The 287,328-nt window shown below is 43.9% G+C and overlaps 1 protein-coding gene and 1 long non-coding RNA gene across 3 annotated transcripts; one reads left to right on the forward strand and one right to left on the reverse strand.

Moving 5' to 3' along the window:
* Window positions 1-11,513: 11,513 nt before the first annotated feature.
* On the reverse strand, window positions 11,514-16,849 carry LOC115088807. Its single transcript, XR_003855897.1, has 3 exons — window positions 16,768-16,849; window positions 16,296-16,382; window positions 11,514-11,608 (listed from the first exon to the last, which is right to left on the reverse strand). It is a non-coding gene; the product is annotated as an uncharacterized LOC115088807 (long non-coding RNA).
* A 100,582-nt stretch (window positions 16,850-117,431) lies between these two features.
* Window positions 117,432-241,859, forward strand: ELOVL5 (ELOVL fatty acid elongase 5). Of its 2 annotated transcripts, none has more exons than XM_029595714.1 (8): window positions 117,432-117,500; window positions 118,202-118,268; window positions 155,215-155,402; window positions 206,665-206,742; window positions 209,438-209,609; window positions 221,421-221,545; window positions 224,056-224,190; window positions 240,339-241,859. In XM_029595714.1, the coding sequence occupies exons 1-8, from the start codon at window positions 117,480-117,482 to the stop codon at window positions 240,468-240,470; spliced, it is 918 nt and encodes a 305-aa protein (XP_029451574.1). In that variant the 5' UTR covers window positions 117,432-117,479; the 3' UTR covers window positions 240,471-241,859. The 2 variants fall into 2 exon arrangements, with proteins under 2 accessions (XP_029451574.1, XP_029451575.1); XM_029595715.1 differs by lacking the exon at window positions 117,432-117,500 and adding an exon at window positions 117,552-117,853.
* Window positions 241,860-287,328: the final 45,469 nt, after the last annotated feature.

The raw sequence follows: 287,328 nt of genomic DNA on the forward strand, positions 1-287,328 counted from the left end.
CCCTATGAGGAAAGACTAAAGATGTTAAGACTGTTCAGCTTGGAGAAGAGATGGCTGAGGGGGTTGTGATAAAGGTGTTTAAAATCATGAGAGGTCTAGAACGGGTAAATGTGAATCGGTTATTTACTCTTTCGGATAATAGAAGGACTAGGGGGGCACTCCATGAAGTTAGCATGTGGCACATTAAGACTAACCGGAAAAAATTCTTTTTCACTCAACGCACAATTAAACTCTGGAATTTGTTGCTAGGGGATGTGGTTAGTGCAATTAGTGTAGCTGGGTTTAAAAAAGGTTTGGAAAAGTTCTTGGAGAAGTCCATTACCTGCTATTAATCAAGTTGACTTAGAAAATAGCCACTGCTATTACTGGCATCAGTAGCATGGGATAAACTTAGTTTTTGGGTACTTGTCAGGTTCTTATAGCCTGGATTGGTCCCTGTTGGAAACAGAATGCTGGGTTGATGACCCTTGATATGACCCAGTATGGCATGTTCTTATGTCACTCAGCAGTGCATGGTTCAAGAGAATGTATCTTTGAAGGATACTAATGAAACAAAGAGAGTTATGGCATCCCAACAGGCAGGTTCCAATAAATGCAAAAGTAGTCCATGTGCCCAAAAGTAAAGAATCACCTAAGCTAAAGAATTCCAAATTATCCATATCAACTGAAAAGAAGGTTGTTAATACAACAAAAAACGCACTTTGAAATGTCTGTATGCCAATGCGAGAAGTCAGATGGGAGAGTTAGAATGTATAGCAGTGGAATTATGAGATAGACATTATTGTCACCTCAGAGACCTGGTGGAAGGAGGATAATCAATGGGACAGTGCTATATCAGGGCACAAATTATACCTCAATGATAGGGAGGATCAACTTGTTGGGGGTGTAGCACTTTATATTCAGGAGGGTATAGAGTCCAACAGGATAAAGATCATACAAGAAACTAAATGCTCAGTAGAGTCTATGTGGGTAGAAATCCCATGTGTGTTGGGTAAGAGTATAGGGTTAGGAGTATACTATTGTCCACCAGGCCAAAATGATCAGAAAGATGATGAAATGCTAAGCAAGATAAGGGAAGCTAACCAATTTGGCAGTCAGTAATAATGGGAGATTTCAATTACCACAATATTGACTAGATAAAGGTAACATCAGGATATGCTAGAGTCATAAAATTCCTGGATGGAATAAATGACTGCTTCATGGAGCAATTGGTTCAGGAACCAATGAGAGAGGAAGATATTTTAGATTTAATTCTTAGTGGAATGCAGGATTTGGTGAGAGAGGTAACAGTGGTGAGGCCATTTGGCAACAGTGAGCATAACATGATCAAATTTAAACTAATGACTAGACGGGAACAATATATACATCTACAGCTCTAACACTACATTTTCAAAAGGGAAACTGTGATAAAATGAGGAAAATAGAAAAAAACTGAAATGTTCAGCTGCAAAGGTTAAAAGTGTACAACAAGCATGGACATTGTTTAAAAATGCATCTGGACTGTGCTTCTAAGATTGTATTCCATGCATTAACAAAGGTGGGAGGAAAGCAAAGTGATTACTGGCATGGTTAAAAGGTGAGGTGAAAGAGGCTATCTTAGCCAAAAAAAATCCTTAAAAAATTGGAAGAGGATCCATCTGAAGAAATAGGAAAAAAGCCTTATCAAGTTAAGTGTAAAACATTGATAAGGCAGGCTAAGAGAGAATTTGAAATGAAGTTGGCCATAGAGCCAAAAACTCATAATAAAAACTTTAAAATATATATCTGAAGCAATAAACCTGTGAGGGGAATCGGTTGGTCTGTTAGATGACCGAGGGGTAAAAGGGGCTCTTAGGGAAGATAAGGCCATTGCAGAAAGACTAAATTAATTCTTTGTTTCTGGTTTACTAATGAAGATGTTGGAGAGATACTGGTTCTGGAGATGGTTTTCAAGGATGATGATTCAGATGAACTGAACCAAATCACTTGTGAACCTGGAAGATGTAGAAGGCCAGACTGACAAACTAAAGAGTAGCAAATCACCTGGACCAGATGGTATGTACCCCAGGGGTCTGAAGAAACTCCAAAATGAAATTTCATATCTGTTAGTTAAAATGTGTAACCTATCATTACCTGAAGACTGGAAGGTGGCTAATGGCACCCCAATATTTTTAAAAAGGGCTCCAGAGGCAATCCAGGAAACTAGACCAGTGAGCCTGACTTCAGTGTTAGGAAAATAGTGGAAACTATTCTAAAGATCAAAATCATCGAGCTTATAGAAGACATGGTTTAATGGATCATAGCATGGATTTACCCAAGGCAAGTCTGCCTCACAAATCTGCATCATTTTTTTGAAGGGGTTCATAAACATGTGGTTAAAGGTGAGCAGTAGATGTAGTGTTTCAGAAGGCGTTTGACAAAGTCCCTCATGAGAGGCTCCTAAGGAAACTAAAAAGTCATGGGATAGAAGACTATGTCCTTTCGTGGATTACAAACTTTTAAAAGACAGGAAACAGAGAGTAGGATTAAATGGTCAATTTTCGTCAGTAGAAAATGGTAAACAGTGGAGTGCTTCAGGATCTGTACTTGGACTGGTACTTTTCAATAGATTTGTAAATGATCTGGAAAGTAATACGATGAGTGAGGTAATCAAATTTGCAAGATGATACAAAATTATTCAAGTAGTCAAATCACAAGTGGATTGTGATAAATTGCAGGAGGATCTTGCAAGACGGATAGATTGGGGCATCCCAAATGGCAGATGAAATTTAATGTGGACAAGTGCAAGGTGATGCATATAGGGAAAAATAATCCATGCTGTAGTTACATGATGTTTAGGTTTCCATATTAGGAGCTACTACCCAGGAAAAATATCTAAGCATCATAGTGGATAATGCATTGAAATCGTCAGCTCAGTGAGCTGAGGCAGTCAAAAAAGCAAATAGAATTTTAGGAATTATTAGGAAGGGAATAGTGAATAAAACAGAAAATGTCTCTGTATCGCTCCATGGTGAGACCGCACCTTGAGTACTGTGTACAATTCTGGTCGCAGCATCTGAAAAAAAGATATTTGTTGCCAGAGGATGTGGTTTATGCAGTTAGTGTAGCTGTGTTTAAAAAAGGTTTAGATAAGTTCTTGGAGAAGACCATTAAGTGCTATTAATCAAGTTGTCTTAGAGAATAGCCACTGCTGTTACTGGCATGAGTAGTATGGGATCTACTTAGTGTTTTGGTACTTGTCAGGTACTTATAGCCTGGATTGGCCACTGTTGGAAACAGGATGCTGGGCATGTTGGACCCTTGTCTGACCCAGTATGGCAAGTTCTTAATGCCAGAGTGGAAGCTCCTGGCCTGTGCACCAGGGTGTAAGTACCTTCAGATGTCTGCAAGCCCACATTTAACACGTTTTCACTGTAAGCAGCAGCTTAGCTACAATGGTAAGGGAATATATATATCTTGGAAGAAATCCTGAAGGTAGCCGGTGTACTGTGAAAAGAATATTTTAATATTTAATCTTTACTATTTCAGCTATAGTTAGATTTAAAACATTTTTCGTGTAATGTGCAAGCATGTAAATGGACGTTTTCCTATGATGATCTGCTTTAGAAATCTCTCTGCATCTTAGTAAAAATCTTTCTCTCTACTTAAAGATCATAAATATGCTATGATAATTTGTCGAATCATTATGATCTTAACTATTTTAAAACATTTTATATAGACTCAAAATGTACAGTTTGTCCTCATTGTGACTGGGGAGAGGAGGGAACAGTGCGAGTACAGTACATTGCTAGCTCATCATGGTATGTTTTTCTTTTCTCCTTTCATAGACCTTTCATGTCCATAGGCATTCAAGGACAGGGAGGAATATGTGATAATTTCTGTGGATAAAATTGGAAACCGTCCAGTTCTGCTTAAATTACCTAAAAAAATGTATAGCTCTGGCGTATTCTCCTCTGCAGGTGTGGGTTGTTCGGAGGTCATCTAAAAGGAAAAGGTGTGAAAGTATTGCACAACCTTCAGCCTACATTTTAATTGGTGGCTGCTGAAAATTCAGTGGCAGTTTGGGCCTAAATCATGTGGCAAAGTTATGTCCATTTTTTTTCTTCCCCTTGCTCAATCACTGAAACAGACTCTGCTTCCTTTCTAGCGCAGATGAAAAATTGCTGTTCTCCTGGCAAAGGGTGACACCAGGGCCGGCGGAAGCACTAGGCAAACTAGGCCAGGGCCTAGGGTGCTGACCATTAGGGGGCGTGAGCAAAGTCGTACTGAGGGGGGGGGGGGGCAGGGAGGGCCAATGCCCCTGGGCACAGGGCCACAGGGGGATGCTGATAGCTGACATGGAGGTTCATGCGGCAGGTGGTGGATATCATTCCACTGGTTGCTGAGCAGAGAACTACTGTTGTGCTGTGCGCCAGACACACACAGCAGGAAGATTGGCGGGGGCCGTGGTGGAGCTCATCTCACCGAAGAAAAAAGGTTGCCGTCCAAACCTGCAGGTGCTCCTCCTCCTTCCTGCCCATGCGGCCCCGGAAGAAAAACATTGCCGGAGCCATATGGGCAGGAAGGAGGAGCACCAGCCGCATGCAGAAGAAGAGCAGCGTTTATGGTTTCTCCGCAAATCCCACATCGTGGCGGGCTGAGAAGAGAACGAGGCCCGGTAGCAGGGCCACCACGGATCCCACATCATGGGTGGCCTGAGAAGATCAGGGCCGCTGCAGAGCCCATCCTGCGGCGACCCGTGAAGAGGAGGGCCAGAGGCAAGAGAGAGGCTGAGGGCCTGTAGAGTGTATGTGCGTGTATGAGATGAGTTGAGAGATTTGTGTGTGTGTGTGAGAGTGAGTTGAGAGACTATGTGTGGGTGTGAGGACCTGAATGTTTGTAGAGACAGCATGTGAGAGCTTCTGTTTGTGTGAGAGAGACAAGCATGTGACAGTGTGAGCCTGTGCTTGAGCAAGACAGCATGTGGGAGTGAGAGAGAGCCTGTGTGTGTGAGAGTGAGACAGCATGTGCCAGTGAGAGACTGTGGGGCGGATTTTCAGAGCCCTGCTCGCCTAAATCCGCCTAAATCCGGGCGGATTTAGGCGAGCAGGGCCCTGCGCGCCGGTGCGCCTATGTTCAATAGGCCTACCGGCGCGCGCAGACCCCGGGACTCGCGTAAGTCCCGGGGTTTTCCGAGGGGGGCGTGTCGGGGGCGGGCCCGAGCCACGCGGCGTTTGGGGGCATGTCGGCAGCGTTTTGGGGGCGTGGTTACGACCCGGGGCGGTCCGGGGGCGTGGCCGCACCCTCCGGACCCGCCCCCAGGGTGCGTCCCGGCGCGCTAGCGGCCCGCTGGCGCGCGGGGATTTACGCCTCCCAGAGGGAGGCGTAAATCCCCGACAAAGGTAAGGAGGGGGTTTAGACAGGGCCGGGCGGGTGGGGTTAGGTAGAGGAAGGGAGGGGAAGGTGAGGGGAGGGCGTTAGAGGATTCCCTCTGAGGCCGCTCCGAAACGGAGCGGCCTCGGAGGGAACGGGGGTAGGCTGCTCGGCTCGGCGCGTGCCGGCTATACAGAATCGATAGCCTTGCGCGCGCGCCGATCCAGGATTTTAGCGGCTACGCGCATATCTACTAAAATCCCGCGTACTTTTGCTTGCGCCTGATGCGCCAGCAAAAGTACGCCTATTCGCACGGTCTGAAAATCTACCCCTGTGTGTATGAATGATTGTATGAGAGAAAACATGTGAGAGTAAGAGCCTGTGTGTGTGTGTGAGAGAGAGTGAGAGAGAGAGAAAAAGCATGTGAGAACGAGAACCTGACTGTGTGTTTGAGGGAACAATACAGATGGAGAGAAAAGAAATAGAAAAAAAGGCAATGTAAAAGGAATTGGCAAAAAAAGGGAAGGTTGAAAAAAAAAGCCTGTGACCAATCGATTAGAAAGCTAAGATCAGACAGCAAAGGTAAAAAAAAAATAAATTACTTTTAGTGATTGGCACATGTAATCTTTGGAAATGTGCAAGAGTAGCACTTTCTCTATGCGGATCTCACAATGTGCGAGATCAGTATGGAGGAAGTGGAAACCCACGGGGCCTGCACAGTGGAGGCAGCAGAATGGGCTTCAGTGCCAGTAGCAGCAATCAGCATCTCCCCAATAGCCATGCGGCAGCAGTGACAGTGGCAGCAGAAGAATGAGAGAGGCTCCGAGATTGCTGGCAAAAGAAAGAGAGGGGGGTCTGCCTTCAGTGTGTGCATGTGTATGAATGGGAGTCTGCCTGGGGGTGTATGTGTGTGAATGAATGGGTGCCTGCCTGAGGGTGTGTCTGTGTATGAGAATGTATGGGTGTCTTCCTGGGGTCTGTATGCGTGAGAATAGGTGCCTGCCTGTGTATGGTGTATGTGTGAGTGAGAATGAATTGGTGCATGCCTTGGTGTGTGTGTTGTGTGAGAATGATTGGGAGCTTGCCTGGGTGTGTGTGTTTCTGTGTATGTGAGGAAGCCAGTGAGAGTGAGAGAATGCGTGTGTATGAGAGAATCCAGGAGAGTAAGAGCTTGTGTGGGGGAAAGAGAGGGTCTTAGAGCCTGAGAGTGTGTCAGTGTCTGTGAGAGAGAGAGGTTATGGTGGGTATAAGAGCATGAATGTGTGTGTATGTTACAGTGTATGTGTGAGAGAGAATGGACATGTGAATATGTGTGAGAGAGAGAGGATAAACTCCTAATCCTCAACAATATCAGGGTGACTGGAAATCAAGAGCTCCCACGTATGGACAGCAGGGGCTTTTTAAAATCCTTATTAGTTGTAATTATTGGGTGTTATTTGATATATGTGCTGTTTTGAAATATTTTATTGGTGTTTGGGAAATTGTAAAAAATGTATATGATTTTAATTAATAGGAATTCTATTTATCAGTAGTTTAAAATATTTTATTAGAATGGTTTTACTATTATAACTGATGCTTTATGTTTCTTGATTTTATTTTTTTATGAGGAATGGTGGTTCTGTTTTTCCATTGTTACACTCAGAATCTGGCTTCTTGGGGTTTCCATTTCAGTTTTTGTCTAATTTGTGCTCCTTTATTTTGTATTCTGCATTTGGTGAGGGTCTGTCTCTGCTCTGTGTGTGTGACCATGATGAGAGATTCTGCTGGCATGTAGTCTCTCTGTGTAGGGATCTATAGCAATTGGGTTTGGTTTTTTCCTCAGTAGGTGGTGTATTGGTATTCTAGGACCCAGTGTAATATTTACCCTTGCTTTTTCACAGGTAGGGTTATTGTTGTTTGAGTCTTTGGTGTTACTACTGTTATGTTACGATAGGTTTGCTGTATAGATTTTGAGTGTCTTTTTTTGCGGGGTTTTGTGTTAGTTCACAATGTGTCTGGCAGTGGAAGGTGTTTGTGCTGCTGTTACTGTGAGGTGACACCAGAATTTGAAAATATCTTTTTGTATAATGAGCTGTAAGGGAAACATCCGAGCTCCATTGTTTGGGGGAATTTCTGGGGATGCACAGACTTAGAGAACTGGAGGTGCAGGATTAATATTGACATTCTGTCTCTTCCTATATATTCCAGACTTCATTCTCATAGCCATATAGAATTAGTTGAATGAGGCTATCAAATAATTTTATAGTAGTTTTACTAGAAGTGCAAAACTGGCCAGCTTTTTAAAATTACGCAGAAGACCCTTTGGACTTTTTTATTAACACTTTTTTTTCATAACCAGTTTTAAAGCAGGGTCCATGCTTTGGAGGTGGGTGTGATGAAGAAATGTCATTTTGGCTTCCCCCTCCCCCAAATTCTTCTGTCTAGAGACACCACTGATTTTCTGTGGCCTTGAGCATTAGTACAAGAAGGATGGGAGGGGATGCTGGAGAGGCACACAGATGTATTGGCCCCCGGGCACTGGAGACCCTTGGTGCACCACTGGGTGCGAGCCATATGGGGCAAAAGCAGCGGCAAAGAGGAGTGGAGATTTGGCGGGCCGCAAGCAGTGCCCAACCTGCTCACAGCCCAGAAAACCACACAGTCGGTGGGCGTGATTGAGAACGAGATAGGAGTCGGGGCCGAGACTGGGGGGGGTGGCAGCGCGACTGGGGGGGAGGGAGGGAGGCGCAAGGGAGAAGGTTCGCCTAGGGCACCTAATCCCCTTGCACCGGCCCTGGGTGACACAACATACTTGCTGTTCTAACTCACCCCACCAAAATGAGAAAAAGCATTGATATGTAGGAGGCATGCAACTTGCAGATTGTGAGGGCAATAATGGAAAGTATCTCCAGAACTGCAAGCTCAGTTTCAAAGACAATCTCCCCACAAAGTTCCCCTTTGCAAACTTCAAAGCAGTAACAAAGCACTTGTTGGAAATTAGGTGTGGAGATTGGATGATGCACTCTCTCTGTGCAGAATTCACCCCCTCTGACCTGTCTGCTGCCCATTTCTTTGGGCAAGTAAAAGTACACACACACACACACTGTGAATGAACCCAAGTAGCATAGCCATGGGTGGGCCATGGCCCACCCACTTTGGTCTCAGGCCCACCCAACCAGGACTGACTGACATCAGAAGAGGGCTAGAGCAGCAATGCTGTCGCAGGATCCCATCCCTGTGACGGCGAAGAGGACGGCCAGAGCTGAAATGCCATCGTGGGATCCCATCCCTTGATGGTGAAGAGGAGGGCCGGCGCTGCAATGCTATCGTGGGATCCCATCCCCACGAAGTAGGAGTAGTGGCAGAAATAGGAGTTTGGTTGGGCCTAATAAATAGACCCCATGTGTGGGTGAAAATGGGACCTTGAATGTGCATATGTGGGTAAGAATGGGAGCTGAGGGTATGTGAGCGGGTATGAGAATGGGAGCCTGGGCGTGTGTGCATGTAAGTGAGAATGGAAGCCTGGGTTTGTGTGGGTGAGAATGGGAGCCTGACTGTGCATCTGTCTATGGGTGAGAATGGGAGCCTGGTGTGCGTCTCTGGGTGTATAAGAATGGGAACCTGGGTGTATGTGTGTGAGAATGGGAGCTGGGGGGGAGGGGGGGGAGAGAGTGAGAGCTTGTGTTTATGGAAGAGCATGTCAGAGTGAGAGCTTGTGTTTATGGAAGAGCATATCAGAGTGAGAGCTTGTGTGTGTGTGTTAATGGTACAGCATGTAAGAGTGAATGCTTGCATGTGTGTATGGTAGAGCATGTTGGAGTGAGAGCTTGTTTGTGTGTGTAGAGAATGTCAGAGCTTGTGTGTGAGGGGAGAGTATATGAGAGTGAGAACTTGTATTTGTGGTAGAGCATGTGAGAGATTGTATGTGTGTGTGTATGGTACAGCATGTGAGAGTGAGAGCTTGTGTGTGTGTATGTGTAGAGACTGTGAAAGCTTGGAGGGGGAAAGCATATGAAAGTGAGAGCTTGTATGTGTAAGGGAATCTGTGAGAGAAAGCATGAGCCTGTGTGTGTGTGTGAGGGAGGAAGGGAAGAAGACAGTAGGAGAAGAAACAGGAAAAGGAATTAGGAAATGACCGACAAAGGAAAAGTGGGGAAAAAAGAGTTTGGACCAACTGATTAGAAAAATACAAAGATCAGACAACAAAGGTAAACAATATATATATGTATATGTGTGTGTATATATGTGTGTATATATATATATATATATACAGTATATATATATATATATATATATATATATATATATATATATAAGGGATGTGAATCATTTTTGAACGATTAAAATTATCGTCAGATAATTTTAGAATCGTTCTAAATCGTTAGAGTGCACGATACAATACAAATGCCCCCGATTTATCGTCAGGGGCATTTGTATTGTATCGTTAAATAGGGCACGGGAATTATTTGGGGGAGGGCGGGAAAACAACCCCTAAACCCACCCCAACCCTTTAAAACCAATTCCTTACCCTCCCCCACCCTCCCGAACCCCCCAAAATGTTAAGTTACCTGGTGGTCCAGTGGGGGGGGGGGGGGTGTCCCCGGCGGGATCTCCCGCTCTCGGGCCATCGGCGCCATTTTGGCTACCACTGATAAAAAATGGCGCCGATGGCCCGATAAAAAACAAAAACCCACCCTGACCCTTTACAAATTACCCCTTTTCTTCTCCCACCCTCCCGACCCCCCCCCAAAACCTTTTACATGTACCTGGTGGTCTAGCGGGGGGTCCGGGAGCCATCCCTTCAATCATACCCTCGGTGCCGGTGCTGGAGTTTCAAAATGGCGCCGATCGCCTTTGACCTCACTATGTCACGGGGGGGGGGGGGGTTCGGGAGGGTGGGAGAGCAAAGGGGTCATTTGTAAAGGGTCGGGGTGGGGTTTTTTTTTATCTGCTCAGGCCTCACTAAAAAATTAACAATGTGAATTGGAATAGGAACCGATTCCAATTCACATCTCTAATGATCCGATTTTTTTCTCCCACCATCCGAACCTGATCATTAAAACGATCGGGCACACGATTCACATCTCTAATATATATATATATATATATATATATATATTTTAGAAATTGGAATATAAGTTATAGCAAATGGGCAATCCACAGGTATTATTCTTTCATGAATAAATATGCAAACATATACCTGTGTGTATTTCAAACACAAATTTTATTAACTACTTATAATTTAATTTCACATACATCTAAAATGTACTAACATTCATCACTCATACCACATTCATACACAAGTTATAACATTGCACCTATCCCTAATACAATATTATACCTATTCCTATTATATTAAAACACATACATATATTTCATATGTCAATAATTATACAATAATTGTAAACATTTCTCTTACATTAATCATATTTAAATGTTGATTGTACAAGTTTCACATTTTAACAACCACAGACCTCCAACACTGTTTCCTTACTTCATTTCCTTTTCTCATAATATTTTTCAAAAAAAAAACCCTTTGATATTAATTATTTAAATTTAATTTATGACAAACAAAAATCGCCAACACTGTTTCGTTCCTTTTTCATTTGATCTTTTTGAAGCTCCCGATTACTCAGATTTCATTTATAACAAGCAAAAATCGCCAACACTGTTTCCTTGCTCTGTTCCCTTTTCACTTAATCTTTTTGAAGCTCCCGACGAGAGACTCTCGTTTCACCCAGATGGTTTCCTCAGGGGATCACTATTCAACTATTCTTTCTTCATTTCCAATCTAGGGAACATCTCTATCATTCTCATTCTTGTTGTGTGTATGAGTTTTTACTTAAAGTGCTATCTATTAAGAAACACAAACATGATCATGAATATTAAACTTAAATAACAAACATTTATAAAAAAACAACTGAAGACATTTTAATTACCAAATAGCAAATTTTCCCAGTCACCACCGATATGCATCAAAACTGTCTTAACACCAACCACTCACCTCTTGAATTTCACTGTTCAGACTATTTGATCAACATGCAATATCCATTTTCTTCCGACCAATATACCCACAAACCTAACAATCCACAAAAACATGAAATCATAATTCAAAAAAACGGAACCAAATTTGAACTTCATATTGCTATTCTTACCTAAATATACTAACCTTAAAATAATATATATATCCTGGAGTTCCACATCCGCGCTATTTTACTGCTCCGCACTCTTCACTCCACAGTCGATCTCAATATCTTTGAGTAATTCCAATGGTATAATTCTGAACTTCACATTAAACCTTTATAGAGCAAGTATATTTAACACAGTTACCCTTCTAATACATATATCTACCTCATAATTCCACTTTTATATGATCAGAAATAACCCATCTTTAAACGTATTTCCAAGTTAACTCCATTTTCTCCAAAGAGAATGCCGCGGCTGCACATTATGACACTTTCCTAGACCCTTTTTAAATATCCCTCCTGTCAATCTCATTGCGCACTGCTGAATCATGCACCTTATGTCACTACTATAAAGCCCCGCCTTCTTTCCTGTCAATCTCATTGTGTACTGCCGAATCACATCCCTTTATGACACAGCACCTACAATCTCCTTTGAATCTCTCTCCTTTGAATCTCTTATTTCTATAATAGGTAAGGGTCAGTCTCTATTTTGCCTGTGTATGACTGAAGTGCAGTATTTCTGCTAGTGTGTACCGGTAGTTTCTCTGTAGTAGTCCAGATTGTTCTGTTACTCCAGTAGCTAATGTATTAATGTTCTAGGGCCTGGTATGGTATTTGCACTCTGCGTAATCATAAGGTTACTGTTACTTGAGTCCTGAGAGTCAGTGCTGTCTAGATGTCTCTTTTTTTGCAGGAGTTTGATTACTTCACAAAATGTTTAGCAGTGGAGCGATATTTTTTGCTGAGCTGACACCAGAATTTGAATTTTTTTTTTTCATGTTGGTTGTAATGTGAATTGGCCTAGCTCTGCTCTGCAACTGTTCTGATGATTAATGATATTTTATTGTAGTTATGATGATTCTTGTTTTCTACAAAGAGGATTCATGAAAATACCTTGATTTTTGTTTTATTGCATAATTGATTGGTTCTGTTTGATTTCTTTGCTTTTTACATGATATACGTGTGCATTTATAAACTGCAATAAATACAAAATATGTTTATACAGATTAATAAGGAATTTTTAATGCTGGTAAGTGCTTGAAATAATTAAGGTAAAATGTTTTAAAGTTTCATGCATGATGCATAATGGCTGTTGCAAACTACTTAGAAAGCCATTGTAGGGTGCAGTATATGGCATTATTTATCAATAAGAATACACAGAGGCGGCTCAAGGCAATCTGCCGCCTGAGGCAAGGGATGAGATGGTGTCCCCCTCTTGCCACACCCCCTGCCCCCCTCTCCCTGGCCTCCGGCAGCAGCCTGAAGCAGCGTCCCTCCATTCTTCAACAGCCGCCGGCCTAGCCTCTGGCGGTGGCCCACAGCAGTGTCCTTCCTCTCTTCGGCAGCCGTGATAGGGGTAGGCAGTGTGAGGCGGACACCATAGCAGCATTCTGAGAGAGGCATTTTTTTGCTGCCTCAAAATTCTGCCACCTGAAGTGGCCGCCTCACCTTGCCTCATTATAGAACCGCCCCTGAGAATACAAGTAAGTCACAGACCTACATGCCTAGAGCCTACTCATGTTAACCTTGTGCCTACCCAAAAAATCAGTTCTGGGTATGCCACTGGTGTGTGTATGTGTGTGTGGGGGGGTGAGAATGGGAGCTTGAATGTGTGTATGTGAGTAAGAACGGGAGCCTCTGTGTGTGTGTGTGTGTAGGGGGGAGTGAGTGAGAATGGGAGCCTGGGTGTGTGTGTGTGTGGGGGGGGGGTTGAGAATGGGAGCTTAGGCGTGTCTGTATGAGAGTGAGAATGGGAGCCTGGGTGTACATCTCTGTGTATATAAGAATGGGAATGTGTGTGTGTGTGTGAGAATGGGAGCTGGGGGGGAAAGTGGTGAGAGAGTAAGAGCTTGTGTTTGTGGTAGAGCATGTGAGAGTGAGAGCTTGTGTGTGCATGTGTGTATTTATAGAATGAGTGAGGGCTTGGGGGGAAGAGCATATGAAAGTGAGATATTGTGTGTGTGAGGGGATCTATGAGAGAAAGCATGAGCCTATGTGTGTCTGTGTGTGAGAGGGAGGAAGGGAAGAAGGCAGTAGAAGAAACAGAATGAAAAGAGACCCTAAAAAGGAATTAGGAAATGACCGTCAAGGGAAAAGTGGGGGAAAAAAGAGAATGGGACCAACTGATTAGAAAAATACAAAGATCAGACAACAAAGATACAAATATATATATATATATATTTTGAGTTTTAGCAATTTGAAAATGCCGTCTTTGTGAATGTGCATTTCTTATATTTTTGTATTTTGCTTTTTCTTCAGTATTCCACTGTTTACAATGTAGTTTCTCAGGCTTTCTATTTCGGTTTTGTCTGCATGTTTCTTTTTCTAATTTGTAGACTCTTATTTCTATATTAGGTAAGAGTCCGTCTCTGTTTTGCCTGTGTGTGACTGCTAGCCTGTAGTAGTCCATCTTGTTCTAATACTCCAATAAGTGATCAGGCCCTCGGTGTGCAGGTGAATTTTCTCTTCCATAGCTCTAGTCACAGATTCAGGCAGTTAACTTCAAAACAACAGCTTATAAAATAGAGAGGTTCTAAAATTCTATTTTCTATATCTGATGTTTTAATTTATTCATTTTTATATCCCGTTTTAATGTGCAAACATGCAAAAGGATTCTAAAATAAAATTTGAATACATCATATTAAATAAAACAGATGAAACTTTGTGACAAAGTTCCACAGTTATGAACTCACACTGAATTTACAGTTCATAGAAAACAGTGAATATTAATCTTCAATTTGAACTGTTTTGTATAAATATGGTTGTCCTCATAAGTTTACATACCCCTGGCAGAATTTGTAAGATGTATAGCATTTTAAGAAAACACGAGTGATCAGACAACACACATCAGTTATTCTTAATGAGTTTCAAATTAATTATTATGCATCACAGAATAGCCCAAATATTAAACAAACCATAGCAATAAGTGAAATAAAATATTCTTGTTCAAAAGTTTGCATACCTTTAGTTCTTAATATCGTGTATTGCCCCTTTTGCATCAATGACGGCTTGCAATCTTTTGAATTTTCTGATAGTTGTGAATGAGGCCCTTTATTTTCTCATATGGTATAGCTGCCCTTTCCTCATGGCAAAAAGCTTCTAGAATGATCCTATAAATTCTTTGGTTATCCTTATATCCCATAAACAATTCCGTTCTATGTCTAAAAAACATTCTCAAAGTCAATTCCTTATCCGCTTCCATTAGGTAAGAAACTACCATAGTAGCAGGCAAAGTTTGATCATTTTGAGACGTCTCTAGGAACTGAGTTAAATTAAGTTGTTCAGGGACATCATTTACCATTCTGTTTTCTCCTTCCTTACGAGTACTACTACTTGGGATATAATATATCCTAGTAGTTATCGGTAAAACTTGTTCTGGCAATTTCAAAATTTCTAACATATATTTTTTCCACATTTCTTTTGGTGAAATTAATTGGCTCTTTGGGAAGTTGATGAAACGCAAATTTTTTCCCCTCAGGGTATTTTCAATATTTTCCAATTTGTTTGTCAGAATAATATTATCTTTAATTAATGCACTTTGTTGTGCTTTACTACTATCTATTTCGATCTTTAATTTAGCGGTATTTGTTTTTCCAATTTGTGTTTCTTTTTCCTTTGGTTATCTAGTATGAACTGCATGTTTGAGTTCTACCCAAAGTGGCTGAATGATGTTGAGGTGAGGAGACTATGATGGCTACTCCAGAACCTTCACTTTCTTCTGCTACAGCTGCTGAAGGGTTGATTTGGCCTTATGTTTCAGATCATTGTCATGTTGGAAAGTCCAAGTGTGCCCGATGCACAGCTTCCTGGCTGATGAATGCAAATTCTCCTCCAGTATTTTCTAATAAGATGATGCATTCATCCTACCATCAATTTTGACTAAATTCCCTGTGCTGCTGTAGCTCACACATCCCCAAAACAGTAGAGAGCCACCTCCAAGCTTCACAGTAGGGATGGTTTGCTTCTCTTGATAGCGTTTATGGTTGTGACCATAAAGTTCAATTTTTGTCTCATCACTCCAAATTATTTTGTTCCAGATGTTTTAAGGTTTCTCTAAGTGCTGTTTGGTGTATTGTAAGCAGGCTGTTTTGTTACATTGGTGCACTAATGCCTTTTTTCTGGCAACTCTACCATGCAGCCCATTTTTGATCAGGTAGCTCCTTATTGTGCATGTTGAAAGACCCACACCACTTTGTTTCAGAGAAGCCTGTATTTCAGTAGAAGTTGCTTGTGGATTCTTCTTTGCGTTCCAACAATTTTCCTGGCAGTTGTCTGAAATCTTTCTTGGTTTACCTTGGTATTAATAGAACCCATAATTTTCCACTTCTTGATCAGAGTTTGAACAGAACTGATTGGCATTTTCAAATCTTTGCATATCTTTTTATATCCTTTTCCTGATTTATATAGTTGAACTACTTTTGCTCGAAGATCCTTTGACAGTTCGCATTCCCCATGCTTCAGCAACCACCAAAGTCAGTGCAACCCTGGATGGAAATGCACAAGAGTTTCTCAAGAGCTAAGAAATTTGTTGACTATTTATACACAAACACTAATTACAATCGAACAAAGCACAGATGTGGAAACCTACCCTCCATTGCCATCTCAATCTGTGTTTGTCAACTTGAGTGTATATTATCAACTCAATTATGAACAGGACCATTTTATTATTTTCCTTATTGCTATGGTTTGTTTAATGATTGTGTATTCTGTGATGCATAATAGTTTTAATCTGAAACACATTAAAAATAGCAGACTTATGAGCACAACTGTATATGCAGATAAGAAGTTCCTTGGCATTACCCCACTATCCAGTTTTCTTCCATGGAGCTTGCAATTCAAATTCCACCACATATCCTTAATGGAAAGGACCCCATGATATGCTTCCAACTAAAGAGAATACATCAGTTAAAAACATTTTATTTTCTGGATGATACTGTAGTTAAAATTGTTCTGGCTCTTGTCATCTGGGTGCTAGACTATTGTAATGGTCTTATGGTAAGGTTGCCTTGTACATTGGCAAGGCATTTACAATTGATCCTGAATAATGCAGCAAGATTGGTGTGTGTAATGCCAGGCGAGCGAGAGCATCTCCACTGTTGACATACCTGCACTGACTTCCAGTTGCAGAACACGAGAAATTTAAATTGCTGTCACTTCCTTTTCAGTGTTTGCATATGAATGGATCCAGAATCCGGCAACAAATTTAGTGTGGCATAAGCCTGATTGGTCCCTTAAGAGTTTCCCAATTAGCAAGATTAGAATTTTTTCTTACGTGCACAAATGCAGATCAGGTAGATGATGGAAACCTGCTTTTTCATTTCCAGCCCCTCAGGCTTAGAATTCCCTTCTGGACTTTACTAGGAATGAAGTTAATATCTAAAGTTCAGAAGTTTGTTATACATGCATATTTATAGTTATAATGAATAAGCAATCACTGCAACAGAAATAGATATTGACATTGATGCAATAATAAACAGAAAAATGCAAAAAGATAATTATAGTCAAAGGCTTAAAGACACCACAAGTCTGGAAAAGCCCAAAAACCAGGGAGCGAAAAGAAGAAAACCAAACAAAATCTGTTCCAAGAGGGATGAACCTTCCTCATAATACATAATATAGAACCAGTGCCAACCAATTTCAATCTACTCACCAAGCTACACCTCACTCTTTATTGGGGGCTCATGAAATAATAAACCTATGAAGATCAGAAAGTTCTAGAAATACATTTTTCAGTTGAGAAAACTATCATACATTTACAAGGAAATCGTAAAAAGAAATGAGCCCCCCCAAAGCTAGACCTTCCTGGAGTATACCTAGAAATGCCTTCCTCTGTGCCTGCATAATCCTACAAAAATCAGGAATAATTTGTACTTTACAGCCCATAAAAAATATATGCATATCTCGGAAATACAATTGAACAATCAAACCATGATCATAGCATGAGGCAAATGTCACTAGATGTGTAGCTCTATGTACTTCATCCAACCCTGTGGACTAAGAGATATCCAAAATAACCCCTTCCTGATTAGGTACAACTTGACAAATGTCTCTGCTCTCAGGTCCCCTAGAACTTAATAGGTAAAAAGCCTTATGACTAGAAGGTAGAATTGATTTGAAACAGTTCAAACACTTCATGCATATAGGTCTTAAATAATTTAGAAGGAGAAATCACGGATACTTCAGGGAAATTAAGCAACTGAAGATTAAGTAGTCTTGCAGAGTTTTCTTAGTTCTCCAGTCTGTGAGGGATCACAGATCTGTCTTGCAGCAAACTTTCTGAAACAGAAGATAATATCCCCAAAATCAGATTTCAAACTTTTAATCTCATCAGAATGAACCAAGACCATAGTTTTCTGAGCTTGCATCCAAGGCACAAAAGCATTCATAGTAGATGTAGGAGAAATGAAAGGCCGCTCAATGGAGGGCAGAGCATTCCAAATACTGTTCAAAGTTATGAAAGAAGTTTTAGGCTTAGGTTGGCTTAAGACTGGAATTGCTAAATACTCTCCTTGATGAAATCCAGAACTCAGAGACAGAAGCCACACCTGTACCTACGGCTGAGAATAACGCTCCTGCCTCATCCAAGGCTTCTCGTGCACTGCCGGTAGCCTGCAGAAATCCACCGCTACCTCCCACAGCAACCAAGAAGCTTCATTTGAAAGCACTGCTGGCCCCCTGCCTCCATCCGGGCTACCTCTGGCCTGGTTTGCAGCAACAGACAGCGACACTGCCAGCAAACCTGCTGGGGAAGGGTTCTATCATTTGGACCTGAGTGAGACGTTCACACTTGCTTCTGGCCACTGCGCTGCTCCCTCAGAATCAGCAGCAACGAGCACAGTTCCCAACAAAGAGGAGTAAGAGAGAAAATGCTCCAGAACTGATTGCTACATGAGAGTGAGCAAGGGGAGCTCCCTGCAGTTTTCCCTTCCATGAGGAAAACACCTAAGAGGAAACGAAAGGAAACATTTGAGAAGCAGTCTCACAGTGAGTCCTCTCATGACACCATCTTGGGCAGGAAGTTTGTTTAAACCAACCTTTTCTCTCTTGAAGGAGGGGAGTGGGGGATGTGTCTCAGTGATTCTTATCTGATGGAGGAGAGTGGTAGCCAGCAATGATGGGTTTGTTTGTGTTCTGTTTTATTATGCATGTGGGAGATATATACCACTTTTATTGTATATTTATTACTGATTATGCAGTATATAAGTGTTTTAAATAAAAAGATTGAGGCACTAGTAGTAGTAATTCTCCTAGGTGGAGAGTCCAACAGGGTGGTTGGTTGGCCTGAAACTGCTTTGACAGTACTCATGTCATGTGATGACAGACTATTGCATAATTTCCAGCAAGCTGCTGCCAAACAAGCATCCTACTCCTTGCTGGTGTAATCCTGTTTACCTGGGGATACCTTCTCTGCTTGGGGGAGCCTGGGATAGCTCACCCAAAGTAAGGAAGTCGGTGTCAGCTTGGTCATGGGCTGGGGGGCAGATAACTGCAGGGCCAAACTAAGCCAAGGACACTCACACAAACATCTCCACAAATTCATTGCCCACCGCAGAGGCTGTGCTCCGAGAATTTATTTAAACTGTTATTTTAATCCAGAAAAATTGTAGAAATCACACCTCCACAAAAGAATCCAGAATATCGCTCTCAATCCCTTTCAGGGTTCAGAACAAAGTCAAATCACAGTCCTATGTACAAATCTCTCTTCGGCCTTGAACTAGGCCCAACTTCCTTAGCATTTGCAAAGTTTAAATTCAATTTGTTACAACATTTAGGATGGCTGAAAGGCAACTCACTCCCTCTTCTGTAGATGAATGCAGCCCTGCTCAGAGACTCCAATCAGGCACAGGGGTCCTTTCTGGTCCTGAAAGCCCTCCTTATCGTTTCCTTAATTCAGTCTGTAAACTCCCAGATTAACGTTTTTAGATATCTCTTCACATTTCTCAGGCTTCTTGAGACACCTGTAGAGCGTCTTTGCCTAACTCCTTCTTTCCCCTGTAACCCCTGGAGAGGGTCACAGCCAGGGCCGGTGCAAAGGTATTAGGCGCCCTAGGTGAACCTTCTGCCTTGCGCCCGCCGGCCCCCTCTCTTACACACACTTGGGTTCCTTCTCTCATTCACACACACGCACGCTTAGACAGGCTCCCTCCCTCTCTCTCACTAACACCACTGCTCTTTTGTACACACACAATCACTCACACACACACACATACCGAGGCACCTGTCATGGCCCGCCGAGACTCTGCTCCTCTCAGCTGCGAGCAGGACGGGCTCTGCTTGTGGCCCCCACATGGCTGCTCATTGCCCTCCCCCCAATGGCTGGCGCCCTAGGCTACCACCTAGTTTGCCTATTGGGATGCGCCGGCACTGCTCACAGCTACCTCCTTCTGGCTTGGTTACTCTGAGGGAGCCCCAGCCCACATCCTAACCAGCGTAATAAACTCTTTCCAAAAACCCTGCCTCCTCCAGGGGCTGAACCATTCTATCTGTCAAGGAATTCAGTAATACCCCTTGACCAATAGATAAGCTTTTCTTAACTGGAATGTTCCCTGCTCTTCTACTCACTCTAGTATTTCCCACAGAGGGAAAATCACATTAAACACAATAATGTTTCTGTAGCGAACAGGGGGGGTTGCACTAGATTAGCAAGCAGGGGTGTTATTAGCTCTGAGCACTTGGAACCTGTGTCCTGAGGGTCTTTCTCGGTACCCCAAGTCTCCAGCAGCTGTCAGACGCGGCCACAGCTGGATTTAATGCAGTCTGCAGTCAAAGAAGTGGGACATCCACAGTGGCTCAAGAAGAGGCTTGGTGGGGCTGAACAGGAGGCCCAGAGAGAGGAGATGGCCTGGAATAAGAGCCTGAGAGAGTCAGTGTGAGGGAATGTGTGTGTATGTGAGAGAGAGAGATAATTTCTTTTTATATGACAGAGAGGAGATTAAGTTTGTGTGGCCTTCTCTCCTCCACTGATCTACAACTATCTCACAGTGACTAGAAATTACAAGTTCTCAGTTACAGAGAGCAGGCAATATGTTTATCCTTATTAGTTTTAATTATTGAGTGGTATTTGATGTCTGCTGTTTTTAAATATGTTATTGGAGTTTGGTACATTTTTTAAAATGTTTGAAATTGTGATTATTGGATATTATTGTAATCAGCTGTTTTGAAATATGTATTCTTTTTCTTAGTATCTTTTATTATTATGATGTTTCTTGATTTTGTTTGTTTTATGAAAAATGGTAATATTTCTGCTTTTAAATTGTTGTACTGCATACAGAGTCTGGCTTGTTGCACTTTCCAGTTCAGTATTTGACTGCACAGTTGTATTTCTAGTCTACTTTATGGTTTCTCTGTTCTTATTAGGTGAGGTCTGACTACTTTCAGTATGTGTAACTAAGGTGAGGTATTCTGCTAGCATGTAGTTTCTGTAGAGCGATCTAAACTAGCCTGATTTGTTCTGTTTTCCTAATAGGAGGTGTATTAGTGTTTATGGCCTAGTGTAATATTTGGAGTGTTGCGTTTTCATAAGAAGATCTGTTCCTGTTGGAGTCTGGCAGTTAGTGTTATGGTATGGTAGGTTTTCGATAGGTTCTGAGTACATTTTGGTAGGGTTTTGAACCACACAGTGTTCTTGGTAGGGAAGAGAGTTTGTGTTGCTGTTACTGAGATGAAACCAGAATTTAAATATTATATGGTAAGTGGTAAAGGGAAATATCCTTGTTCTGCTCTGCACCCTATTTGGGGGAAATACTGTGAACACAAGATCTTGTAGAACTTGAGGTGCAGGGTTTAGATTTGGATTCTGTCTTATCCTATATAAACCCCAGATTTTATTCCCATATAAAAGAATTTTTATTGAACAATGCTTTCGAATAATCTTAGTGGTAATTTTACTAGGTGGTTGAAACTGGCCAGGGTATTTTTGTTGCTTAGAAGGTCCCCTGGCATGCATGCCAATACCTTGCAACAAAGGTGTAAAATGTTAGTAGCAATGCCTCCTGTTTATGATCTGGAATGTTCTCTCTCTGCATGGACAGAATTTGGTAAGAGGTGGATGTGGAGATAGTTCAATCCTGGCTAACTGACTGGTTTTCCTGTCACAGGGCATAGAGCATGACTCCTTGCTGACAGCTGCATGGAAACGTAGAACAGAGATCATTTGTGTGATATGTAGGGGGAATTCAGAGCAACATTTTCTGACTATATCATAAAAGAGCTCATTTTCAGTGGTAGAGGTCTGAGATGGAATTTCAGGACTGTATGAATATAGCTCCAGTCCCCAAAATAGGAGGGGTGGCAAACAGAACCTCCTCAAAACAAAATCTGGATCAAAGTTTAACAGCAAAAAGTCTTCTCTGGAGTGAACTTTTTTCTTCAGAATAGGAGACTACAGGTCTTCAGTTCCCAGGTTCCTGGATCTGGGGAGGGGGCGGGGGAATTCCAGGTTCTCACATCCAGTTTCAAAAATCCTCAATTATAACTCTCAGGGTTGCCCTACACTGACAAAAAGCAGGCCTCACTTAGGAAGAAACTAAACAGAGCTCCTTCCTCTTCGAGAGCTAAACAAAAACCACACCTACTCTTCTCTCAGCCCCTAGTTACTAAAAAGGGTCACCCACTCAGGCTTCCTAGAGGAGGAACTTAAAAGTGGTATTCCTTGTAGCTAATATGTGGGCTACTAGGCACATCTAGTGGCCCCCGATGGGGGTGCCACATCCTCCCCTCCCCAAAAACAAAATTTGTGAACAGTGACTGATCACGTTCACAGAGTAGTTCAGGATATTTTAATATTTAGACAGAGTAAAAGATGCAATTACCTGGTCTCACCACTTGAGGGTGCACTCATCCAAGGGAGGCTACATCCAGCATAGATTCATTTAGATTTATATTCCGCTTTTTGCATTTTTTTCAACGCTTCAAAGTGGATTACATTCAGGTACTGTAGGTATTTCCCTATCCCCAGAGGGCTACAATCTTAGGGGTACATTTTAAAAAACAGCGCGTGCACTTTTGTTTGCGTACCAGGCACGAACAAAAGTACGCCGGATTTTATAAGATACGCGCGTAGCCGTGCGTATCTTATAAAATCTGGGGTCGGCGCGTGCAAGGGGGTGCGCATTTGTGCAACTTGCGCGCGCCGAGCCCTGCGCACGCTGCCCGTTCTCTCCACCCCCTGCACCTTCCCTCCCTTCCCCTACCTACCCCCCCCCCCCCGGCCCTATCTAAACCCCCCCTACCTTTATCGTACAAGTTACGCCTGCTCGAAGCAGGCGTAACTCGCGCATGCCGATGGCCCACTGCCGCGCCATCACCCAACCCGGAGGCTGGTCCGGAGGCTTCGGTCACGCCCTCCCGGAATGCCCCCGGGCCGGTGCCACACCCCCGGAACGCCCTGAACGTTGCGCTGCCCCCGACATGCCCCCCCAACACACCCCTCCCCAACACGCTCCCAAAGCAAAGCCCCGGGACTTGCGTGCGTCCTGGGGCTTGCGCGTGCCACTGAACTTATGCAAAATAGGCTCGGCGCGCACAGGGGGGGGGGGTTTAAGGGTTACGCGCTTAACTTAAACGCGTAACCCTTTTGAAATCCGGCCCTAAGTTTGTACCTGAGACAATGGAGGGTAAAGTGACTTGCCCAAGATCACAACCTGGTCTCCTGGTTCATAGCCCACTGCTGTAACCACTATGCTACTCCTCCACTCCAATCTAAGACATAAGGTCTTACTTTAAATATTAAAAACATTAAAAACATTTAATACAATACACAGTTACCAAAAATCTCTACTTGTTCTCCAGTGGGGAGAAATCCACCCCCGTGGGGCTTCACTCATGCAATCAAATGACACTTCAGTATGGCAGTGGGAGCCACCATAAAATAGCTCAACCCCTTAATACAATAACTTCAAGTGAGTTTCTTGGAGGAAAACTTGAAAACAGGCCTACAGGCCTCGACCACTGAAAAACAGGAATGGGGAACACTAGGTCATAATGCCCCTTCCACCAAAAGGCTGCATGGCACCCCAGGACTAAGGAAGGCTTGGTATTGTCTAAGGAGACACCCTACACCTTCAGCAGGGAACACTTGTAAAATAAAATACAAAATACACCAATAGGTATCCCAGTAGGGAATATCTGCCACTCTCAATAACCATGAACATTTTTACACAATATACATTTACACCCTTGAGGACCTCCAGAGGGAAGGTCTCTGCTTCTAATATCCACAGTTCAATCTCCTCACATACATGTCCTGAGAAAGGGAAATTACTAGGTAAATGGAACACAGGCCACGGGAAACGCAGCTGAGTGTTACGACTGTCGCTGCCCGACGTCTCCACTCCGCCCTCCTTACCTCTTTGGCAACTCCTCCCGCGGTTGATGGACGTCTGGTTGCAGCGGAGTCTGCCTGCCGTCCTCGCCGGTGTCCCCGGTCCGGCTTGGGCGCTGCATCCCGCCATGTTATTCAGCTGCCATAGGACGCGTGCGCCGCACGGCCCTGCTTCTTATTCCTTCTTTGGCGCAAACCTCAGGGGCGTCCCCCTGTGATGAAGTCACACATCTTGGATACAAAAGCCTACTCTGTTTGCTAGCTAATCGAGTTAGCAAGGGGGACTCCTTACGCATGGGACTCCTTATGGATGGGATTCGCTCTCCGTACCTAGCTACTCTGCCTTTCCTTAATTGGATTTACTCTCTCGAGGTACCCGCTCCTCGGGGGCCTCTCTCTTTTCTTTCAGGATTCTGTCTGGAACCGGTGCTTGCTCCTTGAGGGCCCATGTTCCCGGACTCGCTGCCTGAGCTCACTTCTGCTTGGAAGAATCCGCTGCCTACACCATCAGTGAATTATCATCTATATTCTCTCAGAGCTGTTCCCTGGAAACAGGTACTCGCTCCTTGAGGGCCTGCCTCTATTCCAGCTTCTGTGTTACCTTCTGGGAGAAACCGCTGTGTGAGTACTCAACCAACGAGGCTCCATACCAGAACCCTATGTATGCTCCACTGTACTCACTATCTCAGTTTCTCTCCACTACAGCACAGCTATTGAGGGTTCGCGGTTCCAGTGTCCTGAGGGACTATAAACCCAGCCGGGCTTCATCTCTACTCATTACTGCCAACTCTGGTGGCTTCTCAACTCTGTTTAATAAAAGATATTCTGTGTTGTGTGTCCTAAAGCTGAGCCTGACCTGTGGCCCCTCACGGGACTTCCCCCCGTGGGCGTGGTCATCTGCCACAGTGTCCAAGGGTCCACCTAAAACCTTACAAACAATAACACTGAGATTTTTTTCCCCAAATCTTATAAAAGAAAAATAAGTTAAGAATGACATCCTGGAATATCATGGACTAGACTCCGCCCGAAAAAGGGAAATAAATGGTTAAGACACTGGTATTACAAAATTAACCAGGAACACCCGTTTTTATATGGTTTTTATAGTTTTGCTATGTTTTATTTTTATTTTCTGTATTTTCCCCTTTTTTCCCCAAATTGTACTTTTACTCAAAATCTCATCAACTCTTTGCAGCATCATGGGAAACTCCCAGGACCTGAAAGAGGAAGAAAAAAAATCATGCACACACAGGCAAAGTTCAGTCTTTTTGTAGTTCTTACTTGACTTAGTTAAATAGTAGTAAAGGATATATAGATAGCAGCAGTTCAAATTCTTCTTACAGGTGCCAACATGTACTGACCAGCAATTCCAGTCCATGGTGACAGGCAGGCACACCCAATGCCCAGAAAGGGCCAAGGCTCCATCCCCCACCATCTCTGCACTGCAATTCCAGAACCCTGCTGGTAGCCACAACATGACATTGTAACTGAAATGACCAACACATTTTGTGGAGACATGTATATACTGTATATGTCATGTTGCCATTTGCAACAATGTATCTTGGACTGCCACAGCTCAGTGTGCTACAGCGGTCAAAAAAGCAAATATAATTTTAGGAATTATTAGGAAGAGAATAGCAAACAAAATGGTGGATGTCATAATGCCTCTGTATTGCTCCAATGTGAGATTACACCTTGGATACTATGTGCAATTCTGGTTGCTGCATCTCAGAAAATATATAGTTACACTGGAGAAAGTTCAGAGAAAAGCGACCAAAATGATAAAGGGCATGGAACAGCTATCATATGAAGTTAGGGATGTTTAGCTTGGAGAAAAGACTGCTGAGGAGGGATATGGTAGAGGTCTACAAAATAATGAAAGGACTTGAATGAGTAAATATGAATCTGTTGTTTACTCTTTCAGATAATAGAAAGACTAGAGGGTACTCCATGAAGTTAGCAATTAGCACATTTAAAACAAATTGGAAAAAATTATTTTTTACTCCATGCACAATTAAGCTCTGGAATTCATTGCCAGAAGATTTGGTTAAGGAAGTTGGTGTAGCTGGGTTTAAAAAAAAGTTTTTATAAATTCCTGGAGCAGAAGTCTATAAACTGCTATTAATCAATAAGGAATAGTCACTGCTTGTTACCAGCATTAGTACCTTGGTATCTATTTAATGTTTGGGTACTTGCCAGGATTGGCCACTGTTGGAAACAGGATACTGGGCTTGATGGACCCTTGGTCTGACCCAGTATGGTATATCTTATGTTCTTATGTCATGTTCTTATCTTATACTTTTATAAAATTATGATTACAGCAAATAACATAGAAAGTGGAAGTGGCAACCCACTAGCAATAATACAGCTTTAATGTTATAGCTGATGCCAGCACAACTATGTGATGGGAAGCAAAGGCCCAGACAGTCCATGTTGAAAGATTGCACTCAAGGGGAACAGCCTAAGGGCCACAGCAGCAGAGTTCAAGTAGCAGGCTGCAGAACCAGGACTTAGTGCAGCATGGAGGCAGCCGGACCAGGACTAGAGGACACAGTAGATGATACAGTAGCATGGATGCAGGGGCCCCAGAGATGACATAGCACCATGGAGGCAGCAGCAGGATGAGATAAGATACCAGCAGGACTGTGACTGGAGACCACATCAAGGAGGCAGGACTATGGGCATAGCATAGAGGAGGGCATAACCAGTCAGTAACAGGACAACACAGGCAGACAGTAGACCATCCCCATCAGCAAGCCGGCACAGGAACTCTGTAGTCAGGCCGGGCCCAGCAGGCTTCTTCCATCTAGCCAGCACAGGAACTCTGTACAGAAGACTAGCCAGACTTGTTTTGACAAGTTTTACCATTAGTTTATTTTCACTATTGTGGCCTCATGGCTCTTTTCCTCTGTGTGACTCTTATGTTGGGGGTGGCATCGGGTCCACCCTGATATCCGGGGACTCCTGCATGGAGCGCATTCCTGGGAAGCTGGGGATGGCATAGGTGGAGGCTCTGGCAAGCGTTGAATAATTTGCGTCAGTGCAGTTTTCATTTTATTTATGGATGTTGCCACAGTGGTTAGGCCCTGTTAAGGGCTGCTGTCTGATCTTACAGGGCCTGGGTGTAGCTGATCTACGCCCACCTCAGGTGCACCAGCCCTGCCCGTATGTGGTGGAGGTGGCGGCCATTCCTCCTTTTCATGCAGTCAAACATCTTGTGCATTGTCTGCTGTGTTGCTGCTGGTGCTGTGATGTTTGAGGCATTGTCTGGCACTGCAAAGAAGACATGACTGGGCTGGTGGACTGAGCTTGCTGGGTAATTGCTGCCTCCTACTGGCAATGTGGCCAGCTGGAGGTAGGTGGGGACAGCTAAGCTTCCTCCCATGGCAGGGTTGAGTCCTCTATGAAGCTGGACAGATTAAGGCTCATGTTGAGTGGTAACGGTGATACTAGGGGTGCCAGCATCTGGAGATGTTCTTGCAGCGGCTGCTGCTGCTTCTCTTCATCACTCCACTGGGTTTCAGAATCCATTTGGAAGGGTGCAGTGAAAGGTGGGGCTGCACTGCTAGTCTCTGGGCTTGCGCTGCTGGTCCCTGGGGCTTCACGGCTGGGATCATTGGGATCCTGTGTGAGAACTGTTATGGGAGTGCTGAGTGAGCGGTCCCACTCGAGGGGGATTGTGCGCCCTTGAGCCTCGGCACAGTCCCAGACGAATCCAAGAAGCACCGAGGGTAGGCGAGGCACGTCCCAGCATGGGTGGAAGCTGACAGTCCAATCCTCTGCTGGACCTGCATGCTTCTGGAACCAACAATCATAATGTTGGGAATGAACAGTCCTCCGACTGTTCCCGGCCCTTTCGGACCTGCCGCTGGCATGGTAAGAAGCAGCAGGCCAGACTCCGGATGAGGGCAAACGAAGGCTCAGGACAAGGCACTGGAAATGAAGACACAGGAACAAAGCACTGAAGACAAGGACTCAAATGAGGCAAGGATCAAGGTATTCAAGGAATTTAGGCAAGGATTCAGAAGCAAGCGAAGTATTGGGTTGAGCCCTACCACACAGCTCGCCTTACACAGCCCACCCTAAATGGGCGGACCCAATGGGCTGGTCACGGACCATGCTAGAGTGCGAAGCAGGCTCCAGACGAGGTGTGGAATTGCTGAACCTGGAACATGGCGAAGATCCTGTAGAAGCCTGTACCAAGGCGCGCCCTAAACAGCCCATCCTAGGCTGGTCGCGGAGCATGCGGGAATGGCACAGGTTCAGTCAGAGTCTTAGGCATGGACGGAGCAGGCTTAAGTATCCGAGGGTGAGACAGAGTTCAAACACAGGACCAAGACAGAACTTGGCTTCAGGCAAGGATACAGGACCATGACGGGACTTGGCTTCAGGCAGGAGGGTCCCTCCGGAGGCTTGAGCTGCAGACATGAAGAAGGATGGCGACGAGGAACCAAGGGAAACGGGCATCAGGACAGAATCACGGACATCAGGAACGGAACTGGAACATGAACATCGGGAACAGATAACACAGGACATGGAGCTCCAACGAAGAACATGGACCTGATGGAGCGCTGGAAGGCAAGACTTCCAGGAGTAGGAAACTCCGATGCAAGCAAGGCAGAACTGAAAGTGAAGCCCTTTTATAGGCCAGGCAACTCCCTGGGAGGAGTTCCGATGGGCCACACCTGGCTGGCCCTATAAGTATAGAGAGAAGCTGCGGACTGACCCCTTAGAAAGAAGGGCGGGGCCCAAACCAGAAAGTCCAAGCTGAGACTGGAGCAGGCCTCAGGCAGGCCCCGATGACATTGAAGGCCTCCCAGGCTGTAGAGCAAAATCCGGAAAGCCAGTTCAGGCGAGGCCCCGGCTTTGGAGCGGCCTCCAGAGAAAGGTGTGAGGCCTCCCGTGGCTCCAGCTACAGGAGGAATCGTAACAAGAACTGTGGAATCAAAGAAGAAGACATAAGTATGAATGCTAAGAAGTACACATGTACTGTTTGGCATATGATACATACTTTGCATCAATCAATGTGAGCATCTTATGCCAAAATATGTGGACATCTGTAGCAGACTTGACATTTACAGGTGAGGTGAACTTACCAGCCCTGGCTTGGGTGGTGTGCAGGCCCTCTTTCATCCCCTCGAATATGTCCGGTACCAGCCATTGAATCAGGCGATCCTCCTTGGGGATCATCACTATGGGGGCAAGGGCTCCTGCTCCTGTCTGGTGCAGATATTTATTACGACTTGCCACTAGGGATGTGAATCGTTTTTTGACGATTTAAAATATCGTCCGATATATTTTAAATCGTCAAAAAATCGTTAGGGCCACGATACAATACCAATTCCCCCGATTTATCGTTAAAAAATCGTAAATCGGGGGAAGGGGGAGGGCAGGAAAACCGGCACACTAAAACCCCCTAAAACCCACCCCCGACCCTTTAAATTAAATCCCCCACCCTCCCGAACCCCCCCCCCAATGCTTTAAATTACCTGGGGATTCGGCGGTGGTCCAGAACGGCGGCGGTCCGGAACGGCCCCCTCGATAGAATCGTGTTGTCTTCAGCCGGCGCCATTTTTCAAAATGACCGCTGCAAAATGGCGGCGGCCATAGACAAAAACGATTCGACGGAGGAGGTCGTTCCGGACCCCCGCTGGACTTTTGGCAAGTCTTGTGGGGGTCAGGAGGCCCCCCCAAGCTGGCCAAAAGTTTCCTGGGAGTCCAGCGGGGTTCCGGGAGCGATTTCTTGCCGCGAATCGTTTTCGTACGGAAAATGGCGCCGGCAGGAGATCGACTGCAGGAGGTCGTTCAGCGGGGGTTCCGGACCGCCGCTGAACGACCTCCTGCACTCGATCTCCTGCCGGCGCCATTTTCCGTACTAAAACGATTCGCGGCAAGAAATCGCTCCCGGAACCCCGCTGGACTCCCAGGAAACTTTTGGCCAGCTTGGGGGGGCCTCCTGACCCCACAAGACTTGCCAAAAGTCCAGTGGGGGTCCGGAACGACCTCATCCGTCGAATCGTTTTTGTCTATGGCCGCCGCCATTTTGCGGCGGCCATTTTGAAAAATGGCGCCGGCTGAAGACAACACGATTCTATCGAGGGGACCGTTCCGGACCGCCGCCGTTCTGGACCACCGCCGGATCCCCAGGTAATTTAAAGCATTTGGGGGGGGTTCGGGAGGGTGGGGGATTTAATTTAAAGGGTCGGGGTGGGTTTTAGGGGGGTTTAGTGTGCCGGCTCACGATTTTAACGATTTTTCACGATAGTTTACACACCCAAACGGCAACAATACGATTCCCTCCCCCTCCCAGCCGAAATCGATCGTTAAGACGATCGAGGACACGATTCACATCTCTACTTGCCACCTTGTTTTTCAGCTGGGCCTTTGTCATGGTAGCAGTGAGCCACCTGCTCTCCAGTCCTTTTTATTTTGCTGCACTGGGATATGGCCTGGGTGACAGTGCGCTAAATCTGGCCCTTGGATACCCTGGATGTTTTTGTCGTACAATTGCCAAACAGCATGTTGTAGTTCTTGAGAACCTCAGTGATGATAATGTTGTCCTCGACGCTGAAATTTAATGCACAAAGATAAGTTCGTGCTGCTGTCTGGCTGCCGGATGATGTGAGTGCCATTTCCACTTTCACTTTCCTCACTCTCGCTCCCACTCACCGCCCCCATCCCTTTCTCCCCATCCTGCACCTACCCTGCCAACTCCCTCCCCCACCCTCTCTAACTTGCTGTCGTCCTCCTGCCACACTTGCCTGCCTATTCCCTTCCCCCTTCCCCCTTCCCCCTTCCGCCTCTTATCCCTTCCCTCCTCCCTATTTCTACTCCTGTCCCTGTCCCTATTCCTCTTACCGCTCCTGCCCTCCTCTTCTCCTCACACCTCTCCTCTCTTTTCTCCCCTCTCCCCATGTCTCTAATGCTCCATCCTCTCCAGCTTCTCACTCCTCACCATTCCTCACCACCACCATACAAAGACAAACAGACAAACTTACAAAAACTTCCACACACAGATAAAGACAAGGGCAAAGGTAAAGGAAAACAGTGGATAACAGAAAACTACAGGACAACACACTCATAAATCGCTAATCTCCAATCCAACTCACCTCCTCTCCTTTCTCTCCCATGCCTGACACACCCTCAAAGAAGCAGCTGCAGGAAGCTGTTAAATATCTAAACCAAGAAAATAACACACCAGATGTAAACTGACACGTGACATGTAAAATGTGTGACACGCTAATGCATCATGCAACGTGATACTGCATTGTGCGATGCACTAAATTATCATGAGTAGCTCAATTTACATATGCGATGCAGTATATCGGAAATTTCCCTAACGGCCATTTTGTTAACGCGGATGCTAACACTCCATATTTCTGCTTTATTTATAGCAATTTAATGAATTTAAGCCTTAGCTTGTAAGTCTTCTGGGGTTACCTACAGTTCCTGAATGGAATCCTCTTCGAAGTACCTGTAGGGATCCTGTTAGTCCTCTACTAAAACTGGATGGATCAGTATTATACCATTTGGGTGTGGGGGTAGACAGATTGGTAGTTTGTTGGGTTTTGCAGCTTCCCCATGCGACAGCTAGCATTGGTAATGTCCCCAGTGTTTTTCTAGAGAAATCACCTTTTCGCTCTCATGGATCCTTTTTGCTTTCAAGGAGGCAGCATGTCCTAAGCTGTGCTCTTATTTTTCTAAGTATAACTTAATCTCCATGGAGACTTTTATTTTGGATGAGAGTTTCTTTCCACCCTCTCATTCCACTTATTTGAGTTTGGAGTGCCAAAATCATTTTGGATTCAAGCTGTTTTAAGTTTTCTTCTAAACCAAAGGAGGAGGTTTCCTTCATGTAAGAGAAACCTGAGATCATAAGAATACAAGGAGAGGATGACTTCCAGACATCCTGAGAAAAAGAGGAAGGAGAGGAGATGGACCACATCAGTGGCCCATGATTATCTATTGAAGAAGAGGAGAAGGAGATAGAAGGTATCAGCCTTGATACTACAAGAGAAGGTAGGAGATGAAACTAAACACTTTAAAAGTACATTTTGATATTGGAAGGGAAGTACTCCAATTGCCCTGAAATCCAATGCGAGGGAAGTAATCACATAACTAAAGGAACTAATTGAACTGGAGAGATATCTGAATTAAGAAAGACTTTAAAGTAGTTACAGACTTATTAAAGGGAGCTTGTACCATCTTAAAAATGAAGTATACAACTGAAAGTCATTGAATTAATCATTGCACCTTATCAGTAAAGAGAAAAGTTGGACACCATCACATCTTTCTAATGTTTTATTGAATAGTGACTTGAGTATTCTTGAATTCTGAGGGTGCTGTGTGCAAGAGATAATTTATGGGAAAAGTAATGAGCAATGTGAGAGGCTTGAAAGGAAACTTCCCCCATGCAGGAAACCTTGGAAAGTAAATTGAAAGAATAGCTATAGTATCTAAATATTAGTGTGAGATATGGCCTCTAGACTAGTTATCCGTGTTCTACCTTACAGGGCCTACATACCTGAAAAACTGGAATATAAATTAAAAAAAAATACAATATAAGAAATCCAAATCTAGAACATAAGTGCCACTGCTGGAGACAGTAGCTTGTCTCCATCAGTGGCGAATCCAGGTCCTGAGCACCTGCCAACATCCCAAACAGTAAATAGATTCCATATTGCAAAAGCTTGGCAATAAGTAGTGGCTATTCTCTAAAGGGCAGATTTTAAATGCCCGGTGTGAGTAAATCTAGGGCTTTTCGTGCACCGGGCGAATCTTCCAAGAGGCCCGGTCACATGCGTATGTTGCGTCCATCGGTCTTCGATGGCTTTGCCCCGCCTACCTCTCTCTACTTTCGGCTCCTCCCACTCACCTTGGACTAATGGCCACTGCAGCGTCTGCTTGCCGTTCTCTCTTGGACCGGCTTTGGTGCTGCCTCCCGCCATTCTCCTTCAAGGTACCTCTAGGGGTGCGTGCGCATGCCGCCCTCATCTTTAACTCTACGGAGGCGCGAACCTCAGGGGCATCCCCCTGTTCTGACATCACGTCTTCCGGGTGTACAATATTTGCTAGCTCGTTGAGTTAGCAACAGGATTCGTACGGATGGGATTTGCTCTCCATTCCTAAGCTACTCTGCCACTCCAGAGTTATCTGGAACTCTTTCTACCCTTCGGGGTCTCTAACAGGGTACCCACTCCTCGGGGCCTCTTTGCTTCTTTCAGGTGCTATCAGGAAACCGGTACTCGCCCTCGAGGGCCCATGTTCCCTGTGTCACTGCCTGCAACCTCTACCCTTCTACTTGGAAGAAGTAACTTACAGTTACCATCAGTAAGTACAGAAACCATCTCTCTCCACAGTACTGCTTCTCTGGGATCAGGTACTTGCTCCTCGAGGGCCTGCTCTCTGCTTCGGTGCCAGACCTCTCGTCTAGTGGAATCTCTGTTACTGCTAAGTGAGTACAACACTACTGAGTCTCTCTGCTCTAAGGGATCAGGTACCCGCTCCTCGAGGGCCTGCTCTCCCTGTCTCAGAGCTTCTCCTATTTCTACATTGGGACTCTGCATGTTAATCTTATTGTGTGCTCATAACTCTGTCTCTTTCCACTACAGCACTGCCTCGCAGAGGATTCACTGTTCCAGCATTCTGTGTGAGATGCGCCCAGCCGGGTTCTACATCCACTACTCACTACTGCCACCTCGGGTGGCCATTCACACTGTCTAATAAAAGATTCAATTCTATGTTTGTCTGTCCGGAGTCTAGCCTGACACCGTGGTCAGCTGCCACAGTGTCCAAGGACCCACCCAAACACCATTAACCATAACAGCATAAAGGCTGGTACATGCTCAAGTGCTGGGCCTCTTGGAAGGGGCGGGCCAGACGGCGTGTTTTGGGTGAGGAGGGGCGGGGGTCAGGCCGGGCAGTGCCATTGTTCGCTGTCCTGAAGCCTTGCGCGCCAGCCAGCTGCCGGCACATACAACTTACTTCAGCTTGGGAGCTCCTTAATTGGAGCAGACTGGGAGGGAACTGGGGAAAGCAGCGATGTGTCGCCTCATGAAAATCGCAAAAATGTACCCCCCTGCGCACTCCGCCCCCGATTTTATGACATGCGCACACCAGCGTGCGCATGTTATAAAATTGTGCATCCATATGCGAGCGCACATGGATGTGCACCAGATTGCGCGCGCACATGGATGCGCATGTATATTTTTTAAAAATCTACCGCTAAGTGTACCTGGTCAATAAGAATTTTTGTTTTGGAATAAAGGTTTTGGTTATGGACTGATGTTCTTTGTTGTCTGACTCCCCTTGGACCTTATAGCATATACAGGACTATTCAATTTATATCTTTTTGAAGGTGCAGTCTCAAGAATTGTACACAGTACTCCAAACGAGGTTTTACCAAAGACTTATACAGAGGCAATATCACCTCCCCTTTCCTGCTGGCTATTTCTTCAAGATGGTGAGAAAAATATATGTTAATATTTACCTTAAATAAGTGAGAAATCTGCAAAGAATAGAAAGTAATGGTTAGTAATACCATAGTAAGTGAACTGTAAGGAAAGAGAAAAGGAAATTCTTAATCATTACCTACGTGTTAAAGAAATTCCCTTTGAAGTTCTTTTATTTAAAAATGAAACTCTTCTAAAAGAAAGCAAGTGGTTATTATTACATTTGGAACATTAATGTGTTGTCATCTAGCATCACTTTTCTTAGAACAGGCTGAAGATACAATTCTTTTTTTCTTGTTAATTATATTTACATCTCTTCTTTTGCTCCCCGCCTTCAGGAGAAACCCTGGCCTGGTGGAATTCTACCATTTATTTAAAGGACCTGATTAAAGAGGGGAGATACTTGATGTAAACTCCTAACTGGTCAACAGGGACTCCAACTAACATCCTAGAAGCCCCAAAACTTACCTGGCAATAACCTGATCCTTAGATATGATACATTAATATGAAGAGTTTTAAGTTTTTTTATTAAGTGGAAGGGAAAAAACCTCAGCCAAGAGCTATATTTGTATTTATTTATTTATTTATCTATCTATTTATTTAAGAACTTTTCTATACCGCTATTTGTGGGTACATCATATCGGTTTACAGGTAACTTAACGTATTACAGAGAACAAGGGAGGGGTAAACAAGGGAACGAACGTGGACCCAAAGAACAAGGTGGGTGGGGGGGAAATAGGATAAAAGAAGTAACTAATATGAATGAGGAAGCTGGAGGAAGGTAACATGGGAGGAAGGGTGCTAAAATACACAGGGGAAGGAGATTAAGACAAAATGAGGCTATATGTGGAAAAACTCCACTAAAGAGCTCAACTGTACCAACTTTCCTAACCTGCCTGCCCTCGGACTGATCTCTCGGAATTGACCATAATCTGTGACTCATTTACTCTTTCTTGCTGCCTGCCTCAACTTCAGCCTGGACCACAACCATCCATACTTGCCGCCTGCATTGACTCAACTTGGACCATGACCATCGTTACTTGCCATCTGCCTTGACCTCAGCCTGGAGCACAACCATCCTTACTTGTCCCCACCTTAACATCAGCCTGGACCATGACCCTCCTTGCTTGCCACACGCCTGGACCCTGACCAGCCACCATAACTACTCTTCTGCCCGCACCTCAGAGACTGCTACCTAAGACCTGCCATCTCCTGGAATCTGAAGACTCAACTTGAGGGGAAAGGGGCTGCTATAGGTGAAGTTCCAGCACAGTCTCTGCACAGTGCTCTGCCAGTTGGTGGTATGGACCTACAGGGCCTTTCCTGTAGGTTGCATCAACCTTACCCCAACACAAAGGTCCACAGTACTAACAATGCTCCTATGGATGCTGCAGTCTGCCCAGAAAGCTTAAGGTAGTAACTGCCACTCTGTGTAGGTTACTTTTTTTTATGTGTCTTAAGGGTAGTAACTGTCACCCTGTGCAGTTATCCCCAAACCTTATGATACCCATAAAAATTTCAGCTAATAACATTTTTTACGGGGTGATGAGTTTTTTAAAAAAATTTATACAGTGTTGCTTGACGTGCTTTGCTTATGGACTTGGCCAGAGAAGCAGTCCTGTGCTTTTTCCCTTTATGGCTGCGTATCAGTACCCCAGATCATAGAAGTTGGGGTCCTCTTGATTGGTGTCTGAATCCAATTCTCCTTTTCCCCTGCTGTTGAAGTGGGGAACATGTTTCAGTTGCATTTAAAACATTAAAAGATTTTAAAAGCCCTATGCCCACCGGGCCTATTTTATAAAGGCCTGACATCGCGCGTAAAGCCCTGGGACGTGTCTAAGTCCCGGGGCTTTACAAAATGGGCAGACCGGGGGCAGGGCCAGAGGCACACATGTACGCCCGCGCTCATTTTTGAAAATCTACCCCTTAGGATAGCAATCTCCTTGCTGTCTACTAAGAGTAGTAACTGACACATCAGCAAGTTATCCCCAGCATGCTTTCTTCATTTCCTTTAGGCAGTCCTGTGTTTTTTCCCTTATGTCTGTGAATCAGTATGCTAGACTGTAGAAGGCTGGGCCCTTGGTTGCTGTCTGAATCCAATTCCTCTTTCCCCCCCTGCCATCTAAGCATGGAGCATCTGGTAAGGGTAGTAACTACTGCACCAGCCAGTTACCCCCTGCTTGCTAGCCTTCATTTCCTTCCTCTAGCTGTCTAAGCGGGGAGCAATATTGCAGTTGAATTAAAAGCATCAAGGCTGCAGGTCTTGGATTTTGTTGCCCAGACTATGAGCCTTTGTAGTCCTAACTTTCCAGCTGCTCTTCATAGTTACCTTTTCTGCTTTTTTGAACTGATTGATTTTATTTTATTTTCCCTCTTCATGTTTTGCTTGGGGGTGACAAGCCAAAGTCACTGGCTACTACCTGCCACCCCCTCTCCCCAGTTTAAATTTTTCACTTAGCATCCTCTTTCCTGCCATAGACAAATCCTTACCATAAAATCTTTTATTGCTCCATACAGGGTCCCAGCCTCCAATGTATCCAAAACCACATCCTTTACACCAGGTTTTGAGCCAGGCATTGCATTATCTAAATGTTATAACCTTTCCTTTCCCTTTCCATGAACAGGTAATACTTCTGAAAAGCAATAGTCTTTGCATGTGTCTAATCTTTTTCCTTAAAGTTTGGAAGTATTTCTGTACTTAAGAACATAAGAACTTGCCATACTGGGTCAGACTAAGGGTCCATCAAGCCCAGCATCCTGTTTCCAACAGTGGCCAATCCCAGGCTACAAGTACCTGGCAAGTACTTTATGAAAACAGTTTCTAGCAATGTCATTGATCCTTCAGATGGATGATAACATTGATATTAGGGTTCTTATTTTCTTCTATAATTGCGTAGACCTCCTGGTTTGCATTTTTGATAGCAATTGGAAAAACAAGATTAAATGATCTACCTAAAAGAAATTAACTACTAATGTCTATATAAAAAAAGAAATATATAAAAATTAGACCAAAAAGAAAATGTATGCTGACCTTTAACTATACTAATTTACAAGGCCATAAGAAGTGAACTGTAAGGGAGAAAAAAAAAAAAGAAAGCAAGTGATTCATGCAACTTATTTTAGAAAGGTTGGCTATTATTTAACCTACCTTTTATTTCATAACATTTTTCCCTGCCACTGGATTATAACAACACAGAGGCAGAGATATGAGAAGAACAAAAAGTTCTACTAAGACTAGGCTAGTAGTTAAAACAGTGGGCTATAAGCCAGGGTTCAAATCCCACTACTGCTCTTGTGGCCTTGGGCAAACCACTTCACCCTCCATTGCCTCAGGTAGAAACTCAGTTTGTGAGCCCTCTGGAGAAAAGGAAATACCTACAGCACCAGAATGTAATCCACGTTGAAGTGGCTGAAAGGAGAAATATAAATCAAATAAATAAAATATCAAAGTATCTGCGCTACTACAGCAGGGTACAGATTGTTATTTTTATGTCTTTCAAATCCAGAACATATGCATCATTATAAGAAAATTATGCTTCAGAGAACCATCTCAGCAGGATGAATGTCACGAACATTAATCTCTTCTAAAGCACAAGGGATATCACCTCTGTGAAATGAAGCCGTGCCATGAGGGCTTAATTACAAGTCTGCGCAGAGAAATCATTCCCAGGGAGAAAAGCACTCGGAGCAAAGCCATACAAACTGCCTTATGGGATATTTATATTCTGTGGTTACATCAAAAACTTTCTACTCTCGCAGCCATAAAGGGGATGACAAATATAGATTGCCCATTGCTTGCACTTCTACTTGTTACAGCAGAAAGACACACATGGGCTGATGTACTAAAGTCCAATAACCACCTTTGACATGTCGCCGCACATGACCAACCCTGGACCACTGCCAGATTTCCAGAAACAGCCAGATACTTGCAGTAAAATAAATCTTTTATTTGCTCATGTAACCTGTTCATGTACAGGCAGCAATACAGTTCCATTGCCTGCAACACTATAGAACCTTCCAGGTACTAGTACAATCAGGTCTCACATATTTAGTTTGGCAAACCCTATGAGGCAACCAAACACCTTTTCTGCTATACCCTGTTTATGCTGCTAAGTTCATCAGTAAACTTAGCCTGTTTACAGTGATGTTCCCAACTATTCAATAGACTTTGGTTATCTGGGCCCTTTCCAACTGGGCCACAGCTTCTCCAGGCAGCTTCCTCGCCCTCTGACTGCTTCCCTATTTTATTTTACTTTTTATTTATATATCACTTTTCCATGCTCAACATGGCATACAATTCAAAATAAAACACAGCCAAGTGAAATCTGTAGTAAAAAGTTAAATACCAAATACTCAGGCCGATACAGTACAGTGCGCTCCGGTGGAGCACACTGTTAACCCGCGTCCAACCCCCCCCCCCCCAAAACTAATAGCGCCCGCAACATGCAAATGCATGTTGATGGCCCTATTAGTTATTCCCCGCGTGATTCACTAAGTAAAATGTGCAGCCAAGCCACACATTTTACTTTCAGAAACTAGCGCCTACCCAAAGGTAGCTGTTAATTTCTGCCGGCACTGGGAAAGTGTACAGAAAAGCAGTAAAAACTGCTTTTCTGTACACCCTCCGACTTAACATCATGGCGATATTAAGTCGGAGGTCCCAAAGTAAAAAATAATTAAAAAAAAAAAAATTTAAATCGGCTCGCGGGTTGAAAACCGGAAGCTCAATTTTGCTGGCGTCCGGTTTCTGAACCCGTGGCTGTCAGCGGGTTTGAGAACCGATGCCGGCAAAATTGAGCATTGGCTGTCAAACTCGCTGACAGCCGCCACTCCTGTCAAAAAAAGCGCTAGGGATGCGCTAGTGTCCCTAGCGCCTCTTTTTACCGTGGGCCCTCATTTAAATACTGAATCGCGTGCACAGGAGAGTGGCCTATGTGCATGCCGGGAGAGCAGGCACTCGCCTGCTCTCCCGTGACTTTTACTGAATCAGCCTGATAGTAATAAAAAATCAATAAATGCATATAATATCTATGGCATTAAAATAATAACAAGCAATAATAAATAAAATTACACAAGAGCAATAGTAAAATAAAGAACACTCAAATATTTTCAACCCAATTAATCTCTAAAAGCATTTTACAAAGCCATCTTAATCATCCATCTAAAAACCAAGTAACCTGATTCTAGGCGGGCCTCCCTGAGACCAGAATTCCAGAATTAGGAGAACTATACAAGAAAAGGCCTGGCCTGACACCCCAACTAAACACATTTCTCTCACTGACAAAATATAAAGAAAGGTTTATTGTGCAGATCTCAAAGTCTTAGGGGAGACCATACCAAGAGCTCCTTCACATAAAGAGGCCGAGACCATAAGAACATAAGAAGTTGCCATAGTGGGACAGACCAAGAGTCCATCAAGCCCAGTGTCCTGTTTCCAACAGTGACCAATCCAGGCTACAAGTACCTGACAAGTACCCAAACATTAAATAGATCCCATGCTACTAATGCTGGTGATAAGCAGCAGTTATTCCCTAAGTCATCTCGACTAATAAGAGTTTATGGTCTTCTCCTCCAGGAACTGATCCAAACCTTTTTTAAACACAACTAAGCTAACTGCCTTAACTACATTCTATGGCAATGAATTCTAGAGCTTAACTATGTGCTGAGTGAAAGAATTTTCTCCGATTTTGTTTTAAATGTGCTACTTGCTAACTTCATGGAGTACCCCTTAGTCCTTCTATTTTCTGAAAGAGTAAACAACCGATTCACATTTACCCTATAAAAATTGTAAACTGAATGCAGTATTTCACTGTCAAATAGGGTAGTTCTCACACAATTGAAGTAATTCTATTCCAGAGTCTACACCACGACTACCCTAGTAGCTACATTCTGAATCATTTGCAGTCTATAAATAATTTTTTTGGGGGCAATTCTATATATAAGCCATTAAAATAAACCAACTGTTTTAAAATCTGAAGTCAAGAAATAGGGATAGAGTTGGCAATTGAGATGGAGCTTTGCAAATGATTTCTATTTTATAAACCGTGAATACCCAAAAACACCTTACCAAAATGTCATATTAGAAAAACAGATAGGTGAATCAAACTAATGCACATAAACTGGTATTAATGTTGCCTGTGTATTAACACTCAACTGTGCACAAGGCCTTTAATGAGTAAACCATCAGGTCTCAATATAATCATATACCAGCAAAGGTGCAAATTTTTTGATTTTGCAAATAAAAATTAAAGCAGTCTATTTTCCATAGTAAACTAAACATTCTTTTCTTCTTGGCACAGATATCAGAATGAAAATGTTAGTCACTAGCACATGTGTAAGATACTCAATACTTAGCTTGCAAACGATGTGTTCAAGTGCACTGTTCATTCGCTGTAGGAGGTCGTCATTTATAGCTGAAAAGTCTTGAACAGACCACTGTTGTAGCGGAAACCATTAAGGTCCAAAGTCCACTATCAACAATGCCCAGCACCAACAGTGTTTCGGCAAATACGCCTGCTTCAGGGGCTCGTTTGCTGTGCCAACAAAGTGCAATCACCATATTACACCAGTACTCATGGAATTATAATGGCTTCCATTGCGACAGCACGTAGCATATAAAATAGGAGCAATTTTTTTAAAATTAATTAATTCAGGTTCCTGTCCATGGTCAAATGCTATTCTAAAATTGATTCAACCATCATGTCTGCTCAGAAACTTTCAAAGAGGAATGGTAGACATCCCCTCCATCAGATGTGCTTGCCTTTCAGAGACTAGGAATTGTGCCTTTGCTATGGCCATTTCAATTATCCTGTTGAGCAACATTTCAGTGAGTGTCTTTATCTTTATTACACATTTATGGATCACCTGTTGCCAAGGCTGTAGGTGATTTACAATAATAACGTTCAAAATAAAATCAGCATAGAGACATAAAAAACACAAAACATAAAAACAATACACAAAAAAATAGTAAAAGTAATAAAATAAAATAAAAACAGAGGGCCCAATATTCAATGCTGCCTAGATAATTAACTTAGCTGGATACACCTTAAGAGTGAATATTGCTACTTATCTGGTTAAGTTAACCGGATCAGTAGTACAGCCCTGATCTACCCACTGCCCGCCCACAAATTGACCGGCTAAAAGATAGCTGGATAAGTGATTTATTTGGCTATTTACAGGTTGTTGAATATAACCAGATATTCAGCAGCTCACTAGATAACCTGATAATTCCTACTTATCTTCGATGGCTTCACCCCGCCTACCTCTCACTACTTGCGGCTCCTCTCGCTCACCTCGGACTACTGGCTGCCGCGGCGTCTGTTTGCCGTCCTCTCCAACGTCCCCGGACCAGCTTTGGTGCTGCCTCCCACCATGTTCCTCCAAGGTACCTTAGGGCGCCCGTGCGCACGCCGCCCTCATCTTTATTTCCACGTTAGTGCGAACCTCAGGGGCGTCCCCATGATATGATGTCACGCTGCCCGGATATTTAAGCCTACAGTATTTGCTAGCTCATCGAGTTAGCAACGGTATCTCTACGGATGGGATTCACTCTCCGTACCGAAGCTGCTCTGCCACTCCAGCGCTATCTGGTACCCGCTCCTCGGGGGCCTCTTCTGCTTCTTTCAGGTGCTATCAGGAAACCAGTACTCGCTCCTCGAGGGCCCATGTTCCCTGAGTCGCTGCCTGCATCTTCAAACCCTTCTACTTGGAAGACTTCACTAACAGTTTCCATCTGTGAGTACAAATACCATCTATTCCACAGTACTGCTTCCCTGGAACCAGGTACTCGCTCCTTGAGGGCCTGCCCTCTGTTCCGGTGCCAGACCTCTCGTCTAGTGGAATCTCTGTTACTGCTATGTGAGTACAATACAACTGAGTCTCTCTGCTCTAAGGGATCAGGTACTCGCTCCTCGAGGGCCTGCTCTCCCTGTCTCGGAGCTTCTCCTAATTCTACCTGGGACTCTGAATGCTTCTTATCGTGTACTCATAACTCTCAGTCTCTATCCACTAAAGCACAGCCTAGCAGAGGATTCACTGTTCTAGCGTTCTGTGGGAGACCTGCCCAGCCGGGCTCAACATCTACTACTCACTACTGCCACCTCTGGTGGTTTCCAAAACTGTTTAATAAAAGATTCAAATCTGTGTTTGTGTGTCCAGAGTCTAGCCTGACACTGTGGTCCCTCACGGGACTGCCCCCCATAGGCGTGGTCAGCTGCCACAGTGTCCAAGGCTCCACCCAAACATCAATAACCATAACATGCCCTCCTAATGGCGCGCGAATCTCAAACCTCTCAATCCTTTGAGTGAAGATCAACTTAATAGTGGTTGAAGAGGATTTGTAAGGATAGCTTTGGGAAATCTTCGGACTTAAAAAAGTTTGGAGAGAGGTGAAATAGTGGAATATATTCTTTAGAGTTAGTGTGTGTCTGAGATAATAAGCAAGTCAGAGGGAGTTAATTCTAATGTCTGTCTTTCCCTCCCTCCCACCTCTAGCTCAACCCTTGATTTTTAGGCAAGAGACACTGTCTCATTAAAAATCAATTAGGCTCTTATCTAAATCATACTATTGCACCAACCCTTATGGAGACTTTAATTATCCCATTGTAGGTCACTAGCAGATTAATGAGTGAATACACCTATAATGATGAGATAAGACATAATTGGCATCTCAAATACCTGGTGGAAGGAGGATAACCAAGGGGACAGTGCTATATCAGGATACAAGTTATATCGCAATGGTGGGGAGGATCAACTTTGTGGGGGAATGGCACTTTATGTTCAGGAGGATATAGAGTCCAACAGGATAAAGATCATAAGAGACTAAATGCTCAGTATCTATATGGGTAGAAATCCCATGTGTGTTGGGTAAGAGTATAGTGATAGGATAATACAACCATCCACCTGGCCAAAATGATCAGACGATGATGAAATGCTAAGAGAAATCCAGGAAGCTAATCAAATTGGCAGTGCAGTAATAATGGGAGATTTCAATTACCCCAACATTGACTAGGTAAATGTAACATCAGGACATGCTACAGACATAAAGTTCCTGGATGGAATAAATGACTGCTTCATGGAGCAATTGGTTCAGGAACCAACGAGAGAGGGAGCTATTTTAGTTTTAATTCTTAGTGGAACGCAGGATTTGGTGAGAGAGGTAACAGTGGTGGGGCCACTTGGCAATAGTGATCGTAACATGATCAAATTTGAACTAATAACTGGAAGCGGGAAAATATGTAAATCTACAGCTCTAACACTAAATTTTCAAAAGGGAAACTTTGATAAAATGAGGAAAATAGAAAAAAACTGAAAGGTACAGCTGCAAAGGTTAAAAGTGTACAACAGGCATGGGCATTGTTTAAAAATACAATCTTAGAAGTGCAGTCCAAATGTATGCCACGCATTAAGAAAGGTGGAAGGAAGGCAAAATGATTACTGGCATAGTCAAAAGGTGAGGTGAAAGAGGCTATTTTATTTTATTTTATTTTTATTGAAGTTTCAATTTCAAATACATTGAAAACAATGTTAACAAAAAATAATAGAAATATAGGTTGAATCGGTGTCAAGATGAACAAAATATTTATTAATAGTTTCACAGGAAGTCCGACTCAGGCCGAGTTTTGCCCATAAGCATGGGTTGCTTCAGGGACTATATTATTCCAAATTGTCTTCGGAGCCGAGTTAAGATACTCCTGGCTGAAGCTGAGACAGGCTTGGCTCAGGCTGGCTTTGTTGGGGCTGTCTTCACCAGAGAGGAGGCAGGCATAGGGACTGTGCAGGCAGCAAGGGTTGCCTTCTTTGGTGCCAGGGCTGGAGTCTTAAATGCAGAAACCCAGCAAGACCACCCAAATATCAGTGATATCCCTGAGGCACTCCAATGTTTACTCTTTTCCACTGAGAAAATTGACCATTTAATTCCACTCTCTGATTCCTGTCTTTTAACCAGTTTGTAATCCATGAAAGGACAGAACCAAATTGATGTTGTGCCTTACTTTCCATTGAAAGAGAACCATTGGCTATAATCAGAACTCAGCTCCGCAGACAATTTGGAATAATATAACCCCTGAAGCAGCCTGTGCTTATGGGCGAAACTTGGTCTGAGTTGGGCTTCCTGTAAAACTATTAATAAATATTTTGTTAGCATTGCAGAAAGTCTAAATGAATCCTTTGCTTCTGTGTTTACTAATGAGGATGTTGGGGAGAAACAGGTTCCGGAGATGGTCTTCAAGGGTGATGATTCAGATGAACTGAATGAAATCACTGTGAACCTGGAAGATATAGTAGGCCAGATTGACAAACTAAAGAGTACCAAATCACCTGGACCGGATGGTATGCACCTCAGGGTTCTGAAGGAACTAAAAAATGAAATTTTATAACTATTAGTTAAAATTTGTAATCTATCATTACAAGCATCCATTGTACCTGAAGACTGGAGGGTGGCCAATGTAACCCCAATATATAAAAAGGGCTCTAGGGGCGATCCAAGAAACTATAGACCAGTGAGCCTGACTTCAGTGCCGCGAAAAATAGTGGAAACTATTCTAAAGATCAAAATCACAGAGCAGATAGAAAGACATGGTTTAGTGGAACACAGTCAGCATGGATTTACCAAGGTTAACAGTAGAGAAGTATATTTTGCACACTACCAAATTGCCTCACAAATCTGCTAAATTTTTATTGAAGGGTTTAATAAACATGTGGATAAAGGTGAACCGGTAAATGTAGTGTATCTGGATTTTCAGAAGACATTTGACAAAATCCCTCATGAGAGTCTTCTAAGAAAACTAAAAAGTCATGGGATAGGAGACAATGTCCTTTCATGGATTACAAACTGGTTAAAAGACAGGAAACAGAGAGTGAAATTAAATGGTCAATTTTCTCAGTGGAAAAGAGTAAACATTGGCGTGCCTCAGGGATCTGTATCAGACCAGTCCTTTTCAATATTTTATAAATGATCTGGAAACGATGATACAAAATTATTCAAAGTAGATAAATCACAAGCAGATTGTGATAAATTGTGAGACTGGAAGATTGGGCATCCAAATGGCAGATGAAATTTCATGTGGACAAGTGCAAGGTGATACATATAGGGAAAAATAACCCTTGCTGTGGTTACAAGATGTTAGGCTCCATATTAGGAGTTACCACCCAGGAATAAGATCTTGGCATCATTGTGGATAATACATTGAAATTGTTGGCTCAGTGTGCTGCGGTAGTCAAAAAAGCAAACAGAATGTTAGGAATTATTAGGAAGGGAATGGTGAATAAAACAGAAAATGTCATAATGCTTCTGTATCACTCTATGGTGAGACGGCACCTTGAATACTGTGTACAATTCTGGTCGCAGCATCTCAAAAAAGATATAATTGCACTGGAGAAGATACAGAGAAGGGCAACCAAAATGATAAAGGGGATGGAGCAGCTCCCCTATGAGTAAAGGCTAAAGCGGTTAGGGATGTTCAGCTTGACAGTTGAGGGAGGATATGATTGAGGAGCTATTTTTGAAATGGAAAAGGAGGTATGAAAGCAGTCATGGAACGTGGGACAGAATTAGATGGCAGAGATGGAGAGTGCGACATGGAAGTAAGTGATTTCTGGTTTGGAGATACAGTAGAGAGAAAGAGAGAGAGATAGCACCACATGACACTGTGATGTCATGGCGGTTGGAGACCCTCACACTGGTGCTAATGTCACTGAGAGCAGCTATACTGCTGGAGAAAAAAATGCTGTTACAGTTAGAGAACACAGCAGAATTGCTAAAGGCACTGTAAAAGGCAGAAGCTCTACACTGACTTTATGTCATAAAAGCTGATAAAGTGCCCATACAAAATTAAAACACTGATTATGGGACTAAGGGGGTCATTTATCAAAGTGCTATATGGCGTTTTCGCATGCGTTAAGGCGTTTTCGCATGCAAAAAATGCCTTAATGCATGCAAAAATGCCTTAACACATGTGAAAACGCCATTAACGCGTGTGAAATCACCATAATGCATGGTGCGATGCAAATGAGAAAAGGGAGGATTTTGGGGTGGGATTTGTGGCCAAGTGGGCTGGGCTCACAGTTTTGCGAAGCCGTATTGCACGGCTTTAACGTGAATTGGCAAATGCTGTTTTTAGTAGTTTTAAGCTCCTGGAGAGCCAGCCTAGCTATCAGGGCCCTCCTACAACCACTGGGGAGAGAGAGAGAGATAGCCATAATGCCCTTATACAAGGTAGGTGTTAGGTTTGAGGCATATGTGGACTCTTAATCGCAATGGTGATGACTCCTCCCATGGGGAGGGGCCCCGTGGGGAACCACAGCGATAGGCTAGACTCAGAGAGCAGACACTGGAGATGGAAAGCTTTATTGTACTGCTGTAGATTGATGGTAATGGTGCAGGAGGATATGGCCCTGAAGTCCGGCAAGGTGCAATACGTTCAGACAGTCTCAGATGACTAGGTCTCACCGAGATGGTAGTGTTCCGCAGAGCGGAATAAGCCGAACCTGGAGGGTGGAATTGGAGAGCTGGATCATAGAGGTACTCACTGAAGAGTAGTGCAGGAATCCCCTTGGTGGATGGTTACGGTAGGACCTGAGGTCCATGGTGCAGGATACTCAGCTGGATAGGCCCTCGAGGAGCGAATACCTGGAAGCGCAGATGATCCTGAAAAGAGAAGAAAGACCCCCGAGAAGCGATTGTCTAGTTAGTGGTAGAAACCACGAAGGGTAGTTGGAAGCGAGAGGCCCCCGAGGCGCGGGTGCCCAGAGCTTCTTCAGGAGCGAGATACCCCGGAGGGTAGCGAGGTAGTGCAGTTTAGAAGCAGTCAGAGTAGCTAAACCGAAGTCCTTGCTAACTCGTTCATTCTGAGCAGAGCAGAGGCTTAAATACCCGGAGGTATGAACGTCATGCGATGGGGACGCCCCTGAGGTTCCAGCCATGACGTGTAGATAAGCGTAGGCAGCGTGGGTGTGCACATCCTAGGAGGCCATGGGAAGGAGCATGGCGGACGGGGACGCCCATGCTGAATTGGAGATGCCGAGAGTTTCGGCACTCGGCACCGGAGGCAGCCATCTTACCCATGGAGGCGGAGAAAGGCAAAAAAGAGGTGAGGCAGAGCAGTCGTAGCTGTCTGCGACCGACGGACACAACAGTAAGTATTTACACCTCTATATGAGGCCCACCTAGTCATTCGTTGTGAGGTTTACGTATTAGTGTAGGGGTTAGGGGCCACTTTGATATTCAAAGTGAGACATACGAACAGAACAGTGCTCTCTTGTGAAGATTTGATGACCTTCGGAGTGAGGAAACTCACCCAGAGATGAGATTTGTGCAATGTTCTCTGAACCTAGCTTGATGGACTCATCAAGCTAGGTTCAGAGAACATTGCACAAATCTCATCTCTGGGTGAGTTTCCTCACTCCAAAGGTCATCAAATCTTCATAAGAGAGCACTGTTCTGTTCGTATGTCTCACTTTGAATATCAAAGTGGCCCCTAACCCCTACACTAATACCTAAACCTCACCTCGACTTACTAGGTGGGCCTCCTATAGAGATATAAATACCTATCTAGTGTGAGGGTATTATGGCTAGTCTCTCTCTCTCATTGTAAGAGGGCCCTGATAGCTAAAATATTATAGCACTTCACATAGGTATTAGCACAAATTGCAATAAACTGTCTATTACCATAAAACACACCCCTTTTCCTATTGCATGCGATATGTAGTGCATTTTGATAAATCCAGGCCTAAGTTAGGCATACATATGTGCGAGAGTGAGTGAATGAGTGTGCTGTTGCAAGTTTTAAATCTTTTAATTATCAAGAATTCAGGTAGGATATAAAAAAGAGTCAGATAACTAGATAACTTTAAGAACCTACCTGAATCCATGGGAATTCATGGATAGATTTCTTAGCTGTTTGAAAGTGAAGTTTGTGAGAGAATTCCTGTGACAAAACATAAGAAAGAAAAGGAACAGATTTTTAAAGAACATTAAATTTTAACTTAAATGAAATTGCCTTGAACACTTCTAGTGAGATTTACCATGATAGTACTAGAAGAATATAAAATCCAAAGTAGGATTATTTATGTATGAACTTGCTTATAAGTCCATTTTAACGTTATTTGAGATCCCGGTACTGTGACAGAAACTATTGAACACAACACCTTGTCTACAAGAGGGTTATTCAACTAAACCCATTGCCTGTTTCCCGATCTGCCACTGGCCAGAATGTAAGTCCTGCCCACCCATACTGACGTCATTCAGAGTTGCTGGCTGCCTTCGATAAAAGAAGAAACCCATGGGAACTGAAGTACAGAGCACTTTTATGGCACTTGCACTTTCAGTGCTGCTGAGCTTATCGTGTTTGCAAGAGGGGTATTCAGCTAAGTCCTTTCTCCGTGGACGTGAGCATAAAACAGTCCCACACGCTGGGTAATTTCACTGACGGCGCCAAGTACAGATCAATCACGTCTTCTATAGCTCCAAAGAAACTAAAACAAACTTTGAAGCATGTGCAGAGAGTAAACCGCACCATTACCACCTAAAGTTACTTTAGTCTTTCCTTTCCACCAGTTTGTTTGGGCGCGATTACAAGGTCTTCTAGTGTTACTGCACAGAGCCATGGATTGCCACTCTTACCTCCAGCCCCAAGCCCTCAATAAATGCCTACGATGCCAAGGCAGACCCCCCCCCCCCCCCCTCCGACTATGTCCATTGTGGAATGCCGTACCTGGAAGGTCCAATGCGCTAGACTAGCAGGAGGATGCTGATGCCGACTCTGGGTTGCCCTTAGGTGCGCAGGTGCCCAACCTGCTGCAACTTAAAGGGCTAGTGGCGGGAACTTTCCCCGCAGTAACTTCTGATGACATTAGGGCCTTCTCACTATATAAGGCTGTCTCCCCCTGAAATCCCTGCCTCAGCAATATGTCAACTATCTTCCAGTAAAGCTAGTTGCCAAAGCATTGTTCCTGCAATGCATTCCTTCTCCGTGTTCCTATCCTGTGTTCCTGAGTTCCTGGTTTTTGTGTTGGCAGTCTGGTCCATGTTCCTGAGTTCTTGTCTTCATCTTCTTCGTGGTCTATCTTCAGCTCCTCATCTCCTATTCTTCAGTGTCCTCTGTTCATGCCTATGCTGTTCCTTGTCTCCCTGCCTTCTCTCTGTCCTTTGTTTTCCCTTGGATGGATCTCTGGTTTTGACTTAGGCTTGGACTTGATGGATACAACTGCACTCCAGGCCATTCCAGGTCTAGCCTACAAGCTCCACAAACAGCAGTTCCTTGAGAACCCCTTAGCCTCCATGGAACATCTCAACAACCGTTTGGATGTAACTGTGGCCTCTGCTGCCCCTACTCCTCCTGTGGCAACCTCTCTCGCATTGGTGGTAGAGTGATATCCCACGCTTCACTTGCCTGCTCCTCCTCTGTATGCCGGGGACTAGAAACAGTGCTGCAGCTTTATCAACCAGTGCTATGCATGTCTCCTTGCAGCCAGCACTGTTCACAAAAGACTTGACAAAAATTACATTTATCCTTTCCCTCCTTGACGATAAGGCCCTGGTCTGGTCCTCCACATTATGGGAATGATCTGACCTCACCTTCCGAGATCTACAACAGTTCATCACAGCCACGGTGAGTGTAATCCTGCCAGGCAAGGGATCTCCATAAATTGACAAGATAATTAGAGAATCCTTCCTGGGAATGGTGGGCAGCTGAACCTGGCTGACCGACCACTTCTGGTTGTGACTTCCTCCACTTGCACCAGGGTCTATGCCATAGAGTTCTGGACCCTGGCCACTGAACTCGACTGGAGCAAGGACTGTCTCTGCACCATCTTCCTGAAGGGCCTGTCTTCCAGGATAAGGGAAGAGCTGGCTGCATGTGAACTTCCCGTGTCTCTGGAGGGGTTCATTGATCTTGCCGGCCAAATCGACTGCTGCCTTCAGCAGTAGGCCAAGGAACTCTGCCCTCAGCATAGGGCCATTACTCTGGCTCCCCACTTCCAGCAGCCACTATCACCACCTGCATCAGCATCTTCTCCAGTGGTACACACCCAGGAAACCATGCAACTCAGACAAGGGCACCTCGCCGCAGAGGAAAGACTTCAGTGGTGCCAGTTAGGATTATGCTTGTATTGTGCTGGTACCGCCAACCACAGTGCCCAATCTGACCGAAAAACTCCAGAGCCTAAGGTTTGGCAGGGAGCTAATCCTAGGTTTTACTACTCCAGCTCCCCAATTGACTCTTCCAGCGACGATTTACATTGGTGACCAGAACTTCTCTACTCTGGCCCTAGTGGTTTCTGAGGCTGGTGGAAACTTCCTGATGAAGGCCTTAGTGGATCACCTGCAGCTGCCCACCATTCCCAGGAAGGATCCTCTAATTATCTCGTCGATTTATGGAGATCCCTTGCCTGGCAAGATTACACTCACCACAGCACTTTTAACAGTGCGAACTGGAGCACTCCATGTGGAACACCTTACCTTACAAGTTATTGATAAAGCCATTCATCCCATGGTACTGGCTACCCTGGCTCCTCCAGCTGCACTCTCCCCACTTGTCCACTTTACAACTCTCAAGATGGGGGTCTTCATTGACCTGCTTTGTGTCTGGACCGAATAGACCCTCCACGCCAGCTACCCTTAGCCACCACTTTACCGAGCATTCCTTTACAGTACAGGTTTTATGCTGACATCTTCTCTAAAAAAACAGCCAAGACTCTGCCTCCCCATAGTGAATATCCCTGTCTCTCCCAGAAACCAAGGCAATGTCTGAATACATCCAAGAAAACGTAGACTGGGTTTCATCAAGTGCTCCACATCATTGGCCGGAGCCGGCTTCTTCTTTGTCTCTAAGAAAGATGGGTCGCTTTGATCCTGCATCGATTACTGAGGATTAAACGCCCTTACCAAAAAGGACCGTTACCCCTTAGCACTGATTGCTGAATTATTTGACGGCCTATAAGAGGCGAGATTTTCACTCAGCTAGATCTCTGAAGAGCATATAATTTAATCCAAATTTGTTCAGGAGATGAATGGAAGACAGCATTCAACACTTGGGATGGGCTCTAAGAGTACCTGGTGATGCCCTTTGGGCTATGTAATGCCCCAAATATCTTCCAAAAGATGATGAATGAAATCTTTAGGGACCTTCTCTACATTTGTGACATTGTGTATCTAGATGATATCGTCATCTTCTATTGGGATCTCAGCTCTCACCACCAAAATGTATGCTGGGTGCTCCAGCGCCTGTGGATTAACAAGCTATATGCAAAATCAAAGAAGTGCCTATTCGAAAAGGAGAGCCTTCCCTTCCTGGGATACATTGTATAACAGCAAGGGTTTCCTCATGGACACTGACAAAGTTAAGAGTATCCAGGATTTGCCCCAACCAACTGGATTGCAGGCCCTACAAATATTCTTAGGCTTTGCCAACTATTACTCTGCTGCCCCTAATCCTCCTGTGGCAACCTCTCTCGCATTGGTGGTAGAGTGATGTCCCACGCTTCACTTGCCTGCTCCTCCTCTGTATGCCGGGGACTAGAAACAGTGCTGCAGCTTTATCAACCAGTGCTATGCATGTCTCTTTGCAGCCAGCAATGTTCACAAAAGACTTGACAAAAATTACATTTATCCTTTACCTCCTTGACGGTAAGGCCCTGGTTTGGTCCTCCACATTATGGGAATGATCTGACCTCACCTTCCGAGATCTACAACAGTTCATCACAGTCACGGTGAGTGTAATCCTGCCAGGCAAGGGATCTCTATAAATTGACAAGATAATTAGAGAATCCTTCCTGGGAATGGTGGGCAGCTGAACCTGGCTGACCGACCACTTCTGGTTGTGACTTCCTCCACTTGCACCAGGGTCTATGCCATAGATTGCTGCTCGACTCACTGCACTCATAAGGGGGCAAACACTAAGTCCCAGAGAAGGGCTACCAAAATGATAAGGGGAATGGAACAACTCCCCTATGAGGAAAGACTAAAGAGGTTAGGACTTTTCAGCTTGGAGAAGAGACAACTGAGGGGGGATATGATAGAGGTGTTTAAAATCATGAGAGGTCTAGAACGGGTAGATGTGAATCGGCTATTTACTCTTTCGGATAGTAGAAAGACTAGGGGACACTCCATGAAGTTAGCATGGGGCACATTTAAAACTAATCGGAGAAAGTTCTTTTTTACTCAACGCACAATTAAACTCTGGAATTTGTTGCCAGAGAATGTGGTTCGTGCAGTTAGTATAGCTGTGTTTAAAAAAGGATTGGATAAGTTCTTGGAGGAGAAGTCCATTACCTGCTATTAAGTTCACGTAGAGAATAGCCACTGCCATTAGCAATGGTTACATGGAATAGACTTAGTTTTTGGGTACTTGCCAGGTTCTTATGGCCTGGATTGGCCACTGTTGGAAACAGGATGCTGGGCTTGATGGACCCTTGGTCTGACCCAGTATGGCATTTTCTTATGTTCTTATGTTCCTGGTCCCCCAAAGCCATAACTGCTTTTCAAAAGTTGAAGGATGCTTTCATTCCAAGACCCTGTCTTCATCATCTGGACCTTACACTCCCCTTCATAGTAAAAGTGGATGTTCCACCCTGGGAGTAGGGCAGTTCTAAGCCAGCACTCCTCTAATGGGACTCGCCATCCTAGTTCCTTCTTTTCAAGAAAAGTTTCACCAGCCAAACACAATAATGGGATTGGTGATAGAGAACTTCTGGTAATTAAGCTAGCACTTGAAGAGTGGTGTCACTGGCTTGAGGGTGCCCAGCATTGAATTACTATCCACACTGATCATAAAAACTTGGAGCACCTCCATCATGTGCAATGACTGAATGCTCGACAGACCCAATGGTCCCTGTTTTTTGCATGGTTTAACTTCGAACTGAGGTACTGGCTGGTATCTAAAAATGTCCAAGCAGATGCCCTTTCCCATTCTTTTCAGCCAGACGACACCTCGTAATCTCCCAGACACATCATTGATCTGGTGGACCGCTGCTCTTACCTTCAGCCCCAAGCCTTCAATAGATGCCTCCAGCACATGGGCAGGCCTCCCAACTGAGTGCACGGCGGACCGCTATGCTTGGAAGGCCTGACGCACTGACTAGCAGGAGGATGCCAATGCTGACTCTGGGCTGCCCTTAGGCACATACCCAACCTGCTACAATTTAAAGAGACACGGTGGGAATTCCCCATGGCACCCTCTGATGACATCAGAGCCTTCTCACTATATAAGGCTCTCTCCCCCTGCCCTCCCTGCTTTGGCAATAGGTTGACTACCTTCCGGTAGAGCTAGCTGCCACAGTGTTGCTCCTGCATTCCTGCTCTTGTCTCTGTGTTCCTGTCCTGTGTTCCAGAGTACTTGAGATCCTGATTCTCATTTCTGGTTCCTTTGTTGGCAGTCTGGTCTGTGTTCCTGAGTTCTTGTCTTTGACTTCTTTGTTGTCAGTCTTCAGCTCCTCATCTCCTAGTCTTCAGTGTCGTCTGGTCCTGCCTGTGCTGTTCCTTGTCTCTCTGCCTTCTCTCTGCCTTTGTTTTTCTTTGGACGGATATATGGATTTTACTTAGGCTTGGACACTGATTCTGGTTGTACTCCACCTGCCACTGACCGCTGTTACGAGCGCGCGCGGGCGCAGTCGTCTCAGGCGGGTGGTGAGCCCTTGGGCCACGGCAGGACTCAAGGAGGAGCCCCAAGCCACACCGTGGGAGGTGAGCTGAGCAGGCATGGTGAGCCAGGCAGGCAGGAACAGAAGCAGGGAGTCCGACCCTCAGCCGGACCTGCATGCCCATGGTAGCCAACACGGGGAAGTTGACTAATGAACGGTCCTCCGACTGTTCCCGGCCCTTTCGGACCCGCCGCAGGGAACGGCAATGGGCAGCAGGCCGGACAGAGGCGAGGGCAGACAGAGTCCTTATACAGAAGACGACAGACGGGGGCTGAAGCAGACATCCAAGACAGGCTGAAGCAAGACACTGAAGACATCAGGGCAAGGGCTGAAGCAAGAAGGAAAGGTCCAGGCGAGCAGGAACTCCGATGCTGGGATACTCACATCCGAAGCCCCTTCGGCTGGCAGAAGCTCAAGAGCCCGTGGGACGAATCCCTCCTGTTGGCCACTCCAGGGCCCAACAGGACAGAAGGCTCAGGAACCAGACGAGGACGAAGGTCAAGGCAGAGACACGAAGACATCAGGCAGAGACAGGACAAGGCACCATCAAGACATGGAGGACCTGGATCAGCTAGGTTACAGGCGACTTAATGCTCAGATCCAAGGCAGACTGAAGCAAGACACTGAAGACATCAGGGCAAGGGCTGAAGCAAGAAGGAAAGGTCCAGGCGAGCAGGAACTCCGATGCTGGGATACTCACATCCGAAGCCCCTTCGGCTGGCAGAAGCTCAAGAGCCCGTGGGACGAATCCCTCCTGTTGGCCACTCCAGGGCCCAACAGGACAGAAGGCTCAGGAACCAGACGAGGACGAAGGTCAAGGCAGAGACACGAAGACATCAGGAACATCAGGCAGAGACAGGACAAGGTGCCATCAAGACATGGAGGACCTGGATCAGCTAGGTTACAGGCGACTGTAATGCTCAAATCCAAGGCAGAGACACAAAGACATCAGGAACATCAGGCAGAGACAGGACAAGGCGCCATCAAGACATGGAGGACCTGGATCAGCTAGGTTACAGGCGACTGTAATGCTCAGATCCAAGGCCCTTTGCAAGTGAACAGAAAGTCCTTAAATACTGGAGGTAGAAGGCAACTCCCTGGGAGGAGCTTGCCAGGACCGCCCACCGCTAGTCCTATAACTGGGGTAGAGAGCTGCGGGCCAGCCCCTAGGGAAACGGGCGTGGCTGGAAACCAGGAAGTCCAAACGCAGAGGCAAGCAAGCCACAGGCACAGCTAGGCCTCTCAGGCCCTGGAGCAAGTCCCGGATGGAACGTAGGCGAGGCCCTGGCTTCAGAGCGGCCTCTGGAGGAAGGTAAGAGACCTCCTGTAGTGCAGCAGCAGGGGGGATCGCAACAACCGCTGCCTGGACACTGACCTTGATTGAACTCTGCCTGCCACAGACTACTGCCAGATCTCAACTCTGCTGCTATCCCTTCTGTCTTTGACTTTAGCCTGCAACTCTATCATCCCAATGGATCCTCACCTCAACAGTAGAGGCCTGCACCCAAGTACAGCTGGCCCTGGCACCCAAGGGCTCAACCTAAGGGGAAAGAAGGCTGGTACGGGTGAAGCCCCAGTTGGGCATCTGCCTCAGCTAACTCCTCCAGCCAACAATGGGGACCTGCAGAGCTCCTCCCTGCAGGTTGCACCAACTCCTCCTCGATCCAATGGTTCACGCTCGCAACAAAATATGTCAAAGATGTCCAAAATGGATGGGATCTTTAGACCTTCATGATTTGTATTTGATGTCTTGGCCCAGAACATGACCCTACTAATTGCGATCCATGTGGGTGAATGTTGTTGCACGCACTGAAATATCGCTACCATAAACTCATGATGAAGTTGGTTAATAACAAATATTTACCGGATAAAAGAAAACGTTCACCTTGAATGGAGGTACAATCGCATTTGGAAAAGAGGAGAAAATTATTTAATAAATTTAAGCATACTTCTACTGACAGACCAAGTTGTAGTAAAGTTAAAGATATTGTTAAAAAATTAGTTTCTAGCTATGTGAATGAAACTACCAGCAATAAGATTTCAAAAGTAAAGGCACATTCAAAATTGATGTCATCAAGGACTCCTTCAGTTATGGTACAGTAACCTATGGCACCATTAGATTCTATGGCACAGTTCACAGAACATCTTATGGTGCAATCCTCAGTGCTATCACTCGAAAGTGCCATCATAAAAAAGATCTTCTATGGTGTCACCTCCAATGAAGCCATCAAGTTATGCTAAAGAGAATAAGTCAGCTTTGCAGCGACGATCTACCGTTACATACTCGGTGCCATCAGATGACTAATATTGATCAGATGATTATGATACTATCATCTTCAGAATATACCAGTAGATCTTAGCAAAATTCAAATAGATTAAGATCTGTGGAAGAATTATGGGACATACTGAATCAGAAAGATCATTCCATTCAGAACAAAGGCAGCTTTTCTCATCTTCATCTTCTTTACTTATTTTAGTGGTAATATTCATGACACTTCTAAAAGACCTAAAAACAGGAGGAGAGTAATATTACTCTCTCTATCTAGGAATCCTCCTTCATCAGGCACTCGTAAAAAAGATGAAAAGGAGAAACTGCATATTTCTCCTGAGCAGCTTCCTACAGAAGACCAACCTCCTTTTCCTGAACAATTTGTAAAATAATTATGACATGAATTTCTTAAGAAACACAGGAAGGACATAGTTCTTAAAAATCTGAAACTACTAAACAACATGATAGACAACATTCTCCACCAAAGGAGGAAATTCTTTCAAAAGGCAATTTAGAAGCCCCTTAAACCATTGAATGAAGGGGAAATCTCACATTCAGATAATGAACCTAAGTCAGATTCTGAAATAGATATACTACCAGATGATTCTCCAGATGTGGAAAAGCCTGATTCACTATTCCAAGACCAAACTTACCCTGGATTCATTCAAAAAATGTCAGAAAAAAGCACCTTTCCCACTGTAAGAAGCAAAGGATTCAACTGAGGATTTATCAGGGATTTTGAAATGTATTCAAGCTAAGCCAAAATCAAAGCAGTCCTTGTTCATAAAACCTTAGAGAAAGTTCAAACCAAGATCTAATCAGCGCCATATACTATTTCTCTAGTTTTGAAAGCAGCTGATTTAAAATATAGGCTGCAGGAAAGACCAGGGTATCAGAGGGCCAAACTTCCCCATGACTCTGTAGTAATAAAATCAGCCTTAAAAAAGGCTAGGAAGTCTAAGGTTTTTTCAGCAGTTCCACTGTTAGGATTTGAGGGTTCGTATGCCCTTGGCCCAAGGTGAGGGTTGGTACCACCTGTGGGGCTCCTCCCCACAGGTCCCCACCGTCGGAAGGCAAGGTCAGCTGTGGTAGGAGATTCAGTAGTGTAGAGGAATGGAGCATCCTGCTTCACAGTCACGTAATCATAGGAGCAGTAAAGGGAGTACTGTGGGGGATCCCGAGGAGCAGGGTGAGAGACACAGTTCAGGGAGAACCCACACGTACCAGAGCAGGATCTTCCAAGAGAAAGAAGCGCTGGGCAGGCCCCAAAGAGTGGGGAGTGCGAGACAGGGACTTCTGGAGGTCCACAGCGGAGAGAGACCCGAAGGGTGGGGCTGCGCAGCAAGAGAGGCTCTGGCATGGTGATGTAGGCTAACCCGCGGAGCGGGGAAGCCTGGGTGAATCTCTGCAGTAGTGACTAAAGCAACCCTGGGGGAGCGGGGCTGCGTACGATGGAATCTCTGGCAGAGAAATGAGACACTACCCCGAGGATCGGGGATGCCGAGTAGAGTCACTGAAACAGAACTAAGGCGCTGCCCTGCAGAGCCGGGAAGCGCAGGCACAGTCTCTTTGTAGAACAAGGGTGCTACCCGAGGAGCGGGAAAGCACAGGTATAGTCTCTGCTGTAAAATGAAGACACTGCCCCGAGGAGCGGGGGAATGCAGGTACAGTCTAGTTGTAGAATGTAGGCACTGCCCTGAGGAGCAGGGGAGTGCAGGTACAGTCTAGTTGTAGAATGTAGGCACTGCCCTGAGGAGCAGGGGAATGCAGGTACAGTCTAGTTGTAGAATGTAGGCACTGCCCTGAGGAGCAGGGGAATGCAGGTACAGTCTAGTTGTAGAATGTAGGCACTGCCCTGAGGAGCAGGGGAGTGCAGGAACAGTCTTGTTGTAGAACGTAGACACTGCCCCGAGGAGCGGGAAAGCGCAGGTCCAGACTTCCAAGTAGGAGGTGGTTCCAAGGAGCGACCCTGAGGAGCAGGGAGGCCGGTAGACTGGAGCTCTGGGAGGCGCAGGGCTAGCTCGAGGAGCAGGGGAAGCCAGGAGACGAGGTCTCACACAAGAGCAGGGCAGGGCCCCCGAGGAGCGGGTATCCAAGCAGAGTCCAGAGGCAGGTAGGTAGAACCGAAACAGGAACCATGGGTCCGAGAAGCCAGGAGCAGGTAGCAGTAGCAAAGGAACTCATTGCCAAGTCGGCTAGCAAGGGATGAAGGCAGTGCTTAAGAATCCCAGCCTGGTGACATCGTCAGCTGAGGATGTCCCTGAGGTTCCCGCCCTAGGGTCTTCAAAGCGGAGGCTGGTGGCGCACATGCCTAGGAAGGCCCGGAGTCGGCGTGGGTGGTGGCGGTGTCCTGAATGCCATGAGAAGTCCTGGAAACCCAGAGGAAGGTGGCAGTAGCGGTTAGTCTCAGCCGCAAGTAGGCCCGGAGACGAGAGCATGAAGTGAGTTGCATCGGTCGCAGCTGTCTGCAACCGACGGTCATAACATCCACCTAACAAAGACCAAAGATTTTTTTGATACTATGAGAAAGCATCAATTCTAGTTGGTAATATTCACATCTAGAATTGTAACTCATCAACTGCAAATGGTCCAGTATCTTTTTAATGTGATGCATGACATAAAAAAGGACTTCACCCATCTATTGAAAGAAGACATGAATTCTTCATAATCATATCCATGATCTGGAAGAGGCAATGGGAAACTTGACTAGGGCCACATACAATATTTTTGAATCAGCAGCTCATTCATCAGCTACAGATGACTCTAGATGACTAGCTTGGCTTAAATCTTGAAATATCAGAGAAATCTATTTGAAAGAATAATCGATGCACCATGTCCCGGAAACAACTTATTTGGTAAAAAAAAACAAAACAGTACAAGAAGCAGTTATGACAATGAAGGACAACTGTACTGCTTTTCAGTCTCTAACAATATCTAATTTTGATCCTTTCCAACATAAAAAATAGACCACTACCTAATTTGGAAAACCATACAATTTCTACAGCAAAAAAGAGATTGCTTTACTATCAAAATTATCATAAAAAACAATACAATCATCCCCAATTTACTCAAAATTCATATCAGATGTCAACAAGAGGAAGAGGAAGAGGTAGATCTTAAAATAGATCAGATCAACAATCTGTCCAGAGAGGGTAGCAGAGTCTTTTTGACAACCCATATCCAGAAATTCAAGTAGGAAGAAGAGTTCAATTTTTGAAGGCGAAGTGGGCAAACCTAACGAATGATACATGGGTTTTGTCTATAACAGAAAAAGGATACTTTCTGAATTTCATAGAAATTCTTCTACAACATTAGCGTCCAAACATTCATCTATCATCCAAACATCTCAAACTTGTTACAGGATATATAGAATCTGATAAGAAAGAAAGCAATACAACCTGCCCCAGCATCAGAAATAGAAAAAGGTTTTTATTCCCGTTATTTCCTAATTCTCAAAAAGACAGGAGACATAAGGCCAATACTAGATCTCAGTTTACTCAACAAATATCTCAAAAAAGAAAAATTCAAAATGAATTCATTAGACACTGTTCTTCCATTTCTACAAAAATGGGATTGACTTACTTCAATAGATTAAAAAGATGCCTATCTTCATATACCATTTTGCAAACAATTCAGAAAGTATCTAAGATTTCAATTTCAAAACAAACATTTCCAATGCAGCGTGTGGCACCCCTATGGGTTGACCACTAGATGTCACCTAGTCCCTGTACAAAGAACAACTAGCTAGAGGGAATACCATTTATAGCTCCTCCTCTGAGGTAGCTGAATAGGTAGACCCTGCTGTAACTAGGGGCGTAGGTTGAGATTCAAGAGGAATCAAGAGGTGAGTTTGAGGAGCCCTAGTGGAGTGGGTCCCTTTCCTTTAGGTGAAGTCTACAGCTTCACCAAAGATATTTTGAGAAAAACACCTGCCTGTGCGCTTCCTGCCAGGTCGGTTGCTATTATAGAGATATCAAGAGAATTTATTAAGGGTTTGGACTGTGTTAAAGCATAGCTGCCTGAGTTACAGTCTGGAATTCTGTGGAAAGATTATCCCTTTGGATTCAGAGACCAGGTCGCTGAGCCCTATTGGTAATCTTCCAAAGTTGGTGAAGGGCTGCAGGGACAGTGGGCTCAGAAGATATTGAAACAATCAGTGAGATACCTTGTCTACGGTGAGGGGAGGTTGTTTACCCCTTCTCTCATGTTGAGTGATTTAATACCTTCCTTTCTGGGAGGCTCAGAAGAAGAAAAACACAAATAAGAGATTGAGGAGCATCAGTGTAGACATTCAGTAGGATCTTCTAATGGCACACAGGGGCAGGTTGGGTCATGGTGTGAAGTCTGCTGGATCCAGGTAGGACTGTGAAAATCAAACTGTCATAGCCTGGGACCCTTCAGGAGCAGTGGACCACTCCTCTCTCACTTAAAGGAATTCCCCTGGAACCCAGAGTGCAGTACTTACACAAAGAGAAGGGACGACACCCATTTGTATAGAATTGACATCACCTGGACATTGATTACCTTTTCACTAAATCAGTAAAGTTAATCTTGAACACCCAATCCAGTCTCCTGCACTTATTGCCCTAATCAGCTTCAGAATTACACTAACTACTAGATGCTCCCCAGAAAGGAAGTCACCTCACCGCCTGGGCCACAAGCATCCACTTTTCCCCCATAGAAAGAAATCACTCTTGGGGTATTACAAGTGGAGGGGACCTGTGGCAAAGGAAAACTAGCCCTGAACAATCTAAATTCTTTTGTGTGCCCTTAGAGGAGATGCCCCTCAGAAGAAAAGGGTTACACGAGTATTACCTTTTTGCCTTTCAGCTACACCCAGAATATTCATGAAGTGTTTGGTAGTAGTAGTTGCATTTCTCTTTTTCCCTATTTAGACGATTGGCTCATTGCAAGTCGATCATACAATTCATCATGCTCAGATTTCTGTCTGGTAACTTCAGTTCTTCAAAATTTGAGATTTTTAATAAACTGGCAGAAATTCAACATAGTCCCATCTTGCAAGTTAGAATTTAATGGAGCATACATAGATACTGATCTACAGAAAGCATTCCTTCCAGCAAACAGAATATCAACCCTCCAAGCTGCAGTGAACAGGGTATACATTAACAGAACAGTTACAGCAAAAACATTTATGAGAATGTTGGGTCACATGGCAACAGCGATACATTCAGTGTCTTTAGTAAAATTGCATATGAGAATTGCTGAATGGAATCTGCAAACCTAATGGAATCAGTTTGCCCATTCAATGTGGGCCAGAGTACAAGTAACCGGGTACCTAAGAAGAGATCTTTCATACAAATAGCGCCACCATAAAAGGTGGTGCTATTTGCCGCGTTACTGCGGGCGATAATGTTCCTCACATTGCCGGCAGCAGTGCTGCGGCCGACTCCTCCCCCTCCTCACCCCGACTCCTCCCCTCCAGCTAATTTGTATTATATCGCATGCAAAAAGACCCTTTTCGCATGTGATATGGCCATAATGCATACGATAACGCTTTGAAAAATAACTCCCTAAGATCTCTGTTGTTAGCTTGGAAAATAATTTTCAAAGATTTAATTTACTTGAGTATTTCAGAGAAATAAACAAAATAATAAAAGCCTCAAAGAAACCATTCACTTTGAAGGCTTATGGACTAAAATGGTTACATTTTCAGAAATGGTATCTTTCACATCACATAATTCCTCATCAGGCTAACCCCCTTATTTATCAAAATGCGATAAGGTGTTTTAGCATGTGTTAAGGCCTTATCGCATGCGAAAAGCACCGTTAGCGCATGCGATAATGAGTTAACACATGCGAAGAAGGCTGTACCGCAGATCGTGATGCAAATTTTAAAAAGGGGAGGAATAGGGGAGGGGTTGGGGAGGACTAATGTAAAGTAGGTGCTGCTATCGCTGTTTGTGATAGATTTTGACCATTATCGCAGGCCATTAACACTGAAAATAACTACTACTTTTTCATTTGCGCTAAGGACTGATCGCATGCGATATCGTGTACCGCGCTATTTATCGCAGCGTATACTGCGTGCGATAAAAACTCTAAACAGCTACCCAGCCTTTCTGGACCAATAAAAATGCTTGTTTTTAGTAGGTGAACCTTCATGAGACCATTTGCTCACTGCCAGATGTATATATACAGGGCCACTTCATGCCTCGCCAGTCCCGTCGCAGACCACAGCATCTGGAAGCAGGACAACCTGAACAACAGGCCAGGCCACATCCAAGATATCACAGGGAGTTACCAGCAGTGCAGGCAGAGCCTGCACTTCCGCAGGACCACAGGCCTGCACTCCTGCAGGGTCACAGGCCTGGTCGGGGCAGGCCACATGCCAGGGCCCAGACGAGGATAAATAGGGACTGTATATTCCCTCCACGTACATCCTTGGATGGCATGCCTGAGGACATAGTGGTGAGCAGGTATCGTCTCAGCTCAGAGGCTATACATGAGTTATATGAAGACATGTGAGTTGATCTGGATCCTGCGACCACATGGTCCCTGTTACGGTAACCTTGCAGATATTAGTGGAACCACAGTTTAGACCGCTTACCTGGTGGAGGAGGAGTCTGGAATCAGGGAGATAGCGCGTGCACCGGTAGGCAGTCCGAGTCGGGGCAGGCAGCAGGCAGGGTAAATCAATAGGCAGTCCGAGTCAGGGCAGGCGGCAAGCAATCAGGAACCAAGAGCAGATAATCCAATATAGGCAGGCAGCAGGCAGAGTAATCCAATAGGCAGTCCGAGTCAGGGCAGGCAGCAAGCAATCAGGAACCAAGAGCAGATAATCCAATATAGGCAGGCAGCAGGCAGAGTAATCCAAACAGACCGAATCAGAGGCGAAGAGGCACTGAGCAATCCCAAACGAGAGCTCCACAGAACAATCAAGGCCGAAGCAGAGAGCAAATGAAACTGCTCCCTTTAAATAGTCTTTTTCCCGCGCAAGTGCGCCTCTGCCGGCGTCTGACATCAGGGAGGGGTGGCCAAAGTCCGAATCGCGTGAGAATTGGTGCCCCTTCTCGCGCAGAAGTGCTGGCGTTCTTGCCGGAGGAAAATGCCCCGAATACTACAGGACCGTGCTGCAAACGTCGCCGAATCAGCCCTGCTGCTCCCCGAACCCCTAACGGCCCTTCCCGTGCGCTGCCCTGCTGAAACCCGCACGGCCGAGGTAACAGTCCCATGCCATCCCTGGCATGACCAAGCTGTTGGCTGCACTCCATTTCACTGCCAGCGGCTCCTTCCAAACCACAGAAGGAGTTGTGGGAGGAATGTCTCATAGCACATTTTCATGCTGTCTGGATCAGGTCATTGAAGCAGTCATGGACCGCATTCATCGCTACATATACTTTCCTCACAACAGGCAGGGCTTGATGGACTTGAAGAGAGCCTTTTATGCCTTTGCACACTACCCCAATGTTATTGGAACTATAGACTGCACACATGTGGCCATCATTCCACCACGTGAAAGGGAGGAGGTGTACCGCAACAGAAAACTATTCCACTCCCTCAATGTGCAAATGGTCTGTGATGCAGGAATGCACATTCTGGACGTGGTGGCCAGGTACCCGGGCGGAGCGCATGATTCCTTTATACTAAGTCATTCTGGCTTGTAGGTAACAGACTTTTTCTTCTATCGATTCCATGTCATGCATTGTTGATGTTTGTAATATCACTTAAAAGGGGGGGGGGGGTCATAATTATGGGGTTGCCATGGCCATGTTCAGTGTACCAACCCAGTATACATGGCTTGTCAGGGTCCCTAAGCAAGTTATAAGCTTAATGTATGTCTTTTGAACACCCTTGTTCACTGTCCTGCTGAAGTTCTGTGGGAAAAGGAGTCAGTAATGTAGTGAAATATGAAGCTGTATCCAGGTGCCTTGTACGTTTTATCTATATGTTCCTTTTCCAATTATTCCCTGTGGTGCCATTACAATGCCTGCACACTGCTGCCACACTACCTGTATGTGTGATGATATACCGACACAGTCTGCACATTGGCAGCTATTGTTGATGTGTACCCTTGCCCTCCTGTACTCCAAGTATTGTGCCCTTCATGTTGCTGTCCTCTGCTATTGCCTCTATAGGCTATTTTGCCACAACCTGCCAGACAGCACAGCCTGCACACCTGCAATGGACAATCACCATAACAACAGAAGCTACGGTGAATCCTTTCACTGCAGGTCTCACAGCTGTAATGTTTGGCTTTACAGTTGGCTGGCAGCTACACCTCTGCACCCTTTGCTAGATTCGAAGGGGCAGTTAAGCCACCCTTGCCAGATGCACATCCAATGCTGTACTTATGAAGATATCAGATGGTTAGCGCAAAAGGTGACAACTCCTAACTATACTGCTGTCAGGCAACACTAATTAGCATTTAAGGCTCAGCAATGTTGCAGGCTATCTTGCACTGTCTTACTGGATGTTGTGGGTAGGCAGTCACATATGGCAATAACATAGCAAACACTAATGTGTTTCTTATGTTATTGGTGCAGGAGATTTAGGTTATGGTTGCCGGCCATGGCTTCTTTCCCCCATACACATGCCTAACACGCCTGCAGAAATGAGTTACTACGAAGCTTTATGTGCTACCCACACAGTCATTGAACGCACCTTTGGCCTTCTTAAAAGCCGCTTTCGCTGTTTGGACAAGACGGGGGGAGCTTTAATGTATGCCCCAGACAAAGCTGCCAGGATTATCCTACTGTGCTGTGTTTTCCATAATGAGGCAGTACATCATGGACTACCAATGGATATACGTCCAGATCTCCCACAGGACCCCGCATGTGTCAATGCCCGAGCCCAGGAGACCCTAGCGACTGGCAGCCAGATTCGCCAGAACCTTATAGTTTCACACTTTGCCTGATGACCCTGGGCTATGGAATGCACTAGCATTGGTAGGTGTGGCTGATGTTTATGAGCAGCGCTTCCACTCATAACGCTAAATTTGGTTTTATGTGTATGCCTAAGTATCAGGCCAAGTTTCATTAATGTCTGGATTATGCACCTTTGCATTGTCGTTGGAACAGAAGCTGTGCTGCCAATGTACCGATGTTTACATGGTGTAGCCACCTTCTGTTCTGCCTGCATGTCACAGAAAAAGAGGCTGGTCTGTTAACACAGTCTGTCACCTACCTAGAACCATGTGGGCTGACAGCCATCAGGGTGCACCTCTCACTCTTTTTGAAATGTGCATGTCACAGTGTAATAACAGTTGCAATGGATAACATGCTTCACGACCATGCACAGTGGTTGTTGTACATTTGTTGTATGACAGTGTGTATTTACAAGAACCTTCCCAGTTAAACTTGAAACCTGGCCTTCCTCACATTACCTGTGATGTCTCACATGCATGAAGATCTGCACATAACGCTTCGCTGTGTACGTACAGGTACACATCCTATTCCGTACATGTATACAGGTTTAGAAAGTGTGGATATAGTTAACCTTCAGCTGACAGTGCATCATGTACTTTGGAAGTGTGTACCATGGGTGCCCACAATACAGGACACATCACACAGCTTAGCTCTCTCACCTTTCCTTACAAGCAGGCAGAAGGTCTTGGGGCTATCACTGTCAGATTTAACAATGTGCATAGCTCCTTTGAACCTGCCATTGGCCTTTCACAATGCAAGGTTTACTGAGTAGATGGTCGCAAGGTCAGGCTATTGGCTGTGGAGGTATCATGCTGGTATGACAGGTGTCCCCTCATATTTATATGTGATTCTGCACTTGCTGGACTGTGAAGGCACATTAATCTATGACTTAAAGGCCATCCCACTCTGCATTAGTCACGTGACCCACCAGTCATACTGCTCTCTCAAGTTTCATTAACAGAAGTTGGCATTATGCAGACCAAAGGTTAACCATCCTTTTAGTTGTCTTTCACATGATGACAAACTATAATATCCCTATGGGTGGCTTTTGTTAAGTTGGAGTCATTACACAGTGTCAGATATTCTTCAGCTGTAACAATCAGCACTTCTGTTTGTTCCTTCATGATAAGTATTACAGGAATGGCAAAGATACTGAAATTGACAGTGCAAGTCTTATGTGTGAGTCAGACTAACCATATTGTACTGCTAACTACCTAATGCTAAACACTTGCAGGCTTTCATCATGTGTAGCTTCAGCTCTTCCACATGTGTGTGAAGGTCTGTGAACAGCAGCAAAGCTGAACAGTGCTTGGGCTGTAACATTTTGCCATTATCATGATTCTTAACTTGTCCTTTGGTCCTATCCAGTCCATGCAGGGTGGCCTATATGGCTTTCTCAGCAGCCTAACTGTGGTCAAGTGAACCAAAAAGACTCAGCAAGCATTCTCAGATGCACCCCATTCTCATTTGCTAGGACTACTGCTACCACATATGTCTGGTGTATATCATGCTTGATTATGTCCTTAACAAGTTGGCATTGCGGCAAGCTGCCCTGTACAGTATGTTGAACCATTCTGTGGCCCTTTATCCAATCAGCCATTAACTTAATGTGAAAAATGGCTGTGCCAGAGGTGTTTCCTCAATGGAGCTAAACTTTCTGTTTGTGGAGGAGGGAGTTTAAATGACCGAGAAGCGGTTACAGTCAGCTGTCAATGAGCACCTTCATCCATTTTTACATGCTTGCCATTAACAGAGTACCGTTGGACAAAGTGTCTGTGAAGGGACAGCAACCTACACTGGGTACTGATAACATACATGAGCGTCATACGTAGGTTAGGTTGTTCTGAGTGCACCATGGTCACTCGGCCACTTTTGGCCCTTCCGTCTGTGTGTATTTAACATAAGAGTATAGCATGTAATCAGGTTCTAGGTTCTTTTCAAACTATAATATTGTTTTGTGCTTTTACATAGTAGAAGCTGTCTGTAGCTCATGACCCTCTGAAAGTGACCCAATATGTACTGGGGTCAGTATGGGACAATATATTACCCTTATATTTCAAGAACTTATGAAATCACTCGGTGAATGTGCTGTTCTTGCAGGTGCAGAGGTGCGGCAGTGGCCATAATGAAATATTTATTTGTTAGGCACCATCTGGTATATTGACTCAGCTTGTACTAAGGACCACAGCAAGGGTTGGGCCGCAAGTGCTTGTACGAAGTCACCTCATGTACTGTTTCTGTGTACCTTGGCCAAGCTACCTTTCACATACCATTTACTATTTATGCTGTCCGTTTCTATACTGCATTGCAAGGCACATGCCTGTGGGCAAGTTGTGCAGCCTGGAGAGTCACAGTACATAATGATTATTTACAGCTTGTACTAAAAATAGTTTTTACAGCCTTATTCCCAGCATTTAAATTTAAATTCTTTTAATATACCGATGCTCAAGACCAGGTCTTATCGTACCGGTTTACAGTGTAACTGGGGGAAATCAATTGACAACTACATAGAAGGTAAAGTTACATTAAACAAGGAGCAAGAACATGGGAGTTGGAAGACAGGAAAGAAATATAAACGAATACAACTGGAGAGCATTAAAAACAGTTAACTAAAACAAGAGAGTAGCGAGTCATATATTTTGTATATATTTAATTTTTATTTTATATATTTTATGATTTAAATTTTCTATTGCACTTTTTCCTATTAACACAATACTTGTATAATGTACAATTTAATCAGAAATAGAAAAACATCATCAGTCAAATACTTGTGGACATGTCACTACACTCAATTCACATGATTCGCATATGTATTATAATACGGACATATCCTAACACTTTACCCTTTAATATCCCATATCTACATTCACACCTCATTCATACTCATAAAACCTACACCCCATAAAATACAAAATTATATTTCATTATTCACTCACTTTTAAACACTTAATACAGTACCAACGATAGTCACCCCAAAGCCTATACCCCATAAAATACAGGATTATATTTCATTGCTCGCTCACTGTTTAAACACTTAATACACTAACTGCATCCCATCCACTTCAATATTTTCATAGTTTTAGTCCAGCATTGATCACCCCGCTCCAACGATGTTCACCCCAACAAGGTGCCTTGTTTCACCCTACCAGGGCTTCTTCAGGGGAAATCTTTAACAAACTTATCCTCGGAGAAAGGTATTCCTATTCACGATCGAGCACTAAATTAAAAAAAATCCTGTGTATGTCCGAATATTCCCATCAGATCAGTCTCTCATTGTTCACTCATCGAGTCACTTCAAAAAGCTCCATTCCAGCTTCAACCACCAAAATGTTTTAAATACTTCTTTTTCTTTTTCAAAACCCAAGACGCGCAAACAAAATTTCGCCTGATAGTTCCCGGACCTCAAAATCTTCACCAGTTTACTATATATATACATCTTCACTCGCAGGGAATTTCTCCAGCCCGACTCTCCTCATGGATTTTCTGATGGATCATTTCTTGTATGGAATTTATATATATGGTGTTGTATACAATGAACCGTATTGTTTAGAATTTGGTGGTGTTTATGATTACTGATTCCCATTGTGAAGTGTTATGAACCCTGCCCGCGGGTGGCCGCGAGCAGGTCTTTTACCTTCACTGTTCTGCCGATGCGGCCGGATGCCACCGAAGTCGGCCTACACCGCGGCCGGAGCTGCGGACTTTCCTATGCTTCTCGCTGCTCCTCTTCGCGGCTGGAGCCACCGCCGACATCCTTGCCATCTTCGCGGCTGGAGGCCGCAAGCCCTGGTTTGGATTGGCAGCTGGATTAGCCCTTGGGGCCTCCTGCAGCGGCAGGAGCCGCTGCTGTCATCGGGGCCTGCCTCTAGGCCCAGCCCTGCTGCTCCGCGACATTGACGTTGGTGCAGGACCGCTGTCCATGGTCCTGCACAGCTTCCTGCTTCCTCCTAGGCATGTGGCCGCGCCTCTCTATAAGATTTAAAGGGCCCACGGCCGGATATGCCCTGGGCCCCACCTTGAGACTGTTTCCTGTGTCAGCCCTATTAAAGGGCTGTTCTTGCATTCCGTCTTCGCCTTGCATCGGAGTTACTTCAGTCCTGGAGGCTCCTGCCTGCCAGCGCTCCATCGGGTCCTTGGCGTTCTTTGTGAAGCTCCTCGTCTCATCTCGTCTCGTCTGCTTCTCGCCATGTCTTCGTCGCCTGAGGTTCTCATCCAGGTTTCCTGATGTCTCGCTTCCTGGTGTTCCAGCCCTCCTTGGTGTTTGTTCTTGTGCTCTTGAGCCTTCCATTCTGCCGGCCATGGATCTCCAGGTGACACGTCTCTGTCTGTGGAGATGCCGGCAGTGGACTCTTGTCCTGTGCTCCTGAGCCGTCCTGTTCTGCCAGCCTTTGTGGTGCTCTGGATGACATCGGCTCCATTGTCGAAGTCCCGCCTCGGCTGGATTCCTTCCTGCACTTGTGCCGCTCTCCGTGTGGTCCGTGACCAGCCTCCTCGGGCTGTGTAAGGCATGCAGTGGGACATGGTGGTCCGCGACCAGCCCATTGTGTCCGCCCGTGAAGGTGGGCTGAGTAGGGCACCCTGAGAGACAGTGTCAATGTCTACCTTCCCAGCTTCTCGTTTCATCAGGACTTCGTCAAGTTCCTTGTCTTGTCTGTGATGCCATCGTATCAGCCTTGGTGTCATGTCTTCGCATCAGCTCTCATCTGTGATGCCGTCGCATCAGCCTTGGTGTCATGTCTTCGCATCAGCCCTCGTCTGAGATGTCTTCACCTTTGTCATAGTCTCATGTCTTCCTGTCAAGGCCTCCGTCTGCCCTCATCCTCAGGCATGAGGATGAGGGCAGACTGCTGCTCCATGCCGATCCTAAGCTGCTCCATGCCGATCCTAAGCGGCAGGTCTGAAAGGGCTTGGAACGGTTGGAGGACTATTCACCTTCCAACATCATCTTGTTGGCCTTGGGAGCTTGCAGGCCTGGCAGAAGGTAAGACCGTGTCTCTTTCACACAAGCCTACACCTGAACTGATCTTTTATATCACTTTTCCTTCCTGGTTAATGATCTCTTTATCCCACATTGCTTAATAATCCTTGATTTAATCTGAATTTCCCTCCTGCCAATCTTCAACCACTTGTTACATGATTAACCTAATTTATAGGAATTCTGCTAGTTAAAATTGTATATATTGTATATTGTAAGTTATTATTTAATCAATTCAGTGTTGTCCAAGTTCCATAGTTTCCCTGTTCTCTGTAAGACATTCGAGTTAAGTCATTTCTAAGTTCTATGTAAACCGAAGTGATTGGTAACATTGTTACCAGAACGTCGGTATATAAAAAATGTTAAATAAAATAAATAAATAAATGAATGGACACGTTGCCAACCCTCGGTTTGGTCCTGGATTCATCTGGAGTCGGGCCGAGGCCCAAGGGCACATGAAAACCCACACGTAACAGTGGAGATGGTATTGTGACCATTGGGGGGATCTGGGATATCTCTCGTAGTGTTTTGCCAGATTATTTAAACTTAAGCCACCTATAAGAAAACCAGCTCCACAATGGGATCTGTCTTTTGGTGTTAAAGTGCCTTAAACAAACCACCTTTTGAACCCATTCAAGAATCTGATCTTTAATATTTAACATGGAAAACCTTATTCCTAATTGTTTTTACATCAGGACGGTGAACTGTAAGCACTAGTTTCCTTTCAGCCTTATATTCATTTTTTTCCAGGCAAAGTTATCTTAATAACTAATCCTTCGATTCAACCAAAAGTTGTATCAGACTTCCATTTGAATCAATCAGTTCAACTATTGTTTTTTACCTGAAGCCATATAAAATCAACACATGAAAAAAGGATTCAAGCCTTATATTGTAGGAGGTGTTACTCTTCTCCTTGTCTTGTACTAGGGCAGTACTTAAATCAAAGCAGCTCTTTATCTCTTACTCACCAGCTACTATGGGGAAAGCAGTTTCTAAGCAGACGTTGTCACATTGGATTACCAAATGTATAACATTTTGTTACCATGAAGAATCACAAATTTTAAATTCTACTGTAACTACTCATGCATTAACAGGCCAATGCGATACCTTGCACTCAGGCTAGCGCACTGGTTAACCCGCAGTTGGATGTGCGTTTTGGACGCACAAACATAACCTCTTATGCAATAAGAGGATTAGCACGTCCAAAACATGCGCCTAAACCAGTGCATAGCTAATAGTACTCATCACATGTAAATTCATGTTGATGAAGCTATTAACTATTACCCACTTATGTAAAAATAAATATGCACCCGACGCACACATTTTTACTCTCAAAAATTAATGCCTGCCCCGGAGCAGGCATTAAGTCTTGAGGAGCCCCTAAAGCAGTGGCGTAGCCATGGGTGGGCCTGGGTGGGCAGGTGCCCACCCAACTTAGACCCAGGCCCACCCAACTGGCACCGGAACTGCAAGGCTGTCGCGGGATCCCATCCCCGCGACAGCGAACAAGAGAACCCACGCCTCGCGCGCCATCACGGCACACGGGGAAGCGCTGCTGCGGCCGTATGGCCAACCGGTCTTCCTGTTCGGGGGGGGGGGGAGCGGAAGCGCCGTGCGCAGCTTCCGCTTTCTCCCCCCAATGCAGGAAGATCAGCTGCCTCTCCTGCTACCACCCGTTCTCCTGCTATCTTCGGACCAAACGGCCCGCCGAACTTCCTGTTTGGGGGAGCGGAAGCGCCGCGCACAGCTTCCGCTTTCTCCCCCAGAGCAGGAAGATCAGCTGCCTCTCCTGCTGCCACCGGACTCCTGCTATCTTCGGGCGTCGGGCCGTACTGCCCGCCTATCTTCCTGCTTGGGGGGGGGGGGGGAGGGAGGAAGCGGACGTTGTGCGCTGCGCTTCCGCTCCCCCTCCCCCGACAGGAAGTTCGGCGGGCAGTACGGCCCGACGCCCGAAGATAGCAGGAGTCCGGTGGCAGCAGGAGAGGCAGCTGATCTTCCTGCTCTGGGGGAGAAAGCGGAAGCTGTGCACGTGCTTGAATGTGTATGTGTGGATGAGAATGGGAGTGTGTGTGGGTGAAAACTGGAGCCTGGGTGTGTATGTGGGTGAGAATGGAAGCTTGAATATGTGGGTGAATGGGAGCTCGAATGTGTGTATGTGTGGTTGAGAATGGGAGCCTGGGTTTGTGGGTGGGTGAGAATGGGAGCTTGAATATGTGGATAAGAATGGGTGGTTGAATGTGTGTATGTGTGGGTGAGAATAGTACCTTAAATGTGTATATGTATGGATGAGAATGGGAGCTTGAATATGTGTGGGTGAGACTGGGAGCATGGGTTTGTGGGTGAGAATAGGAGTCTGGGTTTGTGGGTGAGAATAGGAGTCTGGGTTTATGTGTGTGGGTGAGAATGGGTGCCTGGATGTGCGTCTGTGTGTGCATAAGAATATAAGCCTGGGGAGGGGTGAGAAAGTGAGAACTTGAATGTGAGCTTGTGGGGGGGGAGAGCATATGAGAGTGACAGCTTGAGTGTGTGAGAGGGAGGCTGTGAGAGAAAGCGTGTATGTGTGTGTGTGTGTGGAAGGGAAGAAGACAGTAATAGAAGAAAGACACTGCAAAGGAATCAGGAAATGAGCTATAAGGGAAAAAATGGGAAAAAGAGACCAGGACCAACTGATTAGAAAAATACAAAGATCAGACAACAAAGTTAAAAATATATATCTATATTTTGAGATGTTAGCAATTTAAATATAAGCAACACAACCGCTCTCTCAAAATTTATGGACAGGTAGGAGCCGTGTATAAAATCGTAATAATAAGAAGGCTAAAGTACCACAAATCACCGTGAATTATGTTTGTATCATTAAGTAAACCTCATACTTAGGCGTAGATGTGAATGCTGTGCTGCATAATTTGGCATTATTTATCAGTAAAAAAACAACTAGTAGACCTGCATGCCTACAGCCCACCCATGTTAACCTTGTGCCCACCCAAAAAATCAATTCTGGCTACGCCACTGCCCTAAAGTTAACAGAATCGCAAAAAAGGAGTAAGATAAAATAAAATAAAATAAGAGAGACTTGCCGACGGTCAGGTTAGGAAAACAGATGCTCAATTAACAAGCATCCATTTTCCTAACCCATGGCTGTTCACAGGTTAGGAAAATGGATGCTTGTAAAACTGGGTGTCCGTTTTCCTAACGCATGTACAACCACTTCTCCTGGGCACGCGATGCTGAGGCGGCACTAGGGATGCACAATCTCCCCTCGCACCTCCTTTTTAATGCAGTGGCTCATTTGCCTGGTGGATGGGCGCGCATTAGGAAAGCAGGCACTCAGTCATGAGCACAAGTTTTTGCATGCCGATATTGCATTGGCCTGTAAGAGTGAAAATGATATCTTTGGCATTTTTAAATAGTGTTCCATCTGTAGAAATTTGTAGATCGGCTACTTGGTCCTGTATTCACACATTCATAAAAATTATTACATTTTATCTCAATAGGATTCCAAGACATTGGGATCTTCTATTCTTTCTAATTCGATAACTTAAATATGAGCGATCCAGTTATTTGATAGTGTAAATAAAAAGGTAAAGAGAAGGGAGGCAATCAAACAAGCAGAATGATGATCTTCATTCTCGGTGGCTGTTATTTTTATTTTACTGAGCTTATCAGTCCCAGAATGTGGAGCTGTTTTATGCGCATGTCCACGAAGAAATGAAAGTTGCATACCTGTGACTGGAATTCTCCATAGACAGAAGCACAAAATAGCCACACATTCCCTCCCTTCTCCCACTAGTTGATATTTATTTTTGATTACTTTATTGTTTTAGCTGCACACTTCCTGAGCTAACTTTAGGTGGTAATGGTGCGGTATACCCTCTGCACGTGCTCCAAAGTTTGTTCTAGATTCTTTGGAGCTATAGAAGACATGGAGGGGTCTGAACTTGGTGCCTTTGGTGATGTCATAATTAATTAATTAATTATGGATTGTATAATTAATTATATAATTATATAATTGTATAATTAGTTTTGGATTGTAAAGCTTGTTGCTAATTTAATGTTCTTTGTAAACCGAGGTGATGTTTGTCAGCGAGCCGCGGTATATAAAAATCCTTAAATTAATAAATAAATAAATAAATGTCACCCAGCAACTTTGATTTGCCTGCTTCCCGATTTGCAACTGGCCAGAATCTAAGTCCTGCCCATGAGTACCAACGGCAATCAGCATTGCTGGCTGCCTCCGATAAAAGAGGAGACCTGCCAGAGAGCCGTTGCCAAAGGGCCTTCCCCTTTGTGGGACCATTGTAGGCAGAAGGCTTTTGTTTGTTTTGTTTTCCAGGACTTATGCAACTCTCTGTCAGTGTGTTTATTTTGTAAACTATGGGTTTACTTTTAGAATGATTCTGGTTATTCTATGTATGATTATGTCAAATGCAATTTCTACTGTTATGGGGAATGGGAGGTATGCTGGGATATATGTTAAGAAAAGAGAAAATATAGATTTTAGATGTTTGGTTCCTGTCGCACATCAGGCTCATGATTATAACTTTAGGAAAATGGGTCAGCAGGCTCTACCTGTATATGTGAATTCTTGCTCCATATGAGGGAAAGATGTTTATTTAACAGAGATTATTCACAAGTACAAATTGGATATACTTTTTGATCACTGAATCATGGCATAAAGACTGATGTTATATTGTTGAATCAGTTTTGTCCGCCTGGATTTGTTCACTTGCATTGATCACATCCAGTAAGGTGGGGGTGGAGTTTTAGTGATATACTGAGAAGTTCTAAAATTATATGATTTGGGGTTTGAATTTTACTCCTCGACTGAAGCCATTGTTGTTAGGTTTGCTGATCGGACCATTTGTTTACTCTATTTGCCACCAGGAGGTTTTTATCTTATATTGCCCGGTTGGTAGAACAAATAGTGGAGTTACATTTGAAATGCTCTAAATTGTTAATAGTGGGTGATTTTAACATCCATATGTATGATGCACACTCTCAATTTGCAATGGAATTATCTGCTTTGATGTCTATGTTGAGTTATGTTCCAATGATTACTCTTCCTACACACTCTGCAGATCATACTTTAGACTAGGTATTTTCTCTCATGAAAGGTGGAAAAACTGTATCTCCCAGCTTCAAATGAATTATATTTGGTCTGATCATTCACTAATTATGTTTTGAGTTTTAGACTGTAGGCAAAAAAAAAAAATGTAATAAAGGTAAGGATGAGATGAAAAGAGTTAGGCCTAGATTTCAGCTGGAGGCTTTTGCCTTAGAATTGAATTTTACAGAGTTGTTAGATACATTTGTTGAAAGAAAAGTTGATGAGCTAGGTGAATTATGAAACAGCCTTTAACGAAATACTTATGATAAGGTAGCTCTTGAGAAAAATGTTCAATCCCAATGTATTTGCAGGAAAGCTGAATGGTATTCAGCTAACTTACTCCATTATAAATGAAAATTATGTAACTTTTCTGATGGATCAGTCTGTGGCTTAGTCCCTGTGCAGGAATCCCTGGTTAAACCCATAGGAGCAGTGCAAGAAGTAAGAGAAAAGTGAAAGTAGTTGTACAAGGAACTACATTTCCCATAGTGCCTCTGCCTAGTCTCTTGGGCCAGAGGACATCACATCTGAGGCAGGACCAGGTGGAGTATTTAACACCTCTCGGAAGCCCATGTTATAAGGAGGAGGGGGGAGGATTATAAGAGTCTCCTGGAGCAATTGAGCAGGGAAATCGGACAGGGCTGAGAGATCACAGGAGAACACAGCCAGGGGAACAGCTGAGCAGACTCATCATGGGAGGTGACTCAAGAGGAAGAGGACCCTGAGGCAGGATTTTCCACACAAGGGGACTTTTAAGTTGTTATAGTTTTCTTTTGCTATACTGCCTAAGAAGGACACCACTATGAACTGAAAATGAAAGGAAAGGTTTTGTAGACATGTATGAGGGAAGCCACATAAGTATGATGAACAAGGCAGAAGCTAGTGAAGCTATAACCTAGTTTAAGTTTGGGGTTGCTTGTTGTGCTAAGTCCTGAGCAGGCTGGGTTGCTGTACCAGGGGAATCTAATGTATTCAGGAGTAAAGAAAATGTGTGCAGTGGCAGCAGCGTACAAACTGGGCTTATAAGTAAATAGAGATTCAGTGATATACACAGGCGTAAATCTCTCCTCAGCTTATAAACTACAGTGAGGAAATGCATGGGAATAGTGCTGTGACTGAATTAAAAAGCTGTATTTGTGAGACGCCCAGAAGCAAAAGATCAGGCTTAATTAGTAAGCTGTGAGAACTACACAGGGGCAGATAACCTACTCCTAATTAGTAAGCAGGAACGTGGAGCCTGAGACCTACAGAGGAGTACGCTAAACCCTGCTTAGTAAAGCAAAGTGTTGAAATGTACTAGATTGAACTCAGTCCCCAGTAATTAAAGTGTTTGGCATTACCAGATAGGCAGGCCGATACAGTACAGTGCGCTCTGATGGAGCACACTGTTAGCCTGCTATTAGACGCGCGTTTTCCCTTACCCCTTATTCAGTAAGGGGAGGAAAATGTGCGTCCAACCCGCGGCACCTAATAGCGCCCTCAACATGCGCCCTCAACATGCGCGCGGGATACAGAAAGTAAAATGTGCAGCCAAGCCGCACATTTTACTTTCAGAAATTAGCGCCGACCCAAAGGTCGGCGCTAATTTCTTCCAGCACCGGGAAAGTGCACAGAAAAGCAGTAAAAACTGCTTTTCTGTGCACCCTCCGACTTAATATCATAATGTCCCAGAGAAGCAAATAGTACGCTGTATTAGATAGGTATCCCAATACTGCTTAAGCGGGTGAAAACTGCTGGAAGCCTGGTCAGTCTCTGCCTTAGAGTTTAGTGGGGCTGCAATGACAGCTGCTTTGTTTGAACCCAAGAATTTTGCCTGTGATTTGTTATGGAAGAATTATAATGCTGCTGGGGCACTAAAAGCTGGGATTTGCCTGAATGGAGATGGCACCAGGGAAGTTTAAAAGTAACTAAAAGAATGCTTCTGCTTCATGGACCTTTTTCTTTTGGGATATTAAGAGACAGTTCTAGTTTTGACAGCCTGAAGAGCTCATTGTGAAGGTGAACCAAAGGAATGTCACAGTGATCACTAGGGGGAAGAAAGGGTCAGCAGTGCTATCACCAGGCACTCTGCCTGGCGCCGTGAAAATAGGGGACCTAGGAGCCGTGAATTGGAATTTAGGGCACGGTTTGCCCGATTATAGATTAGCCGGCACCCCAGCATAGGACAACTGCAACCCTAAACCCACTGGACTTGCAGGCCCAAGACTCCTGCCTCGCTGCAGTTAGGTTGAGAGAAAAAAGCTCAATATTCATTTTCATTACAAGTTTTATAGATCAAAATGCCAGGAAGCAAAAAGAGGATTTGTATGTAAGAAAATTGAGAACTCCTTGAATCGTCCTCAGGAGCTTTTTTTTTTTCTTTAGTGAGGAAACTTGGTAATAAAAAAAAAAATGTAAGTAAGGATATTTGCCCCGGCTTGTGGTATTAATGCAGATTATTTCCAGAACAAAACTGATATAATTCTAAAGCTATTTGATTTAGTTATTGTGCAAAGGTTACTTTCAGGTTGCAAATAAGTGGTTGGAATTTAGAACAATGCCTTTATGTGAGTTGTCAATGGTAATTGGCAGCATCAACTGTACTTAACTCAATATTGGACCCATGTCTGTTTGTCTTGTTTCAATATCTATAAGATTTTATTTATTTATTATATTTATATACTGACATTTGATCTCAATTGAGATATCACACCAGTTTACATTCAGGTACTGTAAGTATTTCCCTATCCCCAGAGAGCTTACAATCTAAGTTTTGTACCTGAGGCAATGGAGGGTAAAGTGACTTGCCCAAGGTCACAAGGAGTGACAGCAGGACTTGAACCCTGGTCTCCTGGTTCATAGTCCACTGACTCTAACCACTAGGCTATTCCTCTTCCCTCTGTTCTACAAATAATGTGATACTTGTCATAGTGAATAAGTGTTTAGTGGAAGACAAAATGCCAGAGGTATGGAAAATGGCTACTGTTTGCCCAGTACAAAAAGTGTTATCTTTGCCTCCTTATGTGTTATCAAATCTGTGCCCCATCTCTTATTTACCAGTGGGGAAAATAATAGAAAAGTGTGTCCTTGTACAGTTTGAGGAATTCCTGGAAGACCATGCATATTATGCATTCTCAACAATGTGAGTTCAGAAAAAAAATCACGGTACAGCGTCTTTGTTGCTAACATGAACAAACACTTTGTATCAAGAACTGGACAATGGTCATTCAGGAACATCATCAGTGCAATTGGATGTGACCGTGGCGTTTGATACGGTTCACCATGTTCTTCTATTAAATAGACTTGTCCAGTTAGGAAATGAAGGCCAGGTTTTGACCTGGTTTGAATCTTTTTTTCAACAATAGCAATGTGTCCAACTGGGAGATGGAATTTCTGCCAGAGGGCTGGTTACACGGGTTGTACCTCAGGGCTACACTTTGTCATCTGTGCTTTTTAATATTTATTTGTCACCACTGTGTGATATTCTTAGCCCTTTGGGAGTAATATTTTTTCTTGATGCTGCTGATGCACAATTTTATGTCTCTACTGTGAATAGTTTCCTCTAAATAGGTTTTATAAATGTATGGATATTATTTCAGCATAGATGAAAGACAATTTTTTAGTTTTGAATACTGGCAAGCCTTCATTATTGTGGATAGGAAAAAAGATCCGCACAATGTGCCAAATGATTTATGATATGGTGGGACCTCACTATCTTTAGTTTGAGAGACTAGAAACTTGGGGATCATGCTTGATTTAAGGTTAGAATTTAAGACACACATTAAAAAGTTAGTACATTTTTTTTTTAACTTAAACAGTTAATGCCCCCTTAAGCATTGGTTGCCTATGGATCTGTTTTGGTCTGTTCCACAGTCTATAGTTTTTGGACAGAATGATTAATAATAATAATAATAATAATAATAATATATTTATTTATATGCCATCAATCTGGGATACAAACTTGGCGGTTTACAATAAAGTTAAAAAACAAAATACTATACACATTTTATATGAATGTGATTCTGCACTCTATATACACTACTTTGGGGAGTAAATGGTCTAGGGATTGCAGGGAAGAGCTCACTGAGCATATGCTCGGCTCCTGCTACATGGCCATCCCAAAACTGACGAATAATGTTAATTATAGAGAGCTCCAACAGCATCGCCTCCTATCCCATGACTTTTTAGTCATGGGATAGGAGGCGATGCTGTTGGAGCCTTCCATCAACCCTCCAGGGTTGATGGAAGGCTGGCTGCCGCGGCGTCTCTCTGTCGACCTCGTCCGGCGACATCGGACTGGCCCGACGCTGCAATTCGCTATGTTGACCTGATGCCTAGGGGCGCGCGCATGGCGCGGCCCCTCCTCAAGTACCAGAAGTGGCGCGAACCTCAGGGGTGTCCCCCTGAGATGACGTCATCCGTTTCAGATATTTAAAGGTCTCTGAATTGCTAACAAGTCGAGTTAGCAAGGAATGGCAACAGACTCGCTATGACTTTCCAAGCTTCTCTGCCTCCTCGGACTTACCAGGGGTACCCGCTCCTCGGGGGCCTTGTACTCTCTTACTTTGTAGGTTGCAGTCTGGAACCGGTACTCGCTCCTCGAGGGCCCTCGTTCCCGGACTTCTTCGGAATTCACTTCTGCCTGGAAGTCATCGCTGCCTACTACATCTGTGAGATACCATCACTCTCTCAGAGCTTTCCATGGAACCAGGTACTCGCTCCTCGAGGGCCTACTTCATTCCAGCTCCTGGGCTTCTATGAGACATTGTGTGAGTGTTACCATCAGGTTCTGTCCATGAACTCGGCATACCCTGCCTACTCACTATATTTCAGTTTCTCTACAGCTCAGCCTCCAGGGATCACTGTTCCAGTATCTGAGGGACTACAGCCCAGCCGGGCATTCCAGCTCACTACTGCCATCTCTGGTGGTTCAGTATACTATCTAATAAAAGAACTAGTGTGTGGCTGTCTCCTAACTCTGAGCCTGACCAGTGGTCCCTCTCAGGATCTTCCCCCGGGGGCGTGGTGATCTGCCACCAGTCCAAGGATCCACCTACAACTCTCCTAAATAACAATTTCCCCCCTGAAGATGTAGGAAGCCACAACAGAGAAGCCAAAAGTTAACTCCGGTGGCTGCCATAACATCTATTGGATAGCACAGGATCACTAGAGCTGTGAGGACCCCCCTTCCAGAGAGAAAGAAAAACCAGATATGTATAACGAACAGTGATCCACAATAGGAACATCAACCTTAGGTATATGCTGGGTTTGGGATGCCCGAGGCCCTGAAAAGGAGACAGAACATACAAATCGATTATAAACTAGTTAATTTGGGTGTAATCCCTGGATAAAAGCATTTGCCGCCGTTGCATCTGTGAAAACATAAACTTGATCATTATGAGTAAGTCGAAGTTTGGCAGGGAAGAACAAAGTTGCACGGATGTGTAAGTTGGCAAGCTGCGAGCACGCTGGGGCAAAAGCCTTCCCTCTGTGCGGCCACTGAAGCTGAATAATCCTGAAACAGGAGTACCATAGCCCCTTCAAAGGCTAGATCTGGTGTCTTTCGGTAAGCCCGGAGTATTTGGACTTTGTGGGCAAAATTAAGAACCCTGAATATGACCACTCTCGGCCTTGTTTGCAAGGCTGCCCCTGAGGGGGGGGGCCTAGCCTGTGAGCTCGTTCAATGTGGAAAGCGCCATGCTGTGTGCTGATTTGAAGTGTCTGAGAAAGCCAGGTTTCCAGCCGGGTTCCAAGTTCTATTTCTGTAAGGCTCTCGGGAATCCCTATGAGTCTTAAGTTATTCCGCCATGACCTGTTTTCGAGGTCGTCAATTTTGTGTTGGAGCACAGCCTGAGAGTCTTTGAGGGCCTATACAGCCCGCTCTTCTGACGCCATTTTATCCTCCACATCTGAAATCCTTTGCTCTGCAGCTTGCAATTGTGATTGAATTGCAGAGAGCTGCGTGCTAACGCCGGTAATTTGGGAAGAAAGCAGCAGAAATCTACCTTGTAGGGCAGCAATGACCGTGGCCGCAATGTCCGAACTCGCGGGTTCAGATGTTTCCATTACCGGGTGAGAGTCCGCTGCGTCGGCCATCTTGGCATCGGGCCCCTTCGCTTTGTCCTTTTTGCTGGATTTTGTCGCCATGCTGAGAGTAGGGCTGCGTATCAGGAGCCGGAGCTGTTCCAATTAAGTTAAGCTGGTATCTCGGTGCAGTTTGCCAGGGCTCAGAGCACTATAAAAGCTCTTTTGTTGGTTAGTTTTGGAGGGGGGTCCTCGGAGAGATCAGCCGCGCTTCCGATCACTCAGGCAACATCACGTCGCAATAATTCTTTAAACCAGAAACTCTAATTCCATTTAAGTGCTGAATTATCTTTAGTTTATTTTCCTCTTGCAGCACTTCTTATGCTATTTTTATTTATTTGATTTTAAAATCACTGATAACCTGCAAATTCTAATATAGTTCAATGCAGAGAACATAGTATACACTCATAACAAAATAGAAAAATAGAAATTCAGATAATAAACAAACCTCTAAAACAAAATACATATTAAACAATTATAACCCAAACGTTTTATTAACATACAGAGCTTTTATAATTGTTTTCTAAAAATTTTGACATCTTTTTCTCCATGAATGGCTGCCGGCAGACCATTTCACAAAGTCGGAGCAATACAAGCAAAAGCTGTAGTTCTTGTAGCATTATGTAGAAAATTTTGTAAAGATGTAAGAGATAAATTAGCAATAATTGACTGCAATGAACGCACAGAAACATGTCTAACAATATTGGAGGCTAGAGAACATGGATTTGCAAGATATAATAACTTCAACACAATGGCAAGGATTTTAAACTGGGCCCTCCACTTCATAGGGAGCCAATGGAAGACATGCAACACTGGTGTTATATGCTTAGTATGCTTAACGCCACAAAAATCTCACAGTGGCATTATGTAATAGCTGTATAGCTTTAATATACTTTTGAGGCAGGCCAACCAATACGTTATTACATGCTATGTTAGATTTAACTCTTAGTGGAACGCAGGATTTGGTGAGAGAGGTAACGGTGGTGGGGCCACTTGGCAATAGTGATCATAACATGATCAAATTTAAACTAATAACTGGAAGGGGGACAATTAGTAAATCTGCAGCTCTAACACTAAACTTTCAAAAGGGAAACTTTGATAAAATGAGGAAAATAGAAAAAAACTGAAAGGTGCAGCTGCAAAGGTTAAAAGTGTTCAACAGGTTTGGACATTGTTTAAAAATACAATCCTAGAGGCGCAGTCCATATGTATTCCACACATTAAGAAAGGTGGACCATTAGATGACCGAGGGGTTAAAGGGGCTCTTAGGGAAGATAAGGTCATTGCAGAAAGTCTAAATGATTTCTTTGCTTCGGTGTTTACTGAAGAGGATGTTGGGGAGGTACCCGTACTGGAGAAGGTTTTCATGGGTAATGATTCAGATGGACTGAATCAAATCACGGTGAACCTAGAAGATGTGGTAGACCTGACTGACAAACTGAAGAGTAGTAAATCATCTGGACCGGATGGTATACACCCCAGAGTTCTGAAGGAACTAAAAAATGAAATTTCAGACTTATTAGTAAAAATTTGTAACCTATCATTAAAATCATCCATTGTACCTAAAGACTGGAGGATAGCTAATGTAACCCCAATATTTAAAAAGGGCCCAGGGGCGATCTGGGAAACTACAGACCGGTTAGCCTGACTTCAGTGCCAGGAAAAATAGTGAAAAGTGTTCTAAACATCAAAATCACAGAACATATAGAAAGACATGGTTTAATGGAACAAAATCAGCATGGCTTTACCCAAGGCAAGTCTTGCCTCACAAATCTGCTTCACTTTTTTGAAGGAGTTAATAAACATGTGGATAAAGGTGAACCAGTAGATGTAGTATACTTGGATTTTCAGAAGGCTTTGACAAAGTTCCTCATGAGAAGCTTCTAGGAAAAGTAAAAAGTCATGGGATAGGTGGCGACGTCCTTTCGTGGATTGCAAACTGCTATAAGACAGGAAACCGAGAGTAGGATTAAATGGACAATTTTCTCAGGGGAAGGGAGTGGGCAGTGGAGTGCCTCAGGGATCTGTTTTGGGACCCTTACTTTTCAATATATTTATAAATGATCTGGAAAGAAATACGACGAGTAAGATAATCAAATTTGCAGATGGTACAAAATTGTTAAGAGTAGTTAAATCACAAGCAGATTGTGATAAATTGCAGGAAGACCTTGTGAGACTGGAAAATTTGGCATCAAAATGGCAGATGAAATTTAATGTGGATAAGTGCAAGGTGATGCCTATAGGGAAAAATAACTCATGCTGTAGTTACACAATGTTAGGTTCCATATTAGGTGCTACAACCCAAGAAAGAGATCTAGGCGTCATAGTGGATAACACATTGAAATCATCGGTTCAGTATGCTGCGGCAGTCAAAAAAGCAAACAGAATGTTGGGAATTATTAGAAAGGGAATGGTGAATAAAACGGAAAATGTCATAATGCCTCTATATCGCTCCATGGTGAGACCGCACCTTGAATACTGTGTACAATTCTGGTCGCCGCATCTCAAAAAAGATATAATTGCGATGGAGAAGGTACAGAGAAGGGCTACCAAAATGATAAGGGGAATGGAACAGCTCCCATATGAGGAAATACTAAAGCTTGGAGAAGAGACGGCTGAGGGGGGGGATATGATAGAGGTGTTTAAAATCATGAGAGGTCTAGAACGGGTAGATGTGACTCGGTTATTTACTCTTTCGGATAATAGAAAGACTAGGGGACACTCCATGAAGTTAGCATGTGGCACATTTAAAACTAATCAGAGAAAGTTCTTTTTTACTGAATGCACAATTAAACTCTGGAATTTGTTGCCAGAGGATGTGGTTAGTGCAGTTAGTATAGCTGCATTTAAAAAAGGATTGGATACGTTCTTGGAGGAGAAGTCCATTACCTGCTATTAATTAAGCTGACTTAGAAAATAGCCACTGCTGTTACTAGCAATGGTAACATAGAATAGACGTAGTTTTTGGGTACTTGCCAGGTTCCTTTGGCCTGGATTGGCCACTGTTGGAAACAGGATGCTGGGCTTGATGGACCCTTGGTCTGACCCAGTATGGCATGTTCTTATGTTCTTAATCTTTTTATGCCTCTTCTACCACAAGTAAAGCAGGAGTAGCTATTCTGTTGCACAAGATGATCCCCTTTCAATTACATCGTTCTATAGTGGACCCAGAGGGGCGTACTTATTCTTGGAAATAGAAATCTATGGGAAAAAATTGTTTATGGGGAATATATATGCTCCAAATACTTATTCGCAAGACTTCTGTAATAAGGTATTCAATATTCTCCATTTAAACTCTCATCTGCCTCTTATCATCGGGGGAGACTTTAATGCGGTAATAGATCCCACTAGGGATAGGCAGCCACCTAAACCAGCCTCCTGAATAGATTCCACGAGGGGCCTACCTCTCCTAGGAAAACACCTAGATTTGATTGATGTTTGGAGGGTTCTTCACCTGACTGAGGACAATTACACGCATATCTCCCGCACCCACGGGTCCCAATCCCGTTTAGACTATCTCTTGGTCAGCCACAACTATTTTCCCAAAGTCATAGGTTCCGAAATTGGGCCCTTAGTCCTCTCAGACCATGCGAATGTATGGATGGATATCACGGGCCTGACTGACTCAGGGGGCCAAAGAATTTGGAGATTTCCAGCAAACTTTATAATGACGAGGGTTTTAAATCTTACATAAGAGATAAATGGAAAGAATATTAGGAATGTGAATCGGGCTTCGGACGACTGAAAATATCGTCGATATTTTCAAAATCATCAGAAATCGGGGGTTCCCCCAAAACGACAGGAAAACCCCATGATATTGTTCGTGGGGATTCTCTTATCGTTTTAGGGGAGGGCGGGAAAAATGGCACACAAAAATAACCCCTAAACCCACCCCGACCCTTTAAAACTAATCCCTTAGCTTCTCCCACCCTCCTGACCCCCCCCCCCCCAAAAAAAAAAACTTTTTACAGGTACCTGGTGGTCCAGTGGGGGTCCCGGGAGCGATCTCCCGTTCCCAGGCCGTCGGCTGCCACTAATCAAAATGGCGCCGATGGCCCTTTGCCCTTACTATGTGACAGGGTATCCGTGCCATTGGCCGGCCCCTGTCACATGGTAGGAGCACTTGATGGCCCGCGCCACTCTAACCCCAATAAGGACAACCGTATGCAATTTTACTCCATTCAAAGTATATTACATGAGAATATTCAGCAAAAGACACAAAAGAGCCTCCTCTATTACAAACATAGGCTTTTCCAATTTGGAAATAAGGTGGGGAAACTAATGGCTGGTCTAGTGAAATCATGGGAAGGTCAATCTTACGTTAAGGGCTTACGAGATACTAAGGGCCAGTTCAGAACACCAACCAAGGACATAGGTGCGATATTCATTGACTATTACCAACAGCTTTATACAGCTGACCCATGCAACCGCCCAGACATACAAGCCTATCTTTCCAAATTAAGGTTCCCTATGGTACATGAGGCAGATTTACAACTCTTAAATGCCCTGATGGGTAAACTTGAACTGGAAATGGCAATTAAATCTACAGCTCTAGGTAAATCCCCTGGTCCCGATGGCCTCACGAATGAGATTTACAAGATTCTTTCCGATCATGTAGGCCCCTCTATACAGCAAGTATATGACACATTAGCATGGGCTGACTTTCAGGCATGGCAGGCGAATAGAACTACAATAGAGCTACAAAACCCTGAATCTCTGGGCTCCTACAGGCCCATTTCTTTCATTAACTGTGATTTAAAGTTAATGGCCAAGGTCATGGCAGACGGCTTGTCTTCCTTTATATACAAACTTATATATCCCTCTCAGGTAGGATTTGTCCGGGGGCGCCAAGCAGTGACCAATGTTCGACGAGTCCTGGCCTCGATAGCCTTTTCGCAAAAAAAGAAATTAAACTCTCTTCTTGTAAGCTTCAATGCCAAAAAGGCATTTGACAGGATGAACTGGACTTTTCTTTTTGAAACCCTCCATCATTATGGTTTCCATGGCCCTTTCGTATCTTTTCTAAATACAATTTATACAAAACCACAGGCCAATATTTGTGTTAATGGGGAATTGTCTCAAGATTTTACACTGTCTCAGGGTACCAGACAAGATTGTCCTTTGTCTCCCCTTCTTTTTGTCCTCTCCTTGGACCCCTTATTGCTTATCTTGGAGGGAATGCAGAGTATCGAGGGGATCCAGTTCGGCAGTAGCGTCATTTAAAACGGCAGCTTTTGCAGACGACCTTCTGCTACACTTGACAAATCCCACCTGTTCTCTTCTTGCCGCAATTAAAATAATAACAGAATATGGCCTACACACTGGTCTCAAATTAAACCTTGATAAATCAGAGGCTATGCTGATTGGGTCCGGAGGTCATCTGCATTGGGCCGGGGAGTTTCCCTTAAAATGGGCGACAGATAGGACAAAATACTTAGGGATTTGGATACCAAACAACATTACTGACTTGTACGACGTAAATATTGCTAAACTGCAAGATAAAACGGAGACTTCTCTGACAGCTTGGATGCACCTTCCCCTCTCGCTTATTGACCACATTTGCTTAAAATGACTGTGCTATCTCGCTGGTTGTATGTCCTGGGAGTCCTTCCAATTATTCTAAAGCAATCCACAATAACCAAATTTCAGAGGACTGTGACAAAATTCCTCTGGCGTGGAAAAAGGCCTAGGCTGGCACTAAAACTATTGATGCGACCAATCTCGGCAGGGGGCTTCGGCCTACCAGATCTGAAAGTTTACAACCATGCCATCAATTTGAGACATATTGGAGATTAGCTTTTGAACACCTCGTTTTTCTCTGATACTGCCTTTGAATCACGGTTATTATCTCCCATATCCCCGCGCTATGCTCTCCATGTGTCTTGTGCATCGCTCTCTACTGATATTAGATCGGGACTCTTATTACAACCCTTGAGACAGACATGGACATGGCTTATGAAGAAGGCTTTGCTGCGGGTATCGGCTCATCCCAATTCCGAGAGTGGGAAAGGAAAAATCTTACCTGCATAGCCCAATTGATTCAGACGGATGGGTCATTGATGGAGTTTCCTGGGGTATGCAACCTTTTTGGAATTTCACCTAATGATTTTCTCCAGTATCACCAGGTCCGGAATTATGTACGATCGCTCGGACACTTTAACTTCTCAGACTCCAAGTGGCAATTCCTGCGAGATTGATTCGATTTAGACACCCCAAAAAGCACTCAATCTCTTATTATTACAGACACCTGGAGACCACCCATAAGAAATGGTCTCTAGACGATGTGCGGCTCAAATGGCAGCATGAGCTCAATCACTCGATCTCTCCTGCGGTGTTTAAGATAGTCTTTGCCAAAACGCCGTGGATAACCAGTAATACTCTGCTGAGAGAAACTCAATATAAAATTATTTATCAGATGTTCATCTCACAACACCAGGCATATTTGGCAGGGATCTCGGATTCTGAAGACTGTATCAAATGCTGTTCTAGTGGGGCACATTTGGGACACTCATTTTGGGAGTTTCAGATACTACAAATCTTTTGGAGGAAAGATTTTCGTTTTGTGAATGAAATTGTGGGACTCAAGATACCATACTCACCTTTGGTAGCGCTTTTTGGCATTTTTCCACGGTCTTTTACTGGGAAAAAAGGGCACATTCTTTGGATTACAAAAGTATTCCTGCTAGCCAGCAAAGCTATTCTTACGGTATGGCGGAAACCGGAGGGACCATCCATGGCGCATTGGCATTCATCCATTCTTCATCTCCTAACTATGGAAACTTTGTCCAGTGGCCAACTGTCTGTCAGGATCAGAAGAGCTCTCAGCGCAGTTTGGATGCCATTCATTCTGACCTTACCCCATGACTCTAAAAGTCAATGTCTTAACCGCATAGACGTTTGACGATATTATAGTGATCTTTTGGATTTCTCTTTTACAAACTCTGTTGTTAAATTTCATTAGTCCTTCTCAATGCGGGTGTGGGGGGGGGATTGGGGGGCGGGGGAAAGGGATGGGTTGGGTTTGATGGGGGATCTGAAAAACGTTCATAGAAGTCTACAGATGTATGATATGTAACAGAACACATTATGTATCATATGCCATCTTTTTGTTTGTTCCTTCCATTTATTAATAATAAAAAAAGGATTAACATAAAGGGATTATTGCATCTGTTCAGAATTCTTAAAGCAAACTAAGGAAATTAAGAATAACCTTCCTTAAAAGAGAGCATACAAAACACTTTGGAATTAAGTAAAATAAGAGAGAGATCCAAAGCTTATATGAGAAGCATAAATAAGGGGATTTCTCACATCAAGCTGATTAATAAAGACTGATATCTTTACAGCTTTACACTCCCGCAGGACAATGCAGAAACCTGAGTGTTAAGACTGTGTGCTGCAATTCAGTGTACACTTTAATGCACAGACTAATAGTTTTTTAACCCCCGATGCAGTAGACTACTAGTATGCTAATACATCAGGTATTGAATTGTGTGCTCACCCAGTTAAAACCTGCGATCAGCATGGACTGAACGCATTTTAACTCGAGAGGGGAGAGGTTGAGAAGGCTGCCAGCAGAAAAGTTCTGACATTCTCTGCCACTTAGGCCTGGGTTTTCTAAAATCGCAGGCCTTTGAGAATCGCGCAGTACCAGGGGGTGGGGGGGGGGGCTCAGGCCTGCGAAAGCCGGCAGCGATCGCACCACTGCAGTGTTATCGCTGCCGGCTTTCGCAAACTAATAGCGCCACCGTGAAATGTGGTGCTATTGGGCGCGTTACTGGCGGCGATAAGGGTTCTTACCTTTTTGCCGCGTCTGCCCCGGTGCCGCCCCGACTCCTCCCCTTCCGGTGCTGACACTGCCCCGACTCCGCCCCAATCTAGGTATCATGTGCGATCCCATTAGAAAACGACCCCCTTAGCTGGATAAGAGCAGACTTATCCAGCTATCTGGCCACAGTTAGCTGCACCAGATAGACAAGTACTTACATATCCAGCTAAGTGGTGGCGGAGCAGGAAAGACTTAAAAAAAAAATAATTATGTGCACGTACAGCCATGCTGGAAACTTTACACTACCTCTGACCCAGGCTTAAAGATTCCAGAGTTTAAAAAAAAAAAAAAAGAACGTATTCAGTCAGCACACTTCTCTGCATTGGGAGGGCATACTTAGTGCCCTCATTAGTATGGAATTTCCATGCGAGGGCACTAAACTGACCACACATTTTTAAACACTCATTTGTTAGTGTATAACTCCTTGCTGCATTGGCAGTAAGATTTACGCTCACAAAATGAGCGTTCAAGAGCAGATAAACCTGTGCTTTCGGGTAAACACACCCATCTGCATCAGCCCGCCAAAGAGCATCTGACAAACTGAGTAAAGCACTGGAAGACTTAGAAAATTCTTCAACCGAGAAAGAACTAATCCCAAACTAAGAACATACAATAGAAAAATGAGTGAAGGGAGTTAGTTGTTGTGTGCAAACCAGAATAGAGAAACTTTGTGGAATTCTGTTCACTTCATATTAGTCCCGCTTTGTACTTAGTAGAGATGTGAATCGGAACCAGAATTGGATCCGATATCAGTTCCGATTCACATCTCTATAGATGTGAATCGGAACCAGAATCGGATCCGATATCAGTTCCGATTCACATCTCTAGTACTTAGTAATAAAGATTATTGATTACCTTTGATTTTCCAAATATTAGATATATTAGTTTCAACAAGCCAACCAGACCACACTAAAGGGAACAAACTAGAACTTTTTGGAAGATTTACACATTAGGATAGCTAATTTCTCTCCTTTTTTGTTTTTTAAAGAGTAACGTAGCAGGGTACAGTTCTAGTTCCAGACCCAGATGGCCAGAGGACTCAAGAGGCTGACGGAAATGAACTCCCCGGCGCTCAAGCTTCCCTGTCTAGCTACACTCAGTGCTCTCGAGCTTCAGTGGGGAAGGGGATCTTTGAACCCATGCTGCTGCTGAACAGGAGATAAGTCCTCATATCATAAAACAGAGCTCTAACTAGACAGTGTACATCTACAGAGACAGAAACATGAGTAAAGTAAGAAGCAAATAATACAATAAGACAGTGCTTGCATGCAGAAAAGAGAAAAAGAGAGTGAAAAGAACAGGAACAAAAAAATATAGTCGCAACAAAAAAGGAAGAGCACATTAAGAAACGGAGAAGTACAAACACAATAACGTTCATAACAATATTGCTTATCTTGCACAACATCTTTAGACTTTATAATACCTGTAAGACAGAAATACACATAACTAAATTCTTCACAGTTGTTAAAATTAGACGGTAACATTCAAAGCAGTGTGCAGGTGCACGTGTACGCGTTCGTTGGCATGCACCCAGGGCCGCAGCTATTTTAGAACATATGCCCGCATGTTATAAAAAAGCCTGCCCACATGCACATGTGCGCTGATTTTTAAGTGGGCGCACACTTGTGCATGCAAATTCCTCTTCTACTGCGTAAGTGGGAAAATCTTAAAAGACACCATTGACTGTTTTACCAGTTCCTCCCCAGTTCATCCAGTTACCAGCTAGGTCATCCAAACTCTCTCTGGTTTGATAGCCTGTACACCCTCCAGTTACCCCAGACCCTTTAAACCTCTCCAAAATGGCTCGTTTTGTTTTTTTTTTTTTTTTACTTACACGCCATCAATAGCAGAAGTAAAGTTATGTCGCAGGAGACCTCAGTGTGTGTTGAATCGCATAAGTATTTATACGCAAATTTCTGGTTGGAGTCCCAAAACGGCTATGCCTGACCTAGCCCACTCCCCACCCCTTTTTTAAAAGTTCTGAGATGTGTGCACAGCGGCATTTAGATGCATATCCAGGCGGCTTTTTAAATCTTCTCGGCGCGTATGAACCCGATATTTGCACATCTCCTAATCAATTTGCACTCAGGTTTGTCAAAATGCACCTTTTACTGTACATTTCTTCAGATTTTGTATATCTCATACTTATCGGACAATTCTTGTGTAAGAGTACTGGTATCATGTAGTAGTTAATAACTACAAAAGAGCTCTTTCATTAGTGAAAACTAATTTGAATGTTTGATGAATTTAAACTTGTTTATTTAAAATTGTTGTAAATAAATTTTGTTGTAAAGAAAAGGAAATTCTGAATTGGTTCATACCACTTTGACTTCCCTTTCCGATTTTATCCCTGCTCGCCCTCCCTACCTCCAGAAAACCAGACAGGATGAGGCTTGAGCCCTAACTTATTTACCCGCTAGAGAAGAGGGCTTTTCCAAGAGACAGTCTTTCAAGCAACTTGGTATGTCCCTACATCTCTTTCCTTACCATCAGCCTACAACCACCACAGTGAGAGGGTGTTGCGACCGTCACTGCTCGACATCTCCACTCCGCCCTCCTTACCTCCTTGACGACTCCCTCTTGCTCGTGGAAGGTTGGCTGCCGCTGCGTCATTCTGCTGACTCCTCTTGGTGTCCCTGGAGCGGTTCGACGTTTCAATCTGCCATGATTCACAAGAGCCTAAGGGCGCACGCGCAGTGCGGCCCCGACTGATGTACCAGCTGTGACGCAAACCTCAGGGGCGTCCCCCTGAGATGACGACATCCGTACCGGATATATAAGGTCTCAGAAATCGCTAACGTATCGAGTTAGCAAGGACCAGTTTCGCACTCTCCTAGCTACTCTGCCTCCTCGGACTTACCAGGGGTACCCCCTCCTCAGGGGCCTCGCTCTCTTTTTGTTTTTCAGGTCACAGTCAGGAACCAGTACTTGCTCCTCGAGGGCCCATGTTCCCGGACTGGTTGCTGAATACTTATTCTGCCTGGAAGTCATCGCTGCCTACTACACCAGTGAGTTACCATCTCTCTCTCAGAGCTTTCCCTGGAACCAGGTACTCGCTCCTCGAGGGCCTAACTCATTCCAACACCTGGACTACTTCTAAAGACTATTGTGTGAGTGTTACCATCAGGTTCTGTTCCTGAACTCTGCATACCCTGCCTACTCACTACATTCAGTTTCTCTACAGCTCAGTTATCCAGGATCGCTGTTCCAGTACCTGAGGGACTACAGCCCTGCTGAGCACGTCCAGCTCACTACTGCCACCTCTGGTGGTTCAGTATACTGTTTAATAAAAGAACTAGTGTGTGTCTGTCTCCATACTCTGAGTCTGACCGCTGGTCCCTCTCGGGATCTTCCCCCAGGGGCGTGGTCATCTGCCACCGGCCCAAGGATCCACCCACAACTACCTCAAACACCAACAGAGGGGCTTTCCCTTGAGAGGTGGTTTACATTTATGCATCCTTTTGGAAGAATGCTGGATGAGATGGGACTGAGGGGTTACTTGTCTGCAGATGATGTGCAAATTGTGGTACTTTGGGGAGGGATAGGTTAAAATCTGTTTTGGATTTAAATTTAGCAATGTTTTAGATTTAAATTTACAGAAAATAAGCAAATTCTGAATATTAAAAAAACAGAATTATTAAAAGTGGGGGAAATGATTTTTGATACACTGCTGGAACCAATGAGGGTGGGTTTAGAAGTAGTAATGAGTTCCAAAGCATGGAGGCAATGTCTGAGAATGCTTTGTAAGAGATTTAAGGTTGTACTTCGGAGATTTTCTTTAGATTGCCATGGCATTCTAGAAATTGAAATTGTTTTATGTTTATTTATTATTTGATTAATCGCATTTTCTTACATCAGTAAAACAAAACGATGTACAGCGAAAAAAACTCAACAGTAAAAATTAACCAAAAATAACAATAAAATTTAAATTAAATAACATAATAAACACCACTAGAACTAAATCATTAAAAACTAACCAAATGTACAGATACATTAAACAGCATAAAATAAACAGTAGAACAAGCATCAAAACAAATAGTGATAAATACCTTAAAAAGATCAAATACATATTAAACTAAAATAAAAAGGCTAAACTGGGAACTAATTATAATAAAATTATTACTCTGAACAGAAAGCTTTAGAAAACAAGAAAGCCTGTAAAGGCTTTCTAAATTTCAGTTAATCTCTCTTGAAACGAAGAAACAATGGAAAAAGAATAGCAAAGAGGTTATTTCCATATTTGACTGATAAGGCCTTTAAGACAGTTTGTTATGGCATGGTTATGTCTCATCTGAACTACTGTAATAGTCTGTTTGCCCCTCCTGAGAAGCTCATCCATAGACTGCAGGTGCTCCAGGCAATGGTGGTCTCTGGTTGTTCAAGAAGTGTCTATATGTCTTGTACTTAGGAAATTATAATGGTTACCAGTGAGGGAACAAATTGAATTTAAGATCCTAAGGTTAACTTTTTATGTTGTGATGGGGTTGGGTCCTAGAAATTTGAAGGACAAGTTGAGCATGTATGTGCTGAGACAACAATTGAGAACAAGTCAGGTTCAGTTGTTGGTGGGCATTCTCAGTCATTGGCTCCATGCTTTGGAACTCATTACCATTAGAAGACTGGGCTGAGGGGAATTATTTAGGTTTCTGTAAGAAAGCTAAAATATGGTTATTTACTAGAATTAGGTAGGTTTTTGGGCAAGGGGTGGATGGTTCCAAAGGGGAATATATGTAGGTGGGAAAGATACTGCAGTTTTATTTTGGTTTTATTTTGTTTTACTTTGGTTTTATGTGATGTGAAATTTTATGATTTGTTTTTGTTTTATTATGCATATTGATATTTAAATTGGTTTGGGCAACCCTATGGTATGGAAAAACAATTAATAAGTATATCCCCTGGGGTAGTTGAACTCAGATAGTGACTCCAGAGAAAATATCTCAAATACAGTGTTAAGTGGTAAACGTGGCACATTTTGTAGCATTACCAGGATTACCCACTGCTATGGAGTTAGCAAAACTCTTTATTAAGCACATCTTCCGCCTTCATGGAATGCCTAAGCATATCCTATCCGACAGAGGAGTACAATTTACTGCAAAGTTTTGGAGAGCCTTATGTTAAAAATTTGACATCGCATTAGACTTAACCTCCGCTTATCATCCTCAGTCTAACGGTCAGATGGAGAGAATGAATAGAATGCTGAAACAATTTCTACGATCCTATGTCAATTCAAGGCAGAACGATTGGGTTGAATTACTGCCTTGGGCAGAATTTGCTATCAACTCGCATCCTGCTACTTCTATGGGGTCTTCTCCCTTCCAGCTCATCTACACACCACAACCGCTGCCTCCTCTGCCAATTCCATTATCAGTGGCTTCTCCTGCCACACAAAGTACTGCCGCAGAGCTATCTCAACTCTGGAAGCAAAGCAGGACAACTCTGGAAGCAAAGCAGGACAGAAAGGCACCACAGTTTCAGCCTGGAGATAAAGTCTGGTTAAGTAACAAGTATCTTCGCCTTAAACTTTCTTCAGCACATTTTGCACCTTGCTATGTTGGACCCTTTGCTATCCTTCGGCAATTTGGAAATCTGACGTACAGTTTGAAACTACCTCCATCAATGAAGATACACAATGCCTTCCATGTCTCTCTGTTAAAACCCTTGATGCTCTCCGAGTTCTCCAAAAAGACCCCAGAACCAACTAGTCTGGACACTGAGGACGACATTGAATATGCCGTGGTTGACATCTTGCATGTCCATAAGAGAGGCAAGAAATGGGAGTATCTCATTTCCTGGGAGAACTATGGACCAGAAGAGAACTCATGGGAACCGCTGGCCAACATCACAGATAAAGACATGGTATGTCAATTTCACCTGGCACACCCACGAAAGCCCAGACCACCGGGAAGAGGTCTTGGAGGGGACCCTTTGAAGGGGATACAGTTGCGTCCATCGGTCACAGATGGCTGCGACTGCTCTGCCTTACCTCTTTTCTACCCTTTTCCTCCTCCTTGGGCAAGATGGCTGCCTCTGATGCCGAGTGCCGAAACCCTCGGCATCTCCAAACTCAGCATGGACATCCCAGTCCACCATGCTCATTCCCGTGGCCTCCTAGGGTGTGCGCGCGCACGTTGCCTACACTTATGTACTCGTCATGGCGGGAACCTCGGGGGCGTCCCCACCGCATGATGTCAATACCTCTACCTACTTTGAGGAAAGGACTTCAGTTTAGCTACTCTGACTGCTCTAAGCTGCTCGCTTAGATGCTTCGCTACCCTCCGGGGAATCTCGCTCCAGACGAAGCTCTAGGCACCCGCTCCTGGGGGGCCTCTTGCTTCCAACAACCCTTCGGGGTTCTACTAACTAGACAACCGCTCCTTGGGGGTCTCTCTCTTTATTTCAGGATCTTCTGTACTATCAGGTACTCGCTCCTCGAGGGCCTACCAGTCCAGTGTATCCTGCACCACAGACCTTCAGTCCCACCATCTACATTACCAGGAAGACGCCTGCACTACGCTCCAGTGAGTACCTCTATGATCCAGTTCTCCAACTCCACCCACCAGGCTTGGCGTATCCCGCACCACGGGTTCCTATCTACCTTGAACATCTGGGTGAGACTTCTACATCCGAGACTGTCTGAATGTATTGGCACCTTGCCGGACTTCAGTGCCTTCCCTTCCTGCCTCATATTATCTATCTACAGCAGCACAATAAAGCTTTCCACCTACAAGTGTTTGCTCTCTGAGTTTAGCCTATTGCTGTGGTTCCCCACGGGGCCCCTCCCTGTGGGAGAAGCCATCTCCACCACGACTAAGGGTCCACACTATGTCACAAACACAACAATTCTTTACAGTTATTCAGTTCACTTATCACTATTACAAGTGCATTTAAATAAATTTGTGACTTCTCAAAGTTTTTTTTAAGATGGAAAAGCCAATTGATTCAGTCTTTAATCTGATGCTTCTCCAGTTCCATTGGCATAGGGTAAATTCTATACTTCCCTCCCAATGTAGGTGAAATCTTAAAGTTGATATCCATTTTTACATGGTCAGTTTATCTCCTACCTCTCCATGTAGTTTTTAGGGATGTGCATTTGTTTCAAATAAAACTGCAAAATGTGACAAATAAGGTTAATTTGTTTCATTTTGTGGGGCCCCGAAATGAATCAGGGGGCCCCCGTTTAAAACAAATCTTATTTGCTTGTTTCATTTTAAACTAATGATTCGGGCCTAGATCTAGATCTGAATCCAGGGCCTCACCTAGGGAATTGGCAGAGCTTCAAAGCAGGGGCCACAACCTATGCCCGAATGCAGTGCCAGCACCTTGGCCTAGGTCCTAAGTCAGGGCCTCACCTAGGGCATAGGCTGAGGCCCTAGGTGAGGCCTAGGCCGAAGCACGATGCTGGGGTCTTGGCAGAGGCATGGGCAGATGCCAGAGCCTCGGCCAAGACCCACAAAAATTAAACAAAAACAAAACTTAGCTTAACTGTCTGGTATCCGACGAAGGCTGGGTCCCAATGCCGGGGCCTGGGCCCAGGTCTGACGCCATGACCTGACCCAAAAGTTGGGTCCTGATGGTGGGTCCTGGCCCTAGGCCTAGGCTGGGGCCCGGACCCAGGCCCAATGCTGCGACCCGATCTGGAGGCCAGGTCCCGACGCCGAGGCCTTGGCCTAGAACCCGGGCCCGGGGTTCTAGGCCAAGGTGCCCAGGCTGGGGCCCAGGTGCCCAGGCTGGGGCCCAGACCCAGGCCCAACACCATGGCCTTCAGGCTGTGTCATGGCGTCGGTCTCAGTGGCACCCGACCCCCTGAAGAAGGAGGTCTGCTCCGAAACACTCAGTGTCGGGATTATGTCGGTGTTCACCACTTTTACATCATTTCAAGGCTAGTCAACGGACAAGATAAGTACATCATTGGATTTAAGCTTTAACATTCAAGCGATCCGTGTTTCAAGTACTTTATAGATTCAAAGTGCATATTGGGCAGCTTCATGGTGAAGCGCCCTTCATACACAGCCCATAGAGACCAATGATTAGAACAACTCAATGCTATTACAAGCTCATAATTGCTTAGCCTCTTGGCATTCAAATATGAGGTCTCTTTGAGCTTTGTTTCCCACTCTTCTCATGTCTCAGGATTTGTATTTAAGTATATATTCCTCCCATCTCTCCTGCAGGAAACCTGAGAATCTCTTATCCAGGAGGAGACCAGGAGGCGTATGCCAGGAAAAGGGGGGTTTTAAGGCTTGACCCAAAGTGATACCACAGCATGATCGGACAAGGCTATCGTACCGATTGTGGCCATCGACGTTTTGGGGAACAAGAAGTCTGAAATCAAAAAATAATCCAATCGAGAAAATGACCCATGCGGGTGAGAGAAAAAAGTGTAGGCTTGTTCTCCAGGGTGCAAAGTCCGCCAGATATCCAAGAGGCATAACTCTTGGCACAAAAATTTGGGACCCTTTTGATTATCTCCGGGCTCTGTAGACTTAGACGGTTGACAATCCTCTTTTTTATTGGCCACAAAATTGAAATCTCCCCCTACCAACACTGCAAGGTCTGTGAATTCTCTCAGTATCCCCATTATACATGTGAAGAAATCATGATTATAAATATTTGGTGCATATACATTACACAGAATCACTTTTTGCTGGTTGCACAATCCCTGGACAATGATGTAACGACCGTCCGGGTCTTGCCAAACCCTCTCCAACTGGAATGGCAATTGTTTATGAATTAATATTGCAACCCCTCTCCTCCGTGAGTTATAGGAGGAGAAAAAACATTGCCCCACCCATTCCCTTTTCAGTTTAATATGTTCACCCGCTGATAAGTGGGTTTCCTGAAGAAACACCACCTGCGCATTCATGCATTTAAATGCCATCAAAAGCTTCTTTCTTTTGATCGGAGAATGAATGCCATCTACATTAAGAGAAGTAAATTTTACCGCAGCCATCGCACTAGAGTCTTAGAGGCTCAGCCCAACGAAGATGTGCTTAGAAATTGTCAATGTATAAGATCCCTCAGCTCCCCAGCCTGAGCCTCCAGGATCATAGGAAAACATCGTGGACCCTGCTTCACCAATGTCCAGTATAGACTGTTTCCCATCCAAAAATATGAGCATCTTTCCTAGGGGTTCCCCCTGCCCTCCCCCATTCCTCAGCATCCAATTCCATACATACTATGCACACCATACATACCAGCTAACATTCCATGCATACTTACGGCTTGCAATTAGCATCCTTAGGAGGCCCAGAACTCCAACATACCCCTGCTTTCGAGGCATGCCGAAGTTCTCCTCCACCCCCCCCCCACCCCCCCCGCAAGTTACTGTGTAGATAGAAAAATTGAACAATTATTATGAAACCTTACAGTATAACCTTGTAACTGTTGAGAATTTAAACAAAAGACTGAAACTGCGGTGTCCAGGAGTTACCTCCCCCTCCCTAGCCCACCTGCCCAATAAGCCCCCAATAATCACACACAAATAACAAACTTTGGGGTAGATTTTAAAAGAAGCGCGATCAGCCTACTTTTGCTTGCGCATCAGACTCAAGCAAAAGTACGCTGGATTTTAGTAGATACGCGCGGAGCCGCGCGTATCCACTAAAATCCTGGATCGGCGCGCGCAAGGCTATCGATTTTGTATAGCCTGCGCGCGCCGAGCCGCGCTGCCTCCCCCCGTTCCCTCCAAGGCCGCTCCGAAATCGGAGCGGCCTTGGAGGGAACTTTCCTTTGCCCTCCCCTCACCTTCCCCTCCCTTCCCCTACCTAACCCACCCGCCCGGCCCTGTCTACACCCCCCCCTTACCTTTGTCGGGGGGATTTACGCCTCCCGGAGGGAGACGTAAATCCCTGCGCGCCAGCGGGCCTGCTGCGCGCCGGACCGCGACCTGGGGGCGGGTACGGAGGGCGCGGCCACGCCCCCGGGCCGTAGCCACGCCCCGTACCCGCCCCCAAAACGCTGCCGACACGCCCCCGGAATGCCGCGACGACCGGGCCCGCCCCCCGACACGCCCCCCTCCGAGAACCCCGGGACTTACGCGAGTCCCGGGGCTCTGCGCGCGCCGGGAGGCCTATGTAAAATAGGCTTCCCGGCGCGCAGGGCCCTGCTCGCCTAAATCCGCCCGGTTTTGGGCGGATTTAGGCGAGCAGGGCTCTGAAAATCTACCCCAATATACATAAGACAATAACTGAGAAGTAATGATACTATCTCCTAGACATCACAAATCTGTATGATCGCCTAGAGCAAATGTCCAGTTTTCCCCCAGAGGACAGCCAACTTCTGGCCACATTCTATTATGAGTGACATCTACTTGACAGCTTCCTCTCCAGCGGGTTCTTCCGGAAACAAATTCGCCAAGGCAGAGGCATCATCCGGTTTAAAAAAGAAGGTCTTGTTATCATGATGTATCCTCAGCTTTGCTGGATAAAGCAGGGCAAACGCGATGCCTCTCTTATGCAGCTCGGTACATGTAGGTGCCATTGCTCGCTGCTGCGTGGGCTACCACCGCTGAGAAATCGTTAAAGAACAAGATGCGGTGTCCTTCATATTCTATCACTTGGCGTTTTCGACATTTGCGCATCAGCTGTACCTTATGTAGCCAGTTTAAAATGCATAACATTACAGGTCTTGGTCTATTATCTCCTTCCTGTAGAGGCCCCATCCGATGAGCACACTCACAACGTATTTGGCCCACCAACGATGTCATTCCCAAGTGATTAGGGAGCCAATCCTCTACAAGACGATACAGCTCTAATTCCTTAACTGTCTCTGGAATTCCAACTATTTTAATGTTATTCCTTCAGTTTCTGTTCTCTTGATCATCAGTCCGGGTCAGGAGTACTGCCTGCTGTTCCGTGAGTTTTTGGACCTGCCATTCTGCATTTACTAGCCTGTCATCCTGATCACTTATCCTTTGCTCCATGCCATCCATTCGCTTGGCCTGCCCTTCCAATGTCCCCTTTATATCATCCATCATAGTCTGCAGCCTGATGAGTCTCTCATCCAGCGCTCCCGATACCCGAGATGAGATTTGTAGTACGACATCCTCTGAAACTGATGTGAGTTGTTTCCGCATTAGTAGCCATTTTGGCTGCGGGAATTCCACACTCAGGACAGGCCCTTGAACTCCTATGGCGCATTCCTTATTCCCCCCCCCCCCCCCACTAGACTTTATCAGCGCACAGCCATCAGTCCTCTCTAGGAAAGTCTGTCTGCACCATACTATGTCCAGCAAAATTTTTAGGGATCTCAGTAGATGAGAAAATATGAGAGAGGTAAAGATCACAGGGCTGGGTGTCCTATCTTTGTGCAAGCAATGCTAGATAATTAAAGCAGTGTTGGGAATGCTCCAGAAAATCAGAAGGGAGGTCAGTATTGAGAAGAAGTGCCAGAAAGCCAGTGATTATGTGAGTTACCAGCATAATATTCTAAGATATTGTATCAAGTGAAATTGTCAGTGATCTCAGCCAGTTAAACAACATGGAACACACCAAGATCATAAGGCCAAATGCCCTGTTTGCAGGCAACAACCGCAAATTAAGCAAAGCAGCTTGTTTGTTCAATACATAAAGTCAGCAGGGAGGCCAGCAGTAATGAGGAGTGTCAACAATGCCAACGTTTAGGTAAGCTATCCGATTGCTAAATGGAGGACTGCCCCCACTATATTGCCATCACACTAGAGGAGCTAGGCCAACGAATGTGCTGTTATTTTTTTGTTTTTGTTTTTTGTTTTATTAGAACATAAGAACATAAGAAATTGCCATGCTGGGTCAGACCAAGGGTCCATCAAGCCCAGCATCCTGTTTCCAACAGAGGCCAAAAACCAGGCCACAAGAACCTGGCAATTACCCAAACACTAAGAAGAACCCATGCTACTGATGCAATTAATAGCAGTGGCTATTCCCTAAGAATAATTAATTAATAGCCATTAATGGACTTCTTCTTCAAGAACTTATCCAAACCTTTTTTGAACCCAGCTACACTAACTGCACTAACCACATCCTCTGGCAACAAATTCCAGAGCTTTATTGTGTTGAGTGAAAAAGAATTTTCTCCGATTAGTCTTAAATGTGCTACTTGCTAACTTCATGGAATGCCTCCTAGTCCTTCTATTATTCGAAAGTGTAAATAACTGAGTCACATCTACTCATTCAAGACCTCTCATTTAAGGTGTTATTGCTGCACAACGATTTCTTCACGAGTAACGCTCTGAGCAATGGGCCCCTCCGAGACCGAGAATATCAAATCGGCAAGCCATGCCCCAAAAAATAGAGATAAAGACACGCTGCAGTCGCCGCCATCTTAACCACGTGGCTGTTCTGGGAAAGTTGGTCAGCGGTCCACGCCCCTCGTTTTCACAGCCCCGGTCATCTGCTGCCTTACCATGTTCAGATTATCGGAGCTGTCTTATGGATCGTGTGCTCTCTGCCCCCGTGATTGCTTCCCCGATAGCTGCTGCAGACAGAGAACTGAGGTTAGCATTCCCGTCGGGTAAGCGCCATTTTGACTACAGGGGGTGTGGATCCAGCTCATGGGGCCAGCTGTCCACTCCTTCGATATCCAGCTTTCCGCACCGCGACATCGGGGGCAGGGGTATACGCGGAGACTCTCCATGAAAAGGTGGAAGAAAACGCCGCCATTTCAGCCCTTTTTGGGGGGGGGCGGGGAGAATCAGTAGGGAGCCGCTGAGCTCTCACTGCTGGCTATACTCTGGGTGACGTCATCACCGGAAGTCCGCATTTCTGTCTTATTTCTTTGCAATATCCTGTAACTGGTTGAAGCTTCTTCCATCCTATAAGGAGTCTCCTCCTCCTTAGCCCACACTATGGCTGCCTGCATAATTTCAGGAAATGTCATCCTTGGATTTTCATTTACTCTTTAGTTCATTTTTTCTCTCAGGATATTGTTTCTTAATATTATCACAAACTACTCCTTTAACATTACTGCTGCATCACCTACTCTGAATATATCTCCATTCCATATTTTAGTCAGCTTCTCTTGAAGCTGATAGGCAAAAGCTTGACTAGTTTTTTGTCTAAGATCATAAAATTATTTTATTCTATAACTAAGCCATACCTTATGTTGCGCTGCGGAATGGAGAGAGCACCAGGGGGCGCTCTCCAGTGCAGGACGAGATGTGTGCCCTTGCGGTGAAACGTCCTTACCCTGAGCCTCGACCAGACCTGCACGCTTCCTTGAGACCACCAACGCAATGGTAGTCTCTGAATGGTCCTCCAACCATTCCAAGCCCTTTCAGATTGCCGCTAGGGAGCAGCAGGAAGCAGCAGGATAGACAGAAATGTGGAACAAGATGTGATAAGGCAGATGAAGGGCATGGCAAGGCAGAAGAAGACATCGGATGTGGCAAGGCGGACGAAGACTTCGGACATGGCAAGGCAGACGAAGACTCAAGACGTTGCAGGGCAGACAAAGACTCAAGGCATGGCAAGGTACAGACAGGCAAGGCAAGGCAGGACAGGGCAAGGCATAGCAAGACAGGCATGGCAAGACAAGGCAAGACTAAAACCAATGGTTAAATGTCCAGAACCTCCAGGCAAACAATGTCCATACTGGCGCCCTACTCAGCCCAGCCGGATTGGTTGCGGACCACACTGCAGGACAGGACCTGTCCAGGGAAGGACTCATCAGGCAAGAACATCAAGGCAAGGCAGATATCAAGGTTACGGACATCAAGGCAGACTGATGAGGGAAGAGATGACTCCTCGGCGCCGTCTGATGGAATGGCCCACCTGCGCCCTACACTCCCCAGCCAGGATGGTCACGGACCACTGGGCCACTACATGCCCTACCAGCCCAGCCGGGCTGGTCACGGACCACGAGGCATGGGTCAGGTGGAGCTGAAGACATCTGGAACAAGCGGACATCATGGGACAGGTGGACAACTGGACATCATGGACAGGCAGACAACTGGATATCATGGAACATCAAGGAAATGCAGAGACCGGAACATGGAACACAGACGAAAACACGGGATCCCACATGGATCAGAGTGCCTAGGAGGAGAAGCAGACGAGGAGTCCTAAGGAGGACTTACTCCTTGCAAAGGCGAAGAAGGAATGACCTGAGGAGCCTTTTGTAGGTTGATGAAGCAGATCCAGGAAATGACATCATCCAGGGCCCACTCCCTCACTGGCCCTACAAGAAGGGCAGAGAGAGGCGGCCCCGCGCCTTAGGGAAGGCAGGAAGATAAGTAGCAGGACCCTGGACAGCGGCCCTGCTGAGAGAAGAGGAGCCGGAGCTGGGCCGTGCAGGCCCCGATGTGGGAGGCAGCTCCCTGCCACTGAAGAATAGGCCTCAGGCCTGCCAGGAGACGACGTGGACGGCGGCTCCTGCGAGGGAACTTCGGGGATCCAGGCTCCTCCCCCGGAGGGGGCAAGGTAACATCAGCGGTCTCTGGGCCGCGTGGAATGCTGTTGGTGGCCTCCTGGCCCACCGGGAACAGCAGTGCCGCTCCGACCGCAAAGGGAGAGTCTCAGCGGCCTCTGAGCTGCACAGGAAGTCACGGCGTGGAGCCGCGCCGGCACAATGGCAGCCTCCTGCCGCTGCAAGGAACCCCGGCACAGCTCCTGCCTTATACCAGCCCCGTTCCCTGCAGGTTGAACCTTTGGGTTCCAGAAGCTGGCAGGATTTAGGTGAGTGTCCCACAGGGCAGACAGGAAGAGAGAGTCGGCGGCCAGGATGAGGTCAGGGCAGACAGACAGTTACCAGGTTCAGGCTGAGGGTCAGGGCAGGCAGTGAGCAAGGTGTAGTCAACGTCCGTAGCAGGGGTCAGTGGCAGGAAAGAGAGTAGTCTGGGTCCATAGCAGAGGTCAGTGGCAGGTGGCAGGCAAGAAAGAAGTCCAGGTCTGTAGCAGAGATCAATACCAGGCAGACAAGAGAGGGACCAGGTTGGAGCAAGGCGGACTGGCAGAGGCAGGACAGGCTGGACGAGGCAAGGTAGGAACGGAATACGGCAGGACAAGCAACATGTACTGAAAGGAAGACCTGGTGCTGAGGCAAGATTAAGGAGTGCGGCTGGAGCTTATATACCCAGTTGTGTGATGTCATCTGTGCGTGCTGGCAACCCTGCTTCCCGTTGCGGGTGCCTTTACAGGAGGAGTAGGTGTGTGCACGCCTAAGGGACGGTACAGCACAGCCGGGGAGGTGACTGTGTTCTTGGTGGCGTGAAGGAGTCGGTGGCATCCTCGGTGAGTGTGGCTGGTCACGGGGCTGTCCTGCAGCCGGCCAAACGTTACAACATCATGAAACACTAAAAACTGCAGGATCAAAAGAAACAGAAACAATGGCCCAAGCCTACATAAAAGCCACAGAAAAGAAAAGGATGTTATATTTTATGTATCTAGTATAAAGAAGAACAACGGTGCTTTTCTCTCCAGTATTGCTATAACTGCAACAATTTCTGAAAAAATGCAAGCTAAGCGTGATGTGAGAATCTACTGCTAGGGCCAAAGGCTTTCTTCCCATTCTGTTGCAAACTTGACTGGAAAATAGGCAGGATAAGATGCGGTAAAGAGGGTGAATGGAAGGAAGTCAAATTGTAACAAGAAATAATTTGCCTGCTTCTTGTAAAGATAGACCCTGGAGTTTCTTTCTTTATCTAAAATGTTCAATATCTGGCAGCTGAATCACAATACTTCCAAAAACTCTTCCTGCTCAGGCACTAGATTCTACATGACTCATGTTTTTTGTCTGCGGTGCATACAAGCTTACTCACAACTGGGAAACATTCTTGTCAAGAAAATTTCCATGAACTGCTTTAGTCACAAAGCGCTAAGATGGTATTTTCCTCCCACATAGACCATGCTTTGCATGATGCTTCTTCAGGGAGGATCCAAGAAAGACTCTGAAAGTCACAATTTGACAACAGGTGGCTTTTCATATCAGGCGAACATTTCAGCATGCATGATGTTTATAAGAGTTCCTCTACCCCATAATGTTTGCCTTATTACTGTTCCTTAAAATCCCATAGTGGATGTGGGTGGCCTATGTGGACTCAGGGCATAGGGAGCCTTAACAGTCCCTTTGCCCTGAGTCTCTAGCTTGGCCTTTTAAATGATCCTTTACAATTTGCACTTGATCTTCCACAGTACTCAGTATCTCCAAAGCGGCATTTGTCGGAAATCCACTCTTCTACAGGAATATATTTCTGGCTTTGTTGGAAATCCACAAAAATCTGTTATTTTCTTTTCCCTGGGAATTATAATTGATGTAGCAGGAGTTATTTCTGTTGCCAGTTTGAAGAAATCTTGTTCTTAATGTTTTGCCTGAAGACCTTTCATGTTCCTTTTCTTCAGAGAAATGTCCCAAACCTCAAGATTGTTGACTGGTCCCTCATCAGAAATTAACACACACACAAGTCTGCCTGACAATTTATTAATTAGGATGTTAGCTGTTCTTTGACAAAATTACTTAGAATTCAGAATATTTTAATCATGTTTCTTCTAGAATTTGAATCCTGTTCATAATGCTACTTCTGTAAACCACCCTGAGGAGCAGAAAAACCTTACGGCACACAGTGACTGAGGAAAGATGTTAGAATTAGGGGTAGATTTTAAAACATACGCGCGCATCCAATTAAGGAGCGGACTGGGAGGGAACTTCCCTAGCCCCCTGCCTAACCTTCCTTCCCCTTTCCTCCCCACCCCCTAAATCTAACCTACCTTTCACCATTTTTTGGCCGGCCCGCGCTTCCTGTCCAGCCTCCATCCCGCCCTGGGCCCAGCACTTGTGCGCGTATTGTCACTTACGCGCGTGGCTAGGCCCTTTTGAAAATGTGCACGGCGAGCGCACAGCCCGGCCACACTCGTAAGTGGCGATTTTTATGCGCGCCGGACTTTTAAAATACGGCCTTTAATAAATAAGAGGTTTTCTGAGATGTTCTCTCTCCTTTCCCCTACCAAGTTCTTAAAATTAAATAGGGCCCGGAATCCCCCTGGTTTAGTCTCCTAGAGAAAGTGAGGGGAAACAGGAGCTAATTAATTTTAATAGATTACAAAAAAGCAGTAATTGTAATATGTAAATGATTTTTTTCTGTAGTAATTTTTAAATTTAATAAAACTTTAATTGGAAACACACTTTAACCATCTAGCAAGATAAATCTGTTAACAATAGATGAGAACAGTTTAAATTTGTTAATATATTCAAAACCAGCAGCCAGTCATCTAGGTAGGGAAACAGCTGAATTCCTTGTCTCCTGACGAGGGCCACTGCTACTGCCAGGCACTTGGTGAATACCCTCGGGGCAGACAAGAGTCCAAAGGGCAGAACCTTGTACTGATAGTGCTGACTCTTGACCTGAAAACACAGATAGCGCCAGGAGAAGGGGTGCATGGGGATATGTGAATATGCCTCTCTGAGGTCTAGCGAGCACATCCAATCGTTGGGTTGGAGGAATGGAAGGATGGACTTGAGCGAGGTCATCTTGAACATCTCCTTGATTAGGAACTTGTTGAGGGTTCGGAAATCCAAGATGGGGTGTAACCACCCCCAACTTCTTGGGAATAAGGAAGCACTGGGAGTAGAACCCTGACCCTGTTGCATGCTGGGAATTTGCGTGATGGAAAAGGCAGAGAAGCGAGGACACTTCTTCCCGCAAGCAGGTGCTATCCCCCACGGTGGAGTGATGCGGGCTCACTCGATGTGGAGAACGGGTTTTGATTTGAATCAGAGCATGTAGCCATCCTTGACGACGGAGAGAACCCAAGAGTCGGAGGAGATGGCTTCCCAGGAGGTGTAGAAATAGGAACTCTTCCCTCCCATTTGTAGCAGTGGAAGTGGCCCTCATGTCTCTAAAAACCCTGCTGGGGTTTGAAGTTAGTGGTCTCAGTGGGAGAAGACCCAGTAGATAAACCTCCTGGAACTCTGAGCCATCGGCAATGCCTTGCGTGCATTCAAGAACCTCCTGTGGGGAAAGGTCGTCATGATCCATACAGACAACCAGGTTGCAATGTTCTACATCAATAAGGAGGGTCCAGTTCCTGGATACTGTGCAGAGAAGCAGTGCGGATCCTGGAGTGGGCGGAACAACGCTCCATCACCCTGCAGGCCGCCTACTTACCTGGCGTAGAAAATGCCATGGCGGACAGGTTGAGCAGGATCTTCTATCCACACGAGTGAGAATTGAGCCAGGATGTTGCAGACTCCCTTTTCTGGTACTGGGGCCTACCAGACATGGACCTCTTTGCAACAGAAAGCAACAGGAAAGTGCAGGCGTTCTGCTTCGTGTACCCCAGTCAGCATCATGGCTCCGGACACCTTCCTCATACAGTGGACCGGGGGCCTCCTGCACGCATACCCCCCCGATACTCCTCATCTCCAGAACCGTACAGAAATGTATGCTGGACGCAGCGGATCTCATTCTCGTGGCCCTGGTGTGACCCAGGCAACAGTGGTAGGCCTATCTTGTATGTCTATCCACAGAACCTCCCATTCCATTCCTCTGAGCAACAGTCCGACCCTGGTATCGCAGGAAGGGGGCTCACTGCTCCACCCGCTCCACTTCTCCCTCCATCTCACAGCATGGAGATTAAAAGGATAGTGATGACTCACCTACACTTGCCCGCTGAATTTCAGGATTTTGTCTCAGAAGTCCTCCACCAGATGCAACTATCAAGGCAAATGGGTCAGCCTACTTATCTGCGCGGGGTGGGGGGAAGCTAGTTTGCTTACTGTAAACGTTTTTTTCCATAGATACCAGGATGAATTAGCCATGCTGGCTCACCCCCCTTTCCAGACAGTCTCCACCTTGTGTTTTGCAGATTCACTTTTGGAAAGACTGAGAGGAAGTCACCACCCAGGAAAAAGACCTCAAAGTCCTTGTGGTCAATACCTTTAAATTTTCAGCTCAGTGTGTGGCAATGGTCAAAAAGGCAAATAGAATGTTAGGAATTATTTGGAAAGTATAGAGAACAAAATTGAGAATATCATATTGCCTTTGTATAGATCTATGGTGCAACTGTTAAAGCAAGTTTGCTTACCATAAATGGTGTTGTCCGTAGATAGCAGGATGAATTAGCCATGCTGTCTGGGGATGTCTTCCGGAACGGCCGAGGCAGAGCTTTGCTGTGTGTGAGCCTGCGCGTACTTTCCCGTGCGGCGCCATCTTCCTCTCAAGTCTTTCCAAAAGTGAATCTGCAAAACACAAGGTGGAGACCGACTGGGGAGGGGGGCGGGCCAGCATGGCTAATTCATCTGTCTATATAAAGGTAATATGATATTCTCAATTTTATTCTCTATTGCTTTCCAAATAATTCCTAACATTCTATTTGCCTTTTTGACCGTTGCCACACACTGAGCTGAAAATTTAAAGGTATTGACCACAAGGACTTTGAGGTCCTTTTCTTGAGTAGTGACTCCTAACATGGAATCCAGCATCATGTACCTGTAGATAGAGTATGATTATTTTTCCCTATATGCATTACTTTGCACTTGTCCGCATTAAATTGCAGCTGCCATTTAGAAACCCAGTCTGCTGGTCTCACAAGGTCATTCTGCAGTCTTCACAATTTGCTGCTGTTTTAACAACCTGTGACAATTTTGTGTCATCTGCAAATATGGTCAGCTCACTTGGCATTCCTTTCTCCTGATTTATTTATGAATATGCTAAATAGCACAGGTTCTAATACAGACCCTTAAGCATGCCACTAATGATCTTTCTCCATCTAAAAAAATGACCATTAAGACCTATCCTCTGTTTCCAGTCTTTTTCCAGTTACCATTCCATAATATGACACTGCTTCTGATCCCATGACCTCTCAATTTCCTGAAGAGTTTCTTCTGAGGGACTTTTACACCCTCAAAAAAATCTACTAAATTGGTAAGGCAAGATTTCCCTTTGCAAAACTCAGGTTGACTCTCCCCCATTAAACCATGACTATTCATATAGTCAGTAATTTTGTTTTTAAGAATAGCTTTGACCATTTTGCCTAGCACCCACAAAAGGCTCTCAGTGTATAGTAGTCTTGGGGGAATTCTGCGCTACTGCGGAGCGCAGAATTTGCGTAGAATTCCCCACCTGCGCAGAATTGCCAAATTCTGCACAGAAAATGGCAGAGGAGACCCCGGCATGCCGCGAATTGAGTGCGCTGTCGCGGCAAAGATGAAGGCCCCAGCACGCCAGTCGCGGTGAAGATGAAGGCCCCCAGCATGCTGTTTGCTGCGAAGATGAAGACCCCTGGCATGCTGGTTGCGGCGAAGATGAAGGCCCCTGATGGGCCGGTCGCGATGAAGATGAAGACCCCCAGTGCACCGTTCGCAGCGAAGATGAAGACCCCCGTTGCACCGGTCACGATGAAGGCCCTTGGCGCACCAGTTGCGGTGAAGATGAAGGCTCCGGCATGCCGCGAACGGAGCACGCGTGTCATTCACGGCAAACATGAAGGCCCACACGTGCCTCGGGACGCACTAAACTCGCAGCAAAGATGAAGGCCCCAGTGAGCAGTGGGAGGGGGGTGTGAGAGGGAGGAGGGGAGGGGGAGGGGATTATGAGAGAGGGGAGGGGGAAAGATGAGAGATGAGGGAGGGGGTGAGCAGGAGGGTGTGAGAGAGAGTAGGGGAGTGTGAGAGAGACCAAGGAGGGTAAGCAGGGGGTGTATGAGAGAAAGCAGGGGGGTGTTTGAGTGTGGGTGCAAAAGAGAGGGAGTCTATATGAGGAGATTGTGAAATAGTGTGTATGTGTGTGAGCGATAGGGAGCTGGTGTGTATGAAAAAGGGATCATGTGTGTATGCGAGGATGCTAGCCTGTGTGAAGGGATCGTGTATGAGTGAGAGAGCCTGTGTGAAGGAGTGCATGAGAGACATAGGTAGCCTGTGTGAGGGTTTATGCGTGAGAGAGAAAGGGAGCTTGTGAGAGTGTGCATGCAAGAGAGGATGTGTGTGCAAGAGAGTGAGGGAGCCTGTATGAGGATGTGTGTATGTGCACTAGAGAAAACGGAGCATGTGAGTGAGAGAGGGAGTGACAGAAGAAGCCTGTGTGTGTGTCAGTACTGAGAACGGGGTCAAACTCTGGGAGTGGAGATGGAGTGGAAGGGGTTGAACCTAGAGATGGCAGGGAGAAATACTGGCAGGTGGAGGAGTTGGGGACTGATAGGACAAAGTGGCCGGAGGAGTAGGGAGAGCGAGTGGAAGGGACACTCTTACAGTGAATTTCTAGGGAAATTCTGCTCAAAATATTTAAAATTCTGCAACGCTAATACATTTTTTCTGTATTAATTTAAAATGTAATTACTTAAACTGTCATGTAAATTGTGTTATTTTGACCAATATAAAGTTTGCAGAATTTTAAGTTTTTGTGCGCAGAATTCCCCCAGGAGTAATATCGTTTCCGAGATCATCCCTAGAGCCCTTTTTAAAAATTAGTGTTACACTGGCCATTTTCCAGTCTTCTGTTGGCTGTTTTAAAAGATAGGTTGCAAATCACCAGAAACATGTCTGTAATTTCAGTTTTTATTTCCTTTTTAACTCTGGGGTGAATACCAATTGGTTCTGGTGATTTTTTAATTTTTGGTCTGTCAATCTTGAGTTATTAAATCCTCTAGTTTCACAGAGATTCCATTTAGTTCCTCACAGTCACCACCATCATAAGATATATCCAGTATGGTCCCTGACATCCTCCTCAGTAAAGAAATAAGCAAAGAATTCATTTAGTTTTTCTGTTATTTCTTTGTCCTTCCTGATCACTTCTTTTATCCCTCAGTCATTTAGCAGCCCAATTGACACACTCAGAGGCTTTTTGCTTTGAATGTACTTGAAAAAACTTGTATGTGTTCTTACCTCTGTGGCAAGCTTTTCAAATTCTCTCTTAGCCTGATTAATTACTTTTTTGCATCTAACTTGTCAATACTTATGCTCTTCCTAACTTTCCTCATTTGAGTCTGCTTTCCATTTTTTTGAATGATGCTCTTTTGGCTTTAATTGCAGCTTTCACCTCTCTATTGAACTATGCTAACAGTTGTTTTGCTTCCTTCAACTTGTTTTTTAATGCACAGAATACATTTTGTCTGGGCCTCAAAGATGACAGGGTCCATGTATCCTGCAAGTTTCTTAACCTTGTGGATTGCTTCTTTCAGTTTTTTTTCTAGCAAATTTCCTCATTTTATCATAGTCTCCTTTTTTATAGCTAGATTTTATTGAAGTAATTTTTCCTTTGCATTTCTCCTCCAGTAATTATGTCAAATTTTACTGCATTATGATCACTCTTGCTAAGCGGATCCACCATCTTCGTCTCTTGCACCTGGCCCTGTGTTCCATTGAGAACTAAATCCATTATAGTTCCTTCTCTTCTTGGTTCCATGACCAACTGCTGCATGAAGAAGTCACTGGTGGCATCTAGGAGCTTTACCTCTCTTGCATGTCCTGATGCAATTACTTGGGTAACTGAAGTCTTCCATTATTAAATTGTGGTCATTTTACTAGCCAGAATTGGTGGAATATGAGAATGAACGGGATGGGTATGTGAGCGATTAACCTGAGAAGTTGAAAAAGAGAAGATGGGCCTGGGAGTGGAGGCGATGGGTGTAAGAGTTCAGCTGGAGTAGGGACGTTGAAGGAGATTCAGGGAACAACTGGAGGAAGGAGGCTAAGAAGGAAGTGAGATTTTTTTTTTAAGAGGGGAGAGTCACAGCCTTCTCCTTCGACCCTTGACTAATTTGTTTTTGTTATCTGGAGTCAGATGAGTTTTGAAGTGCTAAAAGAGAGTCATGTTGGCTAAAAGTTTAGGAAGCCTCGCCTTAAAGGCTATACATGAAAACAAGGAGATGTGTATACATTTTATTCTTTAGTACAGAAATTTGCAAAGAAGCTAGGCAAGAAATGAAGTCAAATGGTGACCACAGGCGCTAACTAATAGCGCATGATGCCTGGTGGCTCAACGATAGTGCTACACACCGACATCCAGGAAAGACAGATTTGATTGTCAGTCCAGGCTGGCAGAGGATGCTACTGAGGTAATGGTTACAACCCCTAGGGAGAGGAGAATTGTGCATCGCTCAACGGTGACACCTAGAGGCCACACAGAGTGCACATTAGCTGAACTTCAGAGCCAGTTGCAGTTTGTGGCATCTAGTCAAGGGACTATCGCTGAGATGACGGGGATAATTTAGGAGGAGGATATAAAAAGGAGGAAAAAAAAATCAAACCTAGGTAGTTGTAAATGAAGGATCATGGGGGCACAGCTGATTAGAAACTAGTTATGCTGAAGTGGAAACCAAAGGGGCCAAAATACACAAAAAAGCTTGTTCTCACAATGTGCTCTGAAGGGCAGCTGCAATTCTAAGAAAAGGCGTTGGGGTAACCTGCATGGAGCAGCAGTTACAAACCTAAAAGCCTTGCTGGGAGGACTGATTAGGGCATTTGTGACTTTCTGCTGTTATTTACTATGTAAATGTTAATTATGTATTAAGGCAAGGCCAGCACTAGGGGTGGGCAAGACAGGTCATGACTAGCAATGTGCATTTATTTAAAATAAAATAGAAAATGTCAATAACATTTCCCATTTCATTAAGTTTTCAAAACATAAGGAAAGAAAAAAAAAACAACAACATTTCAATCGTTTTCCTTTTTTTTTTCATTTTGGAAAAAAAGCTGGGAAACCCCCCCCACCTTCCACTGCTGACCCAAGGCTTCCCCCAGCAAAACTCCCTCACCCATATCCAGAAATAGCACAGAAAGTAGGAAGAGGAACAAATTAAGTTGGAAACACACTGAAAAGCTAAGCTGAGGATCTAGCTGTATTCCCGAGGTGGGAATAGTATTTTAAGTGGTATGACAGGAGATGGAAAAATCTTGATAAAACTTTATTTCTCCAGAACCATATTGCCTCAGATTTCAACTTGGACTCGTTTAGCCAATTCGCAATCTTTGTAAGAGAACTATTGATATTACTCAGGCAGAAAGATCAAGGTTGGTGACCTGTAGCTCACCAGTACAGAGATAATTGCAGAAACCAAGAGACTGTATAAATGTTGCTAAGAGAGAAAGTTACAGATTAAAGAGGGTGGGAGAGAGGACAGAGCCCTCTGGAACACCACATACCAGCTGACGAGGACTGGAAGAGTTCCAGTGCGCTTGATAGGACTTATTTTCAAGAAAAGACTTAAACTAGCAAAGAGGGGTAACACGAACCCCAATGTCAAAGAGGCAATTGTGCAACAACTGGTGATCAAGTGTCAACTCTGGCACTCGTCTAAAAAAAACAACTAACTCCTATGAAGACTGAGACTGATGTCTGTAATCGACGACAAGAGAGCAGTTTCTGTGCAATGACCTTTCCGATATCCGGATTGTTTTGATGTCTAGGAAAGCAGAGAACTGTCCATTCATCATCTTCTCAGTCTGTCAAGGTCAAGATGACTAACACTGGGCGAACACTTGCCAACTTGAGAGTGTCAGGAAGAGAACCAGATGCAAGGCTATCATTAATTATGTCAGCTAATAGTAGAAAAAGTCCTAAATGTGGATTTTGTAATAGCTTAAAAGGTAAAAGGTCAAGAATTGAAGATGAAACCCTCATCTATTTAAACAACAGATCTAGTCCTGCAGGGGCGATATTATTAAATGCTCAAAATTTAATTGTAGCAATATTGAATAACTCAGCGGAAGAGAGGAATGAAAGAGGAATAGTGGTGTCAGGAGGAGGATGTGTGATAAATTCTGCCTTGATGGAATTTATCTTGGATGCAAAGATCAAAGCAAAATCCACAGGATCTAATTTTACTAAATGAGTGGACACATTTGAATTGCATCCAGAAATGTAGGTGAGTTTATAGAGTTTACATCTGTTATCTGCAGTACTCAAAATCATTTCAAAATAATCTTTTTTTGGCTTGCTTCACATCCAATAAGTAATGCTTTATGCTATTCTTAAGCAAAATTTTGTCACTGGAAGAGTTAGATTGTCTTCACATTTGTTTCTACTTTGCTGCTTTAGAACTTTTAAGGCCAGAGTGATACCATAGAAAATTATGAGTTTGACTGAGTGTCTTTTAATGAAGAGGCAACTACATGCTCGTACGCTTATGCGAATCCATAATTCCAGACTGATATCTTGTCATGTAATGAAAGGTCTGGAAAACCAGATGGTAGAGTCACAGTGCAGGCAAGCTCATTAAAGTCAAGATTGTTTGCTGTTCTACATGTGATCCTTGTTTTAGGGGGTTGGGCAGTGGCTGATTTGACAAAGAGAAAGTAATTAGAAAGTGACCCGTCTAGTTTTGCAGGAAACAACTGACAGTGCAGGTGGGAAGTACAACTTTATCGGATGTAAAAATTAAATTTATGTGTATGACCCTCTTTCAGGCCGATACAGTAAAAATCGCGGGAGAGCTGCGCACAGGCCACTCTCCTGTGCATGTGATTCAGTATATAAAATTATTCAAATTAGGGCCCGCAGTAAAACTCACTGACAGGAGCGGCGGCTGTCAGCAAGTTTGACAGCGATGCTCAATTTTGCCGGCATCGGTTCTCAAACCCGCTGACAGCCACGGGTTCAGAAACCGGACGCCGGCAAAATTGAACGCCCGGTTTTCAACCCGCGAGCCATGGGCAGATTAAAAAAATGTTTTTTAAATTATTTTTAACTTTTGGGATCTCCGACTTAATATCGCCATGATATTAAGTCGGAGGGTGCCGACTTAATATCACTTTCCCGGTGCCGGCAGAAATTAACGCCTACCTTTGGGTAGGCGCTAATTTCTGAAAGTAAAATGTGTGGCTTGGCTGCACATTTTACTTAGTGAATCGCAGATGACAGTGCAGGTGGGAAGCATAACTTTACAGTACAGTGCATTTGGACGCGCGTTTTCGACGCGCTATTACCCCTTACTGAATAAAGGGTAAAGCTAGCGTCCAAACACGGGATGACAATGCAGGTGGGAAGCACAACTTTATCGGATGTAAAAATTAAATTTATGTGTATGACCCTCTTTCAGGCCGATACAGTAAAAATCGCGGGAGAGCGGACGAGCATGGGAATAACTAATAGGATCATCAACATGCATTTGCATGTTGCGGGCGCTATTAGTTTCGGGGGGGGGGGGGGGGGGTTGGACGCGCGTTTTCGACGCGCTATTACCCCTTACTGAATAAGGGGTAAAGCTAGCGCGTCAAACGCGCGTCCAAGCGCACTGTACTGTATTGGCCTGTTTGTGAGTAGGCTGATGTATCCACGTGTAAGAGACAAATCAACCCTGCCCATAAAAAATTTTAATTCAAGCCTACATCCCAACTCTCTCTAAATAAAATAATGAAAAAAAAAAAGTCTGGGGTTGTAAATACTCCTAGTCATCACTGCAATGGAAGTATAAATTAAGCTGTGCCCATGTCATGGGACTCTTAAGGATGAGACTCCCCAATCATCCAGCATCCAAACTGGGGGCACTTTTTTTTTTTTATTTTAACACATGCAGAATCACCTCTCCTGGGCACCTGATGCAATAAGCAAATGAGCTGCTGTGCTAAAAGGGACACGCTGAAGATAAATTATGCGTCCCTAGCTCGTTCATGGCCCGGAGCATGTATATTGTGAACCCTGAAATTTTATTTTTTAATGTCAAGATTTTTTTTTTTGCATGGTGCTGCTTTGTGTGGTTCTTCCTACTTAGTATTGCGACAATACTAAGTAGGAGGAACCACAGAAACATGTTTTTAAGTTGAGCCCTTGATGTGCGGGAATACTTTACGCCTGCTCCAGGCAGCTATAAAATTTGACTGGTTAAAAAGTGTGCCTCAGGCACACAGGGATTTTTTGCATTGCGGGGAAATAGGTAATAGCCTCCTCTACATGGCATTTACCGGTGTCGAGCACTATTAGGTATGCCTTTGGTTGTGCATTTTGGATGCACCAATCCCTTTATTGCATTAAGGGTTATGGATGTGTCTTCAAAACTCACATCCAACCACTCGTTAAGCTGTGCACTAGGCAGTTTATTCCATTTGCCTGCAACCACTATTTAGACTAGTGATGTTCCTGCACACTAAGGGGCGGATTTTAAGAGCCCTGCTCGCCTAAATCCGCCCAAATCCGGGCGGATTTAGGCGAGCAGGGCCCTGCGCGCCGGTGAGCCTATTTTACATAGGCTCACCGGCGCGCGCAGACCCCGGGACTCGCGTAAGTCCCGGGGTTCTCCGAGGGGGGCGTGTTGGGGGCGGGCCCGAACCGCGCGGCGTTTAGGGGGCGTGCCAGGAGCGTTTCGGGGGCGGACCCGGAGGCGTGGTTACGGCCCGGGGCGGCCCGGGGGCGTGGCCGCGCCCTCCGGACCCACCCCCAGGTCACGTCCCGGCGCGCAGGAGGCCCGCTGACGCGCGGGGATTTACGCCTCCCTCTGGGAGGCGTAAATCCCCCCGACAAAGGTAAGGGGGGGGGCTTAGACAGGGCCAGGTGGGGGGGTTAGGTAGGGGAAGGTGAGGGGAGGGCAAAAGGAAGTTCCCTCCGAGGCCGCTCCGATTTCGGAGCGGCCTTGGAGGGGAACGGGGGTAGGCTGCGCGGCTCGGCGCACACCGGCTATACAGAATTGATAGCCTTGCGCGCGCCGATCCAGGATTTTAGTGGATACGTGCGGCTCCGCGCGTATCTACTAAAATCCAGCTTACTTTTGCTTGCGCCTGATGCGCCAGCAAAAGTAGACCTATTCGCATAGTTTGAAAATCTACCCCTAAGGGAGCAAGGCGAAAAGTTTGCCTAGAGTAATGCTATCAACCCAGTCCTCTGGGCACATCTAGCCACGCAGGTTGTGAGGATATGCGCAATGAACGTGCAAGAGCTAAATTTCCATGCACTGCTTCCAATGTATGCAACTATATCTCCTGCACATTCACTGTGGATATCCTAAAACTGCCTGGCTACTTGTGCCCTCGGGATGCACTGCCCCAGAGCATCTAATAGGCTTGCTCCCATTGCTCTACAATGAATCTAAGCCTTGCATCGGGAAAAAGCGGGCAGCCTGGATGAGTTTTGAGGGCTGTATTTGCCAGCAGCTTCAAATTTTCTATTATTACTTAAAATTCACAAAAAAAAGTGAAAGTAAAATATAAAGATGCATACTCCAAAGGTCGCAAAACTTTAGTTTTAACTGAATATTAAGAAACGAAACAATTCGCGCATTTTACTACTTGTGCCCCAAAATTGTTCTAAACCTTGCATCAATAAGCGGGGACGGGGGGAACCTTTTCTTCGCTATCTGCCCGTCCGCCGCTCCGAGATCCCCCCCATCGCCTTCCCGGCATCCTCACAAATCCAGCCGCCCTACGAACGGCCGATCAGGCGACAGCCTATCGCCGCCTCCTCTTGCCTCACCTCGCAGTCACGCGACCCTACCGGCGCGCGCCGGTAGGCTGGGGGGCCGGCGGAGAGGCGCGGCCTGGGGGCGCGGAGACGGGCGCGTCCAGAGGCTGAGCCCATCCTGGCTGTTGGTAGCGGTGCGGAGGGAGGAGGGGGCTGGGATGGGTGACGGACAGAGGAGTGTAAGTGATCCGACGAGGCAGTTCGGCGGCCTTTCACTGCCCGCGCACTCAGGCAAGGCGCGGGCAGCGCGTGGCCAGGTCCCGGAGGGGAGATGCTCCGCCCTTCTCTTCCCCTCCCCCCCGAGGCGGTGCAGAGTTAGCGGTTTTCTAACGTTGCTCTTTTGCTCCCGGCGCTTGTACTTTGCCTCTCTGGTCCCACGGGCTGCGCGAGTGATGTCAGCCTTGTCGCCCCGCCTCTCGCCTCTTATATAGACGAGTCGCCGGCGGTCTTTTTCCTTTTATTTTTTTTGTTTTCCCTTTTCATTCTCTTTTTTTCACTTTTGTTCCGCGTCACTCCGGTTTGATTCTTTCAGGTTCGTTTTCATCTGCTGCTATGACACTTTGCCGGCGTTTTGCTAAATGTATTTCTTTTCGGTGTCAAAAGTGCGACTTTTTATTGCATCAAAATGTCTGGTTCTAAATGTAGTTCCTGGGGGAGGATTTAAAAGCCCCCCCTCGATCTGCTCGTTTTGTAGCGCCGGGAAGGGAGAGGTTGGAAGGGTCGGGACAGGGTCGTCATTGGCATTGGAAAGAGTACGCGGCTCTGAGCCAGCTCCCCACACCCTCCTCGCTTCTTCCACTTCAGTCAAAGACTTAACGGCGCGTTTTGGGCAGTTTCTAGGATAAAAACAGTTGTATAGTTTTTTTTGTTTTTTTTTTAGGTTTTAAAAATGGAGTTGCTCAATAAAGCGGTGAATACTTATATAGACAACTTGCTTGGACCAAGAGGTAAGGCTTTTTTTTTTAATAACATAATAGATATATAGCCCTTGTGGTTTTGTCCATCTTTAGTCAAGTTTCCTCTATATCTGAGACGTGTAGAGGACTTGGAGGGCACATGAAAAGTCAGTGGGTAAGCTGCGATCTGAGGCACAAATCAGAATATACAAATGTTATGGGAAGAGGGTGAAGGGAAGAGCCAATAGAATCTTAAAAGGTCAATATCACTAGAGGAAACTAGACTAAAGATGGACAAAACCACAAGGGCTATCATACTACTGTAGATTACCTTTGGCCCCCTTTTTCACTTTTTAACTATTCTGCTTCGCATCAAGAAATGTTACACCTGATGTTCATCCTGTTTTCTAAAGATGGAAATTATAGCTCAGAAATGTTTTACAGTGCTGAAGTAAGGTTATCACCATACATGATGCAGGGGGTGTGATGTGTACACTGGAAGTTTATATTTATTCTAAAACTTTATTTTGGTGTGGCACAAGTCAGAAATTCATACATGTGACAGATAACACCCAGTAACTCTTTGCAGAGTTTAAATTCACCCAAACTTTTTGTATGCACATCAGGAAGATAACCATGTACTATATAGGCATATTTCAGTGCCGCAGGAAGCTAACTATGTGCTATATATGCTGTCATCCTGTGGCACTGAAATGTGCAACAGGAAGCTTGGATGAATTTAATCTCTGCAAAGGGTGTTATTGGGTGTTAACAGATTTATAAATGCAATAGACATTTATTCCAGGCCAAGTTAAATTTTTTTATAACAAATTCTAACTTCCACAGTGTATATGTCACAATCCCTGCATTCTTTATGGTAATATTTCCCAACTTTTTCAAGCCTAAAGCACATCACCCTACACGAGGCAGGCAGTGCTGACTTGGAGAGGATGCCTGTGGTCAAAAGAAGAGCTAGGGAAGCACTGAAAGTCCCATCAGACTCTTTTGTTTTAAAATTAAAAAAAAAAAAAAGAAGAGAGAGAGAGGAGATACAGTGGGCCAGTTCCCTCTGTATACAAGTACAAGGGATGATGGAAATCTATGTGATGCCAGCAGCCGGCTGGATTAGTTACTTTGGCTGCTGCATGTGTCTACCAGCGCTGCTCTACTGCTGCTGTTTCTAGTGTTCAGAAAGAGTTGCATTCAGTGCACTTTCTTGATATCTTACTCAGCCAGGGGATAAGAGGCTAGCAGGACTTAAAGGAAGCTGGGGGTGGGGGAAGTTGTGGAGGTGCATTCCATGCCACACAAAGTAGAACTCTGCTATCCATGCCCTGCAAGCTGCCCATTAATTACCACACTGCAGGGCTTATGCTGAGGCTAGGAAGACGCATGCATGATCATAATATTTTCATAAAGGAGTTGCTATATATTTGTGCCACCAATGGTGACTCCTTTTGCTATGAGGTCCTGAGAGCAGAGCCAAGGTGCTGGTCTGAATCTGAGTATTGGGCAATGGTGACTCTTCTGTGGCACACCTGATCAGTTCTGAAAGCAGTGGCTGAGAAATACTGCTGTATGGTGATATCTTTATTGTAGTACTGTAAAACATTTGAGCTCTAACTTTTTTTTTTTTTTTTTTTAGAAAGAAGTAGAGCATCAGCTATAGCATACTTCTTGATGCAAAGCAGAATAGTGGAGAAATGGAAATAGGGCCAAAGATAATCTACAGTAGTGTAATGATAGCCATCATGATTTTGTCCATTTTCAGCGTAGTTTCTTCTAGGGATACTGACCTTTTAAGATTATCCTTTTTTCATCTCCCTCTTCCCCATTAACTTTTGAATTGTTCATTCAGATTGGTACCACAAACAGCAGCAAACTTAGTGATCTCTGGCTCCCACGTATCATATGCCCTAGGTTCCCTCAACACTTCTTTTCTCTTTCTTACAGGGAACGGTTTACTACTACTTGACACTTCTATAGCGCACTGCAAAAAAAATATGAGATGGTCCCTTCTATGTAGAACTTACAGTCTAATCAAGACAAATATACAGGACAAAAGAGACTTGGGGAATTTCATTTATTAAGAAAATGGTTAAAACTTAATGAGGCTGTAAGCGGGACAATACTCTGTTAAGATTTAAAAGCAACCTCAAAAAGATGGGTTTTTAAACCTGGATTTAAATATATCAAGAGTGGAGCATGATGCACCAACTCAGGAAGCCTAGTCAAAGCATATGGTGTTGCCAGGGGGAAAGCACAGAGTTAAGAGTTGGTGGTAAAAGAGAAGGGCATAGATAAAAGTGATTTGCCTGATGAGGAGAGTGCATAAGGAGGGATGTAGTGAGCTGCAGAGTAAAGGTTTTCATAGGTGAGTAAGAGGATATTGAATAGTTGCTACTGAGGTGCGGTCAGAGTGCGTTGTAAGAACATCACGCTTTTTGGGTGTTTTGGCCCTTTTAGGTTTTCAACTTCAGCACAACTGATCTCCAATCAGCTGTGCGCCCCCCCCCCCCCCCAATGAGCCTTCATTTGTGGCTACCTAGGATTCTTTTTTTCCTCATTTTCATATGCCCCTTCTAAATCAGCCTAGTCATCTCAGCAATAGTCCCTTGACCAGATGCCACAAACTGCAGCTGTCTCTGAAGTTCTGCCAGTATGGATGCTTATTGACCTTTAGGTGTCAGTGTTGTATGATGCCTGAGACTCCTCCCCCCTAGAGGCTGTGACTATTGCCTCAATAGCATTCCCTGCCATCCTGGTCTGAGAATCAAATCCAAGTTTCCTTCATATTCATGTGCAGCAATATTGTTGAGCCACCAGGCATCAAGTGCCATTAGCGTCTGTTGCCAGTTGATGCCATTTCTTGCCTAGCTTTTTTGCAAACTTCTGTACTAATGAATGAAATATGTACATATCTCCTTGTTTACATGAATAGCCTTAATGCAGGGCTTCCCCAACCTTTAACAAACGTGATCCCACTTTAGCACTTCAAAATTCACATGACCCCAGATAACTAAAACAAATTAGCCAAGAATGAGGAGGTGAGAGTTGTGACTCTCCCCTCTAAAAACAAAATCTCACTTCCTTCTCAACCTCCCCCTCCAGTTTCCCAGTTCCCTCTCAATTTCCCTGTGCCACCTGAACTCCTCTTTACACCCATTATTTACTCCCCCATTACTTCTTCCCCAGGCCCATCTCCTCTTTTTTTTTTTTTTTTCAACTGTTCAGGCCCATTGCTCATATCCTTATCTCTTCTATTCTTATATCCCACCAACTCGGCTAGTAAAATGTGCAACACAATAATGGGAGGTAACATTCCTAGATAACATCGACTGTTTTGTATAGCAGTTGATCATGTAACCAATGAGAGGAGAAACTATATTAGATCTTTCTCAGTGGAATGCGAGACCTGATGAAAGAGAGAAGTGGTGGATCCACTTGACAACAGTGATCTTAGTGCGCTAACATTTGACATAAGTATTGGAGGCCAAATGCTAAGGAAAACTACTGCAGTAGCATTTAATTATAAAAAGGGAGACCTTGATAAAATAAAGAAATTTGTTTGGATTGCTCCTTTCAGTTTTTTCCTCAAGATTAAAAACTTATAGGAGGGGGCAGAGCATCATGGCGGCATGAAGCATGGGCGTAACGTCCATAGCGCACAGAATCCCCCAACTTTAAAACAAGGTGTGCTGTGCACCACCAACTGCACATCCAGGAGAGCGCAACACAGAGGAGGAAGAGGCATGCAAGGCCGCCAGCGGCCAAGAAGAGGAAGAGGCCCGTGAGGCCGATGGCGGATCCCATCTTGCTGGTGGCGAAGAGGCGACGCAGGACTAGGAGGCTGTCGGTGGACCCTCCATCTTGCTGGCAGCTAAGAAGAGAAGCAGGATCAGGAGGCCACCAGCAGCCCTCTTTCCAGTGGTGGCCAAGAAAAAGAAGAGGCCCTCTAGGCTGCCTGTGGCCAAGAAGATGAACAGGACCAGGAGGCCGTTAGCAGAGCCCATCCCACTAGCAGCCAAAGAAAGAAGTGGTCTGGGAGGTCACTGGCAGTCAAGAAGAGGAAGAAGCCCATTCTCCCGCTTCTCGAAGTATGCCAGCTTTCAAACCACGTGCGACCAGGATGCATTCTATGCTGATCTCATGCATTACAAGATCAGTATAGAGGAAATGCTAGCCCCACAAGTTTTGAATAGCAGGGGGCAGACACACGAGGAGCAGCGGGAGAACAGATTCCTTCCTCTTCTCAGCTGCTGGCAGCCTTCCAGGCAGTCTCCTCGGCCACTGGTGGCCTCATGGGCCTGCACCTCTTCGTGGCTGCAGGCAGGATTGGATCCATTGGCGGCCTTCCGGTTCCAGTGAGGAGCCTGCCTGGGGCTGTGTGTGTGTGTGAGAGAGAATGGTAACCTATGAGTGTAAGAGCCTGTATGTGAGAGAGAGAGAGCATGTGGGAGTGAGAGCCTGCATGCGGTTGTGAGGGAATGAGATCCTAAGTGTGAGAGAGAGAATGTGAAGGAGCCTCTGTTATGTCGGTATGTGAGAATGAGCCTGTGTGTGTACTTATGTAAGGGAGTGGGACTCTGTATATGAGAGAGAGCATGTGAGAGCCTGTGTGTTTGTGTGGCAATATAAAACTGAGAGAGAAGGTGTGTGTCTGGGGGGAACTTGAAACCTGCGTATATATGAGAGTGGGAGCCTACATGTGAGAGAGCCTGTGTGCTTGTGTGTAAGAGAGCATGTAAGAATGAAAGCCTGTGTGATTCTGAGGGGGAATGGGAGCTTGTGTGTAAAAGCATGTGAGAGCGAGAGCCTGAATGTGAGAGAGCATATGAGTGGGTGTCAGTATGTGGGTGTTTGTGAGAGAGCATGCAAGAGTGGGATACTGTGTGAGAGCCCACATGTGAGAGAGCGCCTGTGTGTGTATGGAGGAAGGAAAGAAGACAGGAGGAGAGAGAAGAAACAATAAGAGACATTGGAATAAGGAAAAGACACAAGGGGGGAAAAAGATTCTGGGACCAATCAATTAGAAAAATAAGATCAAACGACAAAAGTAAACAATAAAAATTTTGCCTTTCAGCAATTGGAATATGCCATCTTTGGGAATGTGCACTTATTATATATTCATATTTTGCTTTTTCTTCAGTATTTCAGAGTCTGGTTTCCCTGACCTTCCATTTGTTTTGCCTGCATGTTTGTTTCTAATTTGTAGTCCCTTATTCTGTATTAGGTAAGGGTCTGTCTTTGATGCTCTTTATGTGACTGAGGTGCAGTATTTTTTACCAGCATGTAGTTTCTCTTTAGGGATTTGTAGCAGTCTGGCTTGTGTGTGCCCAGAAGCTGGTGTATTAGTGTTTTAGGGCCTGATGTGGTCACACACAGGCTTTCACAGGCACACGTGCGGGAGAGAGCCTGTGTGTATGAGAGCATTGGCATGTATATGAGAGAGAGTGTGAAAGAATGAATGTTAGTATGCGTGTGTGAATGAGAGAGAGGAGATTAGTTTGTGGCCCTACCTCTCCCAATCTGATGATCTCAGGGTGAGTGGAAATCAAAAGGTTCCAGGTATGGAGAACAGGAGATTTTTTAATCCTTACTAGTTTTAATTATTGGGTGTAATTTGTGTGTATTGTATTTAAATACTTTTTTGGTAATATTAAAACATTTGGATGTTTTGATTTTATTGCTTGATGTTTTGCAAGGAATGGTGATGTTTCTGTATTTACATTGTCGCACTGTATAATAATCGGAATTCTGGTTTCCAGTACAGTTTGTGTTGACACATTTCTATTTTGTATTTGGTGGGGGTTTATCTGTATTTTAAAGGTCCAGTTTTTGTGTAACTTGAATTCTTGCTGTGAAAATGATGGTACTTATCAGGGCTTTTACAGCATGGTGGTCCTTTCTTCCTTATTTCTATTCTTTAAACAGAAGTTTTCTCGTTAATTTTAATTTGCATGCAGAAAATGGTTTTGAATGTTCTTGCAGAAAATATTTTTTTCAATCACATTTTATTGTAACTGTAATTGCTGTTAGTAGATTAGACGATTATTTGAAGGGATGGATTCAGCTTAATTTCTCTCTAAGGATCGAGTTGCTGTGAGCATAAAATTGATAGACTTTTTGCATCAAAGAAAGTGCTCCCATGGTAATATAGGAGGGTGTACTGTGTTCTAGCGCACCTGGCAACAGCAAATTTTCTGGTGCGCCACCATCTTTAGCAGTCACCTTTATGCTCCTGGCATGAAGAATCCACACTCTGCTGCTTTCTGCTAAGAGATTCTTTTCTATGCATTTCCTGGTTTAAAATGCTTCCTAAGTGCAAGGAGAAAAAAGGACTTTCCCTCAGAGCCCTTATCTTCCCCAGGGCAGTGTACCATCCCCTCAGTTAGTGGTAGCTGCGTTTGGTTATGGGGCGATGGGTCCTGTTGGCGTTAACAGGGGAGAGTTTTTGCCGGCTGTGGAACTATCATCTTCCATCCCCCTTGACGATTGACCTTTGCCAATAGCTTGAAACTCTACTCTGGATGCTTTGCTGTTGTAAGTCCAATGAGGCCAGTCGGCGTGTTGATTCTGAGGGAGCTGATTTTGGAAGAGCCTATTATGTAGAAGAGCTGATATTGTTGAGAGAAAAAGCGGCACCTCAGCCTTAGATGTGGGAGCACCAGTTTTGGAAGGTGGAGGTTGCTCCCCTCCTGTGGAACATCTGGCTGGTGCAGATCTCTCCCATAGAAACTGGCAGTAGTCACGATAGAGGCATTTTGGGACCTTATGGTGAAGTTTGGAACTGCGTTTTCTGAATATGTATAAAGGTAAACGATATTTCAAATAAAACTTGAATCCCTGACTTCAGATAGTACTCAATGTCAGTAAGATCTCCTCATTGGAGACAAGTCAGTGGGGTTAAAGGAGTTCAAGCTTCTCTTATCCAGGATTGTGGGGAATATTCATAGTAGAGTGGAATTTATTTAAAAAAAAGACAGGTTACGATGCTTGAACTTGCATTTCTTGAATTTTCCAAAGGTGGTGGGGGAATTATAGCCTGTTATTTTAGATAGCTTACAGAAGCTTTTCTCAAGAATCTCTCCTACCTATAAATAAGGTGTAATTTTTTACTTACTGCTCAAATGAATCAACCTGTAACAGCTCAAGTAGAATTGTTCACTTTCTTGGATTCCTCAACATATGAAATTATTGAAAGAGTAACACTGTTCATTTCTTTTCATTCTGAATATGATTTGTCTCGTTATGAAGAATTAGTTTGGAAATGTATCAGTCTTATTTATGGGTCAAATTGTGAGGATATTTCCTGATTTAACAACAAAAATAGACCAATCTCCTTAGATGTAGGGAAACATTAATTCGTTGTGCAATTTAACAAATTGAAAACATGCCCAAATTCACAGGATAAATTCACATATGTCTGACTCAGGCTGAGTTTCGTCCATACTACTAGGCTGCATCAGGGGCTAAAATTATAGTATATCAGGTTAAGCAATGTTTGTTAAACTCATAAATATTGTGGTGACTGTGCACAGGTTAGGAAAACAGACGCTCGTAAAATTGAGCATCCTTTTTTCCTAACCTGCTGATAACCACCTCTCCTGGGTGCCCGCTACCAAGGACGTGCAAGGGGGAACACATTTGTCCCTAGCACCTCCTTGGCAGCTTGAGCCCTCATTTAAATATTTGATCGCATGTCCAGGAGAGGTGGCTGGACGCGTGTTAGGAAAGCGGCACGCAACACTGAGTGCGCGTTTTCCACGCCAGTTTATTGGATCGGCCTGCATGTATGATGTTATACTGTCACCTATTCTGACAATATTGGACATTCACCTTATGTTAAGGTTCTTGTTTTCTCTTGTTGTTGCACTGTATTTCTTCTCTGTACTTGTGTGATTCCCCTCCCCAGTTGTTTTCTCCCTGTTATTATGTACTTTCAAACCTGCTGTTTAATGTGAACCGGTATGATGTCCCCACTAATACCTGTATAAAAAAGTCTTTAAATAAATGTAAATAGACATTGTTTAATGGGGTTGCGGCAACATGAGTTTTGCAAAGGGAAGTCTTGCCTTACCAATTTACTAGGTTTTTGTTTTTTTGAAGGTGTAAATAAACATGTGGATAAAGGTGAGCCAGTTAACATGGAGTATTTGGATTTTCAGAAAGCATTTGACAAAGTCCCTCATGAGTGACTCATCAGTAAATTGGGAGGTCATAGGAACAAAGGCAGTGTCCTATTATGGCTTGGTAAATGGATGAAAGATAGGAAACAGAGGTTTCATTGTAACTGCAACCCTGATGCACCAGTTATAGTTTTATTGTTCTATGCACCCCTTGTTCTAATGTAAACCGGCATGATGTGATCTGTTCATGAATGCCGGTATAGAAAAAACCTAAATAAAATAAATAAATAGCTTTCCAAATGGAGAAAGGTCATTAGTGGAGTGGCCTAGGGGTCTATACTAGGACTTGACTATTTAAATAAATAGCACAGGCAAATAAATGATCTGGGGAAAAAAATGACAAGTAAAATGGCCAGATTTGCAGATAACACAAAATTGTTTCAAGTCCTTAAAACAGCAGATTGTGAAGATTGCAGAAGGGCCTTATGAGATTAAGAAGCTGGGCTTCTAAATGTCAGATGCAATTTAATGTGGATATTTGCAAAGTAATGCAAATAGGGAAAAATAATCCTATCTACAGGTGCACAGTACTGGGTTCCAGTTAGGAGCTATCACCTGAACACCAAATGACAGTTACAACATTGAACAGAATTTGCACAAGGGTAACATGCATGGCATGGCATTTACAACCCTAAACAGCTTCCAAGGTTGATCTTGGAAACTATGGACTGATAAGTCTGTGCTGGACAAAATGGTTGAAGGTATTCTGTAAAAACAAAATCACTTGCCATATAGACAGAACTGGCTTAATGGGGAACAATTCATATAGGGGTTTTTTTTTTGTTTTTTAATGGTGTAAATAAAAATGCAAATAAGTGAGCGGATGTATATATGGAATGTTTGGATTTTCAGAAGGCATTTGACAAAGTCCCCTATGAGAGGAAATTTAAAAAAAAAAAAAAAATCATGGGACAAACTAGTGGCCTTTTGTGGATTGATAACTGGTTAATAGACTGTAAACAAAGTAGGACATTTTTCCAAATGGAGAAAGATCATTAGCTGACTACCACAAAACTGCACTGTTTAACATATTTATAAATGATCTGGAAAAGGAAATGGGGAAGTGAGGTGATCAAACGCAAAATTATTCAAAGTTGTTAAAACAGTGGCTTGCAAGGAACTGCAGAAGGACCTTATGAGACTAGGAGACTGGGTTTCTAAATGAAAGATGACATTTAATATGGAAAAGTGCAAAGTAATACACATAGGGAAAAATAATCCCAACCTCAGGTACATAATCCTGGGCTCTGTAGTGGGAGTTGCCACCTAGGAAAAAGATCTTGAAGTTCATGTGGCAATATTTGTATTTCAGTGTAATGCCTTTGAAAATTGACCTCCATGCTTGGTAAAATTGTGGAAGCTATAATTTAAGAACAAAATTACTTTAAATGTGGATAAATGGCTTAATCAAAAGAGCCAGCATGGATTTAGGAAAGGCAAGTTGTGTTAACTTATCAGAATTCTTTGAAGGTATAAATAAGCATGTGGATAAAGGAGAGCCAGTCTATATCATGTTTAGATTTCCAGAAGTTGTCTGATAGAGTCCCTCATGTGAGACTTCAGAAAACTAAAAAGCCATGGGATATAAGTCGTCGTATCGCTATGGTTTGGTAAACTGGTTAAGACAGGAAACTGAGTAGGACTAAATGATCAACTTTCCCAGTGGAAAATGATGAATAGTGGAGTGCCTCAGGAATCTGTTCTGCAGAATGGGGAGCAACAAATGAAGTAACAAAGTTTGAAAATGATATTAAAAAATTTAGGATAGTTAAAATACAGGAAGATTGTTAGGAACTACAGAAGGATCTTGAGAGACTGGAGACCTGGGCATCTAAATAGCAGATGAAATTTAGCATGGACAAGTGCAAAGTGATGCACATGTGGAAAAAGCAACCCTAATTTTTAGATAAACGATGAGCTCTGCACTAGGAATAACTATCCAGGAAAAGTATCATGGAATCATTGTGGATAGTATGTTGAAATTCTGAGCTCAGTATGCAGCAGCAGAAAATAAACAACAATAGGAAATTATTTGGAAAGAAATGGAGAATAAAATGGAGAACATTTTGTGGCTGCATCTTGAGTATTGTGTGCATTTCTGGTCACCCCATCTCAAAATAGATATAGCAGAAAAAGTACAGAGAAGGGCAACAAAAGTGGTTAAGAGGATAGAACAGATACCATTTAGAGGGGATATGATAGAGCTCTTTAAAATTATAAGTGGAGATGAAATGGGTAAATAGAGATTAGTTATTTGCTCCTTCAAATAACACTATTTTGTAGCATCCAGTGAGATGAATCCAGAACAAGTGGGTTAGGAACTCCTAAAGCACATGGAGACGGAGCAAGCTGACGTTACAGTAGATATAGCCCTGCAGTGACCTCAGCCTGCCAGTATTCTCCGTCTCCAGCAGATGGTGGATGTGTATCTCCCCACTGGGGATTGCTTCAATTTTAAAAAGGAGAATTCAGGAAAGAAAACTAATTCCCTTTCTCCTGCAGTGATACCAGTTGAAAATTCCTGAGGTGATTTTCATGGTCCCTCAGAGGTGCGCCTTGGTCTGGTAGCTGGTTTTTTGCCGGCGTGGACTTAGCTGCTTGAGTAGCTGAAAGGCAGTGTGTGCAAGAAGCCGAGTGCAGCGGTGACGGCACGTGCCCTCTCCCCCTGCAGCCACAGACTGTTTCTGTGCTCAGCCAAGTAAGGTTGAGCTCTGGTAAGTTTAAATAAAAAAAAAAACCAAAAAAACCCCCCCAGAAATTTAGTGGGAGGTTTTTTTTTTTTTTTTGTTTTGTTTTTTACTATGCAGGGCTTCCTCCTCTTTCTAGTCTCCGAGCTCGGCATGCCATTCCGATGTTCGTCCCGCTCCATGGGAGGTTGAGGACATGGGCAGCCTGGCGGGTTGAGCAGCCTCTGTAGGCTATGCCCTGCTCCGAGGCTTTGCGCTGCATGCCGTGTGCTAGGCCACAATGGCTTTTTGCCCGCTTGTCAGTCCGGCGTGATCATCTCGCTGTGCGTCCAGTTTTTGGGCACATAGTAAAGCCTTGAACTCTGAGCCCCCACATTAATCACCACCTCGTGGCCTCACGCTTATGTTGGCGCACAAGTAACACTGTGTACTTACATTTTGGTGGCCTAGGTGAGTGCGCATAAGTGTTGGATGCTTACATTTTTTTAGGCACCTAATTGCGCGCCTGTATTAAAAAAAAAAAAAAAAAAAGGGGTCAAGTAATTGGTGGATCCTTGTTGGCTCATCTCAATGTGGCCCGTTTTCTGAAAGGAGTGAATCATCTTCGTCCTCCCTTGCAGTTTCCGCTGCCCCTATGGAATCTTAATTTGGTCTTGGATTTTTTGGTAGGCCCTACGGTTGGACTGCTGTGTACTTTTGTCCTTGCAGTTGCTTAATCTGAAAACAGTGTTCCTTGTGGCAAATAGTTCGATGTGTAGGGTTTCTGAACTGCAGGCCTTGTTTTGTCAGGAGCTATTTCTCCAGGAGCAGTACAGCTTCCTTTTTACCGAAGGTGGTCTCTGAGTTTCACTTGAATCGGACCATCTCCCTGCCGTCTCTGGATAAAGAGAGAGATGCAAAGGAGTATCATCTGTTGCAACCCTTGGATGTCAAGAGGCATATTGTCAGGAATCTGGAGGTTACTGAGCCTTTCGTAAATTGGATCGCCTGTTTGTCCTTCATGGCGGTACTAGACAGGGAGAGCCAGCCTCGCAGGCTAAAATAGCTCACTGGATAAACAAGGCAGTCACGGCTGCATACATAGATGCTGGGAAGCAGTTACCTAGTCAAGTTCGGGCTCAGGCAGTGTCATGGGCAGAAGTTAGTTTGTCGTCTCCCATCTATATTTGCCGAGTTGCGACTTGGTCCTCCTTACACACTTTTCCCATATATTATCGCCTGGATGTTCAGGCCCGGGAGGATGTGGCCTTTGCGTGCGATTTTTGACTGGACTGCGGGCAGCCTACTACCCTATTTGGGAGTAGCTTGGGTATATCCCATTGTTAATTTCCTTTTCTTTAGGACAGTCAGATGAATCCAGCTTCCTTCCCTTGTTGTATTTTACTCCTCCTATGTGCCTACATGTCATAGGGATTACTGGTAAGCGTTACTCCAGTCCTTATACTAGTGTTATGTTCTTATTTGAGCTTAGTGTTGCCTATTGGCTGAGTATTGACATGGTTATCTATTTTTAATTGAGCTTTTTGCTAGTCTGTTCACAGTTGCTTTTGAAGTGAATACTGGTGGGCTGAGGTCACTGCAGGGGTATATGTACTGTGAATTCAAAATGCTCAGTCTCCGTCTGCTGGTAGGAGTGCATAACCCACTTGTTATGGATTCATCTGACTGTCCTAAAGGAAAGGAAATTATCAGGTAAGTAGTAGTTTCTCAGTCCTAGGGGACACTCCTCAAAACAGGTAGTAGATTTAAAACAAATTGGAATAAGTGTGGTTTGTGAGGGTTTTTTTTTTTCACTTGACATACAATTGAGCTGTAGAACTTGTTGCCAGTGAGTGTGGTCATGGTAACTAGCTTACCTGAGTGTAAAAAAAGTTAAAAGGGGCATGGAATAAATACTGTGGCTAGAGGATGGAAACGAAGAATAGAGTGCATGAGGGTAACTTGGTGTGGCAGTTACTACCCTTAACTAATAAGCCGGATATTTTGAATGCAATGCCAACATTGTTCTCTGCTTCAACGGCAAGAGGTAACGGGGAATTGGACTCAGACAGCAAACAAGGGCCCTGACTTTGATGGTCTGGGAAACTGATAAGTATGGGGGTGATCTGTATGGCACAGTAGATGCTACCATAAGCTTGATGGGCAGACTGGATAGACCATTTGGTCCTTTTCTGCCTTCACTTCTATGTTTTTCCTTGTTTCTTTATAAGTTCCTGGAAGAAAAGTCCATAAACTGTTATTAACTTTGGAAGACTCGTAACTTATTGCTGGGAGTGAATAGTAAGAAATTGGATATATGTTTGTGATTGGCTGCTATCTGAGATAGGATGCTGGGCTTGATGAAGCTTTCATCTGACCAAACATGACATTTCATCTGTTCTCCATGGGGGCAATCTGTATGGAGTAGCAGTTACAACCCTAAACATTTGCTGGGCAAATTGGATGGACTAGTTTGGTATTATTTTGCTGTCATTTACTGTTATTATAAAACACCCCTTGTGTGAATTGGGGAAAACACAACTTTCCCCTAATACTTTCACCCTTCCCCTTGCCTGCTTTGGTTTTCCCCTCTGTTTTTGTGCCTTTTCTGTTTTGACTCCTTACCCGACACATGTATGGATTTAATTCATCCAGAAACGATATCCATAGCAATAATACTTGTGCTATGAAAATACTGATAAAACACTGTTTTGCGTTTTGTATTCTAAAAAGAACCTCTAAACAGCTGGAAAATAAACAACCTATATTTACAATTTCTAAAAATGCCTAAGAATAGAAGCTATAAGCATAAACTATTCAAAGGTGAACAGAAATATAGTTGCACAAAAATACTGCATAGCTAGTTTAAAAAAAAAACAAAAACCCATGCATATAGATGCAATAGTGCATTTGAATGAATCTATGTATTTGGAGACAGTCACATAGCTTTTAATGGATTCTATAGATCTTAAAAAAAAAATAAAAATTGTTGCTTTGTGTAGTTAACTCATTTTACTGCAATGATATCAAATTTTGATAATTCTAATTTTATCAGGTAAGCATGAATTTAAATAATGGCTTCCTATGAACATATATGAATTTTTTTTCTCTTGCTGTAGCACCTATTTGAGACCAAGATACTGTTTAATATGGTTTTTTAATTAAACTGTAATCGTGCAGTCTGTCAAAATTGAAGCTAAACTGTCAGTTTCTACCAGGAAATATAAATATTGGGGGTTTTTTTATCATTGTTCAGCAAGCAATAGAACAATATTGGAGTGGTTTGTTAATCTCTTGTGAGCACTGTTTTAATAACATCAGAATAGCTCTACATTGACAGTAACTGCCTTGTGTAAAAAAAAAAAAAAAAAAACCAACCTCAAAAAAACCACATACCCAAAATATTAACATGTCTTTCCCCTTCATAGAATTTTTTGCCACATGCCACTTCTCTGAATTTGTCACCTATTTCCTGGGCAGTCTCATTAAGGCCCAGTGTTTTGCTGCTTTTGTTCAGTGCACTTGCAGTATCCCTGGTTTACTCCCAGGGTCTTTACTCTTGTCGCCAGCAGGTAGTCGCATATCTAATGTAGAACAAGAAGTGTGACTTATAAATTAGAAATAACTGGAAAATACACGAACTGTTACTAATTTTTTGGAAAAGTTTAAATGTTATTTTCTACTAATTCCGAGAAATAGAGAAGTGAAAGATTTGGCTGGATTGAGCCAGTGTAAGATTATTATATGCCTCATTGTCACAATCCTGGTCAGGAAGTTGATGAGTAAAGTGGGCATTCTTCTCTCTTTCCCGTTGATAGCAGGGCTGAATTAGCCATGCTGTCATGGGATCTGTCAATCAGGTCCGGGAGGCGGAGCTTGTCAAAGCAGAGATTAGAGTTTTGCTCTCTGTGGCTGCGCGTGTGTTCCTACGCAGGAAAGTAATGGAATCTCCTCAGTCTGTTCTTTCCACACGCGGGATTGCATGCGGAGCTGTTCTTCTCCTCAGAGAAGAAAAAAAAATTAAACATGTCAGAATTGGGGTTTAAACCCTGATATTGCAGCAAGGTAATGTCGGTCATAGATGATCATGACCGATGTTACCGATGCCTGGGGCCAGATCACAATCGTGAGGATTGTGAATTTTGTTCAAGGATGTCTCCAAGATCCCTGAAACAACGGGCCTACAGGCTTCAGGAACTTTTTGCCTCACCGGAACCATCGGAGGCTCACTCGTCACCTGGCACCGCTATCTTACCGGCTCCCTCAAAAAAGAGGGCATCATCATGGGATCCTCAGTCCTCCAATCTTGGAGGTAAGGACTTGGCGAGCCGGCAAAGGCCATCTGATTTTAAACAATCCATAGAGCCAGAATCGCCAGCGCAAGAGACACTGGCGCCAAAAAACTTGGCGCCTAAAACTTGTGCGCCTAAGATGCCTTATGCGCCTGAAGAAGTATCGGCGCACAAGACTGCTACGAACATGGCGCTGAAGACACTTGTGCGCATGGCGCCGGAGACATCGGCACCGATAACTATTGTGCGCATGGAACCAAAAAGATATGTGCACAAGTCTAGATCGGCGCACAAAACATTGGAACACCCATCTCAGATAATACAGCATGGGTTAAAGCGATGACGTGGACACTCACAGAGGTCTTCCTCCACCTCTCCATCGATAACCCCACCTGGTTCGGGTACTTCCCTTTCTTCGAGAGCTACTTCGACAGAGTTTACCATAAAACGTAGAAAGCGATCACCATCTTCACGTAGAAGTCAGACTGACTCATCATCACACTATTATCATAAGCACTCACGGCACTCCCACCACAAAAAGTCGGCAAAGAGGAGTTAAACATGGGAAGTAAGCCCTTCGACTTCTAAATCATCTCATGTACCAACTTCAAATACCTTCTCCCACAGAGAGGTAATACAAGTTGCTTCCTCTAACGCTTCTACAGCTTCAGAGGATTTTATGGACATAATATGTGAAAAGAAACAGACCATAAAGTATCTAGTACTTTACCTCTGACTACTCCAATGCAACCTAAAGCATGTGAGTCACAAGAACCAGATGATCGTACAATAATGTCCCCTCGTACAAAAAAGACATTCTATCAATTGTCCCAATCCTTAGCAGGATTTTATGAAACACTTCAGTCATCGTTCAAAATGTCTAATCTTGCCTCTGTCAGTTCTTTGGAACATAAGAGACAGACTGCTAGAGAACCATCGGTGGAGCCTCCAACATCTCCCATAGTGAACCGACCAACTTCACCGAATTATAAACAGGATACATCTTTTGATTCTCTTTCACCACAAACATCCCCATCATCATCTATGGGATTCCCATCGGATCCGCAGGAACAACCTCAGGAGCCGTATTCCCCTCCGGAAGACCTTATATACCCAAAATTTCTGGAAAAATTGGGTACAATACTGCATCTAGAGGTCCAAAAAGAGACAGACCCTAGATCAGAAACCCTTGGTCTCCTAAAGATTTTTGATACTCCAGGAGAACAAACGTCTCTTCCACCACAAGAACTTCTGCATTCCGTCTTACAGAAATCCTGGGAAACATCTTACGCAATCTCAGCGGTTTCCAGGAAGACTGATATAAAATTCCGTATGAGGAAACATCACCATACTCTAAACCACAATTACCTCATGCTTCAATTGTAGTAGAGTCGGCGATGCAAAGATTTAAGAAAACGAAATCGCATTCCTCATACCCACCAGGCAAAGACAACAAATATTTGGATGAGTTTGGCAGAAAAATACACCATAACTCAATGTTGAATGCCCGAATTATGCACCATCAATTCTACATGGTACAATACCTATATCATTGCATACAAGCTATAAAAGGTATGTTGTCTTCAACTGCGGATCAGATACCTCCGCCTCTTCATGACATGGAAGAGTGTTTTCGACACCATTTGAGGTCGATCTTTGAAACGTCTTCCAGGGCATCTGCAACAGCCATTGCAGCCCGAAGACTAGCATGGTTACGCTCAAGTTCGATACGTGAAGATTTACACGAGAAACTAACAAACCTCCCATGTACAGGAGATAACCTGTTCGGAGAACGATTCCAGGACACAGTAGGTAAACTGAAGGAGGAAGCTCTAGCAGTACAATCATTAACATCACAACCCCACTATTCGCCCACGCGTCGTTATATGGGATCTACTAGTCGGCAATCATTGTAGGAGACCTTACAGGTCTTACCAGTCCTTTCGAACACAGACATACCCTTCTTACCAGCGTCCTGCTCCACAACAGAATACCTCCAACCAACGTAGAGGTAAAGCACGTAACCAGAGACAGTGGGCACAACAGCCGGCTACTGCAGTAAAATCAACTCCATCTTTTTAGTTACCCAGCCACCATCACAGCATCAAGCACCACCTGGCAGGATTCATTCTTGCCTGGGAGAGGATAACATCCGATCAATGGGTATTGGAGATAGTACGGCACAGTTACCAACTCCAGTTTGTCACAAAACCCATATTACCTCATCTTTCCACTCTCAAAATTCACAGTTTCCACCCACAACTAGGGGAGGAAATTGCGAAGCAAAGCAAACAACAAGCAATTCGACAAATTTCCCCGGGGACCCAATCAGTAGGATTTTATTCCCCATACTTCCTCGTACCCAAGAAGTCGGGTGGCCTTCGTCCCTAAGGGAATTAAACAAATTTCTCACCAAAGAGAAATTCAAAATGGTATCATTGAAATAAATCCTTCTCTGATTCAAACCAAAGATTGGTTGTGTTCCATCGATCTGAAGGATGCTTACACATTCCAATCCACCCATCCTCGTGGCGTTACCTATTCTTCTGCTACAAGAATCAACACTACCAGTACAAAGTTCTCCCCTTTGGACTATCTGCTGCACCCAGGGTTTTCACCAAATGCATGGTTGTGGTGGTGGCTCATCTCAGACAACAAGGTAAAACCATCTTTCCATATCTGGACGATTGGCTCATAATCACCCCAGCTCCAAACACCTTACTCTATCACCTCCATCGGGTGATCAATTCTTGCAGGAATTAGGATTGGTGATCAATTTTCAGAAATCACACCTACAACAGCTACAATTCATAGGAGCATGCCTGGATACCACTTGCAACCGGGCATACCTACCAAACAGACTATCAAACTTCTGTCACCTTCTACATGGATTGAACCATATTCAGAGACCTTCGGCGAGACAAGTTTTAGTAGTCGTAGGCCATATGATGGCGGCGGCTATTTTCATGGTTCCCAACACCAGTCTACACATGAGACGCCTGCAATGGGGCTTGAAATGTCAATGGAAACAACAGTCGCAACCATTGAGACAGAAGTTATCGTTGACCTCCAAGATGAGAGAGGACATAACCTGGTGGCTCCTGGACTCCACCCTGTCCAAAGGAGCATTGTTCAGTTCCCCTCCTCACAACGCAGTCTTAACCACAGATGCGTCTTGCAAGGGCTGGGATGCACACCTCGAGATTTACGAAACGCAAGGGTTATGGACAATCTCGGAACAGAACCTGCAAATAAATGTATTGGAACCCAGAGCAATTCAGAATGCATTACATGTGTTCCAAGACCACCTGAAGGGCCGCAGGGTCATAATCTACACGGACAATCAAGTGGCAATGTTTTACATCGACAAACAAGGCGGGTTCAGTTCATGGTCCCTCTGCAAGGAGACCCTGACAATCTTCGAACACGCTCACAGAAATTGCATACATCTGCAAGCAGCTTACCTACCAGGCATGGCAAATACAAGAGCGGACAGGTTAAGCCGCATCTTTCATCCTCACGAATGGGCACTCAATACAGAAATAGCCCAAGACACATTCATGCAGTGGGGGGACACCTTCGATAGATCTCTTTGCAACAGAGATAAATGCTCAAGTTCCCAAATTCTGCTCGATAAGACCAAGTCAATTCAGGATCGCTCAAGATGCCTTCCTCATTCCGTGGACGACAGGCCTCCTATACGCCTTTCCTCCCATACCACTCATAACAAGGACAATTCAAAAGTGCATAGCAGACAAAGCTCAACTGATACTCATCGCCCCGGCCTGGCCAAGGCAACCATGGTACAGTTTCCTTCTCAGACTGTCCATCATGGATCCAATTTGGTTACCGAATCGACAAGATCTTATCTGCCAAGATCAAGGGACGCTTCTACACCCGCTGCACTCATCGCTCCATTTGACAGCGTGGAGATTGAGAGGCTCCTTTTAACAGAACAGGGAGTTTCCACTTCGGCACAATTTATTTTGCTAGAATCCAGGAAACTCTCAACAAGGAAAAATTATAGCTATAAATGGAAACGTTACTCTACCTGGTGCACTTCCAAAGGTGTACCACCATTGGACTGCTCACCTGAATTACTCATTGATTATCTTCATACACTATATGCAGCTGGTCTAGCAACGTTATCCATTAGAGTTCATCTAAACGCCATAGGGGCATATCATAGGCCAGTTAACAATATTCCTATATCCAATCACCCCTTACTATCTCGTTTCATCAAAGGGTTAACTCACCTTCGTCCTCCGATCTCTAAGCCTCCAGTTCCGTGGAACCTCAACATAGTTCTGGAACAGCTCATGCTTTTCCCGTTTGAACCCATGGACTCAGCACATATTAAATACCTCACGTGGAAAGTTGTATTCCTGGTTGCAATAACATCAGCACGAAGAGTTAGTGAATTACAGGCCTTGGTCCATTATTCTCCATATTTACAATTTCATCACCAAAAGGTAGTTCTCCGAACTCACCCATCCTTCCTACCAAAAGTGGTTTCTCAATTCCATTTTAATCAGACCATGGAATTACCCACCTTTTTCCCTAAACCTCATGCAAATGATAGGGAAAAACTACTGCACACTCTAGATTGTAAAAGAGCATTAGCATACTATAAAGAAAGGACAAACTCTGACTCCCATGTTTCTCAACTATTTGTCTCCTTTGACCCAAAGGCACCTGGATTACCAGTGGCTAAACGCACCATCTCCAGCTGGATAGCGCAGTGCATCAGATTCTGTTACGACAAACAGAAACTACAACTACATTCAGAGCCTAAAAGCTCACCAAGTCAGAACAGTAGCAGCCTCATTGGCATACCTAAAGAATGTGCAACCCATAGACATTTGTAAGGCAGCTACATGGTCATCGCTTCATACTTTCACATCTCACTACTGCCTTGATCAACAGGCAGCCACTGATGCGAAGATAGGGCAAGCAATCCTGCAGTCTCTATCTTTATATCCACGGTGACCGCCACACTGTCAAAGATCACGTACAAATATATATATCATACACAATGTGATCGGGAGCTTGGGACTCCCATGACAGCATGGCTAATTCAGCCCTGCTATCAGTGGGGAAAAAGCAAGTTTGCTTACCATAAACGGTGTTTCCGTAGATAGCAGGATGAATTAGCCATGCTGACCCACCCTCCTCCCTGGCAGTCACCTAGTCTTCGACTACACTACAGCTTAATCACAGACTGAGGAGATTCCCTTATTTTCCTGCGCGGGAACACACGCGCAACTTCAGAGAGCTAAACTCTAATCTCTGCTTTGACAAGCTCCGCCTCCTGGACCTGATTGACAGATCCCATGACAGCATGGCTAATTCATCCTGCTATCTACGGAAACACCGTTTACGGTAAGCAAACTTGCTTTTCTCTTTGCTTTCCACAGCTCTCTTAGGGGCTGATATAATAAGGTGCGCACCTGTACGTGTTTGTACGTGTGTTTTCCCATGCAAAGCCCTATATGGGTATGTAATGAGGGTTTTGAGCGGGGGGGGAGGGGGGACGCATACAAATGCACTGACGCTCGTAGTTTTTTTGCGCAAGTACATGCTAATGGAATGCAAAGGAGGCGATTATTTATAGGCAATGCAGGGAGCTGCGCTAGCGGGAATATCTGGTTAGTGCTGGTTTGTTACATGCAGGTTTTTAGCGCCTGGGTCAGGGCAGGAGGTAAATGAAAGTGCTGGCAAGGAGCCCGTGGTTGTGTGGTTTGTTTGTTTTGTTTTTTTGGGGGGGGGGGGGTTATGCTTTTGCGGGTCAACCAAGTGGAAGGCGGCAAGGTCCATCAATCGCCTGGAGACGAGAGCGGTACGCAGAGCTCTGGAGCAGTTTCTGCCCTTGGTCAGCGATGGGTGGTGTGAGTTTTCTCGGACAACTCGACCATGGTACCTTACATCAACTGCCATGGCGGAACCAAGAGTCCTGCGGTAGCGCATGAGGCTCAGCTGCTGTGCAAGTGGGCAGAGCTTCATCTTGAGGGAATCACAGAGTCACATATTGCTGGAGTCGACAGTGTCCAAGCAGGATTACCTTAGCCAACAACAGTTGGATCCGGGAGAGTGGGAACTCTCTCTAGGAGGGCCTGGGAGCTTCCCTGCAAGCGGTGGGGAACTCCTTAGTTTGATCTCATGGCAACGAATCTCAATGCCAAGACGCAAAGGTTCTTCAGCCACCGGAGAGAGTCGAAACGGCGAACACCATCTGCGCAGCAGACGGATCAGATTCTGGCGTAGCAACCGACGTCGAGGGCATCGACACGCAAGAGGGCACTGGAACCATCGGCGCATAACACTACGACGCTGGAATCATCGACATGCAATAATACGGCGTCGGACACATCGGCGCGCGAAATATGGCGCCGGACCCAGTATCGGCCAGCAAGACAGCGCCGCAGCCATCATCGCCATCATCGCCACACGAGATGGCGTGGGACCCATCATCAGCGCTCGCAAAACGGCGCCGCAGACATTGGCGCGGGATCCATCATCGGCGCATGAAAGGACAATGGTCACAGTCAGAACCGGACACAGACCAGATTTATACTCTCTATCTGGGAAATCTAGACAGACCCCTCTAATGTCTAGCTTTACATCTACGGAGGAGCGTAAAAGACATCACAAGCGTAAGCACCATTCCCGCTCACACTCCACTTCCAGTGAGTCGAGACATAGGACGTCGGATGCCTCGGCTAAGCGATCTAGACATACTCATACTCTGGCCATGTTAAAGGAACATGACCCTAAACTTAGACGTAAACACCATTCGGCTCGTCATACCGTACCACCATGGCACAGGACTACAAACATAAGTCCTTCTACCTCTAGATCCTCGTTAGTGTCACACCATAAGTCGAAACTCCAGCAATCGCCTATCTGCCTCACCTCATCGCACATGTCCAGGTCATCTACAAGCCCCTCGGAGGCACAGGAAGATACATCCCGACCAATCGGGACACTTGGGTCACAGGAGACGGGAAAACCTACCATGCCTCAGGCAACAAAAGACGCCTTTTGGCATTTATCTCAGTCATTGGCTGGTTTTTAAGAAACACTGGAAGCTTCATTTACATTAGGTGAATCTGGAGTTGATTTGCCTATCGACCCTACCACTACACCTCAGAGGGACCCAGGAAGTGAACCGCCGTACTCCCCGAGAGAGCTAACCCCGTTTCACTCACCTACATACCCAGACACTCTGGAAGACACTCTCTCCTTCTCGATCACCATCCTCATCAACTGGCTTTCCATCAGACACACCGGAGTTGCCACAAGAACCATAGTCCCCACCGGAGGACCTATCATATCCCAGGTTTCTGGAAAAGATGGGTAATATCCTGCAATTGCAGGTTCAAAAAGAACCTGACCCCAGATCGGAGACTATAGGACTCTTGAAGATCTTCGATGTCCTGGGGGAACCCACCACCCTGCCTCCACATGATTTACTTCATCGCCTGCTTATAAAGTCTTGGGAAACACCTCAGTCATTACAAGCGGTTTCCCGGAAGTCGGACATAAAATTCCGTATCAAGAAAGATACACCATACTCGCTCCCGCAACTCCCTCATGAATCTGTAGTAGTGGAATCTGCGATGCAGCGATTTAAGAAACCTAAGCTCCATGCAACCTACCCACCCATCAAGGACAACAAATACCTGGATGAAGTGGGATGTAAGATCTACCAAAATGCAATGATCTCCACGAGGATTATGTATCATCAGTTCTACATGGTGCAATACATGTACGAATGCATCCAAGAAGCAAAAGGATTACTATCAACGACAGGGGATCAACCACCACAGACCCTACATGACATGGAAGAGTGCACCAGGCATCTCCTCCCATCCGTATATGAGGGCATGGAGACGTCGTCCAGAGCATTGGCGACGGCCATAACAGCACGTAGAACAGTGTGGCTATGCTCTAGTTCTATAAGGGAAGACGTCCACGACAAACTGGCCAATCTTCCATGCACAGGGTAGAACCTTTTTGGCACAAAGCTACAAGAAACAGTGGGTAAACTAAAAGAAGATGCGATAGCCGTGCAGCCTCTGCAATCACATCCGGCCTATCCGTCCTCTAAAAGATTCTACCCGTATACTCGAAGACCATCGTATGGCCGCAGGCCTTATAGGTCGTACCAAGGTTTCCGTCCTCAGTCATATCCACCATATCGGAGACCACAAACGCACCAACAACAATCACATGTAACTCGTAGAGGAAAACCTCATACACCCCGCTAACAAAGTCAACAACAAACTTCCGCACCTAAAGCGACACAGTCTTTTTGAGCTTTAAGCCACCATCACACCCCGTAACGCCACCAGGTCGGATTCAAGCGTGCCTTCCAGTTTGGGAACAAATAACATCAGACCAGTGGGTATTGGATATTGTGCGCCAGGGATACCGTCTTCAATTTCGGACAAAACCAAAATTGCCCCATTTGTCCACCACACGGAGTGCGAGAAATCAAATACAACTCTAACACGAGATCTCCAACTTATGCAAACAGAAGGCCATCGCGCTTCTATCCCAGAATCATCGAAACATGGGCTTTTACTCCCCTTATTTCCTGATTCCCAAGAAGTCGGGTGGCCTACGACCCAGTCTAGATCTTCGGGAACTCAACAAATTCCTGAACAAAGAAAAATTCAAGATGGTATCCTTGAAATCGATTCTACCACTACTGCAACCCAACGACTGGATGTGTTCAATCGACCTGAAGGATGTGTATACTCACATTCCAATCCACCCATCCTCTTGGTGTTACCTATGGTTTTGGTACAAGCATCAACACTACCAATACAGGGTACTCCCCTTTGGGTTATCAGCTGCACCCAGAGTGTTCACCAAGTGCATGGTAGTTGAGGTGGCTCATCTCAGATAGCAGGGGATGACAATCTTTCCTTACCTGGACGATTGGCTCATTGTAGCCCCGACTCGAGAGCTGCTCTTGCAGCAACTCCACCAGATCCTACAATGTTTACAACAGTTGGGATTAGTGATCAATTTCCAAAAATCTCACCTACAACCAGCGCAACAACTACAATTCATAGGCGCCTATCTGAATACGACACAAACCAGAGCTTATCTTCCAGTGGACAGACAAATACAATTGCACCACCTACTACAACAATTACATGGAACCCAGACAACCTCTGTATGGCAAGTGCTAGTAATCTTGGGTCATATGGCAGCGGCCAATTTCCTGGTTCCAAACACCAATTTACACATGAGACGCCTACAGTGGGGACTGAAGCGACAGTGGAAACAACACATACAACCACTGACGCAACCGATCGTTCTTACAGCAGAAATGAAAAAGGACATCGCATGGTGGCTTTTTCAGTCCACACTTACGAAGGGAGCATTGTTCCGCCCGCCCATCCACAATGCAGTCCTCACTACCGACGCATCACGGAAGGATTGGGGAGCACATCTAGAGGTTTACGAGACACAAGGTCTCTGGACCTTGGCGGAACAAAATCTACAAATCAATTTGTTAGAACTCAGGGCAATCTGCAACACTCTACAAGCCTTTCAAAAATTTCTGCAGGGCCGCAGAGTCATGATATACACGGACAATCAAGTAGCAATGTTCTACATCAACAAACAAGGGGGGTCGGGTTCCTGGGCCCTTTGCAAAGAGACGTTGATCATCTTTCAACATGCACAACAGCATTGCATACATCTACAAGCGACGTACCTACCGGGAATTGCAAATACAAGAGCGGACAAGTTAAGTCGCATCTTCCATCCCCACGAATGGTCTCTCAATCCAGACATAGCACACAGTGTCTTCCACAGATGGGGGACACCATCAATCGATCTATTTGCAACAGAACTCAACAAACAAGTTCCAAGTTTCTGTTCCATAAGACCCAGCGACATCCGAATGGCGCAGGATGCGTTCCTAATTCCTTGGTCGACAGGTCTTCTATATGCCTTTCCTCCCATACCTTGATCACCAGGACAATTCAGAAGTGCATAGCGGACAGAGCTCAAATGATTCTTATCGCCCCGGCCTGGTCACGACAACCGTGGTACAGTTACTTTCTTCACTTATCCAGCGACACACCAATCCGTCTTCTGAATCGACCAGATCTTCTACTCCAGGAACAAGGGACTCTTCTTCACCCATTACACGCATCCCTCCACTTAACAGCGTGGAGGTTGACCGGCTTTTATTAACAGAACAAAAAATATCACAACACGCACAACTCATACTATTAGAGTCTAGAAAACCCTCCACAAGAAAAAAATTACAATTACAAATGGCAACGTTATTCCACTGGTTGCACGTCCAATCACATATCACCACTGGACTGCCCACCTGAACAATTGATGGATTATTTACATACACTATATGAAGATGGACTAGCCACGTCTTCCATTCATGTTCATCTCAGTGCCATTGCAGCCTAACATAGACCTTGCAATGATGTCGCAATATCTAATCATCTACTCCTCTCTCGTTTCATCAGAGGACTGTCTCACCTACGACCTCCCATCACAAGGCCGGCAGTTCCTTGGCATATCAATCCAGTCTTAGAACAACTCATGCTTCCCCCATTTGAACCTCTGGATTCAGCACACATGAAGTATCTGACATGGAAAGTGGTATTTCTAGTAGCAGTAACTTCGGCAAGGCGAGTCAGTGAATTACAAGCAGTGGTCCACTATGAACCGTACTTAACAGTTTTTTCATCAAAAGGTGGTGCTCAGAACGCACCCCTCTTTCCTTCCGAAAGTAATCTCTCAGTTCAATCTCAACCAAAATATCGAATTGCGTATATATTTTCCAAAACCACATACCAATGAGCGTGAAAAACTACTCCACACGCTAGACTGTAAAAGGGCGCTAGCATACTATAGAGGTAGAACAAGCTCTCCATCCCGAGCTTCTCAACTGTTTGTATCATTTGATCCTAAGACACCGGGTCTACCTGTAACAAAACGTACCATATCGAGCTGGATAGTTCAATGCATTCAATTCTGCTATAACAAACAAAAACTGCTTCTTTCGCCAAAACCCAAGGCTCATCAGGTCCGTGTCCTAACGACTTCGTGGGCACACCTTAAGAATGTACAACCAATTAATATTTGCAAGGCAGCTACATGGTCATCACTCCATACCTTCACATCACATTACTACCTTGACCAGCAAGCAGCCACGGATGCAAAGATAGGACAAGCAATCCTACAATCTGTACCATCCCACTCTAAGTGACTGCCACGATCTCATAGATCACGTTCCATTACCATGATAACTCCTAACGTGATCGGGAGCTTGGGACTCCCAGGACAGCATGGCTAATTCAGCCCTGCTATCGACGGGAAAAAACAAGTTTGCTTACCGTAAACGTTGTTTCCGTAGATAGCAGGATGAATTAGCCATGCTGACCCACCCTCCTCCCTGGCAGCCACAGTCTTAGCCTTCTACCAACTACAGCTTAATCACAGACTGAGGAGAATCTATTACTTCCTGCGCGGGAACACACACGCAGCCGCAGAGGGAACAAAAAGACTAACCTCTGCTTAACAAGCTCCGCCTCCCGGACCTGATTGACAGATCCCAGGACAGCATGGCTAATTCATCCTGCTATCTATGGAAACAACGTTTACGGTAAGTAAACTTGTTTATTCCTAACCTGCTGATGCAATAAAGTGTGTTAAAAAAAAAAAAAAAAAGTATACAAACTGGGCGCATGTGTTTTTTTTTGGTTTTTTTTTTTAATGCATACACATCCACTTCTGTGCACTATGCAATATGTAAATGAGCTGCTACGCTAAAACGGACATTCTAGGCATAAATTGTGCTTCCTTAGCGCATCCATGGCATCGGGCGCCCAAGAGACGTGACTGCGTGGGTTAAGAAACAGGCGCTCAATTTGCCATCCTGTTTTTTCTCATGGCAACTGTTTTAATGGCACAATACGCACGCACAGTATACACGCCCTGAGCGGGAATATTGTGTGCCCCCCAAACTTTTTTTATGTCAAGGCTTTTTTAAAAATTTTTCATGATATTGCTTTCTGTGGTTTTTCTTACTTAGTATCACATTGATACTAAGTGGGAGGAACCATAAAAAATCGTGTGGTTTTTTTTTTTTTTTGTTTAAGTTGAGCCCTTGACACTTTGCGAAGACTTTACACCTGATTCATACAGGCATAAAATTTTATAGATTAAAAAGTGCGCCTTGGATGTATGGGGATTTTTTTGCATTGCAAGGTAATAGGTAATAGCATCTACTACATGATGTTTACATATGGTGAGTGCTATTCACTCTGCCTTTGTTTGGACATGCATTTTGGAAGCGCTGATCCCCTTATTGCATCAGGGTTAAGGATGTGCATCCAAAACACATGTCCAACTGCTCGCTAGGCTGGGCGTACTTTATTGCATTGGCCCAAAATGCTCTACTCTAGAAGGTTGAAATAGCATTTCCCTCTCCAGAGTATTTTTCCTGAAAGCAGGGATGGTTGAAGAAAGTCCAGAAGGGGCTCAGTCTAGATTTGTCGTCTTCTCTCACTTGCAGCCTCCCCCCAGGATAAAAAAATCTTGGATACTTAGATACAGGAAGGGCTTAGTTTCTGAACTCTATAGACAGGTTGGGGGAAAAGTCTAGGCCAGGGGTGTTGATCCTTTCCAAGGGCTTCAAACTGATCTGGTTTTCAAAATAACTACCATGAATATGCAGTTGCTATATTTGCAAACATTCTGTTCAAGAATGGATTAGTGTATTTTGGCTATTTTGAAAACCAGACTCATTTGCAGCCTGGGTTTGACATCCCTGCCCAAATGCTGCCTAATAGTGTCTAGTGTGGATGTCCTTTACTGAGAGTCAGAATAATGTTGCAAGATAGAAATGGTAGGATAGACGCATCAGACCTGGAGATAACTAATAAGTCCATGCTCCCAGCTTCGGTCTTTAGTGCATTACCAGAGAAATGGCACAGATTTAAGACTAGGTTTTTCAGTTCTAGACTAAGCTGACTTAAAATTTTAATATAAAGAGAATATTTCAATTCTTCATGCAATATAGGACCAAATTCTTAGGATACAATAATTTACCCTGAGATTTTCAGCTCGGTGCACAGTGACTGTCAAAATGGCAAATAGAATGCTAGAAATTATTTGGAAAGGAATAGAGAACAAAATTGAGTCTCATAATGCTGGAGTATTATATGCAATTCTGGTCACCCCATCTCAAAAAGACACAGTGGACATAAAAAACATACAGAGACGGGATGACAAATGATAAAAAGTGGATGAAAAAGCTTCCTTATGGAGAAATGCTAAACAGATTAGGGCTTTTTAGCTTGGAAAAGAGACTATAGAGGGGATATGATTGTTTTCCTAGGACAAGCAGGATGGTAGTCCTCACACATGGGTGACATTGGATGGAGTCTGGGATGAAAAACTTATGTCAAAGTTGCTATAACTTTGTGCACACTGAGCATGCCTAGCATGCCCTAAATCATGCGTCCATGCGGGGTCTCTCTTCAGTCTTTTTTTTTTTTTTTTTCCGTGGAGCTGTTCACATCGTGACACTTGTGGCTTTTCTACTTAAATTGCCTCGGGAATACTTTTTTCATGGATTTTTGCGGTGTTTGTTGTGTCTCAAGGCCAGGTCCCTCTTAGGCTCCTCTTAAGTCTTCTCAGGATTTTCGGGCAGTTTGGTAAGCTTTTCGCTTTCGTCCTCCCCTGTGGTGGCAGTGCTTCGGTGCCCAATGGCGTTGGCTGCTGGCCGCCACAGTCTCTCATTTTTCCCCCTTTTTGCCATTGATCATGGCCTCATCGGGTTTTCGGTGCCCCCAGTATCCAAGGGCCATGACCATCACGGACCCCCACGAGGAATGTGTACTCTGCCTGGGGGCATCGCATGATGTCCGGGGTTGCAACCTCTGTGTCCAGATGACCCTTAAAGGACGTTGTGCTCGACTTGACAAGAGGGAAAAGTTCTTTGGATCGAAGTCTGAGCCATCGGCGGCATCTGCACCAGTGGGCACTGAGCCATCGACATCGGTGGGGCCTTCAGTGCTGTCAGTGGATAGGTGTGCCAGGGACTGTCCTCTATCAGTCTCTTTCATGTCAAGGATGTCAGGTTCCTTGTCATCGACCTCAGCACTGGGGAAAGACCAGGCCAAGCCCCGAGGAAAGCCGAGGAAGCATTAGCACCGGTCACCTTTGATGCACTGTGCTTGGCTTGGGAAGGCGCCAGCTGAAGCTGTGATGTCCCACGGCAAGGAACACCCATCCTCCATCGATGTCGGGTGTCCGCAATGGTCTCCTCCAATCCTGGTGCCAGTCACCGATCCACCTCAAGGATCCAAGGAAGATGTGGCCACCCCCCTCCTGCCTCCCAGTTGACTTTGGCATCGGCAACTTTTGAGGAGTACCTGGAGCGGAGAGTCCGGCTAGCAGTGGAGCGGGTATTGCTCAACATCCAAACAGTGGCACCAATATTGTCGATGCTGGTGCTTGCCCTGCTGGAACAGTTCAATGTGCTCATTGGTATGTTACCGACCCAGTTGGCACCGGTTCCTGTGAGGCCATCAATGCCCAGCGGGATACCGATGCTTCTCCCGACCGATACTGTGCTCATCACTGGTTCCTCCTCAAAGGAAGCTCCATAGAGTCTGGGGACACAGAGGCCTACTGCACCCCCACGCCTCTGGACAAAGGCCAAGTACTTAAGGCTCCATCCCCTGTGGATTTCAGTGAGGATGAAGCCACGTATGACCCCCTGGGGGGATGACTCTGCGGAATCCTCCTCAGAGGACTCAGTGGGTCTCCTCCAGAAGAGTGGAGGGGGTCTCCTCCTGAGAACCTGCCCTTTGCAGGTTTGTGCGGATGATGGCTGAAGCCATCCCTTTTCAGTTGATGTCAGAAGATGATTGATTATTTAATAGCTTTTATATACTGATAACCGTTTGCACATCGTATCGGTTTACAAGGAACATTGTGCTTATATAGTGTAGCATAACAATTACATAGAACAATTGGTAACGTATATGGTTAACAGATATATAGTTAAAAAGTAAGTATAAGTTTATAATATGGTGAGAGTATAGGATGCCAAGTATAAGATGCTTGAAATCCTTCAGTTCATGGAGGCTCCTAAAGAGATTGTGGGAATCCCAGTGTATGAGATCTTTAAGAAGTTGCTGCTGAGGATCTGGGAACAACCCCTCACAGTGCCTCATGTCAACAGGATGGCGGATGGGGTTTGCCTCATTGAACAGGCTACCGGATTCGAAAAGCGTTAGCTAGCACACCAGTTGGTAGTGGTCGAATCTGCTCTCAAGAAGGCCAGGCGCTCTTGGGCCCAAGCCTTGGCGCCCCCAGGGAAGGATCACAGAGTGATGGATGCTCTTCAGAGAAAAGTATTTCAGGGGGCCATGCTCATTGCCTGCATTGCCTCTTACCAGCTGTACATGAACCAATTCTCACACAACCACTGGAAGCAGATGCAGGAGCTGACTGAGCGGCTGCCTCAGCAGCAGCAAGACCCTTTCCTATTGCTGATGCGGCAGGGTCTTGAGTGTGGAAAACACGAGGTTGGCTCAACCTACAATGTTTTTGACTCGGCAGTGAGTATGTCGGCGGTGGGAATCTGTGCTCGCAGAATGGCATGGCTGCAGGCCTTGGATCTCCGTCTGGAGGTACAAGAAATACTCAAGGACTTACTGTGTACAGGAGAGAAAATCTCTTCAGAGATAAGATGAGAGATGCGGTGACCCAGTTACGGGATCACCATGAGACCCTCCGCCGCCACTTTAGGCCCGCCCTCCTCAGTCAGGAGGTTTGCGAGGCAGGGTCAGAGGTAGTCTATCGCCAGATGACGTACTATCCTCCAGCCACTCATTCCCATTTAGAGGGTGAGCTCCCATGACCAACCCAGGCAACAGAGCTCCAAAACCCCAGCCAGCTCTCCAGCCAAACATGGGGATGGGGCTTTGACTGGATCTACCTTTTATGGGCAAAAAGTCTGGATGTTCCCAGACCTCATAAAAGCTACACAATTACAAAGGAAAACTTTCCTTCAGTATAGAGAGAAAGTTGTGGAAAAGGTTATTTTAATTTGAAATATCCATGCAAATGTATTGTAAAACTGAATGGAAATAACTATGTATTCACTGATCCTACAGGTCTTAAGAACCTTCTTGCATAATAATGACCGGAATAGTGTATAAAGAAGGATCTAAATAATGCAAATTTGCTTAAGTTCCATTCAGATAGTGATATTTTTCACTTCTTTTTCCTTATTTATGGAGTAATGATATTTTTGCTGATTTCTTTGTTTAAATTGCTACATTATTTTATTTTGTTTACAAGTGTATCATTCTCAGTTTAATTTCAAAGTTGTTTTATTTGTTGTAATTTTTTTAGAACAATAAATAAAGAATTAAACCCCCCCCCAAAATACCTCGGACCAGTGGGTTCTGCCAATTGTCCACCATGGGTACCAATTGAACTTAATGGGTGTCCCACCAAACTGACTCCTGTACCCATTTTGGGGGCCTATAGCACATCAGGGAGCTCTCCACCGCCTTAATGGCCAGAGTGGTCGAGCTCGTTCTCCAGGACAAAGAGAGTGGGGATTCTACTCTTGGTACTTCCTGATCCCAAAGAGAACAGGGAGACTCCATCCCATCCTAAACCTGAGGGCCTTGAACAGTTTCTAAAAAAAAAAAAAAAAAAAAAAGAAGATAAAGATGGTTTCCCTAGGCACCCTGATCCCCTCCTGCAAAAAGGGGACTGCTATGCTCCCTCGATTCAAAGGTCGTGTGCTCCCACATCGAGATATTCCCCAATCACAGGAAGTATCTCAGATTTGTAGTGGGAAACAGCACTTACAGTATAGAGTGCTGCTGTTTTGGGCTAGCTTTGATCTCACGTGTCTTTACAAAATGTCTGGCCATGGTGGGAGCGAACCTCTGGATTGGAAGTGCATGTTTTTTCCCTTTTCTGGATGATTGGCTAGTCTAGAGCACATCTCAGGTCGGGGCCACTCTGTCCAGGCACATGACCATCCAGGTGCTGGAGTCACTAGGTTTCATCAACTACCCAAAGTCCCATCTCAGCCCGGCACCTCAATTGGACTTAATCAGAGCCCTGCTAGATGCTGCACAGGCAAAAGCCTTCCTACTGTGATCTAGGGCGGTCACCTTAGCGCCCATAGCGGGGGTGATCCAACAGAGTCAGCAGGTGTCAGCTTGGCACATGTTGAGCCACAGGCCACAACTGTACATGTTACTCCATTGGCACATTTTCATATGAGCAGAGCCCAGTGGACCTTGAGGTCACAGTGGCACCAGGCCATGCAGAGCCTCCAGGCTCACATCAGAGTCACTCTGTCTCTCCAGAATCTTTGTCCTGGTGGCAGTTTCTCTCGAATTTGGAGCAGGGAATGTCCTTCCAAAATACCATCACCCAAAATTGTCCTTACCACGGATGCGTCCACCTTGGGGTGTGGAGCTCATGCCAAGGTGCTCCACACCGAGGGCCTGTGGTCCGCCTAGGAAGCAAAGTGTCAGATCAACTTCCTGAAGCTACGGGCGATCAAGTATATGCTTTCAGAGATTGGCTGTCCAACAAAATTGTCCTTATTCAGACAGACAACCAAGTTGCAATGTGGTATGTCAACAAGCAGGGATGTAAAGAATCATATTTGGACCTGGGGCCTGTTCCACGGGATGATTTTCAGGGCTGGAATGGAGAACATGATAGTGGATAGACTGAGTCGTGCCTTCAGACCCCATGAGTGGTCTCTCGACCAGCGGCTAGCGAACTGAATTTTCCATCTCTGGGGAACCCAATGGTGGACTTGGTTGCATCCCCCTGCAACAGGGAGGTAGCCCAGTTCTACTCTCTGTACAGGTCAGATGGGAATCCAGCCTCAGACTCCTTTGCCCGCCATTGCAGCAAGGGTCTTCTGTAAGCATATCCTCCAATTTCTCTGGTGATGAGGACTCTTTCTTTAAGCTTTGAGAGGTCCGAGGGACTATGATCCTCATAGCCTCTCATTGGCTAAGACAGATCTGGTTTCTGCTCCTCCAGGAGTTGTCCATCTGGGAACTGATCAGTCTGGAGACTTGCCCAGCTCTCATCACTCAAGAACACGGCAGGCTGTGGCATCCCAACATACAGTCCCTGTCACTCATGGCTTGGATGTTGAGAGGTTAATTCTGCAACCCCTCGATCTTTCTGGGGATGTGTCTCAGGTCTTAGTAGCTTCCAGGAAGCCTTCTACTAGAAATTCCTGTGGAGGAGATGTGGTATGAGCAGAAGGCCCTAGATCCATTCTCCTGCCCCACACAAAAACTGCTTGACTACCTCCTACACCTGTCAGAGGCTGGTTTAAAGACCATCTCTGTTAGTTCATCTGAGTGCAATGGGCGTACCATCTACACCTTGGTGGTATGTGCCAGTCTCTGTTAGCCTATAGTTGTATAATTCATGCAGGGCCTGCTTCAAATGAAGCCTCCCCTAAGACCTCCTGCTGTGTCTAGGAACCTCAACATGGTGATAGCTCAGCTGATGAAAGCTCCTTTTGGGCCACTGCACATCTGTGACTTGAAGTACCTGACCTGGAAGGTCATGCTTTTGGTGGCGGTCACTTCAGTGCATAGGGTCAGTGAGCTTTAGGCCTTGGTGACTTATCCACCTTATACCAAGATTTATCATGACAGGGTGGTGGTGGTGGTTAAGATGGAAGTCCAGTCAGTGTTCCTACCAACATTCTTTCCGAGGCCCCATTCGCACCAAGGTGAACAAGCACTTCATAGTTTGGAGTGCAAAAGAGCGTTAGCCTTCTGCCTGGAGCGGACAGAAGCCCATGAAATTTGCCATGAACTTCGGTATAAAAAAGAATTTAAATAGACAGTCCACCCAACTTTTCATCTCTTTTGACAGGACTAGATTGGCATTTGCTGTTGCCAAACAGACACTATCCAGTTGGCTAGCAGATTGCATCTTGTTCTGTTATGCTCAGGCGGGACTGCATCTTGGGGGGGTGGGGGGGTCATGTCAAGGCTTATTCTGTCAGAGCCATGGCAACGTTGGTGGCCCAATTGCGAGCAGTTCCCGTGGAGATCTGCAAGGCTGTGACGTGGAGTTCTCTTCACACATTTGCATCCCACTACTGTCTGGATAGGGATGGCCAACGTGACAGTAGGTTCGGAATCTCTTTGAGGTGTAGAACCCAAGTCTCCTTGCCTAGGGCCCTTTGTTTAGGTTCAGGCTGTCTCCCCCCTCTTATGAACAGCACTTTTGTGCCCTTTGGCACCTGATTGGTGTCTGGTCTCCTTTTCTGTTGGGGAGCAGCCTGTAGCTAGGGATTCACCCACGTGTGAGGACTACCATTCTGCTTGTCCTAGGAGAAGCAGAGTTGCTTACCTATAACAAGTGTTTTCCTCATGAAACCTGTCCACCACCCTGCGGAATTGGGTTCTCTTATGGTTTTGTTTTATGTTACTAATTTCATAACTTATGTTACAAGACTGAAGAGGGGACCCCACGTGGATGTGTGGTTTAGGCATGCTAGGCATGCTCAGTGTGCACACTTTGACATAAGTTTTCCATGCCGGGCTCCATCCAATGATGTCACCCATGTGTGAGGACTAACATCCTGCTGTCCTAGGAGAACACCTGTTATAGGTAAGCAACTCTGCTAAATGTATAAAATCACAAGTAGAGTTAGAACTGTTAAATTTACCTTTTCAAATCCTAGGACTAGGGGATGCTCCATGAAACTAGCAACTAGCAGATTTAAAACAAATCGTAGGAAGAATTTTTTCACTGGGTGCACAATCAAGCTATCATATCTGTTGCCTGAGGATGTGGTCTAAGCAACTAACACAGTGGGGTTCAAAAGAGGATTGGACTAGTCCCTGAAGGAAAAGTCTGTAAACAGTTATCAGACATGTATACTTAGGAAAGCCAGTGCTTATCTGTGGAAGTGAGATACAAGAAATTGATCATCTATTGGGGATCTGCCTGGTACTTGTGACCCTGATCAGCCACTGAGAGAGGATAATGGGCTCAATGGACCTTGGTCTGACCTGGTATGACACTTCTTGGATTTATGTTTTTTTCTTGCGGCTAGAACATGAAAAATCCTTTGATTTCCCCCTGGAGTAGATTTGAAATAATGGATAAGATGCACTAAAGAATATAGAGAGAAAGGATGTTAGGGATTTTCACATTCTGTGGTTTTTTAAAGACCTAATGCAAACCTCCAAGGACTAATGTATATACAGAGGATTTATTGGAAAAGGGCAATTGGTAAATATGATGATCTAGTACAGGGGTAGGCAATTCAGTCCTGGAATGCCACATAGATGTCTGGTTTTCAGGATATCTATAGTGAATATGCATAAGAACATAAGAAATTGCCATGCTGGGTCAGACCAAGGGTCCATGTAGCCCAGCATCCTGTTTCCAACAGAGGCCAAACCAGGCCACAAGAACCTGGCAAGTACCCAAAAATTAAGAAGATCTCATGCTACTGATGCCAGTAATAGCAGAGGCCATTCTCTAAGTCAACTTGATTAATAGCAGTTAATGGACTTTTCCTCCAAGAACTTATCCAAACCTTTTATAAACCCAGCTACACTAACTGCACTAACCACAGTCTCTGGCAACAAATTCCAGAGCTTAATTGTGCATGAAATATATTTGCATACAATAGACACAGTGCATATAAATCTTTCACATGTATGTTCATTGAGGATATCTTGAAAACCAGTCCTGTCTGTGCATTTTAGGCCTGGAGTTGCTTGGCCCTGATTTAGTAGCTGCGCAAATTTGATAGTAGATCTGAATCTGGTCTTGCAGATTAAAAGCTAATTTTGCATCCTGGGCTAATTTCTTGATGTCTGTAATCGGTCACCTTGCTTTTCCAAAATCTGAGGGATGTGTTCCCGGTTTATTTGCTTTCTAACTTCAGTGTAGGTATCAGAAATGTGAACACATTTAACAACAACCAAAAAAAAAAATCCCAACTTGCCCAAGTACTCTAATAGAAATCTCTTTGACATATTTAAAAGCCAACCATTTTTTCTCTTCTGTGTCTGGATCTCCTGTATAGAAGATTTCTCTTCATCCCCATCTAGGAGTCCAAAGCTGCAAATCTTGGCAAGGTGGAATTGATGGACCAACTACACAAGAAATCTAGGAAAGATCATGAGACTATGATGGCCCCATCATTGTTAAAAACAAAGAAACCAATGTCACCTCAGGCCTATAAAATTTGTCCAATTTCATGACCTCTTAGAATACCATATTCTTTAATCGATCTCTGGCATTGCCTACCACTGCACATACTTCCTCCCGCCACCTGTAAATGCTTTCTTAAATTCAAATACTGTTTTTGCTTGTTCCCCATCCCCTCCACCCTTTGTACTTAGAAATTATTCCTTATCTTATTCATTTTCGTAATTAATTGAAAAAGCATTCTGAATTGGCTTTTAAAGTGTCTTTGCTGCCTTGTTCTTTCTCCTGATAAATTCTCAAGTTTGCACAAAGCTTTTGTGTTATGCGATGAACACTGGAGAACAAGTGGGAACTGCTGCATTGTGCCTTGTGAAAAGCAACAGATACAACAGAAAAAGATACTTTAAGCAGATCTGCAAACTTCAAAATTAACACATTTCTGGTACAACTCTTTATCCTAAAGAAGGAGGGAATGATGAGCAGTCTGATTTACTTTTAAAAGGGTTTAACCTTTAAGGTTATTGAATCCACAGTTTAGTGTAAGATTTTTCTGCTTTCCACTAAATCTATAAATTTGTGTGTTTTTCTTATTTTCTTTCAGATCCCCGTGTAAAAGGGTGGCTCCTTCTGGACAACTATGTACCTACCTTTCTCTTCACTGTCTTATACTTATTTATTGTATGGATAGGACCAAAGTACATGCAGAATAAACAGCCACTCCCTTGCAGGGGCATTCTAGTGATTTATAACCTTGGACTTACGCTGCTGTCACTGTACATGTTCTATGAGGTATGAGGGAGGTTGGGGATAGGGTGGGTTTTTTTGTAATAGATGCTTTGCTTTCTTGTGAAGGTTGTCTGATGCTTTGTTTCATTTGTAGATTGTAAAGAAGCAGATCTTGTTCATACTGATGTTTTGAAATTTTCCAGCTGGATGATTGATATTTCAGTACACTTGCAACAATTGACAGTTAAAAAAAATAAATAAAATTTTTGGCAAATCATTGAAATGTAAAATGCCAGAATTTATCTACTTCAGATAATGAAGCCAGCTTGTGACCTGATATTTGCATCTCTGCTCCATCAGCTGCCAGAAATAGAACCGTTGGAGTCTCATGATTGCTGACGTATAGATAAATGCAGGTTGTCATAATTGCTCAGAACTACATCCTCAAAAGAAATAGAACTAAGCTGCTCCTGTGGCTGGTTTTTGTGAAACTGGTTACCAAGGTCAGAATGGACAGTAATCATGCATGCATGAGATGCTGGTTGGAAACTAGCCCTGAATTTGTATTTCATGTTTTTGTTTTGCTAGCACTTATTTATTTATTTATTTAAAGGCTTTTATATACCGGAGTTCATGCACTAGTGCATACCACTTCGGTTTACACAGAACAAGGAACAGAAAATTACATCAAACAGATTGAACAATTAAACAAATATACAATTATACAATTACATCCAACGATTGGGTATAAATAACATGGTTGTAGGGCTAGGAATCAAAACCACATAGTTTTTCTTTACTGTATAGAGTCTATACTTGCAGATGGAGTACTTAACTATTTTTCAGCCCTTATTGTAGAAACTAGGAACTGCATAGCCATGTGGTTGCAAAGAATAATTATGTTCTTCAGAGTATCATCTTAATTGTTTCATGGCTGGAGTGCTTCCTCCTTTAGTAGGTCATCAAATGTTTCTTTCCTGTAGTGGTCCATATTTTATTTGTTGTATTTTTGCACTTTCATGGAATAGAAGAGGTGTACTTTTTTTGTTTATATTCTGGATATACCTCCTTATATTAAAATGTGCCTTTTTTTTTTTTGCTTATGGCAGATGTACACCAGTGATGTGACCTGCATGGCCATCAGCATATTAGCCTAGGAAAAGAGTTTTTGAAAACTTTAGCATCTCAGTAATGACATAAAACTTGAAACAGAAAAGGAAGGATCTTAGAGTAGTAACTTGTATTGTTAGGTTGCATTACATTAAAAGTGTTAAACATGATCCCCTGCCCCCTAACTATTAATTTGACAGTTAAGCACAATTGTTTAAAATATTTATAATCTTTTTTTTTTTTTTTTTAAGAGTGCAGAAATATGCTGTATATTGCTATACATTTTCTTGAATCTGCATATGGCTAGTTAATATGGGCCTGATTTTTAAAGTTAACCGGGGATGTAACTTAGCTAGATATGACTTACTTGGCTAAGTTACAAGCCATATTCAGCAGCATGGCTTTGCAACTGAATATCAACCTAATAAATGAAGCTTGACCGTGCCGCAAATGCGCAGTAGAGAGCAGCTCTACTGCGCATGTGCAGGCGAGCACGTCGGCCACAGCAGAGCGTCAGCTGTTTGAAAACATGGCAGCTGTAGGGGCGGCATTGGCGAGGGGCGGTAGAGGTGGCGGTGAGCAGTAGCGGCCTCGGCGAGAAGCAGCGAACCCGTTGGTGTGGGAGGGAGAGTGAGGAGAGGGTGGGTGAGTGAGAGGGGTGGAAGGGAGGAGAGAGAGGGAGACAGGGTGAGAGAGAGAGGGGTGGGAGGGTCAGAGTAGCCCTTTGTTACGGGCTGCGAGCGTCAGCTGGATATCAACATGGCGACGAGGAGCGGCAGCCAGTAGCGTCAGCGAGGAGCAGCGAACTCTGTGGGGAGGGAGGAGAGAGTGGGTGAGGAGAGGGGAGGGAGAGAGGGGAGAGGTGGGGAGGAGTGAGGGGGAGGTGAGAGACAGGGATGTGAGTAAGTGGAAGGGTAAGAAGTTGTGGAGCAGAGAAAAAGAGAGTGGAGAGAGGGTGGGGAGTGACTGAGGGGAGGGAGGCAGTGGGAGACAGAGGGTGAGTAAGACTGAGTGGAGGGAAGGGGGTGAGTGAACGAGGGGAAGGGGGAGTGAGGGAGAAAGTGTAGAAGGGTGCTGTGTTCGAAAATGGACTGAAAAAAAAAATTAATGTAGCTTTAACGGCTTGTTTCCATATAAGCCACTACTTAGCCAGATAATTTATTTTTTATTTTATTTATTAATTATTTTTATATACCGACATTCATCTCAATTGAGATATCACACCGGTTTACATTCAGGTACTGTAGGTATTTCTCTATCCCCAGAGGGCTTACAATCTAAGTTTTTGTACCTGAGGCAATGTAGGGTAAAGTGACTTGCCCAAGGTCTTGAGCTAAGTTAAACCTGCTGTTTGGCCGCTATAACTTATCCGAATAACTTAACCGGATAGGTGACGCCACCCTGATCCGCCCACATCGCGCTCAGTTATTCAGATAGCCAGATAAGCGCTTTCGGTATCAGGCCCTATGTTTTTGAGCCTTTGCAGAAGTCTGTCAGGTGAGATGTTAAATTTTCAGGAAACCAAAGACCTGACTTGCTTTGCTGACTGGTGTTCTTCATGGCCATTTAGCTGCTAAAAGTAGCAGTGTTTCTGGATCAGATTCTGATTTTGCTGTATTTATTAGGCCATTCTGGATAAAAACTTGCAGCAGCTTGTTGCAATCAGGAGCTTTCTGGATACAGTCTTAAAGTTGTTAAAATGTTTTCCAGTGCAGATACATTTTCTGTATGGATTTACTGTTTTTTTGGGTTATTTATTTTTGTTTGGTTTTTCATTTAGACTTTTTGAATGGTTTTTCTTTTCCTGGGTGTATCAATATTTTTTGTTTCCTGTTTTATTTGGGTTTTCCCTGCAGCTTTCCCCTCGACCTTATTGTATAGTTTATAGGAGCTTATATTGCATTGTGCAGGAGAAAAAACTTGGCTACACATTGCATAAACCTGAAGTATATGTGTTTGGACGTATATTTAAATAAGATCCTCAAACATCTGTGTGTACTAATTCTGAGAAACATGACTGAAAAAGACTAGCCAGAGAAGTGTTAGATTGTTATACTGCACTTACAGGCCTGTGTAGATTGGTGCATTCAGCCGAACACACAGTTTTACCTGTACTTGAAGGCACAGTTTCTACATGTAAGACTTTGTGCTAATGCAGCAAGGAGTTTTGCATGCAGAAAATGTGCATTGGAAAATGAGGTCAGCTTAGCGTCCTCCCATTAACATTTCATGCATATAAGGACGTTAAGCATTCCTTCCCAATGCAGAGAGGTGTGCTGGCTGAACTCACATTTTCTTAATGCTGGAAACTTTTACTCCTCTTCAGAGGTAGAGTAAAGTTTACTGTGTGATCAAAACACAGCCTTCAGTTGCCCAGCCTGTCAAGATTCAACACTCCAATCCCTTCTATAGTCTAATAAATACTAAAAATGCTTTCTGTCCTCAAAAAAAGGAATTGAACTTACCAGCTGCTGCACTTTTTCCTGTTTAAAAAGAGACAGTTAGGTTTGGCCATAAGTCCTTCCCCCGCCCGCAACACACACCTTGCTTTAATGTAAAATGTAAAAAAAAAAAAAAAGTTTTGGTTTTAGTGCTGGGTAGCCCTTCCCTCACATCCCCTTCCCTCCCAAGTTAAAATGTGTTCAGCCTGTGCTGAACATGTTTTCCTATCTGAGCCATTTTATTTAAAACTCCTGATGTATTAACATAAACTTAACTTTACTGTATTGGGAATTACAGTAACTTGTGTGTTAGGAAACTGCACTCAGCTTTCTGCATCGGCCTGTCAGGTTTGAGCAGAAAGGTGGTGTGACTCTGTTTTAGCGAAATGTGTTTGGTTTTATTTATTTATGGATTTATGGTGTCTCTTGTTCTCAAAGATGGGCAGGAAGGAGGGAACCTTATTGCTTTTTGTAACAACCATGGAAGTCATAAAAAGTTTATCTTGTCATTATTCTAAACTGACCCTTATTATCTCTGTTAGAAGAGGCAGAAGGGTGCTCAGTGGGCATGAAAAGGGGAATTTTTCCCCAACTTTTTTTTTTTTTTAATGTTGCACAAGCTATCATGTGGCAGGCATGGTGGGAGAACCCATACTGCAGCAAATATTGCTGTTTCGCTATTTGTGTCACAGTATAGCCAGGTCACTCTTTACTATCTTGAGTATCCTTTGTAATCTAGATTTGGAGTCAATGGAAGAACTAAAATAGTGGAACCAGTGTAAGAATTGACATTCATAGGAGCCACTGCATAGTTGAGGCATTTTAGATCCTGAATTTTAGCAGTTTCCCTCCCCTTCCTCTGTTTTATGGAACTTCTGAAATACTAAAATAGATTTTAGGATTTAAACATCAGATCCATTATTTTATATTTAATGTTAGTAGACTTACTTTTGATGTTGCTTATGAGTTGTCATCTTATGACCCACATACAAGTCGTCTCAACTAATTGCAGTCCTTCTGGGAACTGTGAGCCAGATCTGGGTTTTTCGCTCCCATACCTAAATAATTTGGGATTTGCCACCTTGTTTTCTCCATATAAGATGCAGGACTACAAATCCTCAGAAAACCTGGCTAGGAGCTAGAAAACTAAGACTTGGTTTTCTATCTTGGATGGAATGAAATTTGTGCTAATGGAGCCAAAGGCTAAGAATCACTGAGCTAACTTCACAGAAGTGATATGTGAGTTTACCATTTTCTTAGTTAGGTATATTCCAATGTTTGTTAAATTAATAACTTTCAGTGTGCATGCTCTTATACAGCTATCTGTGCAGATTTGGATCAGACTATGTTCATGCATTTTTTGGAGGCTTGTGTAGATATTGCGCAGCCTTATTTGTTTTGCTTTAAAAATGAAAGGCCCCATGAAGATTAACTGTTTTTAACTTGACTTTCTTTCTTGAATAAAGGATTTGCATTCATCTTTTTATTTTTTTAATTCAGTTCATCACAAACTACCTGGATTTTTTTTATCAGAGTTTGTGTGATTTAAGGTGCAATCAAAGTAAATAAGAGTGAAATAAAAAATGGAGCTGTGTCTGAATCAAAAACAAGTATGCTTTTGAATGAAGTTGGAACAATTGTTCAAAACTGGTAGCATTTTTGGACTGAAGATAATCTTTGAAAATGAATATGAAAAAATGAAAAAAACTGAAAGGAGCAGCTGCCATGGTTAAGATTTTACAGTAGGCATGGATCTTGATTACAAATTCCATCTTGGAAGCCCAGACCAGATGTATTCAATGCATTGCAAAAGGTGGAAAGCTGGCTAATGACTACTTCCATAGTTAAAAAGTGAAGTGACAGAGGCTATTATAGCTAAAGACATCTTTCAAAAAATGAAAAAGGGATCCAAACAAAGGAAACAGGATGAGCACTGGCAAGTAAGATGCAAAGAGAGAATTTGAAAAGAAGCTTGCCATGGAAGCAAAAACTCATAATAAAAATATTTTCATATGTTTGAAGCAGAAAGCTTGCAAGGGAGTCAGTTGGACCATGAAATGATCAAGGAGCATGTAGGGAAGGCAAGACCATAGTGGAGAAACTAAATTAATTCTTTGCTTCAGTCTTTACTGAGGAAGATATAAGGGAGATACCCATGCCAAAAATGATATTTAAATGTGATGATTCAGAGGATCTGAAACAAATTTCAGTGAACTTGGAAGATGTAATAAGGCAAATTGACAAGCTGAAGAGTAGTAAATCACCTGGACCAGATGTTATACATCCCAGTGTGTTAAAAGGACTGAAAAAGGAAATTGCAGACATACTATTAGTAATTTGTAAACTATCTTTAGAATAATCTACAGTATCTGATGGTTGGAGAGTTGCCAAATTAATGCTAGTTTTTTAAAAAGAGCTCCGGGATGATCCAGGAACCTATAGACCTGATTTCCATGCTGGGCAGAATGATACACTATCATAGAGAATAAAATTACTGAATGTATAGACAGTCATAATTTAATGGGACAAAGCCAGGATAGATTTTGCCAAGGTAAGTTTTGCTTATCAATCTGCTACTTTTTTTTAGAAAAGGTTAAATGAACATGGATAAAGGACCCAGTTGATACACTATATCTGGTTTCCCAGAAAGCATTTGACATAGTCCATCATGAGAGAATTCTGAAGAAATTAAAAAGTCATGGGATAGGAGGTAACTAGTTAAGAAAGAAAACAGAGTAGGGCTAAATTGTCAGTTTTCTGATTGGAGAAAAGTAAATAGTGGAGATTATAAATAATCTGGAAATGTGAACAGTGAGTAAGGTGATCAGATTTGCAGAAGACACAATTATTTAAAATTGTAAATTCACAAGAGGATTCTGAGAAATTGTAAGAGGACCTTGCGAGACTGGCAGACTGGGCATGCAAATGGAAGATGACTTATTTATTTATCAACTTTTATTATACAAACAAAGATTCCTTTGCTTTGAAATAATGGAGAATTACAAAAAAGAAATCTATTAATTACAGTATATACTTATTAGCAGTATTTATACTCTCATTCTTTCCAAGTATAATTTGGGGGAGAAGAAGGAAAAAACAAAGGAGTATATTTAAGAAATCATAATTTAAACACAGATCTCCTGAAAAAACCCCCAAAACATATCTTCCTTTAACAACACTGTCTAGATCTTCTTTTTTTTTTTTTTTTTTTTTAAATTGCAGGGACAACCCTTCTGGCATTTATGAACTCCCTTAATTGCTGAGGATTATAAAATACGTATGTATTTCCAGAGTACTTTACTACGCACCTTGCGGGGTAGCGTAATAGGAAATTTGCACCCATTGCAACAGCTTCTGGACTCCTAACTAAGAAAGCTTTCCTGCGCAATTGCGTTACCCTGGACAGATCAGGACATATACGGATTAATCCTCCTAAATAAGTAACCTTCATAGCCTTAAAATAAAACTTCATAATTAGAGCTCTGTCATATTCAGAAAATAAGGATCAAAAAGGCCAGAACTTTCCAGATAGACAAATTATCAAAATCTCCTATATCCCCTACTGAGGATATCTGGCTTTGTCTTTGTTGTAGGTACAAGAACTTTTTAACTGCTGGTATCTGCATTTCCGGGATTTTAGTAATTCTTTCAAATACCTTTTAAAAGTTATTAATGGTATTTCACCAACTACCTTAGGGAAATTCAATACTCTCAAATTACGTTGTCTTAGGTAGTTCTCCACCGACTCCAGCCTGCGCATCAAAACTGCCTGATCTCTCACACAAACGGCATTTGCATCAGACACTTGTTTTTATCCTGCAGCAAAACTCGTGTTTGTTCCTCAGCTTACATTGATTCTCAACAGAATCCATTTTTAAGGAGGTTTCTTCTATTTTCTGGGTTTGCTCATTAAAAGCCTTGCTCATCCACATAATCAAATCCTAGAGGGACTCCATTGTAATTACAGCCAGTCTCTTTATCTCAGTGGGATTTTAATAGACTTCCCAGTACCTCTTTTTATTTTTTTTCCTACAACCGATGTTACCATCTGCAAGGGTTCCTCCTTTCTCTCCTTACTCCTCGCCAAACTCTCTGGAGACATGAAGGGATCTGGGAGCCTCTCCAGCTCCGGCAGATGACATTTTAATGTGGACAAATGCAGAGTGATGCCCATAGGAAAGACCAATCTAAAATAGCTACACAGTGCAAGATTCCACGTTAGGAGTCCCCACTCAGGAAAAGGATCTAGGCGCCATTGTGGATAATGTTAATCTTCTGCTCAGTGTGTGGTGGCAGCCAAGAAAGCAAATAGAATGCTAAAAATTAGGAAAGGAATGGAGAATAAACTGAGTGTCATAATGCCTCTGTATCACTCCATGATGTGACCACATCTTGAGTATTGTGTGCAGTTTTGGTTACTATATCTCAAAAAAGATATAGCAGAATTAGAAAAGGTACAGAGAAAGGTGATCAAAATGATAAAGGGTGTGGAACGATTCCTATATGAGGAAAGGCTACAGAGGTTAGGGTTCTTCAGTGGGGAGAATGGAATGGGTGAATACAAATCCAGTTTATTCTTTGAAAAAATACAAAGACCGAGCGACATGCAATGAAGTTACTAAGCAGCACATTTAAAATATAATTTTTTAAAAAATTAAATGCATAATTCAACTCTGGAATTTGTTGCCAAAGGATGTGGTAAAAGCTGTTAGTGTAACTGAGTTTAAAAAAGTGTGGGCCAGTTCCTAGAGGAAAAGTCCATAAACCATTATTAAAGTAAATTTGGGGAAATTTACTGCTTATCCCTGGGATAAGCAGCATGAAATCTATTTACCTTTTGGGATCCTACCAGGTACTTGTGACCTGGATTGGCCATTGTTGAAAACAGGATACTGGGCTTGATGGACCCAGTATGACAAATCTTGTATTCTTGTGTTCTAATCACTTGCAAACCCTTTGACTTAAGATCCTGAAATTTCTTGGCATCTGCAAATTTGATTACCTCATTGTTGTTCCCTTTTATTTCTAAATATATAGAGACCAGTCCCAGTACAGATCTCTGGGGCACTCAATTATTTAACTTCTTCCATTGAGAAAATTGACCATTTAGTCCTATTCTGTTTCCTATTTTTAATCAGTTTGTAATTCTCAATAGGTCATTTCCTCCTATCCCATGACTTTATAACTTCTGAGGGGTCTCTCATGAGGAAATTTGTCAAGCATCTTCTGAAAATCCAGATTTGCTATATCCACCAGCTCACTACTATCCACATGTTTATTAACTTCAAAACATGTAGCAGATTGGAGAGACAAGTTCCCCTGGTAAACCCATGTTGGCTGTGTCCCATTAAACCATGTCTGTAAGATTTTATTCTTTAGAATAATTTCTACATTTTTCACCCAGCACTGATGTTTGGCTCATTAGTCTAGTCTACAGTTTTCTGTTTCACCGTGGAGCCCTTTTAAAGATTGTTACATTGGTGACCTAATAGATGGTTTTAATGATAGATTACAAATTACTAGTAATAGGTCAGGAATTTCATTTTTTGAGCTCTTTCAGAAACATGGGTTGTATGCGATATGGGCCAGGTGATATGCTACTCTTTAATTTGTCCATCTGCTCTACTACATCTTCCAGGTTCACAGTGATTTACTTCAGTTTCTCCAATCACCATTAAATACCATCTTCCTACAACATCTTCAGTAAATACCAAAGCAAAGAATTTTAGTTTTTCTACTCTGGTCTTGTCTTCCTTAAGTGCCCCTTTAACCCTTGGTCATCTAATGGTTCAACAGACTCCCTGACAAGGTTCCTGTTTTGAGATGTATTTGAAAGTTTTTATTTTGAGTTTTTGCCTTGATGGTAGACTTCGTTTCAAAGTCTCCCTTTCCCCCATTGTAATGTTTTTGCATCTAACTTGCCAGGGCTTATGCTTTTTCCTGTCTTTATTTGAATCCTCTTTCCATTTTTTGAATTTTTTTTGGCTTTAATAGCATCTTTCACCTCATCTTTTAATCATGCTGGCCTTCCTTCTGCCTTTAATGCGGGGAATACGTCTAGTCTGGGCTTCCAAGACAATTGTTTTACACAATGTCCAGTCTACTGGCATTTTTTGTTTCCCCAAAAGAGGGTTGAATTTATTTGAATGGCATTTTAAGGAATGTTTGCTCTATTTTCTAGGTAGTAAATTTGCTTGAAATGAATCTGAGTGTTTTTGATTTTACTAAAATGCTTAGTAGCTAGTGGAATGAATGGGCATGATATAACTTGCTGTAAACATTCTGCTTTATTGCAAACTATTTGTAAATTTTCAATGCTGCTGTATTCCATACAAAATATCACTATTCTTTCAGATGTGCACTCTTTACTACTGTGCTGTAAACATGACACAGTATCACTGGTCAACACATTGGTATTAGTTTATCAATAACTTGGTTTCACTTACAATTTTTGTGATCATCAGGCCTCATGCATTTTTTTTTGTCTGAAGACAGATAACCTCCATTGTTAAAATTCTAGCATTTGCTCTTAATTTAACTTTTCTACTATGGTTTCTGAAAATAGCCAAATTTTATATTACATTTCCTTCTATCATCCAGTTTTCTATGTTAGAGACAGATTGGTACATATTTCCATAACCAGAGAAGAGCCCAGCTCACATGAGACTTTTTTCAGCAGGTACAGTAAGGTAATGGCCCCCAAAAAAACCCCACACAGCAGCTGGGAGCGCTACCAAAGAGATGAGTATAAAAAGAGAAAAAAGTACAGAGACCTGGGCTGTCCAACACTGAGGTAGGAGAAAAGAGTGAGAGGCTCGTTCCAAAAATGTTTGGGGGAGGGATTGGAAAACAGTTGGATTTTACAGAATTAAGCAAATAGATTTGTATCCAAGGAGAGAGAAAAGAGCAGTAGCAGCAAAGTTAATAAAGTTGATAACATCCAGGATAAAGTTTGGTTGATAGCTGCTTAGGGGTTAGTAGTGAGAGTTTCAGCTTTAGTACATCTAACCTGAAATAGCCATATGAATAACAGAAAGAAGTGAAATCTTGTCTGAGAATCTGAAAATGTCTGGAGCTAAAACATTAAGGGGCGGATTTTCAGAGCCCTGCTCGCCTAAATCCGCCCAAAACCGGGCGGATTTAGGCGAGCAGGGCCCTGCGCGCCGGTAAGCCTATTTTACATAGGCCTACCGGCGCGCGCAGAGCCCCGGGACTCGCGTAAGTCCCGGGGTTTTCGGAGGGGGCGCGTCGGGGGGCGGGCCCAAACCGCGCGGCATTTTCGGGGCGTGTCGGGAGCGTTCCGGGGGCGGGCCCGGGGGCGTGGCTACGGCCCGGGGCGGCCCGGGGGCGTGGCCGCGCCCTCCGGACCTGCCCCCAGGTCGCGTCCCGGCGCGCAGGAGGCCCGCTGACGCGCGGGGATTTACGCCTCCCTCTGGGAGGCGTAAATCCCCCGACAAAGGTAAGGGGGGGGCTTAGACAGGGCCGGGTGGGTGGGTTAGGTAGGGGAAGGGAGGGGAAGGTGAGGGGAGGGCAAAAGGAAGTTCCCTCCGAGGCCGCTCCGATTTCGGAGCGGCCTCGGAGGGAACGGGGGTAGGCTGCAAGGCTCGGCGCGCGCCGGCTATACAAAATCGATAGCCTTGCGCGCGCCGATCCAGGTTTTTAGCAGATACGCGCGGCTCCGCGCGTATCTACTAAAATCCAGCGTACTTTTGTTTGCGCCTGGAGCGCAAACAAAAGTAGGCCTATTCGCGGAGTATGAAAATCCGCCCCTAAATGATTGGGGGTGACAGACTTGGATATTTGTATGTTCAGAAAATTGGGTGGGAGACTGATTTGCAGAATTAACTTAAGCAAATAGTTTTGAGAACTGATTTTGGGGGGAAAAGGGTGCACACTTAGGGCTAGATTTTAAAAGCCCTGTGCGCGTAAATCCTGCCGGATTTACGCGCACAGGGCACTCGCGCGCCTATTTTGCATAGGCCGCCAGGACGCACGTAGGTCCCGGGGGCGGGCTGGGAGGGCGGTCCCGAGTCCCTCGGCACTGCAGCCTGTGCCGGGGGATGTCGAGGCGGCACGCGCAAGTTACGCATGCTTCAAGCAGGCGTAACTTGCCCAACAAAGATTGGGGGGGGATTTAGGTAGGGGTGGGGTAGATAGGGGAAGGGAGGGGAAGGTGGGGGGACGCGGAAGGAAAGTTCCCTCCGAGGCCGTTCCGATTTTGGAGCGGCCTCGGAGGGAACGGAGGCAGGCTGCGCGGCTCAGCGCGCGCAGGCTGCCGATTTTTACGCAGCCTTGCGCGTGCCAACCCCGGATTTTATAAGATACGCGCGTAGCTGCGCGTATCTTATAAAATTCGGTGTACTTTTGTTCGCGCGCGCGTATGTTTTTAAGATCTACCTCTTAGTAAATACAAACAGCTCAAAGTTATAAAATAGCAATCCAAAGCACTTGTATTGAATAAAGTGCACTGCAGAGGTTTAGCTTCCTTTATCTTGAGGAGTACAAGATTCTGTGGTGGTCAGTGGAAGCCAGGTTTCAGTGACAGAAAAAGATATAAGGCCACGTCAAGGAGTTAATCCATTACTAGCTATGCATGAAATAGATGGGTGTAGAAGAGGAAAGTAACAGAAATTAACTGTTAATTATAAACTGAAAGCGAACAGGAAAAGACAAATTGCATGAGTAGGGAAAGGGGAGATGTTCAAATGGGAAAGAATGAGGAAGTTGCAAATATTTGCACGGGAGTGCAGAAGTTACAAAACCTGTTTAATGTCAAGACTGTTTCTTTTTAAGCTAGTACTTCCTCTCAGTATTCAGCATTTACTTACTGGTGTGGTGGTTTCCAAGTTTATGATACTGAACAGTTGCATAGCAGGAGCAAAAGCAGAAAAGGAGATTGTGCCCTGGCCTCAACTAAGAGCTGTGTATAGAAATGCACTAGAGCTGTGCTGTTTGGACTGTTCATTTTCTTGGTACTAATGAAGCCTCATGCCTTCATGTCTTAATGTTTGAAATCAGGAATGCAAGAGAACCAGTAATGACATGTTCTTATGTGAGACAGGAGCAGATCAAGAATATTGAAAACCATCCAAATAAGGGTACAGTCTTGGTTTAAAATAACTTTTTAAATTTTGAGCGTTGGAATATAGTTTGTACTGATCGTGCATGTTTGAACTTAATTTCAATTGCTCAAGACATCCCTGCTGTTTTTTTGTTTTTTTTTGTGAATGAGATATAAATACATATTCTGTATGAGATGCAGCTCAATCTTTTACCTAAAGGAAAATGTCATTTCATCTTAAATGTATGCTCTGGCACACAGGATGACAACCATAAGAGTGTGCACAGCATAAGTATAAGGAAAACATTGCTTCAGAGTTGCATGTCTTATTTGCATGTTGGCTAATGGTGTGCCTGTTGCATGTTCCAGTGGCGTAGCCACGGGTGGGCCTGGGTGGGCAGGTGCCCACCCAACTTAGACCCAGGCCCACCCAACGGGCACCGGAACTGCAAGGCTGTCGCGGGATCCCATCCCCGCGACAGCGAACAAGAGAACCCACGCCTCGCGCGCCATCACGGCACACGTGGGGAAGCGCTGCTGCGGCCGTATGGCCAACCGGTCTTCCTGTTCGGGGGGGGAGCGGAAGCGCCGCGCGCAGCTTCCGCTTCCTCCCCCCAGAGCAGGAAGATCAGCTGCCTCTCCTGCTGCCACCGGACTCCTGCTATCTTCGGGCGTCGGGCCGAACTGCCCGCCGATCTTCCTGCCTGGGGGAGGGGAGGGAGGAAGCGGACGTTGTGCGCTGCGCTTCCGCTCTCCCCCCCCCCCCCCCCGACAGGAAGTTCGGCGGGCAGTTCGGCCCGACGCCCGAAGATAGCAGGAGTCCGGTGGCAGCAGGAGAGGCAGCTGATCTTCCTGCTCTGGGGGAGAAAGCCGAAGCTGTGCACGTGCTTGAATGTGTATGTGTGGATGAGAATGGGAGTGTGTGTGGGTGAAAACTGGAGCCTGGGTGTGTATGTGGGTGAGAATGGAAGCTTGAATATGTGGGTGAATGGGAGCTCAAATGTGTGTATGTGTGGTTGAGAATGGGAGCCTGGGTTTGTGGGTGGGTGAGAATGGGAGCTTGAATGTGTGTATATATGGGTGAGAATGAGAGCCTGGGTTTGTGTGGGTGGGTGAGAATGGAAGCTTGAATATGTGGATAAGAATGGGTGCTTGAATGTGTGTATGTGTGGGTGAGAATAGGACCTTAAATGTGTATATGTATGGATGAGAATGGGAGCTTGAATATGTGTGGGTGAGACTAGGAGCATGGGTTTGTGGGTGAGAATGGGAGTCTGGGTTTATGTGTGTGGGTGAGAATGGGTGCCTGGATGTGCGTCTGTGTCTGCATAAGAATATAAGCCTGGGGAGGGGTGAGAAAGTGAGAACTTATATGTGTGTCTGCAGAGAATGTGAGCTTGTGGGGGGGGGGGGAGAGCATATGAGAGTGAGAGCTTGAGTGTATGAGAGGGAGTCTGTGAGAGAAAGCGTGTATGTGTGTTTGTGTGTGTGTGTGGAAGGGAAGAAGACAGTAATAGAAGAAAGACACTGAAAAGGAATTAGGAAATGAGCTATAAGGGAAAAAATGGGAAAAAGAGACCAGGACCAACTGATTAGAAAAATACAAAGATCAGACAACAAAGGTAAAAATATATATCTATATTTTGAGATGTTAGCAATTTAAATATAAGCAACACAACCGCTCTCTCAAAATTTATGGACAGGTAGGAGCCGTGTATAAAATCGTAATAATAAGAAGGCTAAAGTACCACAAATCACCGTGAATTATGTTTGTATCATTAAGTAAACCTCATACTTAGGCGTAGATGTGAATGCTATGCTGCATAATTTGGCATTATTTATCAGTAAAAAAAACAACTAGTAGAGCTGCATGCCTACAGCCCACCCATGTTAACCTTGTGCCCACCCAAAAAATCAATTCTGGCTACGCCACTGGCATGTTCACTTTGTTTCTGTTGCATGTGACTTCTGTGTAGCTATGGGGTGTGTGTGTGTGTGTATAGTTGGTGTAGTGTATGCATTAGAGATTGTATAGAGTAATGATGAATAGTGTAATTGTGTTAGGGAGCTCTTTGTTTTATAATAATTTAGCAACCTAATAAGAAACATACATCAATAAGCAATAATCAAAGATATAAGCATACATTAATAAGAACAGAAATATAAATAAAAAAAACATGATAAAATTGAAATAAGCCAATAACAAATTGTTTTAATTATTGCAGTCTGGTGAATTTTAATCAGTCAAAGGCTTGATTTAAAACCACATACAATGTTTTCTTTTGAATATTGAGAGGGTAATTTTGTTTCTCTGTGGACAAGCAGGATTGAATTCTGCCACACAAGTGTGTGATATCACTGGATGGAGCCACCACGGAATGTGCTTCCAGAACTTGGATCTAGAAGTCTTTCTGATCATACACTGGTATACCCATACAGCCACCAATGAGCAAGTCTCCTCAGTCTTTTTTTCTTCTGCTAAAGTGAAGGGATTTTGTGTGCTCTCCTCTGATCACAGGCAGTTTTTCTCTTCATTCTTTTTTTTTTTTCTTTCTACCAACTGAACCATTCGTTCCTCATCTATGCCAACATTGGTGCAAAGATCATTGGGGGTCAATATCATTGTAGCAGCTATTGGTGCAGGCATCCTTAACACTGTGTTAATTGGCAGCAAAAGATTCACACTGAAATTAAATTAAAGTATGCTCCTCCTATATTAGTACGTGAATCAGACTCATTATCTGTAAAGGCATTTCCAGTTCCTCCAATGCCTCCCTTTTCAGAAGCATTTGTCCACAAAATGTGCAATGGAGTCATATTAGACTACATATAGAAACCATCTACATAAAAAAAAAAAAAAGTCATAATTCTTTCGTATTTTGGAGAGACTTGCTACAGAGATTCCAATACAATCTCTTATTACACCCTGTCAAAATACCAGGTATTCTACTTCACCTACACAATTTATAAAGAGAGATTCTCCTTCAATTCCAGTCAGAATGCTACATTCCTTGGAGGTCTCATAGATGTACTCCATATATTTCATCATTACCTCAGGAGTTCCATCTCATTCCTGCTGAAAATATTTCTGTTAAGCTGGAAGATGACCTTCCATCTATTGAGGAGTTACAGGCAAAAGTAGAGAATGATTATCGCTACTATTATTGATGCCAAGTTGGATATATATTTTGCTGGTTGAAACATGGCATTCTGATGCTGACATAGTTTAAATATTCTTTGTCCCGCTGGATGTTATGTCCATTGAGCCAGAGTTGGGAAATGTGGTGGTTTAGTGATAATTTTTAGAAATCTTATTTCTCTTATAACTGAGGATTCTAATATAGGCATCAAATTTGAACATTTGTCTAAGTTAAATGATTGGTATTTGATTTTGCTATATCATCCACCCAACACTGTTACCCAAATAGATTTAAATCTAAGGCATTATAATAGTAATATTGCCCACATAACCAATAAGATTATGAAGGTTGAAATCACCTATTAGAATAAAGACACTCATCCACATTTGTACTTTGAATTTTTAAATATTCTGTGAATTTTCTGTTTAAGCACTTCAATAGACTTTCTAACTCACAAAGCAAGCACTATTTTAGATAGTCATTATCACAGTGGGATATATTATGAAGAGATTAATTAGTAGTCACAGATTCGCCAATTTTATGGTCTGATTCTCATCTTTTGATGTTTGAACTTGCAATTTCAAAATGTAGAGAATTTCATTTAACAATATTAATAAATGGAAACGTCCTCCAATTGATTCTAATCTATTCCATGAGAGATGGAGTTCACATAATGACGCTTTAAACTATCAGAATCTTAATACTCTGATAGACTCGTTAACTTCAATCTTGGATGAAATAGTATCAGTTAAATTTGTCATTCACAAAATTTGGTTCCTTGGTTTATTAGGAGTTAATTAAAAATAAAACAAAAAAATGCCCGAGGAGAGGAGAAAGGAGAGACTTCCTAACCCATACCAATACTCAGAGAGGCCTACCTCGGCGCAATTTGGAGGTGAGAGCCCCGGAACATCCCACGAGCCTGCCGTGGGCGCAGCGGAGAGGCGGAGCCTGAGTGACATCATCAGGAAGTGTCTGTTGCTATAAGTTCTGGCGACAGACTGCGCACTGCCAAAGCCGCGCGCTCTGTAAGGGGCGCGCGGCTTGGGCCGGCGAAGGCTGGAAGGCTGCCGGGTCCCTTTGAAGTGAAGTGTGAGTTGGACTCTCTCCGCTTGAAACTCTTCTAGGTATATTTTGTTTTGGTAAATTGAGGATAAGTGTTATCCTGTATTGCTGTTTGGTTTGCCTATTGCTTATATACGATCATGCCTCATACTAAACATAAAGGAAAGGTCAGACAGGAAGCCTTAACCCCTGTGAGACCATCCTCTGTTCAAACAGCTATTACAGGATATTATTCACCGGCAGAAATAAAAACCCCGGAGTATCCCATTGAAGGAGGATGTTACACTGATAAAGTGGAACCAGTTCGAAGTGCGCTTACCTCGTGCAGGAGGGTTCTCTGGGATCGGATAAAGAGGGTAATCCAATAGGCAGTCCAGGGTCAGGGCAGGCAGCAGACGCAGGAACCAAGCAGACAAATCCAGAGGCAGGCAGCAGAGCAGGGTAATCCAATAGGCAGTCCAAGGTCAGGGCAGGCAGCAGACGCAGGAACCAAGTAGACAAATCCAGAGGCAGGCAGCAGAGCAGGGTAATCCAATAGGCAGTCCAGGGTCAGGGCAGGCAGCAGACACAGGAACCAAGCAGACAAATCCAGAGGCAGGCAGCAGAGCAGAGCAATCCAACGGGCAGTCCAAGATCGGGTAGTAGGGAAGGCACAAGAGAAACGTCAAGCAGTGAGCACGAATCCAAGTCATAGTGGCCGAAGAAGTGAGCGTGGGAGAAGGCTCTGATTAAGAAGCCAATCTCCCGCGCAAACGGAGCTCCGTCGGCATCTGACGTCAGGGGGCATGTCCAAGCCCCGATAGCGCGGGGATTGGCTGCCAGCGTCGAGAAGGGAAACCCTCGACGTCATTCGAGGAATCCCTCCCTATTCGGTGCGTCCGTGCGTCGACGTTGGGGCGTGAGGCCTGAGGCCCTCCGGAACGGCAATGCCCCGCTTCGTGCGGGGCCGGGCAGTCGACCTCAGGGAAGTAACCCCGGCGCCATTGGTGCAGGTAACAGAGGAGATGGTGAGCAGCCATCTCCCTTTCTGGGAGAAGTAAGTCCGAGTCCCGGGGCGCCATTACCACCTATCCCCCCCGTAGCTCTGCATCAGACCATGAACTAGGCTCATTCTCCTTGCGAGATTCGCTTGGGGAAAAGTCCGATTAAGGAGCTCGTGGGATTAGGAAAGTCGGAGCATGTTGAGCAGGGAGATTCTATGCTCCCTTCTCCGGGGGAGGGACCTAGTGGGGTAAGTACACCCGCTAGTAGGAAAGATTCTATTTTACCCGTGGGGGGTAGTGATAGACAAAAATCACCTATATTTAAATTGAATAACCCAGTGTCAGGTGTGTTTGCAGGAAGTCCACCGAATATAACAATGGATACAATCTGGCATGCTATAGTAGCTTTACAAAAGAATATTATAAGCTTAAATGGTAATATTAAAGATATGCAAACTGTTTTGCTTAATATAAACCCAACAGTGACAAGTCAGGCTGAGAAAATGATAAAGTGGAAGAGGAAATAAAAGATAAGATCAGTACAAACAGTGACTATTCAAGGTGAAAATGTTTTGTTGAAGAGAATTGAGAGTATTGAGAATTCTATTAAGTACACTAACTTGAGAATTGTAAATTTTCCGAAGTGTAAATTAATCTCTCCTCGTGAGCAATGGAAAAATTATTGTTCAGAGGTATTATCTATGCCAGTGGAAGAATTTCCTTCAATTTATAATGCCTACTTTATCAGTTGGAAGAATGAAAATGTAACTGAGCAAAATGAAGCAGAAACATCACTTAATGTCACAGAATTAATAGAAAAACATCTTTCAGTTCCCAAGTAGAGAAAAGAGGTACTCTATTGGTTAAATTTAAACAGTTGTCTGATAGAGATAAAATTTTGAAAATGTTTTTAGTAAAGAGAGCCTCCTTATACTTGGGACAGAAAGTATGGGTATACCCAGATTTATCTAAAGACACTCAACTAAGAAGGAAAAAGTTTTTGACATTAGTAAACCAGGCAAGGACATTTGGGATACAAATTAAATTGAGATTTCCTTGCAAATGTATAATGAACCCTGGGGGTGCAAGATATGTATATTATGAGCCGGAACAGTTGGAAAGATTCTTGGAAACACATCACAACCAGGGTGAAGAATAGAATTCTTCACTTAACAGATGGCATGAGCAAATTTTCTTCTGCCTATCCTCATCTAAGGTAATTAAGATAATTGTTTTGTTATATTATACTATTGACTGCTCATATACAGGGCTCCCCTCCTTTAGTAGTTTTGTAACGTCAGATTTGAAGGTTTATTATATTTTGTTTTCCTTTTTTATGATATCGTTTAAAAACGACTTAATGGTCATGTAACCTTCCTTTCTGTAAATGATTCAATTGTAAAGATTGAATATTGTGAAAATTATTAAAATGTAAATAAAATAAAAAATTCTCAGTAAGGGGGAGTGCTGCTGAAGCCCCAATATTACTCTGCATAGGCTGGAGGCTCCTTATTCCTGCTCTCATTTTCATCTGAGGGCTGCCGAGAGCTGTAAGAGGTTTGTGCCTTCGGTGTGACGTCACCAGTGTGCCTAAGCTACGCACCAAAGGGATGCACCCCTTGTCACCAATTTTGGAATTCTAGGGCTTTTCTGGAGTCCTTAACCTGAGATGGGTAAGAAGCCAAAAGATCATGCTCATTTGCTTCTACCTGCAGTGTCAGTCCCTCTTTAGTCTGCCCAGACAATGCTGGACTTCATGTTCCAGGTAAATCGGGGTTAAAAGGAACTTGGAGTTTATGCTACCACTCACAGAGACTTTTCAGTCTCACTCAACCCTGTTGGTCCTATTTCACCGCAGGCAATTTCCTCAAACTTCATGGGAACTGTTTTTGAGATGGCAAGAGCTTTTTCCTGCCTCACTTTTTCCTGTACTAGGTGGGGAGCTCCCAGCAGCAGACTTGGTTTTTTGTTTTTTTTTTTCCCCACCCCTGCTGGTGAAGTTAGAGGCTACTGTGTCTCAGTCTACAATGATTAAACCTGTAATAGTCACCTTAGATTCTTTATGGACAATGATAGTGAACTCGGAGAAAAAACGTTTCTTCTAAAATCGATGCTATGATGGGAACTTTGGGGTGGTCTTTCTTCTAAGGTGAGGAACATTGTGGACATATTAGAAGTTGTAGATGGAAGAATAAAAGAGCTTCAAGAGAAATGTAAATCATTAAGGAGTGTCATTTCTCTCATTAAAGATAATCAATTATTGCACCATAGGTCAGAAAATATGGGCAATCAGATGAGGAAGTGCAATCTTAGGTTCCTTAACTTTCCTAAGTATTCTTTACTATCCCCAATGGAATTGTTTAAAAAAAATTTACTTGGATGTATTAAGACGCCTTTCCATCAATTGTTAAATTATTTTATATACCTTCTCGTATTCCTATATCTCAGGATATAATTTACCACTTGAGGAGCTGGATCTTTCCATACTTCTAGAACATTTAACTTCTGAAGGAACTACTTTAGTCATTACATACGCCTGTGAGAAAGATTGGACCTTGAGACTTTTTTTTCATCGTAGGTTGACCACAAAATTTCTTATCCTTATCTCTCTCTTTCCTGATATTTTGAGAGAGACTTTAAGACATTTCTGGAATATGAGCAGAGTGGTTCATCTGACAGGTACTTATTTGTTAAAATTTCCATGCAAATGCTGTTCTACAATTTAATGTTTCTTTCTAATCAAGTACCTCTCTGTTCACCTGTACCCTAAAGTAGAAATTCAAGGACCCTTGTGATTATTCTGGTTATTCTTATGGGTTGTTGGAGGGTTTTTTTTGCCTCTTATAACTCCCCAGATTTGTAGTCTAACTTTGCATCCATTCTTATTTTGTATTTTTTTTAAATCGAGTACTTGATTGTAATTTGTTCTGAAAAATTTATAAATTAAAAAAAAACCAAAACTCAGTAAAATGTAACAACTGGTGCGAGGGAACCACGTTTAGAGATTTGTTTGCTAATAGTCGTAAGTCCTTTAGGCAGCTTTTAAATTAATTAAAAAAAATATTTTTATAGTAAACTTCTCAACAAATCTCTTAATAGACCAAAAGAGTTGTTCTATCAGATTAATAATTTAACAAATACAATTAAATTTAACCAAATTTCAATAGACATCAGTTGTGGTGCTTATGCTCATTTTTACCACTCTAAAGCCACCATGTTATTGAAGCAAATTGGCAATGTTCCCACTATCTCCAGAATATTTCTTCAGGAGATACATTGGAGGCTACATGGAATTCTTTTGATTTGCCTTCAGATATGGAGATTGAGCAAGTATTTTATCAAGTAAGAAATTCTCATTGTTTGACAAATCCTTATTCTATAGGAGTTTTATTAGGAGATAAATTACAATTTCCCTGTACGTACCCGGATCAGTCCAGACTCCTGGGTTTTGCCTCCCCTCCAGCAGATGGAAACAAGTTTTAACGGACTCCGTCCTATACCCCTGAGGTGCCACCTAGAGTCTGTCAGTATATCTGTCTCCAGCAGATGGGGGAGGTGCAAACCCTTTAGTCTGGTTTTAGTGTTAGGAGGAGGAGTTAGGGATTGAGGTCCCTCAAGAGGATTCATGATTTGGGGCTATGGATCCGGTGATGGTGGGGCTCAGAGGTCCAGCTCATAGGCCAGTTACTGACCTTTTGTTGAGGGAGTGGGACACTCCGGACCTGGGTTTGAAGATAAGTCGAGCTATGGACAAAATTGTACCCGCTTCTAGAGGAAGCACTGGACCTCCTCAAGGTACCCAAGGTGGATGCCGCTGTCTCGGCAGTGACAAAGAAGACCACTATCCGGATAACGGGAGCCACTGCCCTGAAGGACTTGCAGGATCGCAAGTTGGAGTTGCAACTTAAGAAGATCTTTGAAGTTTCAGCTCTAGGAGTCTGGGCTGCTGTGTGCAGCAGTTTTGTACTGTGGGCCAGTCTCCGCTGGGTGCAGGATTTGCAAGCAGCAGCATCCCTTTCCGAGACTGAGGCGGTGCGAGCGGGTCGTCTGGAGGCCGCAGTGGCTTAGTGCTGACGCGCTTTATGATCTGTTATGGACTTCTGGCAGGATTATGGTCTCTGCTGTCTAAGCCTGCAGGCTCCTCTGGCTTAGGAACTGGTCTGCGGATGTTTCGTCTAAAGCTCAACTTGTTTCCCTGCCCTTCAAGGGTAAACTGCTTTTCGGCCAACAATTGGAGGACATGATAAAGTATCTGGGGGAGAACAAAGTCCATAAGTTACCAGAGGATAGGTCTAGGATCCTTTCCTCAACGGGCGTGGAAGTCGCCGTTTTCGCTCTTCACGCTCCTCTGGATCATCGTTTCATCAGGGTCCCGGCCGTCAACATTCTTGGAACCAGTCCTTTTGAGGCAGATGGCCGGCCAGAGACCCATGGGGGCCCCAAGTCCACACAATGAAGTGAGGCCAGTTCACTCCTCCGTTCCAAGGATAGGGGGCAGGTTGTCTCTTTTTCTAGAGAAGTGGACCAGCTTGACCTTAGATCAGTGGGTCCTAAATATAATAGAGCACGGCTATGCTTTAGATTTTGCTGGGCTGCTCCAGGAGCGTTACATGGTTTCTCTGTTTTCTTACCACCAAAAACATCGGGCAGTGCAAGATACTCTATGGCACTTACAGGACCTGGGGGCCATAGTTCCAGTACCCACAGGAGAACTCAGGCGAGGGCGTTACTCCATCTACTTCATGGTACCCAAAAAGGAGGGCACTTTTCGTCCCATCCTCGACTTAAGTGTCATTCGAACAATAAAGGTACTTCTTTCGTATGGAGACTCTTTGCTCTGTGATAGTGTCCGTTCACAAGGGTGAATTCTTGGCATCTCAGGACCTGACAGAAGTGTACTTGCACATACCCATCCATCCGGATCCCCAGAAGTATCTGCGGTTAGCAATCCTCGGTCATCATTTTCAATTTTGTGCACTGCCCTTTGGCTTCCAGAATGTTCACCAAGGTAATGGTTGTGGCAGTGGCCCTGCAAAAGGAGAGAGTACTGGTACATCCCTACCTAGATGATTGGCTGATTTGGGCACAGTCAGAGGACCTTTGCAGGACGGTGATTCAGAGTGTGCTGCAGCTGTTGAGCTCGTTAGGTTGGGTAGTGAATCCTGACAAGAGCCATCCTGTACCTTCCCAATCCTTGGAGTTTCTGGGTGCTGGTTCGACACGATCTTGGGAAAGGTTTTCTTACCGAGGAGAGACTGACCAAGCTTCTCAATCAGGTGGAGTCCTTGCGGTCCATGCCTCTTCCCAGAGTCTGGGATTATTTATAGGTTTTGGTTTCGATGGCTTCCAGTCTCGATCTTGTGCCATGGGCCTTTGCACATATGCGTCTTCTTCAATTAGCTTTGCTCTCCCGGTGGAATCCGCTCTCCAAGTAGTTTTATCTTTTCCTACCACTGACAGACGTGGCATGTTCCAGTCTGCTTTGGTTGCTCTGTCTGGACAACTTGCATCGAGGTGTGGATTTGGAAATTCCCTCTTGGATGCCAGCCTTTCCGGGTGGGGAGCAGTTTGCCAAGGGATGGCGGTACAAGGCCAATGAACAAAAGCGGAGTCCTCTTGGTCAATCAATCGCTTGGAGACCAGAGCGGTTCGGTTGGCGCTGCAGGCTCTTCTTCCCTTGGTAGAGGGATGGTCAGTGAGGGTGCTCTCTGACAATGCAAAGACGGTGGCTTACATCAGTCGCCAGGGCGGAACCAGGAAGCGTCCCATGGCAATGGAAGCTCAACTTTTAATCAACTGGGCGGTGCAACACCTCTACCAGATAGCAGCCTCTCACATTGCCGGGGTGAACAATGTGCAGGCCGATTTTTCTCAGCTGCCACCAGTTGGACCCGGGAGAGTGGGAACTCTCCGAAGAGGCTTTTGGTCTTCTGTGCAACTGATGGACCAGGCCCTCCATGGATCTCATGGTTATGCACCGCAATACCAAGGCTCCTCGATTCTTCAGTCTGCGACGGGAACCAGGAGCAGAAGGGGGAGATGCTCTGGTCCTTCACTGGCCAAAGGGCATTCTGTTGTATGTCTTTCTGCCATGGCCGTTGGTCGGCAAGGTTCTACACCGCATCGAGGCTCATCCAGGCAAAGTGATATTCGTGGCGCTAGAGTGGCCGAGGCGTCCGTGGTTTGCGGATCTTCTATATCTAGCAGTGGACAGTCCACCTTGATTTTGTCCTTCTCCGAATCTCCTGCACCAGGGTTCCATTTTGTTTCAGAGAGGTAGATCACTTTTGTCTAGCGGCATGGCTTTTGAAAGGCAGCGATTAATTATTATTTATTAATTTTTATGTACCAATGTTTCATGAGGACATATCACATCGGTTTACATTAGTTATCAAATATTCATTTAAAAATGTTTCCAAAATTAAAGATTAAGGAGCAAGGGTATCTGAATGTGGTTATTGCCACGCTCTTGCATTCCCGTAAGACTTCTACCTCTATGGCGTACGTTAGAGTTTGGGGAGTGTTTGAGTGTCAGCCAACCAGGGCTTCAATCCCGGATGTTCTGGCCTCTTTACAGGCAGGGCTAGCTAAGGGGTTGGCATTTAATTCCCTACGAGTCCAGGTGGCGGCCCTTGCTTATTTTCGTGGAAAGGTGCAGGGGGTTGCTCTAGCATCCCATCCAGATGTGGCTCGTTTTCTGAGACGGGCTAAGCATCTGCGTCCTCCTGTCTGGAACCCTTGTCCCTCATGGAAGCTGAATGTGGTTCTTCGTGCTCTGTGTAATGCTCCCTTTCAAGCCGTTGAAGCGAGCATCCCTGAAGGATCTGACGTTGAAAGTCATTTTCCTGGTGGCTATTTCCTCAGCAAGGCGTGTTTCCGAGCTTCAGGCCTTATCTTGCAGGGAGCCCTTCTTACAGATTTTTGAGGCAGGAGTTTCCTTAAGAACAGTTCCCTCCTTTCTCTCGAAAGTGGTGTCCTCCTTTCATTTGAATCAGTCGGTGGAGCTCCCTTCTTTCGCGGGCCTGGATTCTTCTACTCCAGAGTCCAGGGATTTAAGAAAGTTGGACGTCGGGGGGGTGGGGGGGGTGTTGCATTATTTGGAGGTCACGAACAGTTTCCGTCTCTCAGACCATCTGTTCGGCCTGTGGAGTGGACCCAGGAGGGGGGTCCTAAAGCTTCGAGGGCCACTATTGCATGCTGGCTAAAGGAAGCCATTGTTTCTGCATACCTTGTTCAAGGCTGTCCGATTCTGGTAGGTCTTAAAGCTCATTCTACTCGATCGCAAGCGGCCTCGTGGGCGGGAATGTCTACAGGTGTCACCGCAGGAAATTTGTAGGGTGGCTACCTGGAAATCTACACACACCTTTGCCAGGCTTAATCGTCTAGATGTCCGGGCCCCAGAGCCCGGTTCCTTCGGGCCAGTGTACTCCAAGCGGTACTCTCAGTCCTACCCTGGTTAGGGAAGCTTTGGTACATCCCAGGAGTCTGGACTGATCCGGGTACGTCAGGGAAAGGAAAATTGGTTCTTACCTGCTAATTTTCGTTCCTGTAGTACCACAGATCACTTCAGAGTCCTGCCCATGGGGAAACTGAGAGTCTGCTTGGCCGGTAGTTAGTCATTTTTCTGCAAGGTTTGCCGAATGCCTCCCTTTTCAGGGTAAGAGTATGGGCATGATTTCGTTCATTGAGTTATAAGTTTTCATTCACTCTTCTCTTCGGGGGGAGGTTGGTTTATGTCGAAGTTATGGTTTAATCTTTCTGCTTGGGTACGGTGTAATACTTGACAGACTCTAGGTGGCATCTCAGGGGTATAGGACAGAGTTTGTTAAAACTTCTCTGTCTCCATCTGCTGGAGGGGAGGCAAAACCCAGGAGTCTGGACTGATCCGTGGTACTACAGGAACGAAAATTAGCAGGTAAGAACCAATTTTCCTTTTTGAGTGTTGTAATGGATTCATTGCTCTTTGGAAAGTGTTTTTCTAGATGCATTTAAAAAGGTGGTAATGTCTAATTTTAAATGTGTTCTTTGGTTAAAATTTGTTCCAGCTATATGCCTTTTGAATTTACCTACTATAGGTAAAACTCTGGGGGGAAAAACTGTCCTGCGTCAGTTAGTGGACTGTATAGAAGATCACATTTCTTGAGTCCACGTCAATCTGGTTTTAGGAGTAATCATAGTATTGAGACATTGTTAGCCTCTGTATCGGGATTACATGTTTTGTAAGGTAGAATCATATAAGGCAGTTATTGGTATTTTCCTGGATATAAGTGTTGTCTATAATATAGCGAACCATATGAGGCTCCTTAATAGGCTACATGATATTGGACTTAAGATTCAAACCATTTGTATACACCAACTCTATCTGTCATCCTTTTTAATTCAGGTACGACTTGATCAATAATGTTCTAATTGGTATAATTTAGATTTTGCGTTCTCGCAAGGATTAGTTCTTTGGCAGCTGTTTGGATGTTAGTGTTCATTTTATAAAGTATATGCAGATGACATCCAGCTTTTTTTCCCCTGTTCAAACAAATTTGCAAATTAACGATGATTTGCAGGGTAATTAGAAGCTGAATGACATCTACTTAGCTTTGAGTTTTGCTAAAACAGAGGCTATTTGGCTATTGCAAATTTCAGCACCTACTACAAACTTAACACTAGTTTCCTTGCGTGTAGCAGATGGACTCAGGACCAATGGGTATAGTGTGCTCCTGATAGCAGTTGGAGACGGAGTCAGATTTCAATCTGACATCAGCACCAGTACATATACCCATGCAGGAAGCTCTGCTCTTTGCTATTTTCCGTCTCCATAGCAGTTCGGGACTCTATACACGCTTGCACAGCATTAGATTTTTCAAACCAAAGAAGAAATCTTACTTCTCCAGACAAGCCCCGCTCTACTGCGGTGATACCTAAGGGTCCCTCGCCCAGTTGAGAATTCCTGAGGTGATTTCCGAGATCACTCAGAGGCAGGCCTCAGTCCAGTAGCCGGTTCCCGGCGTGGACTTAGCCCCCGGGAACGGAGCGGCTGAGAGGCAGCGGGTGCAATACCGAACACGGCGGTGAAGGTACTTTTCTCTCTTTCCCCCCGCAGCCGGAAACCGCCCAGAACAAAACCGGGAAACGCCGAGACAAGGTAAGGTAGAAATCTTTTTCTGAGGCTCGGATAGCCGCACAGATCGCCAGCCGGCGTCCGTACCATCGGGTTGATCAGCCCAGTCCGGGCTAGACCCCAATTGGATACGAGGTCCCTCCCTCGTGGAGACCCTCCGGGGTGGTCGCCATCTTGCTCGCGTGGTCGCCGACGCCATTTTCCCTTGATCGCCACTCTGTCCACCTAACTGAACCGTGTGCACAGAGACGAGCCGGGCGCACAAATTACTTGTGCACACAGCAGCGCGCGCATAGGTGCCGTACACACAGCTACGCATACAACTGTGCCGGGCGCACAAGTTAAGGCTGTGCGCACAGCGGCACGCTCATCTTGGGCACACCCAGAGCGCATAGCTAAGCCTCCCGGCGTGCACATTAAACGCACAGACCGGGGTTTCAACGACTTGCGCGCACAAAACCATGGCACCACCGGCCAAGAAAACAAAGGCACAAGCCCTCTGCCCAGCCTGCCACATAAGAGCTGTGCAGCACGAGGAGGCCACGGCCCTGTGTCTACAATGCGAGGAGGCACTGGGAGAACCTGGACAAGGCCCTCCCCAGCCACTACAGGAATCTGGATCCACCGATAGTACCCCGGACCTCTCTATCCCCAGCACGACCCTCCCTCAAACGGGGTCCCTGGGGAACGCAGCAGTTTTCAATCTAGACCCAGGATCCTTCTCCTGGGTAGAATTCTTTAAGGCTCTACACACCTTGGTCAACATGCAACCACCACCAATGATACAGACACATCTCCTCCACCAGAGGACCCTAGTCTCCCAGGGCCCTCTAGGCCTCCCAGAGATGTTTGGCCCCCCCCCCTCTCCCGGCCAAAAGCCTCACCATAGGGGACACTGACACCTCGGACGAGGATCAAGACTCCCTAGAGGAAGGGGAAATACCTCCAGAAATGGAACCTTACCGAACCATGAGGCGTTTCTTCTCCAAAGACAAGCTACCAGATCTCATGTTTCTCAGCTTGAAGGAGCTCGCAATCCCAGGCGCACGTGCCACAGGGGAACCAAAGATGAACCCTCTCCTAAAAGGGCTCCGTCAGGCCTCCCGCCATTTCCCTTTGCTGCAAGCCGTACAACAGCTGATCGACTTGGAATGGGATGCTCAGGAGGCCAGCTTCAAATAGGGGTGGGCCCTGGAAGCCCTATAACCACTGGAACCCTCAGCCAAAGATCTCCTGGTGGACGCCATGGTCTGCGCGGTCACAGAGCGCACTACCATTCCAGTTGAGGGAGGGGCGGCACTCAAGGATGCCCAGGACAGACGTCAGGAATCCATCCTTAAACAGTCATTCGACGTATCACCCACGTCGCTGCAGATTGAGGCTTGCTGTGCCGTGGTGACTCGCGCCTGCTTATCAATGACCAGGAACGCTACCACGCCCGTCGAAGCACTAGAACCAGCAATATCCTTCCTCACAGATGTGACCTCCGACCTGCTGCACACCTCAGCCAGGAGCGTCTCATCCATAGTGGTAGCCAGAAGGCAACTCTGGCTCCAAAGCTGGTCAGCCAATGCAACTTCCAAGATGAAACTCACAAGAATGCCCTTTAAAGGAGCCCTCCTGTTCAGAAGCGAGCTGGAGAAGTTAGCTGACAAATGGGGCGAATCTCCAGTACCTCGGCTACCAGAGGACAAGAACAAAAGCCAACGCCCCTCTCCCCGATTACCTAAGGGCAGAGGATCACAGCATTTTAGATTCTACAAGAGTACATATCAAGCATTTCGCCCCGCAGGCAGGTACTGGACTCAAGTCTGTCAACCGCTACCTGAGGGTACCACACTTCCACATGGAAACCCTGCGCTCAGTCATAAGAGCGATACAGCCGGGAGAATTCCTTACATCCCTGGACCTATCAGAAGCCTACCTGCACATCCCAGTCAATCACAAGCATCAGCGCTTCCTACGCTTCATGATCCTGGACCACCACTACCAGTTCCGGGCACTACCCTTTGGGCTAGCCACAGCCCCCCAGACATTCACCAAAATCATGGTGGTAGTGGCGGCGACACTAAGGAAAGAAGGAATCCTTGTACATCCATATCTGGCCGATTGGCTGATCAGGGCAAAATCTCCAGAGGAAAGTCATCAGGCAACCACCAGAGTCAAGACTCTACTGGAGAACCTCGGGTGGGTCGTCAACACAAACGAGCTGTCTGCAGCCCTCCCAATCTCTAGAATACCTACGAGTCCGGTTCGACACCAAACAAGACAAGGTCGTTCTTCCCCCTACAAGGAGAAGAAAACTGATGAACCAATTGCGAAACCTCCTAGAAGGTCTCCGCCCCAAAGTATGGTACTACCTCCAAGTCCTCAGCCTCTTGACATCAACCCTGGAAGTAGTCCCATGGGCAAGAGCTCACATGCGACCGCTACAGCGCTCCCTACTGTCACGATGGAACCCGATGTCCCAGGACTACTCCGTTCGCCACCAGCTCCAATGGTGGCTACAAGAAGACCCTCTAACCAAGGGAGTAAGGCTATCCCCACCGACCTGGATCTTGCTGACCACGGATGTGAGCTTATGAGGGTGGGGAGCCCACTGCCAGGAACTGACGGCCCAGGGGCAGTGGGACAAGGAAGAGTCGGGGTGGAACATCAACGGACTGGAAGCCCGGATGGTCAGACTAGCTTGCCTATGGTTCAGTCACAGACTCCAGGGCAAATCTGTCAGTCATGTCAGACAACACAACAGTTGCCTACATCAACCGCCAGGGAGGAACCAGAAGCCAACAGGTGTCCCTGGAAATAGATCCCCCTAATGGCGTGGGCGGAAGCAAACCTACAAGGATCTCAGCCGCTCACATCGCGGGAAAAGATAACGTCATTGCGGACTACCTCAGAGCCTAGACCCAGGGGAATGGATGCTGTCGTCCACAGCCGCCTTCCAGTTGATAGTAAGCCGTTCTCCATGGATCTCCTGGCAACCCGGTCCAACGCCAGAGTCCCCAACTTCTTCAGTCGCAGACGAGAACCACAATCCCAAGGGATCGATGCCCTCGTCCAGACCTGGCTACAGGAAGACCTGCTATACGCCTCTCTCCCCCCCACCCACCCCCCCCCCCCCCCGTGGCTACTACTGGGCGGGATCATCCGCAAGAGAGAACACCACAGGGGTCTAGTACTTCTAGTGGCCCCGGACTGGCTAAGAAGGCCGTGGTATACAGACATGCAAAGTCTCTTGACGGGGAGCCCACTCCCCCTACCCCCACACAGGGACCTGCTCCAGCAAGGCCCGATCCTCCACGAAGACCCAACTCTATTCTCTCTTACGGTCTGGCCATTGAGAGGACACGCCCGAAGAAGAGCGGATACTCAAGGGCAGTGATTGACACCTTGCTCTGAGCACGCAAGTTCTCCACATCGCTAACCTACATACGAATATGGAGAATATTTGAAGCCTGGTGTGAAGACCACGACATCCTTCTGTGGAAAGCCAAAATTCCTGCGATCCTGGAACTCCTGCAGGACGGCTTACAGAAGGGGTTGTCCCTCAACTCCATCAAGGTTCAGGTAGCCGCGTTGGCCTGCTTCGGAACCAAAGTCGAAGGCATTAGCCTAGCATCTCATCCGGACGTCTCCCGCTTCCTGAGAGGGGTCAAACAGATCCGACCACCAAGTGGCCGGTACCCCTATGGAACCTCAATCTAGTTCTAGACTTCCTAGCGGGAGCATCCTTCAGAACTATCCGCGGTCTGTCCCTACAACTCCTAACCTTGAAGACTGCATTTCTAGTGGCAATATGTTCGGCCCGTCGCAAGTCCGAACTTCAAGCACTATCCTGTCGGGAACCTTTTCTCAGATTCACACCGGGATCCATACAGCTATGCACTGTCCCCTCCTTCCTTCGAAAGGTGGTTTCTCACTTCCATCTAAACCAAACCATTTTGCTGCCATCTCCAGACGAGCATAAGGGCTCGGAAGAATCTCGCCGTCTTCGCCACCTTAACGTCGGCAGACTCCTAGTCCGATACCTGGAAAGGTTGGAATCCGTACGAAAGACTGAACACCTATTCGTCCTTCACAGCGGGAAGAAACAAGGGGAAGCGGCCTCGCGGGCAACCATAGCCCGCTGGATCAAAGAAGCAATCAAAGCAGCCTATGTAGAAGCAGGCAAGCCTCGACCGTTACAAGTCGAGGCCCATTCCACTAGAGCCCAGGCAGTGTCCTGGGAGGAATCCAAGATGCTGTCACCCACCGAGATCTGTCGGGCGGCGACATGGTCCTCCATTCACACCTTCTCCAGGTTCTACCGCCTGGATGTTCAAGCTCGGGAGGACACAGCATTCGCAAGGGCAGTTCTAAGTGGGCCACGGGCAGCCTCCCACCCGGTTCGGGAGTAGCTTTTGTACATCCCATTGGTCCTGAGTCCATCTGCTACACGCTAGGAAATGGAGAAATTTAATACCTGATAATTTCGTTTTCCTTAGTGTAGACAGATGGACTCAGTATCCTGCCCACAGCTGCCGCAATACACGAAAACCTCGGGTGACAATTCCCGAGAGCAAGACAAGCACGGGTAAGCCACGCTTCCCTTCAGCTAGGACACCCATAGTTACCAGGTGTCTGTGTTTCTTGGTTGAGGGCACTGGCGGTCTCCAGCTATAGTCCACATCAACCAGTTTCTCAAGTTATTCAAGTTAAACAAAGTTAACCAAGTTAATCAAATTATCCAGACACACATATCCACAATTGCTTTGCGAGGAGAATACCGAAGAGCAGAGCTTCCTGCACGGGTATATGTACTGGTGCTGACATCAGATTGATATCTGACTCCGTCTCCAACTGCTATCAGGAGCACACTATACCCATTGGTCCTGAGTCCATCTGTCTACACTAAGGAAAACAAAATTATCAGGTAAGTAATTTCTCCAGTACTGATGGGGTAACTATTCCATTTGGGAAATCTGTTCGAAATTTAGGTTTTTATTTTGATTCTGACTTATCTGGTTTATCGCTATGTTCATTGCGACATTTTATCAGCGGATTTTAGAAATATAATACAAGCTTTTCTGTTAACGATAGATTATAGTAATTCTTTGATTGGTCTACCAAAAACTCATTTAAAATCGTTTCAGCTGTAGCAAAACAGTACTGCACATTTGATTCTACCAGTCCATTCTGGAGAACATATTACTCCTATTTTAATTAAATTACATTAGCTACCAGTCCAACAGAGAATAAAATTTAAAATTCTAGTTTTGCTTTTAAAGCCATTTCTGATTTAGGTCTATCTTGGATTTTGTTTGTTTAGTTTTTATTATATGTGTGCATCTTGTATATTGCCTAGGCCTAACAGTGTTAGACGATTAATAAATTTTATTAAATGAAATGAAAAAAATGAAATCTTATTTGTCAGGAATATTGTCAAAATATATTCTCAGATTTGAAATTTGAGGTCACAGCATGATCTTTAAAGAATCCCTTGTATAAAGAACATCGCTTACTCAGGACATGCACTTGGGCATTTTCTATTATAGGACCAATCTTATGAAATTCTTTGCCTAAAGAATTGTGTAATTCTGATATCTTAATATCGTAAACAGTTTAAAGTTTTTATTTTTTTTATTTGTTGAAGCCTTTGGAAATATTTAGTTACACCTGAGAGAGAGTAAATAAAATAGTAAACAGTAAATTGATGATTTACTGTATGTATTTAGCTTTTTTTTAGATGTTTTTGGTAAATTTATTGTTTGTGGGAAACTGAATGCTATGTTTTTATGTAAACTGCATAGTAGAGTTACATTTGAATTATGCAGTATATAAAATAAAAAAAAAAATAAAGGCATTCTCAAATTTATTTAGGCTCCAAATTAGATAAAGGCTGTTCTGGTTCATAAAACACTATAAGAACGTTAGCTATAGTCTAAAAAAAACAAAACAAAAAAAAAAAAAACCCCACCTTCCTGCTGCTAAGAATGTTGAAATAAAATAGTCAAAAATGCCCAGGCCATTAAAAAAAAAAAAAAAAAAAAAAAAAAGGTCATCTTCCACATGACTCATTAGTTGTCAGCTCTGAAAAAAAGTATAAAGCTTTTTCAACTGACCCTCTTACCAAAGAATCCAGACTTCTTGATATTGTGGGAAGAAATCAATTTCAAACAGCTATACTCCAATCTAGGATAGCAGCCCACTAACTCCAGAAGGTACAATATTTATATAATACATTGCAAAAGATCAAAGAACCCTATACATCACTGCATCAAGATTTACAGAAGTTAGTACCTTTTTATTAAACGATCGGGTGAGTGTTTCAATGGATTCTTTTATAGGGATCGTGATCCCTATAAAAGAATCTATTAATAAAACATTTAGAATTCTGGGAAAGCTGCCTTCTAGAGATCAAACACCTCCTCACCAGTCTAAACTTTACATGTCCTAAAAAGAATTAAGCCACTCTTCTACCCTCAGGACTTCAGAACAATTTTACAAGCAATAATCTTCTCCAAGATTGATTATTGCAACTCTATTTTATTAGGTCTCCCTGCGACTCATACCAAACTGCTACAGATAGTTCAGAATACAGCAGCCAGAATTCTGACTAACTCGAGGAGAATTGACCACATCACACCAATTCTCAAAGCCCTACATTGGTTGCCAATCCACTACAGAATCATGTACAAATCCATTACCACCATTTACAAAGTCATCCATCACCACGCTCTTCTAAACTTACAAATTCCTTTCAAAAAACATACTTCAGCCAGACCCATTAGAGAGTCTTATAAAGAATCACTCCATGTTCCACACGCCAAAACCTTTCAACATAAATCCTTGAAAGACAGAGCATTCTCAACAGCAGGACCACCACTATGGAACTCCATACCATCCGACCTGCGACAGGAACCGTGCCTACCGACGTTCAGGAAAAGGCTGAAAACATGGCTTTTTAAAAAAGCTTATCCAGACCTCAACTGATCCTTACCACTCAGTCAGTTACTATCAGACATTACAAACACTGTGTTAACATCTTCCTTCACTACATCAACTCCACTTCACTGTAAAATGTTTTGCAACATTCTAAATAATTTGCTCTTAGTTAATCTTCTTCTTTACTTTCTTTTGCTCCCAGTTTTACACTTCCCTGTTTTATTGTAACTGCAATTTTCTTACCATGCACTTGTTAGAATTTTTTAGTTATATGTATATATCACACCCTGTTAAATGTAAACCGACATGATGTGACTCATGTCATGAATGCCGGTATAATAAAAACACTAAATAAATATGGCTAGAGCCTTATCATTTTGATACCTCGTCCAGAGCAACAGCATTGGCAATTGCTTTTAGAAGGATGGCTTGGGTAAAGGCTTCTGGACTAGATTTATTACATTTGTTGCCTAAATACTACGTAGCTTACAACCAACATAAACATTACGAGACAAGACTATAACCAATTTAAAATAGTATAGAAAATAAGAACTAAATGACATTAAAACACAAAATTACTTATAAAAGCTAGATTAAAAAGTAATGTTTAAGACAGTTTCCTGAAATGTATTATGTACTACAAAAAAAACAAAAAATCTCAAAACATTAAGAACAAGCAAATCACTCATAAAAAGCATGTTAAAATGTCAGCTTCTTAAGCATTGGTACATTGAAGAGATCTCAAGTCATATTTATTTAAAAATTTTCTAGCCCGTTGATCTACAAAGCTTAGTGGCTAACAACTGAACATACACAGTGGAAGCAGTACAATAAAGCCAAACAGTTAACAATGAAACAGATTATTCTATATAACAGAGGCGGCAACCGAAAAGGCATATTAACAAGTCCATGATAGTCTGGCTTGATGCATGGAAAGTACCTCCAGCAAGGCCTGTGTGAAGAGTATAGTGTTCATGTTTATACAATTTTAGCATCATATCCACTCATGGAACAGATGGGAGCATAAGCAATTTGTGAACCAATAAGATAGTCTCATATATAATCCTTGATTTGAATAGGAAGCCAGTGGAATTCAGCCAATACAGGCTTGATATGTTCATGAATTGAAAGTCCAGATATCAGCTGAGCTACAGTGTTCTGAAGAAGTTGCATTGATTTCAATGTAATAGCTGGAAGACCTAGATATAAAGCATTATAATAGTCAAAGAGCAGCATAATAGTTAATTGCACAACTGTTCAAAAATCCTGCGATTCTAGCAGGAATTTTGAAGGCACAGTAGTCTGTTTAAAAAAAAAAGCCAGCTCTGAATATGTTTGATCTGAGCAATAAATGAGATTCTGCTTGATTAGAACACCAAGGTTTCTGTCTTATTTTATTTATTTAAAAGTTTTTATATACCGCACAATAAGGCATATGTATGCCGTCTAGGCGGTTTACAAAAATACAAACAAATTTATGACAAAGAAAATTAAAATACAATTAAAATACATACATTAAAATTTTGATTCTGCTAATGATATAACTGCGTTTATTATGTCTTTGGAATTAGCTGTCAGTTGAATTTGTTCAGGAAGAGAGTTCCACAGGGTCTGACCTACGGAGAAGGCCTTTTTCCGAATTAAAGCTAGGCTTACTATTCTGACTGAGGGAATTTCTAACATACATTTGTCCATAGAGCGGAGTTGTCTTGGCGGTTTGTATATTCGCAGTAGGGAACAGAGCCACACAGAATTGGCGTTGTAGAGGAGGTTATGAATAGTGGACAGGATTTTGTATGTGATGGGATGGGTTATGGGGAACCAGTGAAGCTGTTGTAAGATGGGTGTTATGTTCTTTTCATGGTAGATAGAATAACATTCTCGCTGTTGCATTTTGGACGAGCTGTAGAGGATGTATTGTTGATAGCGGTAGTCCTAATTATAATGAATTGCAGTAATCTAATTTTGTTAGAATTAAGGCTTGTGTAACTGTGCGAAAATCAGATAGTAATAGTAAGGGTTTGATTTTTTTTAAGCATATGTAACTTAAAGAAGGATTTTTTGACTATTTCATAAATGTTATTGGTCATTGATAATCTCGAGTCTATGATCTTGCCTAGATTTTTTGCATGGTATTTTATGGGTATATGTTTTTCGAATGTGAATGTTTGTGGGGGTTGATGAATTGAGTCTGGAACTGTGGACAAGTATATTAATTCTGGTTTTGCAGCGTTTAATTTTAGTCTGTTATGTGATAACCAAGTTTTTATTGTCGTTAGGTAAATTTGTACTAGGGAAAAAGTTTTGGACCAGGAATCAGAGAATGGTATGATGAACTATATGTCATCCGCGTATATTTTGAGATTTAAGTTTAGTCCATCTAAGAAGTGGCATAGGGGCAAAAGATATATGTTGAAAAGCAAAGCTGAAAGCGATGAGCCTTGAGGTACACCAGTTTTGGTGGTATACCATTTAGACTTTTATTTTCCCATTGTAATTCTCTGTGGTCGATTTGAGATGAAAGTAGTAAACCATTGTAATGCTATTCCGGTGATGCCTATCTGAAACAAATTGGAAAGTAATGTATTGTGATTTAAGGTGTCAAAATCTGTGGATATATCAATTAATACTAGGATGTAGTTTGTGTTAGTCAAACCCCCTGATGGTATCAAATGACGAGATGAGTAATGATTCTGTGCTATGTGCTTTTCTGAAACCATGTTGATTATTATATATTATTGTCATCTATATAGTCAGAGATTTGATGTAGTACCACAGATTCTATTTTAGCTATGGAAGGGAGTGTAGCAATTGGGCGGTAGTTGCTAAATCTGAGGTGTCTTGATTTTAGGGATGGGTATAACAGATGTTTTCTTAATGGAGTCCGGAAATAGACCTTGTGATAGCAAGGCATTTACTATCTTGGTAATTGATGGAGCGATATAATCTTTGATATCTTTGATCAAATGTCCAGAGCGGGGATTGAAAGGACTTTTGGAAGGTTTTGATTTTGACAGAATGCTGATAATGGTATTATCACTGATATTTGTAAATTCTGAAAAGGAACAGACGAGTTGAGGAATTGTTGGATTTGGGATAGGTAAAGTGTCAAATTCGGCGGAAATGGACTCTGTTTTCTTTACAAAGTATTTTGCTATGTTGTTGCATAAATCATCAGATGTAGAGGAAGTTGATGTGTCTTGTATTGTAAGTTTCACAATTGAAAATAGTACTCTTGGATTTCCATTTGCACTCTTTATTTTGTTGTGTAAAATGTTTTTTTGATTCTTATTTCTTGTTTTTATTTTTGTAAAAATGCATAGTATTCTTGTTTTCGTTCTGGAAGGGGATTTCTCCTCCATCTGCGCTCTAAGTTGCGTAGCTTACGCTTGGATGCTTTCAGTAGGTCTGTATACCATGTTAATGTTTTTTTGTTGAGAATTTTAAGAGGTTTTAGAGGTGCTACTTTATCTAGGCTTTCTGTTACACTTTTGTTCCAGAACGATAACATGTCAGATACGTGTGTGTCTGGATTTTGATTAATTCTAGGTATTAATGTATCAGTGAAAGTTTCTATGTTAATCTTCTTGCGTTGAAGTATCATGTGTTCTTTGATTGTGTAGTTGTTTTTTGGCATTTTGATTTTTCCTACAGCTTTTATTAAAAAGTGGTCTGACCATGGGACTGGGGTGATTTCTGTTGAGAAGTCATATGAAGATTGATTAATGCAAATTTTATCTAAGGTATTTCCTTGTTTGTGAGTGGGGTCTTTTATAAGGGTTATGAATTTTAAACCAGATAGTGCTTCTATTAGGTTTACTACTGTAGAGTGATTTTGTGGGTTGTTAAAATGTAAATTTAAGTCACCAGCAAGTATAGTGTTTGCTAAATCACAGGGCAGTGTGACGATTGTTTCAAGAAATGAGGATAGGTTGTTGTTAAGAGTTTCCGGGGGACTGTAGATCAGGCAAATATCAAATTACTAGTTGTGACTAAGAGTATTTCAATTGTTGTCTCGTTTTGTGGAATAGTTTTTTTACATGGAGATAGGGAGGATTTTATAATTGCAAATAGACCTCCTCCTCTTCTGTTTAATCGAGGTTGAGATATAGGAGTGTATCCTTCTGGGCATAAGTTGTTTAGGGTAACTGTGTTGTGTTCGTAATTAAGTCATGTATTATCTGGAGTTTTTTCCTAATAGATTGGATATTGATTAATAGTATGGTTAAAGATGTGAATAAAATAGTGAATTTGGCAGCGTATTGGATGTTGGTATCGTTGTTAATTGGCGTTATCTTGGTATGATATGTTTGATGTGGAGAGGTCCATATCTTCCATTTCCTGTAAGCGTGGGGATATTCATTTTCCTTACGAGTTTCTTCAAGCCATCTCAAGAGTCATGTCTCATCTACATTTCTGGAGCAAGGACTTTGTCTGGAGTCTCCAGATCTGATATGTTTCATGGTATCTCTGCTTTCCATGCACCCACCAATCCAGTTGGTCCAGGAATCCAGTGGGAGCTTCCCAAGAATATGAACCTATTCTTTATTCTTTACATTGGCTACCAAAAGTCCCTGGTGGTCCAGCAGGGGTCCAGGAGCGATCTCCTGCACTTGGGTCGTCTGCTGCCAGTAATCAAAATCAAATCTTGGGAGACTTTTTTCACCTCCTTCCTGTCAATAATAAGTCCAAGGTTTGAAGTAGAATCCATATGCTGAAGACAGATGATTTCAGGCATAGGGGTTGATTTTAAGACCCATGGACACTTTATAATACGTGCACATCAGCGTGCATTATAAAATACAATATCCGTGCATACATGCACGGCACATTTTAACATCTGCACACACATGTGTGGGCGGATGGCCTCCTCCACGCACAGGGGCAATTTTAAAAGGGCACATGCGGCGACGGCAGTAGGGCTTCTCCAGTTCCCTATATACCCCTACCCTTTCTTCTCTCCTCCTTGACCCCAACCCCTTTCTAGCTACTTACTTTTTTTTTTTGTTAGATTATTTCTGCTCCCGAAGAGAAGTAAATAATCTGCGCATGCCGCCCGCCTGCTGGTGCAACCAGCAGCTAATGGCGCTGTCCTGGCCTACCATGCCCCCCTGGCCGCCCTTTTTCCCTCGGCCGGCACTTTTGTGCTTATTGGCGTTTATGCTCGTAGCCCTTTGAAAATCTGGGCTTTAGAACGCAAACCTATTACCTCACAACCAGAATTTAATTATGTTCATACAGTTGGAAATTTTTCCATTGGTTTCCGACCAAGAACTTTTTACAGGCTGAATATTGTCAGCGTAAGCTCAGAAACCATCACAATAGCTTCCACTGACAAATAGGTGCAAGGTAAATATTAAACAATCGGGCTGACAAAGCAGACCCTTGTGGGACTCCAGAATGCATAGGATACCAATTAGAATGACTTCCATTAATCCAGGTTTGTTGCTTCCTTCCCTGAATATATGATCAAAACCTTTCTAAAACTTGCCCAGATGTACCAGTCTTTTGAAGATGCTGTAACATAATGGCATGGTTGACTGTATCAAATGCTGCAACGAAGTCTAACATAATTCAGATAAAATTGCAACCCTTATCAAATCCTCTTCTAGTAGAATCATCAAACAATACTAACTATCTTTAGTACTTAAGGACTTCCTAAATTCGTATTTGTGCTGGTGAAGGACCTCCTTTTCTTCAACGAATTCTGACAACTATGAGAGAACGATTGATTCTAAGTGATAGAAAAGAGAGCGGTTTATAATTTGTAAGGTTGTTTTTGTCAAGGCCAGGCTTTAACAATGGTCAAACAGCCATCATTTTAAGGGGCTCTGGAATGTGGCCCCCTGAAAAGGAAAGATTCGCTATCTGAACCAGGGATGGTGAAAGTCTATCTTCAAGATTGTAACTTTGCAAATATTGAGAGGGCAAGTGGAACTATTCATTGCATAATACTAGGTACCTCCCTTATAGAAGTAGGCTCAAAAGTATCCCATTTAGTGTCAGTTTCAAAAGTGCTTTGATTGTTCAATGTGGGAGAACTATTAAAACATGAAGACATTTTTGGCAAATTCAATGCAAGTAATTGTAGAAAACCAAACATACAAAAAAACCCCATTGCCTTCAATATTACTGGAATCATTAATAGAACTAGTAGATTAAATTGTATCAATAGTTTTCTTAGATGTATCACTATTTTAAGGTTGTAGGATTATTTCCAGCTTTTTGAATGATAAAGAATAGTAAGATTTTTTTTCCATTAATCATAGATTGCTGATATGTTGCCAATAATACTCTGAAGTTCATCAAATTCTCAGTCGATGACTATATGAGGACAGCATAATAGGATAGCAGATGCTCCTTATAGAGGAGACAGTCTATTTAGAGAGAACGTAAGAGAAGCAGTGAAAACCAGCAAGGAAAGTTGTTCTGCTCTTCAAATATATCAATTTCAGTGCAACCTTCGCAAAGAAGATTCCAGAGATATTCCCTATAGAAAAACCTTTCAATTTCTATACCAGAAGGATACATTTCTCTTATAACTATTATTCACAATGTCAGCATACTCTGCAGCAGCAATCTCAACAGTGGCATACAGGAAATAGATTGAACTCAACAAAAACAAACTGTCTCTGTAAAGCAAACTCGAGTTTTCTTTGACTACCAGTTAGCATCACTTCACATAGGAGAAATTTTTTTTTTTTTTTTTTTTACTCAGTGGCCCTGCATAACTATAGACAAATGGGTTATTTCCATTGGCAATTGAAATAACACTTTTTTTGACAATCTTGTCCACTATTAATTCCATGTCCTTTTCATCATTCAAAGGACCAACTACCGAGCTCTTCAAAAAGAAATAAAAATTCACTCTAGTGCAGACCTCTTCTTCCCTGGACCTCACTTACCTTAGTACTTGGCCTCTGACTTCTCTCTTCCTGTCTGCCCTATCCCATCTCTCCCCATCCCAAGATGGCAGGAGGAAGGCAGATGCCAGGTAATTTCAATCTGTTTGAACTCCTCAGTACTTTTTAGTCTCTGGACCTACTGGCACCACAGTACAATCTGTGAAATTGGGCAGGGGAGGGAGGAGGTCTGGAGATTGATTTGGGATAGGAAGGAGGAGACGAGATGTGCTTCTCAGAGGGGCAGGAGTCCAGCAATAAATGTTTATGAAAAATGCGTACCAGCATGGCGCCTGCTCTTAAGTGATTGCTACATTTTTCATCAACTGTATTGACTTTAAAGGAGCACTGTCGTATGTATTGTCTTGACGTTTTGCTGCTTCATGTCTGTTAAAATTCTTATTTTAATACCGAATCTTTCAAAACAGTTCTCCATCTACATACTCCTCTTTCCCCTGCCAAATGCTTTGGTAATATTGTTTGAATGATGAACCTAACTGATATCAGCTGGGCAGTGATTATTTCATTATGCTGGCACAAAGGTAACAGTTAATGTGATTAAAAACAAATATGGTGGTGTGGCCAATTGTGAAGAAAGCATTATGCCTTATACACAGCACAAATCTGAATAGAAATGGTAACACTTTCTTGAGACTGACTTGGTGTTCAGAGTGCTGACTTCAGTAGCACCTACACTGAACTGATTTTGGAAGCAGCAGATCAGCCTCTGTTGTAACATAATGCATTTGCCTATCAAAAGTAAATTCAGTTAAAACCTGAATATACCAAAAATAGCCATTAAGAGGCTAATGAATCTTTAAAGATGTGAGCTTTTGAGACTAAGGTTCCTTACTCAGGTGTACGTGGTTATCGGATCTTATAGATTTGACATATAGCCACATATATGCTTGTCTAGAAGGTGACAATGAGTTGGCATTTCTAGGGTTTCACAGGTAACCATGTGTTTATGAAAAAGTTGATTCATTCTTGTTTGTATTTTTGGTATAAATAAGAATGTTATGCCCAGTGTGATGTGATATGTTCCTTTGAATACCTTTGATGCAAAAACACCATTATCTGTTCCTCTTTAAATTTACCCTGGTCCTTGGAATATGTATTAAAGCCCTAGCCACTGTACTGATGCAGAGCTTAGTCAATGGCTGCTTCCCATTCCAGGATTTGTTGAAATGTTGAGGTCAAGAATTTGTATACAGTGCCTTATAAATTCACATTTGTATGTTTTTCACATTCTGCTGTCTAAAGAAATATAAATCAAAATGTATTGAAGTTTGGAGTTTTTCACTGAACTAACAATCATATTCCAAAAATAATTACAAATAAAAAGCCAAAAATTATCTAATTGTTTACAACTCATGACTCAAAACTTGGTGGAAGCTTGTTTTGCAGTAATAACAGCCATGTCTACTAACTTTTCACAGCAGGATTGTGCAGTTTTTGCCCATTCTTCTTGGCAGAAGAACTTTAAGTTCTTTCAGGTTGACTGGGTATCATCTGTGAACTGCAGTCTTCAAGTCTTGCTGCAAATTTTCTATTGAATTCAGTTCTGGGATTTAACTGGGTCATTTGAGAACATTCATTTTCTTCTTGCTGAGCCCCCTTCATTGTTGCTTTTGCTTTGCGCTTAGAATGATTTCCTGCCGAATGGTGTCATCTTGCCAGTCCCTGGAACAGGTTGTCCTCTAGTATCTGCCTGACCTTTGCACATCCTTCTGTCCATTCATCTTCACGAGGCTTCCTGTCCCTGCTGCTGCAAAGCATCCCCATACTGCCAGCACCATGCTTCACCATAAAGATGGTGTTAGGGTGATATGCTGTTTGTCTTATGCCACACATCACTTAGCATTGAGACTATAAAGTTCCAGTTTGGTCTCATCAGACCATAAAACCTCCCGCATGCATACTGTTTCTCTTACGTGTTTCTTTGCAAACACTATGCAGCATATCTGATGGCCTTTTTTTTAATGGTGGCTTCCTTCTTGCCAACCTCCCATATAGGTAGGGACCTTCATGTTCAGTTTTTATTTTCTTTTCCTGTGATCTTATCAGTGTTTTGTAATAAAATTGGGAGAAATTCCGTGGAAAACAGTCATTTTCTTTCACTTATTGTTCTCCAATTTTTGTGTTAGAAACATAGAAATGACAGCAGAAGAAGGCCAAACGGCCCATCCAGTCTGCCCAGCAAGCTTTGCATTTTTTTTCTTATACTTATCTGTTTCTTTTGGTTCTATTTCCCTTCTACCCCCACCATTAATGCAGCGAGCAGTGTTGGAACCGCATCTAAGTGAAATATCTAGCTTAATTAGTTAGGGTAGTAACCGCCGCAATAAGCAAGCTACACCCATGCTTATTTGTTTACCCTATGTAATTCAGTCCTTGTTGGCTGTCTGTATATAGATCCACTTTTCTTCATTCCCCCTGCCGTTGAAGCAGAGAGTTATGCTGGATATGCATTGAAAGTGAAGTATCAGGCTTATTTGGTTTGGGGTAGTAACCGCCGTAACAAGCAAGCTACTCCCCGATTTTTGTGAATGCAATCCTTTTTTCCACATTTCCTCTTGCCGTTTAAGCTTAGAGCAATGTTGGGAGTTGCATTAACCATGTGTATGTATATTGAATAAGGGTGTTATCTCCAGGCAGTAGCCATCATACCCGAAAGCCACCCACTCTTCATTCACATCCTCTAGACTTTATGGATCCACAGTGTTTATCCCACGCCCCTTTGAAGTCCTTTACAGTTCTGGTCTTCACCACTTCCTCCGGAAGGGCATTCAGGCATCCACCACCCTCTCCGTGAAGAAATACTTCCTAACGTTGGTTCTGAGTCTTCCTCCCTGGAGCTTCAAATCGTGACCTCTGGTTCTGTTGATTTTTTTCCAACTGAAAAGGTTTGTTGTCTTTGGATCATTAAAACCTTTCAAGTATCTGAAAGTCTGTATCATATCACCTCTGCACCTCCTTTCCTCCAGGGTATACATATTTAGATTCTTCAATCTCTCCTCATAAGTCATTCGATGAAGACCTTCCACCTTTTTGGTCGCTCTTCTCTGGACTGCCTCCATCTTGTCTCTGTCTCTTTGGAGATACGGTCTCCAGAACTGAACATAGTACTCCAGGTGAGGCCTCACCAAGGACCTGTACAAGGGGATAATCACTTCCCTTTTCTTACTTGATATTCCTCTCTCTATGCAGCCAAGCATTCTTCTGGCTTTTGCTATCGCCTTGTCACATTGTTTCGCCGACTTCAGATCATTAGACACCATCACCCCAAGGTCTCTCTCCTGCTCCGTGCACATCAGGCTTTCTCCCCCCATCGAATACAGTTCATTCGGATTTCCATTCCCCATATGCATGACTCTGCACTTCTTGGCATTGAATCTCAGCTGCCATATCTTCGACCACTCTTCCAGCTTCCTTAAATCCAGTCTCATTCTCTCCACTCCTTCCGGCGTGTCCACTCTGTTGCAGATCTTAGTGTCATCCGCAAAAAGACAAACCTTACTTTCTATCCCGTCTGCAATGTCACTCACAAAGATATTGAACAGGACCAGTCCCAATATAATAAGACAGATTCCTGGGAAAAATAAAATAACAACTGAAAATGAAGATCTTAAATTATAGTCCATATTTGTGGAGTAATATTGAAATTGTTGAATAGTCAATATTTTCCCCAGTCTCAGCCAAAGACCTCTGTAGTTCTTAGGCTTCACGGTGACCTTCCACTGCAGTTTTCTTAACCCAAGGTTACTGACTTTGGAGGGACAGCCTGATCACGGCAGTGCCTTGGTGGTATCAATCTGTTTCCACTTTACAGTGATGGGCCTGATGATGTACCAAGGAATTCTCAAATTTTCTTATAGCCTTTCAACAAATCTGGACCTTTTGAAAAAAATTCCTGGAATTCTTTCAGCAGCTTCTTGCTCAGCATGTTTTGATGTTTGCTTCATTTCCCTTCGAATAAGAGAAACAGCTTATTCACCATCACAGATGGGTGTCCTCATCAGATTGAGCCGGCATGGAAAACTTTTGTCAAAGTTTCTAGAACTTTGACTTCCACACTGAGCATGCCACTATCCATGCATCCATGTGAGGTCCCCCTTCAGTCTCTTATTTTCCATGGTGATAGTTGCCTTGTGGTTTTTGGAGCTCTGCTCTACATGTATCTTTCATGCTTAAAAACAGCATTTTTGCCCGTCCTACACCGGGTCCCCCTTCTCTGGTCGATGCTTTTCCTGGCACGGCAGGTATTTTTACTACCTCTACCATCTTTCCAGTCGATTCCCAGCATGCCGCTCTGGGTAGCCGCTGGCCATTGACCATTCACGGACTTAATTTTTATGGCATCTTCTGGTTTTCGTCTGTGCCCGCAGACCATGTCAATCAAGGATCCGCATGAGGTCTGCATTCTCTGCCTGGGGTCATCGCACGACGTCCGAGGGTGTCAGCTGTGCGATCATATGACTCCCAAAGGCCATTGTGCTCGGCTTGATAAAATGGAGAAACATTTTGGGCCAAAGAAGTCTACTTAGTTCACGCTGGCTTAGGAGTCTCCGACACCCGGGGGTCGAGGGGAACCAATGGATACCCTGCCCTTTTTTCTCACCCCCGGCAAGATCTTGTAATGAGCGAGGAGCCAGTGATCATCCCTCACCAATTTTGGTGCTCTCCAGGACTTCGGTATCCTCAGCTTCCTCGGTGGCGGGGAAAGACAGAAACGAGCACCATGGGAAGTTCCACAAGTATTGACACCGGTCACAGTTGGCACACAGCTCCGGTTCCAGTGTGGCACCGACAGTAACCGCGCCACCACTGAAGAGACCTCATGGCAAGGAGGTCCCCACCCTCTGACAGGCCCAGGAGTTCCAGGCATTTCCCACAGTTAGCAGTGCCGGGCACCGAGCCGCCTCGGGGTTCCGTGGAGGCTCCGGTGATGCCTAATCCCTATTCATCAGTCCTGTCTTCACCGGACTTCCAGTAGGAGTTGGACCGCAGAGTGCGGTGCTCTAAGCCCTACAGGGTGTCTAACTGCCACTGGCACCAGCCCCATACTGGCGCCGGAGCCTGCTCCATCTCTCTTGGAGCCCCTGCTTGAGCGTCTGGATGTCCTACACAGTGTCCTTCCAATGCAACCAGTGCCCAGAGGCTCTTACAGTACTCCAACGGTCACCGATGCCCTCCTAGGGACAGATTCACATCACCAGGTCCTCCGAGAAGGATTACATGCAGTGGCCGTCCATGCCATCTGGTCCTTTAGTCTCAAGACCACAGTTCCCAGAGCCAGTGGCCGGGACATTGTGTGTCTCACAGCCATCAGGCTGTGAGAGACCCAATGTTGCTGCCGATAGGGCTCCCAGTATCCTCTGTGCCTCCAGGGCCTTCGGTGCCTAGGCCTCGGGGTTTGGACAGGCCTCTACCTCAACAAGGAAGAAGGCCTATATGACCCTTGGGGAGATGACTCCTCTGAGCCCTCCTCTGAAGGCTCTGGTGATCTCCTCTCGGAGCACTCTCCGCCAGAAGAAAGGCGTCAGTCTCCTCTGGAGGATCTCTCCTTTGCGAGGTTTGTTCGGGCCATGGCTGAAGCCATCCCCTTCCAACTTTTCATGGAGGAAGATGCCCGCCATAAGATGTTGCAAGTGCTCCAGTTCGTTGATGCCCCAAAAGAACTAGTGGCTGTTCTGGTCCATGACATCTTCAAAGAGCTCCTCCTTAGGATGTGGGAACACCCAATATCAATTCCTCCCGTAAATAGGAAAGCGGATGTTACCTATTTGGTACAGGAAGTCTTAGGGTTTGAACTATGCCACCTCCCTCACCAGTCAGTGGTAGTGGAGTCTGCTCTTAAAGGCCAAACATTCCCACACCCATGCCTCCGTCCCTCCAGGCAGGGAACACAGGGAGCTGGATGCCTTGGGTAGGAAGGTCTTTCAGGGTGCTATGCGTATCACTCATATCAGCTCCTACCAGTTATATATGCCCCAGTACAATAGGATCCTATGGAAAGAAGTCCAAGAACTTGCTGAAAACCTGCAGCAGCAACAGGAATTATTCTCTGTAGTTCAACAGGTTTAGAAGCCGGGAAACACGAGGTGAGATCCACCTACAATGTTTTCAAAACAGCAGCCAGGATGGGCCGCAGTGGGAATCGGCACCTGTAGAATGGCCTGGCTCTGCGCCCTAGACCTTCATCCAGAGGTGCAGGAGAAAGTTGGCAGGCCTTCCCTGTACAGGAGAGAATCTCTTTGGGGAGAAGGTCAGGATTGCGGTGGCTCAGTTGAAGGATCACCATGAAACTTTTCAACAGCTGTCAGCGCTTCCAATCCACAGTCTTCTGCCAGGAAATCCTTCTGGTCATAAGAACATGCCATACTGGGTCAGACCAAGGGTCCATCAAGCCCAGCATCCTGTCTCTAATAGTGGCCAATCCAAGTTCCAGGAAGTCCTTTTATAGGCAGAGAAAATATTACCCTCCTGCCTCCCAGGCTCGTACGTCCTGTGCTGTTTCCAGGGGTCGCTCTCGTTAGCAGCAAACCCTCCAAACCAAGCCAGCATCCCAGCAAGCCCTGGCTACAGGCATTTGACTGGAGGCAAGGGAGCATGGGTCAACCAGCTATACCGCTAGTGCATGATCCCCCGGTAGGGGGCAGGCTTCTTTGTTTCACCTACCGCTGGCCATTCATCACGGCCGACCGGTGGGTGCTCACCATTTTTCGTCAAGGGTATCGTCTGAATTTCAGAGAAGTCCCAGTGGATTTTCCCCCATGTCCATCGTGGGGTTCCTCCGCCCCGCAGGAAATGCTCTTGACACCGCTTTCCGCTCTCCTGACGGCAGGAGCAGTAGAACCAGTTCCCCCATCATCAGCAAGGCCTAGGGTTCTATTCGAGGTACTTCCTGATGCCAAAGAGAACTGGGAGCCTATGTCCCATTGCTGACCTCAGAGTCTTGAACAAATTCCTTCGAAGGGAAAAATTCAAAATGGTCTCTCTGGGCACTCTGATCCCACTCCTCAGAAAAGGAGATTGGCTCTGCTCCCTCGACCTTAAGGAGGCTTACGCCCACATTGTGATCTTCCCAAACCACAGGAAGTTTCTCCTCTTTGTGGTTGGTCAGGCTCCCTACCAGTACTGGGTACTGCAATTTGGCTTGGCCTCAGCCCCTCAGGTGTTCACCAAGTGCCTGGCAGTGGTGGCTGCACACCTCAGGCATCAGGGGGGTATGTGTGTTCCTTTACCTAGACAGCTGGTTGGTCAAGAGCACCTTCTGCGAGGGAGCAATGAACAATTTGACCTTACAGTACAGGTGATGCAATCTCTAGGTTTTTTTTTTTATCATCAACTACCCAAAGTCCCACCTCTGCCCGTCCCCCCAGCTGGACTTCATAGGAGCCAGGCTGGACAGAACTCGGACAAAGGTGTTTTTGCCCCACGATTGGGCTCTCACCCTGTCCTCGCTGGCAACCTTGGTGCACAGCAGTCAGCAAGTAACAACCCATGTGCTGCTTCATTTGCTGGACCACATGGCAGCCTCTGTCCATGTCGCCCCATTTACCCACCTCTGCATGCGCAGTGGGCATTGTAGTTGAAATGCCATCAGGCATCCCAGGACCTCTGAGTCCGCATCTCCATTACGCCGCCTCTGAGGATCTCCCTGTCCTGGTGAGAGACTCTCTCCAATCAGGAGCAGCGGATTCCTTTTCAGACTGCCCTGCCTCAAGTGGTTCTTACCACCGATGCTTTCTCCCACATTTGGGAGCCCATGTAGACAGCCTCCACACTCAAGGTCACTGGACGGCTCAGGAAGCTCTGCACCAGATAAACTTCCTGGAGCTTTGAGCGATTCACTATGCTCTTTGAGCATTTCGAGATTGCTTGTTACGTAAAGTAGTCCTGATTCGGACAGACAATCAGGTGGCAATGAGGTACAACAACAAACGGGGGGGCGGCACAGGATTGTACCTCCTCTGTCAAGAGACAGTGCAGATCTGGTTGTGGACTCTGTCGCAGGTATGTCCCTGCAAGCGACGTTCTTGGCTGGAGTGATGAACCTGCTGGCGGACTGCCTGAGCCACTCTTTTCAGCCGCACGAATGGTCATTAAACTTAGCAGTGGCAGCCCGGATTTTCCGCTTATGTGGATCTCTTTGCCTCCTCATACAACCGCAAGATGAGCAATTTCTGCTCCCTTTTCAGGATGGATGGATGCCCAACCTCCGATGCCTTTGCCCTTCGTTGGGGCACAGGCCTCCTATACACATACCCTCTTAATCAGCTGCTCATGAGAACTCTTCTGAAGCTCCAACAGGGAACCATGATCCCGGTGGCCCCATACTGGCCCAGACAAGTCTCCTTTGGGACCCGTCGATGAGAGATCCCATCAGTTTCGGGACTTCGCCTGCTCTGATGCGTGATTGGGGTGAACTGCGGCATCCAAACCTCTGAGCGCTAGCTCTGACGGCCTGGATGTTGAGCGCTTAGTCCTCCTGCCCCTGAATTTGTCTGATAATGTATCAAGTGCTGGTAGCCTCCAGGAAACCTTCCACTAGGAAGTCTTACAGTTTGAAGTGGAAGAGGTTCTCCATCTAATGTGAATGAATGGCTTGAATCCATTTACTTGTCACATTCCAAGGTTTCTGCATTACTTGTGGCACCTCTCCGAGGCTGGGCTCAAAACCACCTTGGTCAGGGGTCATTTGAGTGCGGACGGTGCTTACCATTGCGGTGTTGCTGGCACACCTATCTTGGTTTAGCCTATAGTAGGTCGCTTTATGCGGGGTCTGCTTCAGCTAAAGCCCCCTCTTTGACCCCCATGTTGTGTCCTAGGATCTCAACATTGTGTTGGTATGGCTCATGTGTACTCCTTTTGAGCCTATGTTCTCCAGTGAGCTGAAATTCTTTACTTAAAGTCCTTCTCCTAATGGTGGTTACTTCTGCTTGTAGGGTAAGTGAGCTTCAGGCCTTGGTTACGTACCCACCCTACGCGATTCTTTCAGGATCGTGTGGTCCTGCGTACGCATCCCAAGTTCCTGACTAAGGTAGTGATTGATTTTCACATTAATCAGTCCATTGTTTGCCCATCTTTTTTCTAAAGTCCCATTCCCACCAAGGAGCATGGGCTCTACATATGTTGGATTGCAAAGGAGCTCTGGCCTTCACCCAACTATTTATATCTTTTGATAAGAATAGAATGGGGGTTGTGGGGGGTAAACAGACTATATCCAATTGGCTAGCAGACTTCATCTCCTTCTGCTATGCGCAGTAGGGCCTTCAGCTGGGAGGCCAAGTTAAAGCTCACTCTGTGAGGGCTATGGCAGCAGTGGCCCACTTATGGGCGATACCAGTGCTGAAATCTGCAGGGCTGTAACATGGAGCTCCCTGCATATGTTCGCCGCCCATTATTGCTTGGACACGTATGGTTGATAAGACAGTAGCTTCGGCCAATCTGTCTTATGCAACCTCTTCCTGGCTTAAAACCAGCTCTTCCTACCTAAGACCCCTTGATTGGGACCAGGCTATCTCCCTATTTGACCAACAGCACCACAGTTGTTGTGCCTGTTGGCACCTCTTTAGTACTTGGTTGGTTGTTGCCAGGAGCATCCTGGAGCTTGGTATTCACCCATTTGCGAGGGCTGCTGTCCTGCTTGTCCTAGGAGAAAGCGAAGTTGCTTACCTGTAACAGGTGTTCTCCTAGGACAGCAGGATGTTAGTCCTCAGGAACCCACCCACCACCCCATGAAGTTGGGTTTTCCTGTGTTTTGTCTTATCTTTTTTGCTCATGATTTTTTTCTATATTACGAGACCAAAGGGGGACTTGGTGTGGACGGAGCGGATAGTGGCATGCTGGGCATGCTCAGTGTGCCAGTCAAAGTTCTAGGAAGTTTGACAGAAGTTTTCCGTGCCAGGCTCCATCTGATGATGTCACCCATCTGTGAGAACTAACATCCCTAGGAGAACACTTGTTACAGGTAAGCAACTGTGCTACTCTTTATCTTGGAGTATTTGCATCAGCTCAACTACAGTGATTGGATACAGATAGGCTCTGTTTAACTTGTGGGCCTTTAAGACCAGTTTTTTGAACCTGAACTAATTTGGATGTGTTATAATGAGGAGTTTGTAGACTTATACAATCTAGACTTTTTTTATTTTTTAATTACTTTTGAAATATTTCTATAATTGTTCTTTCATGATTAAAGTGTAGAGTACATTCTGTAGATCAGTGAAATGAACACCTACTTTAATGCATTTTGATTTATATTTTTTAGATGTACAAGGTTTCCCTTTGTATGCATTTTTGGCTACGTATATCAAGGGAAGCAGCCCCCAAACCTCTGCAGCTCATATTGAGATCCACTTTTCCCTTAAATTTCCCTTCTGCCTTGAAGGTACATGGGTTTCATTCATGTGAAACTCCTAACAGTCTATTGAGGGCTTACTTTTTTGCTTCTACAATTGGGTACACTGCTAGAATTTAATGATGAATCAGCTGAGCACCAAGTATTTTACAGATGTTTCCTTAGTGTTATTTACATTTTTTTTTTTTTTTGTTTTTGTGGATGTTTTTGTCTTTATCTAGTTAATCACAGGAGTATGGGAAGGAGGATACAATGTCTTGTGTCAAGACACCCATAGTGGAGGTGAAGCTGATACGAAGGTAAAATTATCTATCTTTGTGTTAATTATTTTTAAATATTTTTGTTTCTACCTGCTCAGCCAAATCCTGATTTAATTTTTTAAAATGCTTAATTCCTATAACTTTTTTCATTAAGTCCAATTGCAAGGGGGATTGTCAGACTCTGAGAAAGAAGAATGATATCTTAAGTTGTGACTGATCTAGTAGGTACCATTTGATGGTTGAGAAGACTAACAACTTACTTTTTTGCTACTTCTGAATAAAGGAATTGAATTTTAAACATTACTATATACAGCACTGAATCTCTGTGTTTGTACTGATAAGTCAATTACCATAGCAACCACTAACTAAAACAAGGAAAATAAGAGCTGAATCCAACAAAAGGTAGTCTGATTTGATTATCCTAGAGAAGGGAATCAAGTATTTAGCTACCCAGTGAGTTTCACTGCATATACCAAGCTGGGTCTGACATAAATTGTTCAATCTAGGTTTGGCCCCACCCTCTTTCCTCTGAAAATTTCCCCTAGTAAACATCTCTACATCAAGAGGGTAGGTCAGAAGCAACCAAACTAGACAAATCTGCAGTTAAACAGTAAAAGTTTAAAAAAAAAAAAAAAAAAAAGCCAATCCCAGTATAAACTACAACCACACAGAGAAAATAACGACATTATTGCAGTATTTCAAGAAATCTTCATATTCAAAGTTAAGGCAATACAGTGTGGTTTTCTACATGGTTAATTCCCATTTTTATAGCTACATGTGTTTTTTGTAAAAATAGGTATGCGAGAATCCGTACTATCTTAAGAATTTGGAGGTAAAACAGAAGATCTGCATGGCAAAGAATGTAGAATTATTCTAATACATGCAGTACTAAATGAAAAATAGGCATTGTAGAATAGAGGAAGCGAGCTAAAGCCACCAGTATTGTTGCCTTCATTTCTGTTGTAAGGATCTTTTATGTCTTTATTTTTGAGGTCCTGATAATTTTTCCTTCTAATCCAGGACTGGAATCAGGCACAGTAAGCTTTCATTTGCAACCACCTTTGTTGTTTTAACTCTATTTAATATTGCTCTCCCTCCCATTGTGGTGACAGACCTTACCCAGGATTCATGCAACACACTCCCTACATGCAGTGGTCCCTGAGTCTGATCATTAGGTGTCGCTTGAGTGATGGCCAGGGCTTCTTAGTCCTCTCCCATTTCTGCCTGGGGACTGTCAATTCAGTCTCTGTAGCATCTCTAACACTGACAGGCCTGTGAGTCTTGGCCCAGGAATCATACCTAGGTTATCTGCATGGCAGAGCACAGTGCCACTGCTAAGCCACTGGCACTATGGTCGTCATGTTGGAGACTTGGCTTTTTTTTTTCCCCCTATTTTTATATTGTCATATTCCAATCTGTAAATTTATTAAAAATGCTTGGCCCTCTCCACAGCTGTATCACTGTGCTTGCTGAGCTGTCCTGGTGCTTTTACTTAATGAATTCTGGGTCGTAGAGAGATGCCTTCCCGGACGCCAACATAGCCAACTAATCTCCAACTACACCTTGGTTATCCATTCTATTGTTTTACATATGTAAATTAATAACCTATCCTTTCTCTTCCTTCTCATCCAAGTTCTTATCACCCTGTTATATGTAACTGCCTTTTCAGCACCTTTGTTATAGTTATGTTTACTATGCACCCCTGTTTTATGTGAACCAGCATGATGTGACTGCTGTCTCGAATGCCGGTATATAAAAATTTGAAATAAATAAATAAATAAATGATGTGCAGCATGACTGGGGAATTTGGAAGTGAAGAAGGCAGCATTTCAGAAGCTAGAAGGTTAAATCCTAGCCCCTTTACAAAGTCTTCAGATGACTAAGATGATTTTATTACTGCATTGAGAAATCAGGTTGTGTTCTGTTTATGGTAAGGGCTGACCTTAAGAAGTTGTGTGGACTAGGGTAAATTAACTGCCTTGGGCACTGAAATTTATAGTGTTGGAGGGGGCACCATGGCAGTGCAGGGTCCAGGGTGATTGCCTCTATTCATCTCCCCCCCCCCCCCCCCCCCCCGACAGCCCTGTTTATCATGAGGTATTTTATAGAGAGATTGAGCAGAGGAGCTACTGGAGTTTGTGAAATTTGGTTCAGAAGAATGAGGAAGAGCATGAATGGGAAGATTGTTTAGATATGGAATGAGGGAAGGGGATAGACACTTTGTAATTGTATAGCCATTGGAGCACTGTAGGAATTGCTGAGTAGTAACGTTTAGTCAAATTTATGCACATCCATGTGGTGAAGAGATTTCTTCCATAATTTTAGATTTGACTATTCAGAGGCATCTGTTCACATAACTGCCTAACTCTGTAGCTCTGAAGATTAAAAAACTATTCTACGCTGTTCTTAGGCCAAGAACAGAAAATGTATTTCTTTGCATGTGTGTACTTTTTATTAATTTGAATAATAAACTTTAAAGAACTTCTGTATTGGAGCCTGTAGCTTATAAATCTTGCCCAAAGCATTAAGAAAGTAGAATTTGTGTGAGACTGTTGGTTACTTGCAGACAAATCAGAACGTCCTCTGTTTTTAAAGATGCTACTAATGTGCTAAGGATTTGGAGATTAGATGATCTTTCTTACTTTCCTATGCTAAAGCCCAGGTGTTAGTTTGCAAAGTGTCTATAACTGAAAGTAATCAGGTAGGCTTAATTTTCTGTCTGTTTCTGGCTTAGATCACTCGTGTCCTGTGGTGGTACTATTTCTCGAAGCTGATAGAGTTCGTGGATACATTCTTCTTCATCTTACGGAAAAACAACCACCAGATTACAGTCCTGCATGTCTTCCACCATGCCTCCATGTTGAACATCTGGTGGTTTGTTATGAACTGGGTTCCCTGTGGTCATTGTGAGTATCATGGACAAAGAGGGATATAGTGCTACATGTGTTTACTATTGGTGATTGTGTAATTCTGGATAGATTCTAGATGGCTATTTCTGCATTTTAAAGCTGTAGTTTTATCAGAATTATTTTTTCTTTAGTTCGGTTTTAGATCATTTGGAAGTTAAAACAAAAATACTAAAGATTTATCATCCCAATTTTTAAATTTCATTTCTAAGGATATAGTGGCCATAGGTCTACACCCCCTTGTACATTTTTCGCATTTTGTTGTCAGCGTATCACGTGCATTTAAATGAGGGTTTTTTTCACTCAACACACCATACGCCACACCTTTCAGGGCCAAAAACATTTTATTGGGGGGACAAAGCATGTATGAATCCAAGAAACACAACTGAAATTCAATTGAATTTGTCTATCTCCTAAATTAATACTTGATGTAAGTATCATAGACAGCAGTTACAGTTGCAAGTCTGGGATAAGTGTCCACCAAATTTGCATTCCTAGATTTGTCAATATTAGACCATTCTACTTTACAAAATTGTTCAAGCTCGGTCAAATTCCTTGGTGAGTGTTGGGCAACAATCTTAAGTCATGCTACAGATTTTCAATTGGTTTGCAGTCTGGGCTGTGACTGGGTCACTCCAGGACATTTACCTTTCTGTTCCTTAGTGACCCCAGTCTTTGGTTGTATGCTTCTGGTGGTCATTCTGAAAGATGAACTTATTTTATTTATTAACATTTTTTCTATACTGCTTTCAAAATCAGAAAAGTTCAAGGCGGTGTACAGAGTAAAACACAAATATAATTCAAAAAATAAAAATAACACATTGAAAAAAACCCCCATCATACAAACACCAATAAAAACTACCCCCGGCATAGCAGGATCCACAATAAATCAGCAGAGCACTCCCAGCACAGGAAAAGCCACAATTGCAGCATAAAAAGGTTTTTTGTTTTAAATACAACCTGTCCCATAAGATATAGAATACTATCTTCCTATGAATAGTCTAACTTCAATCCCTGTTTCAGCTTTCTTGCAGAGGACAACAGGCTTTCAAACAGTATTTTGCACTTTTCACCATTCATCATTCCTTCTATCCTGACATGTGCTCCAGTCCCTGCTGATGAGAAACATCACCATAAAATAAAGCTGCCCACCACCATGCTTCACAGCAGAAATGGTGTTCATTGGGTTTGTGCCAAAAATAGCACTGTGTTCAGGCCAATTCTATTTTAGTTTAGTCAGACCATAAGACTTTTGTCATATGGCTACAGTTTTCACTAGAGTGTTCCTTTGCATAACTTCAAACAGAATTCAAGGTGTGCTTTTTTGAGTAATAGCTTCCTTGTTATCAGTCCTGTGTATTTGGAGGAAATAGAGCGGTTGGAAGAATGTCAGTGTGTTTAGGAAGGGATGTAGCATGAAGACAGTATTGGTTGCAGTAAATGATGAAGTCATGTGAAGAGTAGCAGGTGTGTGAACCCTTTGTGCTGCGGCATAGTTGATGCAGCCTCAAGGACAAACCCCAAAGGCCTAGCCGGCAGTTGGCAAATGTGCTCTGTAGTGGAACAGTCTGAAGCTTCACCTTTACCAGCTGCCTCCGCAGGTTGAGCTCTTGGGTTCTGGTGGCCAGCAGGACTTAGGCAGGTTCCCAGATCAGTGAATGTAACTAAAGTCCAAAAGTACACCAGGGTCAAGGCAGTCAGCAGACTAATGGAGTCAGGAATAAGCTGAGGTTGGGGCAGGCAGATACCAATAGTGGTCAGGTCCAGGCAAGAGGTCAAGATCTGGAAAGTTAGACTAAGGGAGATGTAGACACACTGAAGACACTGGACGAGACTGACAGAACAAGATAAGGCAGGATGAGGAAACGCTGGAAAATGAGGCACAGGAATCGGGAATGCTGGCAACATGCTTTGCAAGGCAGGAGACAAGTTGCTGAGTTGGTTGTGACTCCTCTACAGAAGCCTTAAATGTAAGACGGCCAGTGACTTCAGCACTGGGCGCTGCAGCTGAATTCCCGCTGCGGGCCCTTCAAAGGTTGGGATGTTGGGCATGTGTGCACCTCCAGAGGAGGTCTGTGAAGCGGTGTCCTTGCCAAGGTTGATTCTGGCAACGTTGGTATTCTGATGGTGGCATGCAAGCCATGGAGAAGCTTGTCTGTGTCCTGGGGCAAGTGCTGTGGTTCGCAGGGCTCTCACGTGAGCCACTAATCCTAACATGAGGTGTACAGATAAAGGACAATCAGTGATCTTAATTCTATTGGATTTATCTAGTGCTTTTGATTTGGTAAATCAGATTTTATTGGAAAGTTGCAAACAGATTGGTATGGGAGAGAAAGTGGTTATGTAGCTTTCTTCTTTTTTTGAAGGATAGGACAGTAGCGATGCATGTGAGAGGGGAATTAATCTGAGTTTTTCAGACTGGAATGGGGGATCCCTCAAAGGTTACCTTTGTCATCTTTGTGTTCAATTTGTTTATGTATTCGTTAGGATCACTTATATGCGGATTAGGTTTTAAAGGTTATTTTTTTATGCTGATGTGCAGTTGGGGTCAGGGTCCACCGGCACTACTGTCGTTTCTCTGGAGGGGGTGAATGAAGGTTTTAAAGCGATTTGAGAAGAATAAATTTAATTTTGAATGGGGGCAAAACAAAGTGCTTGTGTATGGAAGGTGGAGAGCATTCATTTGCCTTTTAAGTCATAAGTGATGTGGTAAATCATAGTGGGAAAATTGTGAAAAATTTGGGCTCGCAGATAGATGACGTGTTTAATTTGGAGTCATATATTTCCTCTGTGGTACAAAGTCTTTTTAAGACTTAGGCATTGGGGAGACTGTGGCCTTTGTTGAATGCCTCTGTTTTTCAAATACTAGTTCAGGCTTTTATATCACCTTTATTGGACTACTGTAATTAATTTATTTGTTTGGGCCTTCTGAGTAAGAGTACTCAAACGTTTACAAGTTGTACAAAACATGGCAATGAAGTTAACTTTGGGCTGTACGCGCAGAACAAGTGCAATGCCACTATTAAGATATCTTCATTGGGTTCCTATTAGGGAATGGGCAAAATTTAAATTGATGAATTTTAAAGTTCCCGGGGTTTAGGGGGAAATGAGCAAGATGTTTGCAGAAATTAATCAAGAGTTATACTCCAAAATGCAGTTTGTTCTTCTATGATGCATTAGTCCAAGTACCATCTATTTTGGTAGGTGCAAAAGATCATTAATCGAGGTAGAGTTTTTTCTGTGACAGGCCCAGAGCTGTGGAATTTGGCTCCCATGGATATCAGACTGGAGTCTAATTACTTGATTTTCAGGAAGAAGATAACATCCTGGTTGATTCCAAGTAATTAGGATGTAATAGCTCTTAAACAATAATTATTACTTAATGAGGGGGGGGGGGGCATAAGATCTGTGCCCTTTTTTTTTTTTTTTTTTTTTTTTTTTTTGGAGGACAATTTAATGATTGGGGGAGTTGGAAAGTATATGATTTTATATTTATTAGGGGTTTTTTGTAATTTTTATTGCTATGTTATGTTCACTGCCCTGGATAGGTCTGGTATCTGAGTTGGATGGTATATTCGAAACATTAAATAAATCCTAATATGCAGGCTGGGGTTGTGGACCTGGGATACTGTTGCATGCACACTTTGACTGGTCTTGATAATGGACACTTGTAGCTCTTTTCAAGTTGCCTTTGGCTGCTTGGTTGTCTCCCTTTCTCAGTCTTCTTTCTCAGCCCTCCAGTTTGGAGAGATGCCTGATCTAGACAGGGTCTTGTGAGGCCATACGCCTTCCCCTTAATTGTCTTGACTGTGCTCTGCCGGATATTCAAGGACTTTACAATCCTTTTATACCCATGGCCAGATCTGTGCCTTTCCACAACTTCGTCCAGGTCTTTGCTCAGCAGCTTGGTGCTCATTTTTGAGTCTTTGCTTTGAAATGCACTACCCAGCAGAGAGAACCAATAGTTATCCCAGGACAAGCAGGATGCTAGCCCTCACATATGGGTGACGTCACTGACTGAGCCCTATTGCGGGAAAAACTTCTGTCAAAGTTTCTAGAAACTTTTGACTGGCAGCCTGAGGCTACTGAGCATGCCCAGCGTGCCATGATATTCTCTGCCACAGGGGTCTCACTCCAATCTTCGTTTTTCCCCACTGCCCTCAGCATCGCGGTGACAGGAGCCCTGTGAGATCTTCTCACTAACTTTTTTTTCTCTTTTTTTCCCCACTTGGGGTCTCACAAAATCTCATTTGCCACCGGACGGTGACAAAAACAATTATTTGGATTTTTCTCTTCTCAAGATTTCTCTTCTCTTCTCAGATTTTCCATTGACGGCTGTCCATAGAGACATGGCTTTGGGCTTCCAAAAATACCCGGTCTGTAACCGGACCATGTCTATAACCAATCCACATCTCGAATGTGTAATCTGTTTAGGAGAGAAACATGAAATTTCTTCATGTGTACAATGCCAGGAAATGACCCCGAAAGGCAGAAAGCTGAGGCAGGAGAAAATGTCACAGCTTTTCCACCTCCAATCAGTGCCTTCACCCTCTACTTCGACGAAATGTTCACCAACAGGGGTCACTAAGAAAATTCTTCTTAAACGGCGAATCGAGGGATCCGGCGATGCTCCATCACCAGTACCGTCGACATCATCGACCAGGTCAGTATCGGAATCGAGGCCTAAACACAAGCACCGACGTCATCGATCCTCTGAGTCTCCGTCGCTCCCTCCCCCGGGGGAACGGACTGCTAAGTGGCATAAGTCATCCGAACCTCCGCTGACCTCCGTATCCTCGATTCCCTTGCCGACACCGACTATATCGACGTCTGCATTGACATCCCAGATACCATTGATGCCAGACTTAATCGGCCTAATAAGATAGATGGTAAGAGAAGCCTTCCAGGTGCAAGTTCCGGCGTCATCGCCGATGCCGGAGGCCGCATTGCCACCTCCAGCCGCGCCGATGCTGGTGGTTCCGCTGATGCCAATGATACCACAGACACCAACCTCGATGCCACAGACTTCAATGGCATCAGAGACATCTATGTCTATTCCTTTTTCGACTGTACAAGCTCCATCGATGCTACAACCCTCGATGCCACCGATGCCTTCGATGACCGTTCCAATTTCGATGTTCTCTTTTCTCCATACATCAACTTTGACCGTTCCTTCTACTTCACAGCTGAAGCCGGTTTACACGACGGCACCCACCTTACCTCCTCCTCACAAGGCATCGTCATAGAGACTTAAGTCATCAAAAAAATTAAGACACTCTATGCCAAAACACCCACCTGCATCTTCTGAAGCTCCAAGTGCAGAAGCAGCATTGCACGGTATCCTGACAAAAAGGTACCAAGAATTACTTGCTTCCTTGCCTGCTAATCCAGTGGAGGAGGACATAGAGGATGTTGTGTCTGAAGACCCTCTACCTGGACCCTCAGGTGTACCTACAATTCCTAGGACTACACCTACTCACCAACCTTCTGGATATGACACTTGGTCAGACATTACATCAGAGGTCTCATCAGAGGACTTCATGTCTGATCCCTCCCCACCTCAATCCAGAAAACAATCACCTCCAGAGGATTTCACTTTTTCTACTTTTGTCCAAGAAATGGTGGATTCTATCCCATTCAATTTGCAGGCAGAAAAGGATGACAGGCAGCAAACTCTGGAAAAACTCCAGTTTGTAGATCCTCCCAAACACAATCTTGCAATTCCTATCCATGAAGTGCTCTTACAGTTACAACAACGCATCTGGGAACATCCCTGCACAGTGGATTCTACGTACCTAGTGCAATCAGCACCAGGCTATCAAAAACCCCAACTGCCCCACCACTCGTTGGTTGTAGAGTCTGCGCAGAAGCGTTCCAGACGTACAAGAACCCATTCATCTATCCCACCAGGCAAGGATAATAGATTTTTGGATCAAATGGTCGGAAAATCTTTCAAGGAGCAATGCTGACCTCCAGGATCTCAGCATACCACCTCTACATGACCCAGTACCAGAGGAACCTCTGGAAACAGATGGAAGAGTTTGTGAGACCCCTGTGGCAGAGAATATCATGGCACGCTGGGCATGCTCAGTAGCCTCAGGCTGCCAGTCAAAAGTTTCTAGAAACTTTGACAGACGTTTTTCCCGCAATAGGGCTCCGTCAGTGACATCACCCATATGTGAGGACTACATCCTGCTGTCCTGGGATAACACCTATTACAAGGTAAGCAATTTTGCTGAACTGCTGAATTGTCATGTGAATCAGTACAGTTTAGCACAGGTGGTGGCAGTACATATGATGTGTGCTTTTGAAGGAGATTGGTTATACCAGAGCTTTAATTTCTTAGGATTGCTGCAGACGTTTGGGGGGGAAGAAGGTGAGCACTTTTTTGTAACCAAGCTATTCCATGTTTTTATTTCTACTTCATTTTCTAAGGAGTTCTGGAATATATTTTTTACTTGGTAGTTGTGGGATAGACTTTATGGATTCATAGAACAAATACGGTTATGTATTTCACTTCAATTTTATAAAGCTACGAAGTGTGAATTTTGGAAGAGGATGCAGATTTTCTGTAGCCACTGTATATTAATGTTTAAAACATGAAAGCTTTCTACATGGCCATACCCACATTACAATTCAGAGTATATGGTGGAGCTGCAGTGTGTTCCTGTGCTTCCCATGCAAGCTTCACAGTGGGCTCAAAGAAGGAGATTTGTGCATCACAATCCAGATAGGGGAAATATCTACCTATTCATCCATATATTATTCACAATATGTCAAAAAGCATAATTATTAAATCACATACATCATATTTTATTGATCACATATATTTATACATGCAGAATATCAACTATTCTATACATAGATAGCAGCCATTATTCTGTGCAGTCATTTTAAAAATTTTAAAAGTGTAAAATGTATGAAACACATAAATTAAAGAAGCCTAGAAATCAGATGAGGCAGCAATAGAGGAGAAATAGACAAGTTGGCATTTTGGGGGATTTTAACTCAGAATGCAGTTTTGAGAAGAACAAAAGGCTTTAATGAAACAAAACCTGAAAAATTAATTCAGTAAATGAAATCAAAAAGTTAGACTAATCTCTTAAGAATTTTCATATTTCTTTATTTCCAGTTACAGAAAAAAGTTTGCATTCTATCAAAGTAATTTTTAAAACAAGCAAGTTTAAGCAGGAGCAGTTGCAAAACCTGAAATATTTTAATGGAAGTATTTTGCCTCATGCAATGTTAATATGGAGGTCATCCATGGTTTTTTACACTTTACTCCCTTTGGTTTTACCCCCATTTTTTACACTTTATTCCCGTTTTAATTTTCGAACACCACACTAACACCACACTAACACCAAGTAGAGGGTAGCGGTAAACTAACAGGTTAAGGACGCGGCAAAATAGCGGGTTACAAAGGAGATAATCTGAGCGCGCGTCACAGTATCGGAGGGGAATAGCTAATTCCTTCATTATACAGCTAATTCATTTACATATCATATACATGCTGGGTGTGGAAAGGGTTATGCGTCTGTTTTAAGAAGCGCTAAGGACGCGTGAAACTGGAGACTGTATCGCTGGATCGCCTTACGCGTCCGAATTGTGCGCTCACAGGACGTTACAGACGGGAAATCTTCAACCGCACGTTACAGTATCGATCTGATATAGATTAGTTGCCTTGGTAATTGCCCCTTTTAGTGTGGTCCATTGTTGTTCCACATCTCTCTTGTTCTCCCAGCCTTCTAGTTCTTCCTCCATAAATGATGGCTTTTCTAGAGAAGCTAAAAACATAAATGAATTGGTAACCTTAATATAAACCATTGTTTCTTCCACTTGTGTCTATAGCAAAACCCTGTAGTAGATGAGCTATACTGGTATTTAGCATTCCACTGCAAGAAGATCCTAGTATACTTCATTCTTCCATTATATTTACACACTTTAAGCTGTTCTGTTGATGCTGCACCTACCCCCTCTTTGCTGTTGTTTTTTAAAAATTACATTTGAAGGTAGCAACTCCATCATAAAATGACCCCTTCCCCTTTTCAGATATTCTCTCACTGGACTTTAGTTAATCAGCCATGATATCTAATATATTGGCTGCCAGGTTTGTTTCCATGTAATTTCACAATCAGCAATATTTATTTATTAAAATCTTATATTCCACAAACTTCTATAAAAAAATTATATCCAGTGCAGATAGAAGTTGAGTGGCATCCATCCACACTTTGGTTGAAATCATGTCACTGCACTATTTCCTCATATGAATGATTTTTTTCAGTCTTGGGCCTAGATTCATCAAACTATCGCATGCGATAGGAAGAGGGGTGTGTTTTGTAGTAATAGCTTATTTATAACAAAGTGCACTATCATAGTGCTACACATAGGTATTACTGTAGAGTGCAATAACGTTTCACACTTTGCGGTAAGAACATAAGAACATGCCATACTGGGTCAGATCAAGGGTCCATCAAGCCCAGCATCCTGTTTCCAACAGTGGCCAATCCAGGCCATAAGAACCTGGCAAGTACCCAAAACCTAAGTCTATTCCATGTTACCTTTGCTAGTAATAGCAGGTATTGGAGAGGCTTGATATGCTGTTTGGTGCCCCAAGCCCTTTCACGGCCGAAGGGAGTGCCGCTGCCACCGCCACTGGCCCCCCCATACCAGTGAGCGAATCCTCAGAGGAAGAAGGGCCATTGGGTTCGATGGTGGCTTGGGGATGCACAGTGCTCCGCCACCTCCCAGCACTCTCAGGGCCATCGGGATTGATTCTACTGATGTCTTCAGTGCCACCGATCCCACCAACGCTGTTGGACTCATTGGCGCTCCTACAACCTCGAGGCGCATCAATGCCTCCGGCTCCTTTCTCTGTGCCCTCCAGGCCTATATCTCGCCCGCCATTAGGTGTTCGACCCACCCCTGCATCCCTGGAGGGCTGCAGTGAGAGGGAGGCCCCTTATGACCTAGGAAGGGGAGGCATCCATGTCCTCCACTGAGGATCTGCCTTCTGAGCCCTCTCCACTGGAGGAGCAACGAAATTCTCCCCCGGAGAATCTTTCCTTCATGGGGTTCGTAAAAGCCATGGCAGAATCGATGCCTTTTCAACTTTTTAACAGAGTAGGACACTAGGCACAAGATGCTTGAGATTCTGCAATTCATGGATGCCCCGAAAGTGGTGGTGGTGCCAGTCCATGACATCTTCAAAGAGCTGGTAGCCCACTTTTTGGGAGCTCCCCATCTCTGTTCCACCGGTTAACTGGAAGACGGATGCAGTATACTTAGTCCAGCTGTTCACCGGGTTCGAGTGCCATCAGCTCCCCCCACCAATTGGCAGTGGTAGAGTCTGCCTTGAAGGCAAAGATGATTCGCACCCATGCCTCGGCTCCCCCAGGGCGAGAGCATTGGGCTCTCTATGTCCTTGGATGCCAGGTGTTTCAGGGCACTACGTTAACTGCCCAGATCACTTGCTACCAATTGTACATGGAGCAGTACTACAGGAACCTTTGGAAACAGGCCCTTGAATTTAATGAGAGCCTACCACAGCAATTCCAGGAGGATTTCCAGAAAATCGTCCATCCGGGCCCTGGAGGGAAATAAGCACAAAGTTCGCTCTGCTTATGACTTCTTCGAACCAACCATGAGAACCGCTGCAGCAGGCATAGGAGCTCGGCAGATGGTGTGGCTGCGAGCCTCAGACTTGCACCCTGAAGTCCAAGACTGCTTGGCTGACTTGCTGTGCACGGGGGAAAATCTGTTTGGGGACAGAATCAAAGATGGGGTAGTGCAGCTGAAGGACTATCAGAAGACCCTTCAGCAATTGTTAGCTAATACCTCTTGTCACCCAACCGCCCAAGAAGCCCCCTCTGCAATATCTGAAGAGGCCCTTCTACTGGCTACTAAAATACTACCCGCTGGCTCCTAGGGCTATATCTCAACAGCCTCCTCCCAGAACGAGGCCCGGGCTACCCCAGACACCCTGCACAATGGGCAACCACAATTCTGCCGCAAAACCCCTCTATGGGGTTTTGACTGGTGGCCAGGGAGCATGAGCCAGCCGTCACCGCAGGACTCCAATTCCCCCCCCCCCCCAAGTTAGGGGTCAGCTCCAACTCTTTGCGGACTGATGGTCCTCCATAACATCTGACCTTTGGGTCCTGTCCATTGTCTCTTTAGGGCTACAGGTTACACTTCTGGCGAGTACCACCCCATTCGCCTCGGTGGAGACTGTCAGAGGACCTACAAAACCTTCGAGTAGAGCTCTCCACCCTCGTACTGGCATAGGCTGTCGAACCCGTTCCAGCCAGTCAGCACAGCGAGGGGTTCAGGTATTTTATAATCCCCAAGAAGATGGGGGGACTCCGGCCTGTTCTGGACCTGAGTGCCCTAAACAGTTTCTTGGTAGAGGAGAAGATCAAACAGGTCTCGTTGGGCACCTTGATTCCCCTTCTAAAGACTAGAGAATGGAGCTGCTCCCTAGATTTAAAAGACTCATACGCCCATATCCCCATATTTCATGTGAATCAGCAATACCTTCGATTCCTGGTCGACAGGAGTCATTACTGGTATCGCGTTAAGAACATAAGAACATAAGAAAATGCCATACTGGGTCAGACCAAGGGTCCATCAAGCCCAGCATCCTGTTTCCAACAGTGGCCAATCCAGGCCATAAGAACCTGGCAAGTACCCAAAAACTAAGTCTATTCCATGTAACCATTGCTAATGGCAGTGGCTATTCTCTAAGTGAACTTAATAGCAGGTAATGGACTTCTCCTCCAAGAACTTATCCAATCCTTTTTTAAACACAGCTATACTAACTGCACGAACCACATTCTCTGGCAACAAATTCCAGAGTTTAATTGTGCGTTGAGTAAAAAAGAACTTTCTCCGATTAGTTTTAAATGTGCCCCATGCTAACTTCCTTTGGCCTGGTATCCTGTGCCCTATGTCTTTACCAAGTGTCTAGTGGTTGTAAGTGCTTAGCTTAGGAGACAGGGAATCTGTCTTCCCATTCCTCGATAACTGGCTTATCAAAAGCACTTCAGGACAGGGGGCACAGAGTGCCCTGCGCACTTCAATCTTAATTTTGGAAACCTTGGGATTTTTGATTAAACTATCCCAAAACCCATTTCCAACCGTTTGCAACTGGACTTCATTGGGGCTCAACTAGACACTGCCCAGGCGAAGGCTTTCCTGCCTCAGGACAGGGCTGAGACCCTCACAGCCCTTGCTCAAGTGGTTGCCGTGTGCTCTCCTGTCTCGGCGCACCAGTTCCTCCGGTTGCTGGGCCACATGGCAATGAAGGTGTATGTCACCTCTTAAAGGCAAGGCTCACAGGCTTTTATCATGGGTTTCAGTATCAAGAATCCTCGGAAGGAAGGACTGCACTAAACACAGTTAAACTACAGTATATACAGATACAAACATGTACCCACTGCTGGGGACAGAACAAAAGATTAGATAAAATAGTGTGGCTGCTGTTTTTAGTTCACTTGAATGCACAGAAATAAGTTAACAAATGAAAACAAAAAAATATGTAAGGTGATACCTTTTTATTGGACTCTGTAAAAACAGTGACGTAAATACATGCTGATTAAACATATTCTGAATGAGCGTGTTTGGACTTGTTTACATTTTTTGGGGGGTAGGGGCTGGAGACAGAAATGAAGGCAGGGATGTTGCTAAAAGAAAAATTCTGTTCTGACCCAGAGTATTGCAGGTGATGGATACTGTGCACTGAGAATCCTCCGAGGTGCTTAGTGTTTGCGATTTTGTATGGGAATAAAGTACATTTTTCTTTTGTCCTTCCAGCCTTCTTTGGTGCCACGCTTAATAGCTTTATTCATGTCCTCATGTACTCTTACTATGGACTGTCTGCTATTCCAGCCATTCGCCCATATCTGTGGTGGAAGAAATACATCACCCAGTGCCAGCTGGTGAGTTTGTTTACTCTTATCTCTGACAAGGGTATGAAGAAAGTGTTTGTTACTATGATTTAATGGAGTGAAGGAGTAGCCTAGTGGTTAGAGCATTAGGTTGCAAACTAGAGAAGCCAGGATTCAAATCCCACTGCTGCTCTTATGGCCTTGGGCAAGTCACTTAACCCTCCATTGCCTCAGGGATAAACTTAGGGGCTGATGCAATACTGTGCATAGAAAATGGGCACTCAATGTTGAGCTCCCATTTTCCTAATGCGCGCCCAGCCACCTCTCCTGGGTGCGCAGTGCAATATTTAAATTGGGGGTCGTGCTAAAAAGGAGGCGCTAAGGAAAATTGTGCATCCCTAGCGCCTCCTCTGCAGCAGGCGCACAGGAGAGGTGGCTGTCGGTGCGAGTTGAGAAAATGGATGTTCAATACGAGCTACTGCTAGCAGTAATCTCCCGCTACCAGCCCAAGATACACGGCCTGGACCTCTTCTTTATATTAGAGACCTAGAACTTTTTTTTATTTTTTTTTACCCAAGACTCTTTTTTTTTTTTTTTTTAACCAGAATCTTTCTGTGGCTCCTCCTACTTACTATCGTGACCATACTAATAGGATGAATCACAGAAAGCAGGATTTTTTTGTTTTTATCAATGAGCCTTGAATGTGGCATAGTTTTGTAGGCCCAGGTCTGGCATAAAATTAGTTGCATTGCAGTGGGCACATTGGCCACGCTGGGAACTTTTTTCATCATGGGAATTAGCTAATAGCTTCATCTACACGGAATTTATATGTGATGAGTGCTATTAGGTACGCGGTGGTTTGGACTCGCTAATTCCCGTATCGCATCAGGGGGTTATGGATGCAAGTCCAAAACGCACGTCCAGTCGCTTGTTAACTCGTGTGCAAGCTGCAGCGCACAGTATTGCATCGGCCCTGAGATTGTAAACCCTCTGGAGATGGGGAAATGTCTATAGTATCTGAATGTAATCTGTTTGAAGTATCTGAAAGGCAGAATATAAATAAAATAAATGGGAAACAATTCATCAATCAAACTAGTTAACAGAGATGACTATTAGATGATTATAATATTGTCCTGTTCTTGGTCTGTGGTGCCTTTTTTTTTTTTTTTTTTTTTAATGTACGTCTTAATACTGTTCTTGATGCTTTTAATTAGGGTGACAATTGATAGGTGGTGCCCAGAACATAGGGTTGAAAAGTAGAACGTAAAGAATGTGAAACTCAATGTTTAGAGGACCAAAGAGACTAAGGGGAAGTCAAAGGTTGCAGAAGCAGCAAGATTGATCAGGCTTAGATTTAAACATAACTTCCTAGGGTGCCATGTTCCTGGGTCATAGAGGAGCCTGCCTCTTTTTGCTTTAGGGACTGTATTGTCACTGCTGGGACACTCTGATTCTCCCCCTGCCCAGTTTTCGGTCATGCTTATGAGAACCAAAATCTTAAATCCAGCCCTTGGGTTGATTGCATGTTGGTTATATCAGTGACAAAGCCTGGAGTATAAGGACAGTAAAAAAACAACCTTGCATAATGAGCTGAAAGAGAAAAGACAATGTTTTAACAGAGCTCTTGTAGAATTCCTGTTTTGGCTCCCTCCAACTTTTGCTTGTCAAAGCAATCTCATTTGTCTCTAAAGCTGGCATTTAATTTGAGCATCTGATCACACAGAATTTTCCAGTTAACTCTCAGTATTTCCATTTCTGCAGAGGCAGGGCTAGAGAAAACCTGAGTACTAGGTCACCCACGTGCTTATCTGCAAGGGGGGAGGGGGAGGGATTGCAGTTGTCCTCAGCTGCAGAAGAGAGGACATGGATGACGGCTGGGGAAAAGGGAAGGGCAAAACACAAAAAAGTGTCTGTGTTTGTGGCTTCCCCCCTCAAACAAGTAGGGGGAAAAGCTACAATATTTTTTACCAGCTCTTAAGAATATTTCCTGGTACCTAAAGGTTTTTTTTCTATAAAAATGTTTCACTGTCCATAAACTTCTGAGCACTGTTTGACAGTGTTTTTTTGCCTGTAGTTTTATTCTTCGCTTTGATGCCACATTAACTTTATTTTGTTTCTACCTAGTGCTGGTCCCTAGGTATTTTATGGGGGTTAGGGTACCTGTGGAAAATGTGTTCAGTCCCAAAATCCTTTGGAGTTTTGGCTTTAGCAGTAGATGCTGTGCAGGTTGTTCTAGAGACCACATGGCAAAGACATTTTGCCCATTCTTTGCTTATTGGGGAAGCATTTCTAGCTAAACATGTCTAGAATATATTTCCTGTTGTTTTTTTTTTTTATAGGGGCTTTAAAAAAAAAAACCAAAAACTGCAATATTGTTTTCAGCTCTCATTTACTTGTGTGTATAAAGTGCATTTTAACCTTATCTGACATTAAGCAAATGTGATATAGGAATAAATTAATCTGTGTCTGCTGTTATTGACTCTTGTTTTTCTCCATTACATAATTTACCTGAAAACATATGTTCCTCTGTAATTATTGTGCCACTTTTAATTTATTTTCAGAGTCAGTTTGGGTTGACAATGATTCAAACTAGCTGTGCTATCGTATGGCCCTGTGGGTTTCCTTTGGGTTGGCTGTATTTCCAGAACTGTTACATGGTTTCTCTAATAATCCTATTCACAAATTTCTACATTCAGGTAAACACATTTTTCTATTTATTTATTTATTTATTTAAAATTTTTATATACCGGCATTCATGATACAATCACATCATGCCGGTTTACATAGAACAGGGGTGTACAAAGAACAAATGAGTAACCTATTAGTGAGGAGGAAGCAGTTACAAATAACAAGGTACTAGAACTGGGAGTAGAGAAGAAAGGGAGAGGATAACATTAGATAAAGATATTTACATTAAATAAACATTTTTACAATGGGAGGTAGTTCAACAGGCTGCAAGGGTTGTCATACTATAACCTTTTCTTTTTGATAGCTGTGTTTCTCTTAAAATGTACATACTGGGTTTTGACAAATTTTCTCTCAATCTGAGTCAGCAGCCCTCCAAGGTATGCCTCAATTTCTTTAGGGCCTGATTTTCCCATTCTGTGTCTAAAGGAGTGTGGACAGAGGGGGGGAAGCTTAGTAAGTCAGGCCCCAGGGCTGGTGCTAGCTTTTTTGCTGCCCTGTGCAAACAATTACTGTGCTTCTTCCCCCCCCCCCCCCCCCCCCACACACACACACTGTTTGTTCATTCTCTGTCTTCAGCCCAGCACCCTTCAGTGATTCAAACTAAAACTGACACTATTCGCCTCACACCCGAACCCATGGCTGGAGCAAGGGTATTAGGTACCTTAGGTGAACCTTATAGCCTTGCACAATGCCCCCCACCCCATTCCACACACAGTAAAGAGTTATGCATTTATATTTTACATGAAAAATATCAAAGTACAGTATTTGAGGTAAAAATATCACTTAAATTATATTTATATGCACTGCTTTGACGCCAAACAGAAATCCCAGCAGAAAAGACACTTGGAACCCATACGCTATTAGGCCTATTGTGATGTGTGTTGGGTATGGGCTTGCTCTTCCGAAAGTCCTAAAACTTTAATACGCTTCCTATTAGGAGAATGCCTCACCTCAGTCACACATGCAGAACATAAACAGACCATAGCCAAATACAGAATAGAGCAATCATAAAATAGAAATAAGAACATAGGAACATAAGAAAATGCCATACTGGGTCAGACCAAGGGTCCATCAAGTCCAGCATCCTGTTTCCAACAGTGGCAAATCCAGGCCATAAGAACCTGGCAAGTTCCCAAAAACTAAGTCTGTTCCATGTTACCATTGCTAATGGCAGTAGCTATTCTCTAAGTGAACTTAATAGCAGGTAATGGACTTCTCCTCCAAGAACTTATCCAATCCTTTTTTAAACACCTTTATACTAACTGCACTAACCACATCCTCTGGCAACAAATTCCAGAGTTTAATTGTGCGTTGAGTAAAAAAGAACTTTCTCCGATTAGTTTTAAATGTGCCCCATGCTAACTTCATGGAGTGCCCCCTAGTCTTTCTATTATCCGAAAGAGAAAATAACCGATTCACATCTACCCGTTCTAGACCTCTCATAATTTTAAACATCTCTATCATATCCCCCCTCAGCCGTCTCTTCTCCAAGCTGAAAAGTCCTAACCTCTTTAGTCCTTCATCATAGGGGAGCTGTTCCATTCCCCTTATCATTTTGGTAGCCCTTCTCCATAGCAATTATATGCTCAGACAAAAACTGAACTGGCAACCACAAGAAGCCAGTGCAACAATGAAAAAAACAACATCACGATTTCTCAAACATCAAACAAAATCAAGAAATAAAATAAATACATAATCATAATACTAAAAACAAACTATTTCAAAAAAAGCTGATTAATAAAAGATCAAATATTAAAAACTCATACACAAGTTTTTTCTTAAATGTCCCAAACACCAATAAAATATTTCAAAACAGCAGACACATCAAATATCACCTGAAAAATAAAACTAAAACCGATTTTAAAAATTCACTCTCTCCATACCTGGGTACTTTGATTTCCAATCACCCTGAGATTGTCATGTATTAGTGAGAGAGGAATGCACAAACTTTCTCTTCTCTTTCTAATATACACATACGCTCCCTCTTAGGCAAACCCGCAGGCATCTCTAGCTCTTTGGTTGAGATCTACCAGCAGAGTCAGGCCCTCATCTTCATTTCAGCTGCTGGCAGGTTGGAATCCACCTGCAGCACCCATTCTCTGTCACTCACACACAGTCAAGACTGTCTCGCTCTCTACCCAGGCAGGCTCCCATTCACACACACACACACATCCATGGATCAGTCCTCCTTCACTGCTGCTGCTGTCAGCCTGTTCCTTCTTTGTGGAGAGTAACCATTCTGCAGCTCCTCCTCATGTGCTGGCCCTGAGGTAATGTAGCACTGTTGTAGCACTTCCTTCGTCACAAGATGTGAATACAGGAAGTGCTAGCACCACGAGTGTTGAATACCACGGGGCCAGCCCTTGAGGATGCGTTGCCGGATGGGCTACTTCTGCTGCCAGTGGTCCTGATCTCACCAGCGGCACCATAGGACTCCTGCCAGTGGCATACAGAGGGTCTCCGGCGCCTGGGGACCAATGCATTTGTGTGCCTTTCCAGCACCCCCCTTCCCCCCCACCACCACCATCCTTCTTGTACTAAAAGGCCCCCTAAGGTCACAGAAAATAAATGATGTGTCTAGACAGAAGACCTTTTTTTGGGGGGCTAAATGACATTTCCTCATACCACACCGATCTCCATAGCATGGCCTATTGCTTCAAAATTGGCTATAAAAAAAAGTCTTAAAGTCCAAAAGGATCCTCTGCATAATTTTAAAAAGCTGTCTAGTTTCACACTTCTTGAAAACTCCTATTAAAATTATTTGAAGGCCTCATTCAACTAATTCTATATGGCTATGAGAATGAAGTCTGGAATGCATACAGGAAGGGACAGAATGTCAATATAAGCCCTGCACCTTCAGTTCTGTGCATCCCCAGAAATTCCCCCAACAATGGAGCTTGGATGTTTCCCTTATAGCTCATCACACAAAAAGATATTTTCAAATTCTGGTGTCGCCTCACAGTAATAGCAGAAATACCTTCCACTGCCAGACGTGAAGCAACACAAAAACCCGCAAAAAAGATATATTATGATAGATTTGCTGTATAGATTTTGAGTAACAGTAACACCAAGGACTCAAACAACAAGAACCCTACCTGTGAAAAAACAAGGGTAAATATTACACTGGTCCTAGAATACCAATACACCACCTACTGAGGAAACAAAACAAACCTGATTGCTATACATCCCTACACAGATACTGTATGCTATCAGAATCTCTCAACTTGGTCACATGCATAGAGCAGAGATAGACCCTCACCAAATACAGCATAAAGGACCAGCAATATGCAGACAAAAACTGAAATGGAAACCCCAAAAAGCCAGACTCTAGGATGTAACAACGGAAAAACAGAACCACCGTTCCTCATAAAATAAAGTCAAGATACATAAAGCATCTTTTTATAATGGTAAAACAGAACTAATGAAAGAATATTTTAAAACTACTGACAAATAGAATGACTTCTATTAATTAAAGTTATATATATATATATTTTTTTTTTTAAATTTCCCTAGCACCAATAAAATATTTCAAAACAGCACATATAATACCACCCAAAAATTAAAACTAATAAGGATTAAAAAAAAAAAAAAAGCCCCTGCTTGGCCATACCTTGGAATTTCTTGATAGTCTAGGGCAGGGGTCAGGAACCTTTTTGGCTGAGAGAGCCATAAACGCCACATATTTTAAAATGTAATTCCATGAAAGCCATACAATACGTTTAAAACTAAATACAAGTAAATGTGTGCATTTTATGTAAGATCACACTTTTAAAGTACAATAAGTCTCTGAAAATATTACACCAGGCCTTAAGACACCAATACATCTCCTATTAGGAAAACGGACCAAGTCAGGCTGCTATAGAATCCTACACAGAAACTACACGCCAGCAGAAAACCTCACCTGAATCACGTGCTGTCCCTCACCTAACATAGAATAAAGAGACCAAAACGCATAACAAGAAGCATGCAGACAAAAACTGAATTGGAAACTGCAACAAGCCAGAGTCTCTGTATGCAGTGTAACAAAGGAAAAAAGAAACATCACACATCCTTATAAAACAAATCAAGAAATATAAAATCATCAGCAGTAAAACTGTACTAACAAAAAGAACATATTTCGAAACAGCTGATGAGTGGAATATCCAATAATTAAAAACTCATATAAAACATTTCCAGATACCAACAAAATATTTCAAAATAGCAGACACAAAGATCCAGTAATGAAAAATAATAAGGATACAAAAATTTTTTTGCTCTGCATACCTGGGAACGTTTGATATCCAGGTGTCCTGAGATTGTTCTGAATTAGCAGGAGGTGGGGTGGTTTGCTTGGAACTTTCTCCTCTCTGTCACATACCAGCGCTCTCTCTCACACTGGCTCTCAATGACACACCTATACACACATGCTCTCAGTCACTCACATATACAAATGTTTTTTCTCTCTCACTTATATAGGCTCTTAATTACACATTTACACACATGCTGTCTATCTTTTCACGCTTACACACACACAGGCTTTCAATCACATAAATACATGCTGTCTTTTCTCTCACACACAGACTCTCATTCACATGCTTACAAACATGTCCTCTCTTTCTCTCATTTACACACAGGCTCTCAATCACATACTCACATGCTCCCTCACCTAAATCAGCTCTCAATCACACACATACACACATGGTCTCTCTCTCTCATTTAAACACAGGCTCTCAATCACATACTCACATGCTCCCTCACCTAAATCAGCTCTCAATCACACAGACACACATGGTCTCTCTCTCTCATTTAAACACAGGCTCTCAATCACATACTCACATGCTCCATCACCTAAACCAGCTGTCAATCAGACACAGACACACATGATCTCTCTCTTACTTATACACACAGGCTCTTAATCATACATACACATGATCTCTCTCACACACAAAGGATCTCAATCATACACACATACTCTTTCAAACAAACAGGTTTTCAATTACAAACTTACACATACAGGTTCCCAATGGTAAACTTACATTCATGCTCTCTCTCTCACAGGCAGGATCTCAATCACAGACATACTCTCTTTCACATATACAGGCTCTCAATCATTCACATACATGCAATCTCTCACTCACACACACAGGATCTCAAACACACATGCTTGCTCGCTCATTCATTCACTCTCTCTCTCCCCCTCCCACCTTCCCCCCCCCCCCCCCGGGAACTCGCGGCAGCAGCAGCCACCTCCCAACGCTAACCTCCTTCATTTTCAGCCCTCGCGGAGGCGAAGGCGGAGTCCCATCGGCCGCGGTTGAAGATTTTAATTTTCCTCCGAGCCGCGCTGCAGTCTTCTTCCCGTCGGACACTAGCGTGTCTGCGCGGGTCTTCCCGCGCAGGCACCCGATGCTCTCCACTTCCTCTTCCGGGCCGCGGGAAGAAGAGAGCACCGGCGTGCTCTCTTCTTCCCGCGGCCCGGAAGAGGAAGTGGAGAGCATCGGGTGCCTGCGTGGGAAGACCCGCGCAGGCACCCGATGACTCCAGCGCTGGCACCCGGCTGACACCCGATGACTCCCGCGCAGGCACCCGGATGACTCCAGTCGGCGTGCTCTCTTCTCCTCCCCCCCGCGGCCCGGAAGAGGAAGTGGTGAGCATCGGGTGCCTGCGCGGAAGAAGAGACCACGCTAGTGTGGTCTCTTCTTCCCGCGCAGGCACCCGATGCTCTCCACTTCCTCTTCCGGGCCGCCGGGGGGGGGGGGGGGGAGAAGAGAGCACGCCGGTGCCGCTGACTCCAGCTGTCCTGCCGCGTTCTGCCCGGGCTGACAGCATTTTAAGCCCGGGCGGCGGAGGACCGGGGAGCAGCTGGGTCAGCGGGGAACCGCGAAGTATGGCGACAGTTGTCTGCGAGCCAGATGCAGCCCTCAAAAGAGCCATGGGTTCCCGACCCCTGGTCTAGGGTTAGGGGGGGCGCAGACTTTATCCTCTCTCACACATACTCGCATGTCCATGCTCTCTCTCACACATACACTGACACTCACACACACAAAACCTCTCTCACAGACACTGAGACACTCAGGCTCTAAGACCCTCTCTCTCCCCTCATGCCCCACACAAGCTCTGTATCCCTGGATACACACAGACCCCCAGGCAGGGCTCCCAGCCATTCTCACACCACTCCCCAGGCAGACAACAATTCATTGTCACGCACACACACAGACCCCCAGGCAGGCAACAGTTCATACACATGCATACACTGAAGGCAGGCCCTCTTTCTTTTGCCAGCAGCCTCAGAGCCTCTCTCATTCCTCTGCTGCCACTGTCACTGCTGCCCCATGGCTAGTGGGGTGATGCCGATCACTGTTGCTGGCACTGAAGCCCATTGTGCTGCATCCTCTGTGCAGGCCCAGTGGTATTAAAAATTTGCGGGGCTTCCAGTTCCTCCATGCTGATCTCATACATCGCGAGATCAGCATAGAGAAAGTGCTACTCTTGCACATTCCCAAAAATAACATGCCAATCACTAAAAATTAAAAAATGTTTTTGTTTGTTTTTTTACCTTTGTTTTTTTACCTTTGCTGTCTAATCTTAAATTTTCTAATCAGTTGGTCATAGGCTTTTTTTTTCCACCTTCCTTTTGCCAATTTCTTTTACAGGGTCTTTTTTTTATCCCAGGACATGCAGGATGCTAGTCCTCACATATGGGTGACGTCATTGACTGAGCCCTATTGCAGAAAACTTTCTGTAAAAGTTTCTAGAAACTTTTGGCTGGCACTCTGAGCCCACTGAGCATGCCCAGCATGCCATGATATTCTCAGCCACAGGGGTCTCCCTTCAGTCTTCGTTTTTCCGTGCTGCTTTTGGCATCGCGGAGCAGGAGCCTGTGAGATTCTCACACAATTCTGACTAAAAATCAGATTTAAAAAGTTAATTTCTCTCCCATATCGGGGTCTCCCTCATTACCACCGGCCAGTGAGTGAAATATTCTCATTTCGACTCATTTGTGTACAAAATCTTTTCTTCACATATACATCGACGGCTGTCGACTGTATGATGGCCAAGGGATTCAAAAAATGTCCCAAATGTAATTGGACCATGTCGATTTCGGACTCACACCTCGAGTGTGTACTTTGCTTGGGTCAAAATCATGATGTAACATCTTGCCCAAAATGTGCTGAAATGACTGCTAAAGGTCGGAAGGTGCGACAAGAAAAGATGGAACACTTGTTCCATCTTCAACTTTTACCTTCTCCATCGACGTCCACTCAGTCATCTCTGGCCGGAGTTTCGAAACAAGTGATACTTAAAAAAACGCCAGCCGGAAGGTTCAGGGGACAATTTATCACCGACCCCATCCATGGCATTGACGAAGTCAACGTCGGAGCATCGATCGAATCATCGACATGCCATCCATTGATTCAGGAATCTCTGCTATCCCCGGAGAAGTCGACAGCCAAGCGGCCTTGCCTGCAGGAAACACCGAGGCGTTCACCTTCTGTCGAGATGCCAGCCATCAAACCTCCACAGGGCCCTGTGGCAGGACCAATAACGCCCCCACCGCCACCACGTATAGCTGCTCTGCTTGCATCAGCTATCACGGAGGAATTGAGCGGATTTATCTGCCAAGCCGGTGCTACAAGCGCTACAAGAGCATCGACCATTAATGCCAACGCCTATGCCGGGGACCATCTCCAAGGACACCGATGCCACTACCTGGGGCTCCAGGTCAACCGGAATTGGCTTTATTCCAAATGTTAATGGATAGATTCGACGCCCTCGTCAGTGCTATTCCACCAAAGTCTATCCCAACTAAACCTATTGGTGTTGTTCCTGGACAGAGACCTGTTGATGATCCACAGCCAGGGCCTTCAGGATTTTCGGCCACTGATTCCATCTCTTCCGAGATCTTCTCCCACTTCTCCTTCCAGGGAAGCGCCATATGACTCGTGGGAAGACAAGCATACTGATTCTTCATCAGAAAGCTTCATGTCTGACCCTTCTCCTCCGGAAGGCAGGAAGAAATCTCCACCAGAGGGCTTGTCCTTCGAATTTTATAAAGGACATGGCAGACACAATACCATTCAACGTACTGTCTGAGGAAGACACGAGACAGCAAACTTTAGAAGTCTTACAGTTCGTGGATCCTCCAAAAGAGGTACTGGCCATTCCTGTCCATGAGGTACTTTTGGAGTTGCAACATAGACTCTGGGAACATCCATGTTCGGTTCCACCTATTAATAAGAGTGGATACCACCTATCTTGTCCAACATGTTCCTGGTTACCAGAAGTCAGTTACCCCATCAATCTGTTGTGGTTGAGTTGGCTCAAAAGAAGTCCAAAAGAGTACGACCTCACTCCTCTACTCCACCTGGAAAAGACCATAGATTCCTAGACTCTGAGGAGAAAAGTATTCCAAGGAGCTATACTCAAACTCAAGGATAGCGTCCTATCAACTTTATAAGACGCAATACCAAAGGAATCTATGGAAGCAGATGCAGGAACTTTCCAACTCCCTACCTCAGCAGTACCAGGAGGTGGCTCAGGCTATAATACACAAGGGACTTGAAGCTGGAAAGCATGAAGTCCGGGCTGCCTACAACAACTTCGAAACAGCTTCAAGGGTGGCAGCATCAGGAATCAGTGCACGTCGCTGGGCATGATTAAAAGCTTCTGACCTTAGGTCTGAGGTACAAGAGAAGCTGGTGGATCTGCCCTGCATAGGTGACAACCTCTTTGGGTCGAAAGTTCAAGATGCAGTGGCCCAACTAAAAGAACACACAGAGACATTGCGCCAACTGTCGTCAGTTCCGCAAGAGTCCTCTTCATCAATGTCTCGCCGTCCACCAAGGAAAGAAACTAGAAAACCTTTCTACAGGCAGAGACGATATTATCCACCAGCATCCAGGGGTAGATCTTCTTGTCCGCAACAAAGATCTCAACCCAGAAAGCCTAGAGCCGCTAGGCCTCAACCGCCACTGCAGACTGGACCGGCTGCAGGTTTTTGAGGCCACCACCAGAAACCAAAGCCATCTCCACAATCCAAAACCGAACCTGCAAGTAGGAGGCAGAGTTTCCTCCTCCTACAACCAGTGGTTACAGATAACAGACCAATGGGTACGCTCAGTAATATCTCGAGGTTACCAACTCTATTTTCTCTCAACTCCAAGAGACTCTCCTCCAAAGCCTCTTTCGTTACATGAAACTCACATAATTCATCTACAAGCAGAATTATCCACCCTTCTGAGAGCCAGAGCTGTAGAACCGGTGCCCCGTACTCAGCAGGGCAGAGTCTTCTACTCCCGTTATTTCCTCATTCCAAAGAAAACCGGAGGCCTACATCCCATCCTAGACTTCAGGAATCTCAACAAGTTTCTGAAGAAAAAGAAAAGTTCAGGATGGTTTCTTTAGGCACCATGCTTCCCCTTCTTCAAACAGGAGATTGGCTTTATTCTCTGGATCTACAAGATGCTTACGCACACATTCCAATATTCCCTCCTCATCGCAAGTATCTGCACTTCCTGGTAGGTCATCAACATTTTCAGTACAGAGTCCTACCATTCAGACTAGCCTCAGCTCCCAGAGTATTCACAAAATGCCTGGAAGTAATAGCAGTACACTTACACAAGGAAAGTGTCCACGTTTTCCCCTATCTAGACGACTGGCTCATCAGAGGTCAATCTCAACAAGGAGCGCCAACTTCTCTCAACCGAACAATTACTCTACTTCACTCGATGGGGTTTCTCATCAATTATCAAAAGTCCCATCTCACCTGCTTCAATTCATCTGTGCAGAATTGAACACCATCCTCTCGAGAGCCTTTCTACCCGAGGATCGGGCAGAGACACTTTCCCTATTAGCAAACTCGCTACACTCAAAGAAACAAGCGACGGCTCATCAGTTTCTAACTTTGGTGGGCCACATGGCCTCCACGGTTCATGTCACTTCTAAGGCGAGATTAGCCATGAGAATAACCCAATGGACATTAAGATCAAAATGGATCCAAGCCATTCAACCACTGTCCTCTCCAATTCACGTAACCCACCAGCTATGGTCATCTCTACTGTGGTGGGCAAACAAGGACAACTTGCGCAAGGGCCTGCCCTTCCAACAACCAGTCCCACAGATCGCTTTAACTACAGATGCATCCACCTTAGGTTGGGGAGCTCACATAGACAATCTCCAAACCCAGGGTACCTGGACAAAACTCGAAGCAACATTTCAAATCAATTTCCTGGAACTTCTAGCTATACGCTATGCTCTGCATGCATTCAAGGACTGCCTTTCACACAAGACTGTTCTGATTCAAACGGACAACGCAGTAGCCATGTGGTACCTGAACAAACAGGGAGGTACGGGCTCGTATCTCCTTTGTCAAGAAGCTGCACAAATTTGGGACTGGGCCCTGACACATTCCATATTTCTCCGGGCATCTTATCTAGCGGGCATCCACAACATAGTTGCAGATCGCCTCAGTTGTCAGTTCCAACCACACGAGTGGTCCCTGGATCCCTTAATAGCAATCAGGATATTCCAGCGTTGGAGACGACCAACAATAGACCTCTTTGCATCACACCTGAATCACAAAGTGGACAGATTCTGCTCTCTGCAGAGACAGAAACACCAGCCAGTCAAGGACGCCTTTGCTCGCCCTTGGAACTCAGACCTTCTATACGCATATCCTCCAATACCGCTCATAACCAAAACTCTAGTGAAACTCCAACAAGACAAGGGGTCCATGATACTCATAGCCCCATATTGGCCTCAACAAGTATGGTTTCCCATATTTCTAGACCTCTCGATCAGAGAACCAATTCGCCTGGGTGTAGCTCCCACTCTCATAACTCAGGATCAGGGTTGGTTGCGCCATCCCAACCTTCAATCCCTATTCTTGACAGCATGGATGTTGAAAGCTTGATCTTCAACCACTCAATCTTTCAACCAATGTCTCTCAAGTACTTATAGCTTCACGTAAACCTTCAACACGAAAGAATTATTCTTCGAAATGGTTTACTTTGTGGTGCACGCAAAAGAACATATAGACCCTTTCTCCTGCCCCACACCTTTTCTACTAGACTATTTGTCATCTTTCAGACTCTGGTCTCCAGACCTCATCTGTAAGAGTACACTTAAGTGCAATCTCAGCTTACCATATCAAGATGGGAGATGCACCAGTATCCATACAAACTCTTGTCATCAGATTTATGAGAGGTTTAACTCATCTTAAACCATCAATTCGACCACCTGTCATAGAATGGGATTTGAATCTGGTCTTAACAAGGCTCATGCATTTTCCTTTTGAAACCATGACTTCCTGTGATCCTAAATTTCTCACATGGAAGACTATCTTCCTTATAGCCATTGCGTCGGCTAGAAGGGTTAGTGAGTTACAAGCACTTGTCATGTACTCACCCTATACAAAATTCCTACATGAAAGAGTGGTTCTCTGTACACATCCAAAATTCCTTCCCAAAGTAGTTATGGAATTCCACTTGAACCAATCCATAGTTTTGCCCACATTCTTTCCAAGGCCTCATACTCACCAAGGGGAACGGGCCTTACATACCTTGGACTGTAAACGTGCACTAGCATATTACTTAGACCGCACTGCAGTCCACAGGAAATCCACTCAACTCTGTTTCTTTTGATCCAAATAAACCAAGAAATCCAGTGGGCAAACACACTCTCTCTCCAACTGGCTAGCAGATTGCATAGAGTTCTGCTATGAGAAAGCAGGCCTTCCTCTCCAAGGGTGAGTAAAGGCGCACTCAGTAAGAGCAATGTCAACCTCAGTAGCATACTATCGTTCAGTGCCAATCCTCGATATATGCAAAGCGGCAACATGGAGTTCTCTTCACACCTTTGCAGCTCATTACTGTTTGGACAAAGGACTACAAGATTCAGCCTATGGACAATCTGTCTTAAAGAACTTGTTTCCAGTATAATCCCAACTCCTTCTACATCCAACCTGCTGTGAATTTTGGCTGCCTCATTTTTACCAACAATCCTGCAATGTTGCTTCACTACAAAATGACTCAGCCTATAGCTTGCTAATCACCTATATGTAAGGACTAGTATCCTGCTTGTCCTGGGATAAAGCAGAATTGCTTACCTTGTAATAGGTGTTATCCCAGGACAGCAGGATGTAGTCCTCACGAAACCCACCCGCCACTCTGCGGAGTTGGGTCCGATACGTTTTATTTTATTTTTGCTAAAGCTTATTGCTACATATGAGACTGAAGGGAGACCCCTGTGACTGAGAATATCATGGCATACTGGGCATACTCAGTGGGCTCAGAGTGCCAGTCAAATGTTTCTAGAAACTTTGACAGAAAGTTTTCCGCAATAGGGCTCCATCAATGACGTCACCCATATGTGAGGACTACATCCTGCTGTTCTGGGATAACACCTATTACAAGGTAAGCAATTTTGCTTTTTCCCTGTTTCTTCTCTATTCACTTGTCTTTTCTTCCTTCAAACACACACTTAGTTTCTCATTCTCACACATACACACATTCCAGGCTTTCATTCTCACATGGTCTTTCTCACACACATGCACAGGCTCTTACACTCACATGCTGTCACACACAGCTCTCACTGAAATGCTCTCTCATACATAAGCACACTTTCACATGCTGTCTCACACAAACACAGGCTCTCTCATATGCTGTTTCTCTGATCATACAGGTTCTCACTCCCACATACAGTCTCTCAGCTCTCTCTCAACACAATCTCTCAACTCACTCTCTCTCACACACACACACACACTACAGGGCCTATCCTGTCTCTCATCTCTGGGCCGTCTCTTCACGGGTCGCTGTGGGATGGACTCCGCGGTAGCCCTGATCTTCTCGGACCGCTGTGAGGTGGGATCTGCAGCGGCCCTGCTACTGGACCTCCTCTTCTTGGGCCGCTGCAAGGTGGGATCCGCGGTGGCCCTGCCACAAATGCTGCTTCTCTTCTGCATGTGGCCGATGCTGCTCCTCCTTCCTGCCCGCGCGGCTGCAGCAACTTTTTCTTCCAGGGCCAGGAAGGAAGGAGGAGGAGCACCTGGATGTGTGACTGTTTCTTCAGGCCGTTGTGGGATGAGCTCCATGGCACCACTGATCTTCTTGCTGTGTGCGACCGGCACACAGCATAATAGTAACACGCTTCCCTATTCGGTTGCCGGTAGGATGAGGTCCACCAGCAGCCGCATGGGCCTCCCTGCTTTACAGGTCTCAACCACACACAGAATTGTTGAGAGATACCAGAAAAGCTAGACAAATAATGTAGCATATTCAGACAGGAACAGAAGAGGAAAAAAAAGCTTATAAAAATGTGTTCTTATAGAACTATACTAGCATCTTAGCTCAAAGTGATTTGATATTTTTGTTTAAAAAAAAAAAAAAAAATACTGCCGAAAATGTCAGTACCACACATTATATATACCCTCTATTACACACACATCAGTGTGGGGGTTTTTGATTCCCATCTTCTGTTGTCAGCTGTGTTGTACTCATCCTAATAGCATAAAAGGTACCATTATTTACAGGTTTTAAATTAGATCCAGCTATACTGTCAGAGCAGGGTCAGTGATTTCCCAATTTATTTTCTTTTTAGTTTTATTCTTAAGATTAGCCGGTGGGAATATGTCAATTTTGTTCCTTTATTTTATTTTTTTTATTAAGTTGAATTTTTATGGTTTGTGTTATAGATGTGATTATCCTGATTTTTATTGTATGTTGCCTAGGAATATATGATAGGCGACTTATCCTGTAAATAAATGTTTAGTATGTGAAGTTCCTTTTATACAATGGTACAAAGTTTTCAGAGCCCAAATTTCACAAGAATATGAGATAAAATGACTTTCACAGAACTTAAATTTCAGTCTGATACAGATCCCATACCATTTTGGTTGCCCTTTTCTGGACTATCACCATCCTGTCTAACCCTTTTGAGATACGGTCTCTAGAATTGAACATCGTATTCCAGGTATGGCCTCATAAAGGACCTGAACAAGAGCATTATCGCCTTCTTTTTGTTATTGTTTATTCCTGTCTGTGCAGCCCAGCATTCTTCTGGCTTTAGCTATCGCCTTGTCATATTGCTTTGCCATCTTCGGATCACCAGACACTAACACACCTAGGTCCCTCTCCCGATCCATGCACATTTAGTGATATGGTCTCCAGAACCAAACATTACTCCAGGTGAGACCTCACCAAGGACCTGTATTAGAGGCATCATCGTCTTTTTTTTTTTTTTCCTGCTGGCATACCTTTCTGTGCAGCCCAGCATCCTTCTAACTTTAGTCACTGACTTGTCACATTGCTTCACCACCTTCAAATCAGCTCCTATACCCCCTGAAAATTATTTCCCTGTTTGTGCATATCAATCTCTCACCCCTTAACATATAGAACTTCTTGGGATTTCTGTACCCCAGATGCATGACACTGCGTTTCTTGGCATTGAATCCTAGCTGCCAAACCTTTGACCACTACTTGAGCTTTCTGAGGTAATTCAGCCAGAAGTGTTAACTGAAACTCCAGATGAAACAGGATTTTATTTGTGGATACATGTATTAAAGGGTGACTAATGTATATGTGGTTTGGTTGGTATGAGGAGCAATGTGTGGGTTTTTGGTTTTGTTTTGGGGTTTTTTTAAGCATGTTGTAAATGAACCTGTGGTCACTTTCCAAAGGTGGTTGTGAATATATAAGCTGTCTCCATTAATCAAATCCAGTTTGCTTTTTGCACATTATGCATGTCATTCATTCCAGTTCTTTTGTATTATAATGGTTGGAAGAAGGCTTCTGATGCAACTTCGTATCTAAAATAACATTTAGAAGTCGAGTCCATGCTTTTGAAGTACTATATAAAAGAAATATTTGAAAAGGGATCAGCCTGGTGACTCAGTGGCAAACGCTTCCATGTGGAGGACTTGGCTTTCATTCGTGGGTCAGGTCTTCTACTCTTTGAGTTAGCTGGGACAGGGATTCTGCAGAGGCAGTGTTCATATTCCGTGAGTGTGGGAGCCCTTGTCATTGTGCAGCAGTGACACTTAATTGGATTTAGGGCCCATGATTGCATGGTCCTGGAAGGAGTCCTTGTTTGGAGCCCTTAGCCAAAGACTCGTTACAATTACTAGACTTAACAGGCCAATACAGTATGGTGCGCTCGGCCGAGCACACAGTTAGCCCCCGTTTGGCCGCACGTTTTTGATGCGCTGTTATTACCCCTTATACAGTAAGGGGTAATAAATAGCGTGTTGCCAAAGGCAGGAGTTAATTTCAGACGGCACCAGGCAAGTGAACAGAAAAGCAGAAAAAATCTGCCCGCGGGTTGGAAGACGGATGCTCAATTTTGCCAGCGTCAGTTTTCCGAACCCATGGCTGTCTGCGGGTTCGACAACAGACACCAGTAAAATTAAGCATCTGCTTCCGTCCCTAGCGCCTCCTTATTAGCGCGGGCCCTAATTTTAAATAGTGAATCGCACGCCCAGGAGAGGTGCCTAGGCACGCGTTGAGAGAGCCAGCGCTCTCCTCGGAGCGCTGGCTCTCCCGCGAACTTTACTGTATGGGCCTGTAAGTGAGTTGGGGAAAGGATATGAAATGGGAAGAGGGTAGTCACAAATGAAAGACTCATGGCACTATAGCTCAATATTTTAATTCCAGTTGAGCTGGAAGCCTAAGGAACAACAAGAAACTACCAAGCATACATTTTTAAAAAGAGGAGTTTATGGTCTCATAGTTGCTGCTGGTAGTCCATTTGCTGCAGACATATGGTACTGTGAATATCTTGGGAGTTCAATCCTGTGCACTAGCATACTGTCCACTCTGAGGTATTAATGTAATGTTACCAGCACCAAATAAACTCAGCTTTGATTGTAAGGGCTGATCATTAGCTGGTGTTCTTCATACTCTCGTGAAGTACCATAAGAAAACAAAGGAAATGTATTTGTCTGGACTTGATGGACCCTTGTTCTGACCCAGCATGGCAATTTATGTTCCATCTTTGAGTTACGTTTCATAGCAAAACAAGAGTTTAAAAGATTTCCCATGAGCTGTAGCTTCATTCTGTTCTATCCAAGCAGTGCCGATCATATTGCTTGGGAGTTATAAATCTGGTAAGACTCATGGTTTTCTGTTTACTTACCTTAAAGGAAATGTTTTTGCTACTTATCTAATTGTATCTTTTATTTTAGACCTATACAAAGAGGGCATCCATCCAGAGGAAAGTGTGTCAGAATGGGTCTGTGAGCACTGTGAATGGGCACACAAACAACTTTACTTTCCTGGAGAATAATGTGAAACAGAGGAAACAAAGAACGGATTGACTGCAGAACTGAACAGCCATTTTGATATTCTGGATAACAAAAAACATCTTGATTGTAAGCACAATAAGAGTTGTGCTCGGATATTCTATTTGGCTACTGTAACTATTTCTAGCTAGAATAATGCAATTTGTGTGACTTAACCAGTGCAGCCATCTTAGGAAATCTGTATACAAACTAGATTTGTTTTTTAAATAATTCTGGGCTTTCACTGACCCTGCTATAGACTGTGGGGGAAAAAGGTAGTATTGTAGTATGAGATACTGCTGTTGCCTTACTAGTAATAGGTGCTGAATTGTGATTCATAATTTTAGAACACTGTTAGCCAAAACTCCTGTTTTATACTGTAGATAATGCATGTGACCATAGATGTAATTTGTATAATGTAGTTTCAAGTGAACACACATGCCTTAAAGTGTATATACATATATATATATATATATATATAGCAGGGCCCAAAGCTTCTTACTGATTGAAAAATAATTGATATGTTTTGACTTTCTATCTTTTAATACGATTCATTTAGAGATTTCATTGGTTGGTTGAGTATAAGTCATGAACAATGGTGAGTGGCTGCTATATGTTTCGATAACATTTCAAACAGAGGTTTTAGTGTTGTGGTACATGGCTATAATTTATATAAGCAGGCACAACTTCTTAAGAACAATTAGTTTGACACAGCTTTTATTTTATATTCAGTAAATGTTTTTATAGTTTAATGAGGTAAAGTGTGATAAGACCTTAAATATTTGGTGCCTGCAGATTTTGTTTTGCCATCTGAAGACATCCTAAGTAGTGCTAATGAGCTTGGAATCTGCTTGGTCCAAAATGTTAATATAATCCCTCCAGTGGACATTTTGAAGATCTAAATGGTTTTTTTTTCCCTTTTTTAAATGCAAGATAAGACACTATATGGTTCCAAATATTAGTGGGCTTTTCACATTAGCTGATATCACACTGAATGTCATGTTTACCAAAAGGATCCCAATCTATCAAAACTTAGTCCAGACATATGTCTATGTATCATACAGTGAACCCAAGAAGCCAATGCTAATACAAGTTTCAAGTGTAATGATAGATCCAAAAGTAATTTTTAGAAAAAATTTTAAATGCAAAAATTCTTGGTGATTATTTTGGAACATTCACTATCACCATGTAAAAATAAATATTTCAACTATTTAGTGAATATTCAAGGTTCGTTCCAACATTAATCCATGTTTCCTGCAAACTCTGCATCAGGGGAGTTACATTATGTCCACGTTTATATCCATTTTCTATTGATAACTTCAGTGCAACAGCGTCTCTGGATAAATGGCACTAGCAAGCCATTTAAAAAAATGGAAGTATAACCACTAACCAATCAAGGACAGACATTTAACTAAATATGACAGGTCAGAATGTCAGCAAGCCCATCCTACAGAGAAGTATCTTTGACGAACCATGCACAAAAGGCTCAAATAATGGAATTCCAATCTATCATCTTATTAAGCCCAAACAGGGAAACTGGATATTGAGTAAAAAATCCAATATACACAGAAATTCAATTGAGCTACTAAGTAACCTCCCCCCACCCACGGGAGAGGGGGTGACTTGCTCAATCACTGTCCATCTGAGATCTGTAAACAACTAGTTTTTATCCAGACCGTTGTGAGCTTGTAATTTACTAGAATTGTTTGGCAACCAGTAAATTATAAGATATCATAGAATTCCATTGTCTGGATAAAAATTGAGGTCTATATTCAGTTAGAGGTAGATCTTCAAACGATACGCGAGCGCGTACTTTTGTTCGCGCAGCAGGCGCGAACAAAAGTACGCTGGATTTTATAAGATACGCGCGTATCTTATAAAATCCGGGGTCGGCGCGCGCAAGGCTACCCAAAATCAGCAGCCTGCGCGCGCCGAGCCGCGCAGCCTGCCTCCGTTCCCTCCGAGGCCGCTCCGATTTCGAAGCAGCCTCGGAGGGAACTTTCCTTCGCCCTCCACCCACCCCCCGGCCCTATCTAAACCCCCCCCCCTTACCTTTGTTGGCAAAGTTATGCCTGCGTCGGCCGGCTGCCCCGCTCCGTGGTCCAATCCCGGGGGCTGTTCCGGAGGCCGCGGCCACGCCCCGGAACGCCCCCGGGCTGAAACCACGCCCATGTCACCACCCCCGAAATGCCGCGCCCCGCCCCTAAACGCTGTGTCATCCCGCCACGCCCGACAGGAAGCCCCGGGACTTGCGCGCGCCGGCGGCCTATGCAAAATAGGCGCGCCGGCGCGCAGGGTTTTAAAATCCGCCCCTTAGTGTCCAGATAGCAAAGTTAGCCACACTATTGAACATAGCCAGCTATCTTAAAATTAGCCAGTTAACTTTATCTGGCTCACTGTAGGACAGCTCTTTGGCCTGATCAGACTTAAGCTAAGTTATCCAGCTAACACTGAATATCAGAGGTAGCTGGATAACTTAGCTGGCAAATGTAACTCCTCCCCAAAATGCCCTCCAGAATGCTCCTAAGTTAGCCGGATAAATTTGGCTGCATGTTTTCGACGTGCTATTTTTACCCCTTATACAGTAAGGGGTAATATTGCGTGTGGGAAAACAAGCGGCCACCCCCCGTCCCCCCAAAACTAATAGCGCCCGCAACATGCAAATGCATGTTGATGAGCCTATTAGTTTATTCCCACGTGATACAGAAAATAAAATGTGCAGCGAAGCCGCACACTTTACTCTCAGAAATTATCGCCTGCCAAAGACGCTCAATTTAGCCGGCGTCTGTTTTCCGAACCCGTGACTGTCAGCGGGTTCGAGAATAGATGCCAGTAAAATTGAGCGTCAGCTTTCAAACCCGCTGACAGCCGCCGCTTCTGTCACAAAGGAGGCTCTAGGGACGCGCTAGTGTCCCTAGCGCCTCCTTTTACCACGGGCCCTCATTTGCATATGGGCTGATACTGAATTGCGAGCCCAGGAGAGTGGCCTGGGTGCACGCTGGGAGAGCAGGTGCTCACTGGCTCTCCCACTGGGTTTTCTGTATCGGCCTGCTATTTGGGGTGACATAGTGGCTCAATTATGTTTGGGAACATTGACTATTTTTGTATTTTAAAATTTTTCTAAAAAAAGAAAATTTTTGGATCAATAACACTTGTATTAACTTTGGCTTCTCGGGTTCACTATATGATGGTCTAGACATATGTCTTTACAAGTTTTGACAGATTGGATACCATTTGTATATTTATAGATTTAGTCTATCCTCTGTTGGGATATATTCTTCCTTTGTATCATTCACTGAATTTCATACCATGGGTGCTTAAGCTCCATGTCATCACATGCACCCTTTCAAAGTGACAGCATGTCCTACACTAGATTTCATAGTATGACTTGTGGTCATAAGTAAATTGGCTTTCATCTTGACTGCTGTATTGCATTGATGAAAATCATTATTTAAACGTGTAAAATGTGCTGATTTACCAAGAAGAGAGATGAATGTTTAAATAAACTGATCTAGTCTGTTTCAGATGTAAGTAAAGTTTGAATTGTGATGGCGATACACTGTTCCTTCTAAGCTGTCATGTGTCATGAACCCAGCGCACATAACAAATAAGCACACACAAGAAATTTTGATATTTGCATTATACTGATTTGTAGTGCACAAATTTGAGTTCAGTTTATAGAAAGTTACAGATAAGAATTTTTATGCACATAGCCTGAAAAAATTTGCAGGAACATTGACGATAAATTGTGCATATGTTTTTGTAGTCTATGGAACATCCCATGCAGAACGTTATCTTAGTATATGAGGATTTGTTTATAGCTGCTTGTTCATTAAAATTTACTTTTTAATGAGACTTGCATTTACTTCCTGCTGACTAAACCTAAGTTGGATTTTTGAGAGCCCTGAAATGTGCACTAATTTGGTGTTGTGCCATGTCATATGCATTTGGGGTCATAACCTTTAATTGAAAAATCTGTCCATGTAACATGTCTGCTACCCAGTGGTGTGTACCAACAGTCTGGTAAATTCCTAACTTTTAGCATTTCTGTACTGAATCTCAAATATAGTCAGTAATCAGATTAGCCTTCATATTTCTTACTGGTGCTATTTCAGGTCCCATTATAAAATCAAAAGCCCAATGCTGTTTACACAACATAGATCAATTTTATATTATCTTTTTTAAGTTCTAGCAGCAGTATTTGTCCTGCAGAAAATGGAATTCGTTGTAATACCTTTTTATTGGCACAACCTAAGAATTTTCCAAATGTAGGGAGAGATGAGTACCACACAAGGTCCCATGACCTCCCAGAGTTCCCACACGAGGGAAAAGATCAGTCTTTTTAAGGCCCTAAGGGTTTTGTCTGCTCACACAAGTGTTCTTCCTGCACACCAGTACAGTCACTCCCAAAGAAACACTTTCCACACTTGTGCTGTTCAAAGTAAAATCTTTTACTGTAATTGATGGCAGGGTAAACAAAATCCCAAAACTCTGACACACTTCAGGGCAATGCACCAATACTGCAACACAATTCACACCAGTAAAATAAATCTGCTTCTTCTCAGCTCTTCAGGATGGGTATCTCTTCCACCCTATGTTCTTCCAATAAATTGTTCCTTTTCTTGTTCCTTTTCCCTCTGGTGGCTGGCTGATTATAGCTGAATCTGTCTTGAATGCTAGTAGTGTTTTTTTCCCAGGTAGGATTTCTTTCCTCTAGCACCTCCCAGTATATTTGTCCCCAACTCCCAGGTAAAAACCTCTTCTCAGAGCTCCAGGCCTCAAAGAAGGCCTTTTCTCTTTCTCACCCTTTATACTCCCAGGAGCTCCATTTCTGTACTCCACTGGACCTCTGTGGAGAGACTGCCCTATGGTGCCACTCTGTGATGAGACAGCTCCAAATTAAAAAGGATTCTAGATCTTAGAATCCCACTTCAAAAGCCTCCTACATCACATAGGTACAAAGTTTTATACTCTTACCTCACCCTTCCCAGTGGGGAGTGGTGCTCCCTTTTTAGCACACTGTCACACTGAGGGCACTTGGACCAGCTGAAGTCTCAAAATGCATGTTTATAAGGGGAAAGGGATACAACGGTGTGATGTACATGAAACTTTCAAATTCACCCAGGTCCCTTCATCTATGGTCTCAAAAACGCATGTACATTATTCTTGGAAAATTCTTACATTGAACCAATAAAGTATTGTGGCCTGCAAGGATTCCAGTTCATCTGTGTGGGGAACCTAGCTTTTCTAGTGTCACATGGTTTCATACCATAAAATACAGGTGATTTCTGTTTAGATCTATAACAAGTAATGGGGGGGGAAACAAATTGAGGTTTGGGTAATCCATAATGGCAGAAACCAGAACTTTGGAAGTAGTAAGTAATACTTGACTAAGGTGGCTTTTTATTTCCCAAATAAATTAAATTCATATATTTCATGTGTGAATTCAGATGACATTTTCTAATGGTGAAAGATTGACATAGCCACACAAGTAATTCCTGGGGTCTGAAATACTAAACATAGAAATGCAAAAGACCTTTTGATAAAAAGGAAACCATGCATTTGAAATCTGTATATCCTTTAAAAAGATGTAATCATTTAAATAATGGGCAATTCACCTATGAGAAATAGATATGGCTCTCTGTTTAGAGTTCGCCGATGAGTCTTGCATGTGTGAATTTTTCCTACCCCATATATTTAGAGAGGGAATGCCTTGAATTATATCCCAAAGCTAAACACATAACTAAAATTATTCAAGTTTTTCAAAATATTGTTTACCACCATTTCTAATGAAATATCTAAAATATTTTCTGTAATCATATGATAAGAATTTGAGTACATTCCCTTTCAGTTTAGGACCATGTTTGCCTAGGGGCCGATGGAATGTCTTTCTGCTCTGTACTTGCCCCTGGCAGAAAGGGTCTTTAAGTGGTAGAAAAAATTCAATCGTTTTGCTGTAGCATGCAAAATAGAAAGCTGTGCATAGGCTCCCAAGAATGTTTCTTATGGGCACAAAATGGGAAGCAGTCCTTATGGGACTCTGAAAATGTAACTGGTTGTGCAATATAAATAGTGCAGGGTCATTGGCTCTGCAGTATAAATAGTGCAGGGTCATTGGTTCTAAAATAATTTACTTACTATTTGTTTAATATTTATATAATTAGGATGTTTACCATGTTTAAAGTTTGCACATTGTTTTTTTTAATTTTAAAGAAGATAAACCAGTTGTCTTATTAGCCTTATGTACTTTTCAAATATCTGTTTGGAAGGAAACATCTGTTCATATATATTTTAAAATGCTGGTTTACAAAGTCTTTACATATTTCAGTACAGCAAGTGTTCTGTTTCAAATAGTGCTGTCCACGGTGAATATGTTAAGAATAAATCTTTTAAGATCATATCAATATGTCTACATTGTTGAACATTAACCATTAAAACCTTTTTGATCCACAGAATGCTTGGACTTTATAGTGTTTATGCTGAGGATTACATTTAGAACTTGTTTCTGGAGGAAGGTAAGGGGAATATAATTTTTAGAACTGAGGGACATATTTGAGCTAGAAGTATGAGTAGAAGGAAAACTACCAAGCTTAAAAAAATGGAGCAAAATAAAGTACCTGAAATATAGAAGAAAGAAGCAGAGCCCAGCTTGACAGAAAAGTTACAAATTTTAAATGTCATGCAATGGTACATAGGTAAGCCCACTAATTTCCTAACAGTATGTGGATACTCCCAGAGCAGTGGTTCTCATTTAGTCTTTGGAACATATCTAGCCAGTCGGATTTTTAGGATGTCCACAGTGAATGTTCATGAGAGAGGTGTATATGATGGAGGCAGTGTATACAAATTCCTCATTCATATTCATTCTGGATATCCTGAAAACCAGACTGGTTGGGGGTGTCCCAAGAACAGGGTTGAAAGGCTTTCTCCCAGGACAAGCAAGAGGGTAGTCCTCACATGTGGGTGACGTCACTGGATGGAGCCCTATTACGGAAAACTTTTCTGGCAAAGTTTCTAGAATTTTTGACTGGTACACGGAGTATGCCCGGCATGCCATGATCCCTGCAGCCACAGAGGTCTCCCTTCAGTCTCTTCTTTTCCGCGCTGCAGTTTGCCTCGCGGTTAGGAGCTCTGAGAATTCTCACACACATTTCCTCACAGAAAAATCTTAAAATTTTCTTCAGAAAAAGATTCCCATCGAGATATTTTTTTCCATTGTTCGGTGAGTAAAATTCACTATTCTCGGTCTATTCCCGCTCTCACCTTTTTCATGTCCGCAGGCTGTTGACAGTTTTCAGGACCTCAACCTCTGTCATTATGGCAACAGGTTTCAGAAAATGTCCAGAGTGCCCCCAAACCATGTCTATCACCGACATGTGCCTCTGCTCATCACATGACGTGTCTAACTGCCCAAGTTGTGCCCAGATGACTCCGAAGGGTAGGCAGGCTCGCCTTGACAAAATGGAGACTGTTCAAAATCAAGTTGACTCCATCGACATCCACCCAATCATCACCGGCAGGAGTATCGAAAAAATTAGTTATTAAACCTTGCCGGGAGCACCAGGGCAGTGGTGACTGTCCGTCACAGACTCCATCTAAGGCATCTACATCATCTACCTTGTTGCTGGAGAAAGACCGGACTGAGCACCGAGGGAAGCACAGACGCAAGTCGACTCCAGGTGCCGGCACAGACACCGCATCGGCCTCGGTGGCTATGGAGCCAGTTGCGAAGAGGACAAGGGTAGAGGAGTCTTCAACTCCCCCTCTACCCGAGAAACCAAGGCGATCCCCACCGATATCTGTGCTGGGTACTGAGCCCCTGTAGAGGTGCCAGTAACGCCTAGTCTGCCTCCCTCTGTAGCTGCGATATCTACACCAGCTTTCAGGGAGGAACTGGACGGTTTCATCCGCCAGGCAGTGCTCGATGCTCTGAGACAGCCATCAATGCCAGCCCCTATAGCGACACTGGAGCCATCAATATTTGCACCGTTGCTAACCAGGCTGGATACACTCATTGGTGCCCTTCCAACACAACCCGGGCCACCGATGCCAAAACAACCTGCAAAACCTCTGAAATCCCCGATTCTCATTCTGGGGTCCTCAGACGACGAAGGCATGGATTCCAGTCCTCTGTCACCGATGCCTGACCCTATGCCTGGTCCATCAGGGCTCTCGGAACCAAGAGGCCCTTGTTTTTCTATTGATGCCTCCGTTGCCACCGAAGTCTGCATCGGTGCCACGTCGTATTCCATCGAGGCCATCGAAGGATCCATTGGTGCCAACCCGTCCTCTTCTACCAATCTTCTTCCCTCCTTCAGGATCTCAACAGGAGACCTTTTCTGACACATGGGAAGATGTTGACACCAACACATCTACGGAGGTCTTATCAGAACAATCTACCCCAGAAGATCTCTTTTGACAATTTTGTTAGGAAAATGTCAGAAACCATTCCCTTTGAACTTATTACAGAGGAGGACACATGCCACAAAACGTTAGAGGTTCTCCAATTTGTGAATGCACCGAAACAAGTAATGGCTATCCCAGTACACAAAGTGCTAGTAGATCTGCAACATAGTCTCTGGGAGCATCCTTGTGCTGTGCAGCCTGTGAATAAGAGGACAGATGCCACTTATCTTGTCCAACATATTCCTGGATTCCAAAAACCACAACTGCCCCATCAATCGGTGGTAGTTTAATCTGCACAAAAGAAGGCCAGAAGACTGCAACCACACTCTTCAACACCTTCTGGCAAGGATCAAAAATTCCTTGACATCTTGGGTCGCAAGATGTTTCAAGGTTCTATGCTAGTGCCACGCGCAGCTGCATACCAACTTTACATGACACAGTATCAAAGGAATCTCTGGAAGCAGGTGCAAGAAATAACGGACTCTCTTCCCCAACAGCAGCAAGATAGTCTCAACGCCATACTACATAAAGGCCTTGAAGCTGGTAAACATGAGATTCATGCTGCGTACAACTCCTTTGAAACAGCTTCTCGCATGTCAGCAACAGGAATCAGTGCCAGGAAATAGGCCTGGCTAAAATCCTCTGATCTGAGACCTGAAGTCCAAGACAAACTTGCCGATTTACCATGTACCAGTGAAAACCTATTCGGTGACAAGATTCAAGATGCAGTGGCTCAATTAAAAGGCCATAATGAGACCCTGCGGCAATTATTCACAGTGACTACTAAGGCCCCTTCATCTGTAAGAAGATCCACTAGAAGGGACCCTAGAAAACAATTTTATCACCCATGCAGATACTACCCACCTGCATCTCACGTGAGACCTACTAGGCCGTCTCAGAGAACAAATCCTCGATAGCCCAAAACATCCAGGCCTCAGCCACCACCACAAACATGCCAGGCCTCTGGATTTTGAAACGTACTCGGAGAACAGCAGTCACTCCACAAATCTAACACCAGATTTGCCAGTAGGAGGTCGAATTCGCCGCTTCATAACAAACTGGCTCAACATTACCACAGACCAATGGGTTATATCCATCATAACCCAGGGATACCATCTAAACTTTCTCATGGTAACCCCGGACTTACCACCCATTCCTCTGTGGATGCAAAAATATCACACAAGTCTTCTAGAGTCAGAACTATTCACCCTTCTGGGTGCCAGGGCTGTGGAACCTGTTCCCTGGGCACAGCAGGGCAGAGGGTTCTACTTCCCGCTATGTCCTCATTCCAAAGAAAACAGGCGGCCTCCGCCCTATCTTAGATCTCCGCAATCTCAACAAATTTCTATGAAAAGAAAAATTCAGGATGGAGTCCTTGGGTACCATGTTTCCCCTTCTGCTCTGTGTCTGGATCTTCAAGATGCTTATGCTCACATTCCAATAGTCCCACCTCACCACAAGTACCTGCGCTTCATAGTGGGACATCAACACTTTCAGTACCGGTTCCTGCCTTTCGGACTTGCCTCGGCACCCTGTGTATTTACAGAGTGCCTAGCAGTGGCTGCAGCTCATCTACGCGAGAAACACATACATGTCTTTCCTTACCTGGACGACTGGCTCATCAAGAACCAATCCAAACAAGGAGCTCTCGATGCCCTCAAGCTCACTATCAATCTACTGCACTTGTTGTGATTTCTCATCAACTACCAGAAATCCCACCTGACTCCATCTCACCTCCTGACTTTCATCAGAGCAGATTTGGACACCACAGTGGCAAAGGCCTTCCTGCCCAATGACCCGCAGACATGCTCTCCCGACTAGCTGTATCTCTGTGCACAAAGAAAACAACCTCAGCCCATCAATTCCTAACGTTGCTGGGCCACATGGCTTCCACGGTCCATGTCACTCCTATGGCCAGGCTGGCCATGAGAATAACTCAATGGACTTTGAAATGTCAGTGGCTCCAAGCCACTCAACTGCACTCGTATCAGATCCAAGTAACCCACCAGTTACGTTTATCACTTCTCTGGTGGACGAACAAAGACAACTTGCTAACAGGCCTGCCTTTTCAGCAACCACTTCCACAGATAACCTTTTTTTTAAATTTATACTTCATTGATTTTTCAAAATTACAAGTAAGACATTTCTTACTAAAAAGAAAAATAGGAACATTCATATCATATTACCATCCTTTTTATACTAAGATATACATCAATAGAAATCAAAAATTTGATATAGTTCCCCCTTAAAGCAATATAGAGGGGGGTGAGTATATAGGAGAATTCAAAGTAACTCAAAACAATTTCATTATATATGTAAATTAGCTTTACGTGCGCTTACAACAGATACACACTTTATGATCCCCACTTAGTTCTTAACTAGGACATATAACAGTAATCATCCTGGAATTTACAATCGATTTAAGCTGTTCTGGATGATAAAAAATAAAGCATTCATTCTGCAACTTTACAATGCATTTTCAGGGGTACCTCAAAACAAATGAATAACCCATAGCTTTAACTTGTGCCCTGTGAGACACAAATTCCCTTCTTTTCTGCTGCGTTACACGGGTGAAATCCGGAAACATTTTTACAGGGGCCCCATAAAAAGGGCTCGACATGTTCTTAAAGAAATTCTTCATGATGATTCCCAAGCCTTGTTCTGAGGCAAAAGTTACTAGAAGGGTAGCTCTTTCACAGAGTTCCATTGTGGAGTCTTCCAGATATTGGGTGAGATTTTCCAATATCTCAACTTGATTCTCTGCCTGCTGTCTGTCTTTACGTGAGACTGGTAGGAAAAATAGCTTGATGAATCAGGGCAACCTATTCTCATCAAGCTCCAAATTCTCTAGGAAGAATTTTTTTAAGGTAATATCTACTCCTTGTCCCACTATTTTTGGGAAGTTCAGGAATCTTAAATTAAGATGTCTGGAGTAATTTTCCAGATTCTCAATCCTGCATGAAGCACTTGTTACATCTTTAACTTCACTTTACATTCCTGGTTGGCTTTTTGAGTTGCTTCTAACGCTTCAATCCTGGGTTCCACATTATTCACTTTAACCTCCAGGTCCTCCACTTTTGTTTTAAGAACCTCCGCTTTTGCATTTGAACCTTGTAAGGAGCTGCCTAAACCAGCAAGTAAGTCCCAAAGAGCGTCTAAGGACACAATGGCTGGTTTAGATGGAAAATGAAAGTGTCCAAACTCACCCACTTTCTTTCCCAGCCTTTCGTCCACAGCACAGAAAGCTTTCCACACCTCTCCTTTTCTCCTCTTTCGGGTGTTGATGTTCTCAATGCTTCCTCAAACTCTCCTTCTCCCATCGCGGAGGCTCCAATGTTACAGCCGTTCCTTTGCCGGGCTGCTTCTCGGCAACAGTGGGGAGGCCAGAGGAAAACATCATCATTGGGCACCGGGGATCTGGAGGGCTAAGAGTCACTTCCCCCTGTGATGCCGAGGCTCCCTCCTTGATCGTCGATGCAGGGGTTTTCTCCTCCTTACTTATTGTCAGTGCCAGTGAGTAGGCTGTAATCAATCGTCCCGATACCGGGGAAGGGTCGGAGGAGTATACCAGAGTTTTCCCCTTTTTGCAGGCATTTTAACAATTTCAAGAACCTCTGGGGACAGCATTTCTCTCACCGGCAGCACGCCCTCCACAGATAACTTTGACCACAGACGCATCCACCGTGGGTTGGGGAGCTCATGTGAACAATCTGCAAACTCAAGATACTTGGACACAACTCAAAGCAACGTTTCAGATCAGCTTCCTAGAGCTTCAAGCTATACGTTATGCTCTCTATGCGTTCAAGGACTGCCTTTCACACGAGACTGTTCTCATAAAAACAGACAACACAGTTGCAATGTGGTATTTGAACAAGCAGGGCAGCACTGGCTCTTATCTCCTCTGCCAAGAAGCCACGCAGATCTGGGACTGGGCCCTCGCACACTCCATGTATCTCCGGGCTACTTATCTGGCAGTCATACAGAATGTAGTAGCAGATCGCCTCAGCCGACAGTTCCATCCCCACGAGTGGTCTCTGGATCCTGTGGTAACGTCCAGAATCTTCCAACGCTGTGGTCAACCAACCATAGACCTCTTTGCATCTGAACTGAATCACAAAGTGGACAGATTCTGCTCCCTGCACAGGCAACCAAACAAGTTAGCCAGGGATGCCTTCGCTCGCCCCTGGAACACAGGCCTCCTATACGCGTATCCCCCCAACACAGCTGATAGCCAAAATTCTAGTGAAGCTACAACAGGACAAAGGGTCAATAATACTCATAGCCCCATATTGGCCTCGACAAGTATGGTTTCCCATACTTCTCGATCAGAGAACTGTTAAAACCTTGAAACTTACCCTGCCTGGTTTCCTCCCCAGAGATAGCCAGTGATGAAACATACTTTGTTTCAAAACATAACATTTATTAAGTAGCTTAGAGATCTTATAAGAGCTGGCAGGATTGTTTTTCATGCATGCATATAAAGTTAAAATAGAGGAAACTATAAGGAAATCAAGATTGTGTTTCCTTATGGGAGTAAATGGAGCCAAGTATCACAGAATTTAACTGTTCACCAGGCAGTGCCAGTCTACTCATCGTTTTAAATTTGCATTAGTCTTTTATACACTGTTAAACATGGCTCGCATATTCTTCTCCCTTCCCTCTCTCATTCCCCTACGTTTGCTGGTAATTTTCCTTCATGTGCCTCTCAGACATCATATATTATGCTTACTCGGTAATTCTTTGTTCTTGTAGTTGCTTCCCAGGCACCTTCTTATCTCATGCAGTCTCATTCTTTTCCACACTATTGCCCAGCCTGTGTTTCTGTCTCTGGGCTGACCATGACCTTTTCATTTCAGTTACTAGTCAACATGGGGCAGTTTTCTTAAAGCAGCAATTAACTAAATTAAATCCTCACAGCTCATACCTCAGAATCAAGGCATGTTACGCCATCCCAACCTTCAAACCCTATCACTGGATGTTGAAAGCTTGATTCTCCAACCGCTCAACCTTTCAACTGATGTCTCTCAAGTTTGAGGAGTTTGAGTTGCACACGACCCATGGAATACCTTCTCACGCCCTCCCCTCTCTACCAAAACCAAACTCAATGATCGAAGCGTTCGATCCAACTTCATCACTGAAAGTAAAAAATATACTCAAAAAACTGAAACCTACCTCTCATCCTTCGGACCCGATACCACCTAACCTGCTCTTCAACATCCCAAACACCATCTCCAAGCCAATCTCTGACATCATTAACCTCTCTTTATCCCAAGGATCAGTGCCAGACCCTCTTAAGCTCGCTATTCTCAAACCTATTTTAAAAAAACCAAACTTACCTCCCACAGAACCGTCTAGTTTCCGCCCAATAGCCAACCTTCCCATGATAGCAAAAATCATGGAAAAAATAGTCAACAAACAGCTATCAGAGTATCTTGAGGAGCATAAAATTCTCTCCCCCACGCAACACGGATTTCGCAAAACACGCAGTACTGAAACCCTGCTCATATCCCTAGCAGACACTATACTATTAAATTTGGAAAAAGGACAAACCTATCTTCTCGCTCTCCTCGATCTGTCAGCCCCCTTTGACACCGTGAACCATAACATCCTTCTTGAACAACTAACTAACATAGGCATCAAAGGCCCTGCCCATGATTGGTTCAGATCCTTCCTGTCCAACAGGTACTACAAAGTCAGGATCAACAATAAAGAATCTCCCCCTGTTCGCTCCAACCAGGGTGTCCCACAAGGATATTCCCTATCTCCAACACTCTTCAACATATACCTTCTACTACTCTGCCACCTTCTCACAAGGCTAAAACTATCCCACTATCTCTATGCAGACGATGTACAAATCCTCATCCCGATCAAAGACTCTGCAAAAAACACTGAACCACTGGACCACCTGCCTCCAAGAAATCAACCACCTACTTTCCACGCTCAACCTGGTCCTAAACAGCGACAAAACAGAGATTCTTATCTCAAAGGAAATCCTCACCAAACCTCCAACACCACCACCCCCAGCTCATTCGGTCAACTCAACGATCAAATCATCTCCTTTCGTCAGAGATCTAGGCGTGATCCTAGATAATCAGTTCAACCTAAAGAACTTTGTGAACACCACAGCGAAAGATTGTTTTTTCAAATTACAAGTTCTCAGAAATTTAAAACCTCTCCTTCACCTCCAAGATTTCAGACTGGTATTGCAATCCATCATCCTTTCAAAACTGGACTATTGCAACTCCCTCCTGCTCGGACTCCCAGCCAACACCATAAAACCTCTTCAAATGGTTCAAAACTCAGCCACCAGGATCCTCACCAATACCAAAAAAAGAGATCATATCACCCCCGTTCTTCAGCACCTCCACTGGCTACCCGTCAAGTTCAGGATCCTCTTCAAAGTCCTCACGATTATCCACAAAGCAAACACAACCTCACATCAATCAACACCACTATTCAACTCACACCTCATCCAGACCCATTAGAAGCGCCTATAAAGACACCCTGTTTGCCCCACAAGCAAAATCAGCCCTAAGAAAGAGGGCCCTCTCGACAGCAGGACCTCATCAATGGAACACATTACCACCAGACCTCAGACAAGAGCACTGTCCATCTTCCTTCAAAAAAAAGACTTAAAACATGGCTATTCAGCCTAGCCTTCCCTGACTCCTAATGCTCTTCTTCCCATTCTCCAGATTCCAGGCTTCACAGTCTCTTAATTCTTGCAACTGCTGACTGTTTATTCCTCCTCTCGTTCTACCGCAATCTGCTCCCACCTTGTTTCCCACCCACCTCCCCAAAGCTCTCCTCTGAGACATATATTTATGAGAAGTTAATTGATATGATTAGATATGTTACAGTTTACAATATGTTAAGTTAAAATTCATTTCATATTTTTATGCCTTCCTTGTTCTATGTAACGCTCCTAAGCGAATTTTGTTGTTATGTAAATCGATGTGATTTGTATTCGTACAGGAACTTCGGTATAGAAAAATTAAAAATAAATAAGTGCTTGTAGCTTCACAAAAGCCTTCCACACGAAAATCCTATCATTCTAAGTGGAAAAGATTTGTCATCTGGTGCACGCAATAAGGTATCGACCCCTTTTCGTGCCCCACGCCATCTCTATTAGATTATCTCTGGCACCTTTCAGACTCTGGTCTCCAGACTTCTTCAGTGAGGGTACACCTGAGTGCCATCTCAGCATACCACAAAGGAGTCGGGGATGCCCTGGTAACGGCGCAACCCCTAGTCAGTAGGTTTGAGGGGCCTACTACATCTTAAGCCCCCTCTACAGCCACCAATCACTGAGTGGGACCTAAATGTAGTACTTACAAGGCTCATGCGCTCCCCTTTTGAGCCCTTGCACTCCTGCAATGTTAAATTTCTTACATGGAAAATTCTCTTCCTAGTAGCCATTACATCTGCATGAAGGGTTAGTGGGTTACAAGCACTTGTCACATACTCACCCTATACCAGGTTCCTACATGACCGAGTGGTCCTACATCCTCACCCTAAATTCTTTCCCAAGATGGTAACAGACTTCCACTTGAGTCAGTCTATAGTCTTGCCCACCTGTAGCTTGCTAATCACCCACATATGAGGACTTACCATCCTGCTTGTCCTGGGAGAAAGCAGAGTTGCTTACCTGTAACAGGTGTTCTCCCAGGACAGCAGGATATAGTCCTCACGAAACCCACCTGCCACCTCGCGGAGTTGGGTACAAAATGCTTTGTTTTATTTTTCGCTCGCACCTTTTGCTACAAACAAGACTGAAGGGAGATCCCTGTGGCTGCAGGGATCATGGCATGCTGGGCGTGCTCAGTGTGCCAGTCAAAGGTTCTAGAAACTTTAACAGAAATGTTTTCTGTGATAGGGCTCCGTCCAGTGATGTCACCCACATGTGAGGACTACATCCTGCTGTCCTGGGAGAACACTTGTTACAGGTAAGCAACTCTGCTTTTTCTCTAGAGTTTTTTTTTAAATCCACTATTGATTTGATTTCCAACAACTGTTTACCAACCTGCAACTCATTTGACTTACTGCAGCTGTATTTACTTAAGGTCATAATTAGGTAATAGCACTTTATATTCTAGATCAGGGTAGTCAACTCCAGTCCTCAAGAGCTACAAACGGGCCTGATTTTCAGGATATCCACCATGAATATGTATGAAAGAGATTTGCATGCACTGCCTGCATTATTTGAAAATATATCTCAGAACATGTAGGAGTAACTTGCATGGAGTGGCAGTTAATACTGAAAGGAACTTACTGGGCAGATTGAACCAGTTTGATATTTATCTGCCATTATTTTACAATATTACACACATGCAGAAATATTATACCTAAAGTTCTCCAAGAACAAGCAGGGATAGTAGTCCTCACACATGGGTGAACATAAGAAATTGCCATATAGGGTCAGACCAAGGGTCCATCAAGCCCAGCATCCTGTTTCCAACAGTGGCCAATCCAGGCTACAAGTACCCAAAAACTAAGTGTATCCCATGCTACGGATGGTAGTAATAGCAGTGGCTATTTTCTAAGTCTTCTTGATCAATAGCAGGTAATGGACTTCTCCTCCAAGAACTTATCCAATCCTTTTTTAAACCCAGCTACACTAACTGCACTTACCACATCCTCTGGCAACAAATTCCAGAGTTTAATTGTGCGTTGAGTGAAAAAGAATTGTCTCCGATTATTTTATTTATTTATTTATTTAAGGCTTTTTTATACCGACTTTCTTGATACAGATCAAATCAACTCGGTTAGTTGATTAGTCTTAAATGGTCGATTAGTCTTAAATGTGCTACTTGCTAACTTAATGGAGTGCCACCTAGTCCTTCTATTATCCGAAAGAGTAAATAACAGATTCACATTAACCGTTCTTAGACCACTCATGATTTTAAAGACCTCTTTCATATCCCCCCTCGGCCGTCTCTTCTCCAATTTCCCACTTAGCTGGGCAAGAGATACAGTTAAATACCTGGGGTTAAAATACACTGGACCCCGAGCACTTGGTATCAATGTAATGTTACACCTTTGCTACAGGACTTTCAACAGAAGCTTCATAGTTGGAGATACTTCTCCTTATTACAGGGTCATATAGTGCTTGTTAAAATGATCCTGTTACCCAATTTATTGTATTTGCTTCAAATGGTAGCCTTTTTCTTGAAGAGAAAAGATATCATATTCTTTCAAAAAATGTGCTCTGTTCTTTTGGAATTTTAAACTGGCCACGCAGGTTTTCCATTCTCTCAACTCCTAAAGATATTGCCAGTCTTTTGCAGATTCTTCGGGAATGGATGAGTCCCAATCCGCTTCTAACAATCAGATGGTGCAGGTCTTTCCTAGGCCTTGTCATATAATGTATCTACTTCATGCACATAATTGTTTTACCGTCTCATATTCTCATTCTATATTAATACGTTCCATGAGGAAGGGTTGGTGCTTTCTACGGCAGCACTTGGGACTGTCCTGGCACTTGTCCCCTTTTTTGCCTTTGTGGGGAAACCCTCAGTTTCTGCTAGTTGGGAGAGTGGAAACTATTCCCAGTTTTCTAAGGCAGGGTTGGTTTATATTCTTTCATTTATTAATCTTCAGGATGGGAGGGTTCATGCTTTCTCCGATTGTTGTCAACATCTTTCTCTCACAGCGTCAGATTTTTTCCACTAGTTGCAAATTGTCAGGGGCATGAAAGCACTGCCAGTGATGGATCTTAGAAGTCTAACTAATGGCCCTTTTCAAAGATTTATAAATTTATCTACCAAGTCAAAGGTTTCATTATTTTATACATTTTTGCATTTGTCTACCCATTATACTAGTTATTCCCACCTAGAAAATCTCTGGGAGAGAGATCTTGGTTGCTTGCTTAAAGAGGATGAGCTTTTTGATTGTGACCAGCAGGTGGGATGAGCAGCATTGGGGGCAGTACATTGGGAAATTCATGTAAAATGTTTGCATGGAACTGTCTTATGGCCACAGAAGGCTTATATGACAGGTATAACTGCATCCCATTATTGTCTTAAATGTTCTTTATCCAAAGCTACCTTACTGCATTGTTTATGGTAGTGTGCAGTAATTCAAAAGTTTTGGATGGCTATTAGGCATTTCTTTTCTGCTACCAAGGTATCTGTTTCCATATGGTTTTTGTCTTTTGGGTCATATAGACCCAGTTTTGTCTGCAAAGCCATCAGATTCTATGCTTCTTATGAAAGTATGTCTTGTTGCATTATGTTTAATTTTGACTAATTGGTTAAATGATTTTAGTCCGACTGTTGAGCAGTGGTCATCTTTCATATTGGACTTTGTATCTGATGGAGCATCGATCCTTGCTGGAATCCTCGATGAAGAAGAGAGCAACGCATCATAGCATTTGGGCACCCTTTGTAAAGTCGTTACAGAAGGATCTGAAGATTATTCTCCATTCATCCAAGACTTTCTTTGCAAGTGCATACTAATTAACATAGCACAGAATTTGTATTTTTTGGTCAGTTTTAGTTTAACGCCATTGGGTAGGATTGGGGGAGGCTGAAGATGGAGACGGAAGGGGGTGGGAGGTTTTAGGGTGGTAGACATGAAGGTTATTTCATTGTATCTTCTATTTATGTAACTTGGTTTATTTGAAAATACCAATAAAAACTATTTTCCAAAAAAAATTAAGACGTGACTCTACAACAAGGGATGCTAAACATGTAAGGGACCAAAAAATAGCATCCACTCCAAGCCCATCAATTCATCCTTTAAAGTAGCTCATTTATAGTCCAGAGGTTGACCAATAAAGACAAATGACATCATAAAAGATGTACAGATGTCCAATCAAAGACTGCAAATACCAAGTATTTCCAGTTGTCCTTCTGTTATAACTGATATGCAGGGGATGTTACTATTGATTTACATCATGTTATATCCCTATATCTTGTTTAGAGCTTTGAATTTGTGCTATCTAAATTCTAGTTAAAATGCAATACCATTTAAGACCACCTCAAAATAATAAAAAAAAAATAATTGTAAAAACCAAAACCCTATTGTAAGATATCTGTAGACTAACTTTAAATCTAACTAAGGTTTTTTTTATTCTGGAAAGGGATGTTGAGGTTCTCTAGAGTCTAAAGGCCTATGAGCACCCACATCAGGGATACCTGCTTTTTAAATGCCTGGCAAGGCTTTTAAAACTTCATACCCTGCAGACATAATCACTGCTTAATGTGGATGTGTTTATAAGGTCAAATCTGCAACAGGGTAGGCAAAATGCTAAATAGAAAGCAAACTACTTTTCCTTATTCTGTCTGCTTTCAGTCTCTGCTACAAACCATGATTGGTAATTAAACATATTAGACAAAGTTTTGTGTTTGTTTTTTTTTTTTTTTTTTTTTAACTGGTTTAGCTTTATAAAGAGTGTTTATTTTTAATTTACAGGAATTAAACAGTATTATCCACAAGTCAAACTTCTTTCACTTGTCTACATAGTTCCCAGGAAGAATTTGGTCTAACATTTTCAAAGATCAATTTTATTTAGCCAAGCATTTAAGCTAACAAAAGATATCAGCTCCCTGGTTTTCAGAAAACAACTACTAAATACCATCACTGGTACTCAGAGGTTGAAAAAACCCTTGCAGTATCCACTGTGCTTCAACACCTCTAGCCCCTTCCACATAATTCTGCCTATCTGATGCTAATAAATGATCTGATTTACCAAAGCTTTTTTCCCCATTTTATATATATATTTGGGGGGGGGGGGGGGAGTTAACTGAACCCAAGGTATGATGATGGATAAGATAAGTGACTGAGAAACAAAGCAGAAAGCTAGATATATAAAATATCCTGATAATTCTAACAAAAGTCATGTTTTACTAAAAAATAAACTGCTTAGAGAAAAATAAAGATATAGGTCAAATGAAATACTAAACGAATACGGTTAAGCTGAAATTCAGAAGTACCACAGGACTTCATTCTCATACACCGATTGAAAGCTTGTCACAAATGTATGGAGTTAGTCCAATAAAGAATCTTACAGCTTTTGTGCATTGACCCTTACTTGCACACAAATTCTGCAATAGCAAAGGATCACATTCAGGACTATAAAAATCCTAGAAGCCAGGTCACCTAGGCACATCGCCATCCAGTGCAGCCGAGCAGCTGCCCTGGCCTCCCCCCATGCCCAGTGCCCTGCTCCACATGACATCATCAGATGGAGCCTGATGCGGAAAACTTATGTCACAAGTTTCTAGAGACTGTGGCTAAGCACACTGAGCATGCCCCTTACCACATGTCCAGGTGGGGTCCCTCTTCAGTCTCTTCTTTTCCACGGAGTTGGATTGATTTTCACGCAGTTGGATTGAGCTCTCAAGTTTTTTACTTTTTGCCTCGTGAAAAACTTTTATGGTTTTTCGTTCTCTCTTCAAAGTCTGTCACCGGGTCCCACTTGGTGCCTCCCCATAGTGACCCTATGGGGAGGCAAGTGGTGCCTCCCCATAGTGACCCTATGGGGAGGCACCACTTGGTGCCTCTGAGGTTGGTTCCCCTGTGGTGGCGGTGCTTCGTTGCCTGTCTTCCATTGACGCCCACCACCATTGTTCGTATCTTTCCCATTTGTTTCGCCCCATCATGATCATGCCTGGCTTCCACCAATGCCTGAGGGACTATGTCTATCACACAGCCTCAGGAGGTTTGTGCCCAGATGACCCCGAAAAGACATCTGCTTTGATTTAACAAGATGGTCAACCTCTTAGGGTCGAAGAAGTTTGAGCTATTGGCGGCATTGGAGGACCTTAAAGCCACAGCGATGGACACCACATCATTGACGTCGGCGGGATCATCTGTTCTGTTGAGATCGCAGGTGGATAGGGGCACCGGAGACCATCCAAGGTCTATCTCCTCCAGGCTGAATAAGTCTGTGTTATCGTACACTACCTCTGCACCGGAGAAAGACCAGGCCAATCATCATGGGAAGACCAAGAAGCATCGGCACTGGTCACAGTCTATGCACGGGACACACCACTTTTGCCTCGATGCCCCCGAAGTGACTTCATGGCTAGGAGCTCCAAACCTCCATTGCTGCCCGGAGTCCATGACATTCTCCACTAGTACTGGTGCCAGTCGCTGATCCCCCTCACGGGTCTGAGGAAGAACTAGCCACTCCTCCTTCCCAGTCTGTGTTGGCATCAGCAATGTTTGAGAAGCAGCTGGAGCATTGAGTCCAGCTAGCAGTGGAACAGGCACTGCAGGGATTTGGTTCAGCATTGACAGCACTGAAGCAGGTGCCACCCATGCTTGTACTGCTTCTGGAGAAGCTTATTGGTGCCTTACCAACCCAGCTAGTGTCTGTACCTGGGATGGCACTAGTGCTCAGTGGGGCACAGAGGCCTCCCCCTACCAAATGGTGATCGTCGCTGGTTCCTTCAAGGCCACTGGAGACAGAGGCTGGTAGTCCCCTGTCCATTTCCATTAGTGCCTGCAACTCGACTTCAGCCAAGCACCCAGGGCCCCATCTCCTGTGGTATACAATGAGAATAAAGGGACCCTACAACCCCTGGGGGTATGATCAGACTGAATTCTCTTCGGAGGATTCAGATCATCGCCCATCAGACCCTTCTCCTCTAGAGGAGCGAATGAAGTCCCCACCTGAGGACTTATCTTCGCAAATACGACCATATAACGCCCCTCCTAAAGAATTTGCACTGACTTCCAATCCCCTCTCGCATCGTATACAAAACCCTAACACTGATTCACAAAGCTATACACACACACACACAATTCAAACTGGCTCGTTGAGCCAGTCTTCCCCGTACGACCTAACAAATCCACCAGAGCCTCCAATAATGGAACCCTCCATGTACCCTCTCTTTAAAAAAAAAAAAAAAAAAAAGCACACCTTAATTCCACAAGGGAACGAACCCTAGCTATTACTGGACCCACGCTCTGGAATTCTTTACACCCCCAATCTCAGGCTCGAAACTTGCACCTCTAAATTCAGAGCCAACTTAAAAACCTAGCTTTTTCAAACAAGCCTATCAACAATAACACCCCTACCCATCCCCATGCAAACTCACCTGAGCCTAGCAAACACTCCTGAATCCTCCATGCAAACCCCCCCCCCCCCCCCCCGAACCCTGTACAAAGTTCACAAATATTATGCTAAACGTTAAATTATTGGCTCTCACTTGTTTCAGAGTAGCCTGATTCCTATGCACTTTCAATCTACTTTCTCTCAGTTCCTATTTCGCCATCCCCATTCCCTGTTTTATGTAACTTCCATTTCCATTCTTATGTTTTTGTTTGATGTAAACCAATATGATGTCCCCACTAATATCGGTATAGAAAATTTAATAAATAAATGATGGCGAGGCGCTCTCATTCCAGCTTTTGACTGAAGACGCCAGGCACAAAATGCTTGAGGTTCTTCAGTCTGTGGAGCCTCCTAAGGAGATCATGGTGGTCCTAGTACATGAGGCCTTACAGAGTTGCTGCTGAGGATTTGGAGCACCCCCTCATGAATAAAACGGTGAACAGGGTTTACCTTGTCCAAAAGGCTGCCGGATTCGATAAGTGTCAGCTGCCCCACCAATCAGTGGTGGTCAAATCTGCTCTCAAGAGGGCCAAGCACTCCAGGACTTACTCCTCAGCTCTCCCAGGAAGGAGCACAGAGAGTTGGATTTTCTTGGTAAGAATGTGTTCCAAGGTGCCATGCTTATTGCCTGTATCACTACCTACCAGCTTTACATGACCCAGTACTCACAGGACATCTGGAAGCAGCTGCTTCAACAGCAAGACACCCTCAGGTCGCTGGTGTACAAGGGTTTGGAGTGTGGAAAATATGAGATCCGTGCAACCTATGATGTTTTCGAAATGGCAGAGAGGTCTCTGTAGTGGGAATTGGTGCCCGCAGTCTGTCATGACTGCGGGCCTCAGATCTCAAACCCAGAGGTACAGGAATGACTCGATAACGTGCCGTACCCTGGAGAGAATCTCTTCAAAGAGAGAGTGAAAGATGCTGTGGCCCAACTCCGGGACTATCATAAAACTCTCCACCAACACTCCGGACGTGTCCTCCTCCAGGAGGCTGTCAAGCCAGGGGCTCAGGAAGTCTTTCTTTTGCCAAAGAAAGTACAATCCTCTACCTCCTCGATCCCGTACATACCATCAGAGCTCCCAAGCCCCAGCCAGATCCTCAGTCAACTTCGGGGATAAGGTTTTGACTGGACCGTAGGGAGCATAAGCCATTTGCCCATACCTTGGATGATGGATCCTCTGGTGGGGACAGGATGTATTTCTTTGTGAACTTGGTGCCCTGTGTAACCTCAGACCAGTGGGTTTTGTCCATTGTCCGCCAGAGGTACCAATTAAACCTATTGGGTGTCCCGCCAAATTGCTCTCTGTGCCCATTTTGGGGACCAGTAGTGCATCAGGAGGCACTACAAATGGAACTCTCCTCTCAACAGCCAGAGCGGTCGAGCCTGTATCACCAGAGCAAAGAGGGTGGGGATTCTACTCCAGGTATTTCCTGATTCCAAATAAAACAGGACGACTCCGTCCCATCCTAGAGCTGAGGGCCTTGAACAAATTTATAAAGAGAGAAAACTTCAAGATGGTTTCCCTGAACACCTTAATCCCCCTTTTGCAAAAAGGGGACTGGCTATCTCCCTCCACCTCAAGGACACACACACCCATATCGAGATTTTCCCCAGTCACAGGAAGTATCTCCAATTTGTTTAGGGAAACAGCACTTCCAGTACTGTGTGTTGCAATTTGGGCTCATATCCATCCCACGAGTCTTCACAAATGCCTGGCCGTGGTGGTAGCGCATCTCCCCAGACTTGGAGTGCATGTTTTCCTGTATCTGGACGATTGGCTGATAAAGAGCACATTTCAGGCAGGGGCTGTCCCGTCCACGTGCTTGACCATTCGGGCATTGGATTCACTAAGGTTCATTCTCAACTACCCAAAGTCCCATCTCAGCCTGTCACCTCATTTGGACTTCATTAGAGCCCTGCTAGACACAGCTCAAGCCAGGGCCTTTCTGCCATGCCAGAGGATCGTTGCTCTTGCAACCATTGCGACAGAGATGCAACAGAGCCAGCAGATATCAGCTTCGCACATGTTGATGCTGTTGGGTCATGTGGCTGTGACCATCCATATCACTCCCTTGGTATGCTTACACATGTACAGAGTCCAATGGACCCTGAGGTCACAGTGGTGCCAAGCCACTCAGAGCCTCCAGGATTGTATCAGAGTCACCCCTTCTCTCCAGGACTCTTTGTCCTAGTGGCAGGTACTTTCCAATCTGGAATGGGGGATTTCCTTTCAGAGTCTCCCTACTCAAATTGTGCTAACTACGGATGCATCTACCCTGGGGTGGGGAGCTCATGTAGATGGGCTCACATCCAGGGACTCTGGACGCTCAGAAACGTTCTTGTCAGATAAACGTCCTAGAGCTTAGGGTGATCATGTACTTTATGGGCTTTCAGAGAGTGGCTGTACAACAAAATTATCCTGATCCAGATCGACAACCAAGTAGCCATGTGGTATGTCAACAAGCAGAGAGGCATGAGATTTTACTTCCTGTGTAATGAAGCAGTCCGGATCTGGTCCTGGGACCTGGCCCATGGGATGATGCTCAGGGTCATGTACCTAGTGAGAACCCAGGAAACATAATAGCGGGCAGGCTGAGTCAAGCCTTCAGACTCCACAAATGGTCCCTGGACCAGGGGGTAGTGAATTGGAATTTCCATCTCTGGGGGAGCCCAGAATTAAATCTGTTCACGTCCCCTTGCAACCTGAAGGTGCTTTGGTTCTACTCTCTCTCTCCAGGTCAGATGGCAAACCAGCCTTATTTATTTATTTCCTGATTCCATTATTGGGGCAAGGGTCTTCTGTATGCATATCCTCCCAATCCCTTGGTGGCGAAGACTCTTGAAGTTTTGTGAGGATAGAGGGGCTATGATCTTCATAGCCCTTCTTTGGCTGAGAAAGGTCTGATTTCCACTCCTGCAGGAGATGTCCATCCAGAAACTGATCAGCCTGGGGACTTCCCCAGATCTCATCATGCAAGATCAGGGCAGGCTGTGGAATCCCAACCTCCAGGCCATGTCACTCACAGCTTGGATGTTGAGAGGCTAATCCTGAAACCACTTAATCTTTCAGAGAATGTGTGTCTGGTCCTTGTGGCTTCTAGAAAGCTTTCCACTAGAAAGTTATATAGACTGAAGTGGAGGAGGTTTTCTGTGTGGTGTGAGCAGAAGGCCCTAGATCCATTCTCCTGCCCCACACAAAAAGTGGTTGACTACCTTCTGCACCTATCGGAGGCTGGCTTAAAAAACAATTCCATCAGTTCATCTTAGTGCGATTGGTGCATACCACTACGGTGTAGATGGGCGTAACATCTCTGTACAACTTATAGTTGTACGTTTCATGCAGGGCCTGCTTCAATTGAAGCCTCCTGCTGTGTCTTGGGACCTTAATGTGGTGTTGGCTTAGCTGACGATAGCTCCTTTTGAGCCACTGCTGTGATCTGAAGTACCTGACGTACATCTGCAGATTTGATTACTTCACTCATCATATTCCTTTCCAGATCATTTATAAATATATTGAAGAGCATAAGTCCTAGTACAGATCCCTGAGGCATTCCACTGCCCACCCCCCTCCATTGAGAAAATTGTCCATTTAATAATACTCTGTTTCCTGTCTTTTAACCAGTTTGTAATCCATGAAAGGACATTGCCACCTGTCAGTGAGCTCTAGGCCTTAATGACTTATCCGTCTTATACTAAATGTTATGACAGGGTGGTCTTGCGTACACACCCTAAGTTCCTGCCTAAGGTGGGACAAATTTCCATCTTAACCAGTCAATCATCCTGCCAATTTTCTTTCCCAGGCCCCATTTGCACCAAGAGGAACAAGCATTGCACATTTGGACTGCAAGCGAGCCTTAGCCTTCTACCTGGAGTGGACAAAAGCCCATAGACCGTTCACCCAACTTTATATTTCTTTCGATAGAAATAGGGTGGCCATTGCCATTGCCAGACAGTCTGGTTAGAAATAGGGTGGCCATTGCCAGACAGACCAGTTGGCTAGCAGTTTGCATTTCCTTCTGTTATACCCCGGCAGGACTGCATCTTGGGGGTTATGTCAAGGCTTATTCTGTCAGAGTCATGGCAATGGTGGTGGCCCACTTGCAAGCCGTTCCCAAGGAGGAGATCTGCAAGGCTGTGAAGTGGAGTTCTCTCCACGCATTCACATCCCACTACTGTCTGGATAGGGATGGCAGTGTCAGTAGGTTCGGTGAGTAGGTCCTGTGGAACTTCTCTCCTAACCTAGGGCCCATGGTTTGCTTGGGTTCAGGCTATCGGCTATCTCCCCTTCTTAACAACAGCACTAGGGTTGTTGTGCCCTTTGGCACATGGTTAGGTATCTGTTGGCCCCCTTTTCTGTTGGGGAGCAGCCTGTAGCTAGGGATTCATCCATGTGCAAGGACTACCATCCTGCTTGACCTGGAGAAAAGCAGAGTTGCTTACCTGTAACAGATGTTCTCTTAGGACTACAGGATGTTAGTCCTCATGAAATCTGCCTGAAGAAGGACCTCATGTGGATGCGTGGTATAAGTCATGCTCAGTGTACCTAGGCAGTTTCTAGAAACTTTGACATAACTTTTCCGCATCAGGCTCCATCTAATGATGTCACCCGTGTGGGAGGACTAACAACCTGTACCATGCTGTTACAGGTAAGCAACTCTGCTTTATCCCATTTCTTTTTCCATCCTGTAGCCATTAGGAATCCTCTGTTTATCTCCTATCCTTTTGAATTCTGCTGCTGTTCTTCCAGGAAGGCATTCCATGCATTCACCATCCTTTCCATGAAGGAATATTTCCCAACATTGTTCTTGAGTTTTACCCCCTTGTAGTTTAGATCATGACCCCAAGTCTATAGCTTTTTTTCCATTGCAAAAGGTTTGCTTGGTATGTATTAATACCTTTCGGGTATTTAAAAATCTGTATATTGTCTCTCCTTTTCTCCAGGGCATTTGTATTTAGTTCCTTCAGTCTCATTTTGTAGGGTTTTTTGGTGCACACCCACACCATTTTGGCTGCCCTTTTCTGGACTGCTTCTGTCCTATCTAGCTTTTTTGAGATATGGGCTCCAGAACTGAACACAGTACTCCAGGTGAGGTCTCACCAAAGATCTGGTTATGCCTCTAGGTAGCCCAGCATACTGCAGGCCATGGCCATTGCCTTCTCACATTACTGATGTTTGTTCATCAGACACTACCATTCTGAAGTGGCTCTCCCAGTCTGTGCACATCAGTCTTTTGCCTGTCCTCAACCCCTACTCTAAAATCATGTACAATTCCCATGACTACTTTTCTTAGAAGCCTCATTAGGCTTCTAAGAAAAGTAAAAAGTGATGGGACAGGTGGCAATGTCCTTTCATGGATTACAAACTGGTTAAAAGACAGGAAACAGAGTATTATTAAATGGACAATTTTCTCAATGGAGGGGGGTGGGCAGTGGAATGCCTCAGGGATATGTACTAGGACTTATGCTCTTCAATATATTTATAAATGATCTGGAAAGGAATATGATGAGTGAAGTAATCAAATCTGCAGATGATACAAAATTATTCAGAGTAGTTAAATCACAAGCAGATTGTGATAAATTGCAGTAGGACTTTGTGAAACTGGAAAATTGAGCATCCAGATGGCAGAGGAAATTTAATGTGGGCAAGTGCAAGATGTTCCTTATAGGGAAAAATAACCCATGTTGTAGTTACACGATATTAGGTTCTATAGTAGGAGCTACCACCTAGGAAAGAGATCTAGGCGTCATAGTGTATAATACATTGAAATCATTGGCTCAGTGTGCTACGGCAGTCAAAAAAGCAAGGAAGGGAATGGTGAATAAAATGGAAAATGTCAATGCCTTTGTATTGCTCCATGGTGCAACTGCACCTTGAATACTGTGTACAGTTCTGGTCACCACATCTCAAAAAAGATATAGTTGCAATGGAGAAGGTAGAGAGAAGGGTGACCAAAATGATAAAGGGAATGGAGATGCTCCCCTATGAGAAGACTAAAGAGGGTAGGGCTGTTCCGCTTGGAGAAGAGACGGTTGAGGGGGGATATGATAGAGGTGTTTAAAATCATGAGAGGTCTAGAATGGGTAAATGTGAATCAGTCATGTACTCTTTCGGATAATAGGACTAGGGGACACGCCATGAAGTTAGCATGTGGCACATTTAGAACTAAATGAAGAAATTTCTTTTTCACTCAACACACAATTAAACTCTGGAATTTGTTGCCAGGGGATATGGTTAGTGCAGTTAGTGTAGCTGGTTTTAGAAAAGGTTTGGATAAGTTCTTGGAGTCCATTACCTGCTATTAATCAAGTTGACTTAGAAAATAGCCACTGCTATTGCTAGCATCAGTAGCATGGGATATACTTAGTTTTTGGGTACGTGCCAGGTACTTGTAGCCTGGATTGGCCACTGTTGGAAACAGGATGCTGGGCTTGATGGACCCTTGGTCTGACCCAGAATGGCAATTTCTTATGTTTTTATGGATTTCTCCACCCAGATGCATGACTTTGTACTACTTAGCAATGATTCGTTGCTGCCAAAGCTTCATCCACCTCTTGAGTTTTCTTAGATCACATCTCATCTCTCTACTCCTTCAGATGTGTCCACTTTGTTGCAGATCTTAGTGTCATCCACATAAAAATACTTTTCCTTCTAACTCTGCCACAATGCCACTTGCAAATATATTTAACAGAACTTCTCCTAGAGACACTCCACTTATCCCACTACTTGCTGTCTTTTGTCAGTCAACCAATTTGTAATCCATTCCATTCTGTTATCGCTGCCTGGGCCTAGATCATGATGTATCCAACTGCTCCATTTGTGGCTGGATGTTCTTGCAAGTACAGCAGTGCTGTTCCTGGAAGATGGAAGCCTTGTGGAAGGCACTATCAGTGGAGAACCCAAAGCCTCACTATGAGGGTGGGTAGTGGAGCCACTCCACCTCTGAGTAAGATATCGTCAGACTCCTGGTTATGTTGGAACGCTAAAACTATCATACTCCTACAAGTCTGCTGGAAAAGCTCCACTTCTGTGGTGCCAGATTCTGAATCAGTCACCAGTTGGGTTGAGTGAGGCATGGAAGTAGATGGTGCTGGATAAGATGCTAAGAAGAGCACCTAAGTGGTATGAGGGATCCCTTCTGGAGTTATCTCCCTCAGTGCTTAAGAAGAAGCCAGTGCTTTTGGTGCAGCTTTCTGCTGGACACCCGTTTTTGGTACCCAGAATAGAGGTAGTCCCCTTAGCACAGGTCTCTTTCCTTTCTTGCATGCAAGTTCTCATGGAACCAAGCAGCTTGTTTTTTCCCAGACATTCCAATTCAGACCATCTATCTTATTGGCACGGTGTAACGTGGCACAGAGTGGACCCTTGGGCCAACATGAGGTGGCTCTCTCCCACATAGGCTGCAGGCCAGTGGTAAGTGAGAGTGGTCAGAGTTTGAGCTGAGATTGAGGCAGGCAAGGATGTGGTCAATGTCTGTTCTGAGGTCAGCAACAGAAGATCAAAGCCAAGGAGGCATAGACTGGGCAAGGAGGTTGGCACATGAGGCAGGAGCAAGGCTGGAGAATGGAACATAGAAAGGTAGGGACATGAGCATAACTAGCATTGCAGGCAGGAGACGAGGTACTGGGTATTTGTGCTGAGCTTCTCTGTATTCAAGGGCCAATCATCTGGAATACCTTGCCAGGTATAGTCAAGACTGAGCTGTTCTTGTTAACCTTAATTGCTTTCCTAAATTTTTTCTTTTATGAGTAAGCCTTTTCTAAGGTGTTTGGATGAATTAATATTGGCCGATGCCTTCATTGGATTCTATGCAAAGTCACACATTCACGTTTATTTGTTGTTAAGGAGGTTGGGGATGAGAGTTAAGAAAGAGAACAGAGATTATAATTAGTGATGGGGAAATTTATCTTGGGATCATTTTTTATCTCTCAAATTGACTAAACATGGTGTAATTTATTTATTTTTTTTACCGGATTGCAACACGAAGATGGCCTTTTTTTTTTTTCATAGTTCTTATTGACTTTATGTTGCTTTGGAATTGTGTTTTATGATTATGAATGTTTTATTGTAAACCACCTTGAAATTGATTGGCAGTCAAGAAATGTTTTAAATAAATGAATATACTGGAACCGAGATGACATCAGTCAGCACCTCCAAGTACTGCTGGCTACCTAGCATTATAAAAGAGCCTCAGGAAGTACAGGTGCTTCCAGCCAGGCCCTAGGATGCAGCATGCCCCCCCCCCTGGCTGGAAGCCCCCCCCCCCCCCCATGCCCCCTTCCCAGGCTCCTCAGCTTGGGCCTATGAGGAAAGAGCTGATGGCATTTCTTGATTAATTTTGGAGTGTGGACATGTTTTGCTGGTTCCCAGGAGCATCCTCAGGTTCATATCCCTCTAGTCGATTAGGTAATGGAGTTTGCCTCTGAGGAACTTGGAGTCCAGATCCACGGTGACCAAGGTGTAGAATCCTTTTTTGTATAACAGTTAAATACTGCCAGTTTGAAAAGGGAGACATGGAAAACATTGGGAATGCGTAATAATGGTAGCTTTAGTTTTTAAGCCACAGGATTTAGTTGAGATAAAATGGTATATGGCTTGAGGAACTTGGTAGCGAACTTGGAGGATAGTGTCTTGAGGTGTAAGTGCCTAATGCTTAACCACACTTTATCCCCAGGCATTAAGTGGGGCGCTAGTCTGCATTTCTTGTCAGTGTTTGTATCTATTCATGGCTTTCAAGAGGTGGTCCAGAGTTTTCTTGAAAAGACTGGGAGAGCATTTCAGCTGTTGATACATGAGTATCGACAGGAAAAGGAAGAGGTACTTTGGGATGGCATCTAAAACAAGAAAGAAAGGTATAGCACATACCACTCTAGACAATTTTGATTTGTGATTTTGAATCAAAAGATTGTCTCTGTTTGCAAAAAGGTCTCTTTTGTAAGCCCTCTTTACAACACCCGATTCATAACCCCGAGCCAAAAAACGCTCTGTCAAAACTGAAGCTTGTTTCTTAAATTCATGAGTAGATGTACATATTCTCCTATAGCGTAAAAATTGACCAGTGAGTATGTTCTGTCTCAACTGTCTAGGATGGAAACTTTTAAAATGAAGTAAAGTGTTCCTGTCAGTCTCTTTACGGTACACAGATGTAATCAACCTATTCTCATGCTTTTGTACAATCAAATCCAAAAAACTGATTTTACCCATATCCCATACATATGTAAATTTTAAATTGGGGTCAGCATTGTTTAATTCACAAAAAAACAATTGTAACTCTGCAACAGAGCCATTCATTATCAAAACATTGCAACTCTGATATTTTGTTAATGAAATCAGTGGAATCCTTCACATAGGATACAATTTGCCTTACATGTTCTTGTAAAAAGGAATCGATAAATTTGGCTAAAGGTTCCAACACAGTACCAATATTTGCCACAATAGGCCTGCCCGGCGGATTTACCAAGGCCTTATGAGTGAAAAGTCTGAGAAAGGTAAACGGTCTAATTTTTTAGATCAAAAACAACGGGGCAGGAAAGATACGACGAGTGAGGGTATCAAATTTGCGGATGATTCAAAATTATTCAGAGTAGTTAAATCACAAACGGATTGTGATACATTACAGGTAGACCTTGCAAGACTGGAAGATTGGGCATCCAAATGGCAGATGAAATTTAATGTGGACAAGTGCAAAGTGTTGCATATAGGGAAAAATAACCCCTGCTGTAGTTACACAGTGTTAGGTTCCATATTAGGAGCTACCACCCAGGAAAAAGATCTAGGCATCGTCGGCTCAGTGTACTGCAGCAGTCAAAAAAGCAAACAGAATGTTAGGAATTATTAGGAAGGGAATGGTTAATAAAACGGAAAATGTCATAATGACTCTCTATCGCTCCATGGTGAGACTGTACCTTGAATACTGTGTACAATTCTGGTCGCTGCATCTCAAAAAAGATATTCTTCTAGAACATTTGAAATCAAATTTTGAACCATTGGCAATTATTGTCTTCAATATCTACCTTTTCTGAGAAACCAATTTTTGCGATGTTAAAACGACAAAATTTAGGTAATTTATTGCGAAAATCTAGTATCTCGAATAAAGAAAAGAGGGATGGGGATCAGAATGAGTGGGGCCAAGTCCCTTGTGGTAGTTGCTCTGTTTGTAATCATGTATTACAGATAAAAGAGCTGGTCACTTCCTATTTAAAATATCTGTATAAAATATTGGGATTTTTTCTTGTGACTCGAGCGGAGTCATTTATGCAATTATTTGTCCGTGCAAATTGGTGTACATTGGACAAACATGTAGAAAGGTTAAAATTCGGATTATAGAACACCGTAGCCAGATTATAGCTGGTAAATTATCGGTTCCACTGGTGGAACACTGGTTGAAAGAAGAACATACAGTCAATGATTTAAAGTTTGTGGTATTAAAACAAGTTAAGTTGACATTGGGGGGAGATTTGTCTGCAGTATTACATTGTTTAGAACAATGCATGATTATTCAATGGGGTACGGTGGCCCCGAGGGGCCTTAATGGACCCATTGAGTGGGAAGCATTTTGGAAGTAAGGAGGAGTATAGTTTGATATGTGAGATAGGATTGGATATTTCATATACAGGAGGTGGGTGTTGGGCTATATAAGCATTAGAGTTAGTTTCTGACGTCATTACGTTTGTGTGACACTTCAAGGTTGGTCCGTTGTTGGAGAGCGTTTTCCTCTCGTTGGAAGGTAGGAGAGAATTGCTTTGCAGTTTGATATAAAACTGTTTGGGGATTTTTTCGGTTTAGGTGGCTGCTTTTGTTCACCCGTTATAATGTTTTTTCTTGGTAGGTTTTCAATAAATAGTTGTAAGCGGTTCAGGTTGAGAACCAGATGAATGGGAATTGAAAGTGTGAAATTGAGTTAAGAGGTGAGTTTTCCTCTTGGGTGAAATTTATAGATTTGAGCGTTTTTGAAAATTTGGCGCTCTTTATATACAAGTTGGAGATTACTTAATAACAGAGTTTGATAATTATATGGGCATTGTCTTTAATTATTGTAGGTCGTACATGTGAATTTATAAGTTGTCCCTGAGGAAGCCCTTTTGGAAAAGGGCGAAACAAGGATCCGTTGTTGGACTGGAGATAATGGATTGGAGATGGTGAAGGAAACAAACAATTGAGCAAACAAACAATCTTTCATGCTAATTTATTTTTGAAGGACGCTTACAAGAACATTGTAGGGTGTACATGATTAATGTACCTCGTTATAAGATTGGAAACTGTATGAAGAAAAGTATTTCTATCACATATAATAACTTATTTTTGATGCTGCTTTTTGCACTTTTTTGAAACTTTGTATAAAATTTCATGTGTCAGTAGTGTGTTGGTTTTTAAAGAATGAATGCGAGTATGGGTGTGTTGATTTTATAGATGTCATTGTTTACAATATTTGTGAATAAAATTCTTTGCACAATTAATTATAAAATATTTAGATTTCTCTATGTGGAGATTGATTAGGATGTTCTAGAGAATATCATTTTTTCAGATATCCCTAGTGTTGATTTACCACAGGTTTAATACTGAACATCTCTGATTCACCATTAGAACTCCTCTGCATTGTGTAAATGTAAGGGTTAGCCAAACCATAACAAATCTTTCCCTACATGGCAAAGAACCCTGTATACCTTTGCTTTTTCAGTAAATGATTTTATTCTGAGCACTTTATTGGCTGTGCTCAGTACAAGCTGCAAGAGGGATAATATACAGGCATATAAAAGTTTCTTCTTTTTCTTTTCTTCCTAGTTTCTAAGTCTTTGATCTAATATACTGTTCTGCTAAAAGCTATCCCTGTGTGTTCAGATAGCTTAACCTTGTCTTAGCTAATAAATAATTAGTACAGATAACATAGTGTAGCATTTATTACAGAAAACATATAAGCTGAAGTTAATTGGTAAAGAGAATAGGCTCATAGAGACTTTTTATCATTCATAGAAATGTCACAGTGACCAAGGAACAATTTAGAAACCCAGAAAATGTTTGTTTACTAAAGGTTTGGCCTTCTGTATTCAATTCATTTAGGCCTATTCTTTCTATTTCACAGTTTCAATTTTGTTAACCCTGTTAGTCCTTCAGGGTTCTATACGTGGGCTACCATTTCTTTGTACTTTTTTGCTGAAACAAACAAATGATGACAATGATATGCCACAGTAACTTTTTTTTCACTACTCAATGAATCTCAACTGTAGGGAGATATCTCTCCCTACATGTTTTACAGGTGATTCACCAATTATGAATCATAATAATCAAGAAACTTACAAGCCAGTGTGGTGACAGACCCCAGACACTGTCATAGCAAGAAAGAAGAAAGACTTTTACCCAGATGAACTTTAAAACTACATATTAACTCAGTGGAAAATGAACGTTTGTCATGTTACACTGAAGGATACCTTATCAGCTGTGCCTGTTTACATGTTCCTGTGTCATTAGAAGCAAAGCAGACAAAGAAACAATATGACTTAAGCTCCTAATTCAGTGTCAGGGTTGAGCCAAGGCGAGTCCATAAGTCAGAGAAAAATGATGTTACTGGCAAGGCAGCTTGACATACAGACGGGACAGGTTTTTGTGGCCTGGTTTGTCCTCTGTTGGAAACAGGATGCTGGGCTTGATGGACCCTTGGTCTGACCCAGCATGGCAATTTCTTATGTTTTTATGTACTTATGACAGTTCTCCCCCCAAAGAAATGGGGAGGAGGAACAAGACCTACAATGTGGCAGGACCACTCCCAAAGTAATGAGGGGGGGGGTGGGGGGGAAAGACATGCAATGCGGCAAAAGACCCTCCACCCACCACAAGGTTAGGCATGAGATTATGCATATTCATCAACTGGGAAGTATACGGCTGGGGGGGAGCAACCCTGAAACCAAAAGGAAGAGAAAAGCAAGCGAAGGACCCCCCCCTGAAATAGAGAGAAAAGAAAAGGGAAAGAGAGGCACAAACCCAGGGAGAAAACCCAGAGAGCGACCCTGAAACCTGTGCTGAAGCATCCCTGAAAGCGAAAGGGGGGCTGGAAGCAGACCAGCACTCCCTGCTATGCAGAAAGGAGAAGAATAGGTGTGGCCCGGAGACCGGAGAGTCGAGGTGCCTGCTCAGGTGCGGAAAGGGTAGGACGGAGTCTGAGACAGTGGGGGGAAAGAGCAAGCCGACAAGTACCAGAGCCAGAAGCAAGTCTGCTTCCGGGATCACCTACCTGCTCTGCCTGTACCAAGCCCAGGAAGAAAGCTTCTCCCTGCCCACATTCTCCAGCTCTCCAGTCGGAGCCTGCTTCAGAGGTGAACAGAGATATCGCCTGAAGTCTGACCAGGGATAAGTAAGTTAGCCATAAGTATGAATATAATAAGCAGGCTAAAGTTTATAACATGTGTGAAATCACCTATGATACAGAACTTTCTTTAGGGAAAACTGGTGCTTAGTGGCCAGGATGTTAGAGATAGGAATTGTTGTTATTTTCTAAATGCTATTTCCTGCCAAATCTGATAAATAAAAGTCTATTTCTGGGGAGAATACACGTTGTCTTTTTTCCTGACTTGGGATCGCAAGTAAGGTGGGAGGGCAGCTGGCAGTGTCTTGTAGCAGACAGATCTTGCACCCCTAAACCTGCTTACACAAACCCTCTTCTGGAGCACTCCTATCAAAATGAGAGGGGAATTCAATTCTTTGCTTGTCTTCTGATACTTTAATAATGGTGTCAGCTAGTGCCTTTGACACCATAGTGGTGTGGCTTTTTATTATTTTGCAGACATGGGTTCATTTGAATCTTTACCATGATACTGAGGAAACTAGTGAAATTTTGAAGTTTGGAAGGCAAACGAGTTTTGTAGATTCCCTGCACTAGGCTAACCTACTTCTTTTCAATCCAGAACTGATATATAGGATTTTACAACCAGCATTGGGTACCAAAGCAAATACTAACTTGCAATCTGTGCACACATTGGGTGACTTTGGTTCTTAGGTGACTACATGCACCCTGGATAGCTTATTGTTCTGCTCTACCCATGTAGATGTTACTTTGGTAACTATCAGGGATCTGTACTGGGACCCTTACTGTTCAATATATTTATAAATGATCTGGAAAGAAATACGACGAGTGAAATAATCAAATTTGCAGATGACACAAAATTGTTCAGAGTAGTTAAATCACAAGCAGATTGTGATAAATTGCAGGAAGACCTTGTGAGACTGGAAAATTGGGCATCCAAATGGCAGATGAAATTTAATGTGGATAAGTGCAAGGTGATGCATATAGGGAAAAATAACCCATGCTATAATTACACAATGTTGGGTTCCACATTAGGTGCTACAACCCAAGAAAGAGATCTAGGTGTCATAGTGGATAACACATTGAAATCGTCGGTTCAGTGTGCTGCGGCAGTCAAAAAAGGTACAAGAGGAGCTAATTTGTACAATGCACTTTCTACCTAGCTTGTATATGTAAAACCACCTCCCCAAACTGAGCTAAAATTGCCACCTCTTACAGTGGTATAAATAGTAAACTGACATGTTGGGAATTATTTGGAAAAGGAATGATGAATAAAACAGAAAATGTCATAATGCCTCTGTATCGCTCCATGGTGAGACCGCACCTTGAATACTGTGTACAATTCTGGTCGCCGCATCTCAAAAAAGATATAATTGCGATGGAGAAGGTACAGAGAAGGGCTACCAAAATGATAAGGGGAATGGAACAACTCCCCTATGAGGAAAGACTAAAGAGGTTAGGACTTTTCAGCTTGGAGAAGAGACGACTGAGGGGGGATATGATAGAGGTGTTTAAAATCATGAGAGGTCTATTTTGCATAGGCCGCCGGTGCGCGCAGAGCCCCGGGACGTGCGTAAGTCCCGGGGTTTTTTGAAGGGGGCGTGTCGGGGGCGGGCCCGAATGACGCGGCGTTTCGGGGGCGGGATGCGGCATTTCGGGGGCGGGCCCGGGGGTGTGGTGCCGGCCCGGGGGCGTGGTCGAGGCCTCCGGACCAGCCCCCGGGTCGGATGATGGCACGCCAGCAGTCCGCTGGCGCGCATAGATTTACGTCTGCTTCTAGCAGGCATAAATCTAGGGACAAAGGTAAGAGGGGGTTTAGATAGGGCCGGGGGTGGGTTAGGTAGGGGAAGGGAGGGGAGGTGAGGGGAGGGCGAAAGAAAGTTCCCTCCGAGGCCGTTCCGATTTTGGAGCGGCCTCGGAGGGAACGGAGGCAGGCTGCGTGGCTCGGCGCGCGCAGGCTGCCCAAAATCGGCAGCCTTGCACGCGCCGATCCAGGATTTTATAAGATACGCGCGGCTATGCATGTATCTTATAAAATCCAGCGTACTTTTGTTTGCGCCTGCTGCGCGAACAAAAGTACGCGATCGCGCTTTTTTTTTAAATCTACCCCTAAGTGTGGGAACTTGCTGGGCAGACTAGATGGGTCGATTGGTCTTTTTCTGCCATCATTTCTATGTTTCTATGTTTATTTAATATAATATAACTTTAGATGATTCTATGAATTTTTATCATAATTTCAATAGCCTAATAGATTTTTTCTTACAAATTATCATGCAAATATTTGAATTATTGTGTCATAATAAAACAATTATGACCCACATTTAAACAAAAATATACAATTAACAAACATTAGACAAGACATTTTAATACAAAAAAAATCAAATACAAGCATACAACCAAATGTTAATACTCTACTGCATGTAAACAAATATATGCATAGAGTACATTCCAACTATATGCACCCAGTTTTTTATTATTATTGATTTGATTTTTTCATGTTTACTCTTTTGCTTCACAAGATGGATTACTGATGACAGATTATGCCAGTTCAGCAGCTTCAAGTTAGCCTTTTAATAAAGATCCCTTCCATATTGACTCAAGCTAGTTATATAGAAGAGTAATATTTTTGAGTAATATAATGTTACCACTGCCTTGTGTGCTTGATTATTTTAGACTTATGTTTCTGATCCATTCTGTTTTGTAACAGGGTAAAACCGGGTCTGGATAAGCCTATCCTGAAAAAAATGAACTGAGCTAGTAATCCTAGTTGAAAATTTTAAGACTGAAAAAGTGTGTTCAGTCAACTTAGTGATCTATGCAATCAATATTCCACAGTGATTTAATACATTCCATTACTATTAATTCCCCACTCAATAATTATCAAATTTTCTCTTTAAAATTTACAATTTACAGTAGATTTCTAGATACAAAATGCCTTCTGTAGTTCTAGATGTAAAGTCTTTCATCTTCTATATTAAGTTAATCTGCCCATTTAAAAACAAATTTGAACATTATACAGTATACATTTTAAATGCCAATATTTCAATAATATATTTGAGTTTTATATATTTGCACGCAGAAAAGTATGTAAGAGATGTGTTTGGTGAGATTTATGACAGGTTTTCACCAATAAATCTATTATACACTGTTTTCAAGGTAATGATCTGAAACACCTTCAAAGCAGTTCTTAGCTACACTGAATAAACATATATCAGATTTGACAATAGGGCAAAACACAATGTTCTTTTTCACATTTTGTTAACTTGCAGCACAGAATTTGCCAAGTTTAATACTGCTTTTATCTCAACAGAAGGATACATGAATCATATATTACATGTGATTCTTAAACATGACCAATATCATCAGTCATACAAAAATTATGGAAAAAAGTATAATTAAACCTATTACAAATGTTAATTTGCTAGTGGACTCCTGGTAATATGCCCTTGGCTGCCAACAGAGAATGTATATTTATTCAAAAGTTAGTCACTCACTCATAATGATGAGATGTTCAATGGCAAACCTTTGAAAAAACAACAAACTCTGAGGATCAGGCTAATTTTAAAATGAATGTGTGTGTGTGCCCATACACTTGAATTTTAAATCATGTGCACACTTGTGAGTGTTTGATTTAAAATATCCCTACTACATGAAAGTATGCTCCTAATTTTAAGAGGTTACTCAAGTAAACCTATTTCGTGCCTCTTCCATAGGATTTTACATGCTTTAACATGCATATGTAAGCAGATTTTAAAACATGATGCGCAAGGGACATTCCCAGTTTTTCCAGTTAATCCAACAGTTTGCCCAGTCAATCTCAAGGTCAACGAGACCCCTCTGGTTCTTCATCCTGCACACCCTCCAGTTGATGCAGACCCCTCACGCTGTAGAGTAAGCCTTAAAACCCAAGCAGGCTGATGCAGTATTGTGTGCTGAGCCTAGTACACAGGTTAACAAGCACTTGGACATGTGTTTTGGACTCACATCCCTATCCCCCGATGCAATAAAGGGATCAGTGTGTCCAAAACGCACTTTCAAACTCGCATGTAGCTAATAGTGCTCATCACATGTAAATTCCATGTAGATGAGATTATTAGCTATTATCCCGTGAGGCAAAAAATCCCTGTGTGCCTGAGGAGCACTTTTCAACTCATCAAATTTTACACCTGTTTGGAGTAGGCGTAAAAGTCTTCCCGTGCATCAGGGTCTCAACTTAAAAACAAAAAGACTGCTTTTCTATGGTTCTCCTACAGTATCGTCATGATACTAAGTAGGAAGAACCATAGAAAGCAGCACCAAGCATAAAAAAGTCTTGATGTAAAAAATATATATATTTTGGGGTACATAAGAACATAAGAAAATGCCATACTGGGTCAGACCAAGGGTCCATCAAGCCCAGCATCCTGTTTCCAACAGTGGCCAATCCAGGCCATAAGAACCTGGCAAGTACCCAAAAACTAAGTCTATTCCATGTAACCATTGCTAATGGCAGTGGCTATTCTCTAAGTGAACTTAATAGCAGGTAATGGACTTCTCCTCCAAGAACTTATCCAATCCTTTTTTAAACACAGCTATACTAACTGCACGAACCACATTCTCTGGCAACAAATTCCAGAGTTTAATTGTGCGTTGAGTAAAAAAGAACTTTCTCCGATTAGTTTTAAATGTGCCACATGCTAACTTCATGGAGTGTCCCCTAGTCTTTCTACTATCCGCAAGAGTAAATAACCGATTCACATCTACCCGTTCTAGACCTCTCATGATTTTAAACATCTCTATCATATCCCCTCTCAGTCGTCTCTTCTCCAAGCTGAAAAGTCCTAACCTCTTTAGTCTTTCCTCATAGGGGAGTTGTGCCATTCCCCTTATCATTTTGGTAGCCCTTCTCTGTACCTTCTCCATCGCAATTATATCTTTTTTGAGATGCGGCGACCAGAATTGTACACAGTATTCAAGGTGTGGTCTCACCATGGAGCGATACAGAGGCATTATGACATTTTCCGTTTTATTCATCACTCCTTTTCTAATAATTCCCAACATTCTGTTTGCTTTTTTGACTGCCGCAGCACACTGAACCGACGATTTCAATGTGTTATCCACTATGACACCTAGATCTTTCTTGGGTTGTAGCACCTAATATGGAACCCAACATCGTGTAATTATAGCATGGATTATTTTTCCCTATATGCATCACCTTGCACTTATCCACATTAAATTTCATCTGCCATTTGGATGCCCAATTTTCCAGTCTCACAAGGTCTTCCTGCAATTTATCACAATCTGCTTGTGATTTAACTACTCTGAACAATTTTGTGTCATCTGCAAATTTGATTATCTCACTCGTCGTATTTCTTTCCAGATCATTTATAAATATATTGAACAGTAAGGGTCCCAATACAGATCCCTGAGGCACTCCACTGTCCACTCCCTTCCACTGAGAAAATTGCCCATTTAATCCTACTCTCTGTTTCCTGTCTTTTAGCCAGTTTGCAATCCATGAAAGGACATCGCCACCTATCCCATGACTTTTTACTTTTCCTAGAAGCCTCTCATGAGGAACTTTGTCAAACGCCTTCTGAAAATCCAAGTATACTATATCTACTGGTTCACCTTTATCCACATGTTTATTAACTCCTTCAAAAAAGTGAAGCAGATTTGTGAGGCAAGACTTGCCCTGGGTAAAGCCATGCTGACTTTGTTCCATTAAACCATGTCTTTCTATATGTTCTGTGATTTTGATGTTTAGAACACTTTCCACTATTTTTCCTGGCACTGAAGTCAGGCTAACCGGTCTGTAGTTTCCCGGATCGCCCCTGGAGCCCTTTTTAAATATTGGGGTTACATTTGCTATCCTCCAGTCTTCAGGTACAATGGATGATTTTAATGATAAGTTACAAATTTTTACTAATAGGTCTGAAATTTCATTTTTAGTTCCTTCAGAACTCTGGGGTGTATACCATCCGGTCCAGGTGATTTACTACTCTTCAGTTTGTCAATCAGGCCTACCACATCTTCTAGGTTCACCGTGATTTGATTCAGTCCATCTGAATCATCACCCATGAAAACCTTCTCCATTACGGGTACCTCCCCAACATCCTCTTCAGTAAACACCGAAGCAAAGAAATCATTTAATCTTTCCGCGATGGCCTTATCTTCTCTAAGTGCCCCTTTAACCCCTCGATCATCTAACGGTCCAACTGACTCCCTCACAGGCTTTCTGCTTCGGATATATTTAAAAAAGTTTTTACTGTGAGTTTTTGCCTCTACAGCCAACTTCTTTTCAAATTCTCTCTTAGCCTGTCTTATCAATGTCTTACATTTAACTTGCCAATGTTTATGCTTTATCCTATTTTCTTCTGTTGGATCCTTCTTCCAATTTTTGAATGAAGATCTTTTGGCTAAAATAGCTTCTTTCACCTCCCCTTTTAACCATGCAGGTAATCGTTTTGCCTTCTTTCCACCTTTCTTAATGTGTGGAATACATCTGGACTGTGCGTCTAGAATGGTATTTTTTAACAATGACCACGCCTCTTGGACATTTTTTACTTTTGTAGCTGCTCCTTTCAGTTTTTTTCTAACAATTTTTCTCATTTTATCAAAGTTTCCCTTTTGAAAGTTTAGCACGAGAGCCTTGGATTTGCACACTGTTCCTTTTCCAGTCATTAAATCAAATTTGATCATATTATGATCACTATTGCCAAGCGGCCCCACCACCGTTACCTCTCTCACCAAGTCCTGTGCTCCACTGAGAATTATACACTCACAATATACATTCTCAGGACCATGTATATTGTGCGTGAATGTTGTGACAGTAAATTAGCTGCTGCAGGATAAAACGGATGCTCATAAGTTTTGGTAACTTGCACACACAGGACACTTATTAATTAATTCACTGCTTCCCTTACTGCCACTTGGTCTATTCACTGTCACATGTCAGTGAAAGGACCAATCTTATTTCAGAAGACTGTCCTGAAAGGGGATTGGTCCTTTCACTGACACTTGTCAGTGAAAAGGACCAATCGGGAATAGCCCTGCCGGAGGGTGGGGAGAGAGCTGTAGCCAGGCTTTTGTGAATGCACAGCCATTTCTCCTAGGTGCCCAATGCAGAGTAGTAGGGACACACAAATTATCCATTGCATGTCTCTTGTAGCATGGCAGCTCATTTGCGTATTGCATCAAGCTCCCAGGAGAGGTAGATGTGCGAGCGTTCAAAAAAACTGTGCATAATATTGCATCAGCCTGAAGATCTGCGGACTTGCTCCTCATCAAAGCAGCAGTAAAATTAGATGGCTATTAAGCCACCGTGCTCTGCAGCATCTGGTTTTAAAATATAGAGTTGCACATGTAACAGTTGGCTCTGCTCTGACCCTTTTCCACCCCCTTATTTTTTGCTCATGCATGCACATATATACACATAAATCGCAGCTTTTTAAAATCCGTGTTGCTCACGCAAGGTCCTCATATTCATGTATATGGCCATTTTTGTGCAAGCAACACTTTTAAAATTAATCCTATAGGGGCAGATTTTCAAAGGGGTACCCACGTAAGATACGTGCGTACCCCCCAAAAACCTGCCCCAAGCTCCCCCTGCGCGCGCTGAGCCTATGTTGAATAGGCTCGGCGGCGCGCACAAGCCCCGGGACACGCGTAAGTCCCGGGGCTTCGCTTGGGGGGCATGTCAGGGGTGGTGCGGTGTATCGGGGGAGTGGTGCCGGCCCGGGGGCATTTCGGGGGCATGGCCGAGGCCTCTGAAACTGCTCCTGGGCCGGGGAATTGCACGCGAGTTACGCCTGCCAGGCGTCATTTTTATAATAAAGGTAGGGGGGGTTTAGATAGGACTAGGGGGTGGGTTAGGGAGGGGAAGGTGGGGGAGGCGGAGGGAATAGGCAGCGCGCGCAAGGTGCGCAAATGTTCACCCCCTTGTGCGCGCCGATCCCAGATTTTAAAAAATGCGTGCGGCTACGTGCATATCCATTAAAATCCAGCGTACTCTTGTTTGCACAGAGTTGAGCGAACAAAAGTACGCCTGCGCGCTTCTGTTAGGATCTGCCCCATAATTTGGCCACTTGTTAAAAAAAAACAAACAAACATGGATCTAGACCAACCCGAAAACTACTATCTGGTGTCAAATATCTCTTTCCTAAGGAAGTTAATTGAACAGTAAGAACTGAACTGAATGACTGACTAGAGGAGAAAAACTGGCTGGATCTATATCAATCGAGATTCCGAAAAGGTCACAGAACATAAACAGTCTTACATTATCCCTGATGGACAATCTCCTGAGATACTGTGGCAAGAGTCAGGCAGCGGTGTTTGTGCTATTAGACTTCTCGGCAGCATGATATCGTAGATCAACAACAGCTTGTTGTTTCATGTAACAGAAGCTGGGCTAAGTGGCAAGGTCCTAGTCAGGTTCAACTACTTTCTCTCAGATAGATAACAAACAGTACACTTCACTGAATACATGTCAGCACCCTAGATTTTAGACTGCACGATCCTCCAAGACTCCAAACTATCACCAATGATATTCAATTTATACCTTAAAGCACTGGCAGGACTGATCCATTCCTTTCACCTAAAAGTCTATATCTGTGCAGATGATGTCCAGCTCATAATACCAATGGACTAGGGTTGCCAATTGTCCTGATTTTTTTTCTGACTATACAGATTTTTGGGGTTCTGAACAGAAAAATGAGAAAGGAATAAAATGTTTTGATATGTCCTGATTTTAGTTCTCGAGCTGCAGGATAGCATCTGATCCTCTCCTGCAATTAAAAAATACATTATGGGGATCATTTTCAAAGTTACACTAATAAATGTAACTACTATTGTAGCAATTTTCAAAAACAATTTATTAGAGTAAAGTGCACTTACGTGAGTAAATCCTATGGACAATTCATTGGCATATAATGTAGCAATTTTCAAATGCTTCTTAACCGAGTAAAGTGCATTTACTTGAGTAAAAGCCAGTTTTACTTGAGTAGATGCTTTTTAAAATCAGGCCCTATGGGCCAGATTTTAAGATTTACGCATGGGCCAACAGCCGGCCCATGCGGAAAATGGCCACTGTGCCTGGAGGCTCCGGCCCTGCCCACTCCCCACCCCCTTTTTCAAGCCCCGGGACATACACGCATCCCGGGGTTTGCTCGCGTCGCCGGGCCTATGCAAAATAGGCTCAGCGCGCTCAGGAGCGGATTCTCGGGGTTAAGTGTTCAATATATATGATGGCTACATATACTTTATGAGAGGTATGACGTCATTACATCATCACGATAGGGATCACATATATATTAGGCTTGATATCCGGCGTTCAAACCGGAAATCAACGCCGACTCGCCATGATTGTATTCAGGATCGCCTGAACAGGAAAGGACTACAAATACAGTGAGCATTTAACCTTGGTTATTCTGAAGTTTGGCTCCACCGATATTGATGATTATATAGAATGTTGCATTCAAGTTTTATAACATTGGTTATTTTAATCTTTTAGACGCTGAAAATTAAGCCCTTGACAAAGAACCTGGACGGTTCGAAACATGGAACCATGTCGGGCATAGCAATGGCTTCAGCGACAGCACTGCACTGCGCTAAGTTCACTATCACTTTAAGCAATGAAAATTATTTAAAAAATTGACGTCTATTACTGACCGATGATTATAAATAAGGCATATCATCTAGCAATACTGCTTAACAGATGAAGCCTATTATGACGGGTCATAATTTACCAAAGTGTCTGGCCAATTAATCTTACAGTACCGGTGTATCTTGTTTATTTACATATACTTTATGCCACTTATATAGGTTTTAGTCCATGATTTAATTAGAGACCTAAAAAACTTTACAGAATAGTAGTCTGGCCCCTGAGCTGCTAAAAGCAAACCTTTTTCAGAGTAAAAAAAGTTTGAGAACTAGTGGTTATGACACGAGTCTCCAAAGATTGCAGACTCAGGAGTAACATGAGAAAATATTTCTTAACAGAAAGAGTGGTGGATGCATGGAACAATTTCCCAGCGAAGACGATAGAGACAAAAGCAGTAGCAGTTCAAAAAAGCATGGAACAAGTTAAGAGGATCATTAATTGCAAAGAAGTGAGTGGAAAGTCGGAGATCAATTGGGGTTAATTGCACTGTAGCAGGAAATAAACTGCTCTGAACAGACTGATCCTTATCTGTTATCATATTATATGTCCGTGCTTTTCTAATGGTGAAGAGTGGCAATAAAAGTCACATGTGCATGAACACCATTAACGAAGATATTAACAGCATCTCCAAGGGTTAAGATATTTGATGGTTGAAAGTTGGCAACCCTACAGTGGACATGGAGCCGGAGTCATAACGAAATTTAGTGCATGTCTTACGGCTCTCTAACATGTACAAACAACAAACTCCATCTGAATCACAACAAAACAGAGATTCTGTAGGTACAAAACAAATATAAGCCCTGAATCTCTGAAAATCCCAAAAGGAAAAGGGATCCGAATGAAGAAAACAGGAAACAGCATAAGCACTGGCAAGTCAGCCGCAAAACACCGATAAAGAAGGCAAAGAGAGAATTTGAAAAGAAGCTTGCCATGGAAGCAAAATCTCATAATAAAAATGTTATCAGGTACATTTGAGGTAAAAAGCCTGTGAGGGAGTCAGTCGGACCAGTAGGCAAGAAAGTATGATGTGACTGCCAAAGAGCAAAATAGGCAGGTACTACATACAGTATTTTGTTGGAGGCGGGTTTGCTGGATAGAATTATATAAAAGGAATTGATATTCATCTGTCTGTCCAATAATTCCTCAACAAAAGAATGGAAATTCACCATATAGGAAGAAAATGTAAATATCTGGGATAAATTTGAAAATCAGAAACATCCAGTCAGTATATTCAGGAAACTGAGTCTCCAAAAAACTGCCCATTGTTTTCTATGGGAAACTATTAGAAGCTCAATTCCAAATGCTTTCCTTACCCCCACTTTTCCAGCACTTTGGGACACAGCAATACAGGCAGAGAGAGAGAGAAAATAAATGCAGCAACTGGTAAAAAAAAAAAAAAAGTCATAAAAAGGTGCTTCCAAAGTACATACATCTTCTTGTACCCAGCAAACTCAAACATACATCCCACTCAAACATACATCCCACAT

Source organism: Rhinatrema bivittatum, chromosome 3, assembly GCF_901001135.1.
Source record: "Rhinatrema bivittatum chromosome 3, aRhiBiv1.1, whole genome shotgun sequence".
Classification (NCBI taxonomy): domain Eukaryota; kingdom Metazoa; phylum Chordata; class Amphibia; order Gymnophiona; family Rhinatrematidae; genus Rhinatrema; species Rhinatrema bivittatum.

Coding starts and splice junctions, on each gene's coding strand:
- ELOVL5 (XM_029595714.1), top strand. CDS start 117,480: ATGGGTGACGGACAGAGGAGT. Junction 155,403..206,664: donor CACTGTACATGTTCTATGAG/GTATGAGGGAGG, acceptor GTCTTTATCTAG/TTAATCACAGGAGTATGGGA. Junction 221,546..224,055: donor ACATCACCCAGTGCCAGCTG/GTGAGTTTGTTT, acceptor ATTTATTTTCAG/AGTCAGTTTGGGTTGACAAT.